Below are 288,358 nucleotides of genomic sequence, written 5' to 3'. Positions count from 1 at the left end.
CAAATAAGACAGGGTCAGCAATTACACACACAAATGATATTTTACCGAAATGCATTTGAAAAGAAACCCTTATTTGAGAAAAAAAATGATGCGTTCATTTTGTATTGCGCACACACAAAATCACCACTTCACACTGCTAAGGCACTTTCGAAGGAAAAAGGAAATCACTCCTGTAGCACGTGGGAAAGAAATTCACTACTTTCGAACACTGAGGGAAGAATTTTGCCGTAGCACGTTGCAGAAAAATTACTGATGTAGCACATTTAGCGAAAATCACTATTGTATTACATTTGTCACAAAAGTTGAATGATCGAAGAATTATTGCACGACTGGCGAAGTCAGCGGAACGGAACAGATCACATTGATGATTTGCTGAAGCTCCTTGCGATGATATGCACGACTTTGAAAAAAACACAAGCAATATATATCAATACTTCTAGAAATAATTGAAGGGGTACGTTGTAGCATACGTTTAATGTCCATATTCGTTGTTATTTTTAGTCAGTTCTTCAGAATGCCTTGGATGCACGTGGCTTAGGGTCGTTGAAAATCCATTGTCAGTAGCGTGCTCAGTCAAAAGGTCACCACTTTTGGTGGTCGTGTGTGCTTAATGCATGATATAATTAAAGAAAATAAGAGTAGACAATCTCCTATAACAAAAGAATATATTAAGTACTACATTACAATTTAAATTACATTGCAGAGATCAACACAGAGCTCGGAACACAGTTCGTGCTAGCGTCGCGTACACTTGTCCGACGAGAAGTCTGAGTGAGTAAAGATGTCGCTTTGCTGCTCCGATTAAGAACTGGATTTTACACGTGGCGCCATCTCATTAATAGAAGTTGAAGTATCTGTCGGAACGCCACAGTACTTCCCCCAAGTACCATCGGTACGTTATAAGTACTTTGGGTTAAATTTAACCTTTCTTCCAGATCTGGTAGTTTTAGGTTGCTCTTTAACGGGATGTAAGCTTTCTCCGGGGAGTGATGTTGATGAGGAAGTTGTTGGATCTTGCATTAGAAATGCTGGTTTGAGACGATCGATTCCAATCACTGATTGTTTGCCATTGCAGATGATGGTGAAATGTTTCGGTGTTCGTTTGACAACTTTGAATGGACCATCATATGAAGGTGTTAAAGTTGGCTTAATTGCATCGTTGCGCACGAATACGTGCGAAGATGTCTCAAGCGCAGGATGTACAAAATAGCTTGGCTGGTTATGCGAAGATGCTGGGGTTGGCGAGATATTGCTCATGGTCTCACGTAAACGTTGAAGGAATGTTGGAGGGTCGATAACTGGAGTAGATTCTGGGTGAAAGAACTCACCTGGCAGACGGAGGGTTGCACCATATAACATTTCAGCACAAGTGCTACTAATGTCTTCTTTGAATGCTGTGCGAAGACTAAGCAAGACTAGGGGTAAGGCTTCTGTCCAGTGTGTGCTACTGTGGCACTTCAGACCTTGTTTGAGAGATCGGTGAAAGCGTTCCACCATCCCATTTCCAGATGGATGGTATGGTGTTGTGCGAATATGGCGAATGCCAAGAAGAGAGGTGAGGGATGCGAACAAGTGACATTGAAATTGTCGGCCTTGGTCAGTAGTGATAGTGGTAGGCATGCCAAATCTTGAAAGCCACTGGGAGATGAATGCTCGAGCTACAGTTTCAGCGGATATATTTTCAATAGGAATGGCTTCAGGCCATCTTGTGTACCGATCAATACAAGTGAGGAGGTAAGTGTAACCATTTGAAGGAGGCAATGGGCCAACCAAGTCTAAGTGCACATGATCAAAGCGTCTTGCTGGAAGGTTAAATTGTTGAATGGGGCTGTGAGTGTGACGGGATACTTTACACCGTTGACATCTAATACATGAACGAGTCCATTCTGTGATGTCTTGATTCATTGCTGGCCAGACAAATCTGTCTGCGATCAGCTTTTTGGTGGCACGGATTCCAGGATGTGCCAAATTGTGCAAGGCATTAAACACTTCACGTCTAAAATTGACAGGAATATAGGGACGTATTCTATTGTTCTCTATGTCACAGTAAATTTTAAGCGTTGGATCAATGTGCAGCGGTTGTAACTGAAGGGAGGTTTGTGGATTTGAGATTAGGTTCTTGAGTTCCTCATCATGCAATTGAGCTTTTGCAATTTCAGAGAAATCTGGGGTAGTGAGGTTGATATTGTTTACCCGAGACAAGGCATCAGCGACACAATTATCAGTACCAGAGACATATCTGATATCTGTACTAAACTGGGCGATGAAATCCAGATGTCGAAGCTGACGAGGAGAACATGAGTCAGAGTTTTTCCTAAAAGCGAAGGTTAATGGTCGATGATCGGTGAAAATGATGAAATCGTGTCCTTCCAAGTTGTGCCGGAAGTATTTAACAGCACAGTACACAGCAAGTAGCTCTCTGTCATATGTGCTGTATTTCCTTTCTGCAGTAGTGAGTTTTCTGGAAAAGAATGCCATTGGGGAAAGTCCTTTAGTGGTATGGGCTTGAAGCACTGCTCAAGTGTGGCTGCATTTGCCAGATCGTGTTTGCATTGCACGAATGCTGCAGATGCAGATTCAGTCCAAGGGACAGCTCGTTGATCTTTTTTTTTTTTGCTACTCTTCAGAAACTCATGTAGGCAGGCTTGTGTTTTTGCGGCATTTGGCAGAAAGCGTCGGTAGAAATTTAACATTGCTAGGAAACGCTTCAGTTCAGAGATGGTTTTGGGCTGAGGTAGGTCGTTAATTGCTTTGACTCTTTCCGGTAAAGGTTTGACTCCTTTCTGGGTGATAAGACATCCAAGAAAGGAAACTGAGGGTTGACCAAGTACACATTTGGATGGATTTAGTTTTAATCCATGATCTTTAAGACGAGTGAAAATCTGACGCAGATGTTGAAAATGTTCTTCCGCATCTGTAGATGCAACCAGGATATCATCAAAATATGGGATGCAGAAATCGAGGCCAGACAGTACTTGGTGTATGAAACGCTGAAATGTTTGGCCAGCATTGCGAAGGCCAAATGGCATATATAAGTACTCAAAGAGACCAAATGGTGTAGTCACTGCGGTCTTGGGCACATCTTCAGCATGCACTGGGATCTGATGATATGCTCTAGCAAGATCGAGGGTAGAAAATATGTTTGTTCCATGAAAAAGATGGGTACAGTCTTGGATATGTGGGATTGGATATCTGTCAGGGACTGTGACGGCATTAAGTCGACGATAATCTCCACAAGGCCGCCAGTCACCATTAGACTTTTTAACCATGTGAAGTGGACTGGCCCATGGACTTTTAGATGAGCGAATGGTTCCCTGTGCTAGCATGAATTCAAATTCTTTGCAAGCAGCTTTTAGCATCTCTGGAGAAAGACGACGAGGCTTGGAAAATACAGGTGGGCCATGTGTTTCAATGTGATGATACACTTCTGGCTGATGAGTATGCTGCCCTGATTTGGATGGGTTTAAAATGTCAGGGAATTCTGCTAATAACCGATGAAACCGTGTGCTGCCCGATAAAACACTTATGTTGGTAGGTACATTCGATATGTGAGAAGCTTGGCCCTGTGATGTCAGCTGAGTTGTAGCATCAATTAAGCAATTATTCTTGACATCCACTAGAAGGTGGAAAAGTGTCAAGAAGTCGACACCAATAATTGCTTGAGTTACATCAGCAATAATAAAAGGCCAGTTGAAAGTCCGGCGCAAGTTTAAATCAAGTGTCAATAGTTTGGTGCCGTAGGTTGCAATTTGGGTACCATTGGCTGCATACAGTACAAGTTTATTAAGTTGGTGAGCATTTGTTTTAGTACTCGGGAGCACTGATATGTCAGCTCCAGTATCTACTAGAAAACATAACTGAGTTGAACGATCAGCCAGTACTATTCTGTCGATGTGGCGGACATTCTGTTGGCCAGCAGAAGACCGCCCATTTAGTTTCCCGCTTGTACAAAAGTGCATGGAGGGGCACACATGGAGGGGTACAAAAGTGCATGGGCGAGCCAAAATTCATATGATAAAAACATATGCCACTTGTGGGTTCTTTGTACTGCGTTCGAGTATTAAGACGGGATGGACTCCTGCTTCGGGCACGAAATTTATTACGTGGGCCCTGATTTGATCGATTGTATCTCCGTGAAGCATGAAGACTTGTAGAGAGTTCAGATACTTTTTTGGTCAATTCAGCCACTTGTTGTTCGAGGGATGAACTGGAAGGTGCAGCATTAGCAGCACTGACATAAGCTGGAGTAACAAGTTCATTAATTTTGTCAGCCATTGCTGCTAAACGGGTTAGATCTTCATTGGAAGCAGCGAGAATTATTTGTATGTTATTAGGGAGACGCGAAAGCCATAGTGACTTCAACAAGTCGTCACTAAAATGGCTTCCTGCCAGATCACGCATTCGTGACAGCAAGTATGAAGGTCGCTGATCTCAAAGTTCAAGTCCTTGTAGTAAAGTACGTATTTTTGAAGATTCACTTTCTGAATAGATTTCAATGAGCCGCTGTTTCAGTTTGGAGTATTTATCACAATCAGGTGGTTTGAGAATTAAGTCATGCGCTGAATTCAGAATATCAGACTCAATTGCTGCAACTACATGGTTGAATTTTGTAGAATCCTCACTAATGCGAGCGATAGAAAATTGTGCTTCGATCTGAGCGAACCACAATGAAGGATTATTTTTCCAGAAAGACGGTGGCTTCACCGCAACGCGTGTGATTTGTGGCTCTGGTGGAATATCGTCGGGCATACTGATAGATAATTTTTACTTTAAATAATAAACACTTAACAGCACAAATATTGTAGCATGAAGATACACTATTGATATTTTACTATGATAACAATAAATATTTTAACCATGCAGAAAAAATTTACGTAACGATACACACACAAATAAGACAGGGTCAGCAATTACACACACAAATGATATTTTACCGAAATGCATTTGAAAAGAAACCCTTATTTGAGAAAAAAAATGATGCGTTCATTTTGTATTGCGCACACACAAAATCACCACTTCACACTGCTAAGGCACTTTCGAAGGAAAAAGGAAATCACTCCTGTAGCACGTGGGAAAGAAATTCACTACTTTCGAACACTGAGGGAAGAATTTTGCCGTAGCACGTTGCAGAAAAATTACTGATGTAGCACATTTAGCGAAAATCACTATTGTATTACATTTGTCACAAAAGTTGAATGATCGAAGAATTATTGCACGACTGGCGAAGTCAGCGGAACGGAACAGATCACATTGATGATTTGCTGAAGCTCCTTGCGATGATATGCACGACTTTGAAAAAAACACAAGCAATATATATCAATACTTCTAGAAATAATTGAAGGGGTACGTTGTAGCATACGTTTAATGTCCATATTCGTTGTTATTTTTAATCAGTTCTTCAGAATGCCTTGGATGCACGTGGCTTAGGGTCGTTGAAAATCCATTGTCAGTAGCGTGCTCAGTCAAAAGGTCACCACTTTTGGTGGTCGTGTGTGCTTAATGCATGATATAATTAAAGAAAATAAGAGTAGACAATCTCCTATAACAAAAGAATATATTAAGTACTACATTACAATTTAAATTACATTGCAGAGATCAACACAGAGCTCGGAACACAGTTCGTGCTAGCGTCGCGTACACTTGTCCGACGAGAAGTCTGAGTGAGTAAAGATGTCGCTTTGCTGCTCCGATTAAGAACTGGATTTTACACGTGGCGCCATCTCATGAATAGAAGTTGAAGTATCTGTCGGAACGCCACAGTACTTCCCCCAAGTACCATCGGTACGTTATAAGTACTTTGGGTTAAATTTAACCTTTCTTCCAGATCTGGTAGTTTTAGGTTGCTCTTTAACGGGATGTAAGCTTTCTTCGGGGAGTGATGTTGATGAGGAAGTTGTTGGATCTTGCATTAGAAATGCTGGTTTGAGACGATCGATTCCAATCACTGATTGTTTGCCATTGCAGATGATGGTGAAATGTTTCGGTGTTCGTTTGACAACTTTGAATGGACCATCATATGAAGGTGTTAAAGTTGGCTTAATTGCATCGTTGCGCACGAATACGTGCGAAGATGTCTCAAGCGCAGGATGTACAAAATAGCTTGGCTGGTTATGCGAAGATGCTGGGGTTGGCGAGATATTGCTCATGGTCTCACGTAAACGTTGAAGGAATGTTGGAGGGTCGATAACTGGAGTAGATTCTGGGTGAAAGAATTCACCTGGCAGACGGAGGGTTGCACCATATAACATTTCAGCACAAGTGCTACTAATGTCTTCTTTGAATGCTGTGCGAAGACCAAGCAAGACTAGGGGTAAGGCTTCTGTCCAGTGTGTGCTACTGTGGCACTTCAGACCTTGTTTGAGAGATCGGTGAAAGCGTTCCACCATCCCATTTCCAGATGGATGGTATGGTGTTGTGCGAATATGGCGAATGCCAAGAAGAGAGGTGAGGGATGCGAACAAGTGACATTGAAATTGTCGGCCTTGGTCAGTAGTGATAGTGGTAGGCATGCCAAATCTTGAAAGCCACTGGGAGATGAATGCTCGAGCTACAGTTTCAGCGGATATATTTTCAATAGGAATGGCTTCAGGCCATCTTGTGTACCGATCAATACAAGTGAGGAGGTAAGTGTAACCATTTGAAGGAGGCAATGGGCCAACCAAGTCTAAGTGCACATGATCAAAGCGTCTTGCTGGAAGGTTAAATTGTTGAATGGGGCTGTGAGTGTGACGGGATACTTTACACCGTTGACATCTAATATATGAACGAGTCCATTCTGTGATGTCTTGATTCATTGCTGGCCAGACAAATCTGTCTGCGATCAGCTTTTTGGTGGCACGGATTCCAGGATGTGCCAAATTGTGCAAGGCATTAAACACTTCACGTCTAAAATTGACAGGAATATAGGGACGTATTCTATTGTTCTCTATGTCACAGTAAATTTTAAGCGTTGGATCAATGTGCAGCGGTTGTAACTGAAGGGAGGTTTGTGGATTTGAGATTAGGTTCTTGAGTTCCTCATCATGCAATTGAGCTTTTGCAATTTCAGAGAAATCTGGGGTAGTGAGGTTGATATTGTTTACCCGAGACAAGGCATCAGCGACACAATTATCAGTACCAGAGACATATCTGATATCTGTACTAAACTGGGCGATGAAATCCAGATGTCGAAGCTGACGAGGAGAACATGAGTCAGAGTTTTTCCTAAAAGCGAAGGTTAATGGTCGATGATCGGTGAAAATGATGAAATCGTGTCCTTCCAAGTTGTGCCGGAAGTATTTAACAGCACAGTACACAGCAAGTAGCTCTCTGTCATATGTGCTGTATTTCCTTTCTGCAGTAGTGAGTTTTCTGGAAAAGAATGCCATTGGGGAAAGTCCTTTAGTGGTATGGGCTTGAAGCACTGCTCAAGTGTGGCTGCATTTGCCAGATCGTGTTTGCATTGCACGAATGCTGCAGATGCAGATTCAGTCCAAGGGACAGCTCGTTGATCGTTTTTTTTTTGCTACTCTTCAGAAACTCATGTAGGCAGGCTTGTGTTTTTGCGGCATTTGGCAGAAAGCGTCGGTAGAAATTTAACATTGCTAGGAAACGCTTCAGTTCAGAGATGGTTTTGGGCTGAGGTAGGTCGTTAATTGCTTTGACTCTTTCCGGTAAAGGTTTGACTCCTTTCTGGGTGATAAGACATCCAAGTAAGGAAACTGAGGGTTGACCAAGTACACATTTGGATGGATTTAGTTTTAATCCATGATCTTTAAGACGAGTGAAAATCTGACGCAGATGTTGAAAATGTTCTTCCGCATCTGTAGATGCAACCAGGATATCATCAAAATATGGGATGCAGAAATCGAGGCCAGACAGTACTTGGTGTATGAAACGCTGAAATGTTTGGCCAGCATTGCGAAGGCCAAATGGCATATATAAGTACTCAAAGAGACCAAATGGTGTAGTCACTGCGGTCTTGGGCACATCTTCAGCATGCACTGGGATCTGATGATATGCTCTGGCAAGATCGAGGGTAGAAAATATGTTTGTTCCATGAAAAAGATGGGTACAGTCTTGGATATGTGGGACTGGATATCTGTCAGGGACTGTGACGGCATTAAGTCGACGATAATCTCCACAAGGCCGCCAGTCACCATTAGACTTTTTAACCATGTGAAGTGGACTGGCCCATGGACTTTTAGATGAGCGAATGGTTCCCTGTGCTAGCATGAATTCAAATTCTTTGCGAGCAGCTTTTAGCATCTCTGGAGAAAGACGACGAGGCTTGGAAAATACAGGTGGGCCATGTGTTTCAATGTGATGATACACTTCTGGCTGATGAGTATGCTGCCCTGATTTGGATGGGTTTAAAATGTCAGGGAATTCTGCTAATAACCGATGAAACCGTGTGCTGCCCGATAAAACACTTATGTTGGTAGGTACATTCGATATGTGAGAAGCTTGGCCCTGTGATGTCAGCTGAGTTGTAGCATCAATTAAGCAATTATTCTTGACATCCACTAGAAGGTGGAAAAGTGTCAAGAAGTCGACACCAATAATTGCTTGAGTTACATCAGCAATAATAAAAGGCCAGTTGAAAGTCCGGCGCAAGTTTAAATCAAGTGTCAATAGTTTGGTGCCGTAGGTTGCAATTTGGGTACCATTGGCTGCATACAGTACAAGTTTATTAAGTTGGTGAGCATTTGTTTTAGTACTCGGGAGCACTGATATGTCAGCTCCAGTATCTACTAGAAAACATAACTGAGTTGAACGATCAGCCAGTACTATTCTGTCGATGTGGCGGACATTCTGTTGGCCAGCAGAAGACCGCCCATTTAGTTTCCCGCTTGTACAAAAGTGCATGGAGGGGCACACATGGAGGGGTACAAAAGTGCATGGGCGAGCCAAAATTCATATGATAAAAACATATGCCACTTGTGGGTTCTTTGTACTGCGTTCGAGTATTAAGACGGGATGGACTCCTGCTTCGGGCACGAAATTTATTACGTGGGCCCTGATTTGATCGATTGTATCTCCGTGAAGCATGAAGACTTGTAGAGAGTTCAGATACTTTTTTGGTCAATTCAGCCACTTGTTGTTCGAGGGATGAACTGGAAGGTGCAGCATTAGCAGCACTGACATAAGCTGGAGTAACAAGTTCATTAATTTTGTCAGCCATTGCTGCTAAACGGGTTAGATCTTCATTGGAAGCAGCGAGAATTATTTGTATGTTATTAGGGAGACGCGAAAGCCATAGTGACTTCAACAAGTCGTCACTAAAATGGCTTCCTGCCAGATCACGCATTCGTGACAGCAAGTATGAAGGTCGCTGATCTCAAAGTTCAAGTCCTTGTAGTAAAGTACGTATTTTTGAAGATTCACTTTCTGAATAGATTTCAATGAGCCGCTGTTTCAGTTTGGAGTATTTATCACAATCAGGTGGTTTGAGAATTAAGTCATGCGCTGAATTCAGAATATCAGACTCAATTGCTGCAACTACATGGTTGAATTTTGTAGAATCCTCACTAATGCGAGCGATAGAAAATTGTGCTTCGATCTGAGCGAACCACAATGAAGGATTATTTTTCCAGAAAGGCGGTGGCTTCACCGCAACGCGTGTGATTTGTGGCTCTGGTGGTATATCGTCGGGCATACTGATAGATAATTTTTACTTTAAATAATAAACACTTAACAGCACAAATATTGTAGCATGAAGATACACTATTGATATTTTACTATGATAACAATAAATATTTTAACCATGCAGAAAAAATTTACGTAACGATACACGCACAAATAAGACAGGGTCAGCAATTACACACACAAATGATATTTTACCGAAATGCATTTGAAAAGAAACCCTTATTTGAGAAAAAAAATGATGCGTTCATTTTGTATTGCGCACACACAAAATCACCACTTCACACTGCTAAGGCACTTTCGAAGGAAAAAGGAAATCACTCCTGTAGCACGTGGGAAAGAAATTCACTACTTTCGAACACTGAGGGAAGAATTTTGCCGTAGCACGTTGCAGAAAAATTACTGATGTAGCACATTTAGCGAAAATCACTATTGTATTACATTTGTCACAAAAGTTGAATGATCGAAGAATTATTGCACGACTGGCGAAGTCAGCGGAACGGAACAGATCACATTGATGATTTGCTGAAGCTCCTTGCGATGATATGCACGACTTTGAAAAAAACACAAGCAATATATATCAATACTTCTAGAAATAATTGAAGGGGTACGTTGTAGCATACGTTTAATGTCCATATTCGTTGTTATTTTTAGTCAGTTCTTCAGAATGCCTTGGATGCACGTGGCTTAGGGTCGTTGAAAATCCATTGTCAGTAGCGTGCTCAGTCAAAAGGTCACCACTTTTGGTGGTCGTGTGTGCTTAATGCATGATATAATTAAAGAAAATAAGAGTAGACAATCTCCTATAACAAAAGAATATATTAAGTACTACATTACAATTTAAATTACATTGCAGAGATCAACACAGAGCTCGGAACACCGTTCGTGCTAGCGTCGCGTACACTTGTCCGACGAGAAGTCTGAGTGAGTAAAGATGTCGCTTTGCTGCTCCGATTAAGAACTGGATTTTACACGTGGCGCCATCTCATGAATAGAAGTTGAAGTATCTGTCGGAACGCCACAGTACTTCCCCCAAGTACCATCGGTACGTTATAAGTACTTTGGGTTAAATTTAACCTTTCTTCCAGATCTGGTTGTTTTAGGTTGCTCTTTAACGGGATGTAAGCTTTCTTCGGGGAGTGATGTTGATGAGGAAGTTGTTGGATCTTGCATTAGAAATGCTGGTTTGAGACGATCGATTCCAATCACTGATTGTTTGCCATTGCAGATGATGGTGAAATGTTTCGGTGTTCGTTTGACAACTTTGAATGGACCATCATATGAAGGTGTTAAAGTTGGCTTAATTGCATCGTTGCGCACGAATACGTGCGAAGATGTCTCAAGCGCAGGATGTACAAAATAGCTTGGCTGGTTATGCGAAGATGCTGGGGTTGGCGAGATATTGCTCATGGTCTCACGTAAACGTTGAAGGAATGTTGGAGGGTCGATAACTGGAGTAGATTCTGGGTGAAAGAATTCACCTGGCAGACGGAGGGTTGCACCATATAACATTTCAGCACAAGTGCTACTAATGTCTTCTTTGAATGCTGTGCGAAGACCAAGCAAGACTAGGGGTAAGGCTTCTGTCCAGTGTGTGCTACTGTGGCACTTCAGACCTTGTTTGAGAGATCGGTGAAAGCGTTCCACCATCCCATTTCCAGATGGATGGTATGGTGTTGTGCGAATATGGCGAATGCCAAGAAGAGAGGTGAGGGATGCGAACAAGTGACATTGAAATTGTCGGCCTTGGTCAGTAGTGATAGTGGTAGGCATGCCAAATCTTGAAAGCCACTGGGAGATGAATGCTCGAGCTACAGTTTCAGCGGATATATTTTCAATAGGAATGGCTTCAGGCCATCTTGTGTACCGATCAATACAAGTGAGGAGGTAAGTGTAACCATTTGAAGGAGGCAATGGGCCAACCAAGTCTAAGTGCACATGATCAAAGCGTCTTGCTGGAAGGTTAAATTGTTGAATGGGGCTGTGAGTGTGACGGGATACTTTACACCGTTGACATCTAATACATGAACGAGTCCATTCTGTGATGTCTTGATTCATTGCTGGCCAGACAAATCTGTCTGCGATCAGCTTTTTGGTGGCACGGATTCCAGGATGTGCCAAATTGTGCAAGGCATTAAACACTTCACGTCTAAAATTGACAGGAATATAGGGACGTATTCTATTGTTCTCTATGTCACAGTAAATTTTAAGCGTTGGATCAATGTGCAGCGGTTGTAACTGAAGGGAGGTTTGTGGATTTGAGATTAGGTTCTTGAGTTCCTCATCATGCAATTGAGCTTTTGCAATTTCAGAGAAATCTGGGGTAGTGAGGTTGATATTGTTTACCCGAGACAAGGCATCAGCGACACAATTATCAGTACCAGAGACATATCTGATATCTGTACTAAACTGGGCGATGAAATCCAGATGTCGAAGCTGACGAGGAGAACATGAGTCAGAGTTTTTCCTAAAAGCGAAGGTTAATGGTCGATGATCGGTGAAAATGATGAAATCGTGTCCTTCCAAGTTGTGCCGGAAGTATTTAACAGCACAGTACACAGCAAGTAGCTCTCTGTCATATGTGCTGTATTTCCTTTCTGCAGTAGTGAGTTTTCTGGAAAAGAATGCCATTGGGGAAAGTCCTTTAGTGGTATGGGCTTGAAGCACTGCTCAAGTGTGGCTGCATTTGCCAGATCGTGTTTGCATTGCACGAATGCTGCAGATGCAGATTCAGTCCAAGGGACAGCTCGTTGATCGTTTTTTTTTTGCTACTCTTCAGAAACTCATGTAGGCAGGCTTGTGTTTTTGCGGCATTTGGCAGAAAGCGTCGGTAGAAATTTAACATTGCTAGGAAACGCTTCAGTTCAGAGATGGTTTTGGGCTGAGGTAGGTCGTTAATTGCTTTGACTCTTTCCGGTAAAGGTTTGACTCCTTTCTGGGTGATAAGACATCCAAGTAAGGAAACTGAGGGTTGACCAAGTACACATTTGGATGGATTTAGTTTTAATCCATGATCTTTAAGACGAGTGAAAATCTGACGCAGATGTTGAAAATGTTCTTCCGCATCTGTAGATGCAACCAGGATATCATCAAAATATGGGATGCAGAAATCGAGGCCAGACAGTACTTGGTGTATGAAACGCTGAAATGTTTGGCCAGCATTGCGAAGGCCAAATGGCATATATAAGTACTCAAAGAGACCAAATGGTGTAGTCACTGCGGTCTTGGGCACATCTTCAGCATGCACTGGGATCTGATGATATGCTCTGGCAAGATCGAGGGTAGAAAATATGTTTGTTCCATGAAAAAGATGGGTACAGTCTTGGATATGTGGGACTGGATATCTGTCAGGGACTGTGACGGCATTAAGTCGACGATAATCTCCACAAGGCCGCCAGTCACCATTAGACTTTTTAACCATGTGAAGTGGACTGGCCCATGGACTTTTAGATGAGCGAATGGTTCCCTGTGCTAGCATGAATTCAAATTCTTTGCGAGCAGCTTTTAGCATCTCTGGAGAAAGACGACGAGGCTTGGAAAATACAGGTGGGCCATGTGTTTCAATGTGATGATACACTTCTGGCTGATGAGTATGCTGCCCTGATTTGGATGGGTTTAAAATGTCAGGGAATTCTGCTAATAACCGATGAAACCGTGTGCTGCCCGATAAAACACTTATGTTGGTAGGTACATTCGATATGTGAGAAGCTTGGCCCTGTGATGTCAGCTGAGTTGTAGCATCAATTAAGCAATTATTCTTGACATCCACTAGAAGGTGGAAAAGTGTCAAGAAGTCGACACCAATAATTGCTTGAGTTACATCAGCAATAATAAAAGGCCAGTTGAAAGTCCGGCGCAAGTTTAAATCAAGTGTCAATAGTTTGGTGCCGTAGGTTGCAATTTGGGTACCATTGGCTGCATACAGTACAAGTTTATTAAGTTGGTGAGCATTTGTTTTAGTACTCGGGAGCACTGATATGTCAGCTCCAGTATCTACTAGAAAACATAACTGAGTTGAACGATCAGCCAGTACTATTCTGTCGATGTGGCGGACATTCTGTTGGCCAGCAGAAGACCGCCCATTTAGTTTCCCGCTTGTACAAAAGTGCATGGAGGGGCACACATGGAGGGGTACAAAAGTGCATGGGCGAGCCAAAATTCATATGATAAAAACATATGCCACTTGTGGGTTCTTTGTACTGCGTTCGAGTATTAAGACGGGATGGACTCCTGCTTCGGGCACGAAATTTATTACGTGGGCCCTGATTTGATCGATTGTATCTCCGTGAAGCATGAAGACTTGTAGAGAGTTCAGATACTTTTTTGGTCAATTCAGCCACTTGTTGTTCGAGGGATGAACTGGAAGGTGCAGCATTAGCAGCACTGACATAAGCTGGAGTAACAAGTTCATTAATTTTGTCAGCCATTGCTGCTAAACGGGTTAGATCTTCATTGGAAGCAGCGAGAATTATTTGTATGTTATTAGGGAGACGCGAAAGCCATAGTGACTTCAACAAGTCGTCACTAAAATGGCTTCCTGCCAGATCACGCATTCGTGACAGCAAGTATGAAGGTCGCTGATCTCAAAGTTCAAGTCCTTGTAGTAAAGTACGTATTTTTGAAGATTCACTTTCTGAATAGATTTCAATGAGCCGCTGTTTCAGTTTGGAGTATTTATCACAATCAGGTGGTTTGAGAATTAAGTCATGCGCTGAATTCAGAATATCAGACTCAATTGCTGCAACTACATGGTTGAATTTTGTAGAATCCTCACTAATGCGAGCGATAGAAAATTGTGCTTCGATCTGAGCGAACCACAATGAAGGATTATTTTTCCAGAAAGGCGGTGGCTTCACCGCAACGCGTGTGATTTGTGGCTCTGGTGGTATATCGTCGGGCATACTGATAGATAATTTTTACTTTAAATAATAAACACTTAACAGCACAAATATTGTAGCATGAAGATACACTATTGATATTTTACTATGATAACAATAAATATTTTAACCATGCAGAAAAAATTTACGTAACGATACACGCACAAATAAGACAGGGTCAGCAATTACACACACAAATGATATTTTACCGAAATGCATTTGAAAAGAAACCCTTATTTGAGAAAAAAAATGATGCGTTCATTTTGTATTGCGCACACACAAAATCACCACTTCACACTGCTAAGGCACTTTCGAAGGAAAAAGGAAATCACTCCTGTAGCACGTGGGAAAGAAATTCACTACTTTCGAACACTGAGGGAAGAATTTTGCCGTAGCACGTTGCAGAAAAATTACTGATGTAGCACATTTAGCGAAAATCACTATTGTATTACATTTGTCACAAAAGTTGAATGATCGAAGAATTATTGCACGACTGGCGAAGTCAGCGGAACGGAACAGATCACATTGATGATTTGCTGAAGCTCCTTGCGATGATATGCACGACTTTGAAAAAAACACAAGCAATATATATCAATACTTCTAGAAATAATTGAAGGGGTACGTTGTAGCATACGTTTAATGTCCATATTCGTTGTTATTTTTAGTCAGTTCTTCAGAATGCCTTGGATGCACGTGGCTTAGGGTCGTTGAAAATCCATTGTCAGTAGCGTGCTCAGTCAAAAGGTCACCACTTTTGGTGGTCGTGTGTGCTTAATGCATGATATAATTAAAGAAAATAAGAGTAGACAATCTCCTATAACAAAAGAATATATTAAGTACTACATTACAATTTAAATTACATTGCAGAGATCAACACAGAGCTCGGAACACCGTTCGTGCTAGCGTCGCGTACACTTGTCCGACGAGAAGTCTGAGTGAGTAAAGATGTCGCTTTGCTGCTCCGATTAAGAACTGGATTTTACACGTGGCGCCATCTCATGAATAGAAGTTGAAGTATCTGTCGGAACGCCACAGTACTTCCCCCAAGTACCATCGGTACGTTATAAGTACTTTGGGTTAAATTTAACCTTTCTTCCAGATCTGGTTGTTTTAGGTTGCTCTTTAACGGGATGTAAGCTTTCTTCGGGGAGTGATGTTGATGAGGAAGTTGTTGGATCTTGCATTAGAAATGCTGGTTTGAGACGATCGATTCCAATCACTGATTGTTTGCCATTGCAGATGATGGTGAAATGTTTCGGTGTTCGTTTGACAACTTTGAATGGACCATCATATGAAGGTGTTAAAGTTGGCTTAATTGCATCGTTGCGCACGAATACGTGCGAAGATGTCTCAAGCGCAGGATGTACAAAATAGCTTGGCTGGTTATGCGAAGATGCTGGGGTTGGCGAGATATTGCTCATGGTCTCACGTAAACGTTGAAGGAATGTTGGAGGGTCGATAACTGGAGTAGATTCTGGGTGAAAGAATTCACCTGGCAGACGGAGGGTTGCACCATATAACATTTCAGCACAAGTGCTACTAATGTCTTCTTTGAATGCTGTGCGAAGACCAAGCAAGACTAGGGGTAAGGCTTCTGTCCAGTGTGTGCTACTGTGGCACTTCAGACCTTGTTTGAGAGATCGGTGAAAGCGTTCCACCATCCCATTTCCAGATGGATGGTATGGTGTTGTGCGAATATGGCGAATGCCAAGAAGAGAGGTGAGGGATGCGAACAAGTGACATTGAAATTGTCGGCCTTGGTCAGTAGTGATAGTGGTAGGCATGCCAAATCTTGAAAGCCACTGGGAGATGAATGCTCGAGCTACAGTTTCAGCGGATATATTTTCAATAGGAATGGCTTCAGGCCATCTTGTGTACCGATCAATACAAGTGAGGAGGTAAGTGTAACCATTTGAAGGAGGCAATGGGCCAACCAAGTCTAAGTGCACATGATCAAAGCGTCTTGCTGGAAGGTTAAATTGTTGAATGGGGCTGTGAGTGTGACGGGATACTTTACACCGTTGACATCTAATACATGAACGAGTCCATTCTGTGATGTCTTGATTCATTGCTGGCCAGACAAATCTGTCTGCGATCAGCTTTTTGGTGGCACGGATTCCAGGATGTGCCAAATTGTGCAAGGCATTAAACACTTCACGTCTAAAATTGACAGGAATATAGGGACGTATTCTATTGTTCTCTATGTCACAGTAAATTTTAAGCGTTGGATCAATGTGCAGCGGTTGTAACTGAAGGGAGGTTTGTGGATTTGAGATTAGGTTCTTGAGTTCCTCATCATGCAATTGAGCTTTTGCAATTTCAGAGAAATCTGGGGTAGTGAGGTTGATATTGTTTACCCGAGACAAGGCATCAGCGACACAATTATCAGTACCAGAGACATATCTGATATCTGTACTAAACTGGGCGATGAAATCCAGATGTCGAAGCTGACGAGGAGAACATGAGTCAGAGTTTTTCCTAAAAGCGAAGGTTAATGGTCGATGATCGGTGAAAATGATGAAATCGTGTCCTTCCAAGTTGTGCCGGAAGTATTTAACAGCACAGTACACAGCAAGTAGCTCTCTGTCATATGTGCTGTATTTCCTTTCTGCAGTAGTGAGTTTTCTGGAAAAGAATGCCATTGGGGAAAGTCCTTTAGTGGTATGGGATTGAAGCACTGCTCAAGTGTGGCTGCATTTGCCAGATCGTGTTTGCATTGCACGAATGCTGCAGATGCAGATTCAGTCCAAGGGACAGCTCGTTGATCGTTTTTTTTTTTGCTACTCTTCAGAAACTCATGTAGGCAGGCTTGTGTTTTTGCGGCATTTGGCAGAAAGCGTCGGTAGAAATTTAACATTGCTAGGAAACGCTTCAGTTCAGAGATGGTTTTGGGCTGAGGTAGGTCGTTAATTGCTTTGACTCTTTCCGGTAAAGGTTTGACTCCTTTCTGGGTGATAAGACATCCAAGAAAGGAAACTGAGGGTTGACCAAGTACACATTTGGATGGATTTAGTTTTAATCCATGATCTTTAAGACGAGTGAAAATCTGACGCAGATGTTGAAAATGTTCTTCCGCATCTGTAGATGCAACCAGGATATCATCAAAATATGGGATGCAGAAATCGAGGCCAGACAGTACTTGGTGTATGAAACGCTGAAATGTTTGGCCAGCATTGCGAAGGCCAAATGGCATATATAAGTACTCAAAGAGACCAAATGGTGTAGTCACTGCGGTCTTGGGCACATCTTCAGCATGCACTGGGATCTGATGATATGCTCTGGCAAGATCGAGGGTAGAAAATATGTTTGTTCCATGAAAAAGATGGGTACAGTCTTGGATATGTGGGACTGGATATCTGTCAGGGACTGTGACGGCATTAAGTCGACGATAATCTCCACAAGGCCGCCAGTCACCATTAGACTTTTTAACCATGTGAAGTGGACTGGCCCATGGACTTTTAGATGAGCGAATGGTTCCCTGTGCTAGCATGAATTCAAATTCTTGGCGAGCAGCTTTTAGCATCTCTGGAGAAAGACGACGAGGCTTGGAAAATACAGGTGGGCCATGTGTTTCAATGTGATGATACACTTCTGGCTGATGAGTATGCTGCCCTGATTTGGATGGGTTTAAAATGTCAGGGAATTCTGCTAATAACCGATGAAACCGTGTGCTGCCCGATAAAACACTTATGTTGGTAGGTACATTCGATATGTGAGAAGCTTGGCCCTGTGATGTCAGCTGAGTTGTAGCATCAATTAAGCAATTATTCTTGACATCCACTAGAAGGTGGAAAAGTGTCAAGAAGTCGACACCAATAATTGCTTGAGTTACATCAGCAATAATAAAAGGCCAGTTGAAAGTCCGGCGCAAGTTTAAATCAAGTGTCAATAGTTTGGTGCCGTAGGTTGCAATTTGGGTACCATTGGCTGCATACAGTACAAGTTTATTAAGTTGGTGAGCATTTGTTTTAGTACTCGGGAGCACTGATATGTCAGCTCCAGTATCTACTAGAAAACATAACTGAGTTGAACGATCAGCCAGTACTATTCTGTCGATGTGGCGGACATTCTGTTGGCCAGCAGAAGACCGCCCATTTAGTTTCCCGCTTGTACAAAAGTGCATGGAGGGGCACACTTGCGAGCCAAAATTCATATGATAAAAACATATGCCACTTGTGGGTTCTTTGTACTGCGTTCGAGTATTAAGACGGGATGGACTCCTGCTTCGGGCACGAAATTTATTACGTGGGCCCTGATTTGATCGATTGTATCTCCGTGAAGCATGAAGACTTGTAGAGAGTTCAGATACTTTTTTGGTCAATTCAGCCACTTGTTGTTCGAGGGATGAACTGGAAGGTGCAGCATTAGCAGCACTGACATAAGCTGGAGTAACAAGTTCATTAATTTTGTCAGCCATTGCTGCTAAACGGGTTAGATCTTCATTGGAAGCAGCGAGAATTATTTGTATGTTATTAGGGAGACGCGAAAGCCATAGTGACTTCAACAAGTCGTCACTAAAATGGCTTCCTGCCAGATCACGCATTCGTGACAGCAAGTATGAAGGTCGCTGATCTCCAAGTTCAAGTCCTTGTAGTAAAGTACGTATTTTTGAAGATTCACTTTCTGAATAGATTTCAATGAGCCGCTGTTTCAGTTTGGAGTATTTATCACAATCAGGTGGTTTGAGAATTAAGTCATGCGCTGAATTCAGAATATCAGACTCAATTGCTGCAACTACATGGTTGAATTTTGTAGAATCCTCACTAATGCGAGCGATAGAAAATTGTGCTTCGATCTGAGCGAACCACAATGAAGGATTATTTTTCCAGAAAGGCGGTGGCTTCACCGCAACGCGTGTGATTTGTGGCTCTGGTGGAATATCGTCGGGCATACTGATAGATAATTTTTACTTTAAATAATAAACACTTAACAGCACAAATATTGTAGCATGAAGATACACTATTGATATTTTACTATGATAACAATAAATATTTTAACCATGCAGAAAAAATTTACGTAACGATACACACACAAATAAGACAGGGTCAGCAATTACACACACAAATGATATTTTACCGAAATGCATTTGAAAAGAAACCCTTATTTGAGAAAAAAAATGATGCGTTCATTTTGTATTGCGCACACACAAAATCACCACTTCACACTGCTAAGGCACTTTCGAAGGAAAAAGGAAATCACTCCTGTAGCACGTGGGAAAGAAATTCACTACTTTCGAACACTGAGGGAAGAATTTTGCCGTAGCACGTTGCAGAAAAATTACTGATGTAGCACATTTAGCGAAAATCACTATTGTATTACATTTGTCACAAAAGTTGAATGATCGAAGAATTATTGCACGACTGGCGAAGTCAGCGGAACGGAACAGATCACATTGATGATTTGCTGAAGCTCCTTGCGATGATATGCACGACTTTGAAAAAAACACAAGCAATATATATCAATACTTCTAGAAATAATTGAAGGGGTACGTTGTAGCATACGTTTAATGTCCATATTAGTTGTTATTTTTAATCAGTTCTTCAGAATGCCTTGGATGCACGTGGCTTAGGGTCGTTGAAAATCCATTGTCAGTAGCGTGCTCAGTCAAAAGGTCACCACTTTTGGTGGTCGTGTGTGCTTAATGCATGATATAATTAAAGAAAATAAGAGTAGACAATCTCCTATAACAAAAGAATATATTAAGTACTACATTACAATTTAAATTACATTGCAGAGATCAACACAGAGCTCGGAACACAGTTCGTGCTAGCGTCGCGTACACTTGTCCGACGAGAAGTCTGAGTGAGTAAAGATGTCGCTTTGCTGCTCCGATTAAGAACTGGATTTTACACGTGGCGCCATCTCATGAATAGAAGTTGAAGTATCTGTCGGAACGCCACAGTACTTCCCCCAAGTACCATCGGTACGTTATAAGTACTTTGGGTTAAATTTAACCTTTCTTCCAGATCTGGTTGTTTTAGGTTGCTCTTTAACGGGATGTAAGCTTTCTTCGGGGAGTGATGTTGATGAGGAAGTTGTTGGATCTTGCATTAGAAATGCTGGTTTGAGACGATCGATTCCAATCACTGATTGTTTGCCATTGCAGATGATGGTGAAATGTTTCGGTGTTCGTTTGACAACTTTGAATGGACCATCATATGAAGGTGTTAAAGTTGGCTTAATTGCATCGTTGCGCACGAATACGTGCGAAGATGTCTCAAGCGCAGGATGTACAAAATAGCTTGGCTGGTTATGCGAAGATGCTGGGGTTGGCGAGATATTGCTCATGGTCTCACGTAAACGTTGAAGGAATGTTGGAGGGTCGATAACTGGAGTAGATTCTGGGTGAAAGAATTCACCTGGCAGACGGAGGGTTGCACCATATAACATTTCAGCACAAGTGCTACTAATGTCTTCTTTGAATGCTGTGCGAAGACCAAGCAAGACTAGGGGTAAGGCTTCTGTCCAGTGTGTGCTACTGTGGCACTTCAGACCTTGTTTGAGAGATCGGTGAAAGCGTTCCACCATCCCATTTCCAGATGGATGGTATGGTGTTGTGCGAATATGGCGAATGCCAAGAAGAGAGGTGAGGGATGCGAACAAGTGACATTGAAATTGTCGGCCTTGGTCAGTAGTGATAGTGGTAGGCATGCCAAATCTTGAAAGCCACTGGGAGATGAATGCTCGAGCTACAGTTTCAGCGGATATATTTTCAATAGGAATGGCTTCAGGCCATCTTGTGTACCGATCAATACAAGTGAGGAGGTAAGTGTAACCATTTGAAGGAGGCAATGGGCCAACCAAGTCTAAGTGCACATGATCAAAGCGTCTTGCTGGAAGGTTAAATTGTTGAATGGGGCTGTGAGTGTGACGGGATACTTTACACCGTTGACATCTAATACATGAACGAGTCCATTCTGTGATGTCTTGATTCATTGCTGGCCAGACAAATCTGTCTGCGATCAGCTTTTTGGTGGCACGGATTCCAGGATGTGCCAAATTGTGCAAGGCATTAAACACTTCACGTCTAAAATTGACAGGAATATAGGGACGTATTCTATTGTTCTCTATGTCACAGTAAATTTTAAGCGTTGGATCAATGTGCAGCGGTTGTAACTGAAGGGAGGTTTGTGGATTTGAGATTAGGTTCTTGAGTTCCTCATCATGCAATTGAGCTTTTGCAATTTCAGAGAAATCTGGGGTAGTGAGGTTGATATTGTTTACCCGAGACAAGGCATCAGCGACACAATTATCAGTACCAGAGACATATCTGATATCTGTACTAAACTGGGCGATGAAATCCAGATGTCGAAGCTGACGAGGAGAACATGAGTCAGAGTTTTTCCTAAAAGCGAAGTTTAATGGTCGATGATCGGTGAAAATGATGAAATCGTGTCCTTCCAAGTTGTGCCGGAAGTATTTAACAGCACAGTACACAGCAAGTAGCTCTCTGTCATATGTGCTGTATTTCCTTTCTGCAGTAGTGAGTTTTCTGGAAAAGAATGCCATTGGGGAAAGTCCTTTAGTGGTATGGGCTTGAAGCACTGCTCAAGTGTGGCTGCATTTGCCAGATCGTGTTTGCATTGCACGAATGCTGCAGATTCAGATTCAGTCCAAGGGACAGCTCGTTGATCTTTTTTTTTTTTTGCTACTCTTCAGAAACTCATGTAGGCAGGCTTGTGTTTTTGCGGCATTTGGCAGAAAGCGTCGGTAGAAATTTAACATTGCTAGGAAACGCTTTAGTTCAGAGATGGTTTTGGGCTGAGGTAGGTCGTTAATTGCTTTGACTCTTTCCGGTAAAGGTTTGACTCCTTTCTGGGTGATAAGACATCCAAGAAAGGAAACTGAGGGTTGACCAAGTACACATTTGGATGGATTTAGTTTTAATCCATGATCTTTAAGACGAGTGAAAATCTGACGCAGATGTTGAAAATGTTCTTCCGCATCTGTAGATGCAACCAGGATATCATCAAAATATGGGATGCAGAAATCGAGGCCAGACAGTACTTGGTGTATGAAACGCTGAAATGTTTGGCCAGCATTGCGAAGGCCAAATGGCATATATAAGTAATCAAAGAGACCAAATGGTGTAGTCACTGCGGTCTTGGGCACATCTTCAGCATGCACTGGGATCTGATGATATGCTCTGGCAAGATCGAGGGTAGAAAATATGTTTGTTCCATGAAAAAGATGGGTACAGTCTTGGATATGTGGGACTGGATATCTGTCAGGGACTGTGACGGCATTAAGTCGACGATAATCTCCACAAGGCCGCCAGTCACCATTAGACTTTTTAACCATGTGAAGTGGACTGGCCCATGGACTTTTAGATGAGCGAATGGTTCCCTGTGCTAGCATGAATTCAAATTCTTGGCGAGCAGCTTTTAGCATCTCTGGAGAAAGACGACGAGGCTTGGAAAATACAGGTGGGCCATGTGTTTCAATGTGATGATACACTTCTGGCTGATGAGTATGCTGCCCTGATTTGGATGGGTTTAAAATGTCAGGGAATTCTGCTAATAACCGATGAAACCGTGTGCTGCCCGATAAAACACTTATGTTGGTAGGTACATTCGATATGTGAGAAGCTTGGCCCTGTGATGTCAGCTGAGTTGTAGCATCAATTAAGCAATTATTCTTGACATCCACTAGAAGGTGGAAAAGTGTCAAGAAGTCGACACCAATAATTGCTTGAGTTACATCAGCAATAATAAAAGGCCAGTTGAAAGTCCGGCGCAAGTTTAAATCAAGTGTCAATAGTTTGGTGCCGTAGGTTGCAATTTGGGTACCATTGGCTGCATACAGTACAAGTTTATTAAGTTGGTGAGCATTTGTTTTAGTACTCGGGAGCACTGATATGTCAGCTCCAGTATCTACTAGAAAACATAACTGAGTTGAACGATCAGCCAGTACTATTCTGTCGATGTGGCGGACATTCTGTTGGCCAGCAGAAGACCGCCCATTTAGTTTCCCGCTTGTACAAAAGTGCATGGAGGGGCACACATGGAGGGGTACAAAAGTGCATGGGCGAGCCAAAATTCATATGATAAAAACATATGCCACTTGTGGGTTCTTTGTACTGCGTTCGAGTATTAAGACGGGATGGACTCCTGCTTCGGGCACGAAATTTATTACGTGGGCCCTGATTTGATCGATTGTATCTCCGTGAAGCATGAAGACTTGTAGAGAGTTCAGATACTTTTTTGGTCAATTCAGCCACTTGTTGTTCGAGGGATGAACTGGAAGGTGCAGCATTAGCAGCACTGACATAAGCTGGAGTAACAAGTTCATTAATTTTGTCAGCCATTGCTGCTAAACGGGTTAGATCTTCATTGGAAGCAGCGAGAATTATTTGTATGTTATTAGGGAGACGCGAAAGCCATAGTGACTTCAACAAGTCGTCACTAAAATGGCTTCCTGCCAGATCACGCATTCGTGACAGCAAGTATGAAGGTCGCTGATCTCAAAGTTCAAGTCCTTGTAGTAAAGTACGTATTTTTGAAGATTCACTTTCTGAATAGATTTCAATGAGCCGCTGTTTCAGTTTGGAGTATTTATCACAATCAGGTGGTTTGAGAATTAAGTCATGCGCTGAATTCAGAATATCAGACTCAATTGCTGCAACTACATGGTTGAATTTTGTAGAATCCTCACTAATGCGAGCGATAGAAAATTGTGCTTCGATCTGAGCGAACCACAATGAAGGATTATTTTTCCAGAAAGGCGGTGGCTTCACCGCAACGCGTGTGATTTGTGGCTCTGGTGGAATATCGTCGGGCATACTGATAGATAATTTTTACTTTAAATAATAAACACTTAACAGCACAAATATTGTAGCATGAAGATACACTATTGATATTTTACTATGATAACAATAAATATTTTAACCATGCAGAAAAAATTTACGTAACGATACACGCACAAATAAGACAGGGTCAGCAATTACACACACAAATGATATTTTACCGAAATGCATTTGAAAAGAAACCCTTATTTGAGAAAAAAAATGATGCGTTCATTTTGTATTGCGCACACACAAAATCACCACTTCACACTGCTAAGGCACTTTCGAAGGAAAAAGGAAATCACTCCTGTAGCACGTGGGAAAGAAATTCACTACTTTCGAACACTGAGGGAAGAATTTTGCCGTAGCACGTTGCAGAAAAATTACTGATGTAGCACATTTAGCGAAAATCACTATTGTATTACATTTGTCACAAAAGTTGAATGATCGAAGAATTATTGCACGACTGGCGAAGTCAGCGGAACGGAACAGATCACATTGATGATTTGCTGAAGCTCCTTGCGATGATATGCACGACTTTGAAAAAAACACAAGCAATATATATCAATACTTCTAGAAATAATTGAAGGGGTACGTTGTAGCATACGTTTAATGTCCATATTAGTTGTTATTTTTAATCAGTTCTTCAGAATGCCTTGGATGCACGTGGCTTAGGGTCGTTGAAAATCCATTGTCAGTAGCGTGCTCAGTCAAAAGGTCACCACTTTTGGTGGTCGTGTGTGCTTAATGCATGATATAATTAAAGAAAATAAGAGTAGACAATCTCCTATAACAAAAGAATATATTAAGTACTACATTACAATTTAAATTACATTGCAGAGATCAACACAGAGCTCGGAACACAGTTCGTGCTAGCGTCGCGTACACTTGTCCGACGAGAAGTCTGAGTGAGTAAAGATGTCGCTTTGCTGCTCCGATTAAGAACTGGATTTTACACGTGGCGCCATCTCATGAATAGAAGTTGAAGTATCTGTCGGAACGCCACAGTACTTCCCCCAAGTACCATCGGTACGTTATAAGTACTTTGGGTTAAATTTAACCTTTCTTCCAGATCTGGTTGTTTTAGGTTGCTCTTTAACGGGATGTAAGCTTTCTTCGGGGAGTGATGTTGATGAGGAAGTTGTTGGATCTTGCATTAGAAATGCTGGTTTGAGACGATCGATTCCAATCACTGATTGTTTGCCATTGCAGATGATGGTGAAATGTTTCGGTGTTCGTTTGACAACTTTGAATGGACCATCATATGAAGGTGTTAAAGTTGGCTTAATTGCATCGTTGCGCACGAATACGTGCGAAGATGTCTCAAGCGCAGGATGTACAAAATAGCTTGGCTGGTTATGCGAAGATGCTGGGGTTGGCGAGATATTGCTCATGGTCTCACGTAAACGTTGAAGGAATGTTGGAGGGTCGATAACTGGAGTAGATTCTGGGTGAAAGAATTCACCTGGCAGACGGAGGGTTGCACCATATAACATTTCAGCACAAGTGCTACTAATGTCTTCTTTGAATGCTGTGCGAAGACCAAGCAAGACTAGGGGTAAGGCTTCTGTCCAGTGTGTGCTACTGTGGCACTTCAGACCTTGTTTGAGAGATCGGTGAAAGCGTTCCACCATCCCATTTCCAGATGGATGGTATGGTGTTGTGCGAATATGGCGAATGCCAAGAAGAGAGGTGAGGGATGCGAACAAGTGACATTGAAATTGTCGGCCTTGGTCAGTAGTGATAGTGGTAGGCATGCCAAATCTTGAAAGCCACTGGGAGATGAATGCTCGAGCTACAGTTTCAGCGGATATATTTTCAATAGGAATGGCTTCAGGCCATCTTGTGTACCGATCAATACAAGTGAGGAGGTAAGTGTAACCATTTGAAGGAGGCAATGGGCCAACCAAGTCTAAGTGCACATGATCAAAGCGTCTTGCTGGAAGGTTAAATTGTTGAATGGGGCTGTGAGTGTGACGGGATACTTTACACCGTTGACATCTAATACATGAACGAGTCCATTCTGTGATGTCTTGATTCATTGCTGGCCAGACAAATCTGTCTGCGATCAGCTTTTTGGTGGCACGGATTCCAGGATGTGCCAAATTGTGCAAGGCATTAAACACTTCACGTCTAAAATTGACAGGAATATAGGGACGTATTCTATTGTTCTCTATGTCACAGTAAATTTTAAGCGTTGGATCAATGTGCAGCGGTTGTAACTGAAGGGAGGTTTGTGGATTTGAGATTAGGTTCTTGAGTTCCTCATCATGCAATTGAGCTTTTGCAATTTCAGAGAAATCTGGGGTAGTGAGGTTGATATTGTTTACCCGAGACAAGGCATCAGCGACACAATTATCAGTACCAGAGACATATCTGATATCTGTACTAAACTGGGCGATGAAATCCAGATGTCGAAGCTGACGAGGAGAACATGAGTCAGAGTTTTTCCTAAAAGCGAAGTTTAATGGTCGATGATCGGTGAAAATGATGAAATCGTGTCCTTCCAAGTTGTGCCGGAAGTATTTAACAGCACAGTACACAGCAAGTAGCTCTCTGTCATATGTGCTGTATTTCCTTTCTGCAGTAGTGAGTTTTCTGGAAAAGAATGCCATTGGGGAAAGTCCTTTAGTGGTATGGGCTTGAAGCACTGCTCAAGTGTGGCTGCATTTGCCAGATCGTGTTTGCATTGCACGAATGCTGCAGATTCAGATTCAGTCCAAGGGACAGCTCGTTGATCTTTTTTTTTTTTTGCTACTCTTCAGAAACTCATGTAGGCAGGCTTGTGTTTTTGCGGCATTTGGCAGAAAGCGTCGGTAGAAATTTAACATTGCTAGGAAACGCTTCAGTTCAGAGATGGTTTTGGGCTGAGGTAGGTCGTTAATTGCTTTGACTCTTTCCGGTAAAGGTTTGACTCCTTTCTGGGTGATAAGACATCCAAGAAAGGAAACTGAGGGTTGACCAAGTACACATTTGGATGGATTTAGTTTTAATCCATGATCTTTAAGACGAGTGAAAATCTGACGCAGATGTTGAAAATGTTCTTCCGCATCTGTAGATGCAACCAGGATATCATCAAAATATGGGATGCAGAAATCGAGGCCAGACAGTACTTGGTGTATGAAACGCTGAAATGTTTGGCCAGCATTGCGAAGGCCAAATGGCATATATAAGTAATCAAAGAGACCAAATGGTGTAGTCACTGCGGTCTTGGGCACATCTTCAGCATGCACTGGGATCTGATGATATGCTCTGGCAAGATCGAGGGTAGAAAATATGTTTGTTCCATGAAAAAGATGGGTACAGTCTTGGATATGTGGGACTGGATATCTGTCAGGGACTGTGACGGCATTAAGTCGACGATAATCTCCACAAGGCCGCCAGTCACCATTAGACTTTTTAACCATGTGAAGTGGACTGGCCCATGGACTTTTAGATGAGCGAATGGTTCCCTGTGCTAGCATGAATTCAAATTCTTGGCGAGCAGCTTTTAGCATCTCTGGAGAAAGACGACGAGGCTTGGAAAATACAGGTGGGCCATGTGTTTCAATGTGATGATACACTTCTGGCTGATGAGTATGCTGCCCTGATTTGGATGGGTTTAAAATGTCAGGGAATTCTGCTAATAACCGATGAAACCGTGTGCTGCCCGATAAAACACTTATGTTGGTAGGTACATTCGATATGTGAGAAGCTTGGCCCTGTGATGTCAGCTGAGTTGTAGCATCAATTAAGCAATTATTCTTGACATCCACTAGAAGGTGGAAAAGTGTCAAGAAGTCGACACCAATAATTGCTTGAGTTACATCAGCAATAATAAAAGGCCAGTTGAAAGTCCGGCGCAAGTTTAAATCAAGTGTCAATAGTTTGGTGCCGTAGGTTGCAATTTGGGTACCATTGGCTGCATACAGTACAAGTTTATTAAGTTGGTGAGCATTTGTTTTAGTACTCGGGAGCACTGATATGTCAGCTCCAGTATCTACTAGAAAACATAACTGAGTTGAACGATCAGCCAGTACTATTCTGTCGATGTGGCGGACATTCTGTTGGCCAGCAGAAGACCGCCCATTTAGTTTCCCGCTTGTACAAAAGTGCATGGAGGGGCACACATGGAGGGGTACAAAAGTGCATGGGCGAGCCAAAATTCATATGATAAAAACATATGCCACTTGTGGGTTCTTTGTACTGCGTTCGAGTATTAAGACGGGATGGACTCCTGCTTCGGGCACGAAATTTATTACGTGGGCCCTGATTTGATCGATTGTATCTCCGTGAAGCATGAAGACTTGTAGAGAGTTCAGATACTTTTTTGGTCAATTCAGCCACTTGTTGTTCGAGGGATGAACTGGAAGGTGCAGCATTAGCAGCACTGACATAAGCTGGAGTAACAAGTTCATTAATTTTGTCAGCCATTGCTGCTAAACGGGTTAGATCTTCATTGGAAGCAGCGAGAATTATTTGTATGTTATTAGGGAGACGCGAAAGCCATAGTGACTTCAACAAGTCGTCACTAAAATGGCTTCCTGCCAGATCACGCATTCGTGACAGCAAGTATGAAGGTCGCTGATCTCAAAGTTCAAGTCCTTGTAGTAAAGTACGTATTTTTGAAGATTCACTTTCTGAATAGATTTCAATGAGCCGCTGTTTCAGTTTGGAGTATTTATCACAATCAGGTGGTTTGAGAATTAAGTCATGCGCTGAATTCAGAATATCAGACTCAATTGCTGCAACTACATGGTTGAATTTTGTAGAATCCTCACTAATGCGAGCGATAGAAAATTGTGCTTCGATCTGAGCGAACCACAATGAAGGATTATTTTTCCAGAAAGGCGGTGGCTTCACCGCAACGCGTGTGATTTGTGGCTCTGGTGGAATATCGTCGGGCATACTGATAGATAATTTTTACTTTAAATAATAAACACTTAACAGCACAAATATTGTAGCATGAAGATACACTATTGATATTTTACTATGATAACAATAAATATTTTAACCATGCAGAAAAAATTTACGTAACGATACACGCACAAATAAGACAGGGTCAGCAATTACACACACAAATGATATTTTACCGAAATGCATTTGAAAAGAAACCCTTATTTGAGAAAAAAAATGATGCGTTCATTTTGTATTGCGCACACACAAAATCACCACTTCACACTGCTAAGGCACTTTCGAAGGAAAAAGGAAATCACTCCTGTAGCACGTGGGAAAGAAATTCACTACTTTCGAACACTGAGGGAAGAATTTTGCCGTAGCACGTTGCAGAAAAATTACTGATGTAGCACATTTAGCGAAAATCACTATTGTATTACATTTGTCACAAAAGTTGAATGATCGAAGAATTATTGCACGACTGGCGAAGTCAGCGGAACGGAACAGATCACATTGATGATTTGCTGAAGCTCCTTGCGATGATATGCACGACTTTGAAAAAAACACAAGCAATATATATCAATACTTCTAGAAATAATTGAAGGGGTACGTTGTAGCATACGTTTAATGTCCATATTCGTTGTTATTTTTAGTCAGTTCTTCAGAATGCCTTGGATGCACGTGGCTTAGGGTCGTTGAAAATCCATTGTCAGTAGCGTGCTCAGTCAAAAGGTCACCACTTTTGGTGGTCGTGTGTGCTTAATGCATGATATAATTAAAGAAAATAAGAGTAGACAATCTCCTATAACAAAAGAATATATTAAGTACTACATTACAATTTAAATTACATTGCAGAGATCAACACAGAGCTCGGAACACAGTTCGTGCTAGCGTCGCGTACACTTGTCCGACGAGAAGTCTGAGTGAGTAAAGATGTCGCTTTGCTGCTCCGATTAAGAACTGGATTTTACACGTGGCGCCATCTCATGAATAGAAGTTGAAGTATCTGTCGGAACGCCACAGTACTTCCCCCAAGTACCATCGGTACGTTATAAGTACTTTGGGTTAAATTTAACCTTTCTTCCAGATCTGGTAGTTTTAGGTTGCTCTTTAACGGGATGTAAGCTTTCTCCGGGGAGTGATGTTGATGAGGAAGTTGTTGGATCTTGCATTAGAAATGCTGGTTTGAGACGATCGATTCCAATCACTGATTGTTTGCCATTGCAGATGATGGTGAAATGTTTCGGTGTTCGTTTGACAACTTTGAATGGACCATCATATGAAGGTGTTAAAGTTGGCTTAATTGCATCGTTGCGCACGAATACGTGCGAAGATGTCTCAAGCGCAGGATGTACAAAATAGCTTGGCTGGTTATGCGAAGATGCTGGGGTTGGCGAGATATTGCTCATGGTCTCACGTAAACGTTGAAGGAATGTTGGAGGGTCGATAACTGGAGTAGATTCTGGGTGAAAGAATTCACCTGGCAGACGGAGGGTTGCACCATATAACATTTCAGCACAAGTGCTACTAATGTCTTCTTTGAATGCTGTGCGAAGACTAAGCAAGACTAGGGGTAAGGCTTCTGTCCAGTGTGTGCTACTGTGGCACTTCAGACCTTGTTTGAGAGATCGGTGAAAGCGTTCCACCATCCCATTTCCAGATGGATGGTATGGTGTTGTGCGAATATGGCGAATGCCAAGAAGAGAGGTGAGGGATGCGAACAAGTGACATTGAAATTGTCGGCCTTGGTCAGTAGTGATAGTGGTAGGCATGCCAAATCTTGAAAGCCACTGGGAGATGAATGCTCGAGCTACAGTTTCAGCGGATATATTTTCAATAGGAATGGCTTCAGGCCATCTTGTGTACCGATCAATACAAGTGAGGAGGTAAGTGTAACCATTTGAAGGAGGCAATGGGCCAACCAAGTCTAAGTGCACATGATCAAAGCGTCTTGCTGGAAGGTTAAATTGTTGAATGGGGCTGTGAGTGTGACGGGATACTTTACACCGTTGACATCTAATACATGAACGAGTCCATTCTGTGATGTCTTGATTCATTGCTGGCCAGACAAATCTGTCTGCGATCAGCTTTTTGGTGGCACGGATTCCAGGATGTGCCAAATTGTGCAAGGCATTAAACACTTCACGTCTAAAATTGACAGGAATATAGGGACGTATTCTATTGTTCTCTATGTCACAGTAAATTTTAAGCGTTGGATCAATGTGCAGCGGTTGTAACTGAAGGGAGGTTTGTGGATTTGAGATTAGGTTCTTGAGTTCCTCATCATGCAATTGAGCTTTTGCAATTTCAGAGAAATCTGGGGTAGTGAGGTTGATATTGTTTACCCGAGACAAGGCATCAGCGACACAATTATCAGTACCAGAGACATATCTGATATCTGTACTAAACTGGGCGATGAAATCCAGATGTCGAAGCTGACGAGGAGAACATGAGTCAGAGTTTTTCCTAAAAGCGAAGGTTAATGGTCGATGATCGGTGAAAATGATGAAATCGTGTCCTTCCAAGTTGTGCCGGAAGTATTTAACAGCACAGTACACAGCAAGTAGCTCTCTGTCATATGTGCTGTATTTCCTTTCTGCAGTAGTGAGTTTTCTGGAAAAGAATGCCATTGGGGAAAGTCCTTTAGTGGTATGGGCTTGAAGCACTGCTCAAGTGTGGCTGCATTTGCCAGATCGTGTTTGCATTGCACGAATGCTGCAGATGCAGATTCAGTCCAAGGGACAGCTCGTTGATCTTTTTTTTTTTTGCTACTCTTCAGAAACTCATGTAGGCAGGCTTGTGTTTTTGCGGCATTTGGCAGAAAGCGTCGGTAGAAATTTAACATTGCTAGGAAACGCTTCAGTTCAGAGATGGTTTTGGGCTGAGGTAGGTCGTTAATTGCTTTGACTCTTTCCGGTAAAGGTTTGACTCCTTTCTGGGTGATAAGACATCCAAGAAAGGAAACTGAGGGTTGACCAAGTACACATTTGGATGGATTTAGTTTTAATCCATGATCTTTAAGACGAGTGAAAATCTGACGCAGATGTTGAAAATGTTCTTCCGCATCTGTAGATGCAACCAGGATATCATCAAAATATGGGATGCAGAAATCGAGGCCAGACAGTACTTGGTGTATGAAACGCTGAAATGTTTGGCCAGCATTGCGAAGGCCAAATGGCATATATAAGTACTCAAAGAGACCAAATGGTGTAGTCACTGCGGTCTTGGGCACATCTTCAGCATGCACTGGGATCTGATGATATGCTCTAGCAAGATCGAGGGTAGAAAATATGTTTGTTCCATGAAAAAGATGGGTACAGTCTTGGATATGTGGGATTGGATATCTGTCAGGGACTGTGACGGCATTAAGTCGACGATAATCTCCACAAGGCCGCCAGTCACCATTAGACTTTTTAACCATGTGAAGTGGACTGGCCCATGGACTTTTAGATGAGCGAATGGTTCCCTGTGCTAGCATGAATTCAAATTCTTTGCAAGCAGCTTTTAGCATCTCTGGAGAAAGACGACGAGGCTTGGAAAATACAGGTGGGCCATGTGTTTCAATGTGATGATACACTTCTGGCTGATGAGTATGCTGCCCTGATTTGGATGGGTTTAAAATGTCAGGGAATTCTGCTAATAACCGATGAAACCGTGTGCTGCCCGATAAAACACTTATGTTGGTAGGTACATTCGATATGTGAGAAGCTTGGCCCTGTGATGTCAGCTGAGTTGTAGCATCAATTAAGCAATTATTCTTGACATCCACTAGAAGGTGGAAAAGTGTCAAGAAGTCGACACCAATAATTGCTTGAGTTACATCAGCAATAATAAAAGGCCAGTTGAAAGTCCGGCGCAAGTTTAAATCAAGTGTCAATAGTTTGGTGCCGTAGGTTGCAATTTGGGTACCATTGGCTGCATACAGTACAAGTTTATTAAGTTGGTGAGCATTTGTTTTAGTACTCGGGAGCACTGATATGTCAGCTCCAGTATCTACTAGAAAACATAACTGAGTTGAACGATCAGCCAGTACTATTCTGTCGATGTGGCGGACATTCTGTTGGCCAGCAGAAGACCGCCCATTTAGTTTCCCGCTTGTACAAAAGTGCATGGAGGGGCACACATGGAGGGGTACAAAAGTGCATGGGCGAGCCAAAATTCATATGATAAAAACATATGCCACTTGTGGGTTCTTTGTACTGCGTTCGAGTATTAAGACGGGATGGACTCCTGCTTCGGGCACGAAATTTATTACGTGGGCCCTGATTTGATCGATTGTATCTCCGTGAAGCATGAAGACTTGTAGAGAGTTCAGATACTTTTTTGGTCAATTCAGCCACTTGTTGTTCGAGGGATGAACTGGAAGGTGCAGCATTAGCAGCACTGACATAAGCTGGAGTAACAAGTTCATTAATTTTGTCAGCCATTGCTGCTAAACGGGTTAGATCTTCATTGGAAGCAGCGAGAATTATTTGTATGTTATTAGGGAGACGCGAAAGCCATAGTGACTTCAACAAGTCGTCACTAAAATGGCTTCCTGCCAGATCACGCATTCGTGACAGCAAGTATGAAGGTCGCTGATCTCAAAGTTCAAGTCCTTGTAGTAAAGTACGTATTTTTGAAGATTCACTTTCTGAATAGATTTCAATGAGCCGCTGTTTCAGTTTGGAGTATTTATCACAATCAGGTGGTTTGAGAATTAAGTCATGCGCTGAATTCAGAATATCAGACTCAATTGCTGCAACTACATGGTTGAATTTTGTAGAATCCTCACTAATGCGAGCGATAGAAAATTGTGCTTCGATCTGAGCGAACCACAATGAAGGATTATTTTTCCAGAAAGACGGTGGCTTCACCGCAACGCGTGTGATTTGTGGCTCTGGTGGAATATCGTCGGGCATACTGATAGATAATTTTTACTTTAAATAATAAACACTTAACAGCACAAATATTGTAGCATGAAGATACACTATTGATATTTTACTATGATAACAATAAATATTTTAACCATGCAGAAAAAATTTACGTAACGATACACACACAAATAAGACAGGGTCAGCAATTACACACACAAATGATATTTTACCGAAATGCATTTGAAAAGAAACCCTTATTTGAGAAAAAAAATGATGCGTTCATTTTGTATTGCGCACACACAAAATCACCACTTCACACTGCTAAGGCACTTTCGAAGGAAAAAGGAAATCACTCCTGTAGCACGTGGGAAAGAAATTCACTACTTTCGAACACTGAGGGAAGAATTTTGCCGTAGCACGTTGCAGAAAAATTACTGATGTAGCACATTTAGCGAAAATCACTATTGTATTACATTTGTCACAAAAGTTGAATGATCGAAGAATTATTGCACGACTGGCGAAGTCAGCGGAACGGAACAGATCACATTGATGATTTGCTGAAGCTCCTTGCGATGATATGCACGACTTTGAAAAAAACACAAGCAATATATATCAATACTTCTAGAAATAATTGAAGGGGTACGTTGTAGCATACGTTTAATGTCCATATTCGTTGTTATTTTTAGTCAGTTCTTCAGAATGCCTTGGATGCACGTGGCTTAGGGTCGTTGAAAATCCATTGTCAGTAGCGTGCTCAGTCAAAAGGTCACCACTTTTGGTGGTCGTGTGTGCTTAATGCATGATATAATTAAAGAAAATAAGAGTAGACAATCTCCTATAACAAAAGAATATATTAAGTACTACATTACAATTTAAATTACATTGCAGAGATCAACACAGAGCTCGGAACACAGTTCGTGCTAGCGTCGCGTACACTTGTCCGACGAGAAGTCTGAGTGAGTAAAGATGTCGCTTTGCTGCTCCGATTAAGAACTGGATTTTACACGTGGCGCCATCTCATGAATAGAAGTTGAAGTATCTGTCGGAACGCCACAGTACTTCCCCCAAGTACCATCGGTACGTTATAAGTACTTTGGGTTAAATTTAACCTTTCTTCCAGATCTGGTAGTTTTAGGTTGCTCTTTAACGGGATGTAAGCTTTCTCCGGGGAGTGATGTTGATGAGGAAGTTGTTGGATCTTGCATTAGAAATGCTGGTTTGAGACGATCGATTCCAATCACTGATTGTTTGCCATTGCAGATGATGGTGAAATGTTTCGGTGTTCGTTTGACAACTTTGAATGGACCATCATATGAAGGTGTTAAAGTTGGCTTAATTGCATCGTTGCGCACGAATACGTGCGAAGATGTCTCAAGCGCAGGATGTACAAAATAGCTTGGCTGGTTATGCGAAGATGCTGGGGTTGGCGAGATATTGCTCATGGTCTCACGTAAACGTTGAAGGAATGTTGGAGGGTCGATAACTGGAGTAGATTCTGGGTGAAAGAATTCACCTGGCAGACGGAGGGTTGCACCATATAACATTTCAGCACAAGTGCTACTAATGTCTTCTTTGAATGCTGTGCGAAGACTAAGCAAGACTAGGGGTAAGGCTTCTGTCCAGTGTGTGCTACTGTGGCACTTCAGACCTTGTTTGAGAGATCGGTGAAAGCGTTCCACCATCCCATTTCCAGATGGATGGTATGGTGTTGTGCGAATATGGCGAATGCCAAGAAGAGAGGTGAGGGATGCGAACAAGTGACATTGAAATTGTCGGCCTTGGTCAGTAGTGATAGTGGTAGGCATGCCAAATCTTGAAAGCCACTGGGAGATGAATGCTCGAGCTACAGTTTCAGCGGATATATTTTCAATAGGAATGGCTTCAGGCCATCTTGTGTACCGATCAATACAAGTGAGGAGGTAAGTGTAACCATTTGAAGGAGGCAATGGGCCAACCAAGTCTAAGTGCACATGATCAAAGCGTCTTGCTGGAAGGTTAAATTGTTGAATGGGGCTGTGAGTGTGACGGGATACTTTACACCGTTGACATCTAATACATGAACGAGTCCATTCTGTGATGTCTTGATTCATTGCTGGCCAGACAAATCTGTCTGCGATCAGCTTTTTGGTGGCACGGATTCCAGGATGTGCCAAATTGTGCAAGGCATTAAACACTTCACGTCTAAAATTGACAGGAATATAGGGACGTATTCTATTGTTCTCTATGTCACAGTAAATTTTAAGCGTTGGATCAATGTGCAGCGGTTGTAACTGAAGGGAGGTTTGTGGATTTGAGATTAGGTTCTTGAGTTCCTCATCATGCAATTGAGCTTTTGCAATTTCAGAGAAATCTGGGGTAGTGAGGTTGATATTGTTTACCCGAGACAAGGCATCAGCGACACAATTATCAGTACCAGAGACATATCTGATATCTGTACTAAACTGGGCGATGAAATCCAGATGTCGAAGCTGACGAGGAGAACATGAGTCAGAGTTTTTCCTAAAAGCGAAGGTTAATGGTCGATGATCGGTGAAAATGATGAAATCGTGTCCTTCCAAGTTGTGCCGGAAGTATTTAACAGCACAGTACACAGCAAGTAGCTCTCTGTCATATGTGCTGTATTTCCTTTCTGCAGTAGTGAGTTTTCTGGAAAAGAATGCCATTGGGGAAAGTCCTTTAGTGGTATGGGCTTGAAGCACTGCTCAAGTGTGGCTGCATTTGCCAGATCGTGTTTGCATTGCACGAATGCTGCAGATGCAGATTCAGTCCAAGGGACAGCTCGTTGATCTTTTTTTTTTTTGCTACTCTTCAGAAACTCATGTAGGCAGGCTTGTGTTTTTGCGGCATTTGGCAGAAAGCGTCGGTAGAAATTTAACATTGCTAGGAAACGCTTCAGTTCAGAGATGGTTTTGGGCTGAGGTAGGTCGTTAATTGCTTTGACTCTTTCCGGTAAAGGTTTGACTCCTTTCTGGGTGATAAGACATCCAAGAAAGGAAACTGAGGGTTGACCAAGTACACATTTGGATGGATTTAGTTTTAATCCATGATCTTTAAGACGAGTGAAAATCTGACGCAGATGTTGAAAATGTTCTTCCGCATCTGTAGATGCAACCAGGATATCATCAAAATATGGGATGCAGAAATCGAGGCCAGACAGTACTTGGTGTATGAAACGCTGAAATGTTTGGCCAGCATTGCGAAGGCCAAATGGCATATATAAGTACTCAAAGAGACCAAATGGTGTAGTCACTGCGGTCTTGGGCACATCTTCAGCATGCACTGGGATCTGATGATATGCTCTAGCAAGATCGAGGGTAGAAAATATGTTTGTTCCATGAAAAAGATGGGTACAGTCTTGGATATGTGGGATTGGATATCTGTCAGGGACTGTGACGGCATTAAGTCGACGATAATCTCCACAAGGCCGCCAGTCACCATTAGACTTTTTAACCATGTGAAGTGGACTGGCCCATGGACTTTTAGATGAGCGAATGGTTCCCTGTGCTAGCATGAATTCAAATTCTTTGCAAGCAGCTTTTAGCATCTCTGGAGAAAGACGACGAGGCTTGGAAAATACAGGTGGGCCATGTGTTTCAATGTGATGATACACTTCTGGCTGATGAGTATGCTGCCCTGATTTGGATGGGTTTAAAATGTCAGGGAATTCTGCTAATAACCGATGAAACCGTGTGCTGCCCGATAAAACACTTATGTTGGTAGGTACATTCGATATGTGAGAAGCTTGGCCCTGTGATGTCAGCTGAGTTGTAGCATCAATTAAGCAATTATTCTTGACATCCACTAGAAGGTGGAAAAGTGTCAAGAAGTCGACACCAATAATTGCTTGAGTTACATCAGCAATAATAAAAGGCCAGTTGAAAGTCCGGCGCAAGTTTAAATCAAGTGTCAATAGTTTGGTGCCGTAGGTTGCAATTTGGGTACCATTGGCTGCATACAGTACAAGTTTATTAAGTTGGTGAGCATTTGTTTTAGTACTCGGGAGCACTGATATGTCAGCTCCAGTATCTACTAGAAAACATAACTGAGTTGAACGATCAGCCAGTACTATTCTGTCGATGTGGCGGACATTCTGTTGGCCAGCAGAAGACCGCCCATTTAGTTTCCCGCTTGTACAAAAGTGCATGGAGGGGCACACATGGAGGGGTACAAAAGTGCATGGGCGAGCCAAAATTCATATGATAAAAACATATGCCACTTGTGGGTTCTTTGTACTGCGTTCGAGTATTAAGACGGGATGGACTCCTGCTTCGGGCACGAAATTTATTACGTGGGCCCTGATTTGATCGATTGTATCTCCGTGAAGCATGAAGACTTGTAGAGAGTTCAGATACTTTTTTGGTCAATTCAGCCACTTGTTGTTCGAGGGATGAACTGGAAGGTGCAGCATTAGCAGCACTGACATAAGCTGGAGTAACAAGTTCATTAATTTTGTCAGCCATTGCTGCTAAACGGGTTAGATCTTCATTGGAAGCAGCGAGAATTATTTGTATGTTATTAGGGAGACGCGAAAGCCATAGTGACTTCAACAAGTCGTCACTAAAATGGCTTCCTGCCAGATCACGCATTCGTGACAGCAAGTATGAAGGTCGCTGATCTCAAAGTTCAAGTCCTTGTAGTAAAGTACGTATTTTTGAAGATTCACTTTCTGAATAGATTTCAATGAGCCGCTGTTTCAGTTTGGAGTATTTATCACAATCAGGTGGTTTGAGAATTAAGTCATGCGCTGAATTCAGAATATCAGACTCAATTGCTGCAACTACATGGTTGAATTTTGTAGAATCCTCACTAATGCGAGCGATAGAAAATTGTGCTTCGATCTGAGCGAACCACAATGAAGGATTATTTTTCCAGAAAGACGGTGGCTTCACCGCAACGCGTGTGATTTGTGGCTCTGGTGGAATATCGTCGGGCATACTGATAGATAATTTTTACTTTAAATAATAAACACTTAACAGCACAAATATTGTAGCATGAAGATACACTATTGATATTTTACTATGATAACAATAAATATTTTAACCATGCAGAAAAAATTTACGTAACGATACACACACAAATAAGACAGGGTCAGCAATTACACACACAAATGATATTTTACCGAAATGCATTTGAAAAGAAACCCTTATTTGAGAAAAAAAATGATGCGTTCATTTTGTATTGCGCACACACAAAATCACCACTTCACACTGCTAAGGCACTTTCGAAGGAAAAAGGAAATCACTCCTGTAGCACGTGGGAAAGAAATTCACTACTTTCGAACACTGAGGGAAGAATTTTGCCGTAGCACGTTGCAGAAAAATTACTGATGTAGCACATTTAGCGAAAATCACTATTGTATTACATTTGTCACAAAAGTTGAATGATCGAAGAATTATTGCACGACTGGCGAAGTCAGCGGAACGGAACAGATCACATTGATGATTTGCTGAAGCTCCTTGCGATGATATGCACGACTTTGAAAAAAACACAAGCAATATATATCAATACTTCTAGAAATAATTGAAGGGGTACGTTGTAGCATACGTTTAATGTCCATATTCGTTGTTATTTTTAGTCAGTTCTTCAGAATGCCTTGGATGCACGTGGCTTAGGGTCGTTGAAAATCCATTGTCAGTAGCGTGCTCAGTCAAAAGGTCACCACTTTTGGTGGTCGTGTGTGCTTAATGCATGATATAATTAAAGAAAATAAGAGTAGACAATCTCCTATAACAAAAGAATATATTAAGTACTACATTACAATTTAAATTACATTGCAGAGATCAACACAGAGCTCGGAACACAGTTCGTGCTAGCGTCGCGTACACTTGTCCGACGAGAAGTCTGAGTGAGTAAAGATGTCGCTTTGCTGCTCCGATTAAGAACTGGATTTTACACGTGGCGCCATCTCATGAATAGAAGTTGAAGTATCTGTCGGAACGCCACAAACGTATGGTTGCTGCAGGGTACACGTGCGAATACTATCTTAAAAGTTTTCTTTCCCCTTACTTTGAGACAACTTGGCTTTAAAATTTACCCGCTCTTTTTTAATTATTATTAATGTTTAATCTAAATTACCTAAATCTCTGGGTCATTGATAATCATATGAATTTCAATGCAGATTGGTTAAACTGCTATTAATAAAAGTCTTATTAAAAATATCTGGCGCAATATTCATTCTTTCTGTGAGATTCCTGAAACATTTGAAAAGCAATATTTATAGTTCGATTGCATTTGATACTATTTCTGATTTTCTATGTTTTTGTCATAAATTAAAAATCTTTAAATCTTTCAACATGTTTCTATATTCTTCATTTACACGCAGATATTAATTTTTTTTAAATAATTTCTTTTATTCATAGATATTTATTAGATCTTATAGTGTGTGTGTGTGATTATGGCAGACTCGAGGGCTATCTGCCTAAGAGGAGGGATGCCTTCGTGGAGGACTTTCTAAGGGAAACTGGCTCGTATACACGTTACACATGGGGAAAACCACGAAAACGCCCATGCAGCCAGCCCGTTCGCGGGATTCGAACCTCGGACCGAACTACCAGTGTTCAGTGACTTTACCGCTCGGCCGCTGGTGGGCTATTAGATTTTATAGATATTTATAGATAGTTATTTTATACATATTTAGCATAATATTTGTATAATTATTCTGAAAAAAATCTGTTTTATTATTGCTGCCAAATTTAATCAATTTAACTTGATGTGATTTTTAAACTTGCTCTTTAAATAAACTCTAGTTAAATATTAAGGAGATTTCAAAATTTTAACTTTTCAGGCATATTTAATGCTGAAATTTACTTAGTTTTTAAAACGGATGTTATTTCCTGGAAAGATTTCGTTTTTTGAATGAACAATATATACGTAAAAATGTATACAAATATGCTTTTTTAAGTAAAGTTAAATATTCAGCGAGCTAAAATTTGGTAACTGAATGTCTTAATTTCAAGGGCGAAAAAAAAAGATTTTTATGATTATACGTGGATAGCTGTTTTGAAAAAGGATGGGTTTCAAATGTGACTCATTTTTCATCTGATTTATGAAAACAAAAAATTAAGTGATTTCAGGATATAGCATAAACATTTTTTTTTAATATCTTCTCGATCTCAAAGAAATTAAACGTGCCCTTGGTATAAATAAATAATAATAACGCCTTTGGTTTCCGCTTTTTCTTAAGCAATAATTTCAAGATTTTTTTAATACAAACATTACGGTATTAACTTTTAAACATCTGATCTGTTTTTAAAAGCAATAAACAAAACATTTAGGAGTTATTTAAGGGCTGAAACGGTGATAATATCAATTTAAAATTTGCGTTTCACTTTTTTTTTATATACACTATTCTATTCTGAAAGGGAATTTTAACCTGAAATAGTCTTTATGAATTTTCAGTTGATCATGAATTTATTGACTGAGTTTAAAAATTCTTGCCTTCCTGTCCTTGAAACACTAGTACACTTTGTCTGAAAAAGGATTAAAAACATTACCCTGTAACAGAAAGCTGAAAAGGAAAAATGGCACATAGTTAATAAGAAACAATGCAATGCTGTTATTTATTAGCTTACAATATAGTTGTTGAATATGGTATTTTTGTAAATAAAGGGTATTATTTTACATTTTGTAAAAAATAAGTAAGCATTCTATTTAATAATTATAACAATTATTAATTATTTAAGAAGTCATTATAAGAATAAGATTCAAAATTTTTTGTGGAATATATTTTTTGAGGATAATTTCTTTCCTAGGAATCCCAGCATTCAATTTTTTTAAGCATTAAGTTCTAAGAAATTGTCTTGCTTCAACACAAATTGAATTATTCACATGAAATCCCTAACCAAAGAAAATGTCTTAAACAACAGTTTTTATTAGAGTAAATATTTTTATTATTTTAATACTGCTAATAATATACAAACAAATATTTAAGTTCACTGCAGTTGAGTGAATAAGAATGATGGATGTTTGTCCTGGATTTGTCGCTGGTAATCGAACAGGTTAGCGGCTTGGTATCTTTATAATTTTCCCCATGCGTAATGTGAATTCAAGCCAATTTCATTTTGGAAATTTTCTAAGAATATATTCTCTTAAGACCACGTACAAAAGACGATTTTCGGTCAAAATTTCGATTTTTACTTTATTGCATTATCTTAAAGAATACATTAGCTATCAAATACAAGTTTTTGCTTGTTGATAGGTTAATTAGAACTGAAGTTATAAGCATTTTTCTGTAACTGAATAAACCGGAAGTTCCAATATTCTGGGCCGGAAGTGAGCGTTTAAATAGATATACCTATTTAGATAGATATACCTATTTAGAAAATAGATATACCTACATTTAAATAGATATACGTTTAAATAGATATACCTATTTAGAAACTTTATTTATCATCAAAATTTTGTAAATTATAAACCTGCGCACTAAGTTTAGATATTTTGTAATACATTTTAAGAAAATGGTGTTAGTTTTTTCCCTTAATTTCGTATTTAGTTTGGCGCAGGGTGTATTTCGACGTTGAATGTATGTGTTGCTGCTTTGTCGATTAGCGTTGACAAAGTGCTTGATTTGAAAGCTATGTCACATTTTTGCATCATTTGCAACAAAATAAACAGAATTGCATGCAATCTTCAGCACGACATATGTAAAGCGTAATATAATTGTTCTGCAAATTATAAAGAATCAGCTTCGGGTATGGAAGCAGTTGGTGCTTATTCCCTGTTTGAATGATCTATTACATTACGAAAGCTGAAGCACACGGAGTATTACGAGGATGGGGATTCTAAGGGGTTTTTAATTGTGAAAGATATATATGGCAAAGATTCGGTCAAGAAAGTGGAATGCATTGAACATGTACAGAAAAGGGTTGGTAGTGGATTACGAAAAGTAAAAAATTCCGCTCCTGAATTGAAAGGAAAAGGTAAACTGACTGATTCTTTTACTGATAAACTGCAGAATTAGGGATTGCAATTAGAAGTCGTGTTTGAAACTTAATTGAGAAGCAGCAGGTTGTACTAACTGCTTGTTCCATTGTAGCTCTTCTTCGAAGCCAATGCCCTCCTCAATAATCAATGAATTGGTGCAACTATAAATGTGTGATCGCAGAAATCAGGAAAAAAATCAGAAAGAAAAAATTAGGCAAAAACCTCTGGTATATCAATATATATTTTGAATTCAATTAAACCTACATATATGAAGTTGACTACATAAACAAGAGTTATTAAAAAGTGTCTACATGGCAAAACTCAAAATATCAAGGAATGTTTTGATGGCATTTTATTGCAAATTGTTCCGAAAGAAACATTCATAAACTTGCGAATATTAATGTTTGGAGCAAATGTAAGTGTTGATTTATTTAATGTTATTTAATGATGGATTTATAGGTTTGCTTGAAGTATTTTCAAGGTTAGGTATGTGCCCTGAATTTTACACTGAGCAGGGAATTCGAAAACTTGATAAAGTGCAAAATCATGACTTTTGGTGGCATTCCACAAGTTTTACAAAAACCCAAAGAAAAAATTACGCTTTGTTCGAAAGAAAAGGTGCATAATGTGGGAAGAAAAAAACAAGCTTTAAAGTTACAAAGCAGGAAAATTTTAATTATCAGGGATGCTTCTTTCACTAAGAAATTGTTTTATGAAAACTTGTTTTCTTGTTTTCTGAAAAATGTTTTTTCTGTAAATATTGCCAATGGTAACAGCCATAACTCAAAATTTTATGTATAAATTTTAATGATACTTTCTATACATGTTTCATATAATCTGATGCATGCTCTGAAGCAAAAGATTTTAGAAATATTAATTAAAAGTTTAATTGTTACTTTTTTATTTTTAGATTTTGGATGCAATAATAGGAAAATATACAGTAAATACTATACATTTTGACATATCTCAAGAATATATGAATATTTCTGAATTATTTTGCTTCATTGCATACAAAACAAGTGTAAATATAAATACAAATTAAAAAAACTGCATATTTATATATACATTGTTCACCGTGGTTGTTGCCGTAAAGGCAAAATTTAAGCAAAAATTATCCTTTTTTTCTTTATTTTTCAAAATTAAAATTACTTAGCATTACGTTTTAAATTGTTTTCACTCTATAATATGCTTATCTTCAAATTAATATGTTTATAGTTAAAATAAAAACCATTTTTAAAAAAATGGTACCCGAACGAGGTCGGATACCTTAAAACAGATAATCCATGACTATTTTAACAACTATAAAAAAACAATTTATGAATATTTTTCGTTTTACGACAACACGAGCAAAATAATTTTCTCTGAAAAAACATATGCACCAGCACTCCTTATCGGCCGACGTTAAGTTAACTGCATCGTTCTTATTCTTTACAGTTTTTTTTTTTTTTTTTCGAAGAACTTTTTGTCAGTAAAGTAAAATGCACTATTTATAATCTGTCATTTTATTTTGTTCTTCTGTTATGTAAATAATCAACTTAAAATACATATTTCGTAAACTGAGAAAGCCCAGTAACGGTCGAGAGGTAAGATAGTTGAGCATGTTAAATCCTAGCGGCTGCATGGAAGGTTTCAAGGTTTTTCATAAGTGTATTGTAAATTAATAGCCCGTTTCCCTAAAAAAATCTCTTCTTTTAGGTAACCCCTGTGTGCTTTACCATAATCCAAAATCTTTGTCGGGAAATCTTTGGCGCATGTGACCTTATTATAAAAAAGGGTTCAAACTGATTTTTAGCTTAAACTTTATTTTCAGTATTAATTATAACATCAATTGCATCAATAGTATTCTAAATATTAATCGCAGGTTTGTATTCATAAATATAATGTACACAAAAGCGGCAGGTAGAATAAATTTATATGAAATTTTATATCATAAAAATTTAGATTAGAATTGTTCACAGCACTTGAGGATTATATGACTAAAAGGCGTTTAAAGGAAAAGAATTCGTATTTCGTTCACATGAGGGAAAACCACGAAAGCTCCCCTGCATTTAATGGTTTTATTTTTATCCATTGGTATGCTAGGAAAATAATGGTTTTGTTTCTCTCATCCCTCGAAATAGTACATTATACCGTACATTCAGGGCTTAAATTCAGCCGGAGGCCGCCTAAGCTATTGCTTAGTTTTCTGAATGAAATTTAAGTCCAGCCGGAGCTCCAAATAAGATGAAGCCCGATATTTTATTTTATCATGAAATTAACAATTCATTAAATTTTACTCATATCTTTATATTTCATTGAATCTTAATTTTCATTTAATTATTTTAATCATTAGTCGTTTTATTTTTTATTAATTTATTTTTATCTTCTTCCTGACCGCCTTCCACAAGGCTCCGGCACTTCTAATTTTAGTAGTAAAGCCCTGCCTTCGGGTTATAATTGCGAACAAATTATTACAAGTAATTACAAGGAATGGCTTTTGATTCGCTTTAGAGAGGAACTGTACTAATTCAGCCCCCTCTGAAATGAAAGGCATTATTAAGAAATTGAATGTCAAGAAATCAGTAAGATTGGAAAATATCCAACGTGTTGATTAAACATTTCCCTAAAAGTGTTCTGTCCAGGATATACAGTACCTGTAATACTTTTTTACATCCTTCTCACTTTTCGGAGGCCTGAAAAGTTGCTAATATCTTCATGCCCCAAAAAACAATGAAATCCCACATTGAAATTACTGGTCAATCAATCTGCTCTCATTTCTCGATAAATTCTTGAGTTTATAATCCTGCCAGATTGTCTGACTGTCTGCATGTTACTAGGATAACAGTTCATGAAATCACAGAAACTGGCTTCGCACTCAGACCTTAATGCTACCCACCTCCTTCGCGATCAGTCAATAGGTACATAACTTCATATATCCCTCTTATTTACTAATTTTTAATCTCGAGTTATTCATTGTATTTATATTTGTAACTTCGTTCATTCTTACTCATTTTCATACTTTTCTTCATATTGTTGATAGTTTGATCAGAAACAAGAACCTCAATATATCTTTTGTATCTCCTCATCAGCTGATGTTATCCAGTCTGGATACATGAGATTTCCCATTCGGTGAGTTATTTGACAGTGGTCTAAGTAGTACTAAGTTTTTAGTTCAAACTAAATAGCTAAGTGTCCAAGTATCTACTTAATTGCATTTTTTCTCCTTTATCCCTGTCTTTTTTCAACCAACATATTATTTTAGCAAAAAATTATCCGAAATAAAGAGAGCCCGTTTCTTGCACTTTTTTTTAAACCGGATTTTCCTTGTCTCCATATTAGTTCCCAAACATGGATTCTTGGTTAAAAACGCTATTTTTGAAAGAAAAAGAAGCACAGTACAAGATATATCTGCGATTGTGAAAAAAATGCGATTCCATCCAAAAACAGTTGCCATCGAGAAGCGCGTTAAAACGGAAATAGGACATCTTTTCAAATTGGTTTTACCTGTACTGACAATAAAAATGCCCCCCTCCCCTGATGTAATGTGTGTCGTATATACTAAAATTATGGTTAACATTTCTTGTCCCCAGCTAAGCTTCGTGGGCGTTACGAAACAAATCCTAATTATAAAGAAAAAAACCATGTATTTCTTAAACAGGCAAATTAATAACCTGGAAAAATCTCAATTTCAAATGATAAAAACTGCTAAAACTAAAGAGAAAATGACAATACATGGAGTTTCGTGGCTTGAGTTACCGCATTGCAATGCTGGAGTTCATATGCTCAAAAAGACACTAATTAAGCCTTGCGTGAAAGAAATTGCGTCCTAGCTGTTCAATGAAGTATACGCCAAAAATATTGATTTTTTACAATTATCCAATGACATTGTTTTGCTCTAATTTTTCTATTCATATACAGAGAGCTAATTAATCGATTTAAACCTTGCAATGAATTCGTATCATAAATGGATGAGCTAACACATATCACAAGCCTATTTATTTCACTAATACTTGCAAAGCAAAAGTACTAGTAAGACAGAAAAGCATGTATAGTAACAGTACTGAAGAGGAATTACCCTTTTGCGAATACCTCTAAGGAAGAGCAGCTAGAGCACATATACTTAATTGCATTAATAATAATATTTATAAAAACAAAATCGACTAGAAAAAGTGTACCAAAGTTGGTACAGGTGGCTGCACAAAATGAAGAGGACTGTGACACGCATTATTGTAAGTTGGTACATTAAGTAACTACGAATGCAATAAAAAGTCACTTCGATTTGAATAATCTGGTACTAATTAGAAAAACGACTAGCATACATATTTAGGAAGTATTTGGATACAGTTGTATAAATGGTCAAGTGTCTAAAACCTCGACGGCTTTCAGGATTATTTAAAATTTTATGTGATGAAATGGGTACTAAACATACGGCCTTTTTATCCCTCCATAAAGGTAGCTACCGAGAGAAAAACTTTGCCGAAACTGTTTGAACTGCGAAACAAGTCGTTGCTTTTCTTTCCGTCAAACAATATCGGACAAATTTCATGGATTTTTTAACAAGCCATACCTGAATAATAAGTGTTGCTCATTTAAAAGATATGTTTACTAAGTGTAATGAAATAAATTTATCATCACAAGGAAGAAATGTTTTCGTTTTAATGTAACGTATAAAATTGCATCTTTCGAACGAAAACTGAGGTTCCGGATTTCTTCTCTATATAAGAATAAATTTGGCTGTTTTCCTAACCAAAATAGCATATTTTTATTGAATAAAGTTTAAAAAGAGACATTAAAGTTTACCATAAAATGTTGCAACATTTGTATGACTCGCGGTAAATCCTTAGTCAATACTTCCCTCTATAGTAGAAAAATACATATTGGACTTCGAAATCCTTTAATAACCATTTTTAAGCCGCTAATATCAGCGCAGCTGATTTCAAAAAACTAATTGATTCGACAACTGATTCCTATATAAAGGAAAATTTAAAGATTACAATGAAAGGAATGTTGGATAAGTTTTCAGAATAATAGCGAAACTTACCAAAAGGAGATGTTGATATATAAAAGGAGATGTCCCTGTTTGCAACGTATTCGTACGAGGCAGATTTTTCACATTACACTGCTACAAAATCTAATCCAAATATAGAACTCGACTTAATGCTACATTTGTTATAAGAATCCAAGTTTCCAACATTGCGCCTGAGATTAAAAGAATCCATAATTCGGAAAAGAAAACACATCGAAGGTCTTGTGAAATACAAATATTTAATTATTTTACATATTATTTGTTTCATTTAAATAGTTGTATGAGTCATTTTGTTTTGTTAAATAGATTCCTTTTACAATTAAAACGTTTCCTTCATAGGTATCCTAAAAAAAGTTTCTTTTATAGGTATCTTAAAAACCTTGGAATAATTGTTATTTCGAATAAATCATCAATGATGCAAATTATGTTAAACAATGCATTGTCAGATGCATTATTAGATACAAGGGCGTAAAGTAGTTTCATGGCAGAAAATATTTAGAAGAATTTTAAACGGGCAGAGTATTTGGTATTGGAGGACTCAGAGTTATTGCCGCCCAAGGTAAACATTGCCAATATTACTTTAAATGTACAGCTGAAAAACGATAACTAAAAAGTTGTTTTCTTGGTTGTGAAAAATCATTAGGCACTTATGGCGAGACGCCATTGTTAATGCAAATTGCAAAACACACCATAGATACAAGCAATAGACCCCCCCCCATTGAACAAAGCCCTACAGATGTGATAATGTTAGAGAAGAAATTACTGAAAAACACATCCAAGAGATGTTAATCTATTTTATGTTTAGTCTCGCACTGCTTTATCTATATTTAAAATTTTATTTTGTGTTATGTTAATTTAAATACTTGCAATTCACTGAGATTCGTTTGTCGCACAAGCTGCGCCTTTATAGTCATTAAAGAGTTAAGTAAAAAATTATTTTAACCTTCTCAAGACTTTGTGATTTGTTAAAGATTAAACGATAGCTTGCTATCAGTCTAGTAGGGGTGTTTAACACAAGCTTCTTGATACAGAACACCAACAGTGGAGCTCAGACACAGGCTATTCATTCATTCATTCATTACAAATTATGCCGAAATATTGCATTTGATGCAACGTGTCCGGCTCATGACAAGTATGTCCGAGGGGACATGACATAAAAGTGTCTGGACCGAGTGATAGGAGGCAATAGGAAATGAGAGAAAGAGGGGGTGACCACTGGACGCCGCAAGCAGAGAATCGAACTTAAAGCCCAAGACCAGGAGAGGCAGCAAGGTGTGGAGTGTCAGAGTTAAAGTTGTTCATGATAGGTATGCTAAGTAAAAACATGATATAATTGCAAATACAATTTTATTACATAAAATAAATACAATAAGTGAGCATATACAAATACAAAATACAAAAGAGTTCGAGTTGCAATACGAACGTTTATGTACAATATATACAGAAAAGATGATGTTGCATGAAAAGACTGATTAAGTAGGAAAATTAGTGTCCCTGGTGAGGAAGGCCGCTAAAGGTCTGATTTTGACATCTTCAGGAAACACGGTATTAAAGTATTTCATGTGCGAGCAGTTTCTCGCCTTATCAAAAAATTTCCGATTTGCGTTATGGAGGAAATTCTCGATATTCTATATTTTTAAATCTCTATTTTCATTAGTTTATTTCATTAGGAGAGTTTCATTAGAAACATAAAAATGAGCATTCGTGATCTGTCTTAAAAATTTGTTTTGTGTGATCTGTAATTTCTTGAAGTCATTTTTCGAATAAGTCGCCCAGGCTGGAGACGCGTAAGAAAAGATAGGCCGAATAATGGCAGTATAAATATGCCTCTTTCTTCGTAAGTCGAGTTTTGAATTTTTTCCGATTAATGGAATAAGATCTCTGATAGCCGCAACTGTTTTGCCTCTGATTTTTTGGATATGGTCTTTCCATGTGAATTTATTGTTTAACACAACACCAAGGTAGGTAGCTTTGTTCACAAGCGGAACTTCGACATTAAAGATTTTAAGTTTATTTACAAAAGGACTTCTAGAGTGCCTTTTTCCAATGATGATAAGCTGGGATTTTTGTGCATTGATGGCTATGCGCCATTTCGTGCACCATTGCTCAATTTCTGGAATTTTATCCTGCAATTTAGAAATGGCAAGTTCTTGGTTGTGAGACGTATATGCAAGTACCGTGTCATCGGCGTAACATCCTAAGTAAAAATTTGGGTCAGTGCATATTTTAGGGAAATCAGCAACATAAAATATAAAAAGAATAGGTCGTAAAATTGATCCTTGTGCTACACCAGCGTTGAGTCTTCTGGGATCAGAGTTGTCGTTACCAATATTGACAAAGAATTTTCTGTTTTTAATAAATGAATAAATAAGTAATATCAGGTCTCTGTCAAAATCCAAGGAAATAAGCTTGAGAATAAGCCCCTCATGCCAGACGCGGTCGAAAGCTTTCGCCACGTCTAGCATGAGTTAGAGCTACTAGAGATTTATAGTAGCCTTAGCATGAGTAAGGCGACACTCTGATGTTTGAAAAGTGCAGAACCGATGTATTCACACAGTTGGACAAGCTGCTTGGTCGTAGACAAATTCTTGCGGAAGCCAAACTGTTCAGGAGGTATCTTATCCATGTAAGGCTTGATTCTCTTATAGATAACTCGTTCGTAGATTTTGCCCAGACCGGGCAGTAAACTAATTGGTCTGTAACCCTCCGGGGAGGTAGCATTTTTACCAGGCTTGGGTAATAAAATTACTTTAGCATTTTTCCATTTATCGTGGAAATAATTTCTCTCAAGACAAGCATTTAAAATGCTGACATACGAGGGCCATCCAGGAAGTAGATTACGTTTCCGTCTGTGTCCGCTAGGGGCGGGGCTAGCGCGGCCATCTTGGGGTCAGAGCGTTGCGCAGCTCAGTCTGCATCTAGCCGTGCTAGTGAGAGGTTCGTGCTGTGCTCCGTTCAGATACTGTGACGGTTTGAAATGTCTGCGTTAATTGAAAATCCCGCGAGCTGCGAGGTGCGCTCAGTAATAAGGTTTCTGACTGCAAAAAACTGTAAACCGATAGAAATCTATCGGCAGCTTCGTGAAGTGTATGGGGACAACATTATCACTGAAGGTGGAGTGCGTCAGTGGGTCATAAGATTTCAAAATGGCCGAACCAATGTTCACGACGAAGATCGAAGTGGGAGACCCAGCATAGTGACCGCCGAACTTCTCGAAAAAGTCGATGCTTAAGTCCGTGAAAATCGAAATTTCACAATAACGGAACTTTCTTTGAGTTTTCCACAAATTTCGCGAAGTTTGTTGCACGAAATCATCAGCGAAAAGCTTGGTTACCACAAGTTTTGTGCAAGATGGATTCCAAAAATCTTGACAGAGGACCACAAAAATCAGCGAATAGCTGCAGCGTTGAACTTTTTGGACGCTTACCATAAGGATGGTGACTCTTTACTCGATCGCATCGTTACTGGTGACGAAACATGGGTGAAACATGTGAACTGTGAAACGAAATTGCAATCAATGCAGTGGGGGCACACAAGTTCTCCCCAAAAACCCAAGAAATGCATGCAAACAATGTCGGCAAGGAAGATGATGGCGACTGTTTTTTGGGACAGAAAAGGTGTAATTTTGGTGGACTTCCTGGAAAGAGGCACTACAATAAACTCTCAAAGGTATTGCCAAACTCTCCAAAAACTCAGAAGAGCAATTCAAAACAAGCGCAGAGGAATGTTGAGCTCTAAGATCTTGTTGATTCACGACAACGCCCGGCCCCACACGGCAAATGTCACTCGTAAAGTTCTTGAATCTTTTAAGTGGGAGTTGTTTCCTCATCCGCCGTACAGTCCCGACCTGGCACCGAGCGACTTCCACCTATTCCCAGCAATGAAGAAGTGGCTGGCTATGCAGCGTTTTGATAACGACGCACAGCTGCAAGAAGAGGTAACGAAGTGGTTGAAGACGCAGGCGGCCGAATTTTTCGACGAAGGAATTTCCAAGCTCGTACATCGCTACGATAAATGCCTTAATTTGTATGGTGACTATGTAGAAAAGTAGTATTTGAGGGTGGCTTTCATCTGTATATAATAAAATTTGTTTCCTATACTTTGTTTATTTTTTTATTCCAAAACGTAATCTACTTTCTGGATAGCCCTCGTATTTCGTGATAACATTAATAGGCATATTTTTGATGGCGTTGGTGATGTTATCAAAACCGGGAGCTTTTCTATTCTTCATTCTTTTGATAATCTCTTTAACTTCATTAGGTGAAGTATAATTAGTCTTGTTTTGGGGGCCCGGGCCGTTAATCCAGTCTTGAATAAAATATCTTGTGTCATAAGAAAATAAAGGGTCGCTCGGATCTTGGTTAGGAACAAATTGCTTTTCTAAATAATCAGCCATTACAATGGCTTTGTCCTTATTGGTGACGGCTATAGTATTATCTCCGTAAATTGGTTTATTGTTCGGCTTTTTGCCGCGAAGATTTCTTGCAAAAGACCAGAATGCATTATTCGGCTCATTGAATGTTTCAATTTTTGCGTTCCACGACTCATCTCTATGTTTATAAATACTTTTCTTTATTTCTCTGTTGAGTTTATTTAACTCTTTTTTGATTCTAGGATCCCAGGCAATATGCCATCTTTTGCGTAGTTTGTTTCTTTGTGATATCAGGTTTCTAATGTTACTAGGCAATCTAGCACTGTACTTATCAGCGAGAATTTTCTTAGTAGCCCTGTTATATGCACTAAGTATGCTATTATTGAGAACATCAATTGCGTAATCAATATCAAATTTTGTTTTAAGGTGCTTAATACCCGGAGGGTTTTCAATGAGGTAATTATGATATTTATTCCAGTCTGTAGAGATTTTAAACCATTCATCAGTGTTTTTATTCGTACCAAGCGTAGCTAAAACAGGCACGTGATCCGAAGTTAATTCAACTTTCACATCGAGATAAATCGGGATAGAAGTGGTGGTAAGAATAACATCCAGGATGTCTCCTTTTCTAGGGTCATCAGGAAGATAAGAGTAGTCAGCTGGAGCATAAAAATAGATAGGATAATTATTAATGAATTCAAATAAAAGTTCTCCATTTCTGTTGGTGCGTCTGCATCCCCATTCTACATTCTTCGCGTTGAGATCGCCAGCTAAGATGATATGTTCCGAATTGGGCAGTAACTGTGCAAGTTTATGCTCATCAATAGGAGTGTATGGAGAGTTATACAATGCAACAAAATAAATTATGCCATAATTTGGTAACAAAACAGAAGCTGTAACAGCTTTAGTAGCCGTTTCCTCTATCTTCGCTAATCAGGCATGATTGTAAGCAGTGCTTTACGTAGATAGCGGCCCCCCCCACCACGGTGACTCAGTCTGTCACATCTGTAACAGTTGTAATTTGCGATCTTAATATTAAAACATGGTGTCGCAAACGTTTCGGTGACTAGAGCAACATCAATATCATAGGTTAATAAGAAATTATGAAATTCCTGGATTTTATTTAAGATGCTATGAGCATTCCAAATCATGATTTGGATAGGAGCTCTATTAATTCTGTGCGGGCCCATTATCAGTATTGTTGGGTTGATTGCTTTCTTGATGATTTCTGTTCAAGTCCTTAACTTGTTGTGTGAGCTGGAAAAAACCAGCGGATTTTATTTCTGAAACTAGTTCAGCGAGATCAGTGAAGACTTTTTTGGCCTCAGTAATTGTATTTGTGTAGAAACCTGTTGAAAGAGCAGCTGCGAAAGATTTACCTTCAACTATTCTGTTAGAAAAAGTTTTAGGCTTTTCTGTTTTATTTTTCGGAAATTTTTCACATCCTTTGAAACTAGATGTGTGGTTGCCACCGCAATTCACACAGACTATGGGAACATCTTTCTTATTTTTGTCCGGACAGTCTTTTACATAATGATTTTCACTACACCTGACACATTTCGGTTCATAATTACAACCCGCCTGAGTGTGGCCAAAACCCTGACATCGAAAACATTGTAATGGTCCCTGTCGGCCTCTGTATTCTACGATTTTGACTCTGAGGTCGCATAAATAGCGTTCATGATATATTTGTTTAGAGTTTTCATTTTTAGGTAGGGTAACCAGGAAAAGTGGAAGTTTCTGAACTTCACCGCCTCTGCGTCGTGACATTTGTTTTATTTCAATTATCTGATAATTTAATTCTGTTAAATTATCCTCAATTTCAGTCGTGAGAAGTAGTCCATTAATTACTACCTTGAGATTCTTATCCTCTGGCAAAATGTACGAATGATGCTCCACTTTCATCTCTTTTAAGATCCTAACAATTCCCTTATAATTTTCAGGATCAGAAGTAATAATTTTAACACCATCCTTAATATTCTGTCCTATGAACTTATATTTGTGTTGATGGAATAACCCTGTTAACGCTTTATATTTGAATTTAGTTTCTTTGAGAATTATCGGAGGTAGTTTGTTCTTTTTAGGTGTTTTAACCTGTGCGTTGTTATCATTTGTGATATTTTGCTGATCTTCAGCATTAGTGGTGTCCATTTCATTGTTATCAGAGGTAGTGTGTTGTTCAGGAATGACTGATTCCTGACTAGAACTCTGTGAATTTTCCTGCGGTACATTAGTACCATTGTTATTTTTATGAGTTATAACTGGTGAAATGATTTGTGTGAAATTATCTAATTTGATCTTCTTAATACCCTGTCTGGGATTTCTTGTTCGGACTGTTTTGTCTCCAAAACGTTGTGGATAGTCGTCCTCAGAGCTAGAATCTTTATCTAGTGTTTTTTCATCATCAGTTACAATTGTGTTATCATGTATACTAATTGGGCTACGTGCCCTCTCATTTTCCTCATAATTTTTACTTGTGGTTGGAATTTGAGGTTGTGTTTTATCATGATTTAAAACTGAGTTAGTTTTACTTTGAATAAGTAGAGCATTGACAATTTCTAGTGAGCTTAACAAAAAATTTAAGAATTTCGTTTCAATTTCTGTGAGTTCACCTTTATCCAATTTGAGTTGTTCCAACTCATGTATTTATAATTTGTAACTTTCTACGAGCCTCTCCATGGTCGCGCTAAGCCAAAGCAAAACGCAGAGAAATCCAAAAATCCAGCGCCCATAAGGCAGTAGTCCTACACCCCGGAATGGAGCCCTGGCTAGACAGCCTTCTCCACAGACGGATGTGTAGGCGGAGAACACACGATGCCCCTGACAGTCACCTGAAGTGAAAGCTTGGGGGTAACTACGTGCGTTATAAAATCCAAAAAAGTCGTGCAGAACAGAGAAAAATTTATCTGATTATTTTAAAATCGCGCAGTAAAGCGTAAAATAACGTAAAATGGCAGAAAACAAGTAACCAGCAATTAGGCTATTTGGCGAGACACGCGGTATTAAATTTCATAATAAAACTCAAAAGGCCAAAAATAATCGAAAATAATAAATTAGTGAAAGCGTTTCAGCATTTCACAAATCATACAAACCACAAAATAGCATTAAAAATGCTGATGCAGTCAGATAAGCAAGGCACGTGTTCGCACAGGCAAACCACGTTGTACGGACGTACTCGCAGAGACAGATCGGAAGCAGGCACAATCTCAGACGGTGAACCTTCACCCACCAAGTCCCCGCTCAGAAAGGATATACGACACAGGCTATGTTGCCCATACACGATTTAATTACTTCCTGCCAGAGGCTGTCCGAGGGAGCGGTAACCTATCGGTCGAGACAGGGAGCCGAAGCAATCGAAGTCGACGGTACGACCAGTAACTCACATTCCACGACCCCACCAAGGTAGGGGGAGAGAATGCAAAGACACTGCCATTAACGGAGCAGACCGAAGTACGTAGAAAAACACAAGTCACCACTCCGGCTGAAAACCAAGTCGAAAGTTTACTTCCAGGCGTCCTCCGAGCAAGGCCACGAGGAAGGATATGAACAGCACAATATTGAGGCTTCACACGCTTGCTGCCAATCCCAAGCGATCAACAAGGTTCTCCAAATTCGCCGACTTCACCAACGGGGTGTTTCTCCCGGACAACTAAATATCAAACATATAGCTCCACCACAGACGGAGGAACGGACAAGACAGTACCAGTACGGTCTCTGCCGAACCTGAGCCTACCAGCGAATGAATGATGGTTCTAGGCACTCTGAAGACTGATTATGTACCCCCGTGGCCGAGACTAAATACAGATCCTAGTCAGTAGCTTCACAGAATTCTCTCCATCGACCCCCGGGGGAACGCTTCTAGATACAGTTGAATTCTACATTTGGCGCCAACTACATTACGAATGGTGTTGCAAGACAATGCCACTTTTAGCCTGGATCTAAGAAACCCTGGTACGCTAGAACAGCTATTCAACTTAGCTCTTGAATTTGCTCAATAGAAATTCTTAATAGCCACAGGTTTCCCTACCGTAAGGTAACAAAATCATTTGCCCTCTAATTTAAGGCTTGTATGAAAGGTTTAACATCTTAATTCCTTTCAAGAGATGAAGGTCAGTAAATATGCGTAAGCAGGAACTACGAGGAAAATGTTAGCGAAAATTTTAAGAAGTCTGTAGCCGTAAGAGATGGTAATTTTGTTAACAGGAGATATTTTGGTACTCTACAAAATCCTTCTTTTGCTAATTGCGATCGCCAATATAAATCCCAAAAAAGAAAACTCAGGATGACAAGTAGAAACTTTTAAACTAGGTAAAGGTGCTGTGTGTCACAAAGGTCAGTCACCCCAAAAGAAAGAAAAGTCTTTCTCGTCCAATTAAACACAATACTTACGGAAAGATTTTAAAGGTATAGACTATTTTGATGTGGCGGAAACTAAGGTGATAAAAGCACAGAGAAAACATTATGAATGCGAAGGGAGAATGATATAAATGCGAGTGAAAAATGAGAGGCAAAAAAGTATTTTTCTTTTCGTAAAACATTTACTGGTAAACGTAGTATTGGGGTTGAATTTCTTAAAATCTGCTGAGTGCAAATTAATTTTGAGGAGATCCCTATACGATTGGATATGAACAAGTTGACTGAGAAACAGGTAAAGTCGTCATTCTTGGATCTGAAAGAACAGCATTCATAGTAAAAAATAAAGTTGGAGCAGTTGGTAAGAAAGTTTTCAGATTTTACTGATGATATCCTAGGATTAACTCATGCGTGCGTCATTCGATTGAAACAGATAGTAGACTACCACGTAGAGCACACTAGTATCTCTATGATAAAGTCAAACAGGAGATAATGGGAAAACATATTGCATACATGCTGAAAAACAAAATTATATTTCTCACAAGTAGTCCCTATGCTAGTCCTATAGTACTAGGCCGAGAAAAGAATAGTGTCCGTCCAACCGATTTTAAGGCCTGGCTATTTGCTGTTGATTACAGAAAACTAAACAGTATAGCAAAATATCCTGTTTACCCTTCAACAATAATTGTAGCAAAATATCCTGTTTACCCTTCAACAATAATTGAAGATGAAACTGAAGGGATTAGCAGGAAACATAAACCTGCAAAATATATGACCACTATAAACCTCACATCTAAAAATTTTCAAATATGTACGAAACCGGAAAATGTGTCAAAAATTGCATTTTTTAATAAATCAGGGGTTTACGCCTTCTTTAGAATGTTGTTTGGCCTATTCGGAGTCGCCGTTACACCTCAGAGGGCTACGGACATAATCTTATGGCCTTGTACTGGTAAATCAACGTTCATGTACTTAGTTGAGATAATAGTCACAAGCTCCAAAACTGATGAGCATATTAAGCGTTTGCACGTAGGTTTTTCGCTTCTAACGAAAGCAGGTTTGAAAACGAATGCGTAAAATGTAGATCTGCGGCCAAGGAATTTCGATAACTGGGTTACAAGATATCTGAGCGATGAATAGAAACTGAAGATTCAAAAATCGCAGCTGTCAAAAATTATCCGCCCTCTAATACGGCAAGGAAATTGGCATCACTTTTCAGCTTGCGCTATAAATTATTAAAGATTTTGCTTCCATACTACAGCCCTCATTAAATTTTAAAAGGCAAAAGCCTATATTCAACTAGTCAGCGGAGGCAAACACGACGTTTGAAAAATTTAAAGTGGCATCAATCCAAGCCCGCTTCTGGAAATTTTCTGAGCAGATGGTAAATTACAAATTGCTGCAGATAGTATTCTAATTTCACCACACAAGGCGGACTTATGCAAGACGGGCAGTCGGTACCATATTTCAACATAACACGTAATACAGCTCAAAGAAATTATACCGCTACCGAGAAAGAAACATTAGCAGTCCTGTTAGCTGTCCCAAAATTTCGAATTTATTTTGAAAAGAGCATGTTAGGGCATATACGGAACATGCGGCCATCGTAAATTTGTATTCTGGGAAGAATTTGTCACCCAGACTTAAAAGATGGGCTCCTAAATTACAAGAATGCAGCTTAAAAATTAAACATTCATTTGGGGAAAATATTGTGGCGGATTCCCTATCATGAATTAGGCTAGATAACGAGTGAAAGAATTAGAATATGCCATGCTGACTTCAAAAATTTTAGATTAATGAAAGAAGTTTTTCGGAACTGAAGTAGACACCGAATTTAAAACATCTACGCTTAGTTAAAGATCCTGATCATTTTGAGCATCGTGACGCAAACCGGACTTAAGAATATGATCGCAAACTGTGAAATTATCCTTAAACTTGTGTTCTATTCAAAAGAAACATACAGCAATAATAAATTACGACCGAATATCCCAGTAACTTTAAGTATTTTACATGAATTGCATGATTCGCTTTCATCAGGTTATCTCGGAATAAGAAACACAGTGCAGAGAGTAACAGAAGTTGTTTATTTTCTACGGCTACACACATTTGTACCTCAATATGTGAAATAGCACTTGCAATTAATTAAAAATATTAATTATAGCCCAGCCGGACGACATAATAACATAAAAATCCATTCCCTGATTCCCTGAAAAAAAAAAACCGGTTTTTTGTTAAACATTTTGGGAAAATTTAAGTTAGAAGACATTGAAAAAATACTGGTTTAGGCAATGAGTATTTCAGAAATTGCCCGTGAAAAGCAAAACTTACTATGATTAAAAACATTCAGATAAAAACATTCATTTGAATGTACCTCACGTTACATTCAGATAAGAAAACATGAGGTCGATTCTGAGGTTCTAGACAAGGTTTCCAAACTAAATCATCCTATTTTTTGTGTACCAGAAGGAAATGTGGGGAAGTTCTGTAGCACGACTGAAGGCTATTTTTACTCGAGAGATTCAGGGAAACAGTTAATAATTCAGAAAAAAAAAATATTATGAGTGGGCTGATATTTCGCTCATAAAGTTACTATTACAGGAATCGTCTGGCTTGAACAGGTCAGGGCCACTAAGAAATTCGGTTGATCTAACACCGTCGTCCATGCCACAAGATCCGCAGGAAAAAATAAAGTTTTACGGAAATAAAAAAGGAAAGGAATAGCCCAAGTTGAATGACAATTCAAAAAGAAAAGCTACACAGGATGGGGTTAAAAAAGAAAACAAGAGAACAATAACTTAACATTGAATTAAAAAAGTTTAAGGATCTCTGAGATATCGCGAACACCCGTATAAGAACAACGAAGAATGGCGAAAACGTCCCAGTGAACAAAATCCATAAGGAACTTGCACTGAGGAGAAAATGACTATCTAATGAAAATCTGCGCTACGAAAGGAAGCCGAAAGAGGAACCGATGCGACGGAAAGTCAAACGAACCAGCAAAGTAAAAGCTTCAGAAGAATGACCATGTAGGATGATGGTACAGACGACGTACAGGAAAAAAAAATTTCTCAGGAAGCGACAGTCTTCACCTAAATATTCCCAACGGCAAAGGAAGTCGACGAGAATAAGGGACAGAATCTAGAAATGAAAAAGGTCAGATGATGATAGTACAGTATAATATAACGCCACAGTGTAGGATTTAGCCTTGGGAGAGTATTAAGGGCCGTTCACACTGGGGTTTATCTCAGGAAACAGAGTCGGTTCCAAGTATCGACTAGCTTCGCCGTAAGTGAAAGTTAAGGAAAAACTAGTTTTTCAACACAGTGCAGTAAAAGGTAAACTGACCGAGAATGTGAGGACGAGATTTGGAAAAATAAATGAACAGAATGTAATTGAAAAAAGAAAATTCTTGAATAGCTATGCAGTATGCAACAAAAATTATGAGGCTTGTGAATGAAAACAAGACTATCATAGAAATAGGACATTCACACACATAAACACATAAACTTGTAAAAGTTACGAGTTTATGTGTTGGGTGAGTGAGTTATGAGTCGTCTTGCTATTTTTTGTTTTCTAACCGATTATGCTTATGATTTTCCTTATTTTGCTTTGTGTGAATGTATTTTTAAAGATACACAATCTGTGTTAATCTGTATTTCAATCTTTTGTTTTTATCTTTTAACTTTTTTTTTTTTTTTTTTTTTTTTTTTTTTTTTTTTTTTTTGTGCTGCGTTAACCATGAGGCCGATTATTATCGGCCAGGAGGGTTGCAGCACACTCGTAAACTAGACTAAACCGTGCAGTAGCATCGGTTGTGCTAAATGTCTCCATTACCTTAGATAAACACTAGTGTAAACGTCCTTTTACAGCCAACAGAACAATGACTTATTCCACTCAAAGACAGTTCGTGGAGAAGCGTATATCTGACTATTGCAAAAACAAATGACAAGAGAAAATTTACCTTGTTTCTTTAAAATATCGATTTATTTTATATATGTGTACGAAGTTGTTAGTATACTTTTATTTTTACCCACAAGTAAAGTGGCTATCTAAGTATAATATAGCGAAGAAGCGTTTCTATTAATGTATTCATCTATTTTTAAGAATTTTATGTTTGCGTGTTAAGCACATTTATGTTACTTTAGTCCAAAAGAATTCTCTAATCGTGCCCATTTACCGAACATTTACATTTTTGATACTGACTGTTGATATAGGATGAGAGCACAACGAAACAGCATCGAAGCGGCAGTAGACTTAGAAGCTACAGTTCGCAATCACCCAATACAGAGGCTCTCCGAGAGAAGGTTTCTGGTTTAGATAAGAAAGGTTTCAGAGCACAAAGAGTAAAGACGTTCAAAAATTGTTCTGTAAATTAAAATGTATATTTAATGGTATTTCACTGTTACAAATAATTAGAAAAATTTCTTCTCGTCTACTTGAGTTACAGGGGACAGAAAATACAATTGATAAACTGTTTGTACTTTTCTCAATTTTCAAGGATATTTTCAGTTCCAATGTAAATAATAATCATTACTAATTTGTACAATAATCTGAGTATCATTACATGGAATGTTAATGGATTGTTCCGAGAGATTAAAGCAGAAATCATGCGGCTGGTACAGCTGTCCTTATCAAACGCTGCATTCCTTATTACTCTGTTACAATTCCACGGTTTTTAGCCGTTGAGGCCTCAGCAGTTACACTCACAACAAACACTTCTTTGACATACACATTTATTTCCATCTATATATTCCCTCAAATCGGAACCCCATAAATATAAGATCCGATTTGAATAATTTATTCGCACTTGGAAACCGTATTATCATAGGTGGTGACCTTAACGCTAGACATCCCGCGTGGAACTGGAACAATTCAAACAGCATTACGATTTAGCCAACTTGGCTGCATCACGCATAACAGTTCCAAAAACTCCAACACGATATGGTACAGGGTCTTCAGGAATTATAGATTTCTTCCTGCTCAGAAATACCAGTGAACCACTGGATGTTTCTGTGCTGGATGAGCTCTCCTCTGACCATAATCCAGTCAGAGTTCTCCTAGACAAACAGATATTATATCACACCAGTCAAAAGAGCCATTGTTACTGACTGGTCTAAGCTTGACAAAGCCCTAAACAACATACATTACACACTTCCAACAGTACATAATGAGAGCGACACTGATAGTTTGGTTAAGGACTTTACTGATTCAATATTACATACCCACAGAAATGCTTGTAAAATTATAAAAAATTCCAAACCCAAAAAAGTTTGAAACTTAAATATCTAATTAAAAGACGAAATGCTGCAAGAAGACAATACCAACGCACTTGATTTCCTTCCGCAAAGCAGCTGTTCAATAGATTGAATGATGCCGTCAGGTCTCTAACAAATTTTAGGTCACAAGTAAACAAGTTTACCCACAAGTAAAGTGGCTATCTAAGTATAATATAGCGAAGAAGCGTTTCTATTAATGTATTCATCTATTTTTAAGAATTTTATGTTTGCGTGTTAAGCACATTTATGTTACTTTAGTCCAAAAGAATTCTCTAATCGTGCCCATTTACCGAACATTTACATTTTTGATACTGACTGTTGATATAGGATGAGAGCACAACGAAACAGCATTGAAGCGGCAGTAGACTTAGAAGCTACAGTTCGCAATCACCCAATACAGAGGCTCTCCGAGAGAAGGTTTCTGGTTTAGGTAAGAAAGGTTTCAGAGCACAAAGAGTAAAGACGTTCAAAAATTGTTCTGTAAATTAAAATGTATTGGACTAATTTTCTAAATCTGCTTTTTACGAATGATAGTTCCATCTGGAGACCATGCTCTAGATATAGGAAATGATACAATAATATTTCGCTCCTTAAAGGCCCTGACAGGATCCATTACACCGAAACTGAGAAAGCAGAACTTTTAGCTTCGCATCTGAAATCTCTGTTTTGCGTAAACAACATATATGACACAGCAATAGGACAGATTATCTTTGACGTTCATAACAATTACACAACAAACCCACTCAATAACAACATCTTCTAGTCCGACCGTCGGAAGTTATTGGCTATGTTAAGAATTTAAAGAACAACAAGAGCACCGGTATTGACCAAATCAACAAGATGATGAAGATGCTAACACTCAAGTTAATATTGAAGCTGACCAACATTTTCAACACTATACGTCGATGGCAATACTTTCCACAGGAGTGGAAAACAGCTAAAAATCACCCCTATTCTAAAACCAAATAAACCTGCATCTGAATCTGGGTCGTACAGATCCATTAGTCTACTTCCTTGCATAAGCAAGCATATGGAAGCAGTTATTCTCAAAAGATTACCTAAACATCTGGAAGCAAACAATATACTGATCCCACAATAGTTTGGATTTCGGAAGTCGTTGTCTACATCCTATCAACTTTATCGTGTTGTGGAACACATCTCTGAAGGAATTCATTAAGAGGAGTATACTGGGGGGTTATTCCTGGATATAGCCAAAGCTTTGGATCATGTCTGGATGGACGCACTAATATACAAACTCCACAATCTGGGCTTTCCAGATTACATTACACACATAATTAAGTTCTACCTAACCGGTACTCTTTGTCTTTCACCTTTCTAACACTTACTCCACTAAACGTCAGGTTTTAGCTGGCGTGCCTAGGGGTCGCTACTAGAGCCTGCACTTTTCAATATTTATGTGAACGATATACCCACCACACCCAACAACACTACATTAGCAATGTACGCTGACGACACAGCGATCCTTGCTCAAAATGCATTTCTTAGCTCAGTCAGACAACATTTCCAAAATCACATACATGCACTAGGGCGTCGCTACTGAAAAATGAAAAATTCAGGTCAATGTTGAAAAAACAATTACCATAGTCTTCACTAAGAAAAGTTGAACAAAGCCTGCAGTTTTATGGAACCTCACTGCCTTAGGCTAAGCAAGTAACTTATCTTGGGGTGATCCCCACAAATTCTCTCACATGGTCCCCACATATACGCTCCATTATTCAGAAGTTTCGGGTTCGTAAAGCTAAACTCAACTTCTTAATTGCCCGAAACAGAGTTTTATCCATAGATAATAAATTTCTCATTTAGAAACCCATTCTGCATCCCATGCTCCGTTACGCTTGTCCAGTCTGTTGCGTATTCATGTAAAAAAAGTGGAAACTGCCCAGAATGCTGTTCTGTGGCAAATTACAAATGCATTATATTATATTAGAAACAACGCAATTCATGCGAAACTAGGCATAATTCTACTGAGAAGTTTTTACTACCACCTAGTCAGACAGTTTCACATTCGTTTACGTACTGTAACTCTGAACTCCGATTTTTTTTTTTTTTTTTTTTATCCAAATGTAATCATGGAAGTCTAATTTTTATATTTACTTTTTCATGTTATTCGGAATTTTTTTATTTATGTATATTTATATTTATATCTTGTGTGTATTGTATGTATTTGTTCACTGCTTGAGACCTATTGATTCAAAATTACATTGATACCATAGACTCAGACAGCTTTGAGGCTTGAATTTATAGTGCATGAATCTCTTCAAAATTTAAATTAAAAAAAAATTACTATATCTCAAATGAGTTACTTTCTAAAATATTTCGAAACTTTCAAACATGTTCGATTGGGGTAAGGCGACAGCCTACGCACCCAAGTGTATCAAACACCGTTTCATAAGAAGGAAAGGTTTCAGTTCTCGAAATTCTGAGTTCAGATTCCAAATTAGCTACGTCATCAGCGTTATGCAAGCCATACAAGATGAATTGATCTAGATATTGAGTAGTTCAGAAAAGTTATTACTACATTTTGAATACAGAGAGGAAATACTCAAATTAAATATGAAGAATTAAGAGCTATTATTAAATTAAATTCTAAAAGCTGATTTGCATATTTTCTATATGTAAAATATAAGAAAGCAGCTTATTCTATATTATAAAAGAAATATTTTCATCAAGAAAATTTGAAAAACATTTGAACATTTACTTTGTGAAAAAATTTGAGCATTTACTTTGTGGAACTATTTTTATCAAGAATTTTCAAAATTTTCATTCGACATTCTAACACCTTCAGGACTCTGAAAATGTGCAATTGTTTTAAAAGAATATAGTGTTTAAAATTATTACTGAATTTAAAATTCTATGACTTTCGGTGTAATGTCAAATTCAGTCAAAATTTTACGACTTATAATTTTTTTTATTGTTCAAAAGTTAATTTTATGTTTTGTATTTTCAAAATTATATATCTTACATTTTGCTGCTCTAATGCTTTTCTACCACCCTCCTGTCCCAACCTTTCTTCTGAAGGTAGTAATATGTAAAATATAAGAAAATACGACAGCTGCTTTAAAAAATAATTGGTGACCTCAAAATTAACGATTCTAGATTTGATTTTCTTCCAAATTACATAACACTGTTCGAAAAAGGTAACTAAAGCTAATATTGGCCAATCTTAGCTTAGAATACTTTCTGCACCTACGTAGTATAAATATGGCTTTACAAGGAACTACATCCCTTTTTCTTCCTGACTTCTGGTATGCAAACAAGCCTGTGCCGCTATGCTTTCCTCCCTGAAATGACGTAGTACCCCCTCTATCTGTGTATATAAGAAGTTATTGTATAAAAATATGATTGAAAAGTAAATTTGTCTGCCAAAGAGATGATTTGAGATGCTTAAAAATAAAGATGGTGATTCTTCAATTCAGTTTTGTTATCTGCTTCATCAAGCCTTCACCCTCAGCCATTACTGTCTTCTCAGCTATCTACGTAATATCGAAAGCTGTTAAAAGTTTCCAGTGCCTTCGTCTATACGCATTTAAATGATATATATATATATATGTTTGGTACTGTCGATTGCCATAAACAAGAGGAGGTGTACAAATGGATGTTAAAGCAGTCCCATATACATAATTTCAATGTTCAACGGCTAATCGTTGAGTTATGAGAGATACATACGTACATGCAGATGTCACAAAAAATCCATTTTGAATTCCTTTTACAATCAGTTTTGGATTAAAGAGTTCTTTATTCTGAGCCTACGTACAAAATTCACGCAAAAAATAGTCAAAATTTCTTTAAATATAATGCAGGGCTCTAATATTTGGTGGCAACAATTTGAAAAGTGAACCGACATTTTTCACCAAATGAACCGACATTCATTTGAAAAGTGAACCGAAAACAAGAGTTTTCAACACAAAATGCCAAAATGAAATTAGTAAATTAAAAAATAGTTTGTATTATGCAAAATTAGTGCGAATAATTTAAACGAATTTCATGTATTATATAAACCTGATTTACATTCCATAATGATTTTTTAAGCACTTTTAGAAACAGGAACTTAAAGCCCATAGGGACACACAATTTCCTGACACAAAAAATAGCTTCTAAAAATGTCCCTTAAAAAATTAAAAACATAACTTAGCATATTTGCATATGGTGCTCCAAAACATTAAGAATATTTCAAGTAATTCTGATTATATGGTTCTTTACCAAATAAATTCATTTAAAACATTAACATGGTCAACATTTTTCTTGTTTTGTATGAAAGTCAATAAAAAAATTTAAACTTCATATATTTTTATGGAAAGGTGTTAGATGAACTAACTCGGCATAGTCTAAATGCTTATCTTAATATCCACATTTTATAAAAGACATTTTACTCTGTTTTCATTCTGGTCAGTTTAACAAATTCACTGAATAGGATTTCCCCTTTAAAGCAAATAGCAACCAATTCTTCCCCAAAAGCCCTCCATGAAAGCAAAGCATCCCTTTCTAAAAGGGTAACTATTGTGTGCTCTTTTATAATTATGCAACCTAAATCGGAAATAGATCCAAGGACACAGCATACTTCAAACTGAAATGAAAAATGAGCATTTTAATTCTGATATTCTGAGATCATTTTAAAATTCATTCGTAATGACATTCACAGTTTCAAGAGTTAAAATATACAGTACTTTCTGTTCATAAATACACCATGTTAACAAAGCAGCACAAAAATCACATTTAGTAGATATCATAACTTAAAGTGCAAATATAAAAATTTAATATATTTTAGAATATTACTAACAGAACTCTCTAGTAATGTAATACATGTGAAGTTTTCAGCAGTATGAGCACTTCACAATTTAGCACGATCATATTCTGGCACACTAAAGAGAACATGTGAAGTTACAGACCCATCAAGTAGTGTTAGACATGGTTGGATCCCAAATAACAAGATAATCTTCCACTATATAGAAATATAAAAGTTCCTAGCCAACTGAAACAGGTTCTACTTAGTAAATTGGGTGGGGGGACATAAATATTTGATTCCAATTTTCTTCAAAAGTACTCCCCATTTTTTTCAAATACATATTTATTGAAAAATCATGTTATGTATATCACATTAAACTTTTTTAACAACTGCATTTTTTTATTTATACAGTACATATGATAAATAAAAGAATTCAATAATTTCAAATTGAAGAAAGTTGCCAGCCAGGTTGGAAAGGATGTTGACTGAAAAGTTCTCAGCTATGGGATCCACTCGGCTCTTGACATGCCTCATTGACTACATGGGTATATAAAGCTTGCAGATGGAATACATGTCCCATAATGATAAATGCAGTTAAAATGATTTGATGGATTTCAAGTAAGGCATGCTGAGGGCGATACTGTCTTTGAAAAAAACTTTGTGCTGTATCTGTAATTAAAGTATCTTAATAAATCACAGATAATGCAGTAGATTTTAATATCATTAGATACTGGAAATCCACAAACATTAATGCTAGAAAAGCATTTATTATTTATTTACAAACAATATGCTACTTGCACAAAAAAGATCAGCAAATGATTTTTCAAATGAAAATAGACTCACTAAACAGGTGTTTCAGAAAATACATAGTACGTATTAATAGAAATTACAATCAATAAGCACTGTTATGCATAAGATTCTACACCAAACTCATGATAAATGCATCAGCTTTAACGAGATAAACTGAGCAAATCGTGAATATGAGTATAGTCAAGAGGGAGAGGATGATCTTAATTTATGATGCTGAGTGAAAGCTACCTATAATGGCAGCGGTTTATTCTTAATACAGTCAAAAGTCGTTAATTCGGACACCCATAATCCGGAATAATCTATAATCCGGACCTCAAAGCTAAAAACTTTCTGCGCATGCGCCGCGTTGGGACATGCGCACAAGCGTTTTACGCGTGCGCGTAAGATTTTGACTACTGCGCATATGCGTGTGCGCAAGTGCAGAATACGTTTTTGCCTGTGCGTTTAATGTATAACGGACGGTGTAAGCTAAAATTATCTAATTATCTATTCCAGTTAATGTTAATGATTGCGTTATTCCTTAATCTTCGAATTGGATCCCGCTTATTATTTTTTGCAGACTGTAAGAGCAATTTTATAAAAGTAAACTTGAACTTTCGATTATGTCAAATAGAATTTCCGATGCTGGAACTTCCAAAGGATCTACAAAACGAAGGTATGTTTCGATGTCCAACAAACAAAAAGTGAATTGCTGCAAAAAATGGATAAAGACATGAAGAATGTGACAGAGAGGTTAGTGAAAACGAAAAAATTTCGATTGACAAGTTAGTCGGTATTCTCGGCACAGCAATTAACGGGACTTGAACAGCGGAACTTTGTAACTGAACAAGAAATTATGTCTGTTTATAGAATTAAAGAGAAAGTATTATCACATAAAACGAAGCAACTTAAACAACTTACCTTGAAAGAAATGTTTAATAAAGTAAACAAATAAATATTAAGCTTTTTTTTTGTAAATTTTGATCATAATTGTTCTTTATTTCATAAATTACGGTTTCATATTTTTAATTTTAGAATTTCTGCATGCCATCTTACGAGATTTAAACTGATGATCTATAATCCGGAAAAATCGATAATCCGGAATCGCCGAAGTCCCGACGAGTCCGGATTAACGACTTTTGATTGTATACGCTAAATGGAGATATCAAACAGCAATCTATGAAATTCAAATTTTAGAAATGCAACCAATAATGATGTGGAAATTATATGCAATAATGATCTGGATGTCCATCAGATCACCTTTTCTATCTATCATGTTCCTTATAATGAAACATTTATTCCATCAATCCAATCATATATCTTTCACATATTCTCCCCCATGCACAGAAGTGAGATTTTATGAATCTGTAAAGTCTTATTACCTTCTGAGTAAAAATAAAAGAGAAATATAACTGTAAATTTTACTCAGATTCATCTGTTTTTATAACAAACCTTCTTAATTTAGGAACTTTTTGTGCAGAAGCATGCACAACAAATTACAGATATATGAAATCTCTTTCCTATACATTAGAAAAATTTACAAACACGTTTTTCATACCAGTGAAACTCCATAACTATTATTACTATTAAAATTTACACACTGATACTTATGTGCCCTTTTAAAATTATACACCATTATATATGAGAAACAGTATGCATTATTCTGCAGAATATAATCAAGAATTAGAATCTCAGTGATCTGAAATGGGCCTAAATATTAAGTAAAATGGTATACCTAATCACAAATAATCCAACAGTTTTTAGCAATCAGATGGCAGATATATAAAAACTGAAATCTAGATTTTTCATTTTCTTCTCTTAAATTGTTGTAAAAGCTAGTCTTCCATATTAGTTCTAGCAGCAAATACTTTATTGAAGTGAATAATGCAAAATTATTTATTCACATCCATTTTCTGATCTGACACATTAAAGAGAGAGAGATAAGAACACTTCTCTTTATATTAAAACAATAATCCTTTAAATTTGTATACAACTTATAATAAAGTATTTCAGTTTTAATATGAGATATTAAGTTTTCAAACCAAAAAATATCAAAATCTGATATTGGGATACTGGCTTATTTTATGTGCACAGCAATACAGTCTGTCATTACAAACTGGAACATATTACAAGACAAGAAAAAATAACTTGGATGAAATCTGGAAGAAAATATATATCTATTACTAAAATTTTATATAATTTATTCCTACAACTTCCAAATGTGAATAAATCCAAGTGCAGCAGAGAAAGTATTGCATCTTCTGTGACAAATAATACAATAACAAAATATTTCCAGGCTTCTACGAAGACTAGAGATATCACGAGATAACTTATTAAAAACGAAATTCAGGATCATATTTATCTTACGAACTTTCAGAAAATTTTTATGGATATTATTAAAAAATTCATCAAATCTGAACTGACTGAATTAAAATTAACAGCCATTAAAACTAAATAGCTTACACACTTGAAGAATGAAGAATTTGATACATTATATATCTTGTTTATCAAGAGGTCACAAAATGTGATACAAGAAAAGGAATTTACATCAGGCATATTCTTGGTGTCTGCACATAAACTGAAAATTTCAAACAAATGAAATATTTTGTAGAGTCATTAGGTTTTTCTTTTTTTTGGGGGGGGGGGAAGCAGGAGAGGTGCAAAATAAGCAATGCCCTTGTCGGCGTTCAAACTCCGGACCTCCTGAATATGAGTAAGGTATGCTTCCAATTACACCACGAAGGCATGTGGAAAGCAGGGAGAAAATATCTTATATATTCCTCTTTTTAAAGGGCAACTAGGGATTAGGGGACCTAGTCACCAATCTTGGTGGTGATGAATTATCATCCACCACCTTTTTTAGTTCAGGTGCAACTTGTACAGTCATTATTAGTCCAAAGGGATTTGAGTCCCAAAGGACTATTACTTTCGTTTTGGCATTTTGCGTCGGACTCCTATAAATGTCAGTTCACTTTTCAAACTGTTGCCACAAAATGTTACAGTCCTGCATTATATTTAAAGAAATTAAATAATGTGTGTGTGTGATTATGGCAAAGCCTCGAGGGCTATCTGCCTAAGGGGAGGGATGCCTTTGTGGAGGACTTTCTAAGGGAAACTGGCTCGTATACACGTTACACATGGGGAAATCACAAAAACGCCCATGCAGCCAGCCCGTTCGCAGGATTCGAACCTCGGACCGAACTACCAGTGTTCAGCGACTTTACCGCTCGGCTGCTGGTGGGCCGAAATTAAATAATGAAAATTCTGCATAAATATATGTATATTTCTTGCGTTGTAATAAAACAATGGTATCTAGAGCCATCCAACTTTGAATGACGTAATCCTACTGCAAATATGGGCATCTGAAATCCCAAATGTGAAATTTGAAATTTATTATCAATTTCATATTTTGTAAAACTTTAACGAATTTTTGAATAACAAACTGAACGATTTAAAAGCGAACAATGGCAACACTCTACGGGAGAGGGCAGGGACCTTTTTATCGGAAATTCTAAAGATATGCTCATTTTAAAATTATTTTGTGACATTGCTATTGAACTAAATTTTATCGTTTAAGTGCAAAGAACATGATATTTAATAAATAAAGGTAACACACAAAATGTGAAAAAAACGCCCCTTTCTACGTAATTTAAAATCTGAAACATTTCAGATTTTTATTCATTTATTTATTTTTTGAGGCAGGAAAGGTGAAAAATATGCAATACCCTCATTGAGATTCGAATTTCAGACCTTCTGAATATACGTTGAGTATGCTTCCAATAATATCCTGAAGGCATGGGAAAAGGTGGCAGAAAATTCCTTGTAGACTCTCTCTCTCTCTCTCTCTTTTTTTTTTTTTTTTTAAAGCTGGATACATAAAAAACATGCAATGTGCTTGCTGGGATTTGAATTTGGACCTCTCAAATACACGCCGAGTGCGCTACCGTTACACCACAAAGGCATACAGAAAAGAAGGAGAAAATACTTTATACACTTCTTCTTTTAAAGGGTGACTGGGGATTAGGGGACCTAATTGCCAAATCCTGGTGGTGACAAATTATTGTTCACCACCTTTTAGTTTGTGCACCACTATAGCATCATTATGGTATTTTGAAGCAGCAGATGTGAAAAATGTGCAATGTTCTAGCTGGGACTCAAGCTCGGTCCTTGAATACACGCTGAGTGTGCTACCATTATGCCATGAAGGCATGCAGAAAGGAGGGAGAAAATACCTTATAGTTTGACACAATGGTTTAAGTGTCAAGAATAAGCACATTTACAACATTTATGTTTTAAAAATACATGCTACATCAACTATGCAGGAAATGATCAGGACGTTTCAATGCACGAAATACATGTCTATAAATTTAAAGCTGGAAAAAAGAATTACAGTTTTTAAACATATTCATGTAGTAAAATCCTTAACTGCTCTTAACCTGCAGTTAGGCACTGATTCATCAATTTTAGAGTAGAAATTCAGAATGAAACAAGTCCTGCACTGCCATGTCCTCTTTCTTTTTACTCAGAACCATAACATGTATTGCATCAATCAATGAAATATTTTACAGGGACCTTCTTTCTTCATATCCTTTACTCTCACAATGGGAGACAGTAATCAAATTGCATGCTATCATGTTACAAGGTGAGAATATTCATTGTTTACTAGTGAACTTAATACAATTTATTATTATTTCTTAATATACTAGAAACAATTATTTTGCTTTAAGGTTTACGTTATAAAGTCTCTTTTTAAATCTTTTGTTACTTATTTGATAGTGACAGGATAAGTGCATGCAAAGGATACATCCTGTAAAGAATGATTTAAGAATGGAGGATGTATTTAGAAGCTTCATTGTGCTATTAGTATCTGTTTTAAGATATGAAAAATCTTGTTCTTATATTAGAGTTATCCATGCATGAGCAATCTCCAAGAGGTCTTCACTTAAATGAGCAAATAGAAATATCTATAAATATTTAAAATATGCATTTATTATTTTATATACTTAGCAATATTCAATAAATCAATACACAAACAAATACAGCCAAATATGAACATATTAATACAATATTTTGAAAATTTTTTTGTTAAAAAGTATGCATTTTGTGGAAATTCAGGATGTGCTACAGCAAATCGTAAATCATTTTCTTCATAAAAAACAGACAAAAGAAGCTAGCTTCTTTATTTTGTCAAACAGCATATGTGAGCATTAACAAAGGATGTCCAGTTTACCAAAAGAAATTTCAGAATAAACTATAGACGATGAGAACAAAGAAGAATACAAAAGATGAATTCTAAAAGAATCATCCTAGATTCTTCATCATTTAGTACTGAAAAACACGAAAAAAATCTAAAAGGAAATGGCTACTAAAAATTACAGTCAGACTTGTGATAAGAAGATATATTCAGTTTACAAAAATCCAAGAAAGAGCAAACAGTTTCAGAACTGAGGAAATCTTCAACTTCATTAGGAAATTAATCAACCTGACAAAAGCAGCTACATCAATGCAAAAACTTCAAGTTGCCTGAAAGCAGCTGAAATATTCAAAGGATTTGCTGAACAGATGTAAAGATTTCAAAATCAGTTAACACTTTGCTATTAACACCATGGATAACATACAGCATGAAAATCTTACAAATAGGAGTTAAGAGTTTGAGATAAGGAATAGACTTTTGATTCTTAGCTAATTCTAATACTGTTTTTTACTATTTTTCCTCATGAAAGACAGTATATTGTTTTTGCACTAGTAGCAGTGCTTAGGCACTTCATTTTTTTTTAACAGATTAAGAAATATATACAAAAATAGGATCTTTGGTGGCTACAGCTTGTTAAAATCAATATCCTATGACCTACAATTTTGAATATGCATATATAAGAAACAGAGCAATGTGAAATCATTTGATTGGTAAAGTGCCAAAGCAGACAGTCTACCACAAAATCAAATGATTTCAAGTGCTCAATTATAATGGAAACAGAACAGAAAAAGAAAGGAAGCATACACCATAGTCTGAAAAATAGTGAGAAAGACAATTGAGTTAAATTCCAGAAATTTTATGATAAAAGATGTGCAGATCAATGAAGAAACAACTTATCTGACATAACAAACCAAAAAAAGATAAATTACACAAGCAGGCCATATGGGACTGATTACAGAAATTTGCACTTACATGAAAATTTTCACCTCTGAACATGGTCAAAGTCAACAATCCATAATGGAGAAGGGATATACACCAGTGGAAAAAAACTTGTTTTTATTAATCAAAGGATAAAAGTTAAAGCACAAAGCCTACTTTGAGATGTTCTCTCATTAGTGGCAAGCACATTAGAAAAACCTACATAAATCTTCCAACAAAAACCAACATGCAGAGTTTTAAGTTACTCAAACTATAATTTAAAGCGCATTTTTAAGACTTTCTTACAGCACAAGAATGGCCTTTAATCTGCAGCACACATTTCAGAAGAGTTAAACCCCATGGAAATTTGGCATGCTTAAAAATATTCAATACAAAAAGAATGGGAAGATTTTCAATACATGGTTTATGAAACGGACTAAAGAAACATATATATATATGGTTCTGTGTAGTGCAAATCATAAGATAGCAACTACCCTGTGATTTCAGGCATAACAATTATTTCAAAGCAATTTAGTATCTCAGTATTTAAGAACAGATCTTCACATTGCATGTTTCTGTATTCCACATTAGCCATCTAAATAAATTAATAATTATAGCATAAATTTTTCAAAAATACAAAAGAGCAAATTTGGACTATGCATGATGCAGGTAGGTGACATAACACACAGTATGCCACCAGTTTCTAGATCTCATAAAGTAACTTAAAATCTCCTCAGTTAAATGGCAAAATCAACACATGTCAGAAATTCTTTGTTGGACAGTTTAAAAGGCATCCTCTATGACCAATCATGAGTCACAACATTTTCAAATAACAGAAGTCAAGACAACACCAAATCTGAGAAAAGATGGAAGCTTCTTTGTCTTGCAGCAACTCATGATAATGTAGACATGTAGAATGGGGCAGAATTTGATTCCAGATAAAATTTATAAAAATTTAATTTATATATACAAAAAAAGATGTAAGTTTATGCTAATTCTGCATGTATGAATAATTCATGACTGTTTAAATTCAAATCTTTAGGAACAAAAAAGAAGTTTAACACTAACATGTTGGACAGTTTCAGTTGCTATTGGAGGGATTTAAAGAAACAGCCATTCTCTTCTAAATGAAAGTTCAGTGATAGCATCTGCATGATTCTGAGGTAGATTTTTCTCATTGGGAAACTTGCAGATGGAATATACAGCACCATGAATAGACAGTAATGAGTATACTAAAATATTGAAGAACTATTTTATGTTATTTCTAAAATATTTTCAAAAATTTCACTTATTAGCAACATAATGCCAGCATATACAGTGGTAATGCAAAAAAATAGTACTTCCAGTCAGCTTCTGATCAAACTGTTAGAGTTGTTTACTAACCCAGTGAATTGCACTCTCACAAAACATCAGTAGAAGAGCAGTGTGGTAGGCTGGATAATAATAAATACTAGGACTCTGGTAGAGAAGCTCAAGAGTGCAATTTTCGAAGCAAGCTGAATTTTGAGACAGAACTGCTTTAATGGATGGAGGATTAAAGGAAAAACTACATTTATTACATTATTTTTAATATTCAGACAAATGAGAACTTTTAATTATCAAATAAATTTTCTTTATCGTAAATTCATTGTCATAATTTAATGAAGTAAACATATAATTTTGATATGGTCTGAAATTGATTTTTTTAAATAAAAATGCTGACAGGCATTCGATTGTCAGGATGAATACAGAAATGCTCTTTGAGATACTGCATAATGTGGGAATGCAAGTTTAAACTAAAATGCTGACATATTCAAAATCGAAGGAGGATTTAACCTTTTGATACATAATGTATTAAATATAAAGGTGTCATTTTGATAATTTGTAAATATGTTACAGATAGCAACATATATATTTATATATTAAAATTTTTTTGAAACATGTTAAGGAGCATTAAAATTATAATATACATCCAAGTTACTTTTTACAGCCTGTATTTCTAAGCCATTAATACAGACATAAAAGTACCACTGGATTCAGCATCAATTCTAAAATTTAAAATAAATGCCTTCACATAAATAAAACATTAAATAATTTGTAATACTGTTCTTTATTATTCATATTCTAAACTCTTCTATAAAATGCAATTCTTAATGTTATTTTTTTTTAGAAAACTACATGCATTATATGATTATAAATCATACTACTCTTACAACTTAATATCTTCAATTTCCAACTCCAATTTAAGTATTTATGATTACTGAATACTTCAAAGTAATTATATATGATTTATTTACAATTTTTGTTAACAATATTTTGATATAATAAACTGAAGTAATCAATTCTTTGAAATTTTATTTTATATATTTATATTTTTGGTAATGTTTAGTATATATAATACTGAATTATTCAATTTCACTAAAGGATTATGATGATTTGATAGTTAAAATATTGTGATTTAATATTCAAAATAACTACAATATATACCACTAAAATTTGGAAGGGCCTTATAAATGGGTATTTTGAAAAATGAAATTGCAAAATGAGAGAAAGGAGTTCCCTTGTCATAATATATAATAAAATTACACTTAAAATATGAAAACACACAGAGGTAATTATATATATAAATTGCATAAATACTGTTAATAAATATAAAAAAAGCTCAGGAGATGCCAAGTATTCGATATGTGAAAATTCCAGATAGCTGAGCACAAAAAATTCAATTCACAGTAGGAAAGCGAAATAAATCAGAGAAAAAATTTCCAGTCTCAAGTTATCAAAACAATCAGCTTACATGTTATCAACTTGAATATCAAAAGCCTATATTAAAGAGTATGCAGGATTTAAAAAATAAAATAAAATTAAATTAAAAAAAAAACTGTATTTTAGGTATAACAGCCAATGTGCTTCCGTAGGTCTTAAAGTATAAGAACATGTTACCCAAATATTACATCCTGTCAATCATGAAAGATTGCTGATATCCTGCCAAATTTTCACCAATGATTCATCAAAGTTTAAATTAACAAGTTGCTCTTTATTTAGTTAGACAATCAAGGGAGGGATACAGTATATAAAAACCTTAAATTGCTCATTATGATTTTTCATATTACATCACCCTGGTTTCTCAGTTTTAAAATACAGTTGCATACTGTGCCTTACCCCCACTATTCTTGATGCTGGGATCTCACAATTTTGAAAATATATCACTACATGTTGTTTGACTGAAGGCAGAACCTAATGTTTAATCTTAGGGAAAAAAAGGACTGGAAAACAAAAATAAATAGCAGCTAACTTACAGCCTTCTCTACAAAGATTAACATAGCACCAAGATGAAAATCATGCTCCATCACTAGTGCTCTAAATAACACTATTTGGCAACAGTTTTTGTCAATAATGGTCAACTCGAAAGTCGAAAATGTTTGATGTTAATATATTGGCAAGAGGAGTTCTTGTAATAAATTAGGGAAATGGTTACTCACTCTGAATGTTGTACCAAAGCGCATGGGTTCGAATCCCGGAGAAGGGTATGGATGTAATTTGTCCATCCCCTCATAGGAAGCAACAGTTGCCCACCTATTAGGTGCCTCCATAATAAAGTGACCACTGCTTTCGGCCTTAATAGTGGCCAACATCTATGGATGGACTAGGCCCGAAATTGGGGAGGATAAAAGTTCTTGTGATAAAACAAATTAGAATGCCTGTCATGAACTTGGGTTCTCACATAATCTTGTGCCATAACTCACATTTTTTATGACGAGTACATAGCTACAAGAACAAATTCTTGGAACAAAACGATGGATATAATAGTGCGAAGGATCGTAATCAACATCTAATAATTGCATTCATGTAAGTAAGTGCAGTTACAAGTCCTAATCTTATATTTGAGTTAAAAAGTTTGACAAGTCTATCATTTGCTTGATTTTTCAGGGGATCTAAAGTATTCTGGATACTCTCCCGTTAGTTGAATGCCAGATAATCAGGCTTTTAAAGTACAATAGCTATGTCTAAGTGAGCAATTTTAGTTTAAGCCTGCATTTACTATATTCTTCACTGGTTCATCTGAAAACAAATATGTTAAGAATGTTTCACTAACTTTTCTGAAATGCTTATCACCCACATTCTTATTTCTTAAAATTTATTCTAAAATGCACAGAAAGTCTTACATTCAAGGGTTTTTTTATTTTCAAGTAGATATGGTAATTCTGAACATTCAATTCAACACAAAACACACTGATTCTTAACTTAGTCAGATTTACTTAATAAATAGTTATATGTATAATATAATCTTAATATAGGCATTTATGAAAAAATAATATTCAATACTGATTTTTTTTTTAGTCAAGAGGAAATAAGACAGTAATATTTACTGAAATTAATGCTAATACCACCTTAAACTCAGTAACTGAGTTCTTTATTCTGATTAATACTGTTAATGTCTCTATCTTTCTTTTAAATATAAATTAATTGGTATGAAATCATGTTGTATTACTAAATGTTTTGATAATAATATGAATGACAATCTGAATTAGTGTTACTGAAAATGTTTTATGTGTAATTGAAAAAGCTTAGCTCATATCATAAACAATATAAAAATATTCATGGAACATTTATAATACAACTTAATTTTTCACATCATGCTTACTTTGAAGTAAGATTACACGGAATCCTTATTACTAACTAGAAGCTTTGATTTAAAATTCTCCAGCAATATTGTTCAGTACATTATTTTATTTATATCATCTGAACAATGATTAAATTTAGATTAATACAATTTTAAAATTTACAGTGTGTTTCAAATAAACTTCATTTCAATTTTGCAGTTTTGAAATCTAATCTTTGTGATTAATAAGTGAAAATTTCTTTGGTGCACAGGTAAAAAATTGCAACAATAGAATAAATAAGAATATACATCATGTATTACAGCACATTTTGATACATACAAGCAAAAGCAGTCACATATATGTAAAAAAAATTAAGCTGTAAAAATACAAAAATAATAGTACTTACATATTAGTGAGCCACTTTAGTAGAAGTTGCCAAATTTTCAGACTACGGCAAACTTCACCAGCTATGTGCATACAAATTTTTAAGTTTTAAAAAGAAGTTATGCTTACTTGGAATGTTAAAAAAAAAAAAAAAAAAGGTTTGAAAATAGTAAGTGCTTAAGTTAACTTTTACTACTTTCATACCTTTTTTTTTTTTTTTTTTTTTTTGTTGTTGTTGTTACATTTCAAGATCCAATGGTTTTTATGATAATTTTTGTCTTAAATACAGTTTTAAAATATGCACTTGTGGAATTTGTTTGCAGTAGAAGAAACTGCACTAAGATTTTTACAGAAATACCTATTTGGACTCAAAATCACTAAAGGGATTTATGCTTTGAATTGAAAGTGATCATCATGAAATTTCTAAAAAAAGAAAATAATGACTTCCCCCCAAAAAAACTACTAAGATGGTTGAGCTAATATGCAAGCACCATAATAAGAACTATAATTGTGCCCTTTAAATATGATTGTCTACAGTGTAAACAGCAATGAGGAAAAAAGGAAAGGTGTATCATAAAATTTATAAGCATTGACAAAAATTTATTTTACATAAAATTCATAAAAATTAATTTGAAAATTAGAATTTGCATTTACTATCTGCAACATGAAATTCTTAAGTAGCTAAAAGTTATAAACAATCATCAAATGAGAAAGCACTCATTATTCACAATGTAAGATGATAAGATTTCAGCAACTATTTCTATATACAAAATATCAAAAATAAAAAATTATACAATTTTTCAAAGATAGGTACAATAATATCATTAAATTACACATGAAAAAATATATAGCAATAACAATTTTATCCAAATTACAAAGGAGGAGGTTGAATACAGAAAAGGAGAAAGGATTTGGAACTATATGTATATATATATATATATATATATATTCCTCATTTCAAATTAAATAAGAAGACTATTCTAATTAAATTAAAGTCAGGCGGCTACAAATATTTGGGATATTTTATTTAATTTATTTTAAAGATTTCCCTCTCCTGTTTCTAGAACAGAAATTAACGTCTTCATTTGGTGGAGTAATCTGGGAGACATTTTTGTCTGAATGGAGAGACATGTCTTCTAGATAATGCACTGGCATTAAGAAGTTGGATCTTTGACTTAAAGAAATAAGATAACAAGTTGTCATCATTACGTTCTATTAATATTAAATCTAACACTGAACACAAAATTAAGCTATGAGGAAATACATATTCCCCAATTTTTGCATAAATAAACAATAAGCTAAAACATATTAATTATAACAAACAGAAACAAACGATCTTTGGCATAATGAAATGTTTTCTGAAATTCAAGCCTTGATTTTATGCAACAATGGATATTAATTACTACAATACAATTCTAATAATTCACATACTCATGAACATATGGTTGTGGAGATTAGAGAATTTTTCAGATTACAGGTTATGTCTTCATGAATTTTGTTTACATTATAAATTATTTACTCTTATTTATAATTATTTACTCTTACTAAATTAATTAAATCTGCACTGTTTACAACAAATAAATAACTAAATTACATCTTAATAATTTTTTAATCAGCATTTATTGAACACAAAACTGTTATAGGCTTTTAACAGGGTTGCCACTCAAAAAGCAGAATGAAATTCCCTGACTTTTCCAGGTGTGTTTTGAAAAAATTCCAGTCTATCCGGATAGTGTGCATTGGATAGTGCGGATATCCGGATAGTGCGCTGAGAGGTAAATTAATTATGGTACCATTTGAAAACACAAAAATTTGCCAATTGCATATGACTTATTATATATATATAATCCTGAAAGCTATTATAACTATAATAGGAGTTGTTTTCTCCACTGAAGATTGAGATTAGAATCTGCCCAATCTGGATTCAAAAATGAGTTTTTTTGCAGACATTTCGCAGCTAAACGAAAGAAAGAAATCTATTTAATGATATTTTAAAATAAATTCAGGTATTTTATATTTATTTAGCAGCCTACATAAGCAAAAATACGTGCATTCAAATTTCCTGATAGTGTCATGACACTGCTAGATTTATTTAGTTTAAGAATTATGCCAGAGAATTTTGCCTGAAATTTGAAAGTATTATTAACTAATAATAAATAAATTTAGAGGAAAGAAGAACAGTAAATGATATAAATAACATTAAAATGAAGTTAATTACTTAAAAATTGAATTACAATAATCAATGATATTTTGGCGAGTATAGTCATATTACGCGTTAGCCTAGATGACTGATTCTATTTTTTTATTTTACTGCAAAACGAATCATAATGTCGACAAATCCTATGTATACCATACATGAAGGTTAGGATAAAAAAACTTTTCTGCAACAGGAATGGCTCTGTCCCTACGTAGAGAGAAACAGCTGTGTATGCACAAAATATCTGTCGCCGAAGCTCGCGAAGTTCAAAAGTCAAGTTTATCAAAAGTACATAAAACGAATATCATTTTAAATTTCTTCAAACTTTAAAGGAAAAGAAAATATTGTTTCATGCGAGTAAATTAATTAATAATAGATTAGTTATTTGGAGCAAAAAAAATTATGAAAATCCAAGTATAAATTATTGCGAAGTCAACGTTTCTTCTAAACACATGCTTCACAATTTCCTGTACACATCGCGGAGGAGGAAATTCTCGCCGTCAGGTTTCGTCGTCAAATCCCTCAGGAAAATTTTCCCTCCGCTTTCTAGCATCACTATAGCAAACTGATTTACATTACCACTATGGAACCTTTCTTTCTTTACATAGACGTTCTTACATTAGAACAGAGTACATGGGGGCTATTCTAGCTTCCATGGTACCGCATATTAGGATTAAACCAATTTTGTTGTATACGAGAATGGGAAGGTATTTTTTTTTTAGTTCAATATGCACTGCACATGCAAGTCTTAGGATTCTCGAGGTTACTGGAAATTAAACTTGCCGGAAATTTGCTTTGCCTTTCTAAAAGACAATCTGATTGGAGCTGCGAAAATTGGCTCTACGCCAGTTGCCCGAATGACGCTCATTCGATACATAATTCGCCAACAAAGTGATTGCTTCCAACGTTGGCGCAAAACTCGCTTTTTGGGGGATCACCGTATGACATTCCCTGACTTTTCCAGATTTTGACTAAAATATTTAAATTCCCTGACTTTTCCGCTCAATTTTCGAATTCCCTGGCCTTTTCCGGTTTTCCACGTAGCGTGGCAACCCTGCTTTAATACCTGTATATACAGAGAAAATAAGGTACTGTTCTATTATCAGGACCAAGGTACTATTCTGTTACCAGGGCCAGATTCAGAAATGTATGTATGAATGGATGGAAGTGTTCCTGTATGCATATATATATATATATGCAAGTATAAATGTATGTAGGCATATACATGTACACATATATGCACATCTGTACATACATTCATACATTTTTCAATCCGGTCCCGATAACATAACGGCACCAAAAATAATATCAGTACAAGGGGGAAGTGACAGAAGTGAAATTTTAGATTTATTAAAAGAAAATTTATTTACTTCATCCCTCGTTACCACATTTCTTATTTTTTTAACACTAGAAAAATTTCTATATGGACTATTTTCAAATCACTATTCCTGTGAACCAGCAATATAAATAAACTTCTCTAATGGAAAAAAACCAGTAATAATTTGCATTTGAGTTGAAGTTAAACATATCAAAAGTTTTGAATAAATATATTATTTACATATGTTAACTACATATATTCAATTTTTAATCAAAATATATCAGAATGCTTTTTTTAAAAAGTTGACTGGTTTTATGATTACTGTTAAATTTACCATAGTGAATTTTCTAAAACAAACAAAAGTTTTGTTTGTTGTATTCAACAATGATAATGAATTACAGGCATTCATGAATTAAAGAATTGCAGATTATCAGAGTTCTACTGTATTAACAGAATTTGAATATGATAAGTACTGATAAAATAAATAAATATGAAAACAAACATTGTAGAAACCACATTCATTGTACTGATGAAGAATAAGTAGACTCATGAAAATCTTATATTCTCATGAAATTCTTATATTATATATATATATATATGAAGAGAGGAAGATAAAAATTAGCAGTGAAGTCTAGCACAAACCATTGTTAATTTCAAAACAATTTTAAATATTTAATTTTACCAGCTTAAATTCACAGCAGTTCTTAATTACTTAAGGTACTGCATGGAATATTATGATAAAAACCTTCATTACATTTTTCTTATGCCTTTATGCTTTTAATTCTCAAAGGTATATAAGTAGAAGCCCAGACATAATAATTTAAAAGCACTGTGTAATATACGAATTCATAAAAAATGAATAATTATGGTAACTATTAAAATATCTTGATAAAATAGATAAAAGTAGCTGATGGTGCTGAATGATACCTAACATAAGGTTTCACTTAAGTGAAGACACTTAATTTTGGTTTAAAATAATATAAATTTCTTCTTATCTCAAATACATACCCATAGGACAAAATTTTTATGTCTTACATCTGATTTATCAAAATACACAAATAATCATTTTCTATCGTTTAGGATGAGAATAACCTTTGCAGATTTTACTAGTCATTTCTGCCTGTAAAAGAAAAATTTGTCAAATTATTATATAAATACAAGATTAATAAATCTTTAATTTCTCCCATGGAAAAATAAATACATACAATTTAAAGAAAAAAAAATATGGTCTTTCAAATAAAAAAATAATTTATTATTAAAAAAAATTTTTTTGAAAGTCTGTTTGCTTGGCTTAAGGCCGAACTTCACATTTCCTTAATGAGGTTATCAAATCTAGAGACGCATGATGCTAGGTGGGACAATTCCGAGAAAGAGATTCTGGTAGCATTGGTTTAAATGGGAGGGATCTCAGAAAAACCAGCTCCACTGGAAACGATGTTCTGCCTAGCTATACAAGCAATACTCTGGCTAAATGGTTTGCTTGTAGTAGTTGCATCCAGTGTAGATGTCAACCAATCAGATGAAAGTTCTGCTTCTGAAGGATCATGAGAAATTTTCATTATGGAGATGGCTGTAGTTTGAGGTCGTAGACAACAGAAATAGAAGCCAATTTTATCGAAAGAATATGAAAACCATATTTGGGTGCTTTACTTCTAAAATATAACTGTATAGTTCATTTTTAAAATGTTTATATACTGATACAATTTATAATCATGAAAATTTAACAGTAGAAAGTATTTTGACATTCTTGTATTTTTAATTTATGAATTTTTCATTGGCAAAAGTTTGCCAAGTTTAAAATATTTCATTCAAACCTATAAAGTACCGTATTGAAATATTATCAGTTATATAATAGAATTTTTTTTATTAACCCTTTCGGGACGAACGCCACAAATATGCGTCAGCACTAGATGCTCTTCAGAGCCTAACACCGCATCTTTGTGGTACGGCGAATCCTACACAATGGGACGATGGTCACGCAGTTGCGTCGTGCTTTTGGAACGAAATATTAACTACGTTACGTTTAATACATTACTAATCCCTGTTCCTTTCAAAAGATTGCTCTTGTACATTAGTATTTCTCTCTCTGAGGTCAGAATGGGGTCATCAAGTGTCTGTGATTTATTGAATTTTCGTGAATGTAAACATAATAACATGCTAGCCGATGAAAATGGAAACACGTGGCCTTTTAGCTCCTTTTGAAGTGGTTGTTTATAGTTTTGATTCTATTTTAGGATGGGATTTTATGGGAGATATTCTAGCATGGGTTTTTACTTTTAGATTTATTTGTGTAGCCACGGCTAAAAACCACGTTATCTTTCTGAGGAGAAAATATCTAAAGTTATGAATCATCAATCTATGGATCTTTCCAACAATGACAGTGAAACGACTATAAATTATTGTAGTATTCGTATAGTAGTTCTGAATCTTCAGATTCTGAATTAGAAGACGATAATAATTGAAATGTATGATTGAAATTATGCATGATAATAATGCAATGTTGGTCTCTGCATTGATGCATGCTTTGAGATTTTTCATAGGGCTTTGAAATATTACTTATTACAATATTCTTTATGTATTTCATAATGTTAAGTGAAAAAATTTTTAATTTTTTTTATTATTTTGTATAAACATTTAGTCTTTAATTTAGGTACTTTTAGTTATAGTACAATATATTTATATTTTTATTGTTAAATATCAATTATTTAAATGAAATTTTTTATGATTGAAATTATGATATCTATAATCACATATTTAAAAATGGTTTTATTTCTATGTAAAGTGTACATTTTATCCATTATTATGTAATGTGCGCTTTCCGATATTGCATATTAGGCTTAGTGGGAGAAAATGCTCTGGCCTGTAAGCACAGTCCATGTATAACAGCTCCCATCCTGAAGGAGAGCTATCTTTCACTGGCTGCTGTCCCGAATGGGTTAAATTTAAAGTGATTAATTTTTTTTTAAGTATGTTTATATATGTGTGACTTTACTTTTCTACTAATCACTTATTAACACTCTTTTAAATTAATTATTGCATAATCAATATCTTTTAAATTAATTATTGCATAATCAAACTTCTCTTTTTATGCATCAGTGATGCAAACAACATCACTGATGCATAAAAAGAGAAGCACTGCCTATGTAGTGATGAGAATACTTATTAAAACAAAAGTTGAAATTACTATTTAAAATACTAATTTAAATTCTCACTAAATTTTTTTCTTTTTTTCGTTCAAGGTTTTAAATTGAATTTGTGTTCCTTGGAGATGGTATATGGAAAGTTTTCTTATTATAAATAATTATTAATTATTAATTATATTAATATATATATTGATGTAATTTAGTGTGTGATTGTTGAAGTTTATCAAAAGGAATTTAAGTAAAGGAATATATTATTTGAATATCATACCCAAAAATTTTTACGATTACACTTTATAAAAAGGCTCATTACTAGCTGAGCGATAAAATCATTGAACACTGGTAGTTCGGTCCATCTTTCCAATCCTGGCGAATGGTCTGACTGCATGGAGATTTTCGTGACTTTCCGCATGTGTACCGTGGATGCATAAGTGAATAAAGCAGGTGCAGCCTGAGTAAAATCGCTTAATACTGGTAGTTCGGTCCAACTTTCAAATCTCGGCAAAAAGGCTGGCTGCATGGGTGTTTTTGTGATTTTCCGCATGTGTAATGTGTATGCAGTATGTTGTGGATGCATATGTGAATACAGCGAGCGCAGCCCAGGTAAAATTGCTGAATACAGGTAGTTCGGCCCAACTTTCGAATACCGGTGAAATTTAACATGGGAACTCATTTAGATATGAACAATGGTAGTTCGATCCAACATTCAAAGGACAGCGAATGGGCTGGCTGCATGGGTATTTTCGTGATTTTATGCATGTGTATTGTGTCTGCAGTATTTTCTTGATGCATATGTAAATAAAGCTGGTGCAACCCAGGTAAAATCGATGTACACTGGTAGTTCGATGCAACTTTCGAATCCCGACGAACGGGGTGGCTGCATGGGTGTTTTCATGTTTTCCGCATTCGTAACGTATCTTGTGGATGCATAAGTGAATAAAGCGGATGACGCCCTAATAAAATAGCTGAACACTGGTATTTCAGTCCAACTTTTGAATGTGGGCGAAGGGGCTGGCTCCATGGGTGGTTTCGTGATTTTCCGCATTTGTAACAGGTATGGAGTGTCTTGTAGATGCATTTTTTAATACAGCAGGCTCAGCCCGCGCTAAACCGCTGAACACTGGTGGTTCGGTCCAACTTTCGAATATCAGAGAAATTTAACATGAGAACTCTTATACACACAATGAAAAGTGGGCTTGCCCACTAGTACTTATTAAATTTTTATGTTATTAATGAAATACTTTTTAGATTATAAATACATTAGAAACTATATTTTTACAGTAATTGCTACATACTGATATATTTCATACATATAGATTATGCACGATGAAAAACATTTGTATGTATATTCATTAATACACATCTTATTCATTACATTAATACTAATAAACATACTGTTACAAAACATACAGGCGCGGTAAGATGGCTTCCCCGCAAAGCAGCTTTTGGGTTGCCATATTTGGCGAGAAATAGCCCATTTGGCGATAAAATTGGCGATATACCATGGACAGTTAGAGAACCTTCTGGAACGAATTCTTACCGTTTTAGCCCAGAATGTTCTCGAACACAAGCCGAAAGCTATATAAACCCTGCTGGTCGGCAGTCAGTTAATGTGTGTGCCTCGTCTAGCGAGCTGATAGTTATTGAGCGAGTGTCTCGAAGTGTAGCGCCAAGGTGGTCATCAAGTGCATCGTCGAGTTTTGTCTTAGACTGTGCTAGCTATACTCTTGTGTATCGTCGAGTGCATCGTGTGGAGATTCTCCAGAGTACGTGGAGTTCCGAGAACAACCAAGCAGAGTTGGGAGCTGTACTCAGGTGCTTAGCAGTGAAGCTGTCTCTACTGTTATTGCCTGACAGTGTGAAGGCTGTTTCACTGATTGCTCCAACGTGTTTATAGTAGATCTTCGACGACTGTAAAAAGTGTTATTGGAGCTGTCTTGATTAATATTGGCTAAATAAAGTGTGTTTCGATACTTCATCAACTGTCATCATTATTCACTCCAAATCCACGAACCATGTATGAACGTGATTGATGAAATAAACGCAACAACTGCTGTCAGAAAAGAAAAATCGCAACAACTGGTGTCAGGAGTGGGGTTTGCGAGTGAATGCCAATGACCCGCCTACAGAGGAAAGCCATGGCGGAGGAGATGAATACTTTGATGGACTTCTTAGCCGAGATCATAGGCGAACAGAAGGAGTTGAAAGCCGGATTTGCTGAGATAAAGGCCGGGTGTGCTGAGATAAAGGCCGGATATGCTGAGATAAAAGCCGGATGTGCCGAGATAAAAGCCGGATATGATGACATAAAAGCTGGATATGAAGAGATGACAGCTGATATGAAATCTGGACGAGAAGAGATGTAAGCTGGCCGAGAACAGGTGCGAAAGCAACTCCCACAGATGAAAATGGAGCTTGCGGAAGAAACTGGAGCCATAAAAGAAAATGTGGAAATGACTGAAGTGGCGTCTGAAGTATCAAAGGACGAAGAAATGAAGAAAGTAGCTAATGAACTGTCTGAGGAAGATCAAGAAATGAAGTATGAAACATTTAACAGGATTAAAGGAAAAGAACGAAAACTAGAAGAAACAAAAGATGGGAAAGAAGCTTTCGATTCTCAAGTGCCTGAAGTGGAAGAAAGTGAAAATGCGACTGTTAAGTTCCTCAAAACTGATAGTGAAGTTACGAAGTCGCAGGCAGTAAGTGTTCAACCATCTGAAAGTGCAAGTGATGCAGAGATGGGAAAAGCTGATGTACATTTAGGCAGAGTGCTCCAGTATTGCAAGAAAATTCGCCCACTTCGCAAACTATGTGTGCGTCTCATAGTGCGGATTTTGCGGACAAGGACTTGAGTCTAAACCAGGATACTAGTGTTTGTAAGGTATCGGGCTCCGTTCATGACTCTGATGCAGAATTTGAAGATGGTTTCCAGGAAACGGAGGAAAATGTGCATGTACCAGCTGCTGAAAATACCGATGTGAACTGTACACACGATGCGAACAAACTTCAGAGTGGTGGAAAACTGTTTCAGATCTTTCTGTAGATGGAAAGTTTCAAAGAACTGAATCTTCATATTGTGATATGCAAAACATAAATATACCTGAGAACTGCAGTGGAAAAGTTTTTGACCCGGGTATATTTTAGTGAATAGACTGAGACTGAAATTCATTCTGAACTTTAATTTGTACAATTTAAAATTGTGATGTGTTTAATTTGTGTATATAACTTGAACATAGTGTAAATATTTGTTTCTCTTAAAATTGTGATCTGTTTAATTTGTGTATCTAACTTGTAAATAGTGTAAATAATTGTTTCTTTAGAGCTATGTTACTTGTTTGTTTTATTATGTTTTGTTTGTATCGAATTTGGCTTCTGACCAAGGGTTGTACTGCCCAGGACGTGCAGTCCTCGGGAAGGGGCAGTGTTACGAAATGTACAGGCGCTCTAAGATGGCTTCCTCGCAAAGCAGTTTTAGTGTTGCCATAAAATGGCAAGGTAGCCATATTTGGCAAGAAATCGCACATTTGGAAACATTTGGAGACAAAATTGGCGATATACCATGAAGGGTTGGAGAACCTTCTGGAACGAATTCTTACCGATTTAGCCCAGAATGTTCTCGAACACAAGCCGAAAGCTATATAAACCCTGCTGTTCTGCAGTCAGTTAGTGTGTGTGTGCCTCGTCTAGTGAGCTGATAGTCAGTCATTGAGCGAGTGTCTCGAAGTCTAGCGTCGAGGTGATCGTCGAGTGCATCGAGAGAGTCTTTTAGTGCATTGTCGAGTTTTGTCTTAGTCTGTGCTGAGTCGAGAGCTATACTCTTGTGTATTGTCGAGTGCATCATGTGGAGAGTCTCCAGAGTACGTGGAGTTTCGAAAACAACCAAGCAGAGTTGGGAGCTGTACTCGGGTGCTTTGCAGTGAAGCTGTCTCTACCATTATTGCCTGACAGTGTGAAGGTTGTGTCACTGATTGTTAGCCATACAGTTAGCCAAGGAAATGCTTTTGCCAATTCACAAATTTGCCAGGGAGTTAGTGACTTTTTATAGGAGTGAAGATATGAGTACTAGATATACATATAATGTAATGTCTGATAAATACATTTATGTAGTAATGTCTTATATAGATCCACGATACACATATGTAATGCATTATATAGACCCAGCACACATTTTAAATTGGTCTTCATATATATAGAATTCGGCCATTACTGACGTAACCAAGTTCTGTATCTGTTATATGGATATGATTCTAATCTTAAAAATAATGCATAAATTAATATGGAACACTCATACTAAAGTTACAGTATTGAAATTAATTACATAATTCTCTCTTAATTATGATTTACATAATATGCACGATTCATGAACAACCTTAATAACTATCACAAATCTCTTTGTATGCCCTCCCTTTAGACAAGCAGTTCTTGAGTTCTTTGCCATAAATAAATGGAGGAAAAAAAAATCTCTTTGGAATATTTTTCTCTTTAGTTTTCAGAATCACCAGTGTAGAGATCAAAGTGATCAATTTAATGACCACCACCTTTCTATTACCTGTCATAATAACAAACAAGTTGAAAATGTTAAAAAAAATACTGAAGTGCTTCAATGAGCTAGCAACACAGCACGGAATTTGAAAACAAACATCTCTTTCACCAGTCTGAGTGATAAATAGTTTTTCTTTGGTGTTCAGGTCTGCTTAGGAAATGAAGTTAGTAAACTGGTTACATAGATTTTGTGGACATAACGGGTTTTAAGAAATGTTTCTTTTGAAACGCTGTCCCACATAGCTGTAACAGATGTGATAGCAGTTTAAGACAGCACTATATTAGAATAATTTTGCATACTATATTCTCAAAATTTAATAAATATTTTTAAGTGAACATGTATAATAAAATTTCGATGAATTTGAAATATATTAATTAAACTTCTCAATTGAAACATTTACTAAGATGCTAGCATATCATTGTTTTTTAGCAACAAACATTAGTAATATTTCAGCAGATTCTCATAAAACATCAGCTCTTAAATATAAGGTTTTGGGTGATGAAGTACCATCAATTTAAGAGTGAAATTATTTCATATTGTCTTCTGTACACATTCCATGATGATTTTCTAACTTATGGTCTAATTATGGGATCCTGATTATGACAGTGACTGAGACGGGATGTTATTCACAGAACAGAAATAAGTGTCAGTAATAGACGGCTGAACTGAGATGTTGTTCACAGATTGAGTCAGATCTAAAAATTTCTTTGGTACTTTATTATTCACACTTTCATGAAAATTCTGTAACTCATTGGTGACTATGTGAAATGGGGGAAAATGCTAGCTTTATGGCTCAAAAGGTATTGTTTTGCTCATAAATAATGAGAAATATTCAGTGAAATGATGATTAAATACAAAGCATATAAATACATGTGCATTCAAATATACGGATGACATGAGTTTACATGGGATCACTTTTCTTGCATGCAAATTTTAGCAGTGTCTTGATTTGAAGAGGATTTTACATTCCTGATTTCATGATATCCATTGTAAAAGTACCTACTCTTTTAAAATGAAATTTAACAATAAATACTTTTCAGTATTGATATTATAATTGAAATTATATATATATATGCTACTCAGTTTTCTGAATAAGACTTGGAAATGGATATTTATTATTAGTCATGCTGTAAAAGTTGAACATTTTTTGTTCAGTGCATAACTTTTTAAAGATTTGAACCATGGCAATACCACAGGTATGAAAAATGCAAAGCAGTATCAGCCTATCATACTGATGGATGTCACCTATTGCTCTGTAAGTCAAATAAGTTTACATAGATATAAACAGTTAAGTGTAAATAAGATACAGTGAAAACTTTCACAGTGATATCATGCAGTAGACAATATCTAAAATTAACCACTATTTCTGAGAATATAAATAAATATTAGTAGCATATACAGCATAAAGTCTGAAATCTAGAACACTAGCCAAAGTAAATAAACAATAAAATAATACAACATCCTCCTTCCCTTGCAAAGTGTAGGAATGAGAATACACGAGGCAGGTGTGCTGCAAATGGGATTTTTCTCTTGACTAACTGAGATTCCTGCATGTTACTTTCAAACATCTGCTGGGTCAAGAATTGCACTGCAGCCAATAGCAATGCATTGACTGACATTGCACTGATACTGGATAGGAGCATACTTTCAACCTTTGAGTGGTAGTGGTAGAAGATTCCTGAATTCCATTGCCCAGTACTTCAAGTAGTTAGAAATCTACTGTCCAGTGCCTCTCCTAAATTCTACAAATTATGCCATTACCCAATTTTTGTTCCTTGGTGCTAGTCTAAATTCTAAAATGTTTGCTAATTCTAAGTTCTGATATCCAGTGTGGCTGTATCAGTTGCACCTGCTCCAGCACTTGCTAGGGCCATTTTAATGCATAGGCACACAGGGCACTTTCTTAGGGGCCTTACAAGCATACAAGGCCTATGCTAATCCAATTACACTTAATTTACATTTCATTTCATTCAACTCATGTTTATTGTGCTACAACTGGCTGTTGTAGCACAATGGTTTGCCGTAGAGATCACAATGTTGTTAAGGCAGCACCGGTTCTCGCCTTGTGTATATGGGGAGAAGAGGATTAGCACTTTTCTATCTGATCTAAACAATAAAAGAAGTCTCTATATTGCCATGTCTATACGTCATTTCACTAAATTTAAACTGATGATCTAATCCAGGACCGCTGAAGTCCTTGACGATTCAAGATCTGACTTTGTCCTAATTATAATAGTCTTCTATATGGTTACCATAGAAAGTCCCTGATCTCTCTAATCTGTAGTTACAATCTTGAAATGTGACTACTCTCTAATCTCTAGTACCACTAATCTCTAATCTACAGTTATCAACCTTGAAATGTGAGAAAGCAGGAGGAACCACACTGCCACACAAAGATACCTCTAAATTGACTTAAAAAAAAAAAAATAATAATAATTCATCTTTTGCCTAATTTAATTTTCACATACTTTTATACTGACAAAATTCAGGGTAGGAAAGAAAAGCTTTTATTAATTAAAATATTTTAAAATATGATGAAAATAAAATAAAATAAATAATTGATGTACATACAATTATGTTGGTAAACTTAGTAATGTGCCATTTATTGATGTACAACAAAATTAAATCCAACTACAAAAAGATTAAATATTGGTTGAATCTCCATAAAAAGTTTTATAAATGTCTACAGTTCATTAAGACAATTTAAATTTAGGTCAAATAAAATTTAGTAAGAAAAGTTATGCTGAAAATTACCACAGCTAGGAGAATGAAATTTACACAATTTATGTGTTATTAATTTAATAAATTTCATTTTTTGTTAGGAAACATTTTCTTTAGTGAAAATTAAACACCGTGAGATTTGCTGATCTATTAGAAGACTGGAAAATACGCCAAAGAATAAATTGGTACATGTGGTCAAAATGAGATAATATATTTTAGATGCTAAAGGTGCAGACAGGTCATCAGTGAAAGCTCCTGTCTTTATTTAAGACAGGAGCTTTCACTGTCTTTATGTTTGCTTACAAATGTGGTTTCAGCATATAAGTCTAAAATATTTTATCTCATTTTAACTGGAAAATGGGATGAAGAACTGGGAGTTTCCTGGTAAAACTGGAAGCTTTGCCAGCTATGTTACACCAATCAAAACCATAAAATACGTAGATAAACCAATACCCAATAATGGAGTTTGATTTTTTTTTAATATTACATGAAAGTATGTGTGTTTGAGTATGGCAAAGCCTCGAGGGCTATCTGCCTAAGAGGAGGGATGCCTTCGTGGAGGACTTTCTAAGGGAAACTGGCTCGTATACACGTTACACATGGGGAAAACCACGAAAACGCCCATGCAGCCAGCCCGTTCGCGGGATTCGAGCCTCGGACCGAACTACCAGTGTTTAGCGACTTTACCGCTTGGCCGCTGGTGGGCTAATATTACATGAAAGACACATTATATTATTTACTAACAGAATTTCTGTAGATTAAGTAAAAATTCATCTTGTGCTTCAGCATTCTGATGAGCTTTAAGGTGCATTTTTTTTAAAGAGTGGTAAAAATTGTGATAAATACAAATTTCATTTGCATTCAAAAGGGTTTATTGAGATGAACTTTTTGATACAACTCCCATAAAAATTTGGTTATTATTTTCAAAGATATGCAACTTTTTGGATTTTCATTTCACATATTTGTCATACATTCGTCTTTTAGACCTAATTTACTCAATAGTCATGGTTTTAACTGTTTATTCTGTAACCCTATCGAAATAGTCTAAAATTTTCTACTCATTTTGATATATTTTACTTCACAATACCATAAATAGAATATATAGTTCTGACTTTATAATCTTTAGAATTTGCTTTAATGTTATTTTAATTTAAAATATTGCATTTGCCATTTTTTGCATTGTTGCCACTGTTTCTGTTTTTCAATTTATTTTAATATTTTATAACAATCAAAATATATCAAACTGAAAAAAAAAATTGACCAGCATTTAATTTGTTTCACTTATTAAATAATATTTTAATAATGTTGCATAAGCAGACTTGATATATCTAAACTTCCATGCTGATTAATTCTTTGTTAACAGTTCACTGTTGTAACATTTGTTTACATTTAGCTGTATGGTATCATAACACTGTCATTGGTATTTATAGCTTTGTAATTAAATAAACAATGCACATTATTTATTTATATACAATATATTTATCTCTATAATAATTTGCTCTTGTAATTATTGCATTGTTTGGACTTTAACATATTTTTACCCCAAAAAGAGGTCCTGTTTATCTCATTATTAGCTATTAACATACTGTTCAGCTATTTAATTATATTATATTTTTACAAATATCATCAGTGCAGATATCAAAGAAATCCAGAAAATCTTCAATCAGTTTAATAAGTAACCATTCTAGAACTACAACTGATACTGGTATAGCCCATCCTTTAATAAAACTTATACCCAGAAATCAAAATCTGAATTAAGAACTAAAATTGAAGATTGTTAAAGGCGATCTTCAATAAGCATTTTCTCTAAAACTGCCATAGATGTTGGACAATTCATTTAACCTTGATCCTCATTTAAATATTGATTCAAACTCCTAGCAAAAAAATATATATGTCCTCTATAAAGAGTGTACAGAATTAACTAAAAGCAAATGCAACAGCTGTTTTTTGTTTCCTCAGGAAGAAAGAGGGCAAATGCTAACTGCACCACTGACCTTAAAACCAATACCATGATCAGGTTCTATTTCTCACACATCTACCTCAGTAAAAGAAACAGCTATAAATACAAAAATCAATAACTGAAAAAATTTCGCCAGCTTCTGCTACAGATCACTATAAATGAAATTATTTGCAGGTCATCTGTTCTTCAAAGCCAACATTATTAACATATCCTAAGTGCAATAGCTCAAGCACAAAACTAAAGGAAGAACTTGCCAAAGAATTCTTTTTACAAAGTACTGCCGTTTAAGTAAATACTGTACAGGAAATTCAAAAGGGAGACCTCACTGTGGTTTGCAACCTTGAATCTAAAACTACACTTAACTTTGAAACAGCATCTTTTATCAAATACCCAGTCTTACGATATCTTAAAATAACCATATATAATATCCCACTAAAAGTGCAAAAACAAGAATTTGAATTAGCATTAGGATCAGAACATTTTTAAATAGCAATGCAATCAAACTATTATACAGACTGAAAGAAAGAAATAATGCAATGTAAATCACAGAATGCATCTCAACGGCAATACAGTCATGCACAAACCAAAACTTCCCACTGGATGGCATTTATATATTACCCCCAAACATTTTTCAACGAAACAACGTTTCAAATATCAAAACCTCGGGCATATCCACAGCAATACAAAAACAAAACCTACCATGTCTTCTGCTCAGGTAATCACAATATCAAAGAATATCATGGAAGTAATCCAATCTGCATTAACTGCTAAGATTTTAATTACAGAACAGGAAACAGTGTCTCAATAGCACACCGTGCTTACATCACTTCCTGTTTCAGCTACAGAAGCTACATGGAATGCTATAACAGAAACAGTATTAATCAGGGCACCATAATCAAAATGGTCCTGTCCACTGTATTCAAGTTAATTTATATTTAATTAATTAGTTAATTCAAGATACAAAAGTAGGAATCAAATGGCTACTTGTGCACACAATTCAATAAAATACAGACTAAACAGCTACTTGTCCAACAGCAATATCATTAATATAATCCAGAACTGGGCTGTTGACAGCTGCTCACATCATAAATATATTCATTATAACATCTTCACAAATGCTTTAACAATAATTCTTAATCAATACAAACTTCTTAGCTCACTGTCACGCTCACCAAAGAAGAATTACAACTCAACAATTGCTACTGCCCAAATGATCAGGAAACATATACAGAAAACCTAATGAAAACACTACTATCCAACTGTGATCAAATACTTCCCAAAAGAACATCTAAGCAACTAAAAGGTATTGCTTGGTGGATGAAGGAACTGTGGCAACAAAGGCAGAAATGAAGAGCATTTTGAAGGAGACTGTATGAAAATACAGATAATGAAAACAAACATAGACTTCCTTACTGCATTCAGAACAGAAAGAGTACAATATAAATGGAACATCTCCTCTTCAAAAATGAATAGCTGGAGAAATTTCCTCAGCACTAATTCAAATCCTTATAGTATCCTTCACAAATTAACTATACAAAAAGTTTACCACCAACACAAATTTACTTGCAACAGACAGCCATCGACAATATTCCAAATCTCCCATCCAACACAGCCAGGTCCTTACTACTGTTTTTCCAGAAGATAATCCAGTTAACGATACCACGGAGCAAAAGCTGCTAAGAGAAGACATGGTAGTTCTGCCAACTGAAGATGATGTTGCTTTCACAGTTAAAGAAATTCAACAGGTTTTCCATAATCTTCCATAGAAAAAGGCTCCATGTCCTGATGATTTGGACTACCCAATCCTTAAGATTATACATAAACTACACTCCCTTTTTCACTTCCTTGTATGAAGTAAAAAGGAAGTATTGCAATCGCGAAAAGTTTCAGGCAGCATATATTTCAATGAAAATATCCATTTTGACCGCTATCGAATGAAATTTAACAATGCTTTTGGCGACATCTGTACATAAGGACAGAATAAAAGACTCTTTTCCTCCCAAAAAAATTATAAAATTGATTTAAAATTAATTCTAAAGAGAATTTTTTGTAGTGTCTGTACGTACATATGCACATATCTCGCATAACTCAAAAACGAATAATATATATCCACTCTGTTACCTGGCTCAGTGATCTCAGTTTCTTTACTCTTATATGTTTGAAAATTGTGCATTTTTTGCCTTAAAAATGATTGAATTATGTTGTGCTTATCTTTCGGTTAATATTTTTATGCCTTTAAGAAATCTGCAAGCAATATTTGTAGAATTATCAACAATTTAAAAGCTGTTTTAGTGCAGTTAAGCCTAATTTTAAGACTAATCTGCCTAACATCTGCACTAGGAAAATTTATAAAAACCTGCTTATCAATAGGCTCAATTTTCACATCCACAAGCAATAATATTAGGCCAAAACAATATGGTTTCAAAACTGGCCTCTCCACAAAACATGCCTCAGAAAACGTTAAAAAAAAAGTACAAGAAAATAGAAACGCAAATTTCCATTTGGAATTTATCTACAGAGACCTTAAGAGCACCATTGACACCCACTGTTGGCCAGCTATAAAGAGGGTACTCAAGGCAGCCCAATGCTCATTAAAGCTCTTAAAAATTTTTGACAGTATCTGACAAATAGAACTTTATTAATAGTGCACCATAATGGTGTAATTTTCAAAACTCAGCAAACAGGTAGTCAGCAAGAATCCTGTGTGGGCCTTATGGAGTTTTAACATTTAACCCTTAAAAGCAACTATAAGCAAACTGAGCAGATATTATTAATACATTTGCTGATGATGCTACCATCCTTATCAAAGGGCGTACCAGAAAACAGCTCGAAACTTATAGAAAAGTCAGCAGTAATAATAATACTAAGACTAAAACCAGGTTCCAATCTATAAAAATGTCCCTATATTTAACTCCTTCATAAAAATATTAAAACTCTGAATCAACTAAAATATCTCGGTTTTATGTGGTATCCAGGACTTGTGTGGATTCCCCACATTCAAGCTCGACTCGAAACAATTGCAATACATCGTAAAATACGTCAATTACGGAGAGGGATCAAAATCCACATATTCAAAAAATCATATATACCATAGTAGCTGAAAAGATAGCAATTTATGCAGCAGCAGTATGGGTACAACCAATGGGAAGAAGGAAAATCAAATACCTCTTAATACTCCAACGTCTGTTCACCCTGAACATGTGCTCTTGTGTGAAGTATATCAAACAACTGCCGCTAACGTAATGATAGTTCTAGCAGGACGGATCTGCTTCGTATATGAGCTGAACAGGAAACTGTATATTCAAGGATCCTTCAACTAAGACAAGATGCTATCTTTAATAATATCACATACAGTCCAATACAATATAAATAACCTATAAAGATCTTACTGACACATCCTAGTATGAAAGGATTAGGGATGCACATCCTAATCAAAAATACGCAAAGTCATCTTATTATGCAACAGATACCTATTACTATATTCACAGATGGCTCCAAAACTACTGAAGGAGTCAGCAGAGCTTTTGTACGATTAGAAGGCGAAAGAGAGCTTTACTTCTAGAAAAGACATCTTAACAGAATGGTTTTTCAAGCTGAAGCATTAGCTATTACAAAAGCATCTAATATGTAATTAAAATAGCATCAGAAAATGCAATTATCTACATCAAGAGTATGTCTATTTTATATAAGCATACCTCCCCCTTAATAGTTAATATCCATCATCTTTTACAACATAATAATTAAGTCTATATGCAACTTATATGGGTTAAATCCCATGTAGGTCTTATAGGCAATGAAGCAGTGAACAGACTACCTAAAGAAGCAAGCAATACTTATGAAGCAGAGGAACTAATACCATGGCATCTTCCTCTCATCTAAAAATAACTCTTCATGAAAAGGAAGTATAACAGTGGCAAACAGAATTGGAACTAGGAGAAACTGACAGATCGAAACTAACTAAAGTTTGCACAAAGAGGCACATAGCCACCTCACAATAATTTGGTACTTTTCCATTTCGCCAGTGCAAATCTCGCCAAGCAGACTTTATTGGCGACAACATACAGTACACACATAAAAAAATGTTAACAAATGTTAGTTCTAAGAATTTTTTATTTTGAAGGCATAAACATTTTAATATCATTTAAAATTTTGTAAAAAGCCAATACATAACGACAGTAAATTTGTAAAAAGACATTAATTTAAGAATTTATTATGCTTCATGGTTCAACAAGCTGATTCGGCGGTACATTACATGTTACCCCAAGTGATCTCATCTTACGTAAACTACGCTACAAAAATCTAATTCTCTCAGTAATTATCTACATTCATTTCAAGTTACATCTTAATTTGGAATATAAGTTTACATGCAAGAATTATTTCAATTCGTACGAATAGCTAGACCGCCGTGCAAAACCGCAGTGCTTTACTTCGCTAACGTATTCTCACTAGAATTGATGAATTTAACCCTTAACTTTGCCTTTTCTATATTTTCGCCTTTAGGCGAGATGTGTGATTGCATTCTAATTGACATAATTACTGCAAATGACCTTAGGGCATAAAATTGTGCTATCTGGTAAAAATTCTATGTAATTGCATGCCAGTATTGAAAGAACCAATCAATCTGATAAGAAATGGCTGCGACTTGTTTTGAAAATGAGGCGTAAAAGGCTACCAGCAAGGATATTCTGTTTGGCATCAGTTGTGACATTATTCGCGACTTTATTGCTTGCGCCGGCAAAACGAAAAAGTACCAAAAATTTTATTAAAGAGGAATGGCCCCTTTCCTACCAGAATTTGGCAGAATTTAGAAATCTTGAATAGTGAAATTGATTACATAAATTGATAATCACCATCACTGACAGTCATCTTTTCTAAGAAACCCACATTTACAGAACACTAAAATTATGGAACCATGGATGGCCATCTTAGGGAATTGGCAATGAAATCTTTAAAATAATAAAGAAAATTATAAATTATGCCTTCACAAATTTTTAATATGAAAAAATTTATGGATTTTTATACTGTTCAATATGTAACAATCTAGAACATTACAATATGCAGACTGTTAAAAATCTTTATTAAGGAACAAAGACTTCTATATTCTTTAATATGCGGTGTGAAAATTATGAGCAGTTATACTTACTAAGGGTTCTAGCTCTTTTTGACTAACCAAATCAAATTCTGTAACAAAATAGTAAAAATGCTTATAACACATGTTCACGTGTGCCTCCTGTAAAAAAAAAAAAAAAAAAAAAAAAAAAACTTAGAACTACAGAAAAATTAAAATATAATTATTTACCATTCTATAACTGCCATGAACTTAGAAAATATCGGAAATTACTTACAGCTCCAATTAAAACAAGTCGCTCAAAATGATGAATATACACATGTACAAACACTCTAAACAATCTTGTCAGAATTTTTTTACAAGTTGGAAGAAATGTTTTTGGAAATGGAACATCTAATGAAAATAAATAAAATTAAAACCTGTATTAAAATAGTATTTACCAATATATATTATATATACATATGCACATACATCATTGAGGTTTATCTTTCAAAGATTATAGAGTTTTCACTATAGCTTAATTCATTGCAAAATATAATGTAAAAAAATAAAATTATTAAATACAAAGAACATTATAAAAATTATCTTAATTTATTATTACTTTGAAGCAAATGAATAACATATGAGCAGGAAATATGCATCTAAAACATTCAAAATGTAAAAGGTTACTTTTACATTTGAAGAATGTAAAAGTAATAAATAATACATTCTTAACTAAAAAATGTCATAAGATGGATAGTAATTTTTGATTACCTGCATCTTTCCTTTCAACATTCAATAGACTTCTCATATTTTAGGAATATTTTTTAATACAGTACAAAGTACGAAATCCGGACATCCATTATCCAGAATGATCTAAAATCTGGACCTCAAAACCACAAACAATTTTTTTTATTATTGCTTTATGTATGCGCATTTGATTTTTTCTTCCATAATAAAACATATGGAGATTTTCACTTAAAAATTCCGATTCTTAATTTCACTTAGGCACTAAATAAAATACCTCATTATGGGAAAAACAATCATGTAAGCATAAATTTGTGAGAATAATAATTTGGCTCCATAGCTGACTACTTGGCATAAATCTCAAACCGAAACATTCACCTATTTTATAACCCTGACATTGACCTGGTGAGTCATTATTTATTATCTTTTGCTTTCATCACTGCATGTTTATCAATACATGAGAGCTTCAGTAATAACTCAAGCTGTGATGTCTAAACTTTTTTTATATTAGTAATTGAATAACAAGAGTATGGCTACCTTTTATGCTAACATTACGCTTGGCGATGACTATAGATTTTTAAAGCTCTAAGAAATGTTGACGAGGAAAAATTCAAAAAAAAATTTCTTTTCATATGCTAAAAATAGATTTTGTTAATGAAACTCATAGGCCAAAAGATTACGTTTAGTGCTAATTTTATTAAGAAAAACTGATATGTTATTCACCATAAACCTAGAAGCGGCGACAGAATATGTTGGCACCGGACGGCAGAATTTAGGGAAGACAAAATTTTTTTAATTTGGGGAAGCACCGAGCGGCGAAATTAAGGGATGAGCAGTTTTTATGATTTAGGAACACTGGGATCCAAAGTTTAGGCACAGTGAAAATTTAGAACTTAGGAAAGCACTTTGTAGCAGAATTTAGGACCCATAGAGACTGCATCAGGTGGTATCGAGGACCGGCCCTAGATAAAGCCTTAAGTATATGTGGGAGTTTTATTTATTTAGGATTCAAATTAGTGTTAAGCATGTGCAAGAAATAAACGTAGATATAGTAAATAACCAAACTAATACAATTCAGGCTTAATGCAATACGCAATAGGAGCAAGACAAAATTTAGCAAAACAACTTGGCTTCAGCGCCAATCTTGTGATACACAGCCAATAATGTATAACTTACGCTATTAAACTAGGTTAAAATTATCTTTACTGACTCAATTTATTTCAGTAGTAAAGTCAGTAAATTATCTTTACTGACTCAAAGCATTTCAATTAATGTAGCAGACTGCGCTGCTCTTTGATCTTCTAATTTGATTGAGCTTATTATTTTTGCAAACTGTTATTATGAAGGCAATTTTATAAAAACTAAGCTTGAGATTTCGATTATGTCGAAAAGAGTTTCCAATTCTGGAGATGCCAAAGGATCTACAAAGCAAAACCATGTTTTGATGTCCATTAAACTAAAAGTAGAATTGCTGCAAAAAATAGATAAAGGCATATCTGTCTCAAAATTATGTGAGGAGTATGGCATTGGAAAGTCCACTGTATATGACACAAAAAAGAAAAAGGAACTTTTTGAATTTTTTGTGGAAGCATCTTAAACAACTTACATTGAAAGAAATGTTTAAGAAAGTAAACAAATAAATATTAAACTTTTTTTGTAAATTTTGATACCCTTTAGATCATAACTGTTTTTTGTTTCACAAATTAGGATTTCATATTTTTAATTGTATAATTTCTGCATGCCATTTTATCAGATTTAAATTGAAGATCTATTATCCGGAAAAATCCGGAATCATGGAAGTCCCGACCAGTCCGGATTTTGGACTTTGTACTGTATATACATAAAACTAGTCAAACCATTTTCCAATTCCAGGGTTCGTATGTATTTCTGCACACGGAAATTAAGTACTTTTAAGGACTTTTAAGGAGCATTAGTGAAAAAAATTAAGGACCTATGAGCAAATGGAAACAATAAATTCAATTAAAAATATTATTCTATGCCTGAATTTCACTTTTGTAATATCATCCTAAAAATAAAATAGATCCCTAAGTAGTATGCATTATTACTAAACATGAATTAACTAATATAATTATAAATAAGTTTGAGAATAAAATAAAGTTTCTGCAACTTATCAAGTAGCATTAAAAATTTTACACTTATAATAGTTGGTCATATTTGAAAGAAGATAATAAAAATTTACGTTTTACTAACAGTTAGCTTTATGTTGATTTTTTTGTGGCTCATTTTGTCACACACTTGGTCAGTCTAGAGGTTTAGTAAATAACAGGTAGATTTTACGTCAAACGGCATAGATTAAAACGAGAAGTAAGATCATAATCAGTATGATTCATAACAAAAGACTGAATGTTTGTCACTGTTGCTGCGTGTCTAGAGAGAGACCTGCTGATTAGAACAAACCAGAAAGGCCTGATGTAGGCATGGCTGGCAAGTGTTGAAAGTTAGTCAGGCTTTTCTTAATGCAGTCAATGTCATAGCTTTGTGTAGAGTTCCAGGGATTGTAACCCAGTTAATATACTTTAAGGTTCCAATAAGCCATTAAAGCACCAGAGGTGATAAGTTGTTTTGTATATACAGGGTGTTTCATAGATCATGGGACAAACTTGTAGGGGTGGTGGAGCGTACTAAAACATGCATTTTTGTATAGGAATGTAGGGTCTAAAGTGATGGGTTAAGGCAGGAACGATACAAGAGGAAAATGTGTTTATGTACAAAATCAACACAAACTGCTTCTTTGCAGCAATACAGTATTCACAATAAATGTTCAAAAAAGGTAACAGTAATAGGAACTACAGCTGTGATTGGTTGGCAATGCAGAGGTAGTGATCCGGACAAACCACAGTGAGTATTAATGAAAGGTAATAACTCGCTTTCATATGTAGAGATAATTTTTAAGGTTAAGTAGTTAGTTATAAAGAATTAAATTAGGTAATTAGACAATCTTAGTCATTATGGATTTACATGGCCACTATTAAATTTTATTTTTTAACAATATTTGTTAAAAAAAAAGCCTTATTAAAGTAAAAATCTAATAAAATTTCACAGTTTAAAATACATGTAATTTATGACATTGATTCTTAAACATTATTAGGATAATTACAAATTAAAAGCTACAAAACATTTATGTTTTTTAATAACAACAGTCAACAAAATATTTATCCATCATTTTAATTTGAAGCCTATAAAGTTTTTCTCCCACCTTCTTGGCGAGCCTTCGTGGTGCAGTGGTTTGCACACTGGGCTGCTACTCCAGAGGTCTGCTGTTCGATTCCTGGTGAAGGCGTTAATTTTTTATCTTTCCTGCTTTCAAAAATACCTAATGTCTCTAGAAGCCTTCGCAAACATTTTGGCTAGTTTATATTGATTTCCTTCTCTTTAAGCATCTTTTCTAACAATTACAGATTTGTTTCAATATGCAAACAAATGCTCTCGCTAGTTTCTATGTGCTTTACCTCCTAACTTGTCAACCTCTTTACAATGTACCTATGAGAGTTTAATTGATCTGGTAAAAGTTAAATAGTCCAAAACCCCCCGACAGACATGATGCATATTATCGTTATGTCTGAAATTAATTAAAATATCAGACAAAGGTTTAAATAACAAAAACAGTCAAATTCAAACTAATTATGTGGACTAGTGGTTCAAAGATTATACCATTTAATTTTAATTTAATCTGGCTCAATAACGATATCACATGAGGAAATAGAAATGGGAAATTATAGTAAAAGCTGAAATCATAAACTGGGTAATTTACATAACTGCACATATCTTTGAAGAATAATTTTCTTTATGTATTCAGTAATTCTTACTCAGTTTCTTTCTTCAAAACGTTTCCTTTTCATTTAAAAATTTTTTGATTTAATTAAGGATTTCTATTATTATAAAAACACTAAATGCATTTAGAATGTACAGAAAAAGTGGCCAATTTTATATTTCTTTAGTAATATGAACATTCGGAATAAATACGAAATATACATAGCAAAGACCGGTTACAGAGCTGATGTGTCAGAATTTCTAGAATTTAGTGACAGACCTAACAACAAAATCTAGAAATGGCAAAACTTTTAGAATTTAGAGCAGGCATTGGAAGTAGGATTTAGAAAGGCACTAACCAGCAGAATTTAGGATCCACAAAGATTGAATCAGGTGGAAAAATGCCTATTGGCAGCTATGTGTATGATGCATTAAGAAATATTAGATGAATCTTTAAATTAAAGGTTTTCAATTTCTTTATTAATAATTAAAAAAAACCTTTCTATAATGCCTGCCCATGTGATAAGATTAGAAGCATTTTTGATATTTTCAATGCTTGTGTCTAGTGAAAAGTAGAAAAATAAAAGGAAGATAAACATGTTAAGATTCTAGGATTCTAGTATCAGAAGTAAAACATTCAAATATTATGTTTTCATTGTTCTTCCAGACGTTCTCCAAAAAGTAAGAAATTCATTGAAAACTTTCTAAAACTTAAAAATTCACTACGTGATGATACCAGAGACATTTTCCATTTTGTCACATATCTCTCGAATCTTCTAGAATTCTGGTTTATAAATCTTGCCTTCAAATCCTTCTAAACTTTCCAAGCTGCAATGTATAAAATCCTAAGGAAAAATTATCCCTACCATTTCTGTAACAGCAACAAGACAGAAATATTTTGGAAAAAAGAAAGGAGGGAAAAAGTATAAAATTAATTTTATAGAGAAAACTGATGCCCATTCTGAGAATTTTGAATAATCTGAGACAATTACATGGGAAAAACTCTTACTACGAAAAAATTAAAAACAAGATATTTTTAATTAATTACATTGCTAATTTTGCTTTTGCTAAGAGCTGTTTCGTAAATTGTGCTCGTTTATACCTTGTTTATTTCTCAGATTCAAAATGAAACTTTATAATATGACAGCGAAAAATAAAAATGTTTTATTTTAAAGTTCTTTTTTAAATATAATTTCAATATACAGTCAAAAGTCGTTAATTCGGACACCCATAATTAGGAATGATCTATAATCCGGACCTCAAAGCTACAAACTTTCTGCGCATGCGTCTTTTTCAATATACAGTCAAAAGTCGTTAATTCGGACACCCATAATTGAGAATGATCTATAATCCGGACCTCAAAGCTACAAACTTTCTGCGCATGCGTCTTATTGACACATGCGCGTAAGACCTTTACAGCTGCGAATATGCGTGTGTGCATGCGCATAATACGTTTACACATACGTGTTTAATGTAGAACGGATGGTATAAGCTAAGCTAAAATTATCTAATTATCTATTTCAGTTGATGTTGCAGATTGCGTTGTTCCTTAATCTTCTAATTGGATCTGGCTTATTATTTTTTGCAGACTATTAGAACAATGTTATGAAAGTAAGCTTGAACTTTCGATTATGTCAAATAGAATTTCTGATATATATTTACTAATATGTGAAGGATCTACAAAGCGAAAGTATGTTTCGAAGTGCATTAAACAAAAAGTGGAATTGCTGCAAAAAATAGATAAAGGCATATCCTTTGTTTCTCTAACCATTCCGAAATCTGTTTATCAATTTCACGCTGCTCTGCGGGGTTGGGGGGGGACGCCACAGTGCGCAATGAATTGGAAGTTGATCTGTCAGCACTATCCTTATCTTCAGGGCAGATGTTTTTATTTTATTTGGCTTATAATTCCTTACTAAATGTAGCATTTCATCTCGATGTACTCCGTCTTTGATATGATTTAAATCAAATTCCTCGTCATTATAATTCGCTTCCGATAGTGAAGAGGTTATTGAAAGCGAAAAAATTTCGATTGACAAATTAGTCGGTATTCTCGACAGAGCAATTATAGAACTTCAACAGCAGAACTTTGTAACTGAAGAAGAAATTATGTCTGTTTATAGAATTAAAGAGAAAGTATTATCACATAAAATGAAGCAACTTAAACAACTTACATTGAAAGAAATGTTTAATAAAGTGAACAAATAAATATTAAGTTTTTTTTTTTTTTTTTTTTTTTTTTTTTTTTGTAAATTTTGATACTTTTTAGATCATAATTTTTCTTTATTTCATAAATTACAGTTTCATATTTTTAATTTTATAATTTCTGCATGCCATCTTACCAGATTTAAACTGATGATCTCGATAGAAATCGATAGTCCGGAATTGCCAAAGTTCCGACGAATCCGAATTAACGACTTTTCACTGTAGTACTGCTATTTTAATGAAATTTATCAATGTTACGATGTTTTAAAAAAAGTCATCGAAAAATTCTCAGATCTCGGAATTAAAAATTTCTATAGAAACTAATCTTAAAATCGCCAAAATGTTGAAAAGTCTTAAAATTTAGAACCGTTTAATAAAAGAATTCACATCCTCAAATGTGAAAAGTTGTTCAAGAGCTCTTTATTAGAAAAAATGAATTTCGAAATGCTTGTTTCACTTCTTGCTTAGAAACTCGAGTATCCCATCATTTATATTAGAAATAGAAACAAATTATAATTCATGAACCCATTCAAAAGATTTACCATATACACGGCAGTGAATCGCCAAAAATATTCCTCCAAAATGCTAATTCACACTCAAAATGGCAGTCGTAAAAACAAACAGAAATTTCAGATGATTAAAATTAAGGACCTTCTGCTGATTTTGGCCAAAATTAAGGACTTTTAAGGACCAAAAATTGATTCAAAAAAAAAAAAATCTAAGGACTTTTAAGGATTCTTGACTATACGAGCCCTGAATTCCACTCCATTACTTTTTCTCTAAATCAAATTCTTAATTTTGTTTCTTGATTCATCATCAACAATATTTTCCAAAATTCCTTTAACAAAATTTGAATCACTCATTGTTATTTATTCTTTAAACTGGAGATTTTCGCTGACAATCACACATCTTTGCCAATTTTAAATCTTCTTTCTTGAAATATTTCATCGGAAAAAACATTATTTAAACCTTAATTAATTAATATTGGTTAACTTTACAAAATCCTATACATGGATTCCAAGTGTAAGGTGCAATCATAAATTTCATTGAATTTTGTGCTACTAAACAGTCTTTGGCTTTAAATTTAAAGCCTTCAACTTGCCTAGAAAAATTTATACTTTAATTTTAATTTAAAGCATAAATTTTTCTAGGCAAGTTGAGAATATCTAGTATCCATCACTCTAATACATAACTTTGTTAACACAATTGGCCATTACACCTTTAGAATTCTTTTTAGAACAATAAGCTGACATTAAATACTGTTGCCAATCACAAATTATATTAATACAATACTCTTTGTATTCACATAAAGCTAAATGCTTATATTAAAATAAATAAATATTTAACTTGCAGACAATGATGTGCTTATTACGTGTATGGTAATATTAAATTTTTCTTTTGGGTACAGTCAAAAGTCATTAATTTGGACACCCATAATCCGGACCTCAAAGCTTAAAACTTTCTGCGCATGCGCCGCGTTGACACATGCGCATAGGCGTTTACGCATGCGCGTAAGACCTTTACGACTGCGCATATGTGTGTGCACAATCGCAGAATACATTTTCGCGTGCGCGTTTTATGTATAACAAACGGTATATGCTAAAATTATCTATTTCAGTTAATGTTGATGATTGCATTGTTCCTTAATCTTCGAATTATTTCCGGCTTATTATTTTTTGCAGACTGCAAGAGCAATTTTATAAAAGTAACTTTGAACTTTCGATTATGTCAAATAGAATTTCCGATACTGGAGCTCCAAAAGGATCTACAAAACGAAAGTATGTTCCGATGTCCATCAAACAAAAAGTGGAATTGTTGCAAAAAATGGATAAAGACATGAAGAAGGTGACAGAGAGGTTAGTGAAAATGAAAAAATTTCGATTGACAAGTTAGTCGGTATTCTCGGCACAGCAATTACGGGACTTGAACAGTGGAACTTTGTAACTGAACAAGAAATTATGTCTGTTTATAGAATTAAAGAGAAAGTATTATCTCATAAAACGAAGCAACTTAAACAACTTACTTTGAAAGAAATGTTTAATAAAGTAAACAAATAAATATTAAGCTTTTTTTTTTCTAAATTTTGATACCCTTTAGATCATAATTGTTCTTTATTTCATAAATTACAGTTTCATATTTTTAAATTTAGAATTTCTGCATGCCATCTTACGAGATTTAAACTGATGATCTATAATCCGGAACTGCCGAAGTCTCGATGAGTCCGGATTAACGACTTTTGACTGTATAAGAACATGGAACACTAAACTAATAACAGATTAAAGTAAAATAATTACACAAAATGCATTAAATTTATCAAATAAAAAATCATTTGTACAGACTTAAATACTAAATTTTATATAAAATACATATAATATTATGCCTATGTAATTAAAATTTACTTAATGAGAAAAATTAGACATCATACCAACTTTCACAGGAAAAATATCTTCATTATTTATCTGAGATTCAATCCAATCCATGAGCAACGCGATGTATTTTGCTGCTGGAAGAGCAGTTGGTTTTTTATATTCACCGCCATCAGCCCATCGATATTCATATCTGAGATATATATATGAAAAAATTAAGACATAATATTTAGCTATTCATCTTAAGTAAAGTTCATAAATTAGGAAAATAAAATTGCATACTTAGGGCCTCCAGACATTGTAGGACATGTTTCTTCAGTACAGTAATCCGTCACAGTCCCATAGATAAGATTAATTCGGTTAAAAAAATCTACCACTGTAAGAAGGATTAAAATTTATTAAATGGCATTTTTTATAAATAAATTAGGTAATTCTTTTTTAAAGCAGCTACAACATAAGCCTTTGGTGACATCTGAAGTTTTCACATTACAGATTGAATGATTAACTGATTTTGTTCTGTTATCAGGATTGGATTCAGATTACAAATTCCCCAGTTTTTTCTTCTCCAAAAAAGCAAAGATGTGTTTGACAGTTAACAGCATATAAAAAAACTTCTGATAAAAGAACTCATGAAGGTGCTTTTAAAGCTGAGAAATTAAAATACATTTAGAATCTAAGCACACATGGGAAAACTTAGCAAAGAGGCTTTAAAATGATAAAGGATACTCAAAGTTGCCACATTCAATGAGAATGCAAGTAACAGATAAGAACAAAAGTTCATCTTGCAATAAGCAAAAACTATCTAAAAAGAAACTAAACACACAAAAGCGAGTTGTTGAAGAAGTAAAACTGTCACAAAAGCCTCTATTACACATACCTGATTTTAATAAAGAATTTATTTTGCAAATTAATGCTTCGAACTCTAGTATGGGTGTTATTTTAGCTCAGAAAGGTGAACGAGAGAATGAACATCCAGTATTATACCTTAGTGAGAAGTTTACAGAAACTTAAAAAAGTATTCTACCACAGAAAAGGAATGCACTGCCATAATATTTGCTGTACAGAAATTGCAATATTATTTATACAAGCATTCTAAATTCCTCATCATGATCGATTATAAATGGTCATGATGAGGAAGTTTAGTTTGGATGAAAAATAATGCGAGTCTAAATTCACAACTTATGAGATGGGCAATAGTATTAACAACTCTACAATTACACTGCTATTCATCAAGGTGGTAAAAACCATAAAAATGTACATGCAATAAGTCACACTGCTTGGCCTGATTAAAGAAATGTTTTTTCTATATCAATATAAAAATTATTTTGTTCTTTCCTCACTTTCTGACTGCATGTTATATGTTATATTTCAATTGCATATATGATATTGTGTTGTTTTGAAAGAAAAAAAATGTAAACTTTAAAAATATCAATTGAAGTTTATCTGGAAGGGGGAGAGGTCGTAATATTTTATTGTTTAACAAATAATTATATTTATTCTCCTTGACATTGGAGTGGCAAAGACATATTTGTTATCAAGTAACCATTGCTGAGCAACATCAGAAATTGTTTAAAAATATTATTCTGAAAGTTTTACTAGTAGTAAATGCATGAAAAATTTATACGGAAAGAAACTGTAGTAGTAAGCTGCAGTGTAAAGCTGTAATGGAATAAGCTTGTCGATTTTGGTGACTGTGTGCACTGGCTGCATTAATTAGAAAGTACCATAATTTATGACAGAAGTTTTAATTAATGACATACTCAGCTTTAAAGTAAAACTTGAATTGTATTTAAATTAAATTAAATAGAATTGTATTTAAATTAGTTTTCTATGTGAATTAAGAATAAAATTTATGTTTCACTAATAAGTTCATCTGTTATTTGATAAAAACTGCAAAATACATTACAACGCATTTACATACATACCTACATTTCTGAATCCTGTCCCAATAACAGAACAGTACCGATTAAGCTTGTCAATTTTGGTGACTGTGTGCACTGGCTGCTTTAATTAGAAAGTACCATAATTTATGACAGAAGTTTTAATTAATGACATACTCAGCTTTAAAGTAAAACTTGATTTAACATACTGTATACACTCATGTAACATCCGCACCCCAACTTTACAGATAAAATTTATGACCCACAGAATGTCTAAAAACTAAAACTAAATTTATGTAAACAAAAAGTGACCCACAGAATGTCTAAAAACTAAAACTAAAGATATTCTTACTTTAAAATATATGCTTTTTAACATCGCCTTTTTCCCTTTAGTCAATAAACATCTTTAAAGAAAGAATATGCATTCGTTTTTTCTTTGGTTGGTGCCAGGATGGAAAGCAGAGACTTTCCTTACATTCTGGTACAGCTGTTACTCAGTCATAACATTGGCGCCAGCAATCCACTCGGCAGACGCGATAATAAATGAAGGCAGTCTAAACAAGTTTTCACCACACTGGCTTCCAGGAAATACTCTTTTGCAATGAAATTACTTTCCCTTCCTTGGAGCATTCGCATATTTCAAACTTTCTCTTTTCATTCATAGTATAATTTGGAATTCATGATAGTTAGCAAGTAATGTGGTTGAAATGGGAAAACACAGCAGCTATACAGCGGCTTTTAAACTGAAAGTTGTAGAATTTGTGCAGGAAAATGGAAAAAGAGCAGCAGAAAGACTATAAGGTGGACGAAAAGTGTGTGTGCAATTGGAGCAAACAGTGTGATCAGCTGGCGACAACGAACAAAACAAGACATGCATTTCGTGGTTGAAATGTAAGCTTTCGAACTTAGAAAAAAAGTAGTTGCTTATGTTCATGATATGCGTGCTCAAGGGTACGCAGTAACACAGGAAATGTGCCAAATAAGAGCACTTGCTGCAGCATGAGAAGAAGACATTCCTACATTGCAATTCAAAGCAACTGAAGGATGGTTGCCACGAATGATGAAATGAAATGGATTTTTGTACAGTATGTCAGAACAGATTTAAAATAAAAATAATATGTGCAAGATATTGAAAGAACAAATGTTTATTTAATTTGTGTAAATGTAAATATTAAAACTGCAAGTGTTAGTTAATTTGTGCCTCTATATTATGCTCCTGTGCGAACTAATAAGTGCCGAGTGTTGATAACGTAAATGGGATAATTTATATTATATATGTGGATGGGAGAAAGCGAGTTTGTAAATTTTAGGTAGCTATTAGACAATTTTAAATTTGATAATTTTATAACTTATGCCATTTTCATCCACTTAGAACTTAACTTGGCTGCTTAAAATGAAATTTATACCCTAAATTACTCACGAGAAAAAGCACAAATTTTGAACGACCAGTGTAAAGTCCATACCTGCATTTTAGTGATGTAATTTTAGTAAAAAAAAAGTGCGGACATTATGTGAGCATACACGATATATTAGAAATTAGAAATAAAAATTAATTCTCCTTATTCCATAGATTTTTAATGACAGATATAAATTTCATTCAGAGATTCTTTTCATTAAATCCATTTTGATTTTGTATACTTTCTATATAGGTCAATATATTAGTTTATTTGGTTAATCTTTGCATTATGGTAACTTGGCGATTTTTTGGCGACCAACCCTGCTACAGCAACCTGCTAGTTTTTGTTTGGATGGCATTTTGTTTTCACGAAGTAAAGGCTTTTTTTTTTTTAGTTCAACATTTTTTCTCAACAATCTGCTAGCCGAATTACGCTTATGCTAGAACTTTTATGCAACAAAAGTGCTTAATCATGATGAAGATTAGGTGCGAAATTGGGAGAAAGTGCAGAATCGCAAACTGCTTGCCGTGGTTTTAAGAATTGCACATACACGGTATCCATGTACACGTCGACCTATTTTCACTTAAAAAAAATCCCAGAATTGCACAAAAATGGCATTGCGCACGCTCTTGACTTTATCTATGTACACTGCTAGTAACCTTTATCTCCTTACCAAAATTTCGCCAAACTACCTGTTATCATATTCCAAAGATTAGCCGTTTATTTTATTAGCGCTCCCATTATTTAGTGTGACTTTGAGAGGAATATGATTAAAATAACGTTCAAGAAAACAAGTGTACTTGAATATCACAAATAGAAATGTATCACTCAAGTAAAGCTCATGAAAAACTGCTTCCAAAGACATAAAATTTTGAAAATGCACACTAAGGCAGAGAAAACTGTGTGGTTAAAAATAATCAGCTTTGCTTTCCTTTACTTTTTAATGAATAGTTGCCATTCTATGTGTTAAAAATTTGCTAAAATCTTTTTTTCATGCTGAATGCCAATGTGATTTTAAAAAAATTAATTACAGCATTTAAATACCCTTTGTCCCCCAAAATAAATATTTCCAAGGGAGGAATTAACCACAGCTTCAATCGAATTAACAAAATTCCTCTCAACTGAAATGAACAGTAATGTGTAACACAAAAGCTGATTTACACAGTTTCTAGAGTTAGATAAAAAGTAAATATAATACAACCTTATATATAATATTAAAATGGTACTTAATGTTAAAATAAAACCACTACATGCAGAGTTAATTAAAATTTTTTATTCAAATTAAACTAATGAAATATATTTATATGTTATATGGAAGAAAGAAGTATATATATTTTGGCCCTATAGAAAAAAAAGACCAGCTATTTCACCTAGATGTACACGAGTCTTTTTAGAAATGCAGAAAGTTTCTTGATAAAAAGCAATATTAGTACCAATTACTACATAGTATTCTGTTTAAATTTATTTTTATGGTGTTTATGCTAAAAATGCAAAATTGTTTTAGAACAATATTGTTAAGACGTCAAATTTTCATAATGTGTAAACATGTGCATAATAATTTTTCAGGCTAACAATCTGTCAGTTAATCAACATCCCTATCTTCGTAACTTTTAAAAACCGCATTAAAATTTTTGCAAGAACATGGTTTTTTGCCACAAAATCTCTACAAGGAACAATGATGAGATGCATTTGATAGATAGCTGGTGCACAATGCCGAGTTTGTACAATTCTGACATTTTTTATGTGAAAACAGATTGCTGTCTACACGAGAAGGACCCAGCCAAAAAATTATACAACAATTTCACGAAAAATGCAATTTATTTTTTTTAATGTATTGTTACGAATTTGGTATTTAAAAAGCTAATGTTAGTTCAATTATAAATTAAATGGTTTTATTTCTCGTGCAGTGCAGCGCGTGACGAATATTAAAAGAAAGCTAAGCCGGAAAATTGAAAATACAAGAGCGCGTGCATTAAATAAATAAATAAATATCTCTTTTTGATTTCGAGAAAGTACTGGAAAATTCTAGCGCGTGATTTTAAAATCTTATAAAAGGAGGAAAACATCTCAGTTTGTAGTAGTTGCTTAGTTTGTTGTTGTTTAGAAAACTGCTCTTGTTGATTGTAGCGAATTCGCGGATTAGCGTTCTTTAGCTGTTTTGAATTACGTTCTATTGGATATTTGAGTAGTTAAAAGATAACTACTGTGAGATATTGTAATACTGCATGATAATTTGAGAAAATTTAAGCATTTTTGTAGTGATAATAATAAATTTTTGTTCATTTTTCATTGGACTTGTGCATTCATTTCATAACGAACCCGTACGCACGCAACAATTTTTGGTGTCAGGAGTGGGGTTTTGAATGCCAATTACAAGAGCGATGGAAGAACAATTCAGGCAAATGATGACTGCATTTGCTGCTTTCCAAGAAAAGATGGAAGGGGCCGTCAACTCCGTTAAGGAAGAAATGAAATTGGGCCAGGAATCCGTTAAGGAAGAAATGAAATTTGGCCAGGAATCCGTTAAGGATGAAATGAAAGCCGTTCAAGCTGGTCAAGAAGAAATGAAAAGAGAAATTACCTGCATAATAGAAAATAAATTTGAAGCTATAGAAGGCAGAATTGACACAGTTGAAAGAAAGAGTAACATCCAAGAGTCCGTGTCCTCAGAGAGCATTACATCGGAGTTATTGCAGAATGCACAATTAAATGATAAAGAGAGGAATGCTGCCGATCGCGTCATTAAAGATCTTCGAGTTGTTTTCTCCCGCTCGTCTTCTGACGTGGGTCGAACTAGTTTGACACAACATAGAATAGATACTGGCGATCATCCCCCGATCAAGCAACATCCAAGACGTCTACCATTTGCTAAACAGGAAGAGGTGCGAACACTGTTAAAAGATATGGAAGAAGGCGATGTCATCGAGCCTTCAGTAAGTCCATGGGCATCTCCCATCGTCCTAGTCAGAAAGAAAGACGGCTCAACAAGATTTTGCGTCGACTATCGCCGGTTGAATGAGGCTACGAAGAAAGACAGTTACCCTCTTCCTAGAATTGATGACATTCTAGACACTCTTTCTGGAAGCAAGTGGTTCTCAACACTTGATTTAAAGAGTGGGTATTGGCAGGTAGAAATACAGCCTGAAGACCGAGAAAAGACGGCATTTACTACGGGACAAGGGCTTTGGCAATTCAAGGTGATGCCGTTTGGACTGTGTAATGCGCCGGCAACATTCGAACGTCTTATGGAGACTGTTTTGAAAGGCCTTTCCTATGAAGCCTGCCTGATATACCTGGACGACATCATCATCGTCGGAAAGAGTTTTGAAGAACATTTAGAAAATCTTAGGAAGGTGCTTCAGAAACTGAAAGAAGCCAATCTGAAGCTGAGTCCCGCTAAATGCAAATTGTTCCGAAAGGAAGTGACTTACCTGGGACATGTCATCTCTGCAGAAGGTGTGCGCACGGATCCTGAAAAGGTATCAGCGGTTAAATCCTGGGAACGTCCCGAAAATGTCCATCAGCTGAGAAGCTTCCTAGGTCTTTGCACCTACTATAGAAGATTCGTGAAGGACTTTTCTTCCATCGCAAGACCCCTTCACAAGCTGACAGAGAGCAAGCAAAGATTCTTGTGGACAAAAGAATGCGAAGATGCATTTAACAACTTAAAGGAAGCTTTAACATCTGCTCCAATCCTGGCGTATCCTCAGCTCGATAGACCATTTATTCTCGACACCGACTCGAGCAATGAAAGTGTCGGTGCTGTTTTGTCCCAAGAAATAGACGGCCAAGAACATGTAGTAGCTTACTGGAGCAAGTGCCTGTCTAAACCGGAGAGGAATTATTGTGTCACCAGGAAAGAGTTGTTCGCCATAGTTAAAGCTGTAGAACAGTTCCATCACTATCTATACGGCAGAAAATTCCTGCTCCGCACCGATCATGCATCATTGACCTGGCTTTTAAATTTCAAGAATCCTGAGGGTCAAGTAGCCAGGTGGATACAGAGACTCCAAGAATATGACATCACTATCCGTCATCGTAAGGGATCATCACACGGAAACGCCGACGCCCTGTCTAGAAGACCTTGCCAAGAAAACTGCCGATATTGTTCCAGGGTGGAAGCGAAATACGAGCTGCTGACTCCGGTCGCAAGACAAATTACAACATCAACATCGGCTGATCGAGAACCGTGGAGTGATGATGAAGTCAGGAAAGACCAGCTGGAAGACTGCGACATTAAACCCATAATTGATTTAATGGAGTCGTCAAACAGAAAACCTACCTGGCAGGACATTTCTATCTGTAGTCCTACAACCAAACACTATTGGGCACTCTGGGATTCACTTCACATTCGAAACGGCGTCTTATACCGGAAATTCGAATCGGATGATGGGAAGACGTTCCGATGGCAGCTGATACTTCCAAGATCCCGCATTCCTGATGTCCTTAAAGAACTACATAACAGCCCTACGGGAGGTCACTTTGGAATAATGAAGACCTTACAGAGAGTTCGTGAGCGCTTTTACTGGAATAATGCAAAGGATGACGTGCAAAAGTGCTGCCGATCTTGCGATGCCTGTGCAGGTCGGAAAGGACCAAAGAGACGCAGCCGAGGCAAGCTGCAACGTTACAATGTACGGGCGCCTTTTGAACGTATCGCCTTTGACATCCTGGGACCTCTGCCACGAACTGCTGATGACAACAAATACATACTCGTTGTCGTTGATTACTTCACCAAGTGGCCTGAAGCGTATCCTATTCCTGATCAAGAGGCTGTTACAGTAGCTGAGGTGATGATACAGCACTGGATTTCCAGGTTCGGAGTGCCTCTTCAGTTACATTCCGATCAGGGAAGGAATTTTACCTCGGTAGTAATCAAAGAACTATGCAAACTACTCGGCATTGACAAGACCCAAACGACGCCATTACATCCCCAGTCGGACGGCATGGTAGAGAGGTTCAATCGAACCATCCTTAATAACCTCTCATTAGTGGTTTCCAGAAACCAGCAGGACTGGGACAAGAAATTATCGCTGTTTTTACTGGCTTACCGCAGTGCTGTCCACGAGACTACCGGCTATTCTCCATCACAGATGCTCTTCGGTCGTGACCTTCGTCTGCCTTGTGATCTATTGTTTGGCCGCCCTCCAGATGCTCCTTCATCGTCTGAGGAATATATTCAAGATCTCCAGGCCCGGTTTGAAGTGATGCACAACTTTGCACGAGAGCGAGTCAACTTAGCGACGGAGAAGATGAAGACCCGATATGACACAAGAGCTACTGAACATCAATTCCACGCAGGAGACAAGGTGTGGTTGTGGAATCCGACTCGACGGAAAGGACTTTGTCCGAAATTACAGTCACCTTGGGATGGCCCGTACACAGTCCTAAACAGGCTGAATGACGTCGTGGTTCGGATTCGTAAGTCTTCAAACTCTAAACCTAAAGTCGTTCATTACGACAGGTTAGCTCATTACTATGGCCATAGTACGTAATGTAAATAATTGTAAATAGTATCAGACCATGGTCCTTTATGTTTTTAAATGTGTATTTGATTTGATTTGTATTTAGTATTTGATTTGCATTTAGTATTTGATTTGTATTTAGTATTTCTTTTGTATTTAGTATTTGATAGCATTTGATTTGTTTAAGTTAGTTATAAACATTTATTGTTCATGTTTATTATTGTAATGTAATGCTTATTAATGCATTTATGCCACAGTTGTAAGTTTAGCTTCCTGTCCAGGGATTGTACTGCCCGGGACGTGCAGTCCTTGGGAAGGGGGCAGTGTTACGAATTTGGTATTTAAAAAGCTAATGTTAGTTCAATTATAAATTAAATGGTTTTATTTCTCGCGCAGTGCAGCGCGTGACGAATATTAAAAGAAAGCTAAGCCGGAAAATTGAAAATACAAGAGCGCGTGCATTAAATAAATAAATATCTCTTTTTGATTTCGAGAAAGTACTGGAAAATTCTAGCGCGTGATTTTAAAATCTTATAAAAGGAGGAAAACATCTCAGTTTGTAGTAGTTGCTTAGTTTGTTGTTGTTTAGAAAACTGCTCTTGTTGATTTTAGCGAATTCGCGGATTAGCGTTCTTTAGCTGTTTTGAATTACGTTCTATTGGATATTTGAGTAGTTAAAAGATAACTACTGTGAGATATTGTAATACTGCATGATAATTTGAGAAAATTTAAGCATTTTTGTAGTGATAATAATAAATTTTTGTTCATTTTTCATTGGACTTGTGCATTCATTTCATAACGAACCCGTACGCACGCAACAGTATTATATAAGAATTAGTCAATAATTAAAAATTGTATTTTAAACCGCTAAAGTGTGTTTTTATATATGTTGATAGTGGTAATCAGCTTACAATAAATATCTACAGTTTGGAAATCTTTTTAACCTTTTGATGGTCAGCTCGCATTCTAGTTAGTACAGTCAAAAGTCATTAATCCGGACTCATCGGGACTTCGGCGATTCCGAATTATCGATTTCTCTGGATTATAGATTATCAGTTTAAATCTGGTAAGATGGCATGCAGAAATTAGAAAATTAAAAATATGAAACTGTAATTTATGAAATAAAGAAAAATTATGATCTAAAAGGTATCAAAATTTACAAAAAAAAAAAAAAAAAAAAAAAACTTAATATTTATTTGTTTACTTTATTAAACATTTCTTTCAATGTAAGTTGTTTAAGTTGCTTCGTTTTATGTGATAATACTTTCTCTTTAATTCTATAAACAGACATAATTTCTTCTTCAGTTTTGTTCCGCTGTTGAAGTTCCGCTGTGTCGAGAATACCGACTAATTTGTCAATCGAAATTTTTTCCGCTTTCAATAACCTCTTCACTATCGGAAGCGAATTATAATGATGAGGAATTTGATTTAAATCATATCAAAGACGGAGTACATTGAGATGAAATACTACATTTAGTAAGGAATTATAAGCCAAATAAAAAAAATCTGCCCTGAAGATACGGATAGTGCTGACAGATCAACTTCCAATTCATTGCACGCCGCGTCATTTCCCTCCCCCTGCAGAGCAGCGTGAAATTGATAAACCTATTTCGGAATGATTAGATAATCAAAGGACATGCATTTATCCATTTTTAGCAGCAATTCCACTTTTTGTTTAATGGACTTTGAAACATACTTTCGCTTTGTAGATCCTTTACATATTAGTAAATATATATCGGAAATTCTATTTGACATAATCAAAAGTTCAAGCTTACTTTTATAAAATTGCTCTAACAGTCTGCAAAAAAAAATAAGCCGGATCCAATTCGAAGATTAAGGAACAACGCAATCTGCAACATTAACTGAATTAGATAATTTTAGCTTAGCTTATACTGTCCGTTATACATTAAACGTGCATGCGTAAACGTATTATGCGCATGCGCACATGCGTATTCGCAGCCGTAAAGGTCTTACGTGTGTGCGTCAACGCGGCGCATGCGCAGAAAGTTTGTAGCTTTGAGGTCCGGATTATAGATCATTCCCGATTATGAGTGTCTGAATTAACGACTTTTGACAGTATAAACAAACATAACTAGCATTACAAATTTACGACTGACGGATAGCAGGTGTATTTAGGAAGAAAGAATTGCTCAATCTTGACTCTGCTGAAGGTTTAAGCAAAAAAAAATTGCCATTATAAATGATAAGTAACTTTTAATTTTGTACGCATATAAAACTACCGTGATTGCATTAATTTGTAAGTACTTGACTGTGAGATGGAAAAAAAAAAAAAAAAAGATGCTTTATAAATGGAAAAAAAAAAATTACAATGTATACATATTTTTTGTTTTAACCCTCCGAGTGGCACAGCTTTTTAAACTGCTCATGAAGACCTGTATTTAACGGCATATACTAGCTAAATTTGTATAATTACTTATTTTAACTGTTTTCAAAAACATTTATAAAGATAATATTTATATTATTAACCCTTTGCGATGCACTATACGTTATCGTCAGAATTTTAACAAAAAAAGATGTATGCAGTCTATTTAGTCCTAAAGGAGTATCCAGGTAAAATTTTGTAAAAGATGCACTTACCGTTTTAATTCTGTAGGTGTTCCATGAGGTGGAACACTGTGCCACCACAGCTTTTAAAAGTGCGACTAAGCGAGAATTGCAGTGAAGCATGAAAATGAGTAGAAGCGTTTGTATAAGAATGAAAAAACTCTGCATTATAGCTGTATATATGGTTTCCTGGATATACACAATATTCTTGAATATATATGGATAAATGAGATAAATACAAAAATATTTACAAATTTTCGGAAAGAGTGCTTCAGAAAGAGTTAGATCTCTCCACGCCATTTATGGAAAATTAATAATAAAAAAATTAACTATGATTACTATTGACAATAAAGGAAAAATAAGCCTATGATATATACATACACGAAAAATATATACACGATTATTGAAAATAAGCGGGAATGAGACTAAAAAGCGACAGCAAAAAATTCGCGCAGGTCTAAGTAAAGATGAGTCAAGCTACTAATAAAATTCCCGCCTAAAAACTAGTCCCAAAAAATTCGAGATGCCAATATCAGGGCTTTCATAACACAAAACACACCTCAGCCCTCAATACAGCTTTGTTTTAATTCATCCCCCCCCCAAAGCAACGAAAACAGAAAACGTAAACAACGGATGTTCTCTCCTAAGCACAGATGTTCTGATTCGTAACAGCATGAGATCGCTAAAGGCGCAGTGTTCCCGCTAATGGAACACCCGGGTTTATTCAATGGTTCTGCGTATGGTTTTTGTCTGAAAGATTAAAAAAAAATATAGAACAGATAATTTGGAGTACAGCCAGCAAAATTATGCCTAATTTTTTTTCCAAATAAAATTTTTTATATCATTAAAAAAATAGAGAAAATTACTTGAAAAAAAGTGGATTTTAATAACACATAATAAATGAAAATTCTGTGTCTTCTTGTGATATGCTGCTATCTACTGTTTAAAAAGAAAAGTTCAAAGTATATTATAAAAGCATTTTAATCTATTTATGGTTGAATTTGAAGGTTTCAGAAGAGATTCAATTTGGGTGTTCCATGTAGAGGAACACTGAGCCGCAAAGGGTTAAAGAAAGTTACAAAGCAAAATATTTTAAATTAGAAGTCAATATATATAAAGTCACAAAAAAATCTCATGACAGGATAAAGGTTGCCATGCTTGTCTGAGGGTGAATTAGGTATTCATTTAAAAAAAAAATTCAATTAATAAATCTACCTACAGGCAAGCTCGTATTTCTTTTGTTCAAATGGAAATTTTGGGCGTATTGCTATTTAACCTAATCTTAGTTGAAGAAATAATTTTTATGTGATAAGCACGCCAGTGTTGGCAAACATTTTATTTCTTGTTCGAGAAGCATAGCGAGCTGTTAGCACAGTGCATGCATGTATTCAAACTGTATAACAGCTTGATTTGATTTTGACTGATGATTTAAAATTCGGTGAAAACATACGCAATATTCAAACAGTATAGTGGATCAGTAAGAATTTGACTGATGATCATTGACATCCTTAAGTTTTAAGGATTTCACACGAGCAATCATGCATTTTTTTCTTCTCGAGATGTTTTATATAAGCAATTTTTATTCTTGGATTTCTTAGATATTAAATCACATTATGAAAAAAATTTGGGATATGAAAGATACGAATAGATGTACTACAATTTTTTTTTTTATGATTTTGGAAATGCAGAGGAAGAAAGCTGTTCTAGAGTGGTATAGGAAAACAGGTTTGACTGCATCTAAGTATCCAAAATGTGTGAACATGAGCATTTGTGTGATTGCAAGGGGTTGATTGAAGATATGAATAGTGTTGTTTAAGCAAGGTAGTGTGAATATACGTGTTGTTTACAAGAGTGCATGGAGAGGTTAGCAGTTTAAGCAGTTATTTGAACATTTGTGACAGTCTACAGCAGTGGTTCTTAACTGCAGGAATGCATTTTTGAGGGTGCGGGAGAAGCCCCTACCTAACCATAAAAGTTATTAAATATAATTTATTAAATTTCTTATAAAATATTTGTGTGTATTTTATTATGGCAAAGCACATGAGGGCTATCTGCCTAAGGGGAGGGATGCCTTCGTGGAGGACTTTCTAAGGGAAACTGGCTCGTATACATGTTACACATGGGGAAACCACGAAAACGCCCATGCAGCCAGCCCGTTCGCGGGATTCGAACCTCGGACCGAACTACCAGTGTTTAGCAACTTTACCGCTTGGTCCCTGGTGGGCTAATAAAATATTTGAAATCTGCAATAGTGTCCCCAATACTGAAGCTCATAAAAATTGGTAGCACCTAGCTCACTTATCGGCAAAAGACACAGGAAAGAGCCGGTGCCGATGGGCATATACGAAAAGGCATGAAACGCAACAAACGAACGCGAACAGGCAGCTAGGTGACGGAGAAAAGAAAAAAAACTTTGTTGGAATACAAGCGTGACCTTCGAGAAACCTCGATAGCCACGAAGCCACGATACAAGTGGAGAACGTTACCCCAGCTTGCGCATGCGCTGAGTTCAACATGTGCTACTGCAATTAAATCTACGAATTCACAGATTTGTATCTGCATCTACTGCGCCTGTGTTAGGTTGAGTCAACTATGGTGTCTGCGACATGTGTATTGTGTATTCTGACTTGTCCAGAAACCTCTCGAGACTAATACATTCTTAATTGCCCGTTCAAGCTGAACAGAATTCAGTGATATTACAAACGTAAGAACATTATATATATTATATTACATTATTTCTAAATAATTAAGTCGATTATAGTGAACCCCACTATGTCAAAAAAAAAAAAAAAAAAAAGACAATGGAACGATAAGTATGCCGGTTATGGATTTACCTGCACAACTGAAAAAGATGGCTTTGTGTTCCAAGATATTTTCAAACAGTAATCTCAAACCATCAAAGTTTTTAGAGCATTTCAACAATGTGCATGGTGGTAAAAAAGCGCATAGCATGAACAGCTTGAAGTCAAAGAAGGCGCAGTTTGATACCACTGGAACTATGCTAAAATTGTGCAGACCAGCAATTCAAAAACCTTTATTAGAAGAGTCATATCAAGTGGCATATTTATGTGGAAAAAAAAAAAAAAGAAAAGAAAAGAAAAAGGGGGAAAAAAAAAAAAAAAAGAAACCTCACACGGTCGCTGAAGAGTTGATTAAACCTTCTGCTTTAATTATTGCTAAAACAGTTTTAGATTCGGAAGCACATAAAAAAATCCAACAGATTCCATTATCGAATGATATTATACGATCACGAATACAAGATCTCAGTGAAGATATTTTAATGCAAGTAATTGAAGACATAAAAATCAGTCCACTAAAAATAAGCATGCAACTGGATGAGTCAACTGATGTTGATAATTGTAGCCAACTTTTGGTATTTGTCAGGTATGTGAAGGAAAAAGAGGTGATAGAAGAATTTCTATTTTGTGAGCCACTGGAGGTGAATACGAGAGGAATTGATATTTTCAATCACATCAAAGAATTTTTTACTAAATATCAATTACCAATGAATGTGATTGGCTCAATATGCACTGATGCCCTAGCAATGTTAGGCAAAAATTCAGGATTTTTTTCACACAAAATGAGAATTACCGGAAGTTATAATAACGCATTGCATGTTGCATCGTCATGCACTTGCGTCGAAAGCATTGCCAGAAAGTTTAAAACAACATCTAACTACAGCAGTAAATGTAGTAAAATACATCCGAGGGCGAGCGCTTAATCATCGCATTTTTCGTGCATTTTGCGAAGAAATCGGTGCTGATCATACCGTGCTCCTATATCACACCGAAATACGATGGTTATCTAAGGGTTGTATGCTTAACAGAGTTTTTGAATTGCGTGAGGAAATTATTCAATTACTGACTAGTCAAAACTGTTATTTAGTAAAAGATTTTGAGAGTAATGATGCAATGCTGAGGCTGGCTTACTTAGCAGATATATTTAGCCATTTAAATGAATTGAATCTATCAATGCAAGGATTTGGTATAAATATAATAATATCTAGTGAAAAATTATCTTCATTTATTGCAAAATTAGAAATTTGGATACGTCGAGTAGAAAAGGGGAATTTTGCAAACTTTCCCTTGCTTGATTCTGTTATTGCGAAAAATGAAAAGAATACAATTATACCCGACATTGTAATACATTTGAGACGATTGAGCGAATCATTCAATGGATACTTTTCTACTGGAAATATTACCAAAACTCAGAGATTGATACTGGATCCATTTCTATTTGACTTAAATTTGATGGATGATAGTGATCTGAAAAAAGATCAACTTATTGAAATGCAAGCAAGTGGACATATTCAAATGGAATTCGAACAATTAGAATTGCAACAGTTCTGGTGTTCACAGTTACAATGTTATCCAGAGTTGGCGAACGGAGCACTGCAGTTAGTCTTACCCTTTGCTACCACCTACTCGTGCGAAATGGGATTTTCATCGCTTTTGCATATAAATCTAAAGCGAGAAATCGCTTAAATGCAAGTGATGACTTACACGTATGTCTTTCAAAAAAGGAACCTCGCTTCGCCCATATAATAATGAACAAACAACAACACACTAGTCATTAATAAAAATAATATTGTTTTGTATTTATATAAAATGTACAATGTTTTTCAACAAACAATAAGTTTCGCAAAAAATGCACTTTTCTAGACTAAATAAATAAAAACACATTTTTCAATGGGGTGCGGGAGATATATTTTCAGATTCAATGGGGTGCGACTTGCTAGAAAGGTTAAGAAACACTGGTCTACAGATTCAAATATTTTGAAAGTAGTTCAAATGAGTTTGCTACAAATGAAATGAAGTTCATGAACATGTTGTTATTGACTGGTTTATGTTTTGCAGAGAGGTATGTCAGATGGCCGGGATCAATAAAAGTGTTTTTGGTGAAAAAGTAGTAATTGCTGAAGTGGCAAAAGTTTAAGTTTGGGAAAATGAAATATGGAAAGGGTAAGCCTGCAGATGGCTACTGAGTTGCTGGTCGAATTGAAAAGGAAATGAATAGTGTTTTCATAGAGGTTGAGAGCAGAACAAAAGAGAACCTTCCGAGCATCATTAAGAATTGTGTACTGCCGAGGACCACTGTTATATTGGACTACTGTAAAGAATATGACGGCTCTTGGAAGTAGGCTGCATACAATGGCATGTCAATAATAGCTTGACATTCAAACTCCCTGAGATGGGGGTGCATACAAATTCAAATGAAATGACTTCAGCAGTGAAACATGCCCTTTAAAATAATTTCAATCATATGGAGAATGAATCTGATTCCTATTTGGGAGAATATATGTAGAAAAGCTCAGTGAAGGAGAAAGCTGATGGACATGATCAAGCTTTATCTGCTGTGGGAAAAAAATGCATGGGAAAACTAATGTTATGAGAAAAATCTTGTCTTTTTGATAACGTATTGTCATTTTATACCCATTTCTTTGCAATGACTTGTAACTCAAGTCATTGCAAAGTAGTTCAACTGAACTGTGGACTGTGGACAAACTGAACTGAACTACAAACACGCGAAATTGACACTTCATGAAATTGTATCCAAACAGTGGGTTACAGTATATTTTCCCTGAAATTCTGTAGCAATCATTCTATTAGGAAGAAAGTGAAGAATCACCCACTGCTTGGCACAATTTTAGGAATTGCACAAACTCAGTATCTATATACACATCTACATACTTAAAAAAAAAAAAAACAGAGAATTGCACAAACTCGGGACTGCACACTCCCTTGACTTTGTCCATGTACACATCGATCTATTTTCATTTAAAAATTCAAAGGAACACCAAATTCTTCTTACTCTTGTAAAAAGATCAAACAAAACATGTTAAATAAGTGGTCGATTCTGCATTTCACTGAAGAATAAATTCAAAGCAATAATTCCCTTTAGCAATTTCATGTAAAGTACTGTATTCCTCCACAAATTTTAGAGCAGTTTCTATCACAGCCAGAAGATCACTCAAGTGCATATTTTGAAATTGAATTTCAGTCAAATATATCAAGATTCATCTATGAAAGCTGCTGTAAATTGGTATAAATGGTAACAAACAAACAAAACAAAACAAAACTTGCATGAAAAAGGAAGTGGCTAAAGTGCATAATCGTCCACTTATTTGTTTGGTGCTTTTTACAAGAGTAAGAAGTGGATTTTCATTGACTTTTTAAGTGAAAATAAGTCGATGTGTACATGGATACTGAGTATGTGCAATTCTTAAAAATGTGCCAAGCAGTGGGCGATTCTGCAATTTCTCCAAGGAAGCTTGTTGCACATTGTTATATGTGCAATTGCTAAATTTGGCGACTTCAACTATGGTAATTCCTCCAATATGTAAATACAAAATTTTTAAATAACTTAAACTAATATATATATAACTTTCTAATTTTAGAAATTTTTTTATGCAGTATTATACCATGGACAGCTATCCAATCATTTACAGATTCTCCAGGAGGCACTTTTACAGCTTCTCGAAGATTTATGCCAGAATTCAAAGATGCTTGAGCTTGTTTATGAAGAGAATATCTTAAAGTCCCCGGCTCGAATTTCTTTTTTGGCCGAAAAGTCTTAAAAACAACAGATTAAATTAGCAAAAATATTAGTTTACAGAACTTTAAATATAGCAAATTGTCATTCATAAGGTATTTAAATAAGAAATTAACTAAAGATCCTGAAAAACAATACATTATTTAAATAACAAAAACACTTAAGTGTCATAAAATATACAGAGTGAATTTATGTCATAATTAAATTAAATGTTCAGTGAATGAAAAGACTACTAAAATAAATAAGTTTTTAATAAAATTTTAATTACGATAATATAAAAATGCTGAAAAAGATAAATACCTCCTAAAAGAAAATGGAACTAAAAATATTTGTAATTATTATATTAGTTGATCAGAGTATTCAGATGTTTTAATTTTTAATAAGATTTGATTATTAACTCAGACAAAGACAATAATTAACAAATTAATTCTCGAAACTAGATTAATTATTGCTGAATAGTATCAGATATGTACGAAAGCAATACCGGCTATATTAAAATATATCCTCTGATAACAAGAGAACATAAAACATACCTTCCTCTTGTGGAAAAACTCCATGAAGTTTGCCATATCCTAACGCATCTCATTTAAGACAGCAAATTTCCGGCTAACTTTATCATGCGGAAAACACTTGCATCCTCTTGTATCTACTCTTCCGGCCAAGGGCATTTACCACCAAAACAGAGATGAGCTAACGAATAAACAAGGAAGAAAACGAAGAACTGCTCTGTTTCTCCACCCACACATCAAGGATATTCAATCATCAAGGATATGCAACTCAATAATACTTTTTTTAATGTGTGCATTACAGTTATAAATCATAAAAAATACAATATCACTGGAAATATATTAGAATATTTGTAAATAAAACTTCATTTCTTTCAGAGTTGGACAAAATCATCACGGTATCAATTTCTTTCGCTTTTTCCTACCAGCAGGTTAAAAGACATTTAGCATAGTGCAACACGAAACAATCTCAAAAGTGGTGCGGTTATACATTGCATCATATGCCTCGGCTCAAACCGCGTTGTGTGGTGTACTAGCGTGTTTAGTGTTGTTTCATTGTGATTTCTGTATTTTTTTCAAACTTTGTAAAGTAAGTTTAATTCTTATGACCGAATTTATAGTTTCTTATATATCAGAGTATATCTTTTTGTTGCTTGTTGTGAAAAAAATTATTATTTTAGTGTAGACTGATTAAATTTTAATTAATGAAATTGTTTCATGAGAGAAGTGCATGTAATAAAATCATGTGGGGTTTCCTTTCTTAAAGAACTTGTTGGCGACAGCGCATTTTTGTCGACCCTTCCCCAATTTTAAATTTTGAAAAAATGTTATAATTTTTTTCATTATTTGTAAGTTTAATGCGAGATGTTTCTCATGCATAAAGAAATACAATGAAGAAGTTACAAACTCTTTTTCAAAAAATAAAGTAATTTGGGGCATAAAGAATTTGTTTAACCATGATATTTGGTGAACAGCGTGATATTAAGGATATGTAAGCTAAAAATTAGCTATTTGATCATATTAAGTATTTTGAAGTCAAATGTGGCTTGTTAAACATGATAATTAGCACAGTTAAATTCAGGCTAGCAGAAAAGTGTGATATTAAACATATGCAAGTAAAAAAAAGCCGGTTAAACGCGATTTTTCATACAGTTAAATTGAGGTTGGTAGAAAAACATAATTTTAAATGTATGAAACTAAAAATTAGCATAAAAAGGTAAAATAAATATTAGTATTATTATTAAAATACATTTCTAATTAACTCTATTACTAAAGCGAGTTTTAAAAAACTTTTATACAATACTTCATTTGTTCTTTCAGATTTTTATGGCCCTGAAAAGGGCTTTTTTTCAAAAACTGGACCGTTGAGTAAATTGCCGGACAATTAGTAATTACATGTAAAATTCCCGCGAATGCAAAACCATTTGAGTATGTGATCAGCTAGATTTGCTTTATGAAGATCATTTCATACGGGAAATGGAAGAAATTTACTTTAAGAGTAAAACAAAATAAATTTTATGAGTTTATCATTTTGCTTTCAGAGGCAGCCTGTTCATTGTGTGGTCTGGATATGTGCACCATTTGCCTAGTTAATGAAATCTGTGAAATTATTTACAGCCTAATGCACACACATAATATCCATGCCTGCCCAAGAATGAATGTTTACCATTCATCAGTCATAATAATTGTTCCTTTTGTCATGTGCTTCTTAATTAGCAGCATCAAAATCTCTGCTAATCTGTTATTTGCTGTAATCATGTTTTCAATGAAGGCAATAATTTTAAGACACCATAGACAACCATCTGTCTCCAACAACTTCCTTAATTACACAAAAATATTTCTATCTGGTCATTGTAAAAAAAAAAAAAAAAAAAAAAAAAAAAAAATCATGAAATATAGCATAAAAATCAGAGAAAATAATAGTAAATAATTAAAGAATAAGTTATGTGTGCAAAGGCCAACAAGGAATGTCATATTTCAAAAAAAAAAAAAAAACTAAAGAGGAATGGTTGCTATCTCTGAACAAGTGAATCCATTGGATTACAAGTTTTGAAGTATTATCACCATTGTTCATAGTATTTTATCAGGTCCTTTGCAGAAGTGCTTCTAGCCCTTTCAGCGGGATTCAAATCCCAGTTAAACTTTGTAAAAAAAAAGATCCAGATTTTACTCCAAGAGCATCGGAAAGGATGCTGACTGAAAATTACCAGAAACTACCTTAATCCTCGTATAATTCATGGCTACTGAAATATTATAATCATTCTACATTACATTTGCAATAAGATGAAATTTTTATTGCAGTAGAATCTTATTTAATTGGCTGCGATGGGACCTTATCAACTCTAGATAAGAAGTTTGGTTTAATCCTAGTATCCGGTGCACAAGGTATTGGGCGACTTTATGATGAGCAGTAAAAGGGACATATGCGATGAGTAGCTAAACAAGTCATTTTGGTGTTAGCGATAATTTTCAAAATCGCGCCAAGGCTGCACCGTATACTAGGATTTAACCTTAGGTTTTTCTGGATGACTTCATTTCTTGAATTTATGTTGTAAAATTTATAGCATTTAGTTTTGAGTTAAAGCTCCCTTCCTATCTATCCTAATTTCAGCTTAAAATTCCTTACCATAACATGTTTTTAGAATCGCGTTTAATGCAAATGAGTAGGAGTAGTATTCGAAGTTCCAGTGACTTAGAATTTGAGTTTCTGGCTAGCGCACTTTTGTCTTTTGGCCACATCTCTCTAATCTATTACTATGCTCTGCCCTATTAGTTAGCCATTAGTTAAGTTCTTATTTCTTATAATTTTGAGTTTAAGCGCAAGTAGGGCTTTGTTGTACGTTCTGAGAAAGGAGCCATCTGTTAATCCTTATTTTGAGCAATAAAGGTTAATTAACATTTCTTGAGCTTTACGTTTCTGTTACTGAACTTGAGCAATTATTTGCTTAGCAGTTCTAGGTTCCACCACACTTAATCATTAGATAAAAAGGAAGGAACTTCGCAACGTGTTCATGTTTTTGGGTGAAATGCTATTGGTAGAAATTGCAGCATGGTCTGCTCATGTTTTTCAAACTATTGATCACAAATAAATAATAATAAAAGTTGTCCAGATTATTTAAAATTAAAACACATTACTCAATTTTATATTTCAGAAAAGAAAATTAAACATTTTAAAATTACCATATACATTATTTATAAAGTTTATGACCCACAACGTTTGCCGACAGTGAAAGTAATGTTCTTTATCTTTTCAGCAAGTGAATATATATATATATATATATATATATACAACATCTTTCATTGTGAATTGTTTCTGAAAATCATGAATAGTACTTTTAATAACACAGGAAAAGGAATTGGTAATTTATATTACTCCTTGGCTAGGTTGAGAGAAACATAACAAATGTTTTCCACATTTAAATCTTCAGCTAAAGTATGGCACAGCTGTTGTCTAATAAAAGAATCACTTTTCTGTATAATGATATTATTAAATGCTTCTTCACGCTTGCACAAATGCATTACGAGACCATTCCCGGTATATACAGTCAAAAGTCGTTAATCCGGACTCAAGTCCTATAATTGCTGTGTCTACAGACTAATTTGTCAATCGAAATTTTTTCGTTTTCAATAACTCTCACTTTTTTCGCTATTCGAAGCGAATTATAAAGACGAGGAATTTGATTTAAATAATATCAAAGATGGAGTACATCGAGATGAATTACTACATTTAGTAAGGAATTATAAGCCAAATAAAATAAAAACATCTGTCCTGAAGATAAGGATAGTGCTGACAGATAAACTTCCAATTCATTGCGCGCCCGCTGCCGTGGCGTTAAAGATAAACAAAGTTTAGATAAACAAACGTTAAAGTTTAGATAAACAAAGGATATGCCTTTATCCATTTTTTGTAGCAATTCCACTTTTTGTTTAATGAACTTTGAAACATACTTTCGCTTTGTAGATCCTTTACATATTAATAAATATATATCAGATATTCTATTTGACATAATCGAAAGTTCAAGTTTACTTTTATAAAATTGCTCTAACAGTCTGCAAAAAATAATAAGCCAGATCCAGTTAGAAGATTAAGGAACAACGCAATCTGCAACATTAACTGAAATAGATAATTAGTTAATTTTAGCTTAGCTTATACCGTTCGTTATACATTAAACGCGCACTTGTAAACGTATTTTGTGCACGTGCACAAGCATATTCGCAGCCGTAAAGGTCTTATGCGTATGCGTCAACGCGATGCATGCGCAGAAAGTTTGTAGCTTTGAGGTCCGAATTAACGACTTTTGACTGTATAGCAATTTATCTGTGGGTTCTTTTATGACTGATAATGGGCAGGTAATTTTTTTTGAAGCACCAGTGTTTGTTGTATGGACATACTATTAATAATCCATAATAATTTTGATGTGCACTGTGCAAAAAAAAGGAGGGAACACCTCTGTTTTTCCCTTTCTACTGGGCCGATTGACAAAATTCAAATTGTGTTTTTTATGTCTTGAAAGTGTGACTTAGGATATATATTAGATTTGGTTAATCTTTGGATTATGGTAACTTGGCGATTTTTGGCGAAAATTTGGCAACCAACACTGCTACAGCAACCTTCTACTTTTCGCTTGCGCCGCCATTTTGTCTTCACGAAGTAAAGACATGTTTCTTTTCTTTTTATTTACTCAACATTTTTTCCAACAATCTGCTAGCCGAATTACGCTTATGCTAGAAATTTTATGGAACAAAAGTGCTTAATCATGACGAATATTAACTGCAAAATTGGGAGAATGTGCAGAATCGCAAACTCCTTGCCGCGTTTTTCAGAATGGCAAATACACGGTAACCATGTACATGTCGACCTATTTTCACTTAAAAAAAATCCCAGAATTGCACAAAAATGGTACTGTGCACACTCTTTATCCATGTACACTGCTTTTTTCTAATAAATTAGAAAAATTTGCACGAAAATGCAGGAAAATTTTGTGAATCTTTAAAGTCGGTAAAAAGGGCATATATAAAATCACCTGATCGCGTAAAAGTATATACCCTTTCCAAGGATGAACATTTGCACGTATAAAATAAATAAAATATCCAAAATCTTTTCCCTCCAAATTATCTATTATAAACGTCACCTGCGAATTTATAACGCAAAAATTAAAAATGGTTGCAAATACTTAGTGTCAAATATTTAAATTATTGCCATGCATGTTTACTTCTACTGAAACGTATTCCAAAATGCTACAAACATATAATTCACAAAATCACTATCATTTAATTAAAATATAATTAAATTATAAAACACTGTTTAAAATATAAATAAACACATACATTAAATTAATAAAAATTAGCCTAAAATATTAATTACTTTAAACTAATTCATTGCTAATAACAATTTTCCAATAATAGCATATTAATTTATTCATTTCTTATATTTAGAACAATGCATAAAAATAATATCTTCAAATGATTAAAAATATTAACGTACCGAATCTTCTTCAGAATCTCAATCGTATTCTTATGTGGGCTTGTTTCAGGATCTTTAAAATCATACTTGTGGTTAACAGCAAGATGTTGAAAACCTTCATCCTCCAAACAGGCGTATTGACTTCCACTAATCAGATATTATTATTGTACCCAGTAGAATATACTGCTTAAGAAAACTTGAAAAGCAATCTTTACTTCTATCTCGCACAACCTTAAAAAAACACTTATTATTACCCCTTTCAGTCCCACTAAATACCCACTTTAGATAAGGCCATGGGATCCAAAAATTAAGCAACACTCTTTCACACAACACAGAATGAAGCTAAATACAAAATGTTATAAAGTACTGCAGATATTTTTCCAGATTTCCCTCCTCTTCCGATTAAAGAACTGTGATTCGTCTATATATGTCACATGGCATATCTCATGATCTCTCATTTCTCTCGGACAAAATAATCCACAATTGGAACTGGGTACTTCTCACATTATTGCCAAAGTCCTAGGTAATAACCTTTATCGCCTACCAAAATGTCGCCAAACTGCCTGTTCCCATATCCCAAAGATTAGCCTTAGATTTATATATAGCATTGTTCTAATATAGGTATTTTGACACAAAATAAGACTTTTTCTGAAATGACATGCCAATTTTTTTCCATATTTCAATTTTATGACTCAAACTATGCCTAAATAATAAATTTTGTAAAACTTGGTGCAAAATATAAAGAGAAATTCAAAAATTTATCTTGGAACATTTTTTTTTTTCAATTGCTTGGTGAACTTCTTAGTTTATAGCAACCTAATATTTTCCTTTGCTTTTTTTCATTGTAAACGAGCAGGAAAAAATCATCATTCATACTTTCAAATAATTTTAACAAAGTGCTTAAACCACATTTGGCATTATTATCTCTTACAACAAACAAATATGCCAAATTTCAAAACGTGGCAATATGTAAATTCACGTATATTGTACGAAATTTTGAATAAAAACTCTAATTTTTTGCAGGTATACTTAGAAATATATTTATTTTAAGATGATGGTAAAAATTTTGTAGATTGTAATTTAAAATTTTTTCGAAAAATTTATAAAAATACAAATTTTTAAAATAAATCATTGAAAATAGACTTATTTATTTTGAATGAACCTAAATTTTGAAATGTGAAAGGAAGAATCAAATAAGTTGAATAAAAAAAGAGAGATTAATAAATATATACTAAATTCAATTAGCACTGAGCAGGTAAAATTTTGAGAGCTAATTTTTTTAGAAACTACTGCGATTTTTACAAAACTTGGCAATTTGACATAATTTGACTTGTAGAATCAAAGTATGGGAAAAAATTGGCATGTCATTTCAGAAAAAGTCCGATATTATGAAAAATGCAAGTTGAATTTCATCAATCAGCCCAGTAGAAAGGGCCTTTTTTTTTTTTTTTTTTTTTTTTCCCCCCGCAGTGTACATGCAGCATTTCCACATATCCTGAGAGTCGTCCAGATTTTCTTCAACTATAGTGGATTCTATCAGCATTGTGAATTTATAGAGTTATCTTGTTTCTTTATTACATATTTATTCATATTCATCCATTAATTTAATTCTGCTGCTCTTTTATTTATTTTCTCCATCAAATCCAATTTTAACTGAAAGTGAGACTATTTTTCTTGCGTTTTGCCGTAATATCCATAGCAAAACTACATGGTAAAGCATACACCTAGAAATACATGGAGGTAAGAAAAGGAGTGGCCAGCTCGGCACTAAGAGTGAAGCACTGCTTCGAAACTTCAGTCTCCAGATGGGTGTTTTTTGTTTACATTCAGCAGCTCCCTTGAGAGCGCTTCAATAGTATTTCGACACACGACAGTTCCATCAGATCGAAAAACTGGACATATTTGCATAAAAGAAATATTCATTGTGTGATGGATAATAGCAATTTGTATAATTTAGCGACATTTACGCAAAAATCACATCTTGGTTATTTTTCAATAATTAACAACAGCGATTTTGATTATGAATTTGGGTGAATCTTCGAATTATGGTAACTTAAAGAAAATTTGCCAACCAACCTTGCTACAGCAACCTTTTTATGCCATTTTTTTTCCCCTCAACATTTTTTCCAACAATCTGCTAGCCGAATTACCCTTATGCTAAAACTTTTATGGAACAAAAGTGCTTAATCATGACGAAGATTAGGTGTGAAATGGCGAGAAAGTGCAGAATCGCCCACTGCTTCGCACATTTTTTAGAATTGCACATACGCGGTATCCATGTACGTGTCGACCTATTTTCACTTAAAAAAACATCCCAGAATTGCACAAAAATCGCATTGTGCACACGCTTGACTTTATCCATCTACAGATCGACCTATTTTCACTTCAAAAGTCAAAGAAAATTGACAAAAATCTAATTGTTCTTATTCTTGTAAAAAGTGGCAAACAAATAAGTGGGCGATTCTGCACTTTAGCAGCGAAATTGTTTCTAAGTGCTTATTAGCTAAAATCACGATTGGAATTTTCTGGAAAATGTCTCACGATCTCTCATTTCTCTGAGACAAAATAATCTGTCGAACTGTATACTTCTCAGATTATTGCTAAAGTCCTACCTAGTAACCTTTATCGCCTTACCAAAATGTTGCCAAACTACCTGTTACCATATTCCAAAGAGTAGCCTGAATTTGTTTTATAAAATTTTAAGCTGTTGAACTACAAAAATATAGATTTTAACAAAAATGTTATGCTTTAAGAATAAAAAATACCTTACGGTACCTTTAAAATTGTATACATGTTTCGATACCATTGATAGAATATTCGCTACTTTTTTTTATGTTCCAAACACCAAAATGTTTCAAATAAATAATTTTTTTTTGTCTTCCACATATTATTGTGACATGTACTTTTAAAAATTTTTTAGAGGATTTATAGTTGCTCATTTTATTTTTATATAACTTAAAAATAATCATTTTGGGTCTACATGTTTTGCTTATTTGGGTTAATTAAAAAATAAAATTACCACTAAATGCTGCAATCCTCGACAAAATTAATAAATGTACACATAGATATGCCAATAAGCTAACTTTTTCTTGATTTATAACCACACATTTGAAAAAATTATATACAATTTCGCATAAATGTATGGAACAGAAGATGGATACATTTGCGAATTCCATGGAAGTATTATGTGTGGTCAAGATGATGTGACCATCGGAACGTGCCACATCATCAAGACAGATTAAGAATTTGAAAATAGGGTAATCGACAGAGGGGAAAACATTTATGTTTCCTGCCAAATGAGGTCCGATCATGAATGGCCCTCTTATTGATTGTTCGTACTGGAAAGCAATCTGTTAAAAGGTATTGTAAGGCGAATTCTACAAGATGCGTACTTAAGTAATAAAAAAGAGTTTTAGAATATATATTGTTGAAATTAAGGGTAAAAAAAAATCTGATAAGTATAATTAAAAGTCTCCTTAAATTTTATAATAACTCAGTTACAAGTTTTAACTAATATTTAAAAAAAATCCTTATTTTATTCCCTTTCAGAAATATTCTGAGAAAGTTAAGTACTATTTAAAGTATTTAGCTATTAAAATAAAAGGTGCTCTAATTTGAAATGAACCAAATAGAGCATTAATTATAAATTGACATAGATTTTTTGATTTAAAATATGCCTCAGAAGCTAAAAAATCATGTCATATATGATAAAGTATTTTAAGAAGAGGATCTATAAAGACAAAAGAAATAATGCATAATTTTAATATTAACAATACAATAAACTTTGATCTTAACTTTTGTAATCCTTAACCCAATAAAATCGAATTACCTTAAAAATTTTTTTCTAATATATAATTAAGGAAAACTTGCAAAAATATTTCATTCAAATTAAACCATTCTGAGCAAACTGTGCTGTGAAAAGTATAGCATTTAATTCTGTTTAGAATGAAATGTTGTTTTAAAATGTATTATTTTCATATACTTAGGACTCTGAAATATTGCAGAAAAAGAAAATGTATGCATTTATATATATATTTACAACATCGTTACAAATTATTTACATCTGATTGTGTCAAAAACCCATTGAACTTAAAGGTAAATGACCCAATGTTTTGGTCACCGTGAAGAATCACCAGTGCTTCAAAGCAGTGTATTATGAAAACCGATTAGGGCCACTCCATCTTATTTCCTACCTCTATGTACAAATGTAGTCCAATGGTACAAGTTGAAGGTTCCATCTGTGCTACTTATGAAACTAGCCATGTGAACTCTCTTAAACAGTGAACTGTTGGAAGTATTGTGGAACCACATGGGCATGTGACACGCCTTTACATATGACAATGTTTCTAAGTTAACCTATTTCGGTTCCCCTCCCCCCCACAGGCCTAAATTTCTGATTTAAATTTAAACCCTTGAAAATTGAAGTATTTTGATGATATCAGTTAATTTGGATGTTGGTTGTGATAGATTTTACTGTATATAGGCATCTAAAGATGTTAGTGCATGCCAGAATTAGAAATATTACTTTTGCTATTGTTTTAAAACTGCGTGTTACTGAGTTTTACTTTGAATTGACCCTATTATAAGCAAGATGAAACTGATAGTTGCTTTTATTTTCAGTATGGATGATGATGCAGAATGTTACAAATTATGGAGAATTAGGCGAACTATCATGCAGGTTGTAAAATATTTATATTTCTTATTTTGTTTAACACTGAGAATATCAGATATATGTATGGAATTTGTATCAAATTATTATTTATGTGATTTATATTTTTTGCCATTATTACTTTTCATAATAATACCATTCAATATGTAAGTTCATTTATTTTTTGTAATTTAGTATAAATGTAAATTCATTTACTTTTCATAATTTCATCAATTTTAATTATCAGTTAAATAACAGAAAATATTGGTTATTATTCCTGAATCATAGTTACAAGTATTTTTGTACTACTAAATTGGTGACTGAAGTGATGTACGAATATTGATTTTAAGTACGATGATGAATTTTTCTTGAATTCACTGAGCTTATTTTATGTTCTTCTATCTAGAAAGTGTAATATGTAGTTATAGTTCTAAACTTTTCCCAGAATTATCTAAAATCATTACAAATTGTTACAGGTTGTTCCTAATGTTAAAAAAATTCTATTAGAAAGATTTGAAGAACTTTTCCAAAATATTTTTATGATAAAAATCAGGTCTGTGCACTCGGAGTCATGGAGTTGGAATCAGAGTCTGGCAAAATTCGGGGTAAAAGGAGTCTGAGCTGGAGTCGCTAAAAACAGATCAACTCGGACTCTAGTTTTTGTTGGACAGTTTGAATTTGAAATGAAATTAAAATGAATTGAAAAAAAAAAAAATAATGACAAACTAAGTTTTTATTTCTATTATGGACTATATGCATTAATAAATAGTTATTTTCGATTTTATTGACATGTTAATAAATAAATATAAGGGAGGAGGATGGATGTGATATTTGCCATTAGTGATTAAACTGATTCATTTAGTTATAAATATCACTGGTAAATTTAGGTAAGCAGCAATAGCAGCAAGAACTCCCAAAATTGATGCCATTCTTAGGAAGTGAGCAAGAAAAGGAGCAATTATTGATCAAGCAATGCAATAAGGAAATACATATTTGATGATAAAGAGGTTGTTAGAATTATGTTTTTTAGAAGATAAAGATAACCCTAATGTTTCACTAACAGACTGTGGAATGATCTTGCAGAATAGGAAACTCTTCTTTCTACACCATATACAGCCACAAAAAAGTTGCAATCTGAAGAATTGACAGGAGGTGAGAATGGAAGAATGTGATGTTTGTTCTTTCTGAAATGGAGGGTTTATTGCAGAAGGAATCATTTCTTCAATAAAGAAAAGATAAACTAATTTGCTAGACAATGAGATCTTGCTTGGTTCATATATGTAGGTTCGAAACACCGAATTTTCTTAGATGACGAACAAATTAAAAAGGCAAAGAGAGCCATCTATGAACTTTCATTAAGAATGAAATTATTTTCAGAACAATTGGAGAATTCAAATCGGGACAGTCAAACTGCAGCCATTGCAATTGAGCCTCTATCATCCTCTTCCAAAGATGAATTAGATTTTAAGAAATATTTTTTGATAATATTGAAAAGGCTAAGCGATTAAAAATAAAGAATCTTTAGATATAAAAATAAAAAAATACAAACAAGATTTCCAAAGGGCCTTTGAAGAAATAGAGAAATATTATTGTGCTTGCAAGACACCTCTTTTAGAACTTCTAAAAAAATCTTTCCTGAAAAGTTAAAAGAAAGTAGCCCTAACAGTAACAGCTCTTCCTCCTACTCAAGTTAGTGTGGAAAGACTCTTCTCAGATCTGAAGTTTATCAAATCAGATCTATGGCCCTCCAACAAAGGTCTTGCCGAAGATGTACTGTTTCTTAGAAATAACTAATGCCAGTTTTTCCATTTCATAATAAATGCTAATTAATATAAATAATTTCCTATGCCATCAATTTTTTCTGTAGCATCTATTACTTCTTTTATACTAAAAAAATAAGCTATATCCCATGCGTATATGTTTACATATATGTATATATGAGGGAGTCAGAGTCACACGGCCACGTCGGCCAGAGTCGGCGCGACCTTTGTTGCATTCAATAATACATCTTGCAGTCAAAAGACTAAGTGACCATGCAACCGTCTTCCAGGTGGAATCAGAGCTCTCAAAGATGCCACCCTATAGACTGGCCAATTCAAGAATAAAGATACAGTACAAAGTCTTTATTCCAGAATGATCTATAATCCGGACCTCAAAGCTACAAACTGTCTGCACATGTGTAGCGTTTACGCATGAGCATAATACGTTTATGCGTGTGTGTTTAATGTATAACGGATGGTATAAACTAGGCTAAAATTATCTATTTATTTATTTCGGTTAATGTTGCAGATTGCATTGTTCCTTAATCCTCTAATTGGATCAGACTGTTGGAGCAGTTTTATAAAAAATAAGCTTAAACTTTCGATTATGTCAAAAAGATTTTCCGATTCTGGAGCTGGCAAAGGATCCACAAAGCGAAAGCATGTTTCAATGTCCATCAAACAAAAAGACAAATTGCTGCAAAAAATGGATAAAGGTATGAAGAAAGTGACGGAGAAGTTAATGAGGACTTGAACAGCAGAACTTTGTAACTGAACAAGAAATTATGTCTGTTTATAGAATTAAAGAGAAAGTATTAGCACAAAAAACGAAGCAACTTAAACAACTTGCATTGAAACAAATGTTTAATAAAATAAACAAATAAATATTAAGCTTTTTTTTTTGTAAATTTTGATACCCTTTAGATCATAATTGCTCTTTATTTCATAAATCACAGTTTCATATTTTTAATTGTGTAATTTCTGTATGTCATCTTACCAGATTTAAATTGATGATCTATAATCCGGAATCACCGAAGTACTGATGAGTCCAGATTAAAGACTTTGTACTGTATTTATTTCTACACAGACATTATGAGTGCCCTCCAAAGCTTAAACAAAATAGGACAAATACCGCTGCACATCCCTGTCCTAAAAGGACTGCTAGCTACCCTGGGCGATGACAACAATCATCCTACAATAGATAAGAGGCCACCAAGGCATCATCTGGAACGAGGTCGCGAACGGAGCAGCCTAAGAGGCCACTCTTCTTTCTAGCTTCGACGGTCAAGTACCTATTTCCGAAATTGCAACCAAATCAAAGATTCATTGGATATTTCTGGTAAGAACGATGGGACACAGCGGAGACAGGCCAGTTTACCTATTCCATCTTCACCACCGTCTCATTAAAAAGACTCAAATCAGTTTTCTATAGCCTGCATCCACAGCAGATGCCAATGTCAACTACTACTTGACGACGTGTCCACTGACGAAAGATCTTCGACAACGTCACTTTTCCACCCTAGGACCGGACCCAAGCCTGGAGTCAATCTTCAAGGATTATTATGGACAAAGAGGCGCCCGAGCCATTATCAAATATGTTAACGACCATCAAAATGAGATATGTGTAAGCAGGTGATGAGACTTGGCGAATGTAATTTGCAGCCTGCCAAAAAAAGACCCTGTGAATATTGTACATAGACTACTAACCTTATTTAATCTTAATTACTAACAGCTCGATGTATTACTTTATAATTAATTAACTCTGTAATTTAACACATTTAATATATATTTGTAATTTTCGTTATAATTAATAAAGTAATCTGAATGAAAACGCAACAACCGGAATGATTAGTACCGACCTGTAGTGCTCGATGAGAGGCGAAGCGTGCTGTAATAAATATTATTATTATTATTATTCTGTACCTAACTGTTTCAGAGAATCACACCAGCACCAAGGAAAGTTGCTGAAGATGATGAAGAAGGTGCAGTAACAGTAGATTTAATTGCTGAAGGCCTCCAACTGACTAATAAACTTGGAAATCATTTTAAGAACATGAAATCATTCTACAATTTCAACGGAATTTGACCGCTTGCAGGGCTTGTTACCAAGACTTGCACAAAGAATTCATTAAAACACAGTTACTGTTATCGGTTACTGAATTTTCGTTTAAATCTATTAAAAATGTGTGGAAAGAAATATTACGCAGGCTCTGGATATCTCAAATGATGTCATGCCAAATGTGCATAAATGAGTATGTCTGTAGTCTGATAGTGAATAATCTTTGTTGCGATTCTTTTAAGCATTTTTAAATTTAAATTTTTTTTTTTTTTTTTAAATCAAGATACAATAAGGAATTTTATTTTTTCATATCCTGAATTGTTCTTTATACAAGGAAACTTCTTTCTTCATGAGTTACACTACAGCTTATTACAGGCTAAGGCCATCTCAAGAAGCCGCCTGCAATGGATATGATCAATCGCTATGGTCCACTAATGATTGATTCTACACAATCTATTCACATTGTGCTAGGTCGTCCTCTTTTCCTGCTACCCTTTACACTTTGAAAGGTCACCTTTTTTTAACAGGATTCAAGTTGTCACATCTAAAAATATGTCTAAGCCACTTGATACAATAAGATATTATGACTTGGGCAATATTAAGATATTTGTATCTTCTATAGATTTCATGATTACGCAAAATTCACCATCTATTATTTTCTCTAACTGGGCCATATATTTTTTGGAATATTTTTCTTAAGAAGATTACAAGTCTTTCTTCATCTGTTTTTGTTAATGGCCTGCATTCACTACCATGCAATATGGTAGGTCTAATAAGAGTTGTATAAAGAATTTTTTATCTTGAAGTTTAATAATTTAGACGTAAGTAAATTCATTAAACCGGGATAACTCTATTATCTCCAAATAATCTATTGTCGATTTCAAGTTTAGTATTGTGATCATTAAAGATAATACCAAGATATGTAAACTGAGCAGTGACTTCAAAAGTATAAGAATTTATTTGCAGTGAGAGAGGATTATGTGTTCTACCTATTACTACCATAAATTTTGTTTTACTCTCATTAATGGTTAGTCCAATGTCTCTGGCTGCAGACTCTGAAGAAATAAAAGTCTTCATAAGCACCTGTTTACTTCAGCCAATAGCATTGATGTTGTCAGCTAGTAACTGTATAGATTTTTGAAAAATGGTGCCTTTAAATTTATAACTAAATTCTGGATTCTCTGCAAGGGCAATATTTAAAAACATGCATGCAAGTGCATCACCGTGTCTCAATCTCCTTTCAGTATAGAATGCGTCTGATAGATCAGACATGATTTTAACTCTGTACTTAACTCTCTTTAAAGTCATTCTAGATAGGTCAACCAATTTTCTTGGAAATCTGAATTCTGCATAGCTTCAAACACCTTTTCATGGTATATGCTATCGTAAGCAGCCTTAAAGATCAGTAAAAAGGTGAAAGGTATCAAAATTATGTTCAATAGTTTTTTTTCAAAATGTGTTTAACAGAGTAAATTTAATGAATAGTAGATTTTACAGCTTGAAATCCACATTGGTAATTGTTAATAGCTGCAAATGCCTATGATAATAACCTATTATATAAAATATGGGAAAAGATTTTAAATGCTCGCTTTAAGATTCTGATACCTCGATGATTGTAACATTCAAACCTGTTTCCTTTTTTAAAAATGGAATATATGGAGCCTTCTACCCATTCAATGGGCATCTGCTCCATAGTCCAGATATGAAGTATAACCTTATAAATAACATCAATCAGTTTAGGTAAGTTAATACTAATAAATTCTGCCTTTATATCATCTGCACCTGCAGTCCTATTGTTATTTAGATTATCAGTAACCTTCCTAACATCACACAAGGATGGTGCATTAAGTTCCAGAGTTTGATCATTCTCGAAAACATCGAGATCGGTAGTTAGACCATCCTCTTGCCTTAGATCACTTCTGCAGAGATTTCAAAAGAACTCTCTTCATCTTTGCAGCACTTCAACTTGATCACTTGTAAGCTCGCTATCATCTTTTCTACAAGTAATAATCCTGTGATAGGCAAGTAAGATAGAGCACTGATTTTCTGTTAAACTTTTTTTACTCTTTTTGTGTTTTTAAATTTTTGATCTCGCTAAACTGTTCCTCCACATATGTTTTCTTTTACTTAGGAAATGGTCTTCTTTCTCATCTCAACTTTGTGTAATTTTCCTCTACTCCTGTAGTATAGTGTTTTTGTGTCGTAAGTTTATAAGCTTTGTTTTTTGCACAATCATACTGTCCATGTCATTTATTCATTTTCAGTTCTGGTATAACTTCCTTTGCAGTATCCTTATTTATTTTCTCAATCTGTTTCTAAGAAAAATCACCATTCTGTATTCACATTTCAGTAGCCTTTCTTTTAGTTTATTTCTATAGTCTTTTATCATGATAGGTTTGTGTAGTGTCAACATTCAAGATTTCATCTTTCTGTTGCCTGTTCCAAAACGTCTTACCCTTCCTCTCAGCTTGGAAATCAACGGAAAGTAATTAGAGTCAATATAAATAGCTTGGGCATAAAAACATCTTCACAATAATTTTTGTATCTTGTCTTTGCTACATACAGAAAAGGAAATAAAAAACTCATATTCTAGTAAGTTTTGCTGCTGTTAAACATTTCTTTCGGGTTGGCAAGAAAGTAGTTCTTTCCCCCACCCCCAATTTTTTCCAGCGCAAAAAAATTAACTTTAATCAGTCAGATACCTTCCATCCTGTTCGATGACCTTTTACCGTCTTTTTGATAACTTCATGATTTCATGCTGATAGAACTTCCGGAAGTTCAATTAAGTGTGATTACAGGCCATATTGTTACTGAAATTTTTACCATTTAAGAAATTTTGAAAACTTTAAAATAAATGATAAACCAATGGTGCAAAGAGGGGCTATATGAGAGATGCGACATCATTTCCCAACCAAGCTCCAGTAATTTCATGTGTGTTGCTAAAGATGTGCGAGGCCTCGCATTATTGTGATGAAACTTGATTCCTTTACCAATTATGAACTTTCCTCCAGTTTCATAAGTTGTTGACAGTAAACATCCTAATTGATAATTTGGTTGCTTGGAAGCAGCTCATAATGCACAGGACCTTTGTAATATCAGAATACACAGCATATCACCAATTGACAGCACGATCTTTTCTGATGCAGTTTAGCTTTCTGTATGATTTATGCTTATTAATCATGCTTGGACCATGACCTTTTACAATGACTCATCTGTAAAGAGTATGTGGCTCCTCTGCTCTGGTGTACAACTGCAATGTTCACAGGTCCTGTTCAACTGTGCTCTAACGTGCCATGGGGACAAAGAAATGCAAACCATTGGCCATGAGGTGTACAATCCATCTTCATGCAGTCAACACAACACAGTTTGGCGGGATATGGGCCATCCTGCAGCAGCAAAGAGATGCGACGCCTGCTGTCATGTTGTTAGTGATCTTCGGCGTCTTGCACATAGCAACAGGAAGTTATCGTCTGCCATTGTCGTAATCCTTTGATCCACACCCATGCCTTTTACAGGGTTTTTGATTACCTTTGGTAATGATTCCACAGCCAGTTTAACACTATGATGCACATTCAGTTCTCTCGCAGCAGCAGATAGTCTTGCATCAGCTTGAAACATCCCGACAGCCCTCCAACATATTTCATCATGCAAATGGCGTCTTCAGCTCATGCTTTCCTCTTTGGCTATCTTAGATTATGCAGAGCTATTGCTGCTTACAAAATGATGCATGGCTCAGTCATGTTCTTTTTTAAGGGATTGGGGTGGTGTGACTCTGGGATTGCATTTTATGTTAATTTTAGTTGCCTATTTGCATTTAATGATGCAACCTTTACCTTATATGTAAGTTGTATGTTTTAATTCCCCTCTTTACATTTATACCTTTTCTTTTAGCATTTGTTGCTTATTCTTTGAATATGAGTGTATTATATGTTTTATAAATATTTATCATTATGTATGTTGAAAACACATCAGCCTATAATAATTATTTAATACTGAAAGAGAAGTAGTCTGATTCAAGTATTAGTTTTTCTGTAGTACATAAAATTACTTTAGTTGTAAGTCAGTTGATAATTTGGCATATGTTCTCAGTTTAATAATATGTGATTGTTTATTCTTGGTTGTAATATCCCGAGGAAAATTTCTAGTATGAATATTTTCCATCTTCAAATATAGCAATTCTTTCTCTTTTACAAGTTTTACATTTTACAATGAAAGTACTTTTTTTTTAGCTGTGCCATGATCGAGGATATTTAGTTACTCAAGAGGAGTTGGATCAAACTCTAGATGAATTCAAAGCTCAGTATGGTGATAAACCTAGGTAATAATCTTACATTTTAGAGTGCTGTCTAAAAGTTTTTTGATGATTGAAGAAATTAATTTTAGAAGCAATATTTTTAATTGTTAAAATTATATTTTTACATAATTTATTTTTTAGTGGTTAATTCTTATGTTTGAAGTATGATTTATAGCTGATTTCTTATTAAATACTACATGTAAAATTTAATTAAAGTGAATAGTTTGGGGTAATAGCTCAAAATAATCATTGCAGTAAATATTTTAAAGCCAGTAGTGAAAAATCAAACGACAACTATGTTTGGAGCCTGGAAGAGTATACAAAGAATTTAGTTTTAGAAGCCAAGACAACTGAAAAAGGTCTTAGATACATGATTTTGAGTAAATTCAATTTATTCCTTTTTTGAAATTATAAGTGGAAATTAATATTGCAGCTAATTTAATATAAAGTAAAATTCTCTTTGAATGTTTACAAGCAGTTGGCCTGATAGTTTGGAAGTATTTAAAAGATATTAATGTAAATCAAACTTTTTCATAAATTGCATTAAATAGATTTAAGTTATGAAGCAATTTCAATTGCTGAATTTTTTACATAAAAGTTAAAATTACTGTTAAATTTCTACAGTTTAAAGTTGAGCTAAGATTCTAAGGTTGTATTACAAATAAGTTCATTGCTTATTATTTTGAAAATAATTACAGATGGTGTTTACACATTTTTAGAGTGATTTTGGGGAAATTTAATTAATGTTTAAAAAGGTAGAGATATTTTTTGTTTTTAATATTCGATCTGATAGCTTTTCTACTGGACTGTAAGTTTGCATTGTGATTTCCATGATAAAAAGGCTTTTCTATAATCTTCACGGATGTTAATTTCTATATCTCTTTCACTACTTTCTAGACTCGTTCAATCGTTGTGGGTTTGCGCTTAGGTAGAGCTCTTTCCAAGAGACCAAAGGTGCAGTAGTTCATAAATGAAACATCGGGGGACTCCGCAGGAATACGTTGAGAAAAGTATATGTGCAGAGCCTGTATCTTCATTTTTTTTTCCCAAGAATAGCAGTGGTACTTTTCAAAGTATGACTTGCCGCTTTGTCTTAATGAAGTTTCACTCTTTTAAAGATTTTGGGATAAAGAAATGGAATTTCTTCTGTAAATATTGGACGTGAAACTTTCTCTTGATAGCACAATGAGTAGATTTTAACATTTGTTTTCATTTTTCTTATTTTTAATTTCCCTTTATAAAAGAATCCTGTGACAATCATAAACCCCTTACTGAAACTTTCTTTGATGATGGAGCCAGGTTTGTATATTATTTTCTCTTTGTTTTTGATAATAAGTAGACCTTTTTTTTGTTCCAGTAGTTAAGATAAATCCATTCTTCGCCAAAGGGTCGCAATGTATTTCCATTCATCTATGGCTAAACAGCTTTCCTACAGGGTTTTAAAAAATTATTGTGCTATACCTCAGCAAAAGTTTGTGAACATTATGTTTTTTAGTCTTTTTAAATTAAGTCTTTGTTTATTATTTTATATTTAAAGAGTATGCAATTGATTTCCCATCAATGGATTTTCTCTTCCCATAGATTCAATGTTATAAGATATTTATGTTAATTAACCAGTTATTTTATGTTATGAATGTGCACTGTCACTTCTCTGTTTCCAGTTTCCTGTCAGAATGCAAATTAGCTCATGAGTATGTAAGTAAGGATTTGAGATTCTTTTTAGTCAATGCGTATTCTGGCTGCTGAAGGCCGTGTTACTGGTTGTTATTCTATGATAAGCATTCCTGTGTATAGTATTGCTTTATTTTTACTAATAGTGCTGTCATGCTGGTGTAGGTTAAGAGCTAACTTGTGCATTCAAATATCTGTGCATAACCTTTGGCTAATAGCTACTTAGAATTTTCAGTTTTAAATACTGCTTTTGAATTTATGCCATAAAGGTTGGTTGATTCATAAACATCAAATGTACCTTCTGTTCACCTTACTTAGTTTTAACTAAGAGGGTCTTTTACACCCTTCTTACATTTCTGTTTGCTTATCTAGACATAGTGATTAAGTCTAACGAGAAGTCTTAGCTTAGGTTATGTTACCAAAACACATGAGATTCTAGAACTTTAGAAGCAGTATGTACCTTTTTCAGGTGTTTGTTTGGAGTCTTCTTTCCATGCAGAAGGAATGATTGACAATTTTTCCCTTTATGAAAAATAATGTTGCTTATTTTGCACGTAGAAATTTGAATACCATGCGTTTCATAGCATTTTTTAATTGTAAAATAGGAATATTTCTCTTCAAAAAGCACAAAAACATATCCTTACAGCTTGTGACATTTTGAAAAAAGAATAAATTTAAAAGAAGTAGGCAATATTTGCCATTTCAGGTAATGCACTTTTGCAAGGAATTTTAATTTCCAAAATATTTGTTTTTTAATTTTTCTTTATCAAAATCATTCTAAAAATGAATAAACACCCTCTTTATTTATTTACCGCTCCCTCCCAGGAGTACAAATCTGGCTAGTGCATTTGCAAAGTTATCAATAATGCCTTTGTAATTTACATAAGTGTTCCAAATTTTCTACAGTAGTAGTTGATACAAACAGAGCAGTTAATACTGCTCTGTAAATAGAAATCTTGATTCAGTCTTATGTTTAGTCGACTGTTATCAAGATTTTTTGGAAAACTTCCATGCTCATTTTCCTACAGAATGTATATTTATTCTGAATTACTTTACACATTTACTCTTAAAATTATCACAGCTGTCTTATCTGAAAGATCGGTCTTTTTATGAAATTCTGGAGAAACATGTTGCTGTGGTTCAGTGGTTTATGAAATAGAAAAACGTTTATTCATGCAATTGTAAGATCTCTTCGTCATTGCTAATTAAATAAGATGTTTTCATTATTACTTAAGCATTTATGCTTTTCTTCACTTTTGGATGAGACCAGAGCTCTATCAACCTTCTTCCCAAGTATATCCTTGAGAGCATGGCTGATATCTTATCATCCATCATCTTGAAACTTATCATCCATCATCCATGTAAGGAATTTAACTACTTTTGGCAAATGAAAATATTTTGTTTAGATTGGCTATTGGTATAATTAATTTCATAAGCTAAGAATTTTAATAGAGGAGAGAGGCTTTAGGTTTATATTCATTTCATTCTCTTGACTAACCTCTGGGTATTTCTTATATGTTTTTAATAAATGTATTTTCTCATTTCTTTCTGTCTCTCAGCTCTTGAACTCATTTACTGTGATAGTAAGTTAGAAGTACGTTTTTGGGCTTACCTTTATTAGATCCATTTGCTGGCATTATTTTAATATTTTTCATTACATTTTCAGTGTAGCAGATGTGTAATACCTAGCAAATTCTGTGGCACTGCAGCTGAAATGGAACATTTCAGATAAAAATTTTACAGGAATATTTAAAGGAATTAAAATAAGCTTTATAAGCATGCAGTTCTTATTCCCTCTAATCATGACATATTTTCCAAAAAATTTCTTACCAGTTTCTGCAGCTTTATTATCTTGTCTGTGCTGAATCCTTCAAGTTCAAACTTGTGTTTCCACAGCGTATTCACTTCCACTTGCACAGCAGCTTTCTGAAAATTAATTTTTGCCTCCTGTGGCAAATCCATCTCTTGAATTTATATCAACATGTAGATCAGTGCTCCGCAACCTTTTCTCACCTGCGATGCACTTTCGTGGCACACCAAAAGCTAATGTATATATGTATTGATTTATACACAAAATTTACAATAAATTTTTGTTTTTAATTTGAAAAATATACAATTATAAAACCATAACATATTTATTTATATGCAATCATAATAATTATCAATGTGATACCTGCGCTTAAAAAAAGTTATATATTTTTGAGTTCCGAGTTATCAAGGAAGTGCCGAAAAAATTCAAATGCTGACACACAACAGTGAAATATATAAAAACATTTAAAATAGACATTATTAAGGAAAACAAATTGTCATGGCACACCGGTTGCGGAGCACTGCTGTAGATCTTCCAATGGGGGAAAAAAAAAACACCTCCTGGTGTTTATTTTTTGTCTGCATGTGTAAGGTTACTGTCCATATGATATCACACTGTTTGCCTTGGGCCGCAATTAGTCTTCTTGCAACACCAAGCACTCTATAATGTGTAAAGTTTTTCTTTAAAAAATTTTCTGCCAATCAACTACTTTGTATCCCTGTGTCTTTTGTCTGTATACATATGCTGGTACATTATTTAACAGAATTTGAATCAGTGGGAGGGACAAAAGTTTTATTGACATTGTATTTAATTGAATCTGAGAGCCCGTTCCTTGGGCGTACTGTACTCTTGACTACTAAAGTTAAGTTCTTGGTATTTTCTTCGATTTCCTATTTTGTGATTTGTTTTGATTATCACCATTTGCAGGTGAAATTCTTAGAGTTATCAAAGTGTCTGCTGTCGCCAAACCTTTGGGTTCCTTCCTCTAGAAATCTATGGAAGTATTCATTCAACCTCTGATTGTGTGTGTGTTCATTGATTCTTTCTTATTTTTGAGCTAAATATTATTACAAATAACTGTTCTAGTGTACTCGGGTTTCATAATTTCACAAAATCATGAAATTGAGGCAATGGTCTAGGAAGTATTATTTGTATAATACTTCCTAGACCATTGCCTCAATTTCATTGTATTTTATTGTATGGGGAAAAGCCTTTTGCATCAGGCTTTTCCCCATACAATAAGTACACTACTCATATTTTCTCAATATAAACTCCCTTAACTCTTCTACCTTAATTTGATACATACCAAAGAGTTCTGCTTCTGATTTTGGTCTACCTTTCATCACTGGGAATGCTTTCACAAAAGTGGTTTTAAAATTTTGAACTTATAATTCTCATTACCTGGTTAATACAACAAAAATTTACCAGTGCCTTTCTACCAGCTCAATGCCTCAGAGCATGGCAGTTGCTATTGTGACTTTCTGTAATTCTGCAGCTGGTTGAAGTAAAAAGTGCATCTCTTAAGTGTTCTAAAAATATCACTCTGTAATTTGTATGATCAAGTGTAATAGTTTGTTTCAATGAAGCTCGTGTATTGTCAAAGATGAATATTGAGGCAATTACTGAAATTAGGCATAACTTAGATGAAGGCATAGCTTGTGTTGAAGGCATGTAGTGATAAAATTTGTTGCTTTGTCTTGTGACATGATCTGCAGTTTGTTCGGACACCACTTATAGGTTTATATATGATGTGGTAATGCTATTTTAGTCTTAATAACCCTAACAGATGGGAAGTGAAGTATTACTATGTCTTGAGAACAAAGATAGGGTTTTGAGAAAGTTAAACTAAACTTTTTATTTAAATGTAACCTAGGATGTAAAAGCAGTCTCTTGTCTACACTTTCCACAACACATTATGATGCAAAATAAAATAATAACAGACCAATTTAATTCAAATGTTGGACTGGTACTCTAGGACTACGCATAGATACAACTCAGACTGGTTAACTTACTCTACCAGAGCGTCAGAATTAAAATTCCGGCAACGAGCGAATGCAAAGCCAAATAATTGCAATTATCAGAGCTGTCAGGAAACTAACAAAGTAGCATGCATGCAATGCCAGAAACACGTCCTGTCTTAACTAGATCACCATTTGCCCCAAGAGATATACGTTCACAGGAAATACATTATCATCCGTTAATAACGGCAGACTCTCATTGGGGTAAAATGTGGGCTAGACCATAACTCCCAAGACACATTTGTCGCAGCATGTTTTTCCAGCCTCCCAGTATGAGTCAAAAATGAAAAGGGGTGATTGACGGGTTATTTAGTCACACTTATCTTCTCCGCGGTATTCCATTAGGATCACAGTGGGGCTGTTTCAGCAAAGTAAAGGATGGGGGATCATTTTCGTCGAGTGGATACCCCCTCAATACGAGCAAGATCCACAACAGCTTTCTCCCGTACAAAGAGATCTAAAAGTTCTTAATGCTATCTTTTCAATTCCTAACGATTCTCTGAGGATGCATCATGACTATGTTGCACCAATTATGAATGACACTGTTAAACTGAAATTTTTGAAGTTACAGTTAATTTTTCAAAACTTGAACTATTAATGTTTTTTTAATCAATATCTTTTTTTTAAATCTCATTAATTGAGAAAGCTACAGCATTAAAAGCTTGGAAATTTTGAAAGAAACAACAGTAATATATGAAATTTGGATTGCCGTATAGTTTCTAAATCTATAATTATATTTTGCGCAAAACATTTTCGATAATATGAACTTTTTTGGTTCGAAAATAGTTATCTGCCATTTTTTAGAGCAGACAAATTTATATACTATCAAGTGGTAGAAATGGCCGGTATACCTTCATTTGCAAAAAATACTGATACAAAATTTTATAAAATTTTCATTTATATTGTAAGAATCTTAAAAACAAGTAGTAATCATATTTCATAAACAAAACCTCATAATATATCTTTACATTACAAAAATTTATTTTGCAATTGCAATTTTAATTTCTTTAAGTAGAACTAGATGTACCTTCATTGTAAAGTTGTATAGAAGTATGTAAATAAGAATAAAGTTTTGGTATTTTAAAATTAAATTTGTTATATGTTGTTCCCGTTACTTATTTAACACTTACAGAATTACATTAGCGGTTAAAATTTAGCATTCAAAATTTTAATGTATTTAAATTCTAAGTACAAAGTGGGAAACTCAATTTTATATGTTATTATATCATTTAAAATATACGAGCTGCAATGCGAGTGCTTCATATTTTTAATCCACATATACCCAAAACCTTAAGAAATAAGTTTAAATAAGTATTTAAGTTTGCTTAACCTAATTTTAAGGACACTGAAAAGTTTTTATGAGGTTAGTCTTGGAAGATACTATTCTTGAAGCCATTTACTTTTATGAGGCTAGAATAAGAATATTAATGGAATTATAAAGATAGTTGCAACAATTGCAATTTAAAAAATTAAAAATGGTCAAAAATTTGCTGCTTAATTTTATTATGAATAATGTTGAATTTTCAGTCCCCCCCTTTTTTTCCTTAAATGTCACTTTTCTAGTAATCTATGCAACAAGAGTAATACAAACAGTTACCACCTTCTTACTCTTTGAAATTGGCACTTCGCTTAAGTAAAACTTTTTTTGCTGTAGGAAAAATACAGTAAGCTAAAAAATCTCTAAATAATTCCAATTTTAAATAAGAACCTTAAATAGCAAAGCTAAAGGAAGATTTTTTTTCTCATAAAGAAAATAAACCTTTTAATTAAATATATAAAAATGTAAGGGAAATAATTCGATTACTATTTTTGTTACAGTTCATCAAGAAAATAAAAAAATAAAATTCAAACATACTTCAAATAGGCAATATTAGCTAATTCTCTTATTTTTACTTTAAATAAAGCTTTTACTTGACAATTAAAAACTACATTTACATTGTAATAGATTTGGGATTGGGTGCAAGAAGTGAGGTTAAAGAGAAAACTATTTTCTCTAAGGGATACACCAGCCTTTGTGTTTTATCGTCCTCGTTAAAGGGTCGTTATTCAGCATCCTTCATTGCGACAGCTACGCAGTTCAATCTGATTTAAATAAAACTTCTAAATAGGTAGCATATTCACAGCTGGTGAAAGAGGGAAAGAAATACTCTGAGGCCAGTTTTTAGACACAAAAAGTTCATCTTTGGAAGAGTAAAATGCCATGAAATGTTTGGGATTTTCAGAACGGCGAAATGGTTAAAATCAAAATCTTCATTTTAACTTGCTACTTATTTGCATTTTGGTGAGGAATACACAAAGAAGGATTTATAATAAAGGCTGAAATTTAAAATATTTTGTTAACATAAAATTCCTCTTAAATATTTTATTTCAGGTATTTTTATTACTTGGAATTAACTTAAGAAGATAAAGGGCAGAGTTTTGATATTTTTCTTTAAAACTAGGGTTATTATTTTTTAATTATGTGCTGAAAAAAATACCATGTTAAATATTATGTATTTTTTCACAATTGTAGTGAAAGAAAGCCTGCAAGAAGTGATCTCATAGTTCTTGTGGCCCACAATGATGATCCAACTGGTATGGCATTTTGTTTAGATTGCTTGTTGTGTAATATATATAAGTACATAGAAACAGTGATTTATAATTTTTGATATCATTTTGAAGAAGTATAATTCTTCGGGGTAACTTGTCTCTTCATATTATTAATAGAGGAATATGAGAGATCAGATGATCACTCAATGAGATTGCAGATGTTTTCAAGAAATGTGTTCCCATAATTCCAAGTAGATGTATTCAGATTTTTGTGGAATAACGCGGAGATGATCTGTAAATGCATTATGCTTCTTAAAAGTGTATTATAGTTTCACAAAATGGATATGATTAAGTAGCTACTTCTTAGTTTATCAGCAGTTTATAGTAAATACCCATATTTATGCATAATTTTTCATTAGAAAAATATCTTAGTTAAGGAGTATTGATTTTAAAGGAAGTATTACTTTTAAACTAAATTAATTAAAAATAATATCTGCTATGAAATTAATTACAACTATTATTCTAAATTTTGGAATATTAGTTATTATAATTTGGAGCCTTTAAAATTCAGCATATGAAAGGGGGGAAGAAAGTCTCCCTTATGAAATAAGCTATTTAAATAACCTACGTATGGGTAGTTACTAAAGGTTGCTTAATTTTTATTGAAGCAAAAAACATGGGATTCAATTTCTAAACCTCTCGATTTGTCTTGCAGTCAGACATGCTTCCAATTACACAGTGAAGGCTTGTGGTAAAGAAGGACAAAAATCCTTTACATTTTACTGTACTTAAATGGTCACTAGAGAGGTGTGGCCTTGGTTGCCAAACCAAACTGATGACAAATTATTATCCACCAAATTTTAGTTCAGGTACCATTTGTAGCATCATAAGATTTTTACCGGAGTAAGAAACAGAAAAAATGAGTAATGCCCTCACTAGAATTCAAACCCCAGACCTCCCTATTGCATGCTTCCAGTTACACAACGAAGACATATGGTAAGGAAGCAGGAAGAACCCTTACTAAATACAGTCAAAAGTTGTTAATTCGGACACCCATAATCCGGAATGATCTATAATCTGGACCTCAAAGCTACAAACTTTCTGCGCATGCGTCGCGTTCATGCATGCGCACAGGCGTTTACGAGTGCACGTAAGACCTTTACGTCTGCGAATATGCGTGTGCGCATGCGCGTTTAATGTGTAATGGACGGTATAAGCTAAGCTAAAATTATCTAATTCAGTTAATGTTGCAGATTGCGTTGTTCCTTAATCTTCGAATTGGATCCGGCTTATTATTTTTTGCAGACTGTTAGAGCAATTTTATAAAAGTAAGCTTGAACTTTCGATTATGTCAAATAGAATTTCCGATATACATTTACTAATATGTAAAGGATCTACAAAGCAAAAGTATGTTTCGAAATCTGAAATCTGTTTATCAATTTCACGCTGCGGCGCGCAATGAATTGGAAGTTGATCTGTCAGCACTATCCTTATCTTCAGGGCAGATGTTTTTATTTTATTTGGCTTACAAATCCTTACTAAATGTAGTATTTCATCTCAATGTACTCTATCTTTGATATGATTTAAATCAAGTTCCTCGTCATTATAATTCGCTTCCGATAGTGAAGAAAGTGACCCAGAGGTTATTGAAAACGAAAAAATGTCTATTGACAAATTAGTCGGTATTCTCAACACAGCAATTATAGGACTTGAACAGCGGAACTTTGTAACTAAACAAGAAATTATGTCTGTTTAATAGAATTAAAGAGAAAGTATTATCACATGAAACGAAGCAACTTAAACAACTTACATTGAAGAACTGTTTAATAAAGTAAACAAATAAATATTAAGCTTTTTCTTTTTGTAAATTTTGATACCCTTTAGATCATAATTGTTCTTTATTTCATAAATTACGGTTTCATATTTTTAATTTTGTAATTTCTGCATGCCATCTTACCAGATTTAAACTGATGATCGATAATCCGGAATCGCCGAAGTCCCGTTGTGTCCGGATTAACGACTTTTGACTGTAATGTATGAATAGGTATTAAAGTGTTTCGTCAATTCTAGAATTCAAACCCCAGACCTTCTTATTGTGTGCTTCCAGTTACACCACGAAAATATATGGTAAGGAAGCGGGAAGAACCCTTACTAAATAATGTATGGATAGGTATTAAAGTGTTTCTTGATAGAACCACCTATTATAAATTTTAAGTCTTAACAGAAATTTTAAGTGTATAATTGGTGAGATTTCAAAAAATTCCAAATGCTTTTGTAACATAGAATGAACTCTAATAAAGATGTAATGTATAATTTCACCGTAATTACATTCTCTGACAAAGTTCTGCAGAATTGCTGAGAAGAAAAGAAAAATCTCAAGAGCAAGAAAACTGAATTGGGAACTATATGAAAAGTAATTTTTTGACATTGAGCGTAAAGAGAAAAGGAAGTTTTTATAGATGCAATATTTAAGAAAAGATAGTGAATCGCTATAATGGACAGAGTAACGAGATCCTAGTGATATATCTGGAAATCTTATGAGGATTACATAGATCTGATTAATTTAAAAAAAACTAATGTATTAACACATACATGCCTTGGTCCCAATTTGAGGACCAAGAAAGTTTTTAATGTTACTGTAGTATCCGATGACTGGTTGGCGATTAACAAGGTGTGTCTGGCGCGTTTCGCCTCTTCTCCCAAAAGGCTGCTAGATTTAAAGTCTTGGATCTTGGATCATATCTTTACTGCTGGCTTTAGCTACTAGGAGCTCTTACCAGTATATTATCATTTTACCATAGGCCATAAAGTTAAAAATTTAAGAGGTGTATTTAAAATACACCGCGCCCGAAGGCGAGATCAATAAATGAGAGAACTCATAAAATAAGTTTTGCTAAATTGCATATCATGGCATAGCATGGGTGATTATATACGTAAATGGTGGCGAGAAGCGAAATGAAAGTCTAAGCTTCTGCGTGAGTCAAGAAGAGCAGGAACACGTGATCAGCGTCCGGCATTTAGATTGGTCGAGGAGTCAGAGTTCGAAAAATGAAGTTTTTGTAGTTTTTGGCAATAAATAAAGTTCGAACATAGTAAAAGCAACATCTATTTGTGAATTTAAGAGTCTTATGTCTTTTGAAACACTGGAAAATCTTCTAAACTTGCGATATGATCATTAAATGAATAGGAAACTGTAAAAGGCGAAAATGAGGTCATGTAGCTCACTAGGGCTAATGAGTGAGAGTAAGCACTTGGTGTTACCACGAACTTTGATTTTAAAACACAAGATACGAAATAGTAAAAATAAAAAGTAAAAATCTTGGTTAAATAAGTAGTAAAACGAAGAATTCATTGATGAAAAATAAAGTCCTAATTTTGCAAAGTTCATCTTTCTTGAATAGTAACTGCAAAAGAAAAGTAATTTTATATATATATATATATATATATATATATATATATACATTATATACACTACCACCACTTAGAATTGTGGTGGATCGTTCGAGGTCTTTTCACTACGTTCTCAATAGTAGGGTCATAGTCTGTAAGCGATTTAATAGCTTCATAGGGAGAATTTCTCATATCTTCAAAGAAGTTGTGTGCAGAAATTAGGATTTGGTCGTGAATTGGATTGATATCCAGGTCTTTGTGAATTTGAGAATTTCGCACGAACCAGGGTGCGTTCACTATGCTACGTAAGATTTTGTTTTGAAGTACATTTAATTTTTGTCTGTCTATTTTTCGGGCAGTAGCCCAGGCTGGAACTGCATAGAGGATTATTGGTTGAATAAGTGAGATGTAGATATTTTTCTTGGTACGGAGGTTTAACTTAGAGTTTCTTCCAATTAATGAGTAGAGAGCAATGAAAGCAGCGTTAGCCTTATTTGTAACATATTGAATATGATCTTTGAAATTTAGGGTTTTGTCAATATAGACGCCTAAATATTTATAGGAGTTGGCAACAGGAATATCTTGGTTATTGAGTCGGATATTTATATTCACTGGGATATTTTTTCTGTATCTGCGAAAGAGAACTACGCAGCATTTATCAGTATTTAGTTTGATTTTCCAGTTTTGACAAAATTTGTTAATAATGTTGACTTGGAGCTGAAGTTTCTCTAAAGCATTATTTGGACTTCGTGAACTGGTGAGGATGACTGTGTCGTCGGCATATTTGAGTATATTAGAATGAAAAGGTAGAGGCATATCATTTATGAATATTATAAAAAGCTTCGGTCCTAAAACACTGCCTTGAGCTACTCCACTGTAAATCACTTTTTTTGAAGAGATTGCTTCACCACAGCGCACTTGAAAAGTACGATGTTTAAAATAAGAATGCATAAGCTTAATAAAGCTGTTTGGTAAAAGGAAGTTAGATAGCTTATGAAGTAAGCCAGCATGCCACACTCGATCAAAAGCTTTTTCGAAATTGAGGAAGCATGCCGCTACTCCGTTCTTTTTTGTAAATTCTTGGGCAATAAATTCAACTAAATTTAATATTTGATGTGTGGTATTGTGGCCTTTGCGGAATCCAAATTGATGCTTGTCTATTAGATTAAGGCGTTCTAGATGATTGGTGAGCCGAGCACTAAGTACTCGTTCGAAAACTTTTCCAAGCGCTGGCAGAAGACTGATGGGTCTGTAATTTTTTGCTAGCTTTGGATCTTTTCCTGGTTTCGGGATCGTAACAATGATCGAATGTTTCCACTGCGATGGAAAGTAGGTGAGTCTAATACAAGCATTAAAAATATTTGTAATTAAGACTATGCATCTTCTAGGTAAAGCTTGCAATGCTTCATTAGAAATCATGTCATATCCTTTAGCTTTGCGCTTCTTTAATTTTTTAATAATTTGCTGAACTTCATTTGGAGATGCAGGCGTAAAAAAATTAATGCTGGGACTGTTGAGGATGCTATTGACAGAGTAATTAATATCTTTTTCGTGATCAGAATTTTTATTTCATGTTGTTTAAAAATGTTTTCTAATTCTTTTGCATGAATTTCAGCTATGGAGTCTTCGGAGTGGTGAATTTTGCCCATGTGATACAGGGGGTGAATTTGATTGGGTGAAAGATTTCTGAGTGATTTAGCTACTTTCCAAACAGAGTTTGGGTAAAGATCCATGTTTTCTAGGAAATTATCCCACGAATTTGATCGATGGGTGGCGATGTCTTCTTTTATTTTTCTGTTTAAATAATTAATATGACGTTTTTCAGTAGGATTGTGAGTAATATGCCATCTTTTTCTAAGTCTATTTCTTTCTTGTATAAGGGATTTAATTTCTTCTGGGATGTCATAGGGATTTTTATTCTTGACTGTATAGGTAGCATTATTGATAGCGTTTTGAATTTTGGAGTTTAATCTGGTGATTTCCAGCTCAATATCGCAGTCGTAACGAAGTGTGGCTCTGCTGTTAACAGAATTTAGCTGTTCGGTAACCATATACCAATTAACTTTTGTATGAGCTTTAGGGAGAGGGGGATAAAATCCATAGAAGTTGAAGACTATAGGGAGATGGTCAGACGAAAGTTCTGGGAGAACATCAAGATTAGGAATATTAGGAAGGTTTTTCATCAAAACTATATCTAAAATATCCCCTAGTCCGTTGTGCGTATAGTGCGTTGGGTGATTGGGAGCAATGAGATTGATGTTACTATTGTGGATGAAGTTGCTTAAATTTTCTCCATTTCTATTTGTGACTCTACAGTTCCAAGAGGAATGTTTAGCATTTAAATCACCTGCTATTAAGGTGGGGTAGTTATTTTCAGTAAGTAGTTTCAGATTATTGAGATCAAGAGTGCTAGAGGGGGGATTGTAGATGGAGATAAAAAGAAAAGGTTCTCTAAAACCACTATAGATAAGTACTGCAGCATTTTCTATAGTACAAGCGGGATTTAAATCATATTTGGCTGTTTTGATATGGTTTTTAATGAGAATTGCGTTTCCTCCCCCTCTATTATGTCTTCTGTCTTTTCTGTAGATTTTATGTAGCCTTGTATTTTAAATTTGTCGCAAGAGCGGAGATGGGTTTCATTTACTAGCATAACATCAATGTTATGTCTAGTAAGAAAATTTGAAATTTCCACTTGTTGGTATCTGATGCCGTTTGCATTATAGTAACAAATCTTTAAGAAGCTATTTGTAGCTGAGATAAAATTTATTTGACTATGAGTTTGATTAAAATTCATAGTTTAGATTTGAGAAATATTCGAAGGCCGCCATACCGACCTCTAGTTTGTCTAATATTGTTTTTGCTGTTTTAAATTTCTGGAAGAATTCTTTAACTTGAGTGAATTGGATTTTTATCCAGTCAAAAAAGCCAAGTGGGTTTGAGTTTGTGTCTTCTGTTTTACTAGTGTTTTCATTTTCCTTGGAAGTATTCCATGCATTTTTTGGTTTGTTCTCAGGGAGTGAAGGAAAATCCTTTTTGTTAAATTTAAATTGTTCTTTTTTCTTTTCTTCTTTGAAAGCTTTAGATTCTTCGATTTGCTTCTGAACATTATAAGGATGTTTACTGCAACCTTTGAAGGAAGAAACGTGATTTTGCCCACAGAGGGCACAGACAGGGAGTTTGTTGTCATTTTTTGTTTGTTTACAAGTGAATGTTTCATGAGGCTCTGCACATTTTAAACAGCGAGGTTTATAGTGACATTTGTCCCGTGTGTGCCCGTACCTTTGGCACTTATGGCACTGCACGGGTCCAGGGCGAGCTTTAAAAGGCTCGATGAAGACATCCAGACCACTGAGTTTCTTTAGATCATATATTCTTTTACCTTCTTTATTTCTAGTACATTCTGCTATAAAAACAGGAAGATGAACTTTCTTTCCTTCAATAGTGTGAATTACTTGTCGAATTTTTTGAATTGGGATACCTTCTTGGGCAATTTCGTTTTTGATTAGTTCCATATTAGCTGTTTTTGGAAGTTTTTTAATTATTGCCTTGATAGGCTTTTCACTGTTGAGTTTATAAGTATGAAAAGGAATAAGTAGTTTAGTTAGGTATTCAGTAACTGTGTGGTAGTGGTCTGAGTCATAAACTCTTATGGTCAGTATACCTCCACTTAGGTTTCCACGATATTTTTTTATATTTAATTGCTCTTCAAAATCTTCTTTCATCTTATCCCAATCCCCCGTGAAGTCTGCTAAGACTATAGGGGGAATGTGTCCTGCTTTTTTGTTGGGTGTAATAAATTCACCTTCCTCTGCTTCCATATTGTCTTCAGGGTTTAGTTCCTCGAATTTATTTTTATGAGCTGGTTCTTCAATTTCGGAATTTGATGGAGTTCTTTTATGAGTTTTTCTAGGGTTTATGTATCCTTCTTTATCTATTGTGGTTTTCTTTTTGATTCTAGATTTTTGACTAGCAGTAATATCAGATTGATTTGTTTCCTCTGTTGGATTATTTAGGGTTTCTTTTTGTTTCATTTCATTAATGTATAATTCTAAGATTTGTATATCCTTTTCCATAGCATTGACGTGGGCTAAGTGAACTTCAGTCGCATTTTTTGGATTAAATGAATTTTGATAAGCATGAAACTCAGAAAGCATAAGTTGCTTACGTTTTTCTAAGTTATCGCAGGTAACTTCCAGAGTTCTGTGATCACACACAGATTTGATACGGTTTTCAATCGCCTCCTTGTCCATGATATGCATGAATCCTAACTTTTAACCTAATGGCGAAAAGAATAAAGAAAACATACTTATCGTGAACATCAAGAAGAGATGACAGCAGCTCAGGATCAGCTTCAGTAGTGAGAGCAATGTCATTTTCCCTTACTTCACAAAAACGCAGGAAAAGCAACGCCATAGACAGAAAGAACAATTTCTTTAATCAACAGCAACACCTCATGCCAGCACTACCAAGCTGAATGTTCGACGCAAAGGAGCGATGGTGCTCGTTTTTTCTATGTTGTAGAAGCGATGTTTTGCTCTGAGTTAAATTATGTACTTTAAAGTTATTTCAAATGGTGCCTTCTTAACCATGAAAATATTAGTTACTCACCTCCTAATTTCTAATTTTTCTTTTCTTTTTAAAGTTATGTGCTTAAATCATACTCTTAACTTAATGTATATAGTTTACACATTTTTAGTTTGATATAAAATTATATGTATATAAATATTTGTTTCGAAAGTTTGCTTGTAAATGATGTTTTTTCATATTGTTATATTTGCTTAGTGAATATCTGATAGTTGATATTGAAATGAAATATTTTTCTTATAGAAGTTATGTGTGCATATGTGTTCTGAATAACATATCAAAATTGAGCAAATTGTTTACTTTACCACTTCAAAATACAATGATGCAAATTTGGAGTTCAAGGCTATTCTAGTGTAAAATGATTTCCTATTTACGCAAAAAAGAGAACATCAATCTTCATTCCAATTATCAGTTGCTCCCTGATGTTTCGATCAGGTGATTTGGAAACACACTTGTACCTAATAATTGTGATGGCTAGGTTAATTCTTTTCGTTCATTCAGCAAAAGAATTTTGATAACTTTTTGGACAAATGGGCATGAACTCTTTGCTGAGAAATTGTTTCATCTAGAGATCTTTGAATTATAAGAGAACAACATGGTTGGATTTTCATAATTGACTTATAATTTGTATTATAAATATTTTTTTTGTTTTACTCAGTTTGAATGACTTGAAACAAATTCCGAATGCGAGAATTTAAGAATGTTTGGTTGGTTGGTATATTATGGCAAAGCATAGGAGGTCTATCTGCCTAAGAGGGGATGCCTTCATGATAGATTTTCTAAGGGATCCGTTTGCACATGTTGTAAAACCACGAAAACATCTGCAGCCAGCCTGTTTGCTGGAATTTCAACTATGGACTAAACTTACCAGTATTAGCAACCTTACCACTCGGTCGTTAATGGGCTGAAAGAATACTGGAACAATGACCTTAATCTGGCAGATGAAGACTCTCATGGTACCATTGACATAGTTAAATTACCACCAGATACAGCTGATGATGTGTCCGATTTGGAAGATACAGACCGGACAACACTACAGACTGGAATTCCAGCGTGAGTTCATTGCGCACTAAATTGTCAATCACCGAATTTGCATATTTCCATCGCTGACATTTGTGTGGAAGTGCAATTTTGTGTTCAATGGTATTTGATTAACATAAATAATTACAGCAAATGGCACTGGTTATAACGTTAACGTTTTCTCATTATCCTTTAATTTTGATGACCAGCGTATAAATTGCAATTTATGGTAGAAATACCAAATGAATACAAACAGAATTTTCCAGTTTAAAATTTTAAAAAAGTCATTTTTTACAACTTGAATATTGAAAGCCTATATTTAATATTATCTATGATTTAGGATGGGGAATAAATTCTTGGCATAAAAGATGTATTTTTGTAGGCCTTAAACCCAGAAAAGTAAAACATCTTATTCCATTATGAACGTTGACCATGAAAACTGGCAGAGATCACATCAAACTTACACCAGTTATTCTTGCAGAAGTTGTAAAACACTGAACAACTCTCTCTTTTTTTAATTATTTTCTAAAATTATAAAATATTCCAATTGGCTGAATGCCCGGTAGTCGGGCTTTTACTGCACTATGGTTGCACTTGAGAGGTGTCAATTTTTCATGAAAAGATATCTTTAGTAAAGGAAAGAAAAATATTGTTCACTATTGTAAAATTATCATTTTATGTGTTATTACATTAATTGTAGCTTTTGACTGTGCCTAGTCCATAAATGCCGAAGGGGAAAAGATGTACCGTATACTGCAGGAGAGAAACCTGTGGGGGTTAGAGAATAACTGTAGCACATAATAGCAAAACTAAAATTATTTGTATATGTTTAATGTTACAATATATACTATACTATGTTAAATTAATAATTCAGAAATTTTCATAATTTTCTTAATTATTTTAAATAGATCAAATGTTTGTATTTTTTCCGGATGAACCAAAAATTGGTATTAAAACGATCAAAACATATTGCCAAAGAATGCAGGAAGAAAATATATCAAGGGCCATAATTGTGGTGCAGCATGGAATGACACCATCTGCCAAACAAGTGAGTCATTTTTTTCCTTTTAATATACATAGTCTAAAAGTGTGAATTCTTAATTTATGTATATCATTTGTTTTGCAGGCTTTAGTGGATATGGCCCCAAAGTATATTCTAGAGCATTTTCTTGAATCTGAATTATTGATTAACATAACTGAACATGAGGTAAGCTTAAGCTTAATTCAGAAATTTTGAAAAAATTAATACTTTTTTGCCATGTAATATTGCTTTTCAAATTTATTTAAATTTATCTAAATTTATCACAGTTATTAATGAAAATTTATTATTCAATTTTTTTATTGCAATTATTTTGCTTTCATATTTTTTTAGTTAGTTCCTGAACATGTTGTTATGACACCAGAAGAAAAAACTGAACTTCTGAATAGATAGTATCCTTTCAATAATGTGATTTTTCATTTTTTTTCATTTTTTCTTTTATATGTATCGCTTTCTAATTCTTAGAAAAAGTACCACTTACAGATCATATTAATAGTCTTTACACAATAGTATAAAATTAATAGATCATATTAATAGTCTTTATACAATAGTATAACAGATCATATTAATAATCTTTCATAAAAATGCATTTATGCATTTTTTTGCTTTAACCCTTTCAGGACGGGCATCCCATATACGCATTCCCTAAGAACGTCTCTTACAGCCGGGTGTCCCATCCACGCATCACTAGAGATTGCATTCAGAGGGCGGGAAGTGTATATACGCATTTTAAGCTGGAATGTTTTTCTGAAGGCCACTAATGGCATTCTGTGTCCATTACGTTTGAAATGAACACAGTTTTAGGTTCCTGATCTCGAGTTTGATATATTCTGTCTGACTTTGGTATTTTACTCATTAAGTGTTGCGAGGGTGGGCGGGGAACGGAAAGCATAAACAAAGGTTGGGCGCTTTAAATCACTGCGTGCTAATATAAATATTCGCGTGTCTGATTTATATCCAATTACTTTTTTTATTCTATTTTTTTCATCTACTATATACAGTCTCTTTGAGTTACTAGACAGCCCAGTCATTTTTGCATTGCCTTCAGATACATTTCTGTTTCTTCTCTTTTTATTTCGAAAAGCCTCACCTCCAGTCTATTATGGCAGGAAGGCCCTATTTATTAGGGGAAGAATACCCTTGTATGGTTAATGAACCATTTACTAATGCAGATAAGAGTGATGATTCTTTTTCTAAAGAGTTAGAAAGTGGTACTTTTTATAAGAGTTAGAAAGTGATACTTCTCCATGCTTCGAGATTTAGCAGACTGTCTTCATTTTAAAGTTACTTCTTACTGCAAATAGTCTTTATTGTGTTGTTTTATTAATTTTAACTTTATTGATGGATTTTATAAATTAAAACTTTGGAATAATTTGAATAACGCTTCCAAAAATTATTTTACAAGATAAGGAAATTTTTAAGTATATTTTCATGTAAAATAAAGAAAAAAAAAATTATTAAGTGCTAATTTTAACATATATAAGAGCCCAAGTAGTAATCTAAAATGATACTAAAAATTACGATGCTAGAAGTGAAACTCTTTTTTTTTTTTTTTTTTTTTTTTTTTCTGATTTTTTTTTATAAAATTGGGTTTAGCGATGCAAAACCTCCGTCATGTACGGGGACTGCCTTCGATTCCCTTCCACCCCACACGAGCGTCTTAAACAAAGGTGCGCTGTCCTGAGAAGGTTAAAATGACTTTTACTGGAAAAAAAGTATTTCTTTATAATTAACAATTCATAATTTAACCTCTCTAAATGCAGGAAAACCAACAAATGAAATTCAAAACTCATCAAAGTTCTTTTGTTGGACAAAAATATAATTGAGAGTAAATCTAAAATCTAAAAAAGTTTTCTCTGTAAGTTCTAGCATTGGTGCTGCTAATTGCAAACAAAAAGGGAGGTGGACAATTATTTGTTATAGCATTCCTATATACAAAATTTCAACATTCTGAGGCTACTCATTTTTGAGTCATGCAAGATACATACATACCTATGTACAGACATCATGAAAAAAGCTCTTTAAATCTATTTTAAATGCTTTTTTAAATCCGTTTTGCGAAAAAGTTTTTTATGCTATTGTTACATACAGATGTCACACAGAAATATTAAATTGCATTCCATAGTGGCCAAAATGGATTGTTTCATTGAAATATCATACTAAAAATTTTTTGCTATTACAATACTTTCTTTACTTCGTACAAGGAAGTAAAAAAAAAAAAAAAAAAAAAGCGGTATAATAAGATATTGCATTAGCTTGTAGAATTAAGAAGAGAGTAATAATAATTGTAAAAACATTCTATTACTAAGACTGACACAAATATAAACCATTTGTAAAATTGTCTACTTGCTGGTACATTTGCCTCTTCATGACATTACCTATCCTGTAAAAAAGTCCTTTAAATAATATATGTTGAAGCTGTACTAAGTAGTAGTATTTTTAGTAGAAGAAAAGGAAAATTTAATTTGTATTTTTCGTGCATTCTCTAAAATATCAGAAAGTACTGAAATTTTTAACTTCCTGCTATTTATATTTTAATTAATGAATATCAAATTAATAAACATTTCGTAATGCAGTAAAAGCTTGGGAAATGTCAAATTTTGAATATTTGAGCAAAGAAAAAATGGAATTAATATTAGAAAAGCCAAATCAATGGCCAATCAAATACAAAGAATCATCTTATTTTCTATCAAGTTGAATATTGAAAACCTAAATTTTAAGTTACACAACATTTTGGAGAAAAGAATGCATTTCAATCGTAAAACCTGACATATTTTATAGGCTATAAATATGAAAGTAAAATATCTGATCTGGTAATGAAATTCCGCCAAATATGAAAGTCTGGAGATGTTGCCAATCATTTCAGGAGCAATTTAAATGAACAGATCATTTTTATTTAGTTAGATAATAAGAAAAATATACAAATTAAATATGCAACACATAAAAAACTTTTAAATCACTATTCATATTTTATCACATTACATTACCATTGTTAATCCATTTTCTAAACCATATATAAGTGGCTTTTTTTTTTATGCTTGGATCCGGTAACTTTAAAATACTTCACTTTATGTAATCCCAGATATTAATAATTTTTTCAAAGTGCAAGGGGAAGAAATAGAACTTGTATACTTATTTACAAAAGTTAAATCAGCTTATCAATAATTAATTTAATTTAATTTAAACCAAAAGTAACTTATTATTGTGTTGTGGTGTCATTCTTATCCATCACTGGTGCTAAATCACTGCATTTAGCATCAACATATGTGTGTTAGTATATGAGTTGCTTAATGGCCTTAAAAATCTCACATTTACTAAATTTTTTGGCTGGGGGATTTTTTTTTTTTTTTTTTTTTTAATTCTAAAATATTCCAGGTAGTTGAATGCCAGATAGGCTGGTTTTTATTTATTGTCCTTCTATGTACAGAAATAAAAAAAGAAATGGATGTTTATTGCAAGTGTATTTTGAGAGCTGCATGTCTGTAACAATTCTATTTTATTTTTATTTTAAATAATATAAGACTTCAATGGAATTCATATTAATTAAGCAAGTTGCTGCATTTATTACATGCGCAAGGTACATCTCGTAAGAAGACATGCTAGTAGAAATGCATTTAACTAATGCTTTTTATTAAGAATGGTGTGAACTAAAAATTGAAATTAGCATTTATTTACCACTTTAGATATAATACATATTTTTTTACAAGTGTTCGTTAGTTTTGAGAAAGAAGACTTATTTTCTTTCTCCTTTTTCTTATATATCCCATTTTATTTATTGTTGAATAACAAAGCATACAAAGGCTATCTACTTGAACTTCATCATTTTTTTGTTCAAAGCATCCTTGTATCCTTGGGGACTAAATCAAAGGATCTAGTAACCTTGCCATCTATCATGAATTTTGAGAGAACGTTTGAATTGATAAAAATATACCTATTCTGCAAACATCTATGCTTACTTGATATGTGATCCTTAGTATATCAGTATGGTAATTAGCCTTCTCTAAATTTTCTTCTAAGCACTATACAAGACAGGTCAGCTGTTATGCCTCATATATGCTTCTGTAAATGCACAAGAAATTAACATATAATACTCAAATTCATGTACACATTTTAAGTTTATGCATTATTTTAGTAAAATTGAATAAAATTTTAATTCTAGGTAAGATTTAAAAAATCCGAGATCAGAACGTAACAGCTGAGTTGGTAGAATTATAATTTCTTGTGTAGCTTAGATTTTTAAGGAGGACTAAAATTTCAAATGACTTATTATAGATTTTGATAAAAATTTTCAAATTTTTTAGGTAACTGTGTCCAGTTTTGTGTTCATGCAGTTAGTGAATCCTTTCTTCCTTCTGTCAGTAAGAAAGTTAAGTTTTGATCCCTCTTAAACATGTATGATATTCGTGGGCTGATGTGCCACTAAAATAATGTACTGCATAGTCCAAATTTTAATCAACATAGTATGGTCAAAAGCAGTTTCTAACGTTTTAATTTAGAAAGATTGGTATTGCTACCATGTTTATGATTTCAATCTCATAAATCATTTTGAAACTTATTTAATTTTTTCAATATAAAAACGGCAATTTTTAATAGTTTTAATGAAAATTTAAGTAGTCTATCTTAGATAAAAATCATTAGGAAGATAAAGTAATGAGAAAAGTTATATTTAATTCAAGACTAGATGTAAAGATCTTAAAAATTTAACTTGGTTTGTGTTGTCTACAGGAATATAATTTTGAGATTTATTGATTGCTGATTTTACCCAAATTTGTAAATTTTTGTATTATACACTGCTCAAAGTAATAGTTAAGCTTTGTTCAGACGGGGGCATAAAAGGCATAAGTGGTTAAAGCCGAGCTTCGTTGCCAAGGCAACCAGTCTGTGCAACGTCACAAAATCTGGTTTAGGGCTCGTGGCATAGGGTTCAAAGATTTCAACTTTAAGCCGAGTTTGGGATAAGCGTCGACCAATCAGAGCGAAGCGGCATTCTACAAAAGATTTCGCTATCACAAAACAAGCAGAGTGAGCACGGGAAATCAATCGAGCAGGAGAACAGTGCGGGAAAGTTGTAGACAAATCCACGCATGTGCAAATTTAGCTTCTCTCATTGGCCACGGCTTACACCCCGTTCTGGCAAGTGTGAACGGAATTCCCATATTTTATGTCCTTATGACTACGCCTCTATGCCCTTTATGCCACCATCTGAACACCCTTAAAGGACATTTTTATTTTGGCTATAAACAATAAATGGTTGCAGTTTTTTTTTTTTTTTTTAAGCTGAAGTATGTTTCAAAGACACATCTGTGTGAGAAAAAAAATATCGGCTTGAAACTGAAAATGCACATTTTTGTTCAAAATGAAATTTCATTTCTTGAAATAATTTGATAAGCGAGAAAAAAACTATGTTCCACAACTCAGAATACCCCTGAATAGCACATCAGGGTAATTCTAGGCATTATGGAACTATTAGAAATATTTTTTGTGAGCAGTGGTTTCAGTCCCATAGTGGGAGAAAGAAAGAAACGCGTGTTCGGCACTTCACGTCTTCCAGGTATTTAAAATAAAAAAAGTGTCATTATTTTTAGAAATTATTTCATCATTGTATTATATATTTACTATCTCAAGGGAAAATGGTAGGTGAGCCTGGTCATGATATGTAAATTCACTGATATTAAAATCCTGATCTTAGAAACAGCCTTTTTTTCCAAATCTGGAAAACAGCAGTTATTTCTCCTATTCTGAAGCAATCATTCTGCTGCCTAGATTTAGCAAAATCGCCGAATGGGTTATTCACAAACATATTCTAGATTTTGCTGAAGGTAACAACATCTATATCCGTATACCTGAGCAGCATGGATTTCATCCTCATCATTTAAAGCATGCACCAACTCCTATGTGTTGTTGAAAATATCTCGGAGAGGCTATAAAACAGCGAATCAAGTGGTGGACTTTTTCTCAATATCTCAAAGACTTTGGATCATGTTTGGCTAGAGGGAATCATCTACAAAACTGTCATCCTGGTTTTCCCAAAATTACATTACATACACGATTAAGTCCTATCTTACAGTTAGACATTTTGTTGTTCACTTAAATCACATATTCCACAACCTGGCTAACAAGTATTAAAAATTTCCCCGATAATTTTCTTTCTTTGTGTGAATGACATACCTCGCACTACCAACATTACACTTGCCATATATGCAGACGATACAGTGATCCTTGCACAAAGTGCATCTCTGTCTTCAGTTACATATGCACTACAAAACCGCATACACTCATTGGAGTCTTGGATTTAAAAATGGAAGATCAACATTTATGTGGACAAAATCGTGGCTGTAATATTCACACAATCGACGAACTATCATCATCAGTATATATGATACTGCTATTCCTTGGGCCATGTAAGTAACTTATCTTGGGGTCATTTTAGACCAATGACCTAACATTGGAGCCCCATCTTACACACATAATCTCCCAGTTTCAGAAGTCTATCTAGAAAAAAAAAAACTATCCTCCACCCCTAAAATTCATTAATAAAACTACTCTCTATCCCTTAAATTCGCTGGAAGTCTGTTCTTTTCTTAGATAACAAGATTCTATAAAATCATGTTGCAGCTGATTGTGATGTGTGCCTGCTATGTCTGGGGATTTGTTTGTAAAACTATGTTAAATAAACTGCAAATAAGTCAAAATGTAACTTTGAGACAGATGTCTCGAGCATGCTGGTTCTACAGAAATGTTAAAATTTCTCAAGGAACTCGGTGTTAGTGTCCATGGCAAAAAATTTTTAAACAAAATTGTTTTTGTTCAAAATGTTTCTGTACTGTTATTAAAGTACAATCCACTTAATGTGGATAATTGCAGACTGCCAGGAGCCGTACTTATTAATTTGTAATGTTCATTGTTGACAACTTTGTACTGAATTCTTTTCTGTTACTTGTATATGTTTGCTCGTCATTTATTTTTCATAAATTGCTGTTTTATCTGTTTTTTATTACTTATATCCTACTCTTAAACCTGTATTATCATTTTCTGCTGCTGATACATTGTTGCATATGTGCTGCTATCTATTGGCAACCATGTGAAAATTATTATGAAGAAAGCCAGGTTTTTTTTTCTTTGCTCTGGTGCTAAACTCTCTTTCAGCCAATCATTAGCTTTTTTGACTGTGGCTCCCAAGTGACCTACTGTTCAGTACTTCATTTGTCTACATTACTTTTTCTCTTGATGAATATTATTGGCCCTACTCCACACTACTCTGGACTTATTTAATTCTCTGAAATGCTATTTACACAGTAGACTGATTATATTTATTAGGCTTGGATAGGGCTTCGGCCCAGGAACTTGTGCTTCACGGCCTGCGGCCATCTAACATATAATTTTATATTTCCTTCAAATTATTGGCATACCCGTATTCTTTAAAATAATAGTTATTTTAAAGTTAACGAGCAAGATTTGAGGTTTATTGTTAAAGAATGAGTAGCTTTTTAATTCAAAGGAGTCTTTGCACTAAAATATAAGTTGTGGAGAATTTGTTCCTCAAATTACTGACCCCTCCTTTAGCATGATTATTTCAGTCTTGTTATATTTAAATATAACATATTTAAATTGTAATTAGTTATATCATTTGGTTCAAAAAGCATGTTGTATCCCTTCTATGGTATTTGAAATAGATTTATTTGATAAAAACATAACAAAATTGTTTATAAGTTTATGGTAATCATTGCTTGAATCATATGCTGTGTTATGAATGATAGCCTGTAACCCCTCGAGGGCACATCCTCATGGTGCCAGATAGAGGAATAACTCATTCGGGTCGTAGAAGGGAAATAAAATACCTTTCTTGGACCAACAGGCAGAAATCCAACCTCTTGAGGCAATGGCAACCATTTTTCGATGACAGGTCATTTTATAGATTGAGATTAAGCAAAACAGAGGTGTCAAACTCAAATTGCATGTGGGCCACATGACTGAAATAACTGAGGGGCTAGATTTTTTTTTACCCAATTGAAATTTTTATTAATAAAAAAAATATTTTAAATAAATTTAAAATTTCACTTACTAAATATTTATGAAACTTAATAATAATATAAAGAGAAAAAACTCAAATTTCTATTAATTTTCTCTCTGAAATCTGAATTTTAGTACTTGTAACTTGTTGGTTATATATTGTAATTCAGACATACTACTAAATATTAAATTCGTTAGACTAATGTTCCTTTCAAATAATTTTAGTATGTTTAATTAACCATTAAATAATTTACTTGAATTTAAACTAAAAGTAAACAAATTATATAAAATTTCTAAGCTTTCAGAGAAGCTTTTCCTAGAGGAAAAAAAATTTTGAGAATTAACTAATGACAACTTAATTTCTTTCTTTTATTTATAAATTTTTCTTCGCATAAATAAAAACGCATATGTTTGTATGCAAATAATTCTAAACTCTTTATTTCTTACTACAGTTTAACAGTTGATGGTATTAGATTGTGAGAAACTGTGTAGCCTTGGACAGAAATTACTGGAAATTATTTCATCATGTAGATGTCATTGTAGATGCTTTTCTCTTATCAATTTACGACTGTGTAAAAGAGCCGTTTGCATATTACTCTATTCACAAACAAAACGATTATGCTTAGTGTAAAGTTCTTAACTGAGTTTATTTATTTTTTAACATATATGAATAAAAGTTGATCAAATATTTCTTCAAATCTTTGAATAGGATATGTATCACACTAAATTAATTAACTACACTTATAAATTTTATGGTGCATTGTTCACATTCATTTTTAATGAAAGTAATATAAACTTGAACTTGGAAACCATATTTGATATATAAGCTAAAACCTGGAAATCTTTTCAACACCATATTTGCAACAAGTACATACTTGAAATGTCTGCATGGGCCACATGTAGCCTGCCAGTTTGACACACCTGGTTTAAGTGATTCAGAGATGGCCGACAGTCAATCAATAATAATTTCTGTTTAGGTTGCTTAATGAGCTGAGCTACTGAAACTCATGTAGTTAAATAAATAAAACTCTGCATTGAAATTGGCAGTTCGGTGTACAAGAATTTGCTGTGAATTTGGAAATGTGTCAAATAGCTGCAAAATTTGCCCCTTATCTGCTGATTCAGAATTATGAAGATAATCGCATTGCAGTTTACTAAAAGAATTTTTTTTGATAATGCAAATGAGGATGAAAATTTTATGAAAAAAAAATAATCACAGGTGATAAGAGGGGTTTGTTAATCTGATACTAAAACAAAAGCCCAATCTTCACAATGGATTGGAAAAGTTTCCTCGAGGCTGAGGAAAGAACAGCAGGTCAGACAGAAAGTCAGTCATGTTGACTGTCTTCTTTGACACTGAGAACAGAATATTTGTCAAAACACCAAATAGTATATCATTGGTATTATCTTGATGTGTTGAGATAAGAAACCTGTGGAGAAAATATAGACTGTGGATAAACAAATTAGGGTTCCTTCATTGCATAATGACTTTTTTTCTAATTGCCAAATTAAATTTGATTGCAATAAAATAAGAATCAATTTTAATGAATTAATTTATAATAGAATTTTCAAATATATTATAATTTTGTAATCTTATTCCTATAAGTGGCTTTCTTTTCTGATAAATTAACCTTAATGATTTCCAAAGCAAATTGAAAGAAAACCAGTTGATGAGAATTCAAGCTGGTGATCCAGTAGCTAGATATTATGGCCTCAAAAGAGGACAGGTAAAAAATTTATATTTGTATATGTTTATTTTTTAAAATTTTTAATATTCAATAATAATAAATAAATTGAAATTTTGCAGGTTGTCAAAATTATTCGAAATAGTGAAACTGCAGGCAGATACATATCTTACAGACTTGTTGTTTAGCTACCTTTTAATGTAAAAACTTTTGTAATAAAATATGTATATGTATGCATATCTGTTTAATTGTATTCCTGAGTAAAACATATCCTTATAAAAGAATGATCATGCATAAAATTGCATTTTATTTTTTAGGTACTTCAGAATATTTTGTTTCGAGAAATATGAAAATCTAGCAATACATTTAACCTGTTTCACATATGTATATGTTTCAATAAGCCAGAAAATAATACCATGAATGCTACAGGTTTCACTACCAAGAGCTGGCCTGAAATTGCCATCTCATTTCATATGTAATCTGTTAGAAACAAGTAATGAAGATTTAGGGAATAAATATTTACATTTTTGAACAATGTTAATAAGAAAAGCATGCAGATATTGAAGGTCTAACACAAGATAGACCAAAGAGTTAGCTACAACATGCGTAAATTAAAACCTTAAGTGGTAAGCATTATAATATTCATGTAGGATGGTGCACCACCCCACACTGGGCTTAAGGTCCAACATGTGTTGTGGCAACATGTCTCCGACAGCAGAATCATTAGTCATGCACTTCGTACGGTATGGCCACCACAATCTCGATTCTTTTGACTTTGGGTTGTGAGGATTCCTTAAAGGTGTTGAGTATTAAAGGCATGCCCCCGGTGTCGCAACTTTGAAAGATTAAATAACATTACAAGTGAGACAATTTTGATACGTTGCAAGCTACCGTGTAAAATGTTGTCCACCGTATGCAGTTCTTCGAACATCACAGTAGTTGCCATATTGAGTCCCATTTGTCAGAAGCAGTCATTTGTTATCAATAAAATTGATGTGTGCTGTAGCATTTGGCATTTAATCATTCATTATTCACTCTAATACATTTTTGCAGCAGCAGCATTTATCCTGGTGGTGACTTTTGTTATTTTTTCCTTTTAAATCAAAATTCCATGATCTACATTATACTGCCACCAAATTTGGTTGTTTCATCCAATACTTTACTCACTAGAGAGCTCTAAATACCTCATGTGATAACCACCCACCCAATACATTAGAAAAAATGTTTAAATATCACTGAATGAGTTATTTCTCAAGCTGTCATGTTTTGATAAACATGTAGTGTTAAAAGCAAGAAATAATAAATGATGATTCCACAGGTTGGCATGAGGGATGTAATTTATTCAGCATGTGTAAAATCAATGATGTATCAGTTTGAGATGTATACCAAGCAAAAATATGATTATGGAGCCAAATTATTGATCTGATTTATATGGAATGTTTTATTAGCATGGAAGCATTTTATTTAGTGCCAAAGTTAAATGAAAAATCACGGCTCTGTATGCATTTTGTTATGGAAAAATATAAAATATACGTGTTAAGCATAAAAAAAAAATGAGATTTACTGATGATTTAGAGATCTGGATTTTAGATTATTCCGATTATTGAATGTAAGGATTTTGGCCTTTGTACTGTATTACATTCTGCTATAAAATGATACATGGCTCTACAAACATTTTAATTCATTTCAGGAAACTTAATTTTCTCTTTAAATGAAGTTTTAACTAAAAGACATGGTACAGAGTTAAAATTTTACATTTCAGTTCAAGTTAAGAACACTTATCTGAGACAAGTAATGAAGTAAAATTTTCTGAATGCTTTTGAAATAGTCTCTTTTCTGTGCATGTTCAAGTGTAGATTTTTAAGAGAAATTCAAATGAATTAGGACATTTATTTGACTGAATATTTCGTCTGTATGCTAAATAATCATGATATTCCAGATCTAGACATTGCCGAAATTTTTTGAATAAATATTGCATTTATAAATATGATGATTTATCTCCTCTAAATTCTTCTTCACCTTGCAGAACATCTAATATACTTTAACACTTTGACTGCTGTGTCACTTATATTCGAGTGATGGCAAAAATTCTGATTAGGCTACATCATCCATATTTGGGTGACGGCAAAAATTCTGATCAGGTTGCATCATCCGTATTTGGGTGTCAGTTCTTAGTACTTATGAGGTAAAAGTACGTATTTGAAAAAATGATTGTTGCTGATAGCTAAATTCATTCTGTTCACTAAACTGAATTGTGCTTTCTTCGGTATCAACTTATCTCTGCTAAACAACCAATTTTTATAAAATATGATCAGTAGTATCTACACTGCATTTAACGGTATTTGAATCAGAATCTGAAGATGTAATTTTGTTTATAATTATCTTTTTGAAAAATCTCAACTGTTTCTCATTGCTACTAATTGAATTTTTGTAAGTCTGCCCTCATAACAGGTTTTTTCTTCACTGCTGTATGATTCACTTAAAACAGGGTTCGTATGATCCTTAAGAGTCCTTAGGTTTTTTGGAATCAATCGGCAGGAAGTCCTTAATTTTAATTATCTGAAATTTGTCTGTTTTTACGACTGCCATTTTGAATGTGAATTAGCATTTTGCACAGATATTTTTGACGACTTATTGAAAAATATAGTTATCTTTTGAATGGGTGAATAGGTTCATGGATTATAATTTTTTCCTATTTGTAATATACGAGGGCATTTCGAAAAGTAAAGATATACCATACGCCAGAGGAGAAAAAAAAAGTTTTGGTGAGCAAGTTGGCAACACAGGTGTTATCCCTTGAACCGTTAGCTTTCTCCTTGTGGTCGTTTGGCATTTCAGCGTTGATTCTGGTTGGAGTAGGTCGTGTTTTCCAACAGGCGGCAACCTTCTATGACTGTGGGATACAAAAGCTTGTGCACCGACTTAACAAATGTTTGGATAACGTGGGTGATTATGTCGAAAAATAATAGATAATCCAGTTAATAAGATGTAACTGACTTTTTTTTTTTTTTTTTTTTTTTTTTTTTTTTAAGGAATGCGAGCAATAGTATCTTTACTTTTCGAAATGCCCTCGTATAAACAGTGGGATACTCTTAAGTTTCTGAGAAAGAAGTGAAGCATAAGCACTTCGAAATTATTTCATTTTTTTCTAATGAAGAGCTCTTAAACAACTTCTCGCTTTTGGGAATGTGAATTCTGTATTAAACAGTTTCAAATTTGACTATTTTAAGATCAGTTTCTATAGAAAATTTTAAATTCAGAAATCTGGGAATTTTTTTATGATTTTTTTTAACATTTATAATATTGATCAATTTCATTAAAATAATGCTAATATATAGAAATTGTATTCAAGAAATAACAAAGTGAAGCATCTTTATTTTTAGTTCTGATATTACAAAGTGACATTACTTTCCATTTTGACGACTTATTATATGATATTTTGAATTTGAAAAATAAATGCATAAATTGCACTTTAGCACAATTTACAAAACAACTCTTAGCAAAAGCAAAATAGCTATGTAATTATTAATCATTTTTATTTTTTCATGGTAAGAGTTTTCCATGTAGTTGTCTCAATATGCATCAGTTTTCTCTATAAAATTGATTTTACACTTTTTTCCTCTGATTTGTTTTCAACATATTTATGGCTTTTTTGCTGTTACAGAATTGGTAAGAGTAATTTTTATTTAGGATATTAGACATTACAACTTGGAAAGTTTGAAGGATTATGAAGGCAAGATTTATTGACCGACGAATCTAGAAAATTTCATAAAAATGTCTTCATTGCATTAACACGTAATGCATGTATTTTGCAGAAAGTTTATGATGAACTTTTACTTTTTGGAAAATTTTCGGAAGAACGACGAAAACAAAGTATTTGAATGTTTTGCTTCAGATACTAGAAGTCTTTTTCTTAACATGTTTATCTTCCCTTTGTTTTCTCTACATTTCAGTAGACACAAGCATGGAAAATATCAAAAAATTTTCTAATCTTGTCACATGGACAGGCATTTATAGAAAGGAATTTTTCTATTAATGAAGAAATCGAAAGATGACAATTTAAAAGATTCATCTTGTATGTCTCAATGCATCATCAGTGAGTTACCTAGGGAAGACATCTGCCCCTGGGCGCAGCATTTGTGGGAGGGCCAAATTGATATTACAAAGTTTTAGAATGAAATGTTTCTCATTCTTGGCACAAAATCTTCAGTTGTCCCCGGGTGCTGAAAACCCTAGCTACGGCTCTGTATATCATACACTGGGCTAGCACTACACATTTTCTCACCTGATGCAGTCTCTCTTTGGGTCCGAAATTCTAAAATTTTGCCATTTCTAGATTTTGTTGCTGGATGTGCCACTAAATTCTAAAAATTCTGCTACACCGGCCTTTATGGTATATCATTTCATACTTTTAGAATATGCTAATATATAGAAATTGTATTCAAGAAATAACATTAAAGTTAACATAACTTTAATTAAATTCTAAAATGAAGAGGAAATGTCTGAAAGAAAGAAACCGAATACATAAAGAGAAAGAAATTATTCTTCAAATATATAGTTATTATTATGTAAATTAACCAGTTGTCTATAATTTCAGTCTTTATAACTTTCCTTTTCCTCACCAGACTGCACAGTTATATAATTTCTAAATGAAGGTTTTGGGATTGAAAGCAGAGTGTGTTTCCGGCTTTGCCTTGCATAGTTCCCGCCAGCTCTGATAATTTGCAATTATTCATCTTTGCATTGTTGCTGCTTATATTTGAATTTGTTAAGTGATAACTACGTTACGAGTTTGTAACGACATGTTACTGAGCCAGCTTACATTTAAATTAAATTGTGTAGTCTTTGACTACTAGTCCACATTTTTAGTTTGAATTTGACTATTCCTGTTTTAATTGGATCACCATAAGCTGTAGTTGATTTTGCTAGCAAAAGAACATGACTTTATGTTCTAAGGACTTTTTAAATAAAAGGTATATTTATGTGACTTTGTAGTTACTTCCAGACAGCAATAATTTGCTTCTCTTCTGTAAAAGGTTTTAGACTAATTAACTTTTATCAGATCAAGTAAAGCCTTATAACTACATAGTCAAGAGATTGACAAGTTAGGAGATAAAACATGCAGCAAGTAGTGGGACTATGGATTTGCTTATTGAACCAAATTTCTAACTGTTAGAAAAGATACTTAAAGAGAAGGAAATTGATATAAATTATCCAGAATGTCTGGAAAGACTTCAAATCAAAAAGATGCATAAATATTTTGTTGAGTATTGTTGCTACAAAATGTAAATGTTTTGTAGCTCTCATGTGTAGTTATCTTAATATCGTTTAAGAATCAATGAATGACGTATTTTAAACTGATCAGGAACTCTTGAATCAGAAACAACTGGCACATGGTATAGCAGTGCTTGTGGCCTAAAAAACCTCCAGTGGTACAGTGTAGCACCAGGGTACCTGGGTTAACGAGAGGCCTAAAGGAGATTTTCTACTAACTTTGTTTAGCAGTTAATGTGTTGAAGACAATCCATTATTGCATCGATCTCAAACTGACAGCCCACGAAGCAATTTTATGTTGCCTGTTGAATCAAAATATTTCGTTCATTTCCTACATCTGCCCTATTGTTTTGGTTTTGTATTTGTTTTATATATATGTTGACAAAAGTGTGTAGATAGATACAATTACTGAAATATTAACTAAAGCAGTAAACATTACCTGAATACGAGCTCTGAATCACTGAGTTTGTAGCATTGCTTGTAAAAACTGAAAGTGAGTACACAGAAATTATTGACTTTAACGAAGTGCGGCAATTATGTCAGAGAATTGTATTAGCCCTCCGAGCATTACAGGTTTAGGCCTGACATTTCAAAGTTTCTCGAAATGTCAGGAATAAATGCTTTTTTTTTTTTATTATTATAATTAAAAAACGACTCTCTCACTTTGTACCTTAATTTCTTTTCTTCCAATAAACATCGAACCCAATATCGAATACGTTAACACTAGCATTGGGGCGTTTTCCTTATACCTATAACTACGATCAGCGGTTATTTTGACCGCTTGTTCCGAATAGAAGAAAATGCTCACATTTTGTTAATATTATGTAAAGTTAATGCCTATAACGATACATTTTGCTTGTTTAATAAGTGAACAAAGTAAACTGAGTAAATACGTGGAACAAAAAATAATGTAACAAACAGCAAAGTGAATATAGGTAAACCTCCTATAACATGGTAGATAGGTTCCTAGAAGATGCCATGTTGTACAAGACCCAGAGCCAGTACAAAAAGGAGAGGTTACGTTCCGAAAACTTATTAAAACCAAATATTGTTTTAATTTCTAAATAACTAACTTTAATTTTCATTAAAAATATAAATGTATGTACAACGCAATAAAAATATTATTTTAATTTAACGCAACTTTAATTAATTTCTTTGTCATCATTGCTCAGTATAATCAGCCAAGAGCGTTTTTTCAGTGGAATGAGATCGCATTTATTTTCAGAATTTTTCTCTTCATTTCAAGTTCTGTCACCTTCCCTCTTTAAAAAATTTGCAATTTAACTCACTAGTTCTTACCAGGTCATTGTAAATTTATCGATATGAAGCTAGACAGTTTTGCAGCTCCCTTTTGAATTTTCGCCTTCTTTCAGCGAAAGTGTCCACATTCAAGAAAAATGACTCGAAATTTTCAGCTAAGCTTAAACCTTCTTTTAACTTTTTACTATTAAATTGTGAACTACACGATCTTCATCAGTGCTAATGTCCTCAGAATCAGTTTGATTTACAGCTTCGGATGACATTTCCATCAAATCTGCTTCGTCAATTTCTTCTTCCACTAATAAATCTTGAACGTCTTCAATATCCAGAAAACCTTGGTTCCGATTGACTTAGCAAGTTCTAATATGCCACCAATTTCATTTTCTGACGATTCACATGTTTTCTATTTCAACTAAAGAGGACCGTACCTTCTTCCAACATTCGTGTAACATTGATGTTTTCAGTTCTTTCAACGACAACGATAGGATGTCAATACAGTGCTTGATTGAAAATATCTTCCAAGATTCCATTACATTAATTGATTTTAAATCGGTTACATCTAAAATCCACTATAATGCTCTCCTTATGTTATACATTTTAAAAGTGTAAATAATACCTTGATCCAATGGTTGGAGTAAAGAAATGATGGTAGGAACAGCATTTTGATGTTGGGATGATTCAAATTTTGTGGGTGATATGGAGCATTATCTAATAGTAATAGCGCCTTTTTCTGCCTTGTATAATGATCAATGTCTGGCACAAAACAATTTAAAACTAGTCTTTAAATAAATTTCCGGTCACCCAAGCTCTTGGATTTGCTTTCCAATATTACGGTAAGGTGTTTTTATTTATACCTTTCAGTGCATGATGATTCAAAGATCTGTAAACTAATAAAGGTTCTGTCAGAAAGTCTCCCGACACGTTTTTCCCTTGTTACTAGTTAAAAATTTAACGATCGGTGTCCACCATGTGGCTCGTCTCCCTGAGAATTTTTGTTCTTACGAGAAACGGATCTTGGGAAAACAATTGACAGGACTTCCGAAACAAGGATTCTTATGTGTTAACATTTAAAAGACTGAAAAGTTTGGAAAGGTTTACTTAAAAAGATGAGAAATAGGAATGTTACTTCCATCACCTTCAATTGCCATTTCAATGTGAAACTGCTACTCTTTTGAAACCTTTCCTTTAGAGTGTCGCTTTTGTTAACTTTCAGATACCAGACTAGGGCGAAGGTCATCGGACAATGATTAATCTACGCACCTGAAGGGTGAAGGGGCAGAATTTCTCTGACCCTGCAAATCTAGCCTATATTTCGGCCACTGTCTTCAAAGTGGACTATGTTGGTACTTTGCTCATTATGGAAAACCTTCGTGCAGAGTTTTGTTAAATTTCTTGGAACTGCTTGGACAATTTTGTTACCGTGTTAGAGCGAAACCGTGTTGTAGGAGGGTTTTCGAAATTCATGATTCGTGTTATAGCGAAACCGTGTTACAGGATGCCATGTTGTAGGAGGGCTACCTGTAAATATATTAATCGAAGGATAATTTAATATAACAAAGGGCTAAAAGTGAAAAAAAATCATTCTAGACACTTTTAAACTTCTTATCATTTAATAAATTGCCTAAAAAATTTTCAATATGAAATAAATATATTAAAAATTGCGCATATTAGTACTTACAAACTCAGTTTTGCAGTGCATACAGATTACTAATTTTTAAATTTGACCCCTGTGTGCAGGTTCCATAAAGGTATTTTTTACAGTATTCACACGTATTTGTTGCCTCTGCATGCATTTATTTGGCATCATTTACGCTTACGGGAAGGGTTGACATAAGTATCAATTCTCTTTTCATTAGATACATAAAGTTTATGAATTTTGGATGAAATGTACATCTTTTGAAGCACCTCAGTCATATTCAAAATAAAATCATGACGGCTGACATTCTTATATTCAGTTGTTCCCTTCTAAATTATCCATGCATGTATTACAGCCAAATCAAGAATATTAAAAATAAAAAAAAAAAAAAATCTTGAACTGGATAAGGACTTCACTGAGCATTTTCTGCCCGTCGGGTCCAAAACTTCAACTCCATATTTGGTTGAATTGTAAAAATTCACAACTTCTTGTGTACTTTTTCCTTCAAATGCGATTTCCAATGTTGTGTGCAAGGTACTTAGGAGTAGGACGTTCTCCCCTCCCCACCCATTTTGGTCCCGTAAGCGTTATATTGTCATGCTTAGTAATATTGCTAGAACAGAGCTCATGCCTCGTATTTTTGAGAGAATAAGGTACTTCTCTTAATAATTTCAGCGATTCCATCATGCAAAAATCTGCATGTTCAACTATTTCTCCATATGGTCTTGTTTCGTCTTTTCTCAAATAGGGAAATCCATTAAGTACATATCTTGACTGCACATCAGTAGGAAACCAAAATTTAATGCCGAATTTTGTCGGGCGTTTTAGACATATACTGAATAAACTGGCATCAGGTCTTCATGGGAAATAATTTGTTCATCCACTATTTATATTTTCGCCTGGTTTATAACATTTCAAGCAGTTTTCTATAAAAGCATTCCTTTCTAACATAAGCAAAAGGCGCACACGTGGAGAGCAAAAGTTCCAATTAGGTTTTCCCCCTCCCCACTCACTTCTGTGAAATATGCAATCTTCCTTACCAGAAATACACTTATCTATCAGCAAACCGGAAATAGGTAAAAAAGTCACAAAAATATTGAGAATTCTATAATTTTCTGGGTATGGTCAAAATAACCGATAGCCGTAATTTAAGATATAAACAATATTGTCAAAAATAGTTTAAACTGAACAAAAATAATATAAGTTTTTAGAAAAGGTAAAAAAAATCAAAGTTGTAAATAAAGAATTAAAAAGGTTATGTCCAATTAAAATGAAGATATAGTTAAAATGATCGTTCCCATAATTCTAGTGTTAAAAGCTGACAAATTTTCCTGTGCTATGAATATGAAACCATCCTTCTATATGGAATTTTCCGTCCATAACGCTGAGGGGGTTAAAATACACGCAAACTTGTTTTTGTGTGGTGTATGAAAATTTCAATCCAATTTCAATCAAATTGGAGCATAACTGACGAAGTTATCAATGAAAAAGGAACTTCAATCTTGTATATTTGCCTACCGAGACATATACAAGCGTCTAGTAAAACAACAGTCGTCACAAAAACTGATCACCGACTATGTGAAAAAGTCAACTCTAAACGAGTACGAGGTTAGTATCTTCAAGTGACGAAAGCGATTCTGAATGATGGATCTTATAAGAGATAGACTAACCCAGTGGCGGGATGCGCGTCACCGACATGCTCCCAAGAAAGAGTAGGGACGATCTGGTTTACTTTAATACTGAAACCTATGGCGTTTGTATCACATAACTCTTTTTAATTATTAAATGTGATACGTTGTATAGTGATGAGATTATGAAAGCCACAGTTTTTTCCAATTAGGATTTAATATATCTCATTAAAGCACCTTTTTACTGCATTTCGCGCATTTTTTTTCACGCGTAATTCTTCAACATCTTTACTTTAGCAAAACGGTAAAAACTCTAGGCTCAAAATTTATGAACTTAATTTTGCGTACAAGTAACATAAAATTATATAAGATTGATAGTACGTGATGCTTTGATATAAATAAGGTAAAATTAAACAAGATCTGATAACTTTTTTTTTTTTTTTTTTAATTTAATGACCATTTTCAGGCAGTGATTTTCAAAACTATAATAACATTATAAAACAATCATTTATTTGATTATATTATCATTAACTTATTAACATTTAAGTGGAATATTTATTTTAGTAATTTATAAAATTCGGAGCATAAAATTTTCTGAGTGTAATGAGGAAAAAAAAAAGATAAAATAAAACCTAGAAGCACTCAGATTTTATATTACGCTCAAAAGGAACCTTTTTTTTAACGTTTTGTGTGTTACCTATATTTATTGAATATCATGTTCTTCGCCCATAAACCACATACATTTGAAAACAGCATATCTTTAGAATTTCCGCACTGGAGATAAAACTGTTATTTTCGGTACAGTGCTCTCTCTGAACTCGTTGAGTTTGTTAATCAAAAATTCGTTAAAGTTTTACAAAATATGAAATAGATTAAAACAAATTCGAAATTCAGCCGTCCAGATGCCCATGTTCGGGTGGAGGATTACATTATTAAAAATTTGATGGCTCTAGACACTGTCGTTTTTGTCACAGTGCGAGAAACATACTTGTATTCATGCAGATGTTTCATTATTTAATTTCTTTAAATATAATACAGGGCGATAATATTTGGTAACAACAATTTGCAAAGAGACACGGACATTTGTAGTAAAACAGCACAAAATGCCGCTTTGAAACTAACAGCCTTTCTAGGCTACCACCCCTTTGAGCAAATAAATTCAGGGTTCGTACACATTTCTGCACACGGAAATTAAGGACCTATAAGCAATTGGGAACTGAATAAATTCAACTAAAAATATTATCTATGCTGAACTTCACTTTTGTAATGCCATTCTAAAAATAAAACAGATACATAAAGTCGGATACATTATTAAATAATTCGGATGCATTATTGTTAAACATAATTATTAATAAGTTTGAGAATAAAATTAATTTTGTGAAATTTATCAAGCAGCATTAAATATTTTACACTCATAATAATTGGATATATTTGAAAGAAGAAAAGTGACATTTTATTTAGGTTTTCTAACAGTTAGCTTTATCTTGATTTTTGTTAACGTCTCATTTTGTCACATACTTGCTCAGTCTAGGGGTTTAGTAAGCAGATTTTATGTCAATCAGCATAAAGTGAGAAGTAAAATCACAATCAGCGTAATTCAAAACAAAAGACTGGCTGTTGTCACCACTCCTGCTAGAGATCTGCTGATCAGAACAAACCTAAAAGACCTGATGTAAGCCCGGTTTGCAAGTTTTGAAAGTTAGCTGGTCTCTGTCTGATGCAGTTAGTGTCATAGTTTCTTGTAGAGTTCCAGGGGTTGTAACTCAGTTAATATAGTTTAAGTTTTACTGTTTCTTAGAAATTACTAATGCCAGTTTTTCCATTTCATAATAAATGCTAATTAATATAAAAAAATTGCTATGCATCAATTTTTTTTTTTTTTTTTTCTGTAGCATCTATTACTTATTTTATAATAAAAAATAAGCTGTACCCATGTGTATATGTTCACATATATATGAAGGAGTCGGAGATATTAAAATTTCGGGAGTCCGAGTCAGAGTCGGACATTTTCTCTACTAACTCCACAGCCCTGGTTATAATTAAATTACGTATTAGATAACCTCAGACATTATGGATTTACATGGGCACTATTAAATTTTATTTATTTTTTAACAATATTTGTTAAAAAAAGTCCTATTAAATCACAATCGAATAAAATTTCACAGTTTAAAATACATGTAATTTATGGCATTGAATTTTAAACGATATTAGGATAATTATACATTAAAAGCTACAAAAAATTTATGTTTTGTACATAATACTAAAAATACTTATAAAAATTTATGTTTTGTAGCAACAACACTCAACAAAACATTTATGCGTCTTTTTAATTTGAAGCCTTCCCAGACATTTTTACTAATTTATATGCATTTCCTTCTCTTTAAGCATCTTTTCTAACAGTTAGAACTTTGTCTCAATATGCAAGACAATGTTCTCACTAGTTTCTACATATTTTAGCTCCTAATCTGTCAACCAAAATGTCTCCTAATCTGTCCCAAAATGTACATACGAGGGTTTACTTGATCTGGTAAAAGTTAAATAGTCCGAAACCCTCTGGACAGATGTGAAGCAAATTATCGCTACGTCTGAAAGTAGCTACAAAGATTTAAATAAGCTTCTCATTCAAAAAGAACTCAGAATATAAGGGCATGTTATAATGCTAAATAAATCAATTACAGCTCGTGATGATGTAATTAAACAAGAATAATCAAATTCAAACTAAAAATATGAACTAGTGATGAAAGACTATAACAATTTAATTTCATTTTAAGCTGTAACATTTCAAGCTCAGTAACTTTATCGTCATAACAAATTCAAATATCGGCAATGGTAATGTAAAACGAGTCATTACAAATTATCACAGGTGGCAGGAACTAATGCAGGGAGCAAGTGGAGGTCAGAAATACACTCTTGTCTTACACTCCAAAAACTCAGTTTAAAAACTAAGTGATTTGCATTCTGGTGAGAAAATAGAAATGGAAAATTATAATAAAGGCTGAAATTGTAAAAAATTAGGTAATTTACATAATAATATCTGTAGATATCTTTGAAGAATAATTTCCTTCTCTCTTTAATGTATTCAGTTTCTTTCTTCCACGTTTCCTTTCCATTTTAGAATTTTTGGATTTAATTAAAGATTTCTGTTATTCTAAAAACACTAAATGCATTTAGAATGTATATAGTAAGCTGCTAATTTTATTTCTTTAGTACTGTGATTATTCAGAAGAAATATGAAATATATATGGTAAGGTTCGGTTACAAAGCTATTGTGACAGAATTTTTAGAATTTAATAACACATCGAGCAATAAAAATCTAGAAATGTAAAAATTTTAGAATTTAGAACAAGCATTGGAAGCAGAATTTAGAAAGGCACCAGGAAGCAGATTTTAGGATCCACAGAGATTGTATCAGGTGGGAAAATGCCTAGTGCCATCCCTGTGTATGATGCATTAAGACATTATAGAAGAATAGTTTAAATTGTCATTTTTAAATTTCTTTATTAATAAAAAAAATTCTTTTCTATAATGCCTGCCCATATGATAAGATAAGAAGCATTTCTGATATTTTATGCTTGTGTCTAGTGACCTTGCTTATTTTTCAGATTCAAAATATTGTACAAGTGGCCAAAATGGAACTTTATAATACAACAGCAAAAAAATAAAAATGCTTTATTCTAATGTTATTTCTTAATGTAATTACAATATATTACCATTATTTTAATGAAATTTATCAATGTTACAATGTTCTAAAAAAATCGTCGAAAAATTTCCAGTTCTCGGAATTAAAAATCTTCTATAGAAACTTATCTTAAAATCGCCAAAATGTTGCTAAGTCACCAAATTTAGAGCAATTTAATAAAAGAATTTGTATCTCGCTCAAAATGGCAATGGAAAAAACAGACAGAAATTTCAGATCATTAAAATTAAGGACCTTCTGCCGATTTTGGCCGAAATTAAGGACTTTTAAGGACCAAAAATCGATTCCAAAAAACTTAAGTACTCTTAAGGACCATACGAACCCTGAAATTAACTTAACAGTAAATAAAAAAAATCTTATGCAGAACTAAAAATAAATTAACTGTAAAATACAAGCAAAATTAATTATTACGGTTAAATACAATTTTAATATTAGAATTAAATGTATAAAAGTTATTAAGGAGTCAAAAGTGTGTATCACTATGATGTATTATGAAATATATTTGAAATAAAACTCCTTTATAGAAATTTTGCTATAATACTCATCTATAATTTAAAAAAAGCAGCACAATTTAGAATTTAAACAGAACTTTCAAAAATTCGTTTTTTAATATTTTAGTATTTTTTACTTATTTACACAAATAAAAAGCATAAAAATTGCAAGAGAAAATTGCTTGTTTGAAATGTTCTATTAGTTCAGATTTTAAATATTATTTTCTAAAAAGTAGTAGTTACAAATTTCCTTACAGCATAGGAAAAGCTAAAAAAATATCCAACCCTGAAAGCATGCAATAGCTTTGTAATTAATTGGAACATTAATTATGCTTGATAAATATGCTAAATTTTTAAAAATCAATCTCAATTTAAAAAATAAAAATATGGAGGAATTCTAATTTGTGAAATGAGGCTCTACAACCATCTTTTTCTTGACAATTATACACGCCGCAATAGGCAACCACTGTTAAATTTCTGCAAGTCGTCCCTACACTTTCGGATGTGATCAAGGTGACAGCCGGGAACGCCTCAGACGAGGGAGAAAATCCATTTGGGTTAGTCTTTTCTTATAAGGTCCATTTCTGAATAGCTGCCAAGCCTTGTGTCTTGATTTCATTTAAAAAAGCAATTCCTAGTTATTTCATAAAATTTTGAGTTATTTTCTACGTGAGACATTTTTTATACGGTCCCTATCCACCGCATAAAAAAAAAATTTTTTTTTTTAAATTGTATTGTGAAAACTATTTTTTGTAGCTATTCATGAAGTTTCATGCGATTTTTTCTTTTAATGCATTCCCTATCCAAAAAAAAACAGGTTTGAGTGTAGTGTTTTGATTTAATAAATAAATTAAAATTTTCATGAGACAAAAATTGATAAATAAATAAAACCATTGATGAGTGATATAATAATACATGGATAACAGATTTAACATTTCTTGTTAACTTAATCGGACATTAAATACTCTCAACAAAAAGCTGCAAACAAAGGATAAATTTATTATTGACATAGTTGCTTGTATTAAATGTTCTATGTTAAATTGCAATTATAAGGGAATATGGCTTGGATTAAAATATTTCATACATTTTCTCTATCTTAAATACTGCCCTATTATTTCAAATGAAAAATCTCAAAAATATACAAGAAAAATGCCATTCTAATGACAAGAACTTAAAGAGAAAGATATATCGATTTAATGATTTATAGTTCAGTTTTATATTATTTTCATTCCCAGTAACACAAATATGAATAACACAACAGAGAATATACAAATGGAGTTAATTAATTAACTGCCATGATACAAATCTTATTCAAGGATTTGGAGATACAGATTTGATCAACTTTTATTCATAGCTGCCAAAAAATAAATACCTTCAGTTACAAATTTTTGCAGTTAAGAACAATCAGACAATCACTTTGTTTTGGAATTTATATGTGAACAGTTTTTTCCCCAGCTGAAAAGTAGCAAGCCTGAGAAAAGAAACAAATAGCAAACCAATAAGCATTATGCTCATTTTGATACTCTTTGAAAGTTTTCATGTATTTTTAGTTTAAGTAAATTATTCAGTGATTAATTCAACACATTACAATTATTTGAATTAAATTTCAGTTTGAAAATTTTACATTCAGTTGTAAATATGTTTAAACTGCATAGCCTAACCAACAAAAATTTCTTGGAGGTATCGGTATTTAGATTTAAAATATAACTTTGAATCTTGTCCTTGTTTTATTATTATTTATTATGCTTTTATAAATATCTAGAAAGGATTAGACACTTCAGAAAAGAGAAAAAAACAAAGTTAATCGAAAGAAAGAATTTCATAATTTTAGGTAGGGAGAGAAGGAAAAATATTTTAAGTTTGAGAAATAAAAAGTAAATTTTAGAAGAACTTTGTAGAAAATAGAATTAAATATTATTGAAATAAATTTTCAATTAAACAATTTTTGAGGCAAATTATATTTAAAAGTTATTTCCTCACTTGATAGGTCCTTAAGTTTTTTCATTAGTGGTACTTAAAAGTACTTAATTTCCACATGCAGAAGTCTGTACGAACCCTGATTATTGTATCTTCACTGCACAGAATGTTGAACTAAATAAAGCATTAAAAGGGAATGCATCTCTTCTTCACTTTTTCACTATCATATTAATTCTTTCTTTAACATAAATTTAGCATTATTATTATTAGACTTCTTCATTTGAGATCCTTCATACGAAAAAAACTTAGTTTTTATATGCTGGTACATTCTAGATGAATGCATGATAATTTAGTATCAAAATATGAAGCTGAATTCTAAAATACAATTTAAAATTTTTATTTTACAGTCTAAGAAATATACAGTTTTTAATAAGAAAATGCAGTAATCAGTACTATGCAATACTATATATATCTAAAAATAATTCACTATAAAAGTGCATAATCGAACATATCAATAGAATACACTGAACATATTTGTTCATATATAAAAAGAGAATGGAATGGTTGGCTTGCTTGAAGAGAAAAATGAAACTGCATCACATTATAAACAGATAGTTTATTTCTTAACTAAAAAATCTTCATACTAATATCAGTAAAAGCTATTGGAAGGTATTACTTAGCCATTATTTTGCATATAAATTAATGTATTATGAGCAACTGACAACAAATAATGGTTGAAAAGCATATGCTGTGCTATATTAATGATTAAAATAAATTTCTACCAATAAAAAAATGCATTTTACCCAGTAAATGAAGAATTTTTAAATTCAAAGAAATTCATCTCAAACACATTTCTATAGTAAGAATGTTTGGATTATATTTTTCAAAACAGTTTCTTTAATATATACATATATATATATATATATTAACATTAAAGAAATAAATTATCTTTAAGCTATAATTTGGATTTATGCACATAATAGCTCTGTTTATTCATAAATAAGCAATGCAGTACTGCACGCTGCTAGTTTCATATTTCTTTTCAAGAATACAAAAATTTCTTTGACAAATGAAAATAATCGTTTTACAATATTACTGTGCAGCAAATTCAGCTTATATTGCAATTTATATTGCAATATTAATAATAAAAATTGCAATATTAAAATAAAAATTTACATTTTGTAAAAGACTGTCATAATATATATGCTACTTATAACAAACTTCAGAAATTTGTTCTATGGCTGCTAAAAATTGCTTAAAATATTTTTAAAGCTAACACAATTGCAAATAAAATGTAAAATATTCAATACTTTATTTAAATTTCATCAAATGGTGTCTAAAAATATTTTACAGTTGGCCAATTAAATTAAGTATAACCATTATTGACTAATTTAAAAACATGAATCTTAGTTTCAGTGCTATTCAGAAATATATCATTCAATTCCATAAATACAAGAATATAAAAAGTTACATAAACACTGTATTTCAGGATTTTGTTTTTAAAATATGAAAATAGTTATATACCATTAAAGAAATTACTTGGCAGATGAAGGATCAATTTTACAGTCTGCCTAAAAGAAAGTGAACTTATTTTCCTCTCTTGATATAAACAGCATCATATGAAATACAAATACATTAACTGTCATGTAATTAAATCTGGATGGAACATTGAATTTTGTTTCAAACTTGGTAAAACTTTTACAAAAATATTTGCATTGATGCACCAAGTTTGTGGCAATGGTTTATCGATTGTGTGTATACATTTGCAAGATATACTGGTATTTCAAAGGCTGGAGAAAAGATATTAGTAAAGACTTGATGTCTGTCTATCTGAAAACTACAGTCTCAAAAAAAAAAAAAAAAAAAAAAAAATGTTAGTCAATCTGAAGTGGTAATGCTGAATACTTGCTACAGAATTTGGCACACTATGAGGTTTCATGCCATTTTGATAAAAAAATCAATGAAAAGAAAAAATGATCCCCAAAAGCTAACTAAAGAACTGAGAAAAAAAATGTGGTCTGAGTATGTTATTTAGTAAGCCTCAAAATTCTTAGATTCTTTCATCAGTGACATGACTTGAAAACCAAGCACCAGAGAACAGTATGAAAAATTTTGGGTTTGTCAAATAAAGCTTGTTTCCAAGGATATATAAAGATAATATTAATATCCATTTTGCAATTCAAAAAATGTCCTTCATTATGAATTCAGTTCGAAAGGTGGTACTGTCATCAGGCAATATTATTAGCTTGTTATGGAACATTTTTAGCATTAAAACTGTGTTGGATTTTCATGATTTTTCCTGTATGTTAGATACAAGCCAATTTCCAATAAAAATATCCTACAAAGGCATTCTGTTCCTTGGCACAGATAGCCTTCGTACACTTTGCCTTAACTAAATAACAAACAATTGCATTATGTAAATTTTTGGCTATAAACATGTTTTAATCATCTATGTTTGCCAGATTGATTGGGATTCAACCATTTCCTGCTTCCCTAAATGATAATAAAAGGAATTTTCTGTTGTGACACTGAAATCATTTAAAAAATAAGTTTGCCAATTTATCCCAATTTTGACTAAGATGCCCAGCACCAAACTATAAAAGGAGTATATTTTGAATAAGAAATTTGTTTTGTAACAAAATATTCAGTATTTTGTATTTTGTTTAAAATGTTCAGTTTCTTTTTAGACACACTGTTTATAATTTAAAAGACTGCAAAAAATAAATAAATAATGCTTAATACACAATAATAGTTATACTTGTACGATAAGGAAAAGAAAAGCACTGCAATATTGCCATGACTTTCTTAGTTGCACTATAAAATTAATATTATAAAATGCTTCACTTCTATGCAAATCTCCCCTCCCCCCCCAAAAAAAACTAATGCTGCTATTTATTTGAGACTAGAATGCCTTAATTGTTTTATAATACTATCTAAGCAAAAGCTACCTATCAGATGGGGTTTTCTGGATTCATAATAGTAAAATTTGAAACTATACATTTTGCACAAAAAATCTTTACTTGGAAGATACTATAAAATTCTAACTCTATCGAAAGAAGAAAGAATAAATCGGTGTTTGAAAGTAGATATGTAGATTTAATAAACCACTGCTTTCCATGAGATTAAAATTCTATTTATATTTTAAATAAATACATGAAGACACAATGTATAAACAAGTAGATTTAATTTTGAGTATCAAGTGAGTATGTATTTCATGTTAACTTACAAAAATCGAGCACAGCAAATAAAAAATTTAAATTTCTTTTTAGGACAATCCTTATAAATATACTATTAACAAGTACAGATTACAAACAAAATAACTTAAACATGCAGACCAGCACATAATGAATGTAAATCATCTACTTAATATTTAATTAAATCTTGTTGTCATGAATTAATGATATTCTAGAAACAAAGTGTTTAATGATACTTTTAAGATCAGCAGCTTTATTCTCTTGCACTTAACTGTAATTGAGAAGTGCATATATCACATGGAACTTTTAAAGAATTATTTGATGTATGGCTATACTGTGGACATTAGATCAATGAATAAAAATATTATATGGATCTCCTCCCCCCAAATCTTTCAAAAGCTTAGCTAAACAGAACTATGCATAATAGTAATTTGCTAAGAGAATAAAAACATTTTAAGTTTCTCATATTTAGAAATTTAACTAAATATTAACTTATATAACTATCTGATTTAAAACTTAATATTGGTTGCATAATACAATTCGTAAAATATTAATGTTTAGCATAACATGACTTAAAATAAAAATCAGCCAATCTGTAGTTTAATAAGGCTGATTTGCAGTTAAATTTTAAAAAGAAACATGCTGAATAGAAAAATATAAATTATTAACATCTTTATACAAAATAAGACTGATAAGTTTTAAATATTGCATAGTCTTTGTCTGGAAGACTATTATTAGAAAAATTACTTTAACATAATGGTTTTCACACTATAAAATCACAGGTGAACAGTACTGACAAGTGTTAATATATACTCAAGTAACAGTACATTACATCAATAAAAGTTTATAGTTCAATTTACTGTGCACTTTTTCTAAAAATACATTAGTTTTACTGACACCAAAAGTCATACATAATAAAATGGAATTCAAATATAATAAAATGGAATGCAAGCTAGGAAATAAAAAGCTATCATTAATTACTTTCATTAACATTTTTAATTTCATTGTTACAATATGTGATACATAACACATATACAAATACGGAAAAGAGAAAACAAATATTCTGAAAAAGAAATATATATATATACACACATATGCATAAAATAACAAATTACATGCTCAAGTACTCAATTATATGTTAAAAAATTCATGTTTATTAAAAATTTAAATATAGAATTTCAGTTATTTTAAACACTGCAGTATAATATTTTAATTTGTTTTAAATGCTGAACAAGCTTATCTTTTAAAATATCAGCTCTACAGATGCTTTTACTACCAATTTATTTTTTTATGCAGCCTTTTTTTTTTTTTTTTTTCCTTCTTTTCTGTCATTGTACAATGTGTTCACATTTTATGTGGCAGAGAATTTTCTCATTACAGTAATTTTCTCAGGAGCAATAAAATGAAACTACCAACAGTTTTTTTCAATGCAATATATTTCTATATGTATATATTCTAGCAGGCCATGAATTTACTGGGAGATATGACTCATTGGTAGTAAAAGGGTTTTAAAGAAATCTAACAATCTGCACACATTAAAATTCCTTAAAGATAGGTAAATTAAGCTTTACATAACTGAAAACAGTGATGTTTAAAAAACTTTTCAAGCAACTTTTGATTGCTTAAAATCATTATTTGCATTTAAAGACTGTTTCAAAAAATGCTAAAAATTCATTTTTTTAGAACAAATCATAAGAATTTTTAAGTTGTACTTTTATGACATAAAAAGAATATCCCTATTTTATAAGTAGGTGGGAGGCAGAATAAATTGACAATTAATTGATATTTATAAAAAAATGTTTGTTCAAAAATCAGTTAAAAGTAACTGCAAAAAACTGTTTTTTATTTTCCAAGAAATAACTAAGTTATGTTTTAACATGTCCAATTATAATGTGTTCATTGAAAACCTTTTCAAAACATTAAAACTGGGATTGCTAATGATGTAATAACTAAGATAAAAAGATTAAGAGACAAATAAAACATTGCAGCAAAACAAGGTAGTTTTATAATTAAAAACATAATGCAAAGATTCAAAAATATCTAAATTTTCAAATGTCAAAGCAAATAATATATTGCAGATCTTCTTTACCATATTCAGATTCTGTTTAATCCAAAAGAGCTCTTATTTTTAATATAGCTTAAATTCTAAATTCGAAACTTCAAATCACGGCAGGAAAACATATAACTATATTTTAAAACACTTTTTAAATTATGATTTTACATTACAATTCTTACACTTCTTTCTTATAAATACTCTTGCATAAATGATTTAATTTATTACTGCATTTCATGCATACATGAAAGTTTAATATAATTAACAATTTATAGAATACATATCTTTAGAGTATTTGCCAAAACTTTGGTGCCACTCAGGTATTTGCACAGTATATTTTTTTCCAATTTTTTTCCAGACTTTACTTATATGAAATCAGTAACTCGATAGTGAAAATTTACCTCAACACTTGTTACTAACAAGATAACAACTGCAGAATGTACAGGCACTTCACTGGAAACAACTAACAAACCAACCAGTAGTTAAATATCAATGGTTTTAAAATACTTTAAAGCTAAAAATTTTAAGAGTTGTTTAATGAAGATTTATTGAATACAAAATTATGATACCATATTTACACATATAGTCTTCCCTCCTCCATTTCTTTATCAATTTAACTTCTTGAAAACCAAGAGAGGAAAATCATGCTGTATACACCATTTATGAAGGAAAGGATTAAATGAATAATTTAATAAATACACAAATGATAAAATGTACTAATACAATAGCATTTTAATAATCTGTACACATTGGAATCAGGTCTCTGTACACATTGGAATCATCATTGGAATTGGTCTGTTTTGTTTGTAATTGTTGTAATTGCTGTGTTCTGCTGAGTTTTGTTTATAATTGCTGTGTTCTGAACTTTACATAAATCTGAATTGTTTGCAAGTAAGTAATTATCAAAATATATCCATACCTTAAGAATGACTTAATCAAGATTTATAAAATTAAAAATAATAGAAAATGGGATAAATGAGATAGAATAGTTTTGAGAAAAATAAAAACTCTTTTGAAAAAAATCTAATAAAATATTTTGCATAAAAAAAATCAAAATAATTTTTATGCTTTTAAATGAAAGAAAAAACATTTAAAACATATTGCTCTCAGAAAACCCTGGCAATAAGGTTTTTTTGGAATGCAATTTATACATTAATTCCACTACTATATTCCAGACATGGTGAAACTGGATTAATAACACTACTAACAATTAATGAAAAGTGCTAAAATTGGAATTCTGAATTAATTTAAGTTCTTAAGCATGATTTTCTTTGTGTTGTTTTTCATTTTTTATATTGAAGAAAGTCTCTACAAGCGCTAATTTTTAATAACCTATCCCTATTCACCATTGACTTAAACAAGGTTGCAAACTGGTGTGGAAAGGAAATATGGTACTGGAAGTTTTTTTTTTTTTTTTTTTTTTTTTTTTTTTTTTTTTCTATGGAAGTTTAAACTGGAAATTTACATCTGAAAAATCACGAACAGACACCTATATTTATCACAGATTTATCCATATTTACCACATAAACAGAAAAATAATTTTAAGAGATTTATCTAAAATGAAAAATTTGTAAATTTATGACAAGTGTTTTGTCATAAAAAGATGCTGATGCATGCACAGGGGAAAGGAAATGTCAACAATAAATTTGCTTCTTCAATTGAAACATTATACACGTAATTTTTAAAAATTTCATTTTCTTCTACATATACGAAAGTATTGCCATTTAATTTGCCATGCTAAGTTATCAGAAAAGGGGGGTTGTTGAACGTGGATTACAGATATATACAGATTATATGAATTCTACTTCATTTGCAATCTGATCAGTAAATGTTAAAATTATCGAACATTATTATATTATTATCATCTTTGGTACTGAATAGATTTTTCAAGAAATATTACTACAAAAATTTAAAGCTTTAACATATTTGAATTAAATAACTGCAGTTATTATTGTGATAATGGTGTGGAACAATAAAAAAAGCAAAATACAGAAAAGAAACAGTGAGAACTGAATGGTATATGGAAATTAACTGAATCATGAAGTCTCACAAATTTTCATTACATAATTTACTAAAATTAAAAAAAATAATAATAAAAAACTATTTCTTGAATTTGATCGAGTAATTTTAACATCTCATCTAATTCAGATAAGAAATGTTTTTGTTTATAGTCTTACACATATTTTTTAATGTCTGTTCACCGTTTTGCATAATCTGTCATTCTTATGCAAAATTTTCAGTTTGATTATTGTACTCTTATAAGTTTGGAGTTAACTTTAAAATATGTAATTTCATATGTAATAATAATATTAACTAATATAATAAATAATAATGCATTCACCTAATTTATAAACTTTTCAAATGTTTTGAAAAATACTTGTTAAATATTTTCTTCAGACTTTTTAAACAATCTTTAACAAATTATTTGGGTTATTCTACCTGACATGTATGCCAATTCTGGTGCAAAAGGTTACACAGAAACATATTCGATGTATCTGAATGAGCAATAAAAAATAACAAACGTTAATAAAATATAAAGCAACCCTTAGAGATTTTATGAGGTTGAGTAAACCTCGAGTATTTTGTTCTCAAATATTAGCTGTATCAAAATTAAGCGACATTCAATAAAATCTCACATTTTATAATACAATTATAGCAAACTGCATTTCAAAGTTGCTTTGAAGTTTATATTTCTCAAGGCAACAGTAATTTTTGAATAGTTTAAATAATGAATATTAACAACATCAATAAGGCATACAGTTTTCCCATACAAAATAAAAAAAATATATGTAATAAATGTGATTTTTATGTTACACATTCTGGGAGCTTAATAAGAACAAAATATATATGTATATATATTTATATATATCAACTGCAAAAATGCACAGGCAATATATTCAAAAGCACCATGTAAAGTGATTTCAGATAATACACTATGTTAACAAAAATGCTCTTCTTGAAATGTATATATATGCTTTAGCTGGTGTTTCTGCAGAATCTCATAATGAGGTAACATATGGATGGCTCTCCAAGATGCTGTCTGCGAGTTTTCAAACAATTTCAAACATTCTTACATTTCCATTTTCTTAAATTCATTTTTTTTTCTAGATAATGAAATGATAAATAAGTTTTAAAAAGCATTCAAAAAATAAAATTATACATTTTAGAAATATTTGGTTACACATAAAAGAAAAATTCTTAAGGATGTTAGAAACTCATTCAGGAAGTCTATTTTATTAATGTGATTCTTTGGTCAATTCTAAATTCCTCATTTGCTCTGTTACAGACATCTAATCTTTATAAAAATGCTCTGTAACCTTTTCATATTATTCTCTTTCATATTCTTATCTGTATCACATAGTTTTAAAGAATGAAAAATGAGCTTGAATGAGAACCATTAAAAATTATAATACTGTAAATTACATAAAAGGAGTCATTTTTAGCTTCCTATATGGTTGGGGATCAGGAATTCCACAGCTATTTCTCTATTCCTGTTCTTTAATAAGTTTAAATATATGGCTGTTAATCCACATATGATTTGCTATCAAAGCAACATGACCGGTAAAAAGAATATTAAAAAAAAGTTCATTACACAACCACCTGCAGTTTTATCATTTGAAATTAGCCCGGATAACAAGATTTCCAGTCTAAAAATTACATATATATCTATATGTTAAATAAACAGTGAATAGCCTTTGGCTGGTTTGACAAGTTATAATTAATACGCTAAATACAAGAATAAAATACAATAAGCACAACATTGATAAAGCTCACTGTCAGATTCAAACTTTATCAAAAGGTGGTAGAATCTGACACTGGTATCACTACTTTATCCGACATACTGTAAATAATATTTCTATTTGTTTCAAATTAGCAGAAGCACCAAAATTAATCATTTTAAATTTGTACCTCTGAAAATTAAACATAGCACCCCTACATATTCAGCCTGCCAAACAAATAAAATCAACATCCAAATAGAAAATATGTGTATCAAAAAATCCAATAAATTCGAAAAAGAAAAAAAAAAAAAAAAAAAAGTCTAAATGGCCTAAACAATTTTTTAAAGTGAAAACTATCAACTATTGGCAAAAAATGAAATTCGTTTTATCTTGAATTAATTAAACTATCATCAATGTTTAATAAGTATTCAATGTCTACTTTCAAAAAGATGTAAATAAATAGGCCAGGAATAAGTTGTAATCCATAAAAACATTTAAATGTGGTTGGCAGGGATATTATAGGCTACTTTTAATCTCACAAAGTAATACAGGGAGAAGAAGTTTCAAACAATAAAGAAAAACTGTAAACTATCAAAATGTAATCAATCAAAATTAATTCTGGCAAAATCTAGAAAACAAATAAGAAAGCTAGGGCAGAATAATAAACCTTTATGTTTTTTTGGCTGCAAAAAGTACAAAATGACCAATTTAGTAAAAGAATGGGCCAGAATGTGAGAAAATTAATATTACAAATTTACAGTAAATTACAAAATTTACAAATCTTATACATGCTATAAATCTTTCTTACCCATCCACCTCATTTCTCCTGTTAGGTTTAAAAATGGGTTTCACTGTGTAATAAAACATTCAGAGTTCATAGACTACTCCAGCTCTTTTAAACTTTTTTTTTAAAAATGATAATTTCTGATATTAGTAGGCACAGTCTGCATATTAGTAGACATAGTCTGTGACAGTAAAATATACTGCTGGCCACCGTAAATGCAACACCCTGAAGGAAGCATGCAAATAACATAAAATTTACAACATGCATTAGCAGAGGTAAGATATGCAAATGATTAGAATTTCAGCGCAGACGTACATCACGCGCGCATATGGCGCCACTTCAAAGCGCTATTTAACGGTTGGAGTTTTCAACGATTTCAAGTTCGGCAATCGTATTTTTCTTGTGGTTTTTTTCCAAAAAAACAATCAATTATGCCTGGTAGTAAACAATGATCATCGTTTGATCAAGTATCCAAGTTCGACAGAGGAAGGAGAGTGGCCCACGAGAGTATGGATTTTCTTTCAGGGAAATCAGTAGTCGTGCTGGACGAAACCAAACAACTGTAATGCGGATATATGAACGTTGGATTCAGGAGGGTACAACGTACCGACATGTTCAATCACATCCACCTCAGCGCACCACTTCATGTGATGACAGGAACATTGTGCGCATGGCAGTGACGGATCGCGAACCATAGTACAGCACATTCAGTCTGTAACGCATCATCCAGTGTCTGCGCGTACCGTTCGATGCCGCTTACAGCAGAGTGGTCTGTCTGCAAGACGCCTACCCTTGATGCAGAACCACAGACGTCTCCGCCACCAATGGTGCGATGAAAGAAGGATGTGGACGGTAGAATGGAATGAAATTGTCTTTACTGAGTCATGCTTCTGTCTGCAACACCACGATGGTCAGATTCGAGTCTGAAGACAACGTGGTGAGAGGATACTGAACAGCTGCGTTATGCACTGCCACACTGGTCCTGCACCAGGTATTATGGTATGGGGCGGTATTGGATATCACTCTCGTACTCCTCTAGTATGCATTGCTGGTACTTTAAACAGCCAGCGCTACATCTCCGAGGTGTTGGAGTCAATTGTCCTTCCTTACCTTCAGAGCTTGCCCACAGCCATATTTCAACAGGCTAATGCACGACCACATGTGGCACGCATTGTCAAAGGGTTCTTCGTCAATCGCCAGATAGAATTGCTTCCCTGGCCTTCTTTAGTCTGTATGCTTTGTAACTCTAGACAGTTCATGGATAAGGAGCATATTGATGAATGCACTACACTATTACCTTTTAATTCTATTGTTCTTAAGTATTAGGAAGCAAGATCAAGACTAATGGCTTAGTAGCCAAATGTCTGACATTCGCATAAATAAATAAATTACTTACAGGCAGAATTGAGGATTCAAATTTTTCCTTTTAAAATCTTGACTGTATTTACTGTCAGGCCCCAGTTTACTTTTACATTAATGCTCATAAAAAGATTTATAGTACATTAAAAATTTGTAAATTTTGTAATTTATTGTAAATTTGTAACATTAATTTTCTTGCAATCTGGCTGTCATATTGATTAAATTGGCCATGTTCGAGAATAAACATACTCATGAAACACAAACACTAAGCTTTAATGGACTGTAGCTTTATTTCTTTTATACATCTGTTTGGATGGACACTCTTGCCATCGCATAGGTGCACCTCTCAGCACGCAATCAAGCACACTAATCATGGCCGCTAGCTAACCACGTTGTCGTTTTCTCCCCTCGTGGTTGCCAGATCACTTCTGCCTTAACATACCACCTGGGTTGGGCATTTGTTACATAGTTAACAATGACCAAAATTAAACAGTTTTAAATCACCATATAGTCCAAATCATATATCACAAAATTTAAATTGATACACATGAACAAAAGCAATAAACATAATTAACCACAGAACATGAAATGCACAATATCTAAATTAAAATACAATGCATATATATAACAAGTTTTTGAACTCAGGAAATATACATGAAATTATGTCACATCTACTGGTAGTACATCTAATTTAGTTATTGGTCTTTTTAAAAAACCTGACTTGGTTTTTACAATACAAACTCTAACCTTTTTATCCTTACCATAAATTACCTCTTCTATTTTACCCAGTAAATAAGTCGAAGTGGGCATGTTGTCTTCCTTTACTAAAACTATAGCGCCCTTTTTAACGTTATCCTTAGAGAAATACCACTTAAATCGTTGCTGTAAATGACTGATGTAATCATTTTGCCATCCTTTCCACAAATATTGCGTTACTTTAGTAGTGCGCTGCCAGCGCTTTAAAGAACTATCAGAAAAATCAGTTAAATCAGGCTCTGTTATTGATGTTAAAGGTCGCCCGACTAGAAAGTGTGCGGGCGTAAGAGCTTCTAAATCATTGGTGTCATTTGACAAAGGGGATATTGGACGTGAATTTAAAATTCCTTCAATCTGGTTCAAAATTGTAAGAAACTCCTCAAATGTAAAAATCAATCTCCCAACTGCACGCTTAAGATAAAACTTAAACGACTTAACACCTGCCTCCCAGATACCTCCAAAGTGAGGAGCCCTGGGAGGGATAAACTTCCAATGAATTCTTTCAGATGTCAGATATTTGGTTAAGAAGTCATCAGGATATTTCAACAGATTGTAGAGTCGCTTCAATTCATTGCTAGCCCCAACAAAATTTCGAGCGTTATCGCTAAATAAGGTTGCGCATTTACCCCTTCTAGAAATAAATCGCTTCAAAGCAGCAATAAATGATTCTGTAGACAAATTTGAAACGATCTCGAGGTGGACTGCACGAGTCAAGAGGCAAACAAAAATTGCAACATAAATCTTGTGCACTACGCTCTTCTTCTGAGTTGTATACTTTATACCAAAAGGGCCACAAAAGTCAACACCAGTATGGTTAAAGGGAAAGGATGGATTCAGTCTCTCTAATGGTAAATTTCCCATCTTTTGATCCAGCAATACTGGTTTTACTTTGGCACACGTAACACATTCTCTTACTATCTTTCTAGCAAGATTACGCCCACTTATCGGCCAAAATTTTTGTCTCACACTATGCAAGAGCGCTTGTGCTCCAGTATGAAAGTTTCGAATATGGTAGTGTAACATAATTAAATGAGTCAGTTTATGATTTTTTGGCAGGACAGCAGGGTGCTTTGTGTTAAAGGGTAAGTTAGCTTCCTGCAGTCTACCACCTACTCTAATAACTTGAGATTCATCTAAAAAGGGACATAAAAATTTTAACTGACTATTTTTACATACTTCCCTTCTCTTACGTAAGTTCTTGAATTCTTCAGGAAAGTTTTGACATTGGACTAAGGAAAGTAATTTATTTTCCCTTAACGAAACCTCGTCTACTGTCAGATGACCTACTTGTTTTTCCTTGGATCTACAATTTCTTATAAATCTTAAAACATAAGCAAAAACATTAATTAATTTGGCATAACAATTAGTAATACTAAAAACATAATCCAAAAGAGAATTTTTAACAGTTACGGTCAAATTTACATTAGAAATAAGTTTCAGTTCGCGCACATAGTTCTCATTTGAATTTTCAAAGTTATTATTAACACTATAATTGATGACCTGTTGATGCAGAAAATTTGGTCCTTGAAACCACAAAGAGTTGTCAGCAATAATTTCCGGTCTCAGACCGCGAGAAATTAGGTCAGCGGGATTGTCTGCTGTTCTGACATGTTGCCAGCAGAAATCCTTAGTTAGCTCTTGGATACGAGCTACTCTATTTGACACAAACACTTTTAGAAGATGAGGAGATGTAGCAATCCAAGCTAACACAATTGTTGAATCTGTGTACAGAATAACTTTGTAAATATATAAACTCAAAGATGTTATTACCTTACACACAAGTTTGGAAAGGAGCTCTGCTGCCCACAACTCCAGACGAGGAATGGTTATTACCTTGATAGGCGATACTCGAGATTTGCTGCAAAGTAAAGTCACTTTAACTTCGCCAATTTTAGAGACACAGCGCAAGTAAATTACTCCACCATATCCAAACTTTGAAGCATCAGCAAAACAGTGGAGCTCAATTTCTTTAATTGATTCTATTAGAGTGCAACAAGGGACTTTGATTTGTTTCAACTCTGGTAGGGCCTTTTGAAACGTCTCCCATTCTTGTTGCTCTTTGGAAGGAAGTGGATCATCCCACTCTAGATGTAAAAGCCACAGCCTTTGCAGGAATATCTTAGAACGCATGATTACAGGCCCTAGGAAACCTAAAGGATCAAACAGTTTAGCAATATCAGCCAAAACCGTGCATTTTGTACAGATTTTTGATGAACTAGACACAGTAAAACTAAAAGAGTCTTTTTCTGGATTCCATCTTAAACCCAGAGTCTTTACGGTGCTTTGTGCAGATTCTCCAAAACGATACTCTTGTTTTTCGAATGGAACTTGTTCTAAAAGAATTTTTTCGTTTGAGCACCACTTGTGCAATTCCATTTTCGCAGATTATAGCATGTCTATTAACTGCCGCTGCAATTCTACAGCAGAGGTGACATCTTCTGCACCAGACAAAATGTCATCAACATAAAAATCGTTGAGTGTCGTTTTAGAAGCCAATGGATACTTATCCTTTTCATCTAAGGCTAACTGCTTCAACACTCTTGTTGCTAAAAAAGGCGCTGATTTTGTTCCATATGTTACCGTAAGTAATTGATAAAGTTTAGATGCATCATTCAACGTATTTTTCCAAAGTATGCACTGAAGTTTTCGTTGCTCAGGATCTATACGAATCTGCCGATACATCTTGCATATATCAGCAGTGAAAGCCACCTTGTGTTTTCTAAATCGTAGCAAGATAGTAAACAGGTCATCTTGAATTACACCTCCATTCATCAAACAGTCGTTTAATGAAAAACCAGACGATGAAGGAGCCGATGCGTCGAATACCACTCGTAACTTAGTTGTACTGCTGTCTGCCTTATAAACACCATGATGAGGCATTATGTATTTAGGATTTTCCGTCACACTCTGCATTTTTTGCATATGCCCTAACGCTTCATATTCATTCATGAACTCACAATACATCCTAGACATGTCAGGGGTTTTGTCTAGTCTCTTCCACAAATTATTTAACCGTTGGGTGGCTAATTGCGAAGAGTCATCCAAATGAACATCTTGCCTTAATGGTAGCGTCACTACATATCTACCCTCAATATCCCTCTGATGAGTTTTTCTAAAATGCTCCTCACATTCTACTTCTTCTTTATTTTTTAGTTTGAGAGATTCTGTAACAGCCTCAATTTCCCAAAAGGACTTGATTAGTGAATTTAAGTCTTCTTCGACTTTCATAAATCCGCACAGAATCGTATTGCCTGAATTTGAACCAACATTTACACCGGTAGCAATGTATCCAAATACGGAATTTTGAAGAGTTAAATTAGAATTTCGTGGATGAATTTGATCAGCCTTCAATAGTTCATAAAAGCATTCTGCACCTAATAAGGCATCTATTTTCTGATGCTTGTTAAAATGAGGATCCGCTAGTTTGATCTTTTGCGGAAGCTGTGAAAATGAAAATTTAAAATAATTCACTGGTACCAAATCATTAATTTTAGGTACAACAAAGAATTCGAGAGCACGGTGGTAATCACGCTTGTTTGATATCACAGCAGTAAGCTTGGATTTTACCGATAGAGCTTTTCCATTTAAACATGAAATTGATATTTTAATTTTACTCCCTTTTATTCCAAGCCTATTAGCGAAATCATAGGTGAAACACGAACACTGACTTCCGCAGTCAAGTAAAGCTCGACAAGCAATAAAATTCCCGCAAGAATCTTTAACATAAATAATAGCAGTAGATAGTAATACCTCCTTCGAAATCACTTGTGAAGCAGTTACAGACGAACCAATAAATTCCGAATTGTTTATTTGGTTGCAATTAGATAACATTTCAAAACATCTGGCGTCAGGGTTTAGATTCGAGTTATCTACTAAAGGAGGGTCAGAATTATTAGCCGGTGCTTCCTCCTTCCCCACACAACTCGCTATAGTAGCAGGTGAATGCGAAATGTCTTGATTGGGAAAATGCAGTAAACTATGGTGTTTTTTCATGCATTTTGAACAGCTGAACTCTGAACGACAGTTCTTTGCAGTATGAGTCGGATTAAAACCCAAGCAATTAAAGCATAATTTGTGTTTCTTAACAAATTCAAGACGTTCACTTACAGTCATTTTCAAGAAAGAATTACATTTATACAACTTGTGAAAATTGATACTTTTACAACAAATACATTTAAAATCTTGACCTTTAACATTTGACACTAAGGCAGTCACCTTTTGAATAGGTTGACCCTTTTTTGCATTAAACACATTAGATGACTTTGACGACTGCAAAGTTCTAGCATGATTTTTTAGAAATGTAATAAGCTCAGATAATTTAGGTAACTCACTTGTTTTTGAATCTCTTTCCCACCAAAGACGAGTGGAAACATCCAATTTTTGCAGCAAAATATATGCAAGAAATGTTTCTGCGAATCCCTCTATTTTTTCGTCTAATATTTCCAGAGACCTTACACTTTCATTCACTGTGTCTACTAATTTCAAAATAGAAGACGGGCTTTCAATTTGTATGGGAGAAATTGACATGAAACGCTTTATCTGAGCGAAAACCTGATCATGTTTATTGGAGTATCTCTCTTCTAAAAAATCCCAAGCAATTTTATAGTTATTGTCACAAATTGTGACTGATTGAATAATCCTAGCTGCTTCGCTATGAAGCGATAACTTCAAATACGAGAGCTTTTGGGAATCCGATAATGCATTATTATTATGAATGCTTGAAATGAAAAGATCCCGAAAGCTTAACTAATCTTGAATATTTCCACTAAAAGACGGCAAGTTTAATTTAGGTAATTTCATACCTTGTGCACTGGTATTTTCAATCTTTACATTACTTGCATCTTTAGCACTAAATTTTGACATTTGTCGTTTAACCTTAACCCACAAAGTATCAATACTGTCTTGAATAGTTTGTTGTTCAGTTACATATTTGTCAAACTCTTTTTCATCAACTATACAAATAATTTATCAAAAATATCTGAACATTCATTATTAAATTTTGCACATTTATTTTCAAAAAGTTGTAACTGAAATTCATCACAAGTATATTTTTCGAAGTCTGATGTAGCTTTCGTTATATTTGACTTTAAAATTCTTTTCTTAATTAAAAATGCTTCCATAATTAATGTTAATTAATAATACCGAACATATGAGCAAATTCACTTACCTCCGTTTGAGGTAATCCAAATGAACCCGAAATTTGTAAATCCAAACACACACTAATTTTTATGTCGAATGCGAAGTAACATATCACACTTTTTTATCAATTTAATACTTCACCTTTAAGCATTTTAACCAGCACTTTATCCATAGGCACTAATCTTCCTACCGGGTTGCACAGACCACAAAATATGTTCGAGAATAAACATACTCATTAAACACAAACACTAAGCTTTAATGGACTGTAGCTTTATTTCTTTTATACATCTGTTTGGATGGACACTCTTGCCATCGCATAGGTGCACCTCTCAGCACGCAATCAAGCACACTAATCATGGCCGCTAGCTAACCACGTTGTCGTTTTCTCCCCTCGTGGTTGCCAGATCACTTCTGCCTTAACAGGCCATTTTATTCTTCTTGTAACTCAGTTTCGCAGCCAAACAGCGCGAAAGACTGTTACTCTGTCATAGTTTTTGTCATTTCCTTTTTTCTAAGTTTCGTCATAATAACTTAATTTCATTTTAATAATTATAGTTTTTCTTTAGTGTTTGAAACTTCTTTCACCAATATTACATGGCAAGATTAAAAGTAGCCAACAACTTTGCTTAACATTCCTTTTGTCAACCATGTTCCATCCCCATGTTTCAATGGACATTTTATAAACTTTTTTTCCTTGATTATTTATTTATATCTTCCGTAAGTAGATGCAAATAAGAATTGCACATTGATAACATTTTAATTCCATAATGTACAGATTTCCATTTTTACACTTTGTTCATAGTTTTTATGCTAAAAGTTTCTTTTTGACAGTGATTTTGTATTAGAATATAGATTTCATTTGTTTTTACACTGCTCAACATTGGAAATGCAACACTATGAAGGAGCGGTCAGAAATTTATGCACATTTTAGAGTAGACGCACGTCACTGAGTTATGCGAATGATGTGAAATGCACAGCTCTCTGATGCATGTGAAGTAAGATATAAGGGAAGGAACGTACAGAATGGGTAATATTTGTGTCATTACTTCTGCCAGACGAATTATCGAAAAAAGTTGGTTTATGTCCCGGAGGATATGTGTAATAGGAAAGAATGCCAGGCCGCCGTCAACAAAGGCACTTCCAGCAGATAGACGATTTTATGAGGGGTACGGTGATCGGACTGAAAAGGACGGGTTGCTCCTTACATCACATCGCAGCCGATACCCACATGGATGCAAGCATGGTGCATGGGCTATGGCGAACATGGCTGGAACAAAGAAATGTGGGAAGAGGGAGGGGTGCAGGTGTAGCCAGAGTGACGTCAGCATGCGTGAAGCATCCGGCGAAAAGCTGCGACGGTCTTGCAAGTCACTTGTACCGCAATTTTGCAGCATATGCAAGATACCCTAGATGTTCCCGTGTCAACCAAAACCACTTCCCGTCGATTGGTTGAATGTGGCCTGCACTCACGGCGTCCGTTAAGAAGACTGCCATTGACCCCACAGCATAGACACCAACGTTTAGAATGGTGCTGGACTGGAATGATGTGGATGACAGAATGGTGAAACGTTGTGTTCTCAGATGAGTAAGACTCTTTGATTGAAGTAAGACTTTAATTGAAGTAAGATTTGAAGTAAGACTCTTTGATAAGAGAAGAAATTTTAACTTTCCTTCAATTAAGCTGGACAACTGGAACATTAACATAGCCAAAAAAGTTACAGAAATAGTATTTATAATCTATTAGTTTCTATTCAGAATATTTGCATTGAAATCGAGCAAACAGCAACAAGAAATTATATTACTATCACAAACTATGAATACTAATCTAGTTCTTAAATCATATTTTAAAGAACAGTTTAAAAAAGCTGGCATATTTTTATGAATGTTTTATTATGTAATGAAGCCTATTTTTAAAACTAACAGGAGAAATATAACAAAATGAGCAAGAAAGTTTAAAGCATGTAAAAAATTTATGAATTTGGTTATGTGAATTTTAGCAGCAGTTACAGAGGATTCTAGATTTGGAAATCCTTATATATATATATATATATATATGTATGTACACTAAGATGACTTTGGGGAAATCTACAACAGACTGGTGATGGTGCTCTGCATTATAAATTGGAGAGGCATAGTTAGAAAGCTGACACTTGAAGACAGACATAGCCATAGATTCCACACATAATTTTATTCCTTGCTAATTAATTCTTAGGATGCATAATTTTTTCCGTTGCACATCATCACTATGGGTGTGCTAAACACCCCCACAGTCCTATATGTATTATATTTTTAGAATCACAGATAATAGCTAGCAGAAGTTAAGTGACACATCAGCAAGTGAAGTAGCATCTTCAGTGCAAGAGAGCTGAGCCTAAAGTGAGCAATTATCCAATATGGAAATTCATCAAGAAAAGGTTTTGGTTAGAAAGGTTTCAGTTCAAGTTCCAAATTAGCTATGTCATTAGTGTTACACAAGCCATGCAACATAGATTAATCTAGAAATGGCACAGTCCAGAAAAGTTATTACTACTCTTAGAATACAGAGAGGAAATACCCAAATTAAAAATAAGGAATCAAGAGACTATTATAAATTAAATTATAAAGCTGATTTACATATTTTTTCATCTTTCATATACATAAATTCTTTACACAAAAATATCCCAATATTATTTCCATGCAATATGCTGTTGAAAAAGGAATCAATTATACATAAAATAGTAAGAAATGTAGAACCAAAACTACAAAGACAGGTTCGCATCGTAAATGATTATCTTCAACATGAAACAATTATGTGCATGGAGTGGCCAGCTCGATCCCTGGACTTGAATCCGATCGAGCACATTTGCGATGCTTTAGGGAGACGTCTAGCTGCTCTCAATCCGCCCCTTCAAACTCTTGTCGTGCTTGCAACTGCTTTGCAAGAGCAATGGCTCTCGCTTCCTATGGAACTGATAGACCGCATAATTGAAAGCATCACACATCGCTGTATGTGCCGTATTGCTTCTAGAGGCGATCAAATTCCATATTGAAGGTACTTTTCCTATAGCAAACTGACACCTTCGATTTGTTCATTTTTTACATGTGCTAATTTCTATACTATCATAATTGTCTGGTAATTTCTTTTTATGTTATTTGATACCTTACTATGTGTTGTATATTGTGGGTAAGTTTCATAAAATTCTACATGTAACTTTTTCAGTAATCACGATTTTTGTGATTTTTCCTTAATTTATGATAACCAGTGTATTTTATACATTTTTAAATCTTTACCACATGTTACATTTGTTAAACTTAGATTTGACAGCTTTTATATTCAATTTTGTAAATGCTACACTTACAGGACTACCTATTGTGGATGTTCAGGTTGTGCCTCCACACTAGAAGTCTCCCTTCAATACAATAGATGAATTTCAGATAAAAATATTTTTGCATACCAGTAGAAGGCATCCTGTTCCCCCTAATAAGATTAATAGCCCAAGATCTGAAACCAATTACACATTTTGCTTTGGCATACTGTTTCATATAAGGTATATCACAATAAGTTTGAAGAAACTTTTGCAAATCCAGATCAAGTGATCTGCATTCTCAGAAACAGCTTTTTTTTTACTGCTCTCCACAAAACCAATATACAATACATGCCAATGTTTCCTAACCTCTGGGTCACAAGTCAATGTTTGTGGATTGTGACAAGACCTTGAATGTATATGTATATTTTCATAATTTGCAAAAATGTGATGTGGGCTTTAAAATCTTCATCAAGCCAAATGGTAGCAACACAACAAATAAAAAATAGCGCAATACACAAACAAGCGACTTGTATCGAATGACCAGAAATGAAGAAACAAAATCAGTACCTTTTGAACATGTAGATGACATATATAACAAACTATTTTTTTGCACACAATACATCTGTCAAAACATCTGTTGCTTCAATCTGCAGCTTTGCTTAAGGTCACATTCCCATGCAATGCCTCAAATTCCACCCACCTAATTATATACCATTTTTTGCTATAAATATTCTTTCAGTTTGAGTACATATTAATTTTGAAACAGTTTTTTAATCCTTTGTCCCTATTTTAAAAAAATCAGTAAATATTTTGCATTTTACCGAGATCAATGCAAATACTACGCACACTTCATATATGATTAGCTATTGATTTGGGAAAACAGGTAAGCTGCACACAATTTAGTGAAACTTCACTTTCTAATAACACAGTAGGTTACAGAATTGATGAAATATCACAGTGGACAGAAAATCAACTAATCGAGTATATTTTCTCCGCATGAATCTAGTGATATAAAAGGTTTGCCCATCTGCTCGTTTTCATATGTAACATAAAAAACAATGCATCTCATGAAGATATGTTATTTTGTGAACCAATTATTCAAGGAACTAATGATGAAATATTCAAGACTTTCCATGTACGAAGGTTGGAACTTTAATAGTGGCAACACAGCTGAAAAAACGCTATGTAACAAAACCAAATAATATGGCGTATACCACACGTAAACTATATACCTACCTTACCTCTCAGCAAAAAGATAGATCCTGCCTACGTCACGTGCATGCGGAGTGACGCGAAGAATGGATCCTTGTATTAGCTCGCTGTCTAAAGTAAGTGTTGTCAGGATGTTTTCAAAACAAGAACAACGATGTTGGATAAAAATTGAATGTGCCAGAGGTCGTACAGCACGACAGTGTCATTAAGGGCTTCAAGAGGCTTGCGGGGAATCTGCATTGCCTTACAGAACCGTAGCAAGATGGGTGAAAGCATTCAATGAAGGACAGCAAAACGTGGCAGACATGCTGCGGCCAGGTTGTGCGAGTGTCAGCGATGCTGACGTGCAAGCTGTTGCCGCACTAATGGACAGTGATCGCCGCCAAACAATTCGTCAGCTGGCCGGACAAACAGGATTAGTGCATAGGACTCTGCTGCACATTCTGAAGGAATGCCCGTCCATGAGAAAAACTGCTTCACGATGGGTTCCACATCAATCGACGGAAATGCAGAAATGGCTATGATACGATGCTGCCCGAACCTACCTGGAGCGCTATGAGCGCGAAGGAGATGCATTTTTACGCCGTATCATTACGCTGGATGAGACTTGGGCCCGATCGTACCAGCCAGAACTGAAACTCCAATCAAACGAATGGCGTCATCCCGGGTCACCACGACGTTTGAAATTTCGTCAGAACCCCAGCAATGTGAAAGTTATGGTAATTCTCATGTACGACTGCGATGGTGTCATCCTAACACATACCATTCCTCCACAGCAGACCGTCACTGCACAGTATTACTGCTCATTTTTGGAGCACAATCTCCGACCAGCTTTGAGAATAAAAACGGCGACACTTTTTGCAGAACGCTCCTCTCATTTTACATGACAATGCTCGGCCACATGCATCGCAAGCTGTGACTGATTTGTTCAAGCGATGGGGCTGGGAAGTGCTTTATCATCCACTATACTCCCCAGATCTAAGCTCTTGTGACTATGACTTAATTCCTAAGATGAAGGAATCCAGGGGTTTAGTAGTGGTCGTCCACAAGGAACCACACCCGCAGATGACTGGTATATTGCCTTACAGGCCAGAAGAAACAGGTGGCAGACAGCGGGAGAAATCGCTAGATGCACGACACAGGCGACTGGACAACCGATATCGCATTTTACCGTGGCCAAAAGACTGCACGGTGGTGGTCTGTTTGCACGACGCCCTGTACGGTGTGTACCTCTAACGCCTGCCGATCGGAGAAGGCATTCTCTGTGGTGCCGGGAACACTGGAATTGGAGAGACAATGAATGGTTATGAGTACTCTTTACAGATGAGAGCAGATTCAGTCTGAGTAGCGATTCTCATCGCATACTCATCTGGAGAGAGCAGGGAAGCCGCAATTATCCCTCGAACATCATTGAAAGGGACAGGTATGGAGGTGGCGGTGTTCTCGTTTGGGGAGGCATCATGCTTGGTAGTCACAGACCTTCACATCTTTGACGCAGGTTCAGTCAACGAGACCCGTTATTGTAACGAGATTCTTCTTCCATATGTGCGTCTTTTTAGAGGCGCTATGGGTCCGCAGTTCCTTTTCATGGACGACAATGCATCATGTCATCGCACAGTAGCTGCCGTACAGCTCTTAGAGAGTGAGGATATTGAACGTATGGATTGGCCGGCACGATCTCCGGATCTCAATCCCATCGAGCATTTATGGGATTTTCTAGGCAGACGCTTGGCAGCTCGTACCTTACCACCAGTAACGATTCCGGAGCTTTGAATGGCGCTGCAAGACGAATGGGCAGCAATGCCTCAACAGCTCATTAACACCCTCATTCTCAGCATGGGCAGACGCTGTGAAACCTGCCTAGCAGTCAGGGGAGATCATATCCCCTATTAAAGACCGGATGTTTCTTGCTGGACACCCATCACAGGGATGTTTCGGCCTTCAGTCGCATTGCGCTCCATGCTACTTTTTATCCCTCTGATTTCTCTTTTAGTAAGTGTTGCTTACATTACTCATGTCCTTACATATTGGGGATCTTACAGTATTAAATGTGTTGATTTGGAAAGATTTTGTACAAAGCTATATTGAAAAAACCGTCTCGTCCTTAATTTTTGCACACCAGTGTATATTAAATTATATCTATATATATTATATATATAATATGTATATTTAATTATATATATGTAATATTATAATAAATATTATTATTATATTTAAAATAAATATTTTTTCTTTATAAAAGTTCCTTTCTGACCCATAAAACCTCTTTCCAAAAGAATATGAGTTGTTTGTCTCTGAAAAAATTCAGAGCACCAAAGTTGAAGAGGATCACTATACATTCATTTTCTAAAAAATGGGTTGCAATGTTTAAAAGTTTGGGAACCCTGTTATATTACACGTATGCAATGTTAAATATGAAACAACTGCATATCAAAACAGTTTAAAATACAGCAGACTTAAAATTCTGCTATACAATAAAAATATTATTGGTTCAATACAGCAAAGCTTTTAGAAAATTCATAAAAAAATACCAGCAATGTGTTTATTTGTCAGATAGCACAGCATAACTTTTCCTTAAAACATTTATTTGATAATAACAATTTTTTAATCTATTTGATAATAATAACAATTTTTTAATCTATTTGATAATGATAACAATTTTTTAATCAATGGATTCAAGAATCCCATCCAAATTTATTACTATGATCTACAAAACCTTCTATTTCATTTGCAGCTTTGCACAGTTTGGTCCATTTGGCAATGATCAAACCCACAGACAGCAAAAAGGTCTCTTTATGTAAGCGCCAGTGTCACCCATTTTGGCTGAAACTTACATGCATGAGTTTTTATATACTTTATTAGCCATGCCAACCAAAAATTTTGCTTGTAGTAAGTTTTCCAAATAATGTGTTTTTTGAATGAGATACATTGACAGTAACTTGTCCTAGGGAAATATTCAAAACACAGACTCAAAAGACTTTGTCTATTTACATTAGAAAACTTCCCTAAGCTAGTTTATGATTAACAAAGAAATTAATAATAGCATTGAATACCCTGATCTAATATTAAAAGATGGTAATAATTTTCCTACTGCAGTCTACCGTAAACCAACTGGCAATCCAGCAATAATCATGTACGATTCTTTTTCATTTTATCCTCGTAAAACTGCTGTTTTTTATTTTTACTTGTCATGAGCTACATATTTCAATTTTACACCCAAACTTTCAAAAACAAATGTACAAACAATGTAAATATATGTGCATCCTACAAACTGTAACAAACAACAGATCCTATCTACTTTGTGTAAAAACTTATAAACAGAATCGAAGACAAATTTCTGTAGTTAATCCAGAAAAAGTAAAGCTGCTCCTGATACAAGAACCAAATGGAAATAAATTAATTAGATTATTCCTCTAGTAACTCCATTACTCCATACATCCGTTAAGTTTTCAAAAGATTCAGTTGCAAACTTGCCATATATCCAACCCTATACATTTCGAATTTTTTAAGAATAGAAGTAAGAACGAATGATACACTGGGTATATACATCATCTCCATGAAAATAAATACAAAGAAATTCAGTACTTGGGAGGGTAAAAAATTATCAGTAACAATTGACAAGCATAAGACAGATACTCACAAGAGAATAGCATATCTTTAGTAAAGCACTTAAAATACCCAAATCCAATAACTAAATGGAAGAAAGCTAAAATCATTTGAAAACAACTCCTTGCACAAAAAAGCTTTAAAATTACACATGCTTCAGAAAATATGGCACAGAACCATGTAGTAATAGAGACATACCTTCCAAGCTCCCATATATTTAAATTTCAGTTCTAAAAAATACAGCAATCCTATGCCAAGCAACCACACAGGAAACAACATCAAAAAGAAGAGGACTTGATTGAGCCATTCACTCTGATTCCAGTTCACAAATTAGATGGGTGGTCTGCAAAAGTTCTTAACTTATTTAGGTTTAAATATGATTTTTACCATCTTAATATTTCATTGCATTTTAACCACATAATTTATATTAACATAGCAAATAAATGAAAATTTCTTGAAATTAAATTCATCTTGATTTTCAAATTTTATTTTATAGAAGGGAAGCTGAAATATAATTTCCACAAACATACCTCCAACCCACAAGGTATAGTTAGTCATTAAATACCTTTAAGTGTTCAAAATGTACTGATTAAACCATAGTTAAACTTACAGATTTTGAAGTTATTGATATATAGATTCAAGCATTCATTTATGAGTTTTTTTATTTATTGTATTATTTAGAGTTTTTATATACTTTATTAGCCATGCCAATCAAAAATTGAAATCATACTGTAGTCATACAAACTGGAATCTTCAAAATGGCTTTTTTTTTTTTTTTTTTTTTTAATGATGAGAGTAATATTTGATGATTGCTAATGGCAGAGTACCAATAAACATTAATAACCAAATGTTTAATATTTATGCATTATTATACATAAAAACCCACAATTTATAGGAGATGATATGATTGAATCAATTCAAACAGCTGATTATTTTGCAAACATAAGATTCTCAATTTCAATATACACTGCAATTATTATTCTGAAGTAGTATCACTTATGTAGCCATATAATATTTACAATTATACTGGAATGATTTTTTTTTCACATATAAAATAAAGAATAAATTTATTAAACTATAAAGAACTTAAATTTTATTACACAATATCCTAATACAACTTCATTTACAATAAAACTGAAAAGAATAAATATTTATGTTAATACTCACTATAAATTAGGACTTTTCAATTTATCCAAAGAATCAACAGATGTTCCTACAGTAACACTAGAACACTTCTGAGCTTCTCGCTGAAAGTTTTACAATTCACTAATTACATATGTTAATACATAATAGAATCAAATTTGAATTCAGTGAATTGCTTAGAATAAAATTTGCTACATCAAATTTTGTACTAAATTCAAGATAGTACAATAAATTAGACATAAAAATTCAACAACATGATTTTTATTTCACTTCATGGTCATTTTGCAATCATAATAATATCATAATATATATATATATGAAAGATAAACATAGAATATGAAAATTTTAAAAAATTTTATGTCACAATTTTTGTTACGATAAAAAAATTCGATATTACATTTATTTTAAAGATTTCACACTCCAGACTTCTTTGTCAATATTTTGTTAACCTGGAAATACTCACTCCTCTTCCATTTTATACTTAATCAGGAAATTTCTGCAGTCTTTGGAATCCACAAATGAGCATCTGCAAACACAATATGTGGTATTTTGTCCCCACTGTCAACTATTAAATCCACAAATGAGCATTTGCAAACACAAATATGTGGTATTTTCTCCCCACTGTCAACTACACAGAGGTAAGAAAAGAAGGAATGGCCAAACCGGCACTACAAGTGAAGCACTGCTCCGAAGCTTCGGTCACCAGATGGGGTGTTTTTTGTTTACATTCAGAAGCTCGCTTGACAGCACTCTGATGGTATTTTCACACCTGACAGTTGCATACAAATCAAAAAACAGAACATTTCTGCATAAAAGAAACATTCATAGTGTGATGGATAATAGCAATTTGTATTGTTTAGTGACATTTATGCAAAAATCACATTGTGATTATTTTTCGATAACTAACAACAGCTTTGATTATGAATTTGTTATATAAAATTCTAAGCTGTTGAACTACAAAAACATACAATTTTAGCAAAAATCTTATGCTTAAAGAATGAAAAATACCTTACAGTACATTTAAAATTGTTAACATCTTTCAATACCCTTGACAGAGTATTTGCTACTTTTATTTTATGTTCCAAATGCCAAAATGTTTTAAATAAAATAAATTTTTTTCACATTCACATATTATTGTAACATGTACTTTTTAAAACTTTTTAGAGAAGAGGCTTTACTGTTGCTCATTTTGAAGTCATCATGTTAAATCAGTGTAAATTACTTTACTCGAAAAATACAGTGAATGCACAGAAATTAATTAAAATTCGCACATGCCGGAAATGAAAAATATGAAATACATATGGATATTTATGCATGTGCTTCCAGAAAGCATGTATCTGCCTTTAACAAAATACGTAAATATTTATTAAATTATTTATAAATGTACTTGAAATGAAGGATTTATTCATTCATGTGAAACTGTGAAAGTTACTGTAAAGAAATCTAATTATTAAATGTATCTAAATTTATAATGATTATAAATATTATCTAAACATATATTAACCTTAACATTGAATTGTAAACATAAATTGAAATCCTGTTGACAAATACATTATAAAACTATTTAAGCAAGAATTGTTCATACTGGAAAGCAATCTGTTAAAAAGTATTGCAAAGAAACTTGTATGAGATGTGTACTTGAGAAAGCAATAAAAAAAGAGTTTTGGAATATGTATTGTTGAAAATTAAGGGTAAAAAAATTTGATAAGTATAGTTAAAATAATTATTTTCCTTACATTTTATAATAACTCAGTTACAAGTTTTAACTAATATGTTTAAAAAAATCCTTATTTTATTCCCTTTTAGAAATATTCAGAGAAAGTTAAGTACTATTTAAAGTATTTAGCTATTAAAATAAAAGGTGCTCTAATTTGAAATGGACCAAATACAGCATTAATTATAAACTGACATAGATTTTTTTATTTAAAATATGCCTCAGAAGCTAAACAATCATGTCATATATGATAAAAGTATTTTAGGAAGGAGATCTATAAATAGAAAAGAAATAATGCATAATTTTAATATTAAATAATACAAAAAACTTTTATCTTAATTTGTGTGATCCTTAACTGAAGAAAATTGAATTTACCTTAAAATTTTTTCTTAATGTAATTAACGAAAACTGCTGAAAATATTCCATTCAAATTAAAACTTTCTGAGCAAACTGTTCTGCAAAAAGTATAACATTTAATTTTGTTCAGATTGAAATATTGTTTGAAAATGTATTCTTTTCACATATTTAGGACTCTGAAATGTTGTAGAAAAAGAAAATATATACATTTATATGTATATTTACGACGTAATTACAAAACATTTACATCCGATCGTGTCAAAACCCATTGAACTTTATGGTAAATTACCCAATGCTTTGGTCACTACGAAAGGATCTCCAGTGCTTCAAAGCAGGGTATGGGGGAAACTAGTTTCAACCACTTCATCTTACTTCTTACCTACATGATCAACTACTAAATCCACTGCTTGCTTCATAATGTACAAGAAAACCTTAAAGGTTGATAAATGTGGGTTAAAAGATATATAAATAAAAAAATTGGTATAAATCTATAAATATAAAATTCTTTATGATTATTTAGTACAGTCAAAAGTCGTTAATTCGGACACCCATAATCCGGAATGATCTATAATCCGGACCTCAAAGCTACAAACTTTCTGAACATGCGTCGCGCTAAGGCATGCACATAGGCGTTTACGCGCGCGCGCGTAAGACCTTTACGGCCACGAATATGCTTGTGCGCATGCTCATAAAACGTTTACGCATGCACGTTTAATGTATAACGGACGGTGTAAGCTAAGCTAAAATTATCTAATTCAGTTAATGTTTCAGATTGTGTTGTTCCTTAATCTGCGAATTGGATCTGGCTTATTATTTTTTGCAGACTGTTAGAGCAATTTTATAAAACTAAGCTTAAACTTTCGATTATATCAAATAGAATTTCCGATATATATTTGTTAATATGTAAAGGATCTAAAGCGAAAGTATGTTTCAAAATCCGAAATCTGTTTATCAATTTCACGCTGCTCGGCGGGGGGAACGCCGCAGCGGGCGCGTAATGAATTGGAAGTTGATCTGTCAGCACTATCCTTATCTTCAGGGCAGATGTTTTTATTTTATTTGGCTTATAATTCCTTACCAAATTAGTATTTCATCTCGATGTGCTCCGTCTTTGATATGATTTAAAACAAGTTCCTCGTCATTATAATTCGCTTCCGATAGCGAAGAAAGTGACAGAGGTTAGTGAAAACGAAAAAATTTCGATTGACAAATTAGTCGGTGTTCTCAACATAGCAATTATAGGACTTGAACAGCGGAACTTTGTAACTAAACAAGAAATTATGTCTGTTTAATAGAATTAAAGAGAAAGTATTATCACATGAAACAAAACAACTTAAACAACTTACATTGAAAGAAATGTTTAATAAAGTAAACAAATAAATATTATGCTTTTTCTTTTTGTAAATTTTGATACCCTTTAGATCATAAGTGTTCTTTATTTCATAAATTACGGTTTCATATTTTTAATTTTGTAATTTCTGTATGCCATCTTACCAGATTTAAACTGATGATCTATAATCCGGAATCGCCGAAGTCCTGATGAGTCCGGATTAACGACTTTTGACTGTAGCAATATCTTCACAGTTTTTTTGCGATAGCGGATAGATAACATTCATTTGTACCTTATAATAAAATTCCTGTCTTTTTAAAGAATCAAACAGTGGTTGATATTTTTTCATTCCATTCAGACAAAACTTACCAAAAATGTAAAATGTGGTAGTGCCTAGAATGAACGTCACACCAAAAAAACAGTAGCAACACAAAGCTTTTACATTACTGAATTTTTAAACATACTTTTTAATTATGCATAAAATATTAAATACATTAACACATTTAAAATTCAGCTTCAGGCAAACATGTTCAGAAGGAGGACTAAGTGTGCTCAAAATCTATGTGCCATAGTTTCTCCACAAGCTCTATGTGCCATAGTTTCTCCACAATGCAATTACATTCAAAAGATAAATATTCTATGTTTTGCAAAGTGGCAGTAAACTTCTTTTATACCACTGATTAAAATTTGGATTAAATTTGAAATATAATATCTTACACTTAGCACAGAGGCAACACATATCAGTTAAATGCTCAGATTTTAATCAAAAGTTCCTTAAATTCCCACAAAATATGAAATAAATAAACAAATTCAAAATTTGGACTTCAAAGTGCATATATTTCGGTGAAACACTACATATGTTCACAATCTGGAAGCTTTAGGTGCTGCTGTTTTTCCACAATGCAAGGAACATACAAACATGCAGATTCTTCATTATTTAAAAGTAGAACTTTGTCTTTTATTAGAAATTCACGATCATAGTCTACTATTTACTGAATTTCAGAAAAGAAAATGACACAAAAGTTTTTAATGCATTTGTATTACTTTTCCCATTCTTCATTAACTCACTACTAAGTACTGAAAAGAGGATAGAGGTTCTATTAAGGTATGACGGTTGTAAATGTAATGCAACTTTTTAAAATTTATGCACCTTTTTTGGGAGGAGGATAGAAATAAATTAGCAAAAATTCCATTTATGAGACATTTATTTTTGGTCAAAACTTTTTCAACAAATATATTTTTTTTTATTCTACTTTTTTTTTTTAAATCGTTCATATATCATGTCAAAATTAACTGTAACTGTTAGTTTTACTTTAAATCATACATTCAAAAGCAACAAAACATGAACATCTGAGTTTATTTAAGAATTTACAAATTTTATACACTGCCCAATTTTATCTTAGTGCAACCACAAAACGTCAAATTGAAACACAATAAATAAAGCTTAATTCACATGCTTCATCTCACAGATGTAAGATGCATAACACATGAAACATTTTTTAAAAATGGAATATATTTGTACATGAAAATTTAGATCTTTAAATAACATAAAAGGTGGGAGCGAAAAGTAAGGTGACTGGTGCCATAATAATAACTGTATTATATATTTACATATAAATACATCATTGTCCTTCAAAGTAGTTCCTTCCATCTACAATACACTTCTGACAACATTCATACTACTTCTGGAAACTTGAAAAAGTCATCCTGAAATACTGTCTTGAGAGATAAAGTTTCTTTGCCATGCACACTTCAAAGCATTCCCATGGTTTCCATAGCAGTTTTACCCATTTTAAAGTCATCCTTTGAGATTGTGTTAAGTTCCTTGGTAACAGCAGCTTGAAATTTGGTGTCCCTTTAGTGCCAATTTCAGTCATAGAAAGAGGAAAAAGTCTGCTGGCGCAAGATCAGGGGAATAAGGAGGGTGAAATAACTCCGTAACCTTCTGCTGCACGAGGAACCGTCTAACACACATTACGGTATGAGGGCATGCATTATCATGCAACAAAAACCAATTGCCTGATGCAGTGAGATGGGGGCCGAACATGCAAGCCAGGAAATGCTTCATAACATGGCAATAAAATTCACTAATAACTGCTTGACCTTCCGGTACGTATTCTTTATGGATAATTCCCTGTGCATCAAAATAGGTAATCAGCATTGTCTTAACCTTTGATTTTTCGAAGCGAAACTTTCTCCAATTCGACAGCCCTTTGAAAGGTGATTCCAACTTTTGTAAAATTGAAAGCAATTTAAATTTAACAGAATAAAAAATTCCACAATTTATTAAATTAATTCACACATTTTTAATTATTTGTATTTATTTTAATATTTAAAAACATAGTTTTAGTGATGTCATCAAAGAAATACCTAACTAAAAATGGAAGATTACATATTATATTGATACTGCTACTTTAATCAGTTTTTCAGACTGCATTCAGATTTCTGATTTCTTACTCTTTTGTTTAAAATATTATTGTCTGTCAGTGATTAAAAGTTGAAATTCAAAATAAAACTGATATAATTCTTAATGGTATCTCTCAGTCATTATGATATACTGAGCGGTAACAGAGTTGTTTCTAGAGTGCAAAGAATTAAAATGAGCAAACATAAAATAGAGTCAATTATTGCAATAAAGTACAATGCTTACTTGTCGACACCGTCGTAAAATTAAGTAACATTCTTCGAGGCTTTGCACTGTTGCTTGAGAAATAGCCTTTATTAGCAATAACCTCTGAAAAGAAATGCATTTTAAAAAATTGACAAAAATAGACAGGGCACAAAATTTTATGAATCATTTGTTCATAATATGTAATATGTACTGGAAGGTCTCTCTCTCAAATTCATATAATTATCATTTTTAAGAGAAATAAACTAGGAAGCATTTTAATAAGAAAATGTGACAAAATCTTCTCTTTCTTCCATCCTTAAAAAACAGCTGCTTTTTTTGGGGGAGAGGGGAGCTGTGGCTAGATACTTGTTGGAAAAAACATGCCAAGGTAAACACATCAATCATTCAAACCACTTCATCTCCGAAACTGCTCAGAGTGCATCACAAGGGGTAAATATATCACAATCACAAGAAAGAGGGAAAAATGCACATACATAGACAAGCCTTATGCAAACACACACCATTGGTTGCAAGTTAGCAGCCAACTTCCACTAACTATTATACCATCAACAGCACCAAAAGAGCTCAGTAAGATTCTAAAGTTTTTGCTAAGCTTTAATGATAAAAGATACCTGACTTAATAAAAGACTTTAGTCACATAGAGACTTCAGAAGTATACACATCATCGGAGAGGTTTGCCATAACAGTAAACAAATGCAGGGTATTTTGCAGATTCAAATAAATTTTTTAGTTCTTTTAAGAATATACTATTTTACATTTACATCATTATGAAGGAATGAAAATTTTTGCAAATCTATATTCATTAATGCCCAATAAACTAATAACTGGGGCAGCAAATGGATGACTTCAGATTAGGTGACGAAGTCACTCCTTTTCCAGGCTCCTGAGCATTGCCCTATCCTGTGTTTATCACGTGAAAAATATTTTAGGTATAAGTTTTATATGCATAGCATTGGAATGATAAGCAAATGAAGTAGTTAGCCTATATTAGCAGCAAGAGCAGTTATTGACATGTGCGAAGTATTGCGGAGTAGTAAATATCAAGAGTTCTCCGAGTACTACATACATCTGCTTAGTGAGCTTAAATGTACATGACGATTCCTTCTTCTAAAACCATCAGAGAATCAATTACACTGCTAGCTGCATAAAATCTGCTAAGAGTCTGAAATTCCGCACTGGTAAAGCCAGAATGTACAATAAAGTGTGGAGCACAGTCAGGTTATCTGTTGTTGGAAACATATTAGTGAAGCACGGGCAAAGCTCAATTTGACTATTTGCATTCATAATAGGGGGTGCAGGGTTCTGAGCCATATATAAATTTAATGATAGGACTGACCAAAACAGGGGGAGGGTTAAAATTCAATTTGTAATTTATTTACAAAAAGATTAGAAATTAATGAAAATTGTTTTACAAATAGAATTAAAATGCTGTATGATAAGTCAACAAAGCATTTAGAGTTAGTTACAAATATTAGCTTTGATTACAGCAAATTACGAATATACAATTTTACAAGTTACGTTAATGCTCTAAATAGCGCATCAGGTCTTCTGGTGTTGTTTGCCAAGTTAAAATCATACTCCATTTCAGGAATACTATTATTATTTGTCTTTTAAATATTTTCAAAGAACCTTTTTTCAGTTTTTGCCATGAATTTTTGAGTTGAAGAATTTTGAATTCCTTGTGAATCACAGAGTTCCTTATGAACCATCTGCATCTGGTAATCTGTCTTAGAGCAGTATTTTGCAAAATTTGCAACTTTTTCATATGTGTATTACTAGCAAAGCCCCAAAAAGGACATGCATAGGTTATGACGGGAAGCAACATGGATTTATAGAGAAGTAACTTATTATCTAAAGATAAAACAGAGTTCCGAGAAAATAAGGGGGTGAGTTTATCAGCTCAAAGTTATTAATTACATGTGTAGTGTGGGGCTTCTATGTTAATCTTTATCAAGCATAACTCCAAGGTATTTAACACTCTTAGCCCACAGGATGTGCATTTCATATATATAGATCTTTTGCTGGATTTTGTTTTTCCTTGTGAAAATAATTGCTTCCAATTTCTCCACATTTATTTGAATTTTCCGTTCTTGAAGCCAGGCCTCCAGCGTATGTATGCGTATCTGTAATGCTTGAGTAACATGGTCTAGGGATGCATTTTTTGCAAAGATCGCCGTGTCACCTGGGTACATGGCTAGTGTAGTGAAAAGTGTCTGTGGGATGTCGTTTGCAAAATTAAAAAGTAAATTGGGCCTACGAACGACCCCTGGGGGACCCCAGCATAGGTACTTCTCTGAGTAGGAAGTGTATTTTTATAGCGAATGACAAAGTGTCTATCAAAGAGATAAGATTTGGTGATGTTAATGATGTATTCTGGAAAAACCAGGTTTATGAGTTTGTAAAGTAGCTGTCGAGCTAAACACGATCGAAAGCTTTAAATATATCGAGAAATAGTGCAGCTGTGCCTCCACCATTCTGATAAACTCCGACTCAGTAGAGTTGATATGTGATTAAGCGTTTCCTTCGAAACCCATATTGTTGTGGTATCAAGACTCTCTTTTTGCTGATGTATTCCAAAATTCTATGATATACCAGTGCCTCTGCTATTTTACCAAGGTTCGAGAGAAGATTCATCTGTTGGTATGAGGCTGGGTCTGCTGCTGGCTTGTTTGGCTTAGGAATAGGAACTATCATTGCAGTCTTCCATAATTTTGGGAAATAGTTGAGGAGTAGCATGCGATTTATGATATTCGTGAGTTTGAACATCACATGACCAATTTCACATATCATTTTGTTGCCAATTCCATCTATTCCAGGGCTCTTCTTGATTTTTCTTGATACATCTAATAACTTTCAAAGGTTTAGCTAAACGGATGTTGTCCATGTGTGGTTGTGAAAAATATAAATTGTTAGTGCATTCCGTATCTGGGTGGGAAATGCTGTTCGTGCAAAACTGAGTAGCATAGTAATCACCTTTCTCAGCTTCGGTGTATGCAATCCCAGCGAGGCCATTAAAGGGAAGAATATTTGTGTAGCATCTTTTATATCTAGAAGTAGCTTTCCATACGGATTGATCATCTGTGGAGAATAATTCTAAATATCTAGACCATTCATTTTGTGCATGTAAGTTAGTGCAGGACCTGACTTCTTAATGGAGTTCGTTTAATATTTTCTTGTCGTTAGGACATCAGATTCTCTGCTATATTTTTCTTGCTTTGTTTCTTTTAGCAATTAGTTCTCTGATAGCTGGATGTCTGGCCCTTTTAGATATCGGTACCTCCAGTTTTAGAGCTTGATTAAGAGTTCCAGTGAATTCTTCGATTAATGCATCTAACTCATCTTCACTGTGTACCGTGTATGAATTCACTTCCTCTCATCTGTGCTGATCAAAAGCTGCTATTTTATGTAAATTTATATTTCATCTAAAAAATGTTTCCTCATTTATATATATAGAAAAGATGTGTGACATTCCTGAAGTTTAAAATATATAAATATATTCGTGAAAATTGCATAACACAAAATGAATAATAAATAAAAGAAAAACCAGAAGATACTCCTACACAGCCGAATAAAAAAAGGTATGATGATTTATTTTAGTAATATCATATATGTCAAGATAATTTCATATGCAAATATTATTCTGAATAGGATGATTTATCATTTTATAAATTATTATGAAACATAAAACTTGAAGATAATAAATTTTACAATGTAATTCCTATCAAATTAAGATAAAATATTTTAATTAAAAAGCAGAATTGTTTCTAAATTCCCTCACTACTGTATAAAAACTATGCATATTTTATATGGACAACTGTAACATTAAAAAAGTATGCTTAGCTAATTTATCACACATCCTTAATGGTAAAGAAAATGTGTTGCCATAAGTAGAAATCTAATAAAATGTATACCTTGGGACAAGGATTACATGTATTAGAAAATTTCATGGATTTAAAAGACTTTCTGAAATATGTTTATATTAAATCCAGATTGTTTGTGCATAAATAACCAACCAAAACTATTCATGTTTTATCAAGGTTTATTGACTATAAAACCACAAAGTCTGTTTTCCCTCCTTTTTTTCCCCCCATAAAATGTTCAAGGTTTGATGTCAGTACTATGAAAAATAATGAAAATATTCTTTACAATAATCTACTTCAGCAACTACACACTTTAGTGTGCAATTGTATTATTTGTTAAAAAAGTTTCATAGTCATCTGAATCTGGATTTTGAAGATATATGTCAAAGAAAGTTCTGCTGTTGCAATTCTTTAATATCCCATATATCAGAAAATCAGCGTCCTTTTATACAAAATTTGACATTCACAAATAGAAAATAGTGTGATGACATCAAATAAGAAGAGTAGTAAGGAAAGTGTTCATCTCTAAAATCTACTGTTTGATCAAGAACTGCATCACAACACAATAGCAGTGTGCAGCATTGCACTACAATTGTAAGAAATCTGATGTAGACCCCACATCTTCCTTGTATGGCCTATTAAATTATACACATCCTTTCCTGCATTTCATATAAGCTTATTTCCTCGAATTTCATTAGAGATATATTTCTCATTCAATTAACTCTGTTATCACTCTGTGGTAAAGCAAAAATACATAAAAACTTAAAACATCTTCATTAAAAATTGTAAAGTACAGAAAAGATTAAAGCACCAAATACAGTTAAAAACAGTTATAAAAAACATTACAATTGAAATTAGAGTTTCTATGCGATATCAAGCAATTCAGCCAGCAGGCAGGAAAAGATATTTTTCAGGGCACAAAACTGAAAGTTTACTTTTGGTCTCATTTAGCAGCAAAAAGACACTAGTTGGTGTACAAATTGACTTAACTCATTATTCTACAAAGATTTTCAAATGTAAACTAATGGCGGTTTAGTTATTAGGCTTAGTATCATTTAAACAACTTTTAAATTGTTGATAATTCTATATTTAATGCATGCAGAGGAACCTAACCTAAACCTGAACTTAAAAACAACATAATTCAATCACTTTTAAAGCAAAAAATGCACCATTTTGAAACATATAAGAATAAAAAAACTGAGCTCACCGAGCCAGGTAACAGAGTGGATATGTATATATACATAAATGAAAATTACAAAATCTAGCTTTCAAATAATAAATTAATAGTCCTTTAAATCCTGTCTTCATTCTAAAAATAACAGAGCAATAAATTATCTAACAAAACGTAAAAGATAAGGCATCTAATCTGTATTGTGCACTTATCAATGAAGTCCAACACGTTTACATTAAACTGCCATGTGATCTGAAATGGAGTTCTACATAAAACAGTAATTACGTCACAACTCTGTCTTGTTCTATTTGCTTGTCTCTTCGTCTACTTTCTGCTGTGTCTCTAGCTACGCAAAGTTTACTTTTCTAAATTCGTCCATTCTTTAAGATGCAACCTGCACAAAATTGGGGGGGGGGACATACCGCATCCACAGTGATGATGTGCATTATCCAAGAAATAAAATTATATGTGGAATTTACCGTTATGTGTGACCTTCAAGTGTCATCTTGCTAACTATGCTGTCTCTAACTATGCAGTCCTCTCCAACACCAATCTGTTGCAACGCTCACCAAGTCATCTTATTTCAATATTAAAGCAGGCTTATCACAATAATAGAGCAGTTTTATAACATCTAAAAAGTAAACTATGTGTAGCTAGCGACACAGCGGAAAGCAACAGAAGAGACGAGTGAAGACAAGAAGACAGAGGTGTAATGTAATTACCCTCTTACATCGAATTCCATTTCAGATCACATGACAGTTTAATGTACACATGTTGGACTTCATTGATAAGTGCACAATACAGATTAGATGACAAATCTTTTTTGTTTTGTCAGAAAATGTATTGCTCTGTTATTTTTAGAATGAAGACAGGAGTTAAAGAGCTATTAATTTATTATTTGAAAGCTAGGTTTTATATTTTACATACGTGTTATGTAAATACGGTAATTAATTATTAGTAATAAATTGCCTAATACTTGCACAAAAGCTGCAAAGTAATGAAATAATAATTTATTTTCCAGTAGATTATTGAATATATTATCGCCTTTGAAAATAAAGTAATTAAGTTAGAATTCTATTTAAATGAATTTACTTTATAGCATATTTAAAACTGAACTATTACAATGGAATACATAAATTATTTTAATAAGATCAAAGGCGAAAGTGTCAGAGCAATTTTCTCAAGCAAGGAAATAAAACTCACTCTTGTAATAATTATATATTACAATCAGAAGATAGGATCTCAAGTGAACAGAACTGCCAATTTCTGCTTCTTAATTAGCAATTTAAATAATTTTAAATCAGTCTTACTGAATAGCATTTTAAATCTTGATTCTAACTTGAGAAAAAGACAAAACACTTTCACATCTATTATTGTTAATTGGTCGTAAATTAGTTTATTCCTCTTGAAAAGTCAACTAATTTCTGGTCAATGGCAATAATTAATGAGTCTGTTGGTTGCACTTTCACTTTAAATAATTCCATTATAAAAATTCAATTTTAGTAAACTAATGAGCAAATTCATTTCAATAGAATTCTAACTTACCTACTTTATTTTCAAAGGAAATAACATACACAATAATCTACCACAAAATAAATTATATTCGTGTGGCCGATTGCAACTAAAAAGGGAGGTCACAATTACATGTTATAGCAGTCTCGTATACATAATTTCAACGTTCTGAGGCCATTCGTTTTTGAGTTATGAGTGATAAATACAAATGTACATATGCACAAACGTCATGAAAATATTTCTTCTGAATCCATTTTTGAAAAAAAAAAAAGTCCTTTCTTCTGTCTGTATGTACAGATTTCATCCAAAAATATTGTTTAAATAGATTCCAGAGCTGTCTGGGTATTTTCGTTAAAATATCATACTCGAACTTTTTCGCAATTACAATACTTCCTTTACTTCGTACATGGAAGAAAAAACATTTAGATTGATTCCTGATTTAACTTAAAAGAACTGACAATGTTTACTCTCTTTTCTTTTCCTATTGCAAAACTTTTTATGTAGCATAATAGTTGTATTTTTTGCTTATGAACATTTTGCTGCATTCACTAAGCATTCTTATTCAACATGTAGGAATTAGAATGTATTCAAATTTCTGTTTGAATAATCATACAGGAAAAATTTAGATTTTCTCCTCCAAAACTGTAGTCTATGACAATTTATTCTTTTCACCAATCAGTTTTAAACTGCTGCATAATCTTTATTGAAGGAATAAAAGTATGGTCTCTTACTCTTAGTCAAAGTGATTAATATGAAAGAGAATTTGTGTTGTTACAAAAAAGATGACGACTGGCATTCTCCACTCCTTCTGAATAATATCAATAACATCAACTTCCATCACGAATGAAAACCAAAAGGAAAGGCATATGGGCATTATTAGCTACAGTCTTGATCAAATCTCAGAAAGTTTCCAATTTGCTTAAGATTTTGCTTGGACATCAGAAAATGCAATACAATTTTTTTCCCTCTTACATAAATCTTCTATTAAAATTAAATGAACTGTATGCTTACTTGTGTTCAGTTCCTCCACAAGCATTCCAAGTGTCATTCAATAATCTGTAACCATTAAATCATAGACTTTAACTGCCATTTTCAATGTCCCCATTTTAGTTGATTAGCTGATATACAAGGTCATTTTATATGCTTTTGCTTCTGTCACAAACTGCAAATACTACTCAGAAATGCAAAAATGAGACACTGCAGTAATTTAATTTACTTTTTCCAGCATTTCATGGGTTTTCAGCTATTATTTTTACAAGCTTAACCTTCTAAATCCGGGCTGAAATTCTCATAATATAGCCTTCAGACCAGCGCGACCGGAAACAGTTTTGCCCCCTCTTTGACATTTTCCTAATGAGAAAAGTTGTTAGTCCCCCTCCATGGATGCAATAAAATTTACATGTTTGTCGGACGCTGTCGCATAGTAGATGGGTTGCTAGACTTGCGAATTTTTCGATGATTATTTTGCTTTCATTTAAATGAAGTTATGCATATCCAGTGCACTATTGATTTAGAATACAATGTATGCAATGTTTATATTTCACTCACTATTTCTGATCAATCTCGGCAATAATTTGTGAATTTTATAACTTTGTTTTCCCACTTCATTTATATTCGCATATTTTCATATTAGAAATTAGAAAACGAGAACAAAATTTTACAAAATATAATAAATATGAACTAGCTTTGTAAGTCTGCAGGTTGGAATGTGATATTTAATAACATATTTTCATTAACAAAATAATAGTAATGACTAATTTAATGAAATAAAAATAATAATATTTATTACCATTAGATGATTAGAATGAGATTCAATACAATTAGATTTTGAGATGAACTTACAGCAATAATAAAGCTTTACATAACAATAACAGAGCCTTCAATCTGCTTTTTTCGATAATTTTGTTATTATAATATAAAAAAGAAAATCTGAGATACATTGGTTGCGTTTAATCATTTAACTTTAACAAATATTACATTGGACTATCAGGCAAAGGATGTATATCTTTAATGAGAATTTTTCTTTGTAAAATTGGCTTTTGTTTATGTTAGCAGAGAAAAAAAAAAATCAGTGACTTATACATACAATCATCAAAAGTATTTTTCAGAACAGTTTTAAATGTTCATGAAGAATTAATTATACGTCAGTTTCTTTTCATAGGCAGAAATTTCATCTAAAACCATCGTTATATCCAACGGTTGAAGTCTATTTCATTTTCAACGACTATTTTATTTGCACATAATATATTTTCTAATTTATTTAAAAAAGAGTAATCTTTCACGTTTTCAAAAGAATAAGGACATCTGGATGTTGACACTCACAATACAGTAAATCTGTTTTTCATATTTCTTCCAGTGAGGAAAACAATTACCTTGGAATATTTTCAAAGCAAAATTAAGAAAACTGTTTACGCCAAATTTTGCATAAAGTATCTTCTCATGTATTTTTTTTTATTTAAAGTGTGCAATTTTCTCTTTGAAAAAATAAAAAATCATGAACGGAGCAAAATTAATTCATGAGAAATAACTTTGAAATGCAATAATTCCATCATAATGTGAAATAGTGGAGAAAAGTGCAATACAGTTTATTTATTCACAAATAATCCTCTCATATGCGTAATTTATGTACTGTTGATTGAGAAATAAAGGTTAGTAAATTAAGCCGGTTATTTCAATACTTTTCCTTTATCAAATTTTTTATGGGCCTTTCAGTAGAGTGGTAAAGGTGGCTGAACACTTGTAGCTCGCTCAGGTTTGAATCCCGGCTAAAGGGTTGGATTCATGGTTTTTGTGTAACGTAAATACAAGCCAGCTTCCCTTAGAAAGTCCTTCGCAAAGGCATCCCTCCCCTTATACAGGTAATTGTTATGTGCTTTAATGTAATTCAGTAAGCGAACCAAATTAATCCAATCAAACCGAAGAACAGGTTGATTACATGTGGAGTTTCCCACCAGTAACGTAAATGCGAGCAATTTTCTCTTAAAAAGGTTTACACAAAAGCATCTATCCCCTTAAGCAGAAAGCGTTTGTGTGCTTTTCCATAATCCAATCCTAATTCTCAAAACATTTAATAGTAAGTTGAAATACACCTTACTAAAGACAAAATAACAACCTTTTTTAAAAATAATTTTTTTATTAACTTGTCTGAATTCCCTTTATCTCTTGAGGAGTATAAGAATTTCAGCAAATAAAACTGGTCGAAATTTTATACAATGTAACTGATGTTTTGATTCAATTTAGAAGTAACGTGAGCTTTACTGATATTTAAATACTTTTTGGCAGATCTCATCCTAAAAGAGGGTCTAAAGATAAATTGACTTTATTTAATTTACAATCAATGAAAATCATTGAAAGCAATCATTGAATGAATGAAAATCCCAAAAACTATTATGCATACAATTGTCTCTTATTTATCTCCTGATAAATCAGACAAAATTGCCTACATAATAGAAGTGCTTTGAAAGAGTTAACAGTTCTTAAGGGTTTTATGCACTAAAAAAAAAAAATCTTATTATTCATAAGTATAAAAAGGAAGTAAATCTTATACTTATGAGTAAGCGGTTTTACCTATTTTCTAGAAGAGCATTAAATTTATAATATTAATCTATTCTTATTTGCTATTATTAAAAAGCATTAAATCTGGTAAGCTTAAAGAGCGTGGAAAATCGCTGACGTTTTAATCATAGCAAAAGTCAGTACTAAAAAAATTAGCACTAAAATTATGAGACAGTTTGAGAGAGAGATGGTCTCTCTTTGATTTTAAAGTATATTGGCGCGAGACAGAACCTGCAGTTTTTTCCAAAATGTAGCCAAACTGATAAGAAGGGGGAAATAATGCGTAGCCAGTGGCTATTCTGAGCAGTGACAATGGACAACCCAGAGATTTACAGATAGGCGATTCTCTACAATAGGGAGGGCATGACTGGTACGACAGTTATGCCACAGCCGGCGTTAAAGAAAGTCATTTTCCTGGTACAACTGCTTCAGAAAGTTAAAACAAAACTTCATATATGCTGTTTTTTCCATTGACAAGTTCTTAGCTGTGCTCAAGATTATGTTATGATCATCCACCATGTGAAGAGACTTAGCCATGCCTACATAATGTGGTGTTGGGTAATCTCAGCATCTTACTTAAGGCAAACCAGAGCTGATTCAAACATTGCAATCTTGGACTGCATTTCTCCACACAGTGAAAAAAATTATCTAAAAGGTGAGATTAAATTTCTTCTTGTGATGGCAGATAATACAATTACCATAAAACAAATTGATGACAGAGAATGCAGATAATTTTTTTAAGCCCAATAACTAAAAATTCATATGCAGATATTCTGTCAGTGTTTTTCTGTTTCTTGAAAACATGCCTAGTCCTAGTACTTTTTATATAAACCTTGAATTTATGTTTTAAATACAATTACATACACTATTAGTATTAATATCAGTACAAGAAGAAAATGTGAAAGGCAGGAAAAGTGATAAATGACCAAAAAATTTCTGAAAAAAAAAAGTACATCTACCAGCAAAACTATTAACTTCACAAAATAATTTTTACACTCTTATATGACAAAAAAATAAATAAGACTGTTTACAGAAACCACAGTAATATGATTTTCCCTAAATGCTTATTTTTTCATCTCCAAAGGTTATGGATGACAATTAGTTTTTTTAATGTCTGTGAGGTTTTCGTAAAATTACCTTTATTTATATAAAAACATGGTTTTTTACTTATTCGATTATTTTATTGCCCTTTTCAAAAATATGCTTTTTGCATTATGCTGCATATTTACAAGCATCTATCTGTTTTTCATATGCTTCCCTAATTTTGTTGAACAATATCATATTCTAAATCATATGCTTCCCTAACTTTGTTGAGCAAAAAAATATAAATACTTTTCATAATTTTTTGTTAAACTTAGCTACACCTGGATTACTAATTTAGTACTATTAGATATTAACCCTATGAATGAAAGGCATGGCTTTTTAAATCTTAAACTGTATTTAAACAGTACTTATTAGAAATATTTGTTATTTAAATAACAAATAAATTTTTTAATTAAAAAAAACTTCTATTCATTAAGATGTTTATATCATCAAAGAAAGAAAGCAAAATTATTTTAAATTATAAGATAACATATATCCAACAACAACAACCCCTCATAGCAGGAATAAAAAAGCAGTCATTTGGGAGGGTGGGGGGTAATTTTAAAAAATTTAATTTATACAAACAGTTTTATAATATATGCATAAAATTCATAATATATACTCACAGTATCTGAACATTTAATATGAGGCCCAGAAAATGGCAGATCCTAGAAAATAATAAAATGAATCCATGAGGTGATTAATTTTAACAGGACATTTATTTTACACTGAATTTTATATTTATTCATAAAAGAATTTAGAATATTCACTTCTATTGATCTAGCTAAAGATTTTTGGCACTCAATTGCTTTATAAACAGACTCCTTTATTTCTAAAACTGAGTCAATTTTTTCACAGGATTTCTCAGGTGTTATAACTTTACTTTTATCAGTAACTGCATGATTTGGACTTGCTTGTTGAACAGGTTCTTGAGTATGGAATGTGCTTTTGCATAAAGCAAAAGTATTAGGGACAGTTTGCTGTTCCACTTTTGTACACTATGAAAAGAATTAAAAAAGCAATTAATACATGCAGAAAGCATTAAAACAGTTAAAATTTACCCTTTATAGTTTAACTTAAAAGTTTCAAATGAAAAGTCTCTATTTATTTTGACAGATATAAGATATAATCTCTTTTTATTAGAAAAAAACTAAATTAACACTGAACTTCACTAAAGTTATTAGAAATAATGTTTCCAAAATTAAAATGTTATGTTTTGCACTATAGAAGGCCAGCTTACAAATCACTGAACATAGCAAGTAAGCATCATAGTCATGTCATCCATGATTCATTTCTGTTTCTAAATGTTTGCCAAATCTTAATGTTTAGATTCCCTCTAATACATTGAATTTTAAAGATATAAATATATAATTTAGAATTTTTCAAACTATAATAACTACTTATGTAACAAGTATAATATTTCTATTCTCTGATGAAGGTGGATTTAATGACTGCCTCCAAAAAGTGCATAGAAAATTGCCATATATAAAGCCAGCTTCAATCTAAGATCACAATGTTTCGAAATTTGATCATCCATTCATGTGTTATAAAATTTTGGATTCTAAAACATCTGCTTTTCAAATACCATATTATATTTTCACACTTTATATCTGCATTTATTTAAATTTTGGATTCTAAAACATCTGTTTTTCAAATATCATATAATATTTTCACACTTTATATTAGCATTTATTTGTTAACACATAAAAGTTTCGTACTTCTTCGTCATTATGGCTCACATTTTATAAATGAAGTTATGGTTGAATCGCCAATACAAACCATCTTCAAATGGCTGGCAGGTGTATGACAATCACATATAATTTGCTGTAATGGGAAGAGCTGCAGGTAAACTATACATTATCCTATTTTATTTTTTCATCAAAATATTTACAATTCACAATCACTAATAATTCTGTAGTCATGAGAACAGTTCTGAGTATTCCGTGTGTCATCGTATTTTCTTTATTCAAGAAACCTGAAATATTTTGAATTATTGAGAATTTAAGAAGATGCTATATCTTTCTTTGCATTTTACCTGATGTTCAAATAAACAACAAATAAAATTTGAACAAAAAGAGGGATTAAAAAAAAAACTACATATCAATGAAGACATTTGAAAGAACATGAAAAGTTGTAAATGTAGGGAAAGCATACATTTTTACTGGCTATTAGCTTCAGAATACTGTTTGTAATAGCACAGTGATTTATTTATTGTTAGGCACAGGAATTGACAGTGATTAAGTGCTGAGAGAAGCAACTCAGCCTTAGCAAAAATGTAACTATTAAATGGAAGTTTATGAGAGAGGTGCATTCTCTACATCTAATCTGAAAACCATCATATTAGATGTAGAGAAAGAATTCATATATGAATACATAGCTTTGAAAAAGCTACAAGAGGGGTCAATGATTTATTCAGATTGTTGGTGAGTATATAAAACCTGGTAAAAGCAAGTTGGAGACATTTACTGTGAACCGCAAATTTCATTTTGTTGATCCAATAACAAACAACAGCTGCTCATACATAAAATACTGAAGGACTGCGGCACCCCGCTAACTGATGGAATAAAAATCAACGAACATGAGGCAGAAGTCTTTGAACAAGAAAATGCTTCAGATGCTATATCAAATTCAATTGTAAAAACATGGCAGTCACAAAGTGTATACGAGAAGTAAAGATAAACTTGATGATATTTATGGCATTTAAAAGCCAGAGGCTATAATAATAAAGATCTATCAGAATTTTGTAATAGATTTATTTTTTATGGTCATACTTTTACAGAATAAAAAATTAAAGTTTTCTTCATCATAATTTCCCAGAACAAGAAGATTGAAGCTTTCTTTCTCATACCTTCACAGAATAAGAATATTGACGTTTTCTTTAAAAGATTTAATTTTTTCTGTACATATACTTATAATGTTACAGATTTTAAGAACTAACTCTTCTTTTTGTCCTTAATTTAAGTTTTTGGGATCAAATTTTTATTTTTTATTATTTCTTCATATGTTGGAGTGCTTCTGCTTATGTTTTGCTTTTTCAACTTGATTCACTTAAATAGAAAGTAATTTTTATTACTATTTTAAGCTTTTTTACTTGTTTATGATTTTGATGTTTTAATTAGTCCAAAGGGGCTTTGTCCCTGAAGGACTATTGTTTTGGTTTTTCGATTTTGCGTTAGAACCCTATAAATGGCGTATCACTTTTCAAATCGTTGCCACCAAATACTATCGCCCTGTATTATATTTGAAGAAATTAATTAATGAAGAATCTACATAAATGTATGTATGTATGTTTCTTGCATTGTGATAAAAAAAATGGTACATACAGCCATCCAATTTAATTTTGAATGACGTAATCCTACTGCGAATATGGGCATCTGAAAGCCCAAATTTGGAATTTGTTTTATTATCGATTTCATATTTTCTAAGACTTTAACAAATTTTTGATTAGCAAACTTAACTATTTAAAAAGCAACACTCTACGGCAGGGGGAGGGGACTTATCTCCAGTGCACGAAACTGTGTATCGGAAATTCTAAAGATATGCTCATTTAAGCATCATTTAAGCTCATTTAAGCTCATTAAGTTATTTTGCAACACTGCTGTTGAACTGAATTTTATGGTTTAAGTGCAAAGAACATGACATTTAATAAATAAAGGTAACACACAAGACATTAAAAAAAAAGCCCCTTTAAACGTAATTTAAAAACCTGAATTTTTTTTTTTTGGGGGGGGGGGTGACATTTTCTAGAAAATCACTTCTCAAAAATAATTTACTAGACCAAAATATTATAATTCATAATATTATTATATTGCATTTTCATAGCATTTCAGAAACAGTTTCGATATATAATGCAGTCAATGTGAACCTTTGCTTAAAGTTGGCATGAGGAATTAAACAAGAGTGAGTAAATACTTCATTGCTGGAGAGTAAGCATCATAATTTGAAGGGTCCATAATTTAAATGTTAAAAGAAAACCTGCTGTCTGAATTTGACTATAAAATAAATAGAGTGTAATTTCAAAGTCTGTTACAAAAGCAACACTTAAAACTAAGTGTATCCCTTTCTGAGTATTTAATTACAGTGCAAGAAATAGCCAGTTATGGTTCTGTTGACAACTGATCTCTTTTTGTTTGTGATGTTAATGTGATACTTGATCCCAGTCACATTTTTTATATGATTGTAAAAGTGCTCCTGAATTTAAAGAAAAATTTTTAATTTATCAGGAAATCTGCACTCCTGATATGAAACTAAAAAGTCATTCAAGTACCAACACTTGCAATATAGCACACATCGTGCCTAGCAAAAATAAAGAACCAAGATATAATTGTGGAAATATAGATCATACGTCATATGCGTTTAGTAATAAAAGTAAAGGATTTAAGTGCTTTTAATATAATTTATTTAAGCATTAAGCCATATAGTGTGTTAAAAGGACATCTAAAAGTAGACAAGATGACAAACTTTTACAATATTTGCTCAGATGCATCAGATAGAAATGCATAAAACTGTTCTTTTAGGTAATTTTCAAACTGAAATTTTAACAGACACTGGTAGTCAAGTAAGTAATGATAATTTGAGAATATACAAAAGAAGATAGTTACTTGACAAAATCTGGCAAATCGACAAATAATGGGATATGACAATGGAAAAATTAAACCTGTAGGAATATTTGAAGGCAAATTCAAAATTAATGGTTCTTTATTTAAATCAAATATTTATTTTATCATAGAAAATGAAATGTTTTTAAAAGCTATCACTGAAACAGAAAGTATAAATCTTGAAGAACTGACTTGAAAAGGGAATTGAAATTTAAAAGTTGAGTCAGAAAACTAATGTATACGTTTTAACATTTATAATAATAAGGAAATTTATATGAGTCATATTAAGAATGCAGAAAATTGTGAAGAGATATTACAATTAGTAATGAATTATAAGCCAAACAGAACAAAAAATCTACTCTGAACTAGTATTGAATGATAAATTTCCAGTCTATAGCTCACCAAGATGTTTCACATTCCACTTTGTCCAGTAAACAATTTTGAACACTTAAATTTTAATAGAATATCAATCATTTCTTAATTGACCATAGATGAATGATTCTATGAAGTAGTACAAACACAATGATATTTTACAAATTAACTTTTCAGAGAAGCGTAATTTGTCACCTTTTGTTTGATTTGAACATAATGACAGATAAAGACAAGAAGATCAAAGTATTGATATTGGGTTGGCCGATAAGTTCTGGCTTTTTTTTTTTTTTTTTTTTTGTTTTGTTTAGGTTTCAAAAAAATAAATAAGAAATGAACAACAAATCAATCAATAATGTATTCTCCACTGGTCTTTCCAACTTCTTTCCACCCTTCAACAAGCTGTTCAATGCCTTGACTGTAGGAACCACCATTCTTTGAATAGCTTAAACCAGTTTTCAGCTGTTCTAAGAGGCATCACTTTGTCCTACATTTCACAAATCTCTCGAGCAGCTTCTATGGTTTCAGCACATTGATTAAACGCCAAAAGCAGGTGTCGAAAATGCTCTTTTTTTCAACAACACTTCATTTTAATAGCATAAAAAGAACAAAAAGTAAAACATAAAAAAAAAAAAAAAAAAAACTACACACATTATTTTGTACAGCATATGATTCTCTATCTAATAACATAAAACACTACTGCCAAAATATTTTATTTTCACACCAAATTTTCACTTCAAAAAGTGATGACAGGACTTATGGGCCAACCCAATAGAAGCTGAAATTCTAAATGGCTTCATTGAATCTACACACAATTTACATGAAGATGTGAAGAAGCAAACGCAAGAGATCCAAGAAGAAACTTAAAAGACATTCAATCAAAGTAGAAAATTCCCTCATAAATACTATCAACTCATTGGTACTTAAGCAGTTCTGGATTTCAGAATTTTAGATTATCAGTTTCAATCTAGGGAGGTAACATGAAGAAATTATAAAATTAAAAATATGTAATAGTTGTTTATGAAATAATGGAACATTTATGACCTTACAATAAACAAAATTTACCCAAAAAACTCAGTATTTACTTCTTTGTTTTATTAAACATTTTGGAAGCACTTCCGCAGAGAACCTGGTAAATGTAAACATCGCCAACTTTGGCGATAATAGTTCTAACTTGGTAACCCTTCGGATTTATCCCATTCGCTTGTTCGAAGTTTGCAACCATTCCTCTTGCGTTTATGTTGTTGAATTAAGACTGTCGTTGTTCACATTTGCAGATTTATATTATTCTTCTCTTATTTATTATTATTTTTTCTGAATTTTTTAACAACGAATAGATAGAAATATTTTCGTAGATAGATGCCGGTTCTCGGTTCGGGATGAAAGGAGCGGTGAATGCTAATTTGTAACACGGCTGTTCACATTGTGTTCTTAATTATTAACAGCTCTAAGAACCATGAGGTTTCCAAAGTCTAAAATAATTTGTTTTCGTAGACCGCAAAAATGTGCATGTGCATTTTAAATAATTAAGTAATGCTTTTATTTTTATTATTGTTTATTGTCATCTAAAATTCTGAGAATAAATCAATTTTTATGGCGTAAAATTTTAACAAGATAATATATTGTTAATGCTTTTCTAACAATAACCTTTCAGAGGATGGCAGGTGTGGCATAAATAGATGATTAAATTGAAATAAAAAAATATTGATTATATAAGATGACAGAATAGTTTGATGCATCACCATGGTCATCAAAATTAGCAATCAACTGCTGGTGTAAGGAATATATTGTTTTCTGTGTTAACTGGAATTTAAGACAAATTTTTTTCGTATATCACGTTTAACCGGTTAATTTCAGTATATTAATACTAATTTATATTTTTTAAATGAATTTTTATTTCCGTTATAAATGCTTATATATTGTCTTATGCTTAATAATATATTCTTTTCTGTGCTAACTTGAATTTAATACAAATTTATTTTTGTATATCACGTTTAACCCTTTAGTTTTACATCTACATGCATATTATATGTGAATTTTTACTACCATATGCTTAATATATTGTTTTATCTGCTAACTTGAATTTACATGCACTAAAAATCACGTTTACGGCTCGGCTCATCATCGATGAACCGCGAGCTTGGCGAGTAAGAATGCAACGGCGCCAACGGGTTCTTTCCCGAAGCGCCAACGGGTTCTCTGCGGATGAAAATGTGGTTGTTTAAAATTCTTCATTCTTATTTTTAACTTCATTGTATGAAGTAAAGGAAATATTGTAAACGGGAAAAATTTCAGGCATCATATTTCAATGGAAAATATCCATTTTGGAAGACTCCTGAATCCGTATTTACTATTTTTTTTTGGCATGATAATTGTGTGTACAAAGAGAATAAAGAACTCTTCCCCCCCCCCCAAATGGCTTGTAAAATCGACTTAAAATGGATTGAAAAGGGATTTGATGTATGTACGTTTGTATACATGTATCTCGCATGACTCAAAAATGATTAGCTATGGAATATAGAAATTTTGCATAATGGAGTGCTATAACATCTAGTTGTGTACCTCCCATTTTTACTGCAATCAGCAGTATCAAACATATAATTATATACACAGCTCAAAAGTCCTTACCCAGTCTTCATTTTTGCTATCATTGGTCGTAGTCATATACTTCCAATTACCAAGTGATGAAAATACATTGAAATGATGAAAATATTCATGTTTCGGCAATGTTAAATTTTTCTGAAAAATTTAATTTTTGACAAATAACAAAATTTAACTTTTAATGTGATCCCCCAGTTCCTATACTTATATTTGGTAAAGTTTCACACTCATAGTGAAAAAAAATTATATCAAGTTTGACTCCCATATGACAAAAAGTGATCGGGATATACAATTTCAAAATTTGTAATTTTTTATGCTATTTTCAACTTGCTTTGTAGGATCAGTTAATTAAATTACAATAATTCAAGGAAATAATTTTAAATGAATGGCAGCAAAAAATGTATTAAATTTAATACGCCATACAAAGAAGTCATGTGGTGATCAAATCTCATTTTTATACGCAAACATTTCTTATTCAATTACAAAGTTCCACTGTTTAAAACAAACTTAGACGAAGTTACATAAAAAATAATGTCTTCTTAAATATAAAGAAAATATGAAACGGACTTAAATTAATTTTAACAAAATCAAAACAAATGGCCAAAAATATATAATGGGATATTACTTCAGTATTTCTAACCAAGAGATAAAATGTCATCTTAATGAGTTTGACATGTAAATTTCAATCTTATGAGGAATACTTAAAAGTGAATGTATTTTACTGCATTTTATACATATTTTAGTTCAAATAAATTCTCAGTTTATTAGCATGACACTGATCTGGTTTTGGGGAACCTTGGTATATAATGCATGCTAAGGAAACTGAACTGATAGAAAAATGTGACAATGTAGCACATATTTATTTTGAAATATAGTTGCCATAATTTACTTTACTATTTATTAATGCTCTACAGTTGTGTAAAAATGACCTTATTAAAAATCAAATTATTTAAGAAATTTAGGAACTTAAGGTAAAAAATACAGTTCACTGGAATGTGATTGCTATGAAATATACACAGCTTTCTTTATGTTTTTAATCCGGGAGCATGCATGCTCATAGGAGTTGCACGACCTTGCGCCACTGGGTTCAAAAGACCCGGTTCTTGTTTTTTTGAAGAAAAAATTGTAAATCTTCAGGAAAAGTGTTACATCTATGCCAATAATAATTTTTATAATGAAACTTAAAAAATATGCACATTAATTTTTTTATTTTCTCCAAATGTTTTTATAAAACAAAATTTATTAAAGGAACATAAAATCTTATTATTTATTAGCATAAAAAAAAGTATGCCTTTTCTTTGTACTAGTTCTTTATTTTCTTTATTATCAATATAGACGCAGAGAAAAAAATGCAACAACAAATGTTAACAGCACATTGAACTTGTCATGCGTTCCAAACACAAATATTTTTCACATACAAAGCCGTGCATTTTCATTTTTCTATGCTTTTTCGCTGGGCAAACACTGCATCCTTTTTTTTTTTTTTTTTTTTCTTTTCCAATATTTTTTTTCCTGGTAAAGCAATTTATTTCATTCTTACTCTTGTTCTCAAAATATATATCAGTTTCTGAATCAGTATCATGTGAACTAATAATTCACGATCACTTCCACTCTCATTTTCTTCAGAACATTCTTTGCCAGTTAATACACATCTAATAATTTCTACATTTCTTCCTTGTAAGATAAGTTATGAGACATGTTTTCCACTTTCTATACTATTACAAATCAACTATGTAATAGCAGTACGAATAGGCTCAGTGGGATTAAAAGACCCGATCCAATCTACATCAAGCTTCCAAATTAAAGTCCCAGCGAAAAACTTCGAAAACATAAAGATGTCGACCTCAGATACGATTACACTGGACCTAAATAGCTTGCATGAAATAGGCGTGGTTTGAGAAAGGTTTGTTTTATCACACGAGTCCATTGGACACAATGCGCATGCTCGCAGGTTAACCAATTCGTGTTAACTGTTGCTACAGTAAAAAGATCACTTTTAAAGCAAAAAATCAATAAAAGTTGCAGAAGAAATATGATTAGACAAACACAATTAAAGCTATTTTTCGCTTCTTGCCATCAAGCATGAAGAGGCAAGTAAAATCGATTTGAAAAATATACTAAATTCTTCAAAAAACAAACAACAAAAGTACACAAATGACCACTCAAATTATGTGTATAATAAATTCATTTATTATTGCAAATGTAACATGATTAGCATTTTTTCTTTCGTTTTAGTTAGTTATGTTTACTATGATTATTTCTGCGTGGTTTTGATGTTAATAAGTTTTCTTATTATTAAAACAGTCTTGAATTTTAAAAAAAACATTAAATAAAACACAGTTACTTGACGAAAATAGATTTTAATTCATAATTACCTATCCTAATATGCTATTTAGTATATAAATATATAGGTTTACCTAAGAGTCCCAAATGTGTAGCTACGCCACTGCTTAAGTAAGTAAAATCTCCCCCCCCCCGTCCCGCTTTCTATTAACCAGGCAGAAATCGCACCAAGAAATGTTACTAGAGTGGGCACGTGGGGTATCACAGTATTATTTAGCTTTAAAACTTTTTTTTTTTTTGGTTCTCGTGTATTATAAATAAGTGAATAATAATTGGGTTTCAAAAAATTAATTTCCGAAATAATCTTAGAGTTAAAATTAAGATAAATGAAAATGATAAAAAAATAAACATCATGCCTCTAAGTTTCATTGCATCTCTAATACACCATGCTTATTTTATTTCTTCACACTTTGAATGAAATACATTCATGTGTTCTGGGGACAGAATGTTTTCACACTTTAAACATTGCATTCACTTTCTTCTGTCCTTGGCGCGAGGGCAAAAAATTTATCACATCTTTCATACTTAGATGTTTCGAATTTCATGTATTCGTTTTAATTCTTCGTCGAAACTTCTGCTTTTGTTTTGCATGCAGTACCTCAATTTCTTGGAAAAGTATTAATCTCTGATTCTTTGTTCAATACTTTTTACTTCCTTGTACGAAGTAAAAAGGAAGTATTGTAATCACGAAAAGTTTCAGGCAACATATTTCAACGAAAATATCCATTTTGACCGCTATCGAATGCATTTTAACGATGTTTTTGCGTGATATCTATGCGTAAGGACAGAATAAAAGACACCTTTCCTCCAAAAAAATTATAAAACTGCTTTAAAATTAATTCTGAAGAGAATTTTTCGTGGGGTCTGTACGAACGTATGTACGTGCGTACGTATCTCGCGTAACTCAAAAACGAGTAGCCTCAGAACGTTGAAATTTTGTATATAGGACTGCTATAACATGTAGATGTGCACCTCATATTTTGGTTGCAATCGGCCACCCCAAACGTATATAAATATATTTATACAGTCAAAAGTCGTTAATTCGGACACCCATAATCCGGAATGATCTATAATCCGGACCTCAAAGCTACAAACTTTCTGCGCATGCGGCGCGTTGACGCATGCGCGTAAGACCTTTACCGCTGCGAATTTGCGTGTGAGCGTGCGCAAAATACGTTTACGAATGCGCGTTTAATGTATAACGGACGGGATAAGCTAAGCTAAAATTATCTAATTATCTATTTCAGTTAATGTTGCAGATTGTGTTGTTCCTTAATCTTTTAATTGGATCCGGATTATTATTTTTTGCAGACTGTTAGAGCAATTTTATAAAAGTAAGCTTAAACTTTCGATTATGTCAAATAGAATTTCCGATATATATTTACTAATATGTAAAGGATATACAAAGCGAAAGTATCTTTCGGAGTCCATTAAACAAAAAGTGGAAGTGCTGCAAAAAATGGATAAAGGCATATCCTTTGGTTATCTAATCTTTAACGTTTGTTTATCTAAACTTTGTTTATCTTTAACGCTGCGGCCGCGTGGAGAATTGGAAGTTCATCTGTCAGCACTATCCTTATCTTAAGGGCAGATGTTTTTATTTTATTTGGCTTATAATTCCTTACTCAATGTAGTATTTCATCTCGATGTACTCCGTCTTTGATATGATTTAAATCAAATGCCTCGTCATTATAATTCACTTCCGATAGCGAAGAAAGTAACAGAGGTTATTGAAAATGAAAAAATTTCGATTGACAAATTAGTTGGTATTCTCGACACAGCAATTATAGGACTTGAACAGCGGAACTTTGTAACTGAACAAGAAATTATGTCTGTTTATAGAATTAAGGAGAATGTATTATCACATAAAAAATGAATCAACTTTAAACAACTTACACTGAAAGAAATGTTTAATAAAGTAAACAAATAAATATTAAGCTTTTTTTTTTTTTTTTTTGTAAATTTTGATACCCTTTAGATCATAATTGTTCTTTATTTCGTAAATTACGGTTTCATATTTTTAATTTTATAATTTCTGCATGCCATTTTACCAGATTTAAACTGATTATCTATAATCCGGAAAAATCGATAATCCGGAATCGCCGAAGTCCCGACGAGTCCGGATTAACGACTTTTGACTGTATATATATCCAATCTGTTACCCGGCTCAGTGATCTCAGTATCTTTACTCTTATACGTTTGTAAATTGTACATTTTTTGCTTTAAAAATGATTGAATTATGCTTTTTTTATCTTTCGGTTAAGGTTTTTATGCCTTTCGTAATTCAGGAAGCAATATTTGTACAATTATCAACAATTTAAAAGCTGTTTAAGTGCGGTTAAGTTTTAAATAACATGGCGGACATATTTGTTTACATTTGAAACAGCAGAATTGTAGATTTGTTGCCAATCTAGAGAGACTAAGCTTCGCAACACAAAAATAATGCCTTCATTTATTATTGCAAATTAAATCATGCTTAATCCTTTCTGGAATTTTTTCGAGGAAATAAGTGTTTAAGATTTACTTCATAATTTTTAATGCAGATATTTTGAGTTTTTATGTATTTTTGCCTTGTCGCGAAGTGAGAGCTGAATTAATTGAATGAAAAATACTAAATCGTCTGTGAAAAACTGTTTCTTTTCTGTTTTGTTTGTTTAATTTCTTTCATACATCATTTTAGCTTTATTATAGTATTTGAATAGAACATGTGGCAACGATAATTCTTCAAATGATATAAATTTTGTGCATTCAGAGTGTCGTTATAGTAAACAAATATAGTGAATTTTAAAGAGTGCATTTATTCTATTGTGGTTTATGCGCTGTCGACGAAGTAGATTTAATTCAATCCAATCAATTTAAATGAAATTCAAGAAAAAATGCATATAATTCAATATTCCGTACAAGGAAGTCATGTGGTGTACACATCAGATTTTTTTCATTAATTGTAATGCTAAGTCCTTCAGAAACAGACTTCTGTTTCTGGTTGGTGGATTAGCAGGTGAATGTAATATAATTCAAGCATTTATTACAGCAACATTCAGTGCAGGAAAGAAAATTACCATTAGCCACCTCCTTGTTATTCTGGAAATTGAATAATTGGGCTGACATTTCATCCCCCATATCCACTGTTTCTTTAGTCATATTATTAAAACATATAATTCCTGACGTTTTATTTTCTCCAATAGTACCATCTATAGTATGATCGTTATATAATGTTGAAAGCATAAGAACAGTTTTTCCTTTTTTAGGAACATCAGGAATTAATGTTTTATCTTTTTCGAAAACAAAACATTGTAGAAAATATTCTTAGTTTCATCTTCAGTTTCCGAAATGCAATCTTCATCTCTTTCAAATATTTCTAATAAATCTCACATGCGTTGCATCTTCAGTTTCCGAAATGCAATCTTCATCTCTTTCAAATATTTCTAATAAATCTCACATGCGTTGCATCTCCAGTTCATAGGGACCTTTTTACCATAATGCAGTTAGAAATTTTTAAGAATTTAATGTCAAGTACTTTAAAATCACTTGTGAATAGAAATATTTACTGTTACACTCTAGAAATAAATTTCTGAACTAAATATTCAGTCAGAAAAACACTTACACGAACAGGCGCATGGGGTGTGTCATACCCCAGTTCCAACAAAATACCGATAAATCTTTTTCTGAAACACACAGGCAAAGAAAAAGCGGTTCTGAAAGTCAACCACAACTGGAAACTCAGCAGCACAGAATTTCAGTTTCACAAGTTGGGAATATTCCACTTTTATGTAGGGCTGGGGTATGATACACCCCACGCGCTTTCCTGCGGGTTAAACATACAAGACCCAGAAATGTGGTTGTGGCTAACGTCAATCAATATTGTAATTCCTTAGGACATGCAAATGAAATGCAAAATTAATAAATAACTTAATTAGCAAATCATTATAATACTACACTTTAGTTACAGTGATGGAACATTCCTTATTCCTTTTCCTCAGTTTTGCATGCTGCTTAATAAACAATAATCCAAGGCTCCTGGTGGTTTCTCAAGATCACGTGAACAGCTCTATCTGTGCAAGCCATACCCTCCAAATCCAGATGCCTACCTCTCACTCCATCCAAACTCTTTACCCATCCAAACTTGCTCAGATGAATGAACAATCAGGACAAGCATAAGATAACTAGTAAAGAGGTAAATGTTTTTCAGAGGTAAAAGTGCCTTCCTTTTTCTTTTTCAGATCTTCTTAGGAGACTACCTGAAGAATTTTCAGTGATATACCTACTTCTGTCTTATTATTATATTACCATTTCCTTTACTTAGTTAAAATAATTGCTGGGGTTGAGGAAGTCCGGATATTGGATATCAGATTTCGGACTTTGTACTGTATAATACCAATTTCCACAAATTAAAATTCATTATTATTTCATAATTATCAAATTTAAACAGCCAGAATTTGTATTAATAATCATAATTTATAAGCTGTAAATTTATTAGTTCTCATTATATATAATTCAGACACACTTCATATTATTAAATATTTTAAATTATCATAAATTCTGTTTAATTGCAATGAAATATTCAAAGGAGTTTAAATGAACATCAAAAAATCAATTTTAAAATGCATGCATTAAGAAAAAACTATTGTTGCTGATGAATGTAATATTCTATTACTTCATTTCATTTATTCATTACATAGTTTGATATATAAATGAACATAAAAAATAAAACCAATTTTAAAATATATGCATTAGAAAAAAAACTATTGTTGCTGATGAATGTAATAGTCTATTACTTCATTTCATTTATTCATTACGTTGTTTCATATATAACAGAAAATTATTATAAAAAATTCATACTAAATCTAGTTCAAATAGTACTCCGGAAAATAAGCCAACTGGACTTACTTCAAATGTATCTCTGGAAAATTTATCAATGACAGATCTTATTCTATTTACCCAAAACTGCCTTTCATTAGCATCACTAGCTATAATGGAATACATACATCACATTAATAGGTATGCTTTCAAAATAACATTGCAAGCATTTTAAAGAGATCTCAATTCTTAATCAAAAATTTTATTTTCTATTTTCAAATATAAATATTTGCTTACATTTGTTTATTTTTACAAAACATGAGCATCTGCAATATAACACCTACCCTTCAATTTATAAACTTCTCCATAAACAGCATTTACAGAAAAAGATTGGTTATCTTCCTCATTTGGCAACACAACTGCTCCCTATAAAACAAACCATTATGTAAGACAGTTTAAAAGATCAAAACTTTGAAATATGAAATGAAACAAATAAAAATAATTAAGGGAATTACAAATTAGTCTTTAAAGGAATTAAACAGCAAAAACGTTTTAAAAACTACCTCTTCAAAGCATCTTTATGCAGAACTCAAAGGAAGCACTTATTCTTACCATATGAATTATAGTCTGTTACTTTAAAACAAACATTTTAAGGTCATAATGACCATCCCCTCATTTATGTAGTGTGTATCATCATTACGACATAAAGAGGATTACGGGATTTAAGAATACAAGAGAGAACTTAGCTATCTTCCCCAACTGTCATTACTATAACTATGAGACAAGAAGCAGGACAGATTAGGCCTTGAAGCAGGGCTGTGGAGTCGGAATCATGGTTAGGCAGATTTTTGGGAGCTGGAGTCACTAAAAATATGTAGACTCCAACTCCAGTTTTTGTTGGACAATTTAAATTTGAAATGAAATTAAAGTAAATTGAAAAAATAATAATAATAATGACAAACTGAGTTATTATTTTTATTTATGGATTATATAAATTAATAAATAATTATTTTCTATTTTATTGACATATTAATAAATAAATATAAGGGAAAAGGATGGATTTGATATTTTCCATTATTGATAAAACTGATCCATTTACTTACTTATATGTAAAATTAGTTAAAAATCTCATTGGTAAATTTAGATAAGCAGCAATAGAAGCAAGAAATCCCAAAATTGATACCATTCTTAGAAAGCAAGCAGGAAAAGGAGCAATTATTGATCAATTGCAGAATAATTATGTTACGCTATATATACAGTCAAAAGTCGTTAATCCAGACTCGTCGGGACTTCGGCGATTCCGTATTATCGATTTTTCCGAATTATAGATCATCAATTTAAATCTGGTAATATGGCATGCAGAAATTATACAATTAAAAATATGAAACCATAATTTATAAAATAAAAAGCAATTGATCTAAAGAGTATCGATATTCACAAAAAAAAAAAAAACTTAATGTTTATTTGTTCACTTTATTAAACATTTCTTTTAATGTAAGTTGTTTAAGTTGCTTCGTTTTTTGTGCTAATACTTTCTCTTTAATTTTATAAACAGACATAATTTCTTGTTCAGTTACAAACTTCCACTGTTCAAGTCCTGTAATTGCTGCGTCAAGAATGCCGACTAACTTGTCAATCGAATTTTTTTCATTTTCAATAACCTTTCTGTCACTTTCTTCACTATCGAAAGCAGTATTTTCTGGATCTAGAACCATACTACAGATTTCGCCGTCTGTTAACTGATTGATGATTGGGGCATTGTCGTTGCAATGAAAACTTCTGTTATACCATCTTCATTTATTAATGCTTCTCCACATTTCTTTACAAAATCCAACAACAGGAAATTTTCACCTTTAGTTTGTGATGTCCAAAAATCTTCAAATTCGCGGCTATCATCTTCATCGTCCTCACCATGAAATTTGGTAGCTGGCCATAAATTATGCCATGCATTTTTTAACATATCTGGAGACACATTCTCCCAACACACATACGTAAAGCATACAAAAAAAAGTTTGTGGCTTTGAAGTCCGGATAATGGACGTCCGGATTACAGACTTTGTACTGTATACTAAAAAAGGCTTAGAGTTCAACCTTAAAATAAAATAACTGTATTTTAACAAACAATATTTTCTTTTGTATGAATAAATTTCTATCATTCAGATGAAAAATGGTATAGAGTACAAAGTCTGAGATCTGGACTTGTCAGGACTTCGGTGATCCCGGATTTGGGATTTTTCCAGATATTAGATCATCAGTCTAAACCTATTAAGATGGCATGCAGAAATTATAAAATTAAACATACAAAATCATGATTTATGAAATAATGAAGCATTTATGATCTAAAAGGTATCAAAATTTACAGAAAAAAAAACATTTATATGTTTGCTTTATTAAACATTTCTTTCAAAGTCACTTGTTTAAGTAGCTATGTTTTTCGGCTAATTATTTCTCTTTAATTCTATAGACAGATATAATTTCTTGTTTAGTTACCAAGTTGCATTGTTTAAGTCCTGTAATTGCTGGGTCGAGAATTCCGACAAACTTGTCAATCGAAATTCTTTTGTTTTCAATAACCTCTCTTCTTCATTTTCTTCACTATCAGTAGCGGTATTTTCTAGATCTAGAACCATAGCTAAGCTAAAATTATATAATTATTTATTTCAGTTAATGTTGTAGATTGCGTTGTTCCTTAATCTTCTTATTGGATCCGGCTTATTATTTTTTGCAGACCGTTAGAGCAATTTTATAAAAGTAAGTTTGAACTTTCGATTATGTCAAAAAGAATTTCCGATTCTGGAGCTGCCAAAGGATCTACAAAGCGAAAGCATGTATCGATGTCCATCAAACAAAAATTGGAATTGCTGCAAAAAATGGATAAAGGCATATCCTTTGTTTCTCTAACCATTCCGAAATCTGTTTACCAATTTCACGCTGTTCTGCGGGAGGGGGGGGGAATCGCGGCGCACAATGAACTGGAAGTTGATCTGTCAGCTCTATCCTTATATTCAAGGCAGATGTTTTTATTTTATTCAGCTTATATTTGGCTAATGCAGCCAGCACATTCGCAGACATCGAATCTCCGACCAAACTACCCAGTGTTCAGTGACTTTACCGCTCGCCCACTGGCTGGCACGCAATTATATCCCATGCTGGCAATAAGCAACATGTTAATTAATCCAAAGGAAAAAGTTGTTAAAATTAATGATGAAAGTACACTAAATAAAGGAATACAATAATTATATTAATTTTTATAATAAATTCTTTAATAAAATTATTAAGACTATCCTTTTTTTTTTAAATTAAAAAAACAACAAATACAAGTAACTGCAATCATCCTCTCCCCAAACAAACACACACTTCCAAAGTAATTAAGTTTATTTTCCTCCATCCCATCACCTTTAAACAAGTAATAAATGAAAAATTCTATCAAATGTAACATGAGAACATTAAGATTTATAAGGAGAAAGCTGAGAAAAATATTAATTACAGCAAGATGAATTCCTCCTCTTGGCCTACTCTTCCTTCTTTCATCTACCTGTAAAAAAAATATATTTAATACCATCTTACACATGTTAAAAAAGTTTTATTCTTTAAATTTAGTAATAATTTATTCAAATAACAATTCATAGTAAAACAAAAAATTCTGCACAAAATAATTTTTCAAAAAGTGTTGAAATTATTCATTTTAGGAAAAAATGAGTTTTACAGTGGATACCTTCCGATTATTTGCATGGCTGCTTACAATTTTCAATAGATCTGCTAAATTTTTGGCATAATTTTGAGTACACACACAACAATAATTAACCCACATATGTGTTTAAGTATGTGAGTACACAATTACATGCTTTATATTTAATGGCCATTTTGCTAAACCGTATCAATCAGTTGTAAAAATGTAAATACTGGCTACATAGATTTTTCTCCCCTCATAAAATTTTATATTTTATAAAATGCTTCTTTTTATTATAATTTACATGTAAAATAGTATCTACCAGATGTAAAGATAGATCAACAAATGTTTTCCTCCAATTCACAAAGTTGCCAATGAACTGGTGACTTTTTTGTATGGGTGCAGGTAATTATAAAGTAACTTATTCACAGTTTTTTATAATAATAACAAACAAATAATAATGTGTAATGAAAAAGATTCCCCCAAAAATAGTCACTGCAGTTTTATTAATTAAATGAAAATGCCCTAGAAACATATAAAAGCAAATTTTACTATATTAATAAATCATTTGAAAACTGTTTGTTTTCACAATATTGCTGGAAATTCTCAAACTAGATGTTAACCCTAATCACCAAATACACAACATATCTCTACTAGTAGAATTCCTTGTGAATTTATCATTAAGTTTTCCATTTGTTGTGCTTGGATATATTTGAAGAAGTCATTAGAAGATGTTCTATTATCAAAGCTGATACTTAAACGCTTTCCCCGAAGTTTTATCATATATGCATTCAAACTTCAGCTCCTCATATTTAGAGTCAGATGAATATATTGTCATTGTGTCTTAATATTGTCATTACTTCTTTATCTTTTTTCATTTCATACGAAAATATAACAAGCTTTAAGGTACATTTTACTGTCTCTTTTGAGAGGCGATTTAGAGGTATTTAGTGGATCCACCATGTCAAGAGGGCTACTTTTCCTTGGTAATTTATTTGTATTTGAATCCATACCTTTCGTGTAATGAATGATTCCCACATTCCCCTCGGAGTAACAATACACTTTCATTACCTTAAAACCACTTTGAGCACACTGCTTAGTCACAGACTTGGTATATGTGGGAAAAAGTGTTATTTCAAAATGGTTAGAAAGAATAAAAATGACTATCAAATTCGTGGGTGGAAATCAGAAAAATTACCATTAAATTTGAAAGTGGAAATCAGTACCCATCTGCAGGATGAAGAAACTTACTTGGTTTGCCACATGTACATTTTAGTCACATTATGGATTGCCTATTTTGGCAGCACAGTGCATTGCTTCCTGAATACTTTTCAGGGAATGCACATAATCAGAAAGAATAAAAAATAATAATATAATATTATCTAATCAAATACTTTTAGAATTAAGTGTATTTACTACCTGTGACCTTGTATTTAAAAACTACTGTGAGAAAAATAGCAATCTGTTTTAAAACCATCAGCATAACTTAAGTAAACATCTTAGACAAGATCATTACATTTTGAATTATATGCATGGATGACCTTTTATAGGGGAACATTATGTATGGTAGCAAATTTGACATTTTTACTACAATAAGAATGAGAGACCAAATGTTAAATTACTGGCAAATATTAAGCACTATGTAAAGTAAGAATTTTTTAAAACAACAGGCCTAAATTTATTAAGAACAACCAGTGAAGCAAACATTAATTGTCAAGAAATCAGACAATATTTAATCACAATCTAATAACAGTATAATACCTTTATATTTAAAGGTCTGATATTAATACAGGTACAAAGTTACTGTTTAACTAAGTTGTCATGTGGGAAAACAAATATACTTAGAGTGATACTGGTAATAACCATTCTTAATTATATGTTCATTACTGGTGCATGGATAGATCCTGCAACTGACCTTCTTGTTGATAGGTTATATATATATATAAACCCACAGAATTAACATTTGAAGAGTCATTAAAAGAAATAATTCTTGTACTTATCCCTTGGTTCCCCCTTTTTTTTAATCATGCATTAGCAACACTTCAGTTTTTCCTGTTATTGTGAATAATATGACACATTTTACATTTAGAAAAATAGATCCAATGATTCGCATATTGTTTTTTGATTCTAAAATATTTTTCGGCTGATCTTTGGAATACGGTAACAGGTAGTTTGGCGACATTTTAGAGGCGATAAAGGTTACTACCTAGGACTTTGGGAATAATGTGAGAACTACTCAGTTCCGATTACGCATTATTTTGTGTGAGGGAAATGAGCGATCATGAGATATGTCATGTGACATTAATGGACGAATCATTGTTCTTTAATCGGAAAAGGGGGTATATTTGTAAGCAGTAGTTTCATTCCATGTTCTGTGAAACAGTGTTGTTTAATATTTGGATCCCATGTCCGTATATAAAGTAAATCCGAAATTTTTATTGCGTTTATGTGTAATTGAAAATAATTGCTTAATTGCGGATAAGTATACATGTCCAATATGTGGGAATGAAATGAGATTGTGTGAAAGGAAGGATATTACAGATAGTTTGAATGGCGGTGCAAGAAACCTGGTGAAAATGGACATTTTGTGATCCGCCATGCACTCAAGATTCTGTAGAAGATTAGGTAAGTTAGTATTTTTAATTATTTGAGGATATTATTTTTATGCATTGTTCTAAATGTAAGGAGTAAATGAATTAATATGGTATTATTGGAAAATTGTTATTAGCAATGATTTAGTTTAAAGTAATTAGGATTGTAAGCTAATTTTTATTAATTTAATGTATGTGCTTATTTATATTTTAAGTAGTGTTTTTTAATTTAATTATATTTTAATTTAATGATCGTGATTTTGATAGTTATATGTTTGTAGTATTTTGGAATACGTTTGAGTAGAAGTAAATGTGCATGGAAAGAATTTAAGTATTTGACACTAAGTATTTGTAATCATTTTTAATGTTTTGTTATAAATTCGTTGGTGACGTTTATAATAGATAATTTAGAGGTAAAAGTTTTTGGATATTTTATTTATTTTATACGTGCAAATGTCCTTCCTTGGAAAGGGTATATACTTTTTCACGATCAGGTAATTTCATATATGTCCTTTTTACTGAATTTAAAGATTCACAAAATTTTCATGCATTTTCGTGAAATTTTTCTAATTTATGAGAAAAAAGATTCACAAAATTTTCCTGCATTTTCGAGCAAATTTTCATTCAAACCTGGTAACCCAGCGGATTTATCCTATTCGCTTTTGTTCAAAGTTTGTAATCATTCCTCTTGCATTCATTTTGTTGAATTATCACTGTCGATGTTCGCATTTGCAGATTTATATTGTTTTTTTCTTATTTATTATAATTTTTTCTGAAAGAAATATTTTCGTAAATAGATGCCGATTCTCGGTTCGGGATGAAAGGGAAAAATACGGCGAGAGGGGTGAATGCTAATTTGTAACACAGCTGTTCACGTTGTGTTCTTAATTATTAACAGCTCGTAGAACCATGACGTTTCCAACCTCTAAAATAATTTGTTTCCGTAGGCCGCAAAAATGTTCATATGCATTTTAAATAATTTAGTAGTGCTTTTTTTTTATTATTGGTTATTGTCATCTAAAATTATGAGAATAAATCAATTTTTATGGCGTAAAATTTTAACAAGATAATATATTGTTAATGCTTTTCTAACAATAACCTTTCAGAGGATGGCAGGTGCGACCTAAACAGATGATTAAATTGAAATAAAAAAATATTATTGATTATCTAAGATGACATAATAGTTTGATGCATCACCATGGTCATCAAAATTAGTAAACCACTGCTGGTGTAAGGAATATATTGTTTTCTGTGTTAATTGGAATTTAAGACTTTATTTTCGTATATCACGTTTAACCGGTTAGTTTTACATCTACATGCTTATTATCTGTGAATTTTTACTATTGTATGCTTAATATATTGTTTTGTCTGCTAACTTGAATTTACATGCACTAAAAATCACGTTTACAGCTAGCTCGGCTCATCGTCGATGAACCGCGAGTTTGGCGAGTAAAAATGCAACGGCGCCAACGGGTTCTTTGCGGATGAAAACCCTTAATTAATATTATAAAATATACTATATACAATATAAGGAAATTCAGTCAACAAATTAACTTTTACCATGTAGTATTCCAGCATTCCAGTATCTGGGGTTAGAACAAACCATCGATACTGCCATCCCTTTACCACATTAGTATATTTGTATAACTGCCCTTCAACAGGTTGCCTTAAAAAGAAATTTTACCTTAATTATACCTCATTAGTTACCATTTACTAGCAAGTTCTTAAATAAAGAAAAATTATAACACAAATACTGAAATAAATTCAATTTTCATGGACTAATGATATAAAAAAAAAACTTATTTCATAACTACCTCATTTTAATGGCCTCTGCAGCCTCAAACTCCTAAAAATAACAATAATAATAATGAAAGATGTATAAATCAAACAAATAATTAGAAGATGAGTAAAATTCTTTCAGTAATTATTTCAGAAAAGGAAAAACTAAAATTGCTTCCTTGTTAAAGCAGCCATCCCATACGCTTTTTGCAACATTTGAAATCTCCATGTTACAAACCGGGCAGTTAAATTTGCCAATTTTAGCAATTAAATGTGGTGGCTGCTTCAAGCAAGTAGAGAAATAAATTTTCATTTAAATTACACAATATGTATCTCACATGCAAATACCCATATTTTTGAGATGCCATTTTTTTTCAATTTGTATGCAGTTTACTACAAGAACAGTATTGAAACCAATTCGCACTTGAAAATTTAATTACGAATTGCATTGTTATAGCGGTATACGAAAGACAAAATATAGTGCCATTCCGAAAACTAATATTAAAATGATATGTTGAACAACCGAACGAAAACTATGGTAAAACAGAAAAAGAATCTTCTCTTCTCTCTGAGACTGTGGTTTCTTGTCAGTTACAAAAGGAAAAAGTATTAAGTTGAAATATCTTCGAAAAAAATACCTCAAGACAGCTAATAATATTTATGAATAATATAAACACATTTTTACGTAATTTATACGTATTTAAGGTATCCGACCTCGTACAAAAGACGATTTTCGGACAAAATTTCGATTTTTACTTTATTACATTATCTTAAAGAACACATCTTTAGCTATAAAATACAAGGTTTTGCTTGTTGATATGTTAATTAGAACTGAAGTTATAAGCATTTTTCTGTAACGGAATAAACCGGAAGTTCAATATTCTGGACCGGAAGTGAGCGTTTAAATAGGCATACTTATTTAGAAACTTTATTTATCATCAAGATTTTGCAAATTATAAACCATCGTACTAAGTTTAGATATTTTGTAATACATTTTAAGAATCTGGCGGTAGTTTTTATCCCTTAATTTCGTATTTAGTTTGGCGCAGAGGGTATTCAACGTTGAATGGATGTGTTACTGCTTTGTCGATTAGCATTGACAGTCTTGATTTGAAGGCTATGTCACATTCTTGCATCATTTGCACAAACTAAACAAAATGGAATGCAATCTTCAGCACAACATATAGTTCATAATACAGTAAAAAGGCGTTAATTCGGACACCCATAATTCGGAATGATCTGTAATTCGGACCTCAAAACTAAAAACTTTCTGCGCATGTGCCGCATTGACACATGCGCATAGGCGTTTACGCGTGCGCGTAAGACCTTTTACGACTGCACATATGAGTGTGCGCAAGTGCAGAATACGTTTTCGCGTGCGTGTTTTATGTATAATGGACGTATAAGCTAAAATTATCTAATTATCTATTTCAGTTAATGATGAAGATTGCGTTGTTCCTTAATCTGCGAACTGGATCCGGCTTATTATTTTTTGCAGACTGTTAGAGCAATTTTATAAAACTAAGCTTAAACTTTCGATTATATCAAATAGAATTTCCGATATATATTTGTTAATATGTAAAGGATCTAAAGCGAAAGTATGTTTCAAAATCCGAAATCTGTTTATCAATTTCACGCTGCTCGGCGGGGGGAACGCCGCAGCGGGCGCGTAATGAATTGGAAGTTGATCTGTCAGCACTATCCTTATCTTCAGGGCAGATGTTTTTATTTTATTTAGCTTATAATTCCTTACCAAATTAGTATTTCATCTCGATGTGCTCCGTCTTTGATATGATTTAAAACAAGTTCCTCGTCATTATAATTCGCTTCCGATAGCGAAGAAAGTGACAGAGGTTAGTGAAAACGAAAAAATTTCGATTGACAAATTAGTCGGTGTTCTCGACACAGCAATTATGACTTGAACAGCGGAACTTTGTAACTGAACAAAAATTATGTCTGTTTAATAGAATTAAAGAGAAAGTATTATCACATGAAATGAAGCAAAACTTAAACAACTTACATTGAAAGAAATGTTTAATAAAGTAAACAAATAAATATTAAGCTTTTTCTTTTTGTAAATTTTGATACCCTTTAGATCATAAGTGTTCTTTATTTCATAAATTACGGTTTCATATTTTTAATTTTAGAATTTCTGCATGCCATCTTACGAGATTTAAACTGATGATCTATAATTCGGAAAAATCGATAATACGGAATCGCCGAAGTCCCGACGAGTCTGGATTAACGACTTTTGACTGTATATATAGCGTAACATAATTATTCTGCAAATTATAAGGAAGCAGCTTCAACATAATTATTCTGCAAATTATAAAGAAGCAGCTTTGGGTGCGGAAGCAGTTGGTGTTTATTCGCTTTTTGAATGATCTATTAAATTACGAAAGCTGAAGTACACGGAGTATTATGAGGATGGAGATTCTAAGGGGTTTTTAATTGTGAAAAATATATATGGTAAAGATTCGGTCAAGAAACCGGAATGCATTGGACATGTACAGAAAAGGGTTAGTAGTGTACTACGAAAAATAAAAAACTCCACTCCTGGATTGAAAGGGAAAGGTAAACTGATTGGTTCTTTTATTGATAAACTACAGAATTAGGGATTGCAATTAGAAGTAATGTTGGAAACTTAATTGAGATGCAGCAGGCTGTACTAGCTGCTTGTTCCATTGTAGCTCTTCTTTGAAGCCAATGCCCTCCTCAATCAACGAGTTGGTGCAACTATCAATGTGCGATTGCAGAAAAGAAAAAAAATCAGCCAAAAACCTCTGGTATATCAACATATATTTTGAATTTAATTAAGCCTACGTATATGGAGTTGACTACATAAACAAGAGTTATTAAAAATGTGCATACATGGCAAAACTCAAAATATCAAAGAACGTTTTAATGGCATTTTATTGCAAATTGTTCCTCGCGAACATTAATGTTTGGAGCAATCATTAAATAACATTAAATAACAAGTGTTGTTATTTAATGTTATTTAATGATGAATTCATAGGTTTGCTTGAAGCATTTTCATGGTTAGCTGTGTGTTCTGAATTTTACACTGAGCAGGGAATTCTAAAACTTGATAAAGTGCAAAATCATGACTCTTGGCGCCATTCCGCAAGTTTTACAAAAACCCAAAGAAAAAAATTACGCTTTGTTCAAAAGAAAAAGCGCAATGTTTGTGAAAGTACAAACAAGGTGTCAATTAAAAAAAGGGGAATTTTTATTATCAGGGATGCATTTTTCACTAAGAAATTGTTTTATGAAAACTTTAAACTTGTTTTCTGAAAAATGTGTTTTTCAGTAAATATTGCCAATGGTAACAGCCATAACTCACAATTTTATGAATAAAACTAAATGATACTTTCTATGCATGTTTCATATAATCTGATGCATGCTCTGAAGCAGAAGATTTTAGAAATATTAATTAGAAGTTGAATTGTTACTTTTTATTCTTAGATTTTGGAGGCAATATTAGGAAAATATGCAGTTAATACTATATATTTTGACATATCTCAAGAACATATGAATATTTCTTAATTATTTTGCTTCATTGCATACAAAATAAGTGTAAACATAAATACAAATTAAAAAAACTGTCCATTTATGTATACATTGTTCACCATGGTTGTTGCCGTAATGACAAAATTTTAGCAAAATTTATCCTTTTTTTCATTATTTTTCAAAATTAAAATTACTTAGCATTACTTTTTATGCTGTTTTCACTCATTAGTATGCTTATCTTCAAATTAATACGTTTATAGTTAAAATAAAAAACCATTTCTTAAAAATTGGTACCCGAACGAGGTCGGATACCTTAAGTAAGAAACTGAGAAAAGAAAATTTACTTGAGCTTTCTTCATCACTTCCTCGAGTTTGCTCTTTTCTTCTTCTGTCAACCCAGGAACCTCTTCTGTTAAAGAATAATAAATACTCCTCGACGCCCCTGTTTTGAATAGAGAGCCTCCATCTGCCATCTCTGCTTGTCAGTCGATTCATTAGTTTAGATAAGATTTGCAATAAAAAATAGATAAAAGCATCTGGGATTTCTACGCACACAATAATACCGAAACTAAAAATCCCCAAAAAAAAGACAGACAGACAAAGTAGACAGATGTCTTGTTTTGCACCTGCTAAGTCTTTGTGCACCGATGGGCGAAAAATCAAACTTAGGTACGAAGGAAAGATATACACAGATCGTATTTTATTCTCGAGTGTCAAGATGTAGAACATCTTTTTACTCGACTTCTGATAAAGATCGGGAGGGGGGAGGAAGAGATGGGTGAAAGGAGCATGGAGGTAGGAAGTAAGATGGAGTCGCCCTAAACAAGTTTCTCCCGTACCCTGCTCTGAAGCACCGGCGATCCCTACGTGGTGACCAAAACATTGGGTCATTTACCATTCAGTTCTATGGGATTTGACGCGTTCGGATGTAAATGTTTTGTAATTACGTCGTAAATATACATATAAATGTATATATTTTCTTTTTCTACAACACTTCAGAGTCCTAAGTATGTGAAAACAACATATTTTTAAACAACATTTCATTCTGAACGGAATTAAATGCTATACTTTTCACAGGACAGTTTTCTCAGAATGGTTTAATTTGAATGAAATATTTTCACAAGTTTTCGTTAATTACATTAGAAAAAAAAAATTGAGGTAATTCGATTTTATTCGGTTAAGGTACAAAAATTAAGATCAAAGTTTATCGTATTATTAATATTAAAATTATGCATTATTTCTTTTCTATTTATAGAGCTTCTTCCTAAAATACTTTCTTAAATATGACATGATTTTTTGGCTTCTGAGGCATCTTTTAAATCGAAAAATATAAGTCAATTTATAATTAATGCTCTATTCGGTTCATTTTAAATTAGAGAATGATTAGGAATTAGCGAAATACTTTAAATAGTACTTGACTTTCTCTAAACATTTCTGAAATAAAGTAAGTTTTTTTTTTTTTTTTTTTTTTTTTAAGTATTATTTAAAACTTGTAACTGAGTTATTATAAAATGTAAGGGAAATAATTCTTTTAATTATACTTATCATATTTTTTTTTACCCTTCATTTCAACAATACATAATCCAAAACTCTTTATTACGTTCTTAAGTGCGCATCTCATAGCATTTGCTTTACAATACCTTTTAACAGATTGCTTTCCAATACGAACAATTCTTGCTTAAATAGTTTTATAACGTATTTGTCAACAGGATTTCAATTTATGTTTACAATTCAATATTAAGTTTATTATATATTTAGATAACATTTATAATCATTATAAATTAAAACATTTAATAATTAGATTTCTTCACAGTACTTTCACAGTTGTTTATAAGTGAATAAATTCTTCATTTCAAATACATTTATAAATAATTTAATGAATATTTAAGTATTTTGTCAAAGGCAGATACATGTTTTTTGCAAGCACATGCATAAATACCCATACATATTTCCTGTTTTTCATTTCCGGCATGTGCAAATCTTTAATGTCTGTGCATTCACTATATTTTTCGTTTAAATGTACCGTATTTTTCATTCTTTAAGCATAACATTTTTCTTAAAATCTATATTTTTGTAGTGCAACAGCTTAGAATTTTATAAAACAAATTCATAATCAAAATCGCTCTTGTTAGTTATCGAAAAATAACCAAATTGTGATTTTTGCGTAAATGTCACTAAACTATACAAATTGCTATTATCCATCACACTATGAATGTTTCTTTCATGCGAAAGTCCCTTTTTCGTTCGCAATTTCATTCCCTTTTTCGATTTCTATGGAACTGTCGTGTGTCGAAATACTATTAGAATCTTGTCAAGCGAGCTTCTGAATGTAAACAAAGAACACCCCGTCTGGTGACCCAAGCTTCAAAGCAGTGCTTCACTTTTACCGCGGGTTGGCCCCTCCTCCCTTTCCTACCTCCATGGAAAGGAGTGTGGGAGGCGGAAGAAAGAGAGTGAGGACCGCACTAGCGGCGGCGAAAAAAGCGGAGGTGTCAAGTTCAGTGTCGTTATAAGATGTAGTCGCGGGTGGTAAAACCGCCGAGTCAGTTTTGCGTGAATGACTCAATTAAGGTTGTGAATCCTATGTGGGGAGGATATCACAAGGGTAGCGATGTTTTTCTCTGGGACGCGGAGAGTGTCTGAGAGTGCTAATAAGGCTATTACTGTGGGTTTGTACTGAATAAAAGAAGTTGACCGCTAATCGTTTAATATACTCTTGAATAAGTTCCATTTGAAGGTCTCTGTGAATGTAGATGTTGGGAATATACCAAGGAGCATTGATAATTTCTCGTAAAATTTTATTTTGTAGAATTTGTGATTGTTTAATATTGGTTTTAGCTGCATGTCCCCAGATCGGTGCTGCATAAAGAAGAGCTGGGCGCAGTATGGAGCGATAAAGAATTAATTTGTTTGTAGTAGATAAGTTGCTTTTTCTACCAAATAAGGGTCGCATTGTAGCTGGGGTGATTTTAAATTTTTGTACTACGGACCGGAAATGGGTTCTGAAGGTAAGTTTTTGGTCAAGGGTGATTCCAGGGTATTTGGTTTCATTAATCCAGTCAATTTCTTCGTCAAATATTTCAGGGGGTGGAGGATAGTATTTCATGTTTCCTTTACGGAAAATTATCGCCTTAGTTTTATCAGTGTTAATTTTAATCCTCCAAAGGGTTAGCCATTTTCCCAGTTTTATGAGATACCTTTGGAGTTGGTTTCTTACGGCGATAACAGTGCAGGCTTTAGTAAGTATGGCGGTGTCATCGGCAAAGAGTGCAAGATGAACAGAAGGGTCTTTAGGGATATCTTGTGTATAAATATTAAAAAGGTACGGCGAAAGTGCCGACCCCTGTGGGACACCAGCATTGATTACTCTGGTGGTAGAGTATGCAGTACCGATTTTGATTCTGAATGTTCTGTTGCTGAGAAAAGAGGCTATTAAGCGAATAAAATGATCTGGAAAATTGAGAGTGATTAGTTTGTAAATAAGTCCTCGATGCCATACCCTGTCAAAAGCTTTCGCGATATCGAGAAATATAGCACCGGTCGGAAGCTTGCAGTTGTAGCCTTCAGTGATAATGTTGATAACTCTAAGAAGTTGGTGGCAAGTGCTATGATGATTACGAAAACCGAATTATTCTTCTGGAAGAAAATTCATGGAAGGGTGAATTTTTTGGATGTGGAAAAGTAGGATTTTCTCAGTAACTTTAGACAGGTGGCTAAGTAAACTGATAGGGCGATAGTTCTGTGGGAGAGTTGGATTTTGTTGCGGTTTAGCAAAAACAATTATCATAGCTTGCTTCCATGAGTTAGGAAAATGAGCGATTTTGATAATGTTGTTGATAATTTTAGTTAGGCAGGTAAGAGCGTTGATCGGAAGATGCTTCAGTGCTTTGGTCGAGATGCCATCTTGCCCAGAGGCTTTCTTCGTTTGTAAGGTGCTGATGGTGTTGGCAACGATGGTTGGGGTAGTCAGGAAAGTGAAGTTGTACGGAGCAGGGGTGTTAAGGAAGTTATTGACCACCTGGTTGACCCGTTCAATATGGTTATTGTCGTACGGAGTGGGATTAACAGTGAATGTATTTTTCATATAGTCCGCAAAAGATTTAGCTTTATCTTCTTCTGTATATGAAGTTCCACTAGGTCCATGGATAGGTGGAATAGGTTTATAAGGTTTCTTGAATTTGCGGGAAATGTCAAATAGGGAATTGTCCTCTATAGCAAGGTTATTTAGGAAATTGGTCCATTTTTGGTTTTTGAAGTTCTTGATTCGTCTGTTGATTTCTTTTTGCATAGAGTTTAGTTTGTGTTTTAGTTGTAGATCCCTGGTGGTTTGCCATCTTTTGCGGATCCGGTTTTTCTCTTTAATCCTATTTCTTATATCGGCAGGCAGGGGAAGGAAAGGCTTGTTCACATAAAAAGTATTGGTGGCTTCCTTTAAAGCAGAATTGATGCTGTTGGTAAATTTTGAGACTTCGTGTTCTAAATCTTCTGTGTTGTTAATGCATGGGTTACCTTGTATGGAGTTATTCAGAATTTCAGAGTATTTGATCCAATTTGTAACTCCTATACTTCTGTAAAGTGACAGAGATATTGCATCTGTTAGTAATGTTATTTGAGATGAAGAAGTCAATTGTGGTGGCGCTATTGTACCCGTAATGGGTGGGCTCGTCTGGAGCATGAATGTTATAATTATTTGATTGAATGAGCTTAAATATGTCATTTCCTTTTTTGTTAGCAGGTCCTCGGTTCCAACAGGGGTGTTTGGCGTTGAAGTCCCCTCCGACAATGATAGAAGTATTAGAATTAAGGAGGTGAATCAATTCTTGTGCGCTGGGATTATTATTTGGTGGGATGTATATATTCAAAATTTTGAATTTTTTTATGTTCTATTACAATTTCTATTGTGTTACTTTCGAAAGTGGTACTGGAATTAGGAATTTGAGCGTGTTTTATGCTCCTTTTAACAAATCTGATGATGCCACCGCCTCTTCCTGTCTCACGATCAGTACGGTAGGTGTTATAATTAGCATAAAGTACTTTGGGTGCTGGTTTAAGGTGAGTCTCTTGTATGAGTATTACGTCAGGTTCAATTTCAATAATGAGGTTCGATAATTCATCTTTTTTATGGTAAAGACCGTTAGCATTCCAAGAGAGGATTTTTATGTTGCATCTGTTCTTGAATTTATTAGCATTAAAGATGATTTCCTATTTTTTCAATGATTTCGACTACTGCGATTATTTTATCAAGAGGTGATTTCTTGGTTTTAATGTTTTTGAGTCCTTGTATCACTATTGTCCAGATTGTTTTTAGCTTAGAGAAGTCAAAGAGGTCTGACAGGGAGGAATCTGCGGTGCTGGTAGTTTGTTCTGTTAGAATTTCGTTTTGAATGGAGGTTTGAGCAATATTTTCGTTACTGTTTGATGTCAGCGGAGGAAAGTCTTTTTTTCTGTTAGTCCAGGGATTGGTTGCTGGTGGAGGACTGGGTTGGAACTGAACTTGTATGTTTTTTGGTCTGGCTGGGCAATTTGAAAAGTTGGCTGGGTGAGGACCTTTGTGAGGACCTTTTGCAGTGATAACATATGGCTGGCTGGTCGCGACTACGGGTGCATTCTATTGGTTTGTGATTGCCTCCGCAACGGACGCAAACACAGTCTCTGGTGCAGAGCAGGGAACTGTGAAAAAATCCCTGGCATATATAGCATTGTGGAGGGCCAGGTTTCTTGCGTAATGATTCTATTGTTACGTACATATAACCTATGCGTTTGATTTTGAATACTTCCTTATTTTCTTCTGATTTTGGTATATGTACTAAGAAAAGCGGCATTGGTTTGTTTTCTTTTCTGTTTCTTAATAGTGTTATAAAGTTAACCTTACATCCTTTGTCAAGAAGTTTTTGAGTAATGGTTTGGGGATCTGTGGTGATGGGTAAGCCTCTTATTATGACTTTTAAAACTATATCTTCGGGCAGTAAGTAGGTGTGGGCTTTAAGCTTAGTTTCTTCGACTATTTTGCGAATGAATCGATGTGAGTCAGAGTCTGCAGGCTGTATTTCAAGGCGGCGTCCTTTTAAAGTGCCAGTTATCTCTTTTCCGGTTTGCTTGTTTAAGTTTTTTAAGAATTCATCCGCTTTTGGTACGTCATTTACGACAATAATTGGCACTTTGTCAATTCTGCTTGTTTTGGGGCTGGAGTTTGGTTTTCTATTTGCGGGAATGGTGTCACTTTTGTTTGGTTGGTCTTTTGGGGTGGTAGTGAGTTGAGTGGCTGATTCATCTTCGTTGTCCAAATGCATGTCGTCTATTTGGTTCTCTAATTGTTTATATCGCTTGCTGGTTTTGAGGGAAGGCTCCTCATCGGAGTCAGAATCCGTTTGTCTATGGCGCAATTTTCTTTTTCTTTGTTCTTTGAAACCACTAGTGGATTGAAGTATGTCGCAGAAGTTTTTAATCTCTTCAAATTGCTTAGCGAGCTTTTCGTTAGAGGTTTGTAATTCGTTTATTTTTGCATTGGCCATCTCGTTTTCCTGCATACGCAGTTGATTAATGGCTTTAACAAGGAGAAAGTTTAGTTCTTTTTGATCACTAGCGGACAAAATCACATTTGTGTCGTTACGGATATCTTGGATATCTTCCACCAAGGATCTGGTAGTTTCGACGTCATTGGATAAAGTAATTTTGTGACTTAATATTTGGAGAGAGTTGGGTTCATCGAGATGTCTCATGTGAGGATTTTCTGAGTTTGGAGGTGAGTTATCCATGTTTATGTTATTATTAGTTACAGTTATGTTGGTTGTGTCATATTGATTAATCATGTGAGGTAAATAAGTTGGAAAAAGACCTAACTAGAGGCCGTACCGGAAGGTACCCTTATCAGCACGGTAAATAAAGAAAATCAGAAGAAAGAATAAAATACGACCTGTTTTATCCAGCGAAGGGTGCAGCAGTGGAGTAAAGGCGACGCTTTTGCGAGGCGAAAGCCGAAGAAACAACCTAGAGCCCGTGAGGCGAGGTCGATGAACTCGGTACAGTAGCGGGGGTGGTAGCAACGCAAGGAAACGGAGAGTGAAGCGAACGCTGTCCCACCTCGGAATCAGGAAAGATATATAGAAAGAGAGCAAAAAAGGAACTTCGTGACATTTAATATGAGTTCCAACAGCAAGAACGAAAAGATGGGACAAAATATTATTAAAATAAATGACCCAAATGAATAGAGGGAAAAAAAGGGGAGTGCCCTATAGACTTTAGAGAGAAAAGGAAAAAAAGTACAAAATATCCTAAAATACGATTGTGTCCATGAGTGTAGACAAAAGGGGACGAAGCTATGTTCATATGAAAAAAAAAACTCCTAGGTGTGTGTGGTGAATGTGTATCGTAAAGCTGGCCTGACACTGACAAAAGGAAACTGTTTATGAACAAGTACAAAAACCCCTGGTGTTTTAAGCATGCAAAAAAAGCTTTCTGCTGATTATGACCATAGCAAGACAGCCTGGATGAGTTCCAGCATTTTGACGGAGTTCAAAATGGTAGAGGTAGCTGAAGAAAGAAAAGAGTCAAATTCTATTTCTAAATTGAATTTTTTTTCACCGAATTCTATAAGTGTTTATCCACCCTATAGCCAAGGGATCATCAGAAGTTTAAATCAAACTTTTTTAATTCTTAATTTTCATGCTTCTCGATAAAAGAGGGTAAACACGAAAAAACTGAAATGCTTAAGTAAGTATACTCGAAGCGATGCGTTTAATGAACGATGCATGGGAAAACGTCACATGAACATGCACTAGCAACTGTTTCCGTAAGGCTGGATTGGACGTTTCTCAGGAGGGCAAATCACAGAGGAAGAAGGAGAAGTAGACAACTTGGAAATGAGTAGAGAAGAATTTGAAAATTACGCATCTGTCGACGCCAATGCTATCACTTCCGAGGTATTTACTCCCGAGGATATTTTAGCTGAAATTTAAGCTAAAGCAGATGAAAAAAATAAAGAAAGCGACGATGATAACGACGAATGTAAAGAATTTCAAGCAGAACCGCTCCCATCCCACTCAATGGCTTCAGAGTGCACAGAAAAACATCAAACTTTTTTTTTAAATGACGATGTTTTGCGGGCCATGAGTCTTCTCCGAAGAACACAAGAAAGAGATAATACGATTGTACACAGCAAATGAACTAACTTCTTTTGTACTGTACATAAATAAAAATAAATAAAGTATATATAATATACTAAGTATACATAAACTTTTATGGTTTTTTTCGCGAACCCGTTTTTCAAGAGCACTTGCTTATAACGAGTAAATATTGCAGTCTTGTTATAAGCGAGTTCGGCTGATTTACCTCTTATTCTGGTGAGGACGAAAAGGGGAAGCTATAGTAAAAGCTGAAATTTAATTTAAATTATAACATTACATAGCTTACGTATTAACTTTCTTCAAATCTTATCTGTGAAAAAAGGAACAGTTTTTAGGAAGACATTTTAAAGAAAAATAAATCATGCTTACATTCCACATACCAGAAAACTGCATGCAGATGGACTATCGTGATGAACAAAAAACGAATTCAATTCTTGGTTTTTAACCATTTAAACGCAAATAAGTTTCCCTGTTTTAAATATAATAAAGGCTGACATTTAGTAATTTTTCCGTTCTAGTATAAAGTATGCTGCATTCAGATTTCTATAATACTAAAAACTTATTACAATAATAATAATAAATGAAGGAAGTATAAAACTGAAAAATCAAATTTAATTTCATTTTAACTAAAAGTAAAAAACTTTAGTATTTTCAACTTTAATTAAATCTGATTAAAATTTACATTTGTTCTATTTAACAAGTATTTTGTAGTTCTATCTACAAATTTACTATTTTAAAAATAAAATATTTTTAAAATATAATATATATAGTATTATTAAATAATAATACTATATATATTTAAAAATAAAATATAATATAAAATAGGAAATTCTTCGGACAATAGCCTGGGTGGCGCCAACTTGACTCCTTTAAAAATATGGACGACATTTCATTACACCTCTTATCGTGGTTGTAAGGTATAGAGAAAAAGATTCAATCATTTAGAGAAGATAGAAAAACCACAAGAAATTCCCACTAAAGATGACTTCCCGAATTCATTCAGGCTTCAGGCCAAACTAATCAAGAAATGCCTAAAAACCTTTACAATGACAAAGTTAAGGAGAAAAACCCACAGGAAAAATTTAGCAGAAATCATTAACATTTTCAAAGATCAGAAAACCCTTTATCTCATGAAATCAATAACCACAATAGCTCTATTACATATTTCCCGTGTCATTCTGACTAGAGGGCGCTGTATTCGTTCCAGTAGTCAGTGACAGTCAGTGTAGGACATGGAAGGCCGAGATGTCTAATAATATATCTGTAACTGTTTGAAATTTTCATATATTTTCTTGTAAATAAATGTTGTTATTGTTTACAAAACCTTTTATTACCTCTTGGATGCACCTTCAGTCTCACAGAACTATTAAATGCAAAAAGCTCAGAGAATTAAACCAGCTAAATCAAATATGCAGAAACTTTGTCTAGCTTTTCAAGTCATCGAGATTATTTTGAACTTCAATTCGGATCAAAATTAATTCGCAGCTTCTCTCAAGACAAGCATAGGCGAGCAGCAGAAATCTTTAAGCTGCAGATCCTCACATCGTGGGGCCACGTTTACTTCTGTTCTAGAGATTCTGCACTAGGTGCAAAAAGTACGTTCCATCTTAGTGGATTCAACTCATCATTAAAGACACCCTACTTATAATATATTGGTAAAGGCCGTACCAGGCCGATTGCCTCTTAATTGTGTTACGACATAGACATCGACATCATTATGCCAACGGAAGTAAGTATCAGGTGAGGTATAAGACAGTAGTGTTTCCGTTCTGCGGGGCTAATGTTCACGCATGCGCAGTGATATGCACATTGTTGGTGATGTATCATAAGATTGGCCATTACTATTATCAATATTTTATATTTTATTCAATTACGTGCTATTTCTAATTTAATACTCTTTGCTTGATAAGCAAACATAATAACATTTTCCGAATACGTATCCCGATCTGCTGCTACGGATTAATCCCTTAGCAGGGAAAAATTATCATGCTGTCCTCCTAGAGGAAGTACGTCATCAGATGACAACCATAATGTGGTCTACCATAATAAGCTGTTTCTCCCCTTTTGGGCATTAAGGCTGTTCTCCGGTGTTTGGTGTATTTAATTATGGCAAAGCACACTAGGGCTATCTGCCTAACGGGAGAGATGCCTTCGTAGAGGACTTTCTAAGGGAAACTGACTTGCATACACGTTACACATGAGGAAAACCACGAAAACGCCCATGCAGCCAGCCTGTTTGCGGGATTCGAACCTCGGACCGAATTATCAGTGTTCAGCCGCTGGTGGGCCTTAGGCTGTTCTCCGAAGCTTATCCATTACTTTTGTTCCGTTAAATATTGTCACGCTAGAGTTAACCCTGACTTACCGGTTTACCTGTGTCTTATATTTAGTGTGATTATTATGGAAGAAAATTTTTTTTTTGTGTTTGGAATGTTCGAAGTCCTATTCATTCCGACGAAATCTATGATAGGTGTTAAAGCTTACAAGAAAAAAGTAACACCGACATTTTCAGCTTTCAGTACTTAAAATCATAAATCACACTTCAGCACAAAGTAGCCTTAAATAAAAAAAAACTCGCGTCATAGATTTAAAGATAGTCTCTATTATTAAAATACTATAACTGCGGTGATTATTATATTTATCTGAAACAGTTTCAACGAAAACAAACTTTATTATCACGAAAGAAACAATGACGCTCCTCGCGTTGTTACCATAGATATAGTAATACTAAGATTACTATATCTATGGTTGTTACATCGTTCTCCGACTTGAATATCTCCTACTGTTGCCATACACAAGTAGCTAAATTATACTAACAAAATAAGTAAGATATTATTAACAATAGGAGCGCATCTTACTAAGTGCCATCCTTCGATATTAGAGGAACTAGCTCCTACATTAAGAACTGCTAGCAAATTTACATGTGATGATTGTGAGGAAATGTTTTCAAAACAAAACCTGCTTCGTGTACATGAACGCATACAACATTGTAAAAATGATGCACTTGAACTCGCAGAAGATAGTAAAAGTTACAAATGCAAGCAGAGCGAGCGAAAGTGCCCGTTATGTGATTTTGCATCTATAAAGGCCCGTCTACACGGAGCGATTTTCTCGGCAGACTTTCTCGTAGAGCAACAATTTTAAGGATCTGCGCATGCGCCAAAAGTCGGTCAAGTTCTCTGCCGCGATTTCAGAACTGGTGTTCACTGCTCACTAGCGTACGATAAAATCGGAGTCTCTAGCCAATAAGATTGCTTTGAGTGATCACGTGCTTTTCTCCTCATTTGGAATAATAAACATGGCTGCATTTCGTTGGAGCGAAACTCAATTAATAGATTTCTATAGAGAAAATGTTGTGTTGTGGGACACGAGTAATGTAAATTTTAAAAATAAAAAATTAATGTATTCTCTTATTTTGGTGAGCTTTGTCTTCTCCATTACTTTATATATTTAAATATTTTCTATTCAGGGTGAAAATTATTTTAACTTCCCCAAGAAAAGTTCCAAAAACTATTAATGATGCCATGTCATGGGTACTAGATGAAAATATTAAGAAACTACTTGAACTGTGGTCGCACTTATTGAAAAAATTCAAAAAGCAAAATCTTCAGTCGTGAATAAAGCAGCGTAGAGACTCAATTGACTTCGCCGAAAATGGGAGTTAATCAGGTGACGAAGTACATAGCTTTTCCGATTTCTCCTACACAAGCGATCATAGCTCAGTGATAAAGAGCAGACTAGGTTTTCTCCGTACATCGAGATCGGGGGTTCGATCCTCCACCTTAAGGTGGACTTTCTGCACCCGGAAGAACTTTTTAATTTAGTTTCTCCATCACTAAATTCGAACTGCATGACTTAAGAGTCATGTTTTATTTTTTCGCCTACGCGTGGGGTGTTATTGAATTTTAACGTCTTTCTTTTTATTTTCCGAATGCCCGTTGGCACGTGTTTTAGATCTACTGGTCAAAAGAAAGTCACAAGTTACAAACTCAGTTTTGTATTAATTGAGTTTTGCGAAAGCAAATTACAGCCCAATTTAATACAATATTGCTAAATTTTATTCGCTGATTAACTGATAGAGTCATATGATCATAGTTTTCAGACTCTATTAGTTATTTAATTATGATGATATTAGTTTTTTTAAGGTTCAATAGATATACTACTTAAGACTTTGCACCTTTATGATATTTCTTATTTAAAACTTTTGCACTGAAATTACACTGTTGCTTTGTAATGTAGTAATCTTTATTTTTTATTACTACTTTTTACTGATATTGGTTTGATATTCATGACATTATTGCCTATTTATTCATTAATAAAGGTTTTGATTTAAAACACAGTAGTTCATATTTTTTTCTGAAACATGGTTATTTTATTATTTCAAGATTTAAGTGCACAAATAGGAGTGCCAGAAAGTGAAATTTAAAAATAAATAAATAAAATAAAAAAAAGGAGTAATCTGTGTACTCAGTACACAAAGGAAAAGCATATATTTTTAAAATTTTCCTGCAAACTAAATTTAGCAAAAAATCAAATCACGCGACATCATCCGTAAATACATTCCGAATTGTACCGTGTCTTCAATATTCAACTCCCTGAGCAGGGTATAACGAAGACAGTATGAATTTCTCGTCGTCTGATCCAATATCTGGTCCAAACGCATTTTTTTCCCTTTCTGTAGCAATAGCTAAGTTCAAAATTGTAGCTGTATGTATAGTAGCAATTTAAAATAGTCATCCATTATTTTGACTATTTGACAACACCGTAAGCTTTGTTTACAAATCGTAGAAAGCGTGACGCTATAGAGGGCGGGAACACTTCCTTTCACAGTGATTGGCTGAGTGAATTCCTGTACTAACGAGAAAATCGTTCCGTGTAGACAGGCGAGCTATCTCAGATATTGTCGGCCAGCTAAGTCAGCCGAGAAAATCGCTACGTGTAGACGGGCCTTAAAGGCGGAATTCAAATTTTATTTCACAAGAACATTTTGAAGGAACGATAAAAATTGTATTGAAATGTACTATTTATGGTTTGTACGAGGGCAACTCACATGTTGATTATGGAAAGTAAAAAAGCAACTGATATTGCCAATAAAATTCGAAAAAATTGTGAAAAAAATGGACACAAAATTTCAGTTATTTCAAAGAAAACACATTTCATTGCACAGTGCCATTTAAATGATAGAATACATTTTCAAGCACGCGAGACACACTGGCAGCAAATTAAAGAATATTGTCAATTATGAGCATCATAAAAAAATTGTTTGAAGAAAGAAGTTAACTGACTGAATCAACAGTAAATGCTTTACTAAGCTGCAAAATTAATAGCCAACTAAATTGCAGTGAATTTTTCGATACTGTTGTAACAAAGTTCACACTAGTGTGATCACTAGACACTAATGATAAATACTAATTAATATATTAAGTTACTAAAAATTTATTTTAACTCATTGTTATTTTTTGTCCTAATTTTCCTTTTTTCTTAGTAGTTGCTTTTCAGGTTTTATTTTTTGAACGAGTATTTTCTCAAAATTCTTCTGGTTTGAGCAAAAAATATTATGGTAATACTAATATTGATCAAAACAACAACTGCTAGACTGAGAGCAAAAATAATTTTTTAAATGCCGGCTGAGAAGCAATATTGTGATGGAACAACAGATTAATAAAATTCCAAATGCAAGAAATAGCAATTAAGAATAGAACAAATACATAACAGTTCATTTGTTTTCTGCTCTGCAGAGGTTAGTTTGTAAATAATTTTAATGCACTGTGAAAATGCAGGATAAAAGATCTTACTGGCCGGTGGTTAAGATATGGCTGCTGCTGCTCGCTGGAACATTATGACTCGTTTCACACATACTCTGTTGTGAAGCTCTTTCATGATGGAGAAGTATGTTACCCTCCTGAAGACCATGCATGTTAGTTTATTTGTCCCTAGGGCCCTCTTTGTCTTCTCACGGTGAAGTTTACAATGATCATAAATACAGGGTGATCTTTTTTAAAGAGATAGTGTTTGGAGCGTCCTGTAGCGAGATCTAATAACCGAAATGGCACCAAACGTGGTATTTAGACTAATCAAGACATGGGAAAAAGGATTTCGGGAAAAAAAATTTAGTTCCAAAAATCGTCGCTAGGGCATTTAGCGGCGCTGCTGTAGCTTACAATAACGAGAATTAGCATAAAACACGGGTATAAAAACAGCTCCGACAAATAATCTCAGCTGAAGTAAACATGCTCCAGTGGACATGCTTCTCACGTTACCGGAACGTGCGTTACTGGTGAAGCTGTATTACATGAATCAATGTAATGCATCCGCAGCTCTTCGGGAATTTCGAACCAGAAAAAAATTACGAAATGGGCCTTTTTAGCTGAATTGTCTTAAGAAAATGATTAAGAAGTTCGAGGAAACGGGGATCATTGACCATTCACACTGGGAGAGGACGTAAACCAGTATCAGTGTGTCTGTGTTTAATTATGGCAAAGCATCGAGGGCTATCTGCCTAAGAGGAGGGATGCTTTCGTGGAGGACTTTCTAAGGGAAACTGGCTCGTATACACGTTACACATGGGGAAAACCACGAAAACGCCCATGCAGCCAGCCCGTTCGCGGGATTCGAACCTCGGACCGAACTACCAGTGTTCAGCGACTTACCACCGCGCGGCCGCTGGTGGGCCTTAAACCAGTATCAGAAGATGTAATAACTGATGTGGCAACTGCAATTGTCGAAGGATCGCAGGGAACCATTCCTGGTACTAGCAGCGCCTGGGGTGTAACTTGACAATTGGACATGAATTATTCCACGGAATGGAGAGTTTTGCGGCGCGTTATTGGATTTTACCCCTACAAAATCAGCCGCTTGCACGAACTAAAACCAGGTGAATATGATAAGCGAGTGACATTCGTTCTATTATTTCTTCCCAGGGTAGAAATTGATGATGCTTCCCATGGCACATTCTGTGGGGAGATGAGTGCCATTTTTATCTCAATGGGTCCGTAAACACATGAAATAGCCGAATTTGGGCTTCTGAGCAGGTTCACACCGTGTACAAAATCCCATTAAATTCCCCAAAAGTTACTGTTTAATGTAGTTTCACAGCCGAATTCGTAATTGGGCCATTCTTTTTTGAGACCATCACTCCGACAGGACCCCAAACGTGCATAATAAATGCAGAAAGGTACCACAGAATGCTGCAAACGTTTGTTATTCCACAACTTCAGCAAAGAAACCGTCTCCAACAGACAATCTTTATGCAGGATGGTGCTCCGCCACACATTCGTAATAAGGTAAAGCAGCTGTTGCGCCAAAACTTCACTGATGATACAGTCATAAGTCGCAATTTTGCAGCTGCAGGGCCGACTCATTCCCCTGACCTCACGCCATGCGATTTTTGACTAGGGGTGATTTGATATCTCAAGTTTATGTTGGTGGAGTATCAAGTTTGTCTATTCTAAAAGACAACATAACAAAGGCATTATGGAATATTTCTCGTGATATGGATGTTACATACGGCTGTGGAGAACATTGTGCACAGAATGCACGGTGTTATTTCTGAGAATGGTGCTCATATTGAATGTGGTCTAATTCCTCACCAGAGAAGTTAATGTAGTAAATAAACATTAATAATTTAACTGTACGATTGTATGTCTTGATTAGTCTAAATACCAAGTTTGGTGCCATTTCGGCTATTAGATCGTGCTACAGGCCACTCCAAACACTGTCACTTTAAAAAAGATCACCCTGTAGATGGCCAGATTCAATTGGTAAAACTCGAGGAAGGATGTTTGCCTTTCTTCCCTGTGCTGTGCGCCACTAGGTGGCATGCTAATCACAGAAAAGTTCAAAGTTGATAAAACTTTTGTAATTTCAAGTGGTTTCGTACCTACATCAAGGTGCCTAGTACTTCAATTCCAGTCACATTATGACAACAAGAAGAAGGTGTTGGACTTTCGGATTCGATGCTAGGCTCAGAGCACTGCCATAGAAGATGGACCACCTCACAGGTGTGATATCCTGGTGGGCCCGCTAAAGAGCTAAAAGATGCTCGTGACTTGAGTCAACTTATTACTGTTACTCCACTTCCTGTAGCAGTCAAATAAATTTGAAACATGCCTATGATAATGCCTCGTGCTCCACAATTTTTTTATCACTCTTGTAAACTGAGCATTCATACCTCAAAGCAATTAGTCCTTCCTCCCTATTCAAAGATATGTCTTGTAACTTAATTTTCAAAATAACTGAAAAATCACCTGAAATTCAATTGACCACTTAAATTGAGTACAATTTTTTTTTAATCCAATGGCAGGCATTTGCTTATCAGCATTGGCCACTCCGAAGGTCAGAAGTGGTGGCCATTTTATTGTGGAGGCATCTAACAGGCACCAATGTTGCCTCCTATGAAGGGATGGACAGTTATAACAATGCCTTCTCCGGGATTCAAACCCGGGACCTTTGGTACCACAGCAGCCTTCCCTAAACACTATACCACCTAAGTGGAAATTTCCAAATAATTAATACAAATGAAAATTAGGATACACTGGAAAACTTCACTTTGAGACAGATATATACTATATGATCTTTTTACTGGTTAAGAAATAAAGCTGTAAAGAATTTTCATTTTTCACGTTTATTTCATTCTTCTTATTTATTTTAAGGCAATTATTGCACCCACCAGTGACTGAGTGGTAAAGTCGCTGAACACAGATAGTTCAGTTCGAGGTTCAAATTCTACAAATGGGCTGTCTGCATAGGCGTTTTTGTGGTTTTCCACCCTGTGTAACATGTATATGAGCTAGTTTCCCCTAGAAAGCATCCTTCTGCTTAGGCAAGTAGCCCTCGAGGCTTTGCCCTATCACACAAACTAAACCAAACCAAAGCAAGACAATTATTGCATGGCTGCAGAATCCAAAAAAATATTTTGCATTTATTTCATTAAGTGGCAGAAGAAATGGATGACTTTACACTTGCTAGGATAAAAGCTTGCTTTATAAGTATGAAGACACATGAACTGAAGAAAAATCTCAAATTTAGCTTAAAACTCACGTGTGAATTATCATTCTCACAGAATGGAACATGAAAAAATTTTGAATTCAACTATAAAGAAGAGCCTACCTTAACCCTTTGTGGTGCACTATACTTTAAAGTCGGAATTTCAACAAAAAAAGTTGTATGCAGTCTATCTAGGCCTATACAGGTAAAATTTTGTATAAATTACACTTACCCTTTTAATTCTATGGGTGTTCCATGAGGTGGAACACTGCACCGCCAGAGATTTTAAAAGTGCGACTAAGCGAGCATTGAAGTGAAGCACGGAATGAGTAGAAGCATTTTTATAGTAATGAAAAAACACTGTATTATGGCTCTATACATGGTGTTCTGGATATACACAACATTCTTGAATAAATATGGATAAATGAGATAAATATATGTATATACATAAGTCCTATATACAAAGATATTTACAAATGTTTCTATTTCTTAGCTTTGTAAAATTGTTCAAAGCATGTCGCACCTTTTTGACAAAAGCACAAACCAACTTTGCAGGTTTTGAACCCAAAACTTGTTTTGTGCGGCTTCTTGTTCCATGCAACAATATGTTTAGAATTCCAAATAAAAACTTGAGGCTGCATAGAGGGGCCTGGGTAAGATGGATCATCAACCTTCTCTTCAAATAAACAAATTTCATCCAACATATCACAATAGGATTACACAAGCGGTTCAGGAGCATATATCTCAGTATCGCTGCTGTCTTCATGCTCTGATTCAGAATAAGAGGGTAATTCATGAAGCACTTTTAGCGGTTTGGAAAGAGTTAGACCTCTCCGTGCCATTTATGGAAAATTAATAATAAAAAATTAACTACCAATTAAAACTAACAGTAAAGAAAAATAAGATATAAGATATGCATACACAAAAAATATCTACACAAATTATTGATAATACATGGGAATGAGAGAAAAAAGCGACAGCAAAAAATTCGTGCAGCTCTAAGTAAAGATGACTCGAGCTACTGATAAAAATCCCGCCTGAAAATTACTCACAAAAATTTCAAGATGATCATATTAGGGTATTCATAGCACAAACCACACCTAACCCCTCAAGACTGCTTTGTTTGAAATCATTTCCCCAAAACAACGGAAATAGAAAACATATACAACAGATGTTTTCTTCTGAGACAGATGTTGTAAAGATGCGTAATAGCATGAGATCGCTAAAGGCGCAGTGTTCCCGCTAATGGAACCCCCTGTTTTATTCAATGATTCTGTGCATGCTTTTTGTATGAAAAATGTAAAAAAATATATAGCAAATAATATAGAGTACAGCCATAAAAATTATACAGAAATTGGTTTTCTAACAAATTTTTTTGTATCACCAAAAAAATATAGTAAATTACTAGAAAGTAAGTGGATTTTAATAACACACCATAAATGAAAATTCTGGGTCTCCTTGTGATATACTGTCATCAACTATTTAAAAAGAGAGGTTCGAAGTATATTAAAGGCATTTTTATCCACTTATGGTTGAATTTAATGTTTTCAGAAGCGATTCAAGTTGGATGTTCCATGTAGTGGAACACTGAGCAACAAAGGGTTAAGGGTTACTACTTAATGCAATAACAAAGATGAATAAAAGCTAGCCACATTTGGCAGCTTATCACCATTTTGGTTGCTTTTAACTCAAAGTACAAATCAAAATATACAGTTGGAAAATTCAGTATTATAAAGGATATTTGAGATCAAGAGCAAGTATAAATAATAATACTCTAGAGTACTAAAAAAAGATGTGGTTTTCAGCAATATAGTACAAGGGTGGATCCTCCCCAAAAGTTACAAGAGTAATAAAAAATTATTTGGAAAAAAAAAAAAAAAAGCTTTCAGATTTTATATTATGCCCAAAGGGGCTTTTTTTTAACACTTTGTGTTACCATTATTTATTAAATATCATGTACTTTGCACTTACCATAAAATTCAATTCAACAGCAATATCGCAAAATAATTTAAAAAGATCACATCTATAGAATTTCCGATACACAGTCTCACGCATTGGAGTTAAAAATGTTCCCCCTCCCCGTACAGTGTTGCTATTGCTCGCTTTGAAATCATTGAGTTTCTTAATCCAAAAACTCATAAATGCTTTACAAAATATGAAATAGATAATAAAACAAATTCCAAATTTGGGCTACCAATGTTATTACATCTACACATCACCTTCTTAAACTGATGATCCAAAATCTGAAATCGTCAAAGTCCCAACAATTCTGGATTTCGAACTTTGTACTATAATACTTCAGATATATAGACAATTAAACTGTTTCCTTATTGTATAAGTGTTTATATTTAACACCAAAAATTATATATAATAGTATGTGGTAGAAATAAAGGACACTCAGAAACTTCAGTATTATATTTATCAACAAAAACTACAATAAATTCATTAGTACAATATTACTATTTAAATTTAGCTCCACTGCAGTAATTCTTATTGATACTTAAATACACGATCTTTATATTCAATTTCTCCTGAACGAATTTTTCTCTCAGTTTTGTCCTAAAAAGAAAATATAATTATAAAATGTTATGAGACTTACTTAAAAAGGACACATAAAATACATTATAAAGAAGCTTTATAGATTTACCTCTATGACAAATTTTAAAGATTACATATATAATACATATTTTTTAACTGTAATAATAAAAATATAACCATTTAAAAATGCAAATTTTTCAGATCTAACCATGAAGTTCAATGTTTATAGTATAATACTTTTAACCTTGGTTTATGAAATAACACACTTAAAATTTTTGGTAATTTCTGGATGATAAAAAGAAAACAAAGTATTTTTAAAAAGGTAATACACATAAACTGGCAGCAACAGAATAAATACTAATTCAGAAGTCAAACAACAAAACTCAGCGTTATATTTTCAAAATTTACTGAGAAAATTTTGAAAATATAACGCTGATCTTTTCTTGTTTGACTTCTGAATTAGTATTTGTTTGGCATGTTATTGTGTTCTTAACTGCATAAATGCTTATGTGCACTAAAATTATCAAGTGGATTCAATGTATTTCAGCAGATGGATATATAAAGATATGAAAATGCAGATAAACTAAACATATTTAAAAGATACTTTTTTTTTTTTTTTTTTTTTTTGCAAAAATAATTTTTTAAATAAGCTGTTCAATATATTTAATACTTTTGCATTAAAAATTTCCTTTTAATATTTTTTTTACTTTACTGTAAATTTCTTTTTTATTCATTTTTATAATTTTTGGTCGCTCTCGTAAACTGAGCATTCATACTTCGAAGCAATTAGTCCATTCCTATATCGTTCAAGGAAATTTCTTGTAACTTAATTTTCCAAATGATTGAAAAAAAAATCTAACATTCAATTATACACTTATACTGAATAGCTACACATACTATTAGCTACTGAACAGCTACATATTTCTTGCAAAAATAATTTTTTAAATAAGCTATTCAACATATTTAATACTTCTACATTAAAATTTTAATTTCCCCCATAGAAAGTTAACTTTGGAGAATACAATTTTGACATACGTGGCATGTGTTAATGACATAACTTCAGCAACTGGCAAGAGTTTACTACACACACACACACACATATATATATTCATTCCTTGTTTTACTGCTTATATGATTACAGCTTAATAAGATTTGATAAGTATTATTTTTTTTGTATTTGGTAGCAGCATGAATTCAATGATAACTCTCACTACTACTACAGTAGTGAGAGTTAGTAGTTACAGTAGTGAGAGACTACTACAGTACAGTAAAATCTACAAAAACAATAATGGATATTTAAATCAGTATTATGATTCTAAAATTTTATCACTAATAGAGTTTTTTTAGCCAATATTAAATCAAGTGTATATTTACTAAGAAAATGTTACTCTACATACTCCTTCCATAATACATTCTGCACTTTATTTCATATGTGCAGAATGTATTATGGAAGAACACCTCGAACATGGTCCTAGAACACCTCGAACAGCAATTTCATTTAAGGTTCCTGTATACAAAATTCTGCTTGAATTTTCTAATACTCCGCACAAGGTAGTTTTAGTTGATGACCTTTTTTGGAAAATAGCATTCACTTCAGAAGCAATATAATTTATTGTATAACTACTCGATTTTGTGAATTTGTTGCGACTGTCAAAACTTTCATCATCATCATGATGCAGTGGTATTAAAAACCATATTTCCCAGTCAATTGTAATAACTGAACATCTTTTACATAATGATCAATAAAAACCTTTTAACTACTCATCATATTAGATAAAAAAACAATGCATTAAATACAGAACCAATATGAAATGCATACGCAATAAGTAGTGAGCATATTTATACAGGTGTACCACAGACAGTGATTGAATGCATGGTGTTGCTAAACTGCAACACACAATTTTATATACTCACTTGATCTTGGACAAAATTGTCATTTTCCCACTTCTTTTCATTTATATCACATATATATAACACTAAAATTAGTTTTAAAACAGGAAAAATCACATTAATTCTGAAATATATCACTAATACAATACACAAAATTTGGTAACATTGGCTACCATGTCATCAACTACATCTATTATATACAAATAAGGTATCTTGTGCCATCTATGTAATTAAGAACTATATGCTAAGAACACATATGAGTATTCACTAAATGCATGATGTTTCCAATGGGAAGCTAAATAAGTATCTGTAAAAAAGCAATCTTAGATTATGTTGACAAATAGCAATGCCAAACAATGTAGGATTAAAATTTATTCATAAGCAGACTAATCAAATTTTTATGAAACAAGAAACAAATGAGCAACATAAAACTGTGAGAGTAAATGAAAAAAACCATTGTTATGGTTTTTCAATAGCAAATTTGTTCAAAAAAGCAACTTCATTAGTTGTAATGAACAGATATGATATCTGATATCACCTGGAGCTTCTCATCCTGCAAAATTTGCTAAAAATTAGTATTCTTGCTTTCTGTCTACAAAAAGTCAGGACCTCTTGTTAATTCTATGTTTTAAATAGTAATGAGCTTTCAGTAAAGCATCACTTACACTTACAACTGTAAGTGATTGTTTGTAAACAAAATCTAATTTGTTCTTCCAATTAATAGAAAGGTATGTAATAAAAAAATTTGAATTATATTTTATCAGGTATAATTGACCTAGTGCAAAAACTGGCTTTCTAAATTTATATCAACACAATCAAATGTTTGCCTATTTATGCCTTTTTATTTGAAATTGTATTTCATTAGGCAGTTGAATAACACATAATTCATTTTTAATTAAAAAAACTAAAATTTTTAATTAAAAAAATTAAGCATTTACAATATACTGAAATTAAATACTTTGAAATAAATATAACAGAATTTTCTTCTATGTTAATTCCAAGGTATCAATAAATCTAAATGCATTTTGATTGCCACACATATACCTGAGATATTTAGGTATCAGTAAACAATGCTTGTTGGTCTCTGGAAGTACAGCTGAATACTACTAGATATTTTCTGATCAATATGAATAAAACAATAGGAGTTTTTGAATTTTCTATTTGCTCTTGTGCTTCATCATTATCAAAAGTGCAAAAGAATAAAAAATGCACTTTTTGGTACAGAAGAGTTTTGAAGTTCTGCACATGACCTGCAGCTACAAAAGTCATTCTTTTCTATGGCTTGATATAAATAAATATCATGTCCAAATATAGTGGAAATAGCCTTAATATGTGCTGCATTATTTTAGATTAAGCTCTCATTATAGTGGATCTATACTTTTCCACGAAAATCTATCAAGAAAGTACCACTTCCAAGTAAAATACCACTTTTTGTTTATCACATAAACCAAATATAATATGTTGTACTCAATCATGATTGTATGTGCATTGCATTTACATATACCAGTTTTAAAAGGTAAATCTGAGACATTTTGGATTATATCGTAATATATTTTCTCATGAAAATCTGTTCAGAGTTTCAAGTAAAATATCACTAGCAGTTTATCAATTAGCCCAAATCTAATACGTACAATCTAATACAATTCCAAATCTAATACAACTATTAAACCCAAATCTAATGATTGTATATGCACTGTATTTTGATATGCCAGTTTTAAATAATAAATCTGAGAAGTTTTAAATTATATTGTTATATACTTTCTTGTGAAAATCTGTTTAGAGTTTCAAGTAAAATATCACTTACAGTTTATCAATTAGCCCAAATCTAATATATTGTTCCACTGCTACAAAAGTTTTAAATACTAAAATTGAAAAGCATTTCATTATATTTTAATGTAGTATTTTTATTAAAAAGTGTTATGGACTTCAAATAAATTATGACTTCTAGTTGTCCAGCTTTACCCAAAATCTAAATTACTCTTTACAGAAATGCAGAAAGCTTAAATATGGAAATCTGATAAGAGTTCGTCTGGACAAAAAAACTTGTTGAACACAGACATACATAACTGTAAAAATAATAAAAACGTGTTGGGGGGAAGCATTTTGTGTTTATTCACTGGAAACTAACTAATGAACTTTTGGACGAAAAACATTTTCTATGAATATAGGTTGGGAGAGCATTAAAACAAAACTGAAAACAGAATTACTGTTAAAACTGTTGTATTCAATAAAATTTTATGTCAGCATGAAACAATAGCACATATTCATACAGAGGCAGGTATAGACCATCATCGATAAAAATAATTATTAGCATGAGTACAAGTATTGTCATGCAGTTGGCAATATGGCAGTCACAGACTTCTAGGCATTTCTTAATAGGATGCAAGCACTTATGAATATTACATTAGATGAGTTTGTTCTCACTGGATTTCAAATTGTTTATGCCTAAAGCATTAGAAAAGAAGGAAAGCCAAATTGTGTGAGATAAAAAAACTGCTTGGAAATCATCTTAGTAGCATATGAAGCATCACTTTATTATTATGATCTTACAATGAAACAGCAAAATGGTAAATGGAAATCTACTCCGCCCGCTCCAAAGAAGGGAAATGTGAAGGCAGCAGGTAAATTAATGATTAAATTTGTGGACAATGAAGAATTTGTCCACCTACACACTGTAGAAGATGAATCACAGATAAAAAATGGCTTCCATTTGATTATAAGAAAGTTAAGGCCTCATCTTGACCTAATGTAAGCAAAGTTCCGGATGAATATAATATATAGATCTATTCACTCAGACCTGCCTCTGTTTTGCATTATGCGATTTCTTTTTCCAGGATATAGGAAACTGTTGTGCAGTTATCATTTCATCATTTAGTTCTGAAGAGCTTTCCAAAGAAGGGACCTTATAGATGTATTCCAAAAATAGAGGTGGTTCTATCAAAAAGTTTTTACATGAAAAACAGTATATAAGCTATGCAAATTAAATCTATCAAAAACTATGTATATTGTTTCATTACTTTTTAATCCATCCTTGTAATATATCCATACTATTGCTGTAAATATCTGCAAATATTTATGCATTGCCGTTTTTCTGTATTGTTGCAATATTGTGTATTGTTTCGTATATTTATTAATTTATTTGTTGTTTTTAAAATGATAATTTAGGGTTTATTTTGTGATTAATCAATCATGTTTTGTGTTTAAGAGTTTATTTCTTATACAGAATGGCAGATCTTTCAATTCTGAATGCAGCAATGTTTGAATTGTATAATACAAAATTGCTCAAGTATAATGTAAGACATAAGTAAATATGCTTCTGATGAGCTTTGGTGGAAAAAAAAATTTTTTTTTGTTTTGCCAAGTTATTGAAATTTGGTGATTTTTTACCAACTTGCCGACTTTCTGGAAGTATACAGAACATATTTTCGAAACGCTATAAGATTCTCCCCAAACCCTTCCAGATACCTGTATCACATTATATAATTACAATTCTGAGAATTTGGAAGCCAGTAATAGTTCAGCTGTGAGATGGTACATAAAAGAGTATTATTATTAGTGAAACTGAGATTAAGAGTTCAGTCATTAGCAATTTTGGGTACAGATGGTATTTCTTGTGCACTAAGGAGGAGTTGCTTAACATTCACATTCTGCATTGCTGTTTTCAAATTTTATTAGGCTGTGTGCCATGAAATTTTATTGATACATGTCCATTTTTTTCTTTCTTATCTAGAGTAATAATTTAAAGAGATATCAATGAACCTGTAGTTTACAACACTATGTATGTTTATAAAAATTTGATTTTTAAAAGTTAAGGAGTAAAAATTTATTTAGCTAAAAGGAAACTCAACATACAAGAATTAAATTTTAAGCTCCAGGTATAATTCAACAATATGAATTTAATTCTCTTAAATTTTCTAAACTGTAGTCACAATCCAACATACCTCTTCATAGAAATTGGTAACCCTAATAAAATTATACAGAATACAGTCCCCTGTTTAGAATTTTACAGCAATCAAAATAGTATCTTAGGAAAACGAATAATTCCTCTTTTACACATATTCACTAATAGCAAGATAAATGTGACTTATAATTACTAGAATACATGCAGAATTACTACAGAGAAACACTTGCCCGGTGCTTGTTTGTCAACCAACTTTCTATCAAAAATATAAAGAAGTTCCTTCTATTATCTGAATTATTATTTTATTTATTAATTAGTTTATTTTTATAATATCTCAATGTATTATGCTGCTCTAACCTAATGCTAAAAATAAACTTCTTTTTAACTATACTAGAACAGAAATGTTGAACTCCAGGAACTTGCAACCTTTTAGAAGAACTGAAATAAATTGCTATTAAATGCAATAAACATACGTATCATAAATTTTAAAACATGAAGTTCCCATACTGCAATCAGGATATAAATATCAGTTTTCTTTCCTCATGAAAATATCCAATTTTGATATATAAATAAAATGAAATGTGAAAATGCTTTTTTTCGCCTAAAGTGGCAATTTTTTTTAATGCTGATTTCTCATTTCCACTTAATGGCTGAATTCATAAGGCCCAAAAACTCATATACAGTATAAAATCCGTAATACGGACTTGTCGGGATATCGGCGATTCCGGATTAGGGTTTTTTTTTTGGATTATAGATCATCAATTTAAATCTGGTAATATGGCATGCAGAAATTATACAATTAAAAATATGAAATCATAATTTATGAAATAAAGAGCAATTGATCTAAAGGGTATTGATATTCACAAAAAAAATTTAATGTTTATTTGTTCACTTTATTTGTCAATTGAATTTTTTTAATTTTCAATAACCTCTCTGTCACTTTCTTCACTATCGAAACCAGTATTTTCTGGATCTAGAACCATACTACAGATTTCGCCATCTGTTAATTGATTGATGATTAGGGCATTGTCATTGCAATGAAAACTTCTGTTATACCATCTTCATTTATTACTGCTTCTCCACATTTCTTTACAAAATCCAATAACTGGAAAATTTCACCTTTAGTTTGCGATGTCCAAAAATCTTCAAATTTGTGGCTATCATCTTCATCGTCCTTACCATGAAATATGGTAGCTGGCCATAAATTATGCCAAGCATTTTTAAATGTATCTGGAGACACATCCTCCCAACGCACATGCGTAAACACGCATGTGTAAAGCATACAAAAAAAAAAAAAAAAAAAAAAAAAAGTTTGTGGCTTTGAGGCCCGGATTACAGATCATTCCAGATAATGGAAGCCCTGATTACGGACTTTGTACTGTATCAGCTTTTTAATCTGCAATAAAATTTTGTGAATCCGGCAAATACCCGAGTACCAAATATCTTTCACCAGTCATAGTTAAAACTGCAACTGTCTTAGATCTTTTAATGATTTTTATCATAAATCATAAAACATCTTTGTAAACCAAAAGGAGTTAATGTAAGATTTTTTTTTAAGTTGCAAAAATGTTATAGCAGAATATTCAAACTGAAACTATTTATAACTTAAAGAAAAGCAATTTAATTACTTCATACAATTCAATCTTAGTTTAATAAGTACAGCATACAAAATTGTAGGTTAGTTAATATATAGTAGGCCTGTCTAAAAAGTGTGCAACTTTGAATTCTCCAATGTACTATTTAAATTTAAATTTAATAAAATTTAAAATCAAAATTAAATAGCACAGCACCATTGTGCACAGTGGAAGATGACAACTTAATGTGCAAGCCTGAACGTTTTCTCCATGTTGGAGTTGCCAATTGCTGCCTGCTTGCCACCAAGTGAGGTGCTGTTATACATATTTATCTTTTTTTTTACATTTTTTTAAAATTTATTTATTTTCATCAAGCTGATTGAATGAGTTGAGTAAACATACTGCATCAAATTTTATCAAAAGCTAGGTGATTCTCAAAGTGAATTTCAAAGTTTTCAAAGTTCTGTATAATTTATAAGATTTAACAAGAAGCAAATGCTATAGAGGTAACATAAATTAAGGAACGGTTCAACAATTCAAAAGTGACTTCACATCAGTGAAGAGTGACTAGTATTTTGGGAGACCACAATCCACTGAGAATGCAGCTGTTTAGGGAGGGTAAAATTATGATAAAGGGAGATTGTCACCTGACCACATGAGAGATTGCTGAAGTGGTTGGGATCAGTAAAGATTCCACACATGCAATTTTGCAGGCTCATTTGAACATGCACAGAACGGCTGTAAAATCTGTGCTTAAGCTGCTGTCAATGAAACCGAAAGAACTCCCGTCTTCAGGTTGCACAGGATCTGCTGAACATTAACCGCACACTGATCCTGAATTTCTGAAAACTGTAATAACTGGAGCCGAGTCATGGATGTACAGAACCAAAAGCTGTTACTGCAATGGAAGCATCCCGAGTCCCTAAGGCCAAAAAAAGTGCAACAGATGTGCAGCAAAATCATGTTGATATTGTGTTCTTTGGTATCCATGGAACTGTGCAACAAAAATATGCACTGGGAGGACAAACAGTGACAAAAGTACTATCAACAAGATCTCAATCAGCTCTATGATATAGTTCAGTTTATGTCTTCTTCCAATTTCTAGTAGTTTCCAAGACTGAAGACATCACTGAAAGAAAACTGTTTTGAGAGTAAAGAAGAAATAATGCAGAACATGATGGGGACCACTTCAAAAGAAGTCTTTCAGAAATGTTTTCAATAATGAAAGGATCAGTGGGCTAAGTGTGTGACATGCAAGAAGGGCCTACTTTGAAGGGGAATAGAGTCCCAATCTTGTCACATAAATAATATATTTTCCTCAGTCAAAGGTTGGATACTTTACAGAAAGTTCTTATACTAGCTTGTGAATTCCTTTATTATTAAATGTCACACAATTATACATTTTATATACGAAATAAATTAAATACAGTAGAACCTTGATTATCTGAGGCAAATGGGAAATTAAGATAGTGTCAGATAATTGAAAACTCGGTTAAGAGAGGCTAAATTTTATATTGTGTTAATTTTTCTTTTCAGAATGTTTTCTGAAATTGCTTATTTGAAACTCTAAAAGTAAGTACTCAAGTAGTACTATTAACATTTAAACACATTTTTTTATTAATAAAATAAAATTTGCTTCTTTCAATTAAAGTAAACCATACAAGATTTTATTTCATGGCAAAAATATTCATAAGGAAATTGGAGTATACAAACTCCATCAAAATTTAAGTAAACTGGAAAATTTCATCAAGTTTCTTAGATGCATTTTGTTAAGTCATTACTGATTTATTGAAAAAATATAAAGTCTTTAATCTGGACTCGTCGGGACTTCCGCGATTCTGGATTATCGGTTTTTCCGGATTATAGATCATCAATTTAAATCTGGTAAGATGGCATGCAGAAATTATAAAATTAAAAATATGCATAAAAAGCAATTATGATCTAAAGGATATCAAAATTTACAAAAAAAACTTAATATTTATTTATTTTATTAAACATTTCTTTCAATGCACGCATGCATGAAGCATACATTACGCATAGTCGAAATTAGCAAATTGCAACCAGAAAACTATTTGATGCATATTCGTGATATTTATAATGACGAGGAATTTGATTTAAATCATATCAAAGACGGAATACATCGAGATGAAATACTACATTTAGTAAGGAATTACAAGCCGAATAAAATAAAAACATCTGCCCTAAAGATAAGGATAGTGCTGACAGATCAACTTCCAGTTCCTTGCGCGCTGCGACCTCCTCCCCCCGCAGAGCAGCGTGAAATTGATAAACAGATTTTGGAATGGTTAGAGAAACAAATTACCTCTTTGCCTTTATCCCTTTTTTGCAGCAATTCCACTTTTTTTAATGGAATTGAAACATGCTTTCGCTTTGTAGATCCTTTGGCAGCTCCAGAATCGGAAACTCTTTTTGACATAATCGGAAGTTCAAGCTTACTTTTTATAAAATTGCTCTAACAATCTACAAAAAATAATAAGCCGCATCCAATTAGAAGATTAAGGAACAACGCAATCTGCAACATTAACTGAAATAGATAATTAGATAATTTTAGCTTAGCTTGTACCGCCCGTTATACATTAAATGCGCATGCATAAACATATTATGTGCATGCGTAAATGCATATGCGCATGTGTAAACGTATTATGCGTTTACGCATGTGCAGAAAGTTTGTAGCTTTGAGGTCCGGATTATAGATCATTCCGGATTAAAAACTTTTGACTGTATTACCTTTTTTTGTGACATATCTGTATCTGTAACTTTATCAACCACTGTGTAATAGCAT

General features: G+C 33.6%; 4 protein-coding genes across 8 annotated transcripts in view; 1 reads left to right on the top strand and 3 right to left on the bottom strand.

Moving 5' to 3' along the window:
* Window positions 1-66,530: 66,530 nt before the first annotated feature.
* Window positions 66,531-127,144, bottom strand: LOC118194659 (MOB kinase activator-like 3). Of its 3 annotated transcripts, XM_085827657.1 has the most exons (9): window positions 126,961-127,144; window positions 126,297-126,447; window positions 108,851-108,944; window positions 108,628-108,761; window positions 99,778-99,893; window positions 99,576-99,662; window positions 83,077-83,188; window positions 74,658-78,636; window positions 66,531-67,357 (listed from the first exon to the last, which is right to left on the bottom strand). In XM_085827657.1, exons 1-7 carry the CDS (start codon window positions 126,994-126,996, stop codon window positions 83,138-83,140), a joined length of 669 nt encoding a protein of 222 aa, XP_085683783.1. In that variant the 5' UTR covers window positions 126,997-127,144; the 3' UTR covers window positions 66,531-67,357; window positions 74,658-78,636; window positions 83,077-83,137. The 3 variants fall into 3 exon arrangements, with proteins under 3 accessions (XP_085683783.1, XP_035221719.1, XP_085683785.1); XM_035365828.2 differs by lacking the exon at window positions 74,658-78,636; XM_085827659.1 differs by lacking the exons at window positions 66,531-67,357; window positions 74,658-78,636 and adding an exon at window positions 79,119-80,510.
* A 241-nt stretch (window positions 127,145-127,385) lies between these two features.
* On the top strand, window positions 127,386-173,154 carry Polr2E (DNA-directed RNA polymerases I, II, and III subunit Rpb5). Its single transcript, XM_035365829.2, has 9 exons — window positions 127,386-127,522; window positions 137,018-137,075; window positions 145,094-145,182; window positions 153,170-153,231; window positions 163,092-163,231; window positions 163,310-163,390; window positions 163,556-163,614; window positions 172,881-172,959; window positions 173,040-173,154. The coding sequence occupies exons 2-9, from the start codon at window positions 137,019-137,021 to the stop codon at window positions 173,103-173,105; spliced, it is 633 nt and encodes a 210-aa protein (XP_035221720.1). The 5' UTR covers window positions 127,386-127,522; window position 137,018; the 3' UTR covers window positions 173,106-173,154.
* Window positions 173,155-189,201: 16,047 nt separating this feature from the next.
* LOC118194658 (oxysterol-binding protein-related protein 11) lies at window positions 189,202-259,160 on the bottom strand. Of its 2 annotated transcripts, XR_015044401.1 has the most exons (12): window positions 258,889-259,160; window positions 255,070-255,101; window positions 254,816-254,921; window positions 250,482-250,529; window positions 247,339-247,420; window positions 247,085-247,164; window positions 233,057-233,284; window positions 232,913-232,954; window positions 221,124-221,207; window positions 215,097-215,176; window positions 214,128-214,272; window positions 189,202-197,171 (listed from the first exon to the last, which is right to left on the bottom strand). XR_015044401.1 is itself a non-coding variant. In XM_085827656.1 (11 exons), coding segments are annotated over exons 1-11 (912 nt in total). In that variant the 5' UTR covers window positions 259,018-259,158; the 3' UTR covers window positions 189,202-197,170. The 2 variants fall into 2 exon arrangements, 1 of the variants encoding a protein (XP_085683782.1); XM_085827656.1 differs by lacking the exon at window positions 214,128-214,272 and having other exon boundaries at window positions 258,889-259,158.
* Window positions 259,161-278,054: 18,894 nt separating this feature from the next.
* ND-B15 (NADH dehydrogenase (ubiquinone) B15 subunit) overlaps window positions 278,055-288,358 on the bottom strand; it is a 42,998-nt gene continuing 32,694 nt past the window's right edge. For both annotated transcript variants that reach the window (XM_035370164.2, XM_035370163.2), the window contains exon 4: window positions 278,055-278,211. In XM_035370164.2, the coding sequence (XP_035226055.1) occupies window positions 278,143-278,211 (69 nt within the window). In that variant the 3' untranslated portion in view covers window positions 278,055-278,142. The remainder of the gene's footprint in view (window positions 278,212-288,358) is intronic.

Source organism: Stegodyphus dumicola, chromosome 12 (genome assembly GCF_044657685.1).
Source record: "Stegodyphus dumicola isolate Sdum_Otavi_A_Nest chromosome 12, ASM4465768v1".
Lineage (NCBI taxonomy): Eukaryota > Metazoa > Arthropoda > Arachnida > Araneae > Eresidae > Stegodyphus > Stegodyphus dumicola.
This window is presented reverse-complemented; position numbering and strand designations above follow the sequence as displayed.

Excerpts from the sequence above, each read along its gene's own strand:
- Polr2E (XM_035365829.2), top strand. The coding sequence starts at position 137,019 with ATGGATGATGATGCAGAATGTTACAAATTATGGAGAATTAGGCGAACT. Across the intron at positions 137,076-145,093 it reads TTAGGCGAACTATCATGCAG|CTGTGCCATGATCGAGGATA; the intron begins GTTGTAAAATAT and ends CTTTTTTTTTAG. Across the intron at positions 172,960-173,039 it reads ATGGCCTCAAAAGAGGACAG|GTTGTCAAAATTATTCGAAA; the intron begins GTAAAAAATTTA and ends GAAATTTTGCAG.
- LOC118194659 (XM_085827657.1), bottom strand. The coding sequence starts at position 126,996 with ATGGCAAACTTCATGGAGTTTTTCCACAAGAGGAAG. Across the intron at positions 126,448-126,960 it reads AGTTTTTCCACAAGAGGAAG|ACTTTTCGGCCAAAAAAGAA; the intron begins GTATGTTTTATG and ends GTTGTTTTTAAG. Across the intron at positions 83,189-99,575 it reads AAAAAGAGCTAGAACCCTTA|GCAGAAATGACTAGTAAAAT; the intron begins GTAAGTATAACT and ends TTTCTTTTACAG.
- LOC118194658 (XM_085827656.1), bottom strand. The coding sequence starts at position 259,017 with ATGGCAGATGGAGGCTCTCTATTCAAAACAGGGGCGTCGAGGAGTATT. Across the intron at positions 254,922-255,069 it reads GCAGAGGCCATTAAAATGAG|GCAACCTGTTGAAGGGCAGT; the intron begins GTAGTTATGAAA and ends TTTCTTTTTAAG. Across the intron at positions 250,530-254,815 it reads GAATGCTGGAATACTACATG|GTAGATGAAAGAAGGAAGAG; the intron begins GTAAAAGTTAAT and ends TTTTTTTTACAG.